The following is a 272,402-nucleotide window of genomic DNA, read 5'->3' as shown; positions in this document are numbered from 1 at the left end:
ATATTTTGTTCAAGGTTTTTCAATACCAAAAGACTCAAACAGTGGAATTGATTTATTTGAAACAAATGACAGGTTGGTGCACAATTATTACAATCGTAATTGTTTTTTTTTTTTATTCATTTGAGTTAAAATTGTTTTTATTTTCTAATTTTTTTTCTAAAAATATTTTCATATGTGAATATGACATGGAAAATGATTCAAGCATTTTGAACAAAAACGATGTGTTGGATGATGACAAGTAAGAATTGAAACGCTACATCATTTTTATTTTATTGTTTCTAAATTTGTATTTCTAAACAAAATATGCCTATCCACTTTTTCCAGCTCCTTGACAAGTGTTGTTAGTAGTGCTGATGATATTTCTGATGAAGGTTATGAACAGGTCATCACACCATCATCAAGATCACCACAAAAGTGAGATAATAAACAATTTTTTCCATTATAAATATATTTATAACTAATTGTTTATTGAATTCAATTGCTTCCAGGGTGTCTGGCAATGGTAGTGGGTCTAGCAGTAGCAATTGTGCAAGTACAAGCAGTAGCATGCACTCAACCAGAGTACTCAAAAGAAAATCTTGTGCTGTTGATGAAATAAATTCGTCATTTGTAACAAAAAAGTAAGTGGCTTGTTGACAATTACTATTTGATGACTCTGTCACCAATTATGATACATAATTAATTTAATATACATATTTGTTTTATGTGTAGGTTGAAAACAGATAAATCCAACGTCTGGTTTCATTTTAAAATTAGTGAAAAAAAACCAGAGCTTGCACAGTGCAACTACTGCCTCAAATGTTACAAACATTCAGGCAACACAACTAATTTATCAACCCGCTTGAAAGCTAAACACATTAATATTTTTAATGCTTCTTCATCTACCAAAAAAGAAGAAAAAAAGAAGAATCATTCACAAGACAAGGCTGGTACATTACCTAAAATAATATCTAACATCAAATCATTCCAAGGTAAATCAATAACATTTATAATTTATTCATTTGATATTTGTCCAGATAATTGTACAATGGAATAATTTTTTTATTATTAGATGGAGGAAATCGTGCTACTGATTTAACAAATTAGTTACTTCATATGCTTGTTACATGTAAGCTGCCTCTGTATCTTGTTGAAAAGCGATCTTTTAAAAGATTCATTAAGTTTCTTGCACCACATTACACATTGCCATCAAGAAAAACATTTAAAAGTTTGATCAGAAAAACATATGCAAATTTAAAAAGTAATTTTATCACTAATAGAATTGATAAAGCGTTATCTTATTGTATGACCTGTGACAATTGGTCAGATAATAAAAGTCAAAGTTATCTTGGTGTAACTCTACATTATGTAACACCTGAATTTGAATTACGAAATACCAACATTGGTGTTTTTCCCATGGAAGGCAGCCATACAGCTGTGAATATTGGTTCTTGTTTGGAGCAAGTTCTCAAGGATTTTAATATCAATAAATCGAAAATATTGTCAGTTTCAACTGACAGTGCTGCTAATATAAAACGTGCAATTGCTGATGTATTTGGAGATGACAAGTGGTTGCCTTGTCATTCCCACATTTTGTCACATTTAAGGCCTGATGCACTGCCAACATTAAAGGCAAAAGCAAATGAAAGCAAAGAAGAGGTAGAAGAAAGAGAAAAAGTTACAACTATTAATACAATAATTCAAAAAATCAGAAATATAAGTGCAAGAATGAGAAGAAGCTTAAATGCTTCTGATGAATTGAAAGAAATTCAAAAAAAAAAATGGTGTATCAGAAGGAATGTCTGTTAGGTTCAAGATGGACATGCCAGTCCGATGGAACTCAACACTCTACATGTTGGAGCGTTATATGAATTTACATGAACACGTTTATGCTTTAATTGGCAAGTTGGCACCAGCAAATCGACCCACTCAATTATCCAATGAAGAAATTTTAATCATCCAAGATGTTATTCCATTGATGAAGATCATCGAGTGGGCCATTAGTGATATGAGTGGTGAGTCTTATGCCACAGCTTGCATGGTAATTCCAACCGCACGTCTTATTGTTGTTGAACTTGAAAAATGTCTCTCTCAAACTGTTGAAAAGTAGACTTGTAAATGCAGTAGAAAAACGATGTGGTCATTTGGAAGGTAAAGTTCCATCAATTTTGTCCACGTTTTTGGATCCACGGTTCAAGACTCTTCATTTTTCTAAGACTACAACTGTGGAAAAAGTAATAAACATCATCAATTTGATGATTAATGTTGGTTCAAGTCAATCAACATCAAAAGATGTAATTGAAGAAAAAACAAACATTAAAAAAAAAGGAACCTCTGGGCTGCTCACAATGATTTGGTTTTAAAAACCAATCGTATATCTGAAAACACAAATCAAGTAGAGGAATATTTAAAGTTAGAATGTTTTGAAATTGAAACAAATCCCATGGAAATAAGGAAAACATTGAAAAGCAAATTTCCAAAACTATTTAACATTGCAGTAAAGTACATTCATTTACTTGGAAGCTCTGTACCTTCAGAACGTTTGTTTTCACACTGTGGAGCAACTAAAGGTGATGACAGAGGACAACTGTCTGGTAAATATTTAAATGAAATACTTTTGATGTGTAAACATCTTTAGGCGCGGGTGCCAGTAAGAGTGAAATGAAAAAACCAAAAAAAGAGCGTCATATCCTGTGACGGATGTTAGCCTGACTCCATTACTATAATAAGCGCAATGGTAGATTATGTATAGTATAATAGGTTATCCAGCGGTCGGTAACTGTTACCATGAGGCAATTTTGAATATTAATGAATTAGGAGATATCTGACATATGTCATTTATAAGTGAAAAAAATATATATTCAATGAAAATACAAAATCAATTTATTTTATATTTGGAAAAAATCTCAAGTAAATTTAAATATATATCTATTTGGACAGACATAATCAAAATTGTTTTAAAATTTACTTTTCGTTTTTTTTTTGTAAATTTTTAAACATATAACATTTTGTTTTTTGTTTCAAATCAACTATAAAACACATACTTTTTACCTTAAAAAAATCTAAAAATGACATTGTATACAAATTCTAACAGGTATAACTGAAATTTATTTACAATTTACTTTTTTTTGTAAATAGACAATGAAATTTTTTTTTTTTTTTTCATAAACATTAGTCAGTTGAACGTTTCAGCTGCATATATTACTTTTTATCGATATTTTATCGATATTTTTTTAAAAATGTATACAATTTTTTTTTTTCAAAAAAAAGTCGAAATTTTTGTTTTTTTTTAAAGAAAAACTGCTAATTATTGATTGTCGCGTATTGTTAAGCACGAATATATAATTCTTTTTCGAAAATAATGAATATATCTAAGTTTATTTTACTTGGTCGCTAGGTTTTTTACTTAGCTATATTTTTAACTTAGCTATATTTTTTACTTAGCTACTTATATATTTTTTACTTAGCTATATTTTTAACTTAGCAATTTTTTTACTTAGCTATATTTATAGCCAAACACACAATATCTACATAATTTTATCAGCTATATCTTTTACTTAGCTTTATTTTTTACTTAGCTATTCTTTTTACTTAGCTATATATTTATAGCCAAACACACAATATCTACATAATTTTACCAGCTATATTTTTGACTTAGCTATATTTTTTACTTAGCTATATATTTTTTACTTAGCTATATTTTTAACTTAGCAATATTTTTTACTTAGCTATATTTATAGCCAAACACACAATACCTACATAATTTTACCAGCTATATCTTTTACTTAGCTATATTTTTTACTTAGCTATTTTTTTTACTTAGCTATATATTTATAGCCAAACACACAATATCTACATAATTTTACCAGCTATATTTTTAACTTAGCTACATTTTTTACTTAGCTATTTTTTTTACTTAGCTTTATTTTTTAATCAGCTATATTTTTTACTTAGCTATATTTTTTACTTAGCTATATTTTTTTACTTAGCTCCATTATATTATCAATTATGAAACAATTATTATTAACATTAGAAAGATATCGATAAATCGAAATTTTAAAAAATATTATAACTCGAAAACTATTCGAGATATCGAAATTTTTTTAAAAACATTTTCTTCTCCCTGACGATCTCTATTGATTGCCATTATTAAATTTGAGAATTAATCGTTATTTCAATAACTATACGACATACAACCGATAAATAGCCGTTTTTTTCATATTTCAACTCCATTTTTAACCACTTTGCGCATTCGTAGAAATTTTTCGTAGAAACACGCCGAAGATGTTTACACATAATAAACCCGCGAGTCTAGATGGCTCACAAAATTTTTTTCTTTGTACTTTGCCTGATGATGATTGGAACTAGTCAAAAAAAAAAGCATATAATTCATAGAATTATTAAAAATTCGTACTCGAAATACTGATTAGTATAAGTCGTCATTAAATTAACAACTGTTAACTGATTTTATATTTATTGTTAATGACTAATTACTTCAAATTTAATAATTTAATTTAAAGACTAATTACTTTAAATTTTTTACTTGTTCTTTTGAGTGTAATATCTTATCCTACATATTTTAATTTGAATGTTCTAAATTAAAAAAAAAAATTACTTTGTGATACAAAAACTGTGAAGTAAGATAACATGAAAAAAGAAAAATAATATATATTTTGTTTTATAGCGATCCCTAAAGGCTGATGAATATAAATATATTTATTTGTTTAATATTTAATATTTTCTCAACGACACAACTACTGTATCGTCAAGAAAAAAATTTTGATAATTATAATGTGGGATTTTTAATGAATTATTGCTTCAAATTATTCCTTCATCCTATCCTGCATATTTTAATTTTTTTTTTTGCTGTTAACAGATTATTTTGCGGTTGTATAATGTTTTAAAAAACAGTACATTATAACATGATAAAAAAAGAATGAATAAATAAAATTTATTCAAAAACTATCGATATTTTTATTATTTTTCCGATAATATTTTTTTCCCGATAGTATCGATATATCGATATTTTTTACCCGATACTATCGCCCGATATATATTTTATTTTTAAAGCGCCGATAGTATTTATATCGATACTTTTTAGACTATCGCCCAACCCTAATAAACATTCTAAAACTAACCAAATAAAACAAAAATTGTTTGAATTTTTAACGTTCACAACTGAATGAGTTTTAATTATCTATGATGGCATTTCAACGAAAGATGAATTACCACCCTGCAGTGGTATGTATTCATTTATTTGGATTTCAAGATGAAGGATTTCATGCAGTTTTCAACTAGATCCATTTAATTCAGCTTCCTCAACATCTTCTATAAAATGTTCAAAATTTTCCTTAAATAATTGGCTGAGATCTGATGATTGTAAACCCTCAAAACTGCCTTCACTGAAATATTTTGTTTCAACTTCCACACTATTATCAGCTGGTTTTTCAATTTCATAGTTCAGAGCTAATACAGTATTGACTTTGGGTGCATTTTTATCTTGTAAAATAAGAGCTATCTGACTAATTAACATTTCTTTAGCATCAGAAAGAAAGTCTTTTACATCCTTATGTTTTAAATTCATAATAATGCTAGTCTTCATCCTGTTCCTGAATACATTTTCTAAATCTTGCCATTCAATGTAATTTGCAGTAGTATCGTTTGATACATCAACTGTCGAAGAAGCACCTGCACCTTGTACTTGCAAACTTTTTAATCTGAATAAATAAGTTGTCAGTATTCCCACTGTTGCCTGAGTGCATTTTTTATGAGCACTTGACAGACTTGCACATAATCTATTATAATTCGCAATATCTCTGTGTAATGAAATAATTGTAGAATTGATTTCATAGTGATCCGAGACCTGGTGTAAACGTTCAACTATTTTTCGATAATCCTCTCGAAGTTGTCTGCATTGTGCGTTTAAATCCATTTTATTTAAATTCATTTTATTTTAATAATTGTTTGGTTAATAACGAAAAATATTAATGTAGAATGATTGCAAGTAAAAATCTATGGATAATTAACTTAAAGAATATTCAAAAATTGCAAAGATAATGATGGATTACAACGGAAAATTTGAGGTTATTTTTTATATTGAAAAATAACAACCTAATGCAAAAGATATCGTTGTAGAATGAAAGCTAGTGAAAATCTAAGGATAGTTTATTAAGAAATTTTATAAAATATCTTAGGATTATTGAAATACTCATTGATTATTAAATTGTAGTTAAGACTCACCTGATATTTTTATATGACTATATATCGTTTTGACAGCAGACCACAGTGAATTTGTCAGAAGAATAAGTTGGATGGGCTGATACCGAACTCAGGCCCGAGCACCCCATGGTGCCCCCCGTGGCGGCTTATTGCAGATTATGGTCATTATGACCATCCGTATTTTTATTTTTTTTGACTCGTTTGGTCTAGTTTTGCCAAAATCAAAATAAAGGACTTAGTTTTTTTTCGGAAAATTTTTTTTTTCCAAGTTTTTTGAAGTAAAAAATCTAGCTGAGGGAAATAATGTAGATATTGATTGTTTGGCTATAATTAAAGCTAAGTAAAAAATCTAGCTAAGTGAAAAATCTAGCTAAGTAAAATAATGTAGATATTGATTGTGTGGCTACAATTACAGCTAAGTAAAAAATCTAACTAAGTGAAAAATCTAGCTAAGTAAAATAATGTAAATATTGGTTGTGTGGCTACAATTACAGCTAAGTAGAAAATCTAGCTGAGTAAAATATCTAGCTAAGTAAAATAATGTAGATATTGATTGTTTGGCTATAATTAAAGCTAAGTAAAAAATCTAGCTAAGTAAAATAATGTAGATATTGGTTGTGTGGTTACAATTACAGCTAAGTAAAAAATCTAGCTAAGTAAAAAATCTAGCTGAGTGAAAAACCTAGCTAAGTAAAATAATGTAGATATTGATTGTGTGGCTACAATTACAGCTAAGTAAAACATGTTGCTGGTAAAATAATGTAGATATCTAAGTTTTTTTTTTTTTTTTAAATTTAATTTTTTTCCCAGGTCCATTATTTTTAGCTTGGCAAAACTAGACAAAACTACTCAATAAATAAAAATGACAACGGACGGACATGGAAGCCAGAATGAACGATAAGTCACGTTCCGCCTCCCTGGAGCGCTTGGGCCTGAGTTTGGACGTTGCTGTTGGATGTACTATCATTTATATAGCTTTATCCCTACTTTTTTGTTGACCACTAGCGACACCATTACACTAGCGCTACCTTTTTTTTCATAGACTACTATCAATAGGCGACATTTTCAATAACTTTTATCAACACTCACTAAAATTCAGGAACAGGAAAATATTTCATGTGAAAAAATAAAAAACCATAGGATTAATTAAAAAAAAACAACATACTTGAAAAAAAATGTAAAATTATTTATTTATTTATTTAATCAATATTTCAAAAAACAAATAATCTTGTGACCACATTGGGTCACGACAAATTCGTCCCCTTTTGGACCTCACACTCGGCATATAGGAGCAATTGTAGAAATCCGCATCCTCGACCCTCCCAACCAGCTTCTCTGGTTCAAAAATGACGGTATCATCATCATCATCATCATCATCATCATCATCATCATCATCATCATCATCATCATCATCATCATCATCATCATCATCATCATCATCATCATCATCATCATCATCATCATCATCATCATCATCATATTCTTCATATCGAAAAAAAAAAAAAAACAAAAAAAAACAACAATGAATTAAAATATTTAATTGAAGAAATATTGAAAAATAAAAAATAATTAAAAAAATACTTACAATGTTTTACATCATCAAAGATTAAAGTTTCAATAAGTTTTGAGACACAACTTTGATTTTGATATTGTAAATTATATGGAGTATATATATATTCAAAAGAAATTATAAAACTTGAGTACAGTATGATTATATTTTGATTGAATATTCGACCACGACTATCTTTTAAAGAATCTCGGGATGAATTTATGATAATAAAGTAGGTTCAGTACTTGATAATTTTTGACAATTACATTTATGACACTAGAGTAATAATTTTAGTAATTACTTACATTTGTATGACAAAAAAACGTGGGACAATCGGATTGACTTATATCTCACCAAAACTTGGAAAGCAGACTTTGACGGTGCGACCAAGGCCTCTTCGCAATACTTAGAGCTTCAGGACGTGTGGCCTCTTTTAAAGGGGGGCCCTGTCGCTGTTTCACACTTATTTTGTGGACTAATTCTTAAGTTCTTTAATTTTTTTCACTAGATTCCCTTAACCAGATTCCGGGTTAATCGACCTGTCAGATTCCGTGCTTTCCATTAATTAAAATATTTAGTTATTTAATTTTAACGCATGTTTATATTTATTTTAAAGATAAAATTGAGCTTGATTTTATCAGCTGATAAAATTAGTTTACTTGGTCTGTTAATTATTTTGAATATCGTTCGGAGTTTTTAGGTAGTCGTTGATTGGTCATATTACTTAAACTTAGTTTTCGATTATATTTTATAAAAATAGTACATAGATAAAATATTTTGTATTTTTCCAGATACAATGGAATATATTTATTTTACAACTTATAGTTGTATTAATTTTAAATTATATTTCAAACTAGATTCATAAAATTGGTTGCGGTCAGAATTCATAATTTTCTGTTGGTATGCGTGTAATAAATGGTGTAGTTCACACTGAGATTAATGGCGGGCCTTATTTTAGCTGTTGAGGTCTGTTCATTACGGGTAAATGGGGCGTAGACCTTCACTTTAGGCTTTAATGAAATGAAAAAAATTATGTGCCGAATATTACATGTGTTGGTAGCGTAGGATATAACACTTGATTGATTTATTTATTTTTTTTTGTTGATACCTCCTGGTCATTCTCCTGGTTACGATCCTGAATGATTCCATCCTGAAAAAAAAAAAAATGAAATGAAATTGAAATAATAATATAATAAATGAATTAGAAAAATAATAAAATAAAGAATTACCTCATCTTTCATTGCTGTCTCATCATCAGCATTATATCCAGCGTCTTCTTCATCTGCAACAAAAAAAAAAATATATATATATATTAAAATTAGTAAATGAAATTCATAAAATAATTGAAAATAAAAAATTATAAAAATATAAAAAATTACCTAGGGAAATAGGGAGAGGCACTTTGACCACTTCAATTATCTCCTCGTACTCTTTCTCCAACCTGAATAACATGAGGATCTGATACGTTGCTTCAGGAGCCTTTTCCATAAACATGCTCTCTGAAATTATAAATAAAATAAATCAAAAGAAAAATTTTATATTTTTTATTGTATTTTCTCTTAATTTATTTCATTTAATTTATTCTTTTTATATCATTAATAAGCGGTTTTTTTATTATATTTTTTCTTTGCAAAACACGTGCATAAAAAATTGCACATGTGTTCAGAAAAGAAAAAAAAATATAATAGAAAAACCACAAATTTATTTATTAAAAAGAATAAATTAAATAAAATAAATTAAAAGAAATTACAATCAAATCAATAAGAAAAACAAAAAAGATTGAAGAGAACACGTGCTTGAGTGACGCAATTTCCTCATGCATGCATTCTAACCAATCTTTTTCGTTTTTCACATTAATTTTATATTTTTTATTGTATTTTCTCTTAATTTATTTCATTTAATTTATTCTTTTTATATAATTAATCAGCGGTTTTTCTATTATATTTTTTTCTTTGCAGAACACGTGCGTTAAAAAAATTGCACACGTGTTCAGAAAAGAAAAAAATATAATAAAAAAACACGTTCATAAAAATACACTACTATGGTTATTGTTGGAATAATATTTATCGAATAATAATATATGGATTGATAATAATAATATATGGAGCTTTCACTGCCGGTACTTTTTACCAATCTCGATGCGATCTGATTTGAAATAAATCCCAATTTCAATCAGAAATTTACCGAAAAATTTTGATGCCAAATGGTGTTTCAATTCTTTTTCTGTTGATACACTGAGAAAATTTTTAGATTTTGCCGGTAAAAAATTCTCTTGGATGAAGAAATATGAAATTAACCGTGAACCACTTCATTCAAGAAAAAGTCGATTTGATCAAAAAGAAAGCCGTGTGTGAGTCATAAGAAGGTTTAGTTAATTGAAGAAAAAAAAAAATCCATTAAATTACATTTTTGAATATTTCAACGCTATTTCCAATTTCGACAAACTAAAATTATTTAGTATGAAGAAATTTTCATTTGTGATAAAAAAATTTATGTGGAATAGAGAAAAGAAATAAACAATGGAATTTTATTGTTCTTCAATTCGCATCAGTTTTTCTCAATTTGAGAAAAATATGTATTGAACCATTTTACAAAAGTTTTTAAAATATTGAAAAATTAAGGATTTCGAGAACAATTTATATCAAATTCAGAAAATTAATATTTTCATATAAATAAGTGAGTTTTAATTTTAATTATTAAAATTTCAGTTCAGTAAATAATAAGTTTTACTAGTGCTATCAAAATGTCGATTAACGAAAAAACATTCTTTTACAGAAGCAATTTTTTCTTTTTCGTCCGGAAATTATTATCGGTTAAAACATTTGAGTTTGTTTCGGAAAGACTACAAGAAAGCTCAAATAATAAAAATGCACTTCGGTCACAAAAATTATTGTTGACATACGATTCAATTTGTTTTTCAATAAAGAATTAATCTCTCAATTATATAATACAATGATCGAAAAAATAAATAATGGACCTTTTAAAGGTATTTTCAAGAAAGTTTATTTTAATCAAGTGATTTTGTTATTCTTAAAAAAAAAAATTGAATACTATTCACACAATGTTTCTTCGTTCCGATTTTAAATCGTTTATTTGTGGCTTCTTTGCAATTCATTCGAAATAAATTGATCTGTTTTAACGATCGATAATTTTTATCATAAAATTTATCGTATCAAGTATTGCATGGAATATACATATTAAAATCTCAATTGAAGAAATTTTTTTTTTACTTGAGAATTCCCAAATAAATGGGCTGTTTATTATTGAAAAATATGAAATATAAAAGTTTTAAGTCTAAATGCATTTATTTACAAATGAAGTAGAAATGAGATGGCTCTATATTCATTTTTCTAAAAACTCTCTACATTCCAATTGATTAGAACTTTTCACGTCAAGATAGATTTTTTTTTTTTCTTAATTAAAAAAAATCATGATTTCATTCATACTTATATTCACATCTTTAAATTTTCCAATAAATGATTACAAAGATTATTTTCTTAGAATAAGATTCTTTCTTTTCTTAATATACTAATTTTTTCTTCATTCGAGATTATAATTATTTCTGCAGAACTTTCATGAGTTGTTTTAAAACCTTTATTTTTGCTATTGAGCATTTAATTATTCTCATTACACGACATAATTTTTCAAAGTTATTTATCCCTGGCTCCATTGAATTTATTATTTATTTTTTCGATCATTGTATTATATAATTGAGAGATTAATTCTTTATTGAAAAACAAATTGAATCGTATGTCAACAATAATTTTTGTGACCGAAGTGAATTTTTATTATTTAAGCTTTCTAGTAGTCTTTCCGAAACAAACTCAAATGTTTTAACCGATAATAATTTCCGGACGAAAAAGAAAAAATTGCTTCTGTAAAAGAATGTTTTTTCGTTAATCGACATTTTGACAGCACTAGTAAAACTTATTATTTACTGAACTGAAATTTTAATAATTAAAATTAAAACTCACTTATTTATATGAAAATATGAATTTTCTGAATTTGATATAAATTGTTCTCGAAATCCTTAATTTTTCAATATTTTAAAAACTTTTGTAAAATGGTTCAATACATATTTTTCTCAAATTGAGAAAAACTGATGAGAATTGAAGAACAATAAAATTCCATTGTTTATTCCTTTTCTCTATTCCACATAAATTTTTTTATCACAAATGTAAATTTCTTCATACTAAATAATTTTAGTTTGTCGAAATTGGAAATAGCGTTGAAATATTCAAAAATGTAATTTAATGAATTTTTTTTTTTTTTTCAATTAACTAAAGCTTCTTATGACTCACACACGGCATTCTTTTTGATCAAATCGACTTTTTCTTGAATGGAGTGGTTCACGGTTAATTTCATATTTCTTCATCCAAGAAAATTTTTTACCGGCAAAATCTAAAAATTTTCTCAGTGTACCTATTCCTAGGTGTTGAAGTTTCCAGGTTTGATATCAATTATCTAAAAAAAAAAATGAGCACGAAAATTCTGGAAAATTCATCGGCATAGATGATTTTTCCGGCTTTTATTTGCAACCAAAAAATCGAAAATTGAATAACGGTAAACATATTTAACTCTCAACCGTAAGTTGGGAATATTATTTCAAGCTAGCTAGCTTCAATTTTTTTCAAACAAATGATAGCATTCAAAAATTGTCAAAATAATCCGAGCAAAGCCGGGTTAATCAGCTAGTTTTATATAAATATTTATTTATTGAACAACTACTCAGCCGAACACTTCTATTACTATTTCATGTATACTTTTTATTTTATGTATATATATTCATGAAATACTGCGTTTTTCCAGTTGCTATTTTATCTTCAGGATTTTTGTCGGGATGATATCTTTTAATATTTTCCCGATATATCAACTCTAGATGACTCAAGCTTCCAATATTATTGAATATTGAGTCAATTTCAGCCTCGTTATCTGACATGTTACAGCCTGAAAAATATAAATAAAATTAATACAAATTATAATGGAAATAAATTCGATTTTAATTTAGTAGCTATCTCCTCAATATTTGAATAAAAAAAAAAACAAAAAACAAAACGAACTATTTGATGTTAAAAAAATTTAATGTCAAATATTGATCGATTTTTTCAACATTTTTTTTATGAGCGAATTAACGACAAACACATGATGGTGCATCATCGCCGCCGCCGCCACCACCACCACCAATGTGTATTTGTTCTATTATGATTGCTGTTGTTTATATATGATCAATATTGTTGTTGTTATTTTGATTTCCACTTGGGTACATCATTTATTAAATTATTATTTACTTCTGTTGTTGTTATTTCATTGAATGATTCAATATTTAATCATCTGTTCCATTTTTTTGTCATTTACAAATTCATTCAAGATCTTGAATTTATTTTGATCACTTGAATAACCACTATCTTGTGTATTATTTGTTTATTGGACAGATTCATTTCAAATACTCATTATTTGATTTAGAATATTATTACAACTACCAGTACAAGCCTCATGAAAATTACCAGACATTGGTATTGGATCTAGTCGTATTTTAAATTTTACTGATTTAGGATCACCAGTACATTTGTCACATTTTTCTGATAATTTTCCAATGTCATTTATTGTTTCTAGAAATCCTATACAGCCTAGAATACCATCTTTACTATCTTTACGTTCACGTGGTACCATATTTCATCCACATATTATTTATTGTTGTTTGGTATTGTGATTATGATGTTGCTGTCGTATTATATCAAGCATGAATAACCATTATCTTGTGTATTATTTGTTTATTTAACAGATTAATTTTGAATACTCATTATTTGATCCAAAATAATATAATAAATTATATATTGTATATAATAACAGTTTTAACCTTAATATTCACCTTTGTCTCTTGAATCTTTCATGAAACTAAAATTTCGAAACAAATTTTAAACAAATTTTTTCGTATCGCTGTCAAGGGAATGAATAAATAAAACAAAATAAAAAAAAATTTAAAATTACTTACCTTCATACCGTTACTTCCGTTGCATCCATCTTTCGTTTTTTTTTTTTTTCAGTGCCCATTCTAAAGAAGTTTCACTTCAAAAACCGGAATATGCCTATTACTTTTTTTACGTATACGTTCAAAACCTGAACATATTTCTGGTCATGTTTTATTTCTCGATGGTTTGATCCATAAGAATTTAGTGAACACATCAATAACAAGAAGTTAAAAAGTTATGCCATGATTTTCCGATTTTATAATTTGTAAATTTGCTGAATCGGCTTCTCAAACAAAATCGATACCCGATACATTATATTGCAAACGTGGAAGGTTTGGTTTGACAGGTTCATGTAGTGTATATGCGTCTTGTGAATTTAAATACTTTTTATTTTTTCACTTAAATCTGAGTATTTTGCTACAATATTACGGACACCAGTATAAGCGACGGGATTTGATAAATTATAATAGATATTTTCATTGGGTGGTGTACAAAAATAATAACTGTTTATTGTACATCTAAATAATATATGAACTAAACTCTTTGCAAAAGATGACGTATTTTTTGCAAACTCTCAAAGTTAAACTCAAAAACTACTTGGTGTTGTATGCACCGAGTTGAATACAGTAAATTTATATATATAGTCCAGTCAATAAAGGTCCAGGTTTGCTATTTTTTTTGTTTGATTTTGAAAAAAATATGATAGGTGTCGGAAATTATAGGGAAATTGAATGGTCGGGATAAAAAGGGTTGAAAAAATTTTTAAAGGGTTGAAAAAAAATAAATAAGGTGTTTTTTGGGGATAGCGCGGCGGTTATTGGGTTTAGAGAAAAATAGTTTAGATGAAAAATATAGAGAAAAAAAAAACCTAAATTTACATATAGAAAGTTTTAATGCAACTAGAAGGGGTTGGGAGGAAATCGCGATAGAAAATTCGGAGTGGGGCATTTATTTCGAATCGAGGGGAAATTTCATTGCGCGTAAATTGGGGTCGCGTTCTCTCTTTCATCGGTCCATTCGTAGGGGGAATACGATGCTTTGGGTTCAATAATCATAACTAAAATAATATAATATAAAATAAAATCTTTTTTAATTTAACAATATTTTATATTTCAAATTGTTTAAATAATTGTTAATAATAATAAGATAATTTTTTCGATTGAAATGCTCAATTTATTATAAACAAAAAATAAAAATTGACGAAAAAAAAAAAAAAAATTTTTTTTTTTATAATCATTTGAGATTTTAAATAAATAAATTTATAAACAAATTAGTTAATTATCACGTATTTATTTTTTTTTTTTTAACAATTATTTAAACAAACGAAAAAAATAAAAACATTAAAAAAAATTTTTTTTTTTTTTTGTTCTCGCGACGTGATCGGCTATGGGAGGAAAGGGGTGGCTCTAATCGCGAAAATGATAGATATAAAAAAGAAGGCTCCCGAAGTAACGAAAATTTTGATGTTATTTTTTTTTTTTTAATATTAATTTAAAACAAAATTATCAATTATTTATCCCGGAGAAATTTTTTTTTTTTTTTTTAAATTCTCGCGACGTGTATCGGCTATGGGAGGAAAGGGGTGGCTCTAATCGCGACAATGGTAGATATGAAAAAGAAGGCTCCCGAAGTACCGAAAATTTTGATATTATTTTTTTTTTTTAATATTAATTTAAAACAAAATATGGGCTATACAGTCAAAAAAAATAAAATAAAATAATTTATTAGTTATAAGTTATGAATTAGAAAAAAATAAAAATAATTATTCTGCAAAGTAAAATTAACGAATCGTTTAATTATAAATTATTAATTACATTTATCTATTTATTTTTATAGTTCGGTTTGTTTATTCAAAATTAATAGGTTTAAAAGTAGATAATTCAAACAGAGAACAAAAACCTATTTAGCGAAAATTGTAAATTTATTGAAAGACACACAATATGTATTTTTTTTTTATTTTTTGTAGTATATAAACTGAATATTCATCGTATTAAAACTCGTTGAAGTCATATTGGTCGTGTTTATCATAATCAGCCGCATATCGCTCTTGAATAGTTTGAAGCCATCTGGAAATCCGTCCAGCCGGTATTTCTTCATTATCACTTTCATCGCTTTCTCGACCAATATTTTCATTAATATCTTCTTCAATGGCGTCATCAGTAGGCAAATCCGAATCTGATTCAATCTTATCATTTCCACAACCTATACCTTCACAAGATTTGCAAAACTGTGAGCAACGCAGTCCTGCTTTTTTGCAAGCACATCGGCCCACTCACTTTTTCTTGCAGCCACACGTTATCTGTAAAATATTTATATATACATATTTATTAGTATCACAAATATAATTGAATAGTAATATATCTATTTTAGGCAATTGCCGAGTTCGTTCCCGCTTCCCCGAACTGCCCGGATTAATTTTGGAGGGCGGGGCACGTTCATCCGAGTTCGTTCCCAAAAAAAAATCCGAGTTCGTTCCAATCGTTTTCTACCGTGTCCCCTCCACTTTGCCAGTTCGCTTTTTTCCGAAGACCGAATTCAACCGAGTCTAGCCGGTGCAGCACGATCCATAATTCCACCAATTATCGATCAAGCATGCCCGAATCCACCCGAGTCTACCCGGTGTAGCACGACTTTTTAGTATTATTAAGATATTATTAATTAATATCAAATATTTATTCTTCATTAATTGACTTATTGATTAAAATACCAATTTAATAATTAATTAATTAATTAATTAATTTTAATTGAGATTACTATTTAATATAAAGTTTGACTTTTATATATTGACATATATATCGAATTTATTTTCTATACGGTTATTTATTTTGTAAGCAAAAAGTTACTAATTATGACTTATATTTGAAGAAAATAAATATAAATAATGAATAATTGATAAAAAAAAATATTATATTTATAACATACAATATGCATAGATGTATTTTGTATCAAAATATAGTATTTATTTTATTATATTATTATTTATTTTTGTTATTTCATCATTTATCATTGAATTTCTTATACTATATTATATATTGACCTTTATATTTACTCTATTTTACTCTACTACATATTTTAAAAAATATAAATGTACATATTAAATAATAAAAAATATTATATTTATGTATTGTATTATGACATTTCTGTCTGTTATCTTCTCGGACCGCTTGTTACCGCCATTTTACCTGTAAATTGTCCTTTTTAACAAATCAAACTAAAATCCAATAAATCCAACATAATAATAATAATAATTCGTATCCAAAAACATAGTAAATAAAACCAGGGGTTTTCAAATCACCTTAAAACCGGAAAAAGGCCTAACACAATCTCGCGCTCAGAACACAATCATACCTGGACAATTACACAAATAAACAATGAATAAAACAACCGAAATAAGCAATCTAGAGGAAAGCCGCAGGGTCGCTCAGTGTGTGGGTTTTGGTAGAAGGGCCGGATAAAGCTGTTATAATTAATTTTACCTGAAAATAATAATAAATAAATACCCCAAGAATAATAACAAAAGACACAATTAATTCATTTTCCTTTATATTTATTTATCAAACAAACTCAAACATAAACGCAACTCAAATAGCCAACGTAACTCAAAATACTAATTACTAATCCATATTTATCTTAAAAATCCTAAACTAATGGGGACCGCGTCCAACAAAATATTAATTATCAATTAATTAATAAACTAAATCTATTAAACGAATGTATCAAAAGTATCATAATTAACTCGAGGATTGGCCTTGAGTTAATTATAAAATCAAAGCTAAACAAAAGTACCACATGGTGGTTAATCCACCATGTCCAACATACAAAAATAACCTCAAACTCACCGTCGCCAGACGACTGGTTAAAACAGAGGTCCAGTCAGTCTGACGTCTCAAAGACAAGAGAGCGAGTTTTCACTCACTAATTATTTTAATCTATTTTTAATACCGAAAAGAAAAGAGGGATTTTCCCTACGCTAGTATGACTTGATGTTGATGGTGTCGCTAGTTGAGGAGTCGGACCCTTGTCTATGTGGCTTAGCCTTTGAGGCAACGAGAATCGTTACAGTATATCATATCAAAATATATAATATTTATAATATTAAATTATTATTTTTTATTTTATTTCATCTATTATTATTTATTTTTAAGCACTCAAAATAAATTATTTTATATTGACATTTATATTTTACTTGGGGGTATCCAAAACTAAAATAGGGGGAATCGCGATGGGAACGAACTCGGCTGCAATAATACCGCCCACGGGAACGAACTCGGATTTTTTTTTGGCCTTAATCCGGCTTGGGAACGAACTCGGTACCAGCCGTCAAGGCCCATGTTGGTCCAAATTTAACTATCTTTTACTCAACATCAATACTATTGGTAAAGTTGTGGTATTTAAATTATAAATTTACCATTTTATTTAACATTATATTATTTGTGTTTGACTCAAGTTTTATAAATTATTTGTGTTTAATTTGTGTATTATTTTCGCGTATTTTTCAGGTTCCTTTTTACTTCTCCGATTCAGTTTTAACTTTCTAGTTTTGGCTAGTTTTGCCGAGTCAAATAAAAGTAAAAAAAGGCACTTAGAATAATTTTGACTTTTCAATTAAAAATAAGCTAGATTTTTTCCTTAGCTAGATTTTTTACTTAGCTTTAATTATAGCTAAACACACAATATCTTTTACTGAGCTACATCTTTTACTTAGCTTTAATTATAGCCAAACTAAATCTACATAATTTTACCAGCTTAATTTTCTACTTAACTAGATTTTTTACTTATAGCTGTAATTGTAGCCAAACAATCAATATCTAGCTCATTTTACTATCCAAATTCTTGGGTAAATTGTGAATAAGGAAAATATCTAAAATTAATTATAGGAAAATATAATAACTAAACTTAAAGAAAAAATAGAAAAAAAATTCTAAGTCCCTTATTTTACTTTCTATTTGACTTGGCAAAACTAGCGGAAACTGAGCGAGCTAAAACTGAAAACCGAAGAGCCGTAATATTGCATAAATCGTGACCCTCACCATGGGGGGCGGGGGCAGGAGGTTTACCGGTTTGTGAGTAGCCTCGGTGCCGACATCTTCTCGCCTGCATGTCAGTGTTGACTTGGTAAACATCCGCCATGAGCGGATAATCTAGATGTTTACCCTAACTACGCGAGATTTCGATCCCCTACTACAAGTGTGCGCACAGGTGGTCATATGGAGAAGGCCACACGGGAGAGGGAATAGAGAATCTATAAAACTGGTGATCGCTGGCATCTCACTGTCAGTCGGGGGTATAGCACTACGTGTATTTTTATGTAGACTCATTTGCCACACGGGACCCTAGACTGAGTCTAGTAAGTATAGGTATGGTCCGCCATATTGTATTTAGATGACAAGTCGGTTTATTTCTACGTTATCTGTCACCTTTCTTCCTTACCCGTTAAATCAAACTTTTAGTTTGATGATTGTAATAAATTTATTGAGGTAATTAATTTATATTAATAAATAAAAAGCTTTGGAAAAAATGTCTATGGAAAGGATGTTTCTACATATTAATTCTTAAAAAATTCATTCAGCCAGAGAAATTAACAGGTAAACAACTTCCTTTCCTTAGCTATTTTTCCCATAGCTTTCAGTTTATTCGAATAAAAAAAAAGCTATGTGTTTGAGACTTGTTGAACTGTATGATTGTGAAACAGGAATAGGAATAGTTATAGGCATTAAATGAGAACATCCGTCCTTAAGTAAAAGGAAACTGTTTAACACTGTTATTTAATATAACTAAGGTTTATGTACATTTTATAAGTATTGTCGTTGCATAAAATAATAATAAATGTGTGCTGAGATAATGTGTCACATGTGCCGTAGATTTTATTAATCTTGGCACTTAGTCTGTGGTTTTAGAACGATACCAAAGCTGATAACGCTCGATATTATTGATCTGTCACAATCTGCTTGATGGGTTCTGTGTAACTTTATGTGTGAATGAATTAGGTTAATAAATTAATATGTGTAACTGAATTTAACAATGTGTAACTGACTAAATTATGACTATAAAGTCTGTGTCCGAAAATTAAGCGTGTTGCTTGGTGTGAAACGTGAACCTAACTAACTGTTGCCGGCCGGCCAGCTGTTAGTGTGTGTGTGAAAGTATGTGTGTGTTTGACTTAGTATTTCGAGTGTGCTGCCGCTTTACATGTATGTCAGAGTTTCTCAAACACTATGGAAATAGCTAAGGAAAGAAAGTTGCTTACCTGTTAATTTCTCTGGCTAAATTAATTCTTTATAAATAAACAAATTCCTTTCCTTATCCATTTTTTTTATAGCTTTTTACATATTCAAATAAATAAAAATAGCTAAGAAATGGATGTTGCCTACTTGTTAATTTCTTTGGCTAAATTAATTCTTCATAAATTAACATGTGGCAACATCTTTCCCTCAGACATATTTTTCATAGCTTTTTATTTATTATACGATATTATACTGGGTGACGTCGACAGGTTCCTAGGGTTAAACCAGTTGATGTCACTGATAAGTCCAGCCAAGCTCCCGATGTATGGTGCATGCTCTCAAGGGTGATGATATACGATGTCGCCACGCTACAAAGGTAGGACGTTGTATATGACGCTCTCTCGTATTAGTGTGGTTCCATGCTGTCAAGGCAACCTATAATTAAGTAGTCAAATGCAAAACGTGGTGCGGTAAAAGACCAGCTTGGCTACGGATAGTTAATCCAAAGTTAATGTTTACGGTAATAACTGCTACCGCAGGGTTAGGTTATTACGCTCCCGACTAATACCCAAAAATCATACATTTTGGTGATGGCTCCCAAATGTCGTTTCGGAACCAATATAGTGGACCGCGCCCCTCTACTATTTCTTACTGAACTAGTCGCTACCAAAATAGCCGTCGGCGGAGTTTCAGGTATGAACATAGTTATTTTAAATGAATAATGTATTTTTTTTAAACCAAAAAGTTTAATACGAGTTTAATGGGAGGTCAGGTTATAGGAAATTTTCGAAGGTTGTAGAAGATTTGAGGTGGGTTTGATTTAAATTACAATTTAAATTTCGACATACCGTTTATTTTCGTCGTCATATCTCGAAATAATGTCATGTTTATGTTGTATTTATGTCACCATATTTCTAAGAATGACAGGAAATGGTAAGGAATATTCCTGGAAATATTTGTTTATTCACAGTACCGAGTTATTGGAATCTAACGTCAGTCAATAATATTTAAAATAGAACGTCGAAATTCTAAAAATGACCGGAAACGATAAATAATATGTTGAGGAATATGTTCATTTAAAATGTATTATTAACAATTAAAACATAATTCTGAGAATGCCAGGATTATTCATGTGCAGAAGTATTCTTGAAAAACTTCCAGAATTTTTAATGTAAAATATTTTTTGATTTTCTATATGTCGTTTATTTCTTTAAAAAAATCTTAGAATATTCTCGATTATTTATTTGGAAGGGAAAGTTCTATAAGAATGTCAATTTATATGTGACAAATCTTGTGTTCTGAGTCGAACCACTGTTGGTCCCAGACTGACCATATTTGATTCTTTTATTTTTCAAAATAAAATACAACAAATTTATAATTTTTACTATTACTCTGTTTTTTATGGCTAGATCGTAAGATCATACAATTTTAAATAACATGTGACTAACAATTTGCGTTTATTTTTTTTCTAAAATACTTTAAACAACGATTATTTAATTTATGTACTCTTTTAATAGCTTTTTAACAAACTCGAATAATCCCACACATGGTCAACTGATGCATAGATTTTTTGGGTAAAAATCACGTAACAAATAGAACCATAAACTCAAGTTTCTCTTTGGTAATATTATAAAATATTTTTTAAAACATTATTTGTCGAGAATTAGAGAAAATCTCACATCTGTCAAACAACTGCACTAACGTCTTTCTAATACAGAGAATGATCGTAAAACGACAATAAAAAAGTAAATTGAGAACTATTTAAAAAAAAATAAATTCATGAAAACATTGTAGCGTGTACAAATACGAATAAGTAAAATATATAAATATAATATGTATGTCTGAGTGTACGTGACACTAGACGGAAAGAGTTTGGGTTAAAGATTGTGTTTGAATTCCCAATCTCCATGTGTCGGTATTACAGACTTGACCGAAAAAATTGAATTTTGTTATTTTAACATGCGATTTATCATGTCCCATGTCCTGGGGCATAGCTCAAGTCTTATGTCTCATGTCTCATGTCCTATATACTGTCACGAGATTTGGCAGATCTCGCGCTCCTGAAAATAATTAGAGGTCTTGTCTGAGGGGTTTTATCGACTAAGACGCTAATTAATACCACCGGTTTGTAAGTGGCCTCGGTAGTGACATCTATTTTCGCCTGAATGTCAGTGTTGACTTGATAGACATCCGCCACGAGCGGATAATCCGGATTCCTACCCTGGCTACGAGAGATTCGGATCCCCTACTTCGACACTCCCACCTGAGAATCGCATCGAGGTGTGCGCACAGATGGTCGTATGGGGTGGGTCAAACGGGAGTGGGGATAGAGAGTCCATAAAACTGGTGATCGCTGGCATCTCACTGCCAGTCGTCGGCCGGCTCTCGGAGCTTGCTGATGGCACCGGGACTGGTGACAGTCCGTGGTTGGCTTCCGATGAAGCTAGCTGACTCTCTAGCTCTCTCGCTCTAGTATGGTTACTTACTGTCAGGGTAACCTATAATCGAGTAGTCAGATGCATAGAGTGGTCCGGCGTAAGACCAGCGTGGATGCGGATGGACTTTATGTTTGACTACTTGGTGCACTAGAGTGAGTAGGCAATAGGAGGATATTTGGTAAAGCCTGTGAGGTAGGGATATCCCCGTGCTCGTATTGACTTAGGTTGTGCAAGTGAGTTAAACCAAAGTTAATGATCACGGTAATAACCGCCGCCGCGGGGTGAGGTTATTACGCTCCCGGCCAATACTAAAAACGATATACATTTTAGTAGTGGTGCCAAAGTGACGTTTTGGAACTAATATGGTGAACCGCGCCCCTCTACCATTTCTTGCGGCCATTGCTCCCGAAACTACCCCATGGTCCGTTGGTTGCCGTTATACACCAGCCGGCTCCCTCCTGACGGTAAGAGAGGAGGATGGTGAGAAATCCTCGTTTATCCCATAGTAACTTCCCACTTTACCGGTGGAACAATCAGTTACATTACATATATATTTTTAAATTAGATGCCGGATACCATGTACGGCAAGCACGCGCGGTCATTGTAGATCCATTGTCTCAATCATGCATCACTTTTTATTTTCTGCTTACTTGACACATTTTTATTCTTCTTTTCAAGACAAATGTGTTGTTCTTTTTATTTATTAAATATATTTTATGTTGATTGCACGGTAAATTATTTATCTTTCATTAGTCAGTGGTCAGTTGATCTCGCGGCAACTACTTCCTTCTGATTATTAAAAAAATTATATATTCAAAAATGTATTTTATCGAAGGGTGTGGAAAGCTTGTTAACATTTTGAGTGCGGGTTATTCATCTGCAAATACTATTGAAAACATTGATCGATGAATCAAGTGGGGTAGTGTAAATGTAAAACTATTGAATAAATTTTTGAAAAATTCAACTGATTCAGTGGCTGTAAAAAAAAGAATACAATTAGTGGTAGTTAGACTAACAACTATAGTTGAAAAGTTGCAAGTAAGAAAAGGAAAAAAATTACACCACGGTGCTGGTATGAGCACTCATCATGATGAACCGACATTGCATGACAGAGTAAAATGGAGGGACTTGGAGAATATTTTTAAAGGCAATATAGTAACTGGAAGTGTGACCAATTTGTATCATATAAGAATTGAAGATTTTTTGAGAGATGCCTAAACTGTTATCATCAAAAAACTAAAAACTTTTTTAAAAAACAAAATTAATCTCAAAATCAATTCATGTTTACATTGTGAATATGAGGTTTCGAAAGATGACAAAGAAGTCAGAGAAATTAAATCTTTTATTACAAAAAATGCTGTTATACTTCTAACAACAGACCTGGATGAATGGTTTAATGAACATTTTTTCGATCCATTATTGAAAAAAGTTGAAGAATTTAATCTTGGTATTTCTGGTTGGAGCTTAAAAAAAATTCAGAGCATTATCTTTACTGTATGCAAATATCAACCGTCTCGTGGTGGTGATTCCACGTTTGTTGAAATGCCTGATGACATCAAAAAAAAAAGAGCAGTTTTGAATATAGAAAATAGAGATAATTTTTGTTTTTTGTGGTGTGTGACTGCAGCTTTACATCTTGCGCAAATACATACAAATCGCGTTGCATCATATCCACATTTTAGTACAATATTATCATATGATGGAATATCTTTTCCAATAAAGCTGCGAGACATACCAAAATTTGATAAACTCAACAATTTGAACATAAATGTTTACGCAATTGTTTCAAATAATTTAAAAAAAAGTATTATTGCTCCTATATTTTTGAGTGATAATATTTGTGACAGTCAAACGATTCATCTGTTCGCAGTCGATAAAAACGACAATGATAATAAAAAAAAAAAGTCACCAATACTAATGACAGTATTTTTGATGATGAATGTTTTTTGGCTGACGACGACAATGATGACGATGATGACAATAAAATGGAAGTTGATGAAGAAAATGAATATGAAAACTATGTTCAAAAGCAGAAAAAAGGAAAAAAAAATTTCCATTTTGCATTAATCGAAAATTTATCACGTCTCGTCAGCTCACAAGTCAGACAAGGTAAAGGTCGTTTATATATATGTGACAGATGTCTCAATCATTTTTTATCGGAAATATTTTTGGAAAAACATTTAGCTGATTGTTGTCAAATTAATGTAGCACGAATGATTATGCCAAAAGAAGATGATAATATATTAAAATTTAAAAATCTTCAGTACAAACAACTCGTACTTGTGATTTATGCTGATTTAGAATGCATTCTCAAGTCAATTGATAAAACAGAGTCTAACGAGCATATTCCACACAGTGCTGGATACTACGTAAAGTGTAGTTTTGATCACTCATTTTCATACTACAGAATGAATCGTGGTGAGAATTGTATTGACTGGTTCATAAAAGAATTAGAAGGTTTAGCTCGTCAGATTAATGATATTATCTCGAATATAGTACCAATGGAAAAATTGACTGTAAGACAGGAGCAAGAATTTCAAAATGCAACAATATGTCACATATGTGAGAGACTTTCCACGTGCAAGACGTTAAGCATAACGATCACGATCATTTCAGTGGAAATGTGTAATATTAATTATACAAAGTCTCACACAATACCTGTAGTCATGCACAATTTATCAGGGTATGACTCACATTTTTTAATACAAGGACTTTGCAAGACATTTGAGGGTCAAATACACATATTACCAATAAACAAAGAAAAATATTGTTACGTCTTGGTATAAGTAATAATTAATAATCAATAATAAATAATAAATTAACAAATTCAATAGATGTCGAGCAAGCAATAAAATTTTTTTTTTTTATAATAAATTATTTATTTTTATTTTCACACGGAATAAAAATCCATATTTTGCATTTTTTATAAAACAATTTATTTTTATAATTTTTATATAAATTTTGGTAAGCAGTTTTCAAAGTCACCTCTGCAACGCGAGATGCCACATCCGTTGAAATTGCTAAATTATTATTTATTAAATGTTTAAACAATCACGATATGCTGACTACTATGGGAACCATTGTATTTCATTGGTGCAAGAAATGGCACCACTTTTCATCCCTACCTAATAATTAAATTTTATGGGAATAATTTTATTTTTAATTTTAAGGAGCGTCACTCTCGCGATGACTTTAATCTGAACAACATCTAATTAAAATATTAAATCAATTTAATTCAAAACAAATACTTAGTAATATTTCATAAAAATATATTTTAAATTATTGATCATTTTAAATTGATAAGAATTTAAACAAAATAAATTTAATCCTTTGAAGAAGTAATAATAAACAAATAATATTATCAGTGCATAAAAAAATTTAATTCAATAACTGTGCAAAATAATTATTCCTACAAAATATACCCTTCCTAAATCATAACATTTACTGTGAATTTCTCCGGGGTGTTGTTTTCTGTGCTACGAGTTGTGTTACCTATTGGATTATTCGAAAGTTTCAACATCATCAGGCGACCATCCGATTTGACACGCTCTCAACAAATTACTTTTGGATAAACCACAATAAACAAGGTAGAATCTACAAAATTTACACATTCCCTCCTAACCCGTTACCCTGTAGAAAATAACAAAATACGAGGATTTTAAATAAAACGTTAAATATCAGGTTGATTGAATTAAACTATTCCTAATAAATTATATTATTATTTTTCAAGTTCAATATTCTTCTTTTCTTTTGTTATTTCATAGACTAATTTAATTAAATCAACCTGGTACGTAACAATATATTTTATTTACAAAAAAAGTGGATAAAACTGTTGTAAAATTGCGATTCATTGACTCATTCAGATTTATACCAAGCAGTATTGATAAACTCTCATCTGATTTGAGTAATGATCAAAAAATTATAACACGCAGTGAATGTGACAATGAATTCTTTGATTTATTGTGCAGGAAAGGTGTATTTCTTCATATTTTCTCAAAATTAAATAATTCTGATATATCAGATGCAGACTATGAACATGCCAAAAATATTTGGGAAAAATTTAAAATAAAGACATTGGGCGAATATTCCGATTTATAATTGAAAACTGATGTGCTTTTGTTGGTTGATATTTTTGAAAATTTTCGTTTGAGCTGTTTATCAACATACAGTCTAGATGCACTTCATTATTTTACGGCACCAGGTCTAGCATTTGATGCAATGCTAAAATATACAGGAGTGAAACTTGAACTTTTGACAGATCCAGCAATGCATCTCTTCATTGAGAAAGGAACTTGAGGTGTTGTTGCACAATGTATGAACCAATACGCAAAAGCCAACAACCGATATATGGGTGATAAATATAATCCAAATGAAGAAGAATCATACATCATGTATTTTGATGTAAATATTTTATATAGTGCTGACATGAGCCAATATCTTCCATATGGTGACTTTCAGTGGAAAGATAATTTAAATATTGATGTGACAAATATATCTGATGAAGCTGAAATTGGATATATATTAGAGGTTGACTTGGATTATCCAGAATATTTACATGAATGGCATAAAGATTATACATTATAGAAATTTAAAACTATATTTGGGTCTTGGTATGAAGTTGAACAAAATTCATCGGATATTGAAATTTAAACAAAGCTCATGGCTGAAAAAAAATATATTGATCTTAATCCTGGTATGCGTCAGCAAGCGACCACAGATTTTGGAAAAATTTTTTTCAAATTGATGAACAACAGTGTATATGGAAAAACAATGCATAATGTAAGAAAAGAAAAAGATGTTAAAATAGTGACAAAATGGAAAGGTCGCTATGGAGCAAAATCACTAAAAGCAAAACCAAATTTTCACAGCTGCTCAAATTATAAAGATGACATTGCAATTATTAAAATGTCAAGAGTTGAAATAATTTTCAATAAACCAATTTATTCTGGATTTACAATACTAGATCTTTCAAAAATCTGGATCTATGATTTTTACTACGATTATATCAAAAAAAAATTCAATCACAATGATGTCAAAGCACTTTACATGGATACTGATTCACTCATTTTAAGTTTCAAAGTTCCTGATATTTATGAGAAAATGAAAGAAAATTTGGAAAGATTTGACACATCAGATTATCCACCAAATAATATTTATAACATGCCAAGAGTCAACAAAAAAGTTATTGGTCTTATGAAAGACGAAAATAATGGTAAAATTATGACTGAATTTGCTGGTTTAAGAGCTAAATTGTATAGTTATAGAGTCATAAACATTGATGATGATAAGACTTACGAAAAAGCAAAGGGTGTAAAAGGTTCAGTTCTAAAAGACATAAATTTTGGTAATTATATGGCGTGTCTTTTCGATCATCAAATATTGAAAAATAATCAACATTTAATACGAAGTAAGGATCACCAAGTACGTACTATTGTACAGAGTAAAGTTGCACTCAGCTGGGCTGATGATAAACGAGCTCTTAATCAAAATACCTTACCTTGAGGCTGTGATTCTGAATAATCATAAATAAAAATATATATATTTATTATAAATAATAGTTATAATCAGAGCCGGGAAGTTCGTCTGTTATTTCAGCTTGCCGTAAATACCATGGCAACATGGTGAAATATAGTTTAAAAAAAAGACGATCTGAACCTCGTACATGGAAAAAATGGCCTCAAAAAATGGCCTTATTTTTTTTGGCCTCTTAAAAATGGCCCTTTAAAATGGCCTTATATTTTTGGCCTCTTAAAAATGGCCAAAAGAGACCAAAAACAGAAGGCCATTTTTTAAAGCCATTTTTAAGAAGCCAAAAAAAAAAATAAGGCCATTTTTTGAGGCCATTTTTAAGAGGCCAAAAATATAAGGCCATTTTAAAGGGCCATTTTCAAGAGGCCAAAAAAAGATTCCACGACAAAAAAATTTTCAAAAAAAAACTCGACAAAAAAAATCACGACAAAACAAATTTCGACAAAAAAAATCACGACAAAAAAAATCACGATAAAAAAAATCACGACAAAAGAATCGCGACAACAAAAATTTAGAAAAAAAAAATTTAGACAAAACAAATCTAACAACTAAGTCAATGATTTGGCTGGTGAAATAAGGTAGATAGTGATTGTTTAGCTACAATTACAGCTAATGTCGTTCTTCGAGACTGTCAGGATTTTTTAAGTAGCTTATATCATGCTCACGACAATGTTTATCCAACGGATTAACACCGCGATCACCACGAGCTCATCTTCTATCGAGCTTTGTACCCGGACCACAATAATTATACTTATTCAACAGACCCCTTCCTATTTTCTTTTATCCTTTTTTTTTTATTTTTTCTTTTGCACGTTGATGCTCAATCATTATCTTTGAAAAACTAACTTCATTCAATAAAATCCCAAGTATTTATATGTTTTCACATTAGTACAGATTAAGCTAGCAGCTTGTTCAGTTGTAAAAAAAAACATGGAATTTCAAAAACAACCATTAAAGTTGCCAGTCATCGATTTTGATCAAATTGTGCGAAAAACTGCTCCAAAAAAACGATGTGAAAAAAGACATGGAAGTTTATTACCGAATAGTGTGAGGGGTGTATTCTGTGGACCTTGAAATTCTGGCAAAACAAACGCTCTTTTTGCAATAACAATTCACCCAAACGGATTAAGATTTGAGAATGTTTATGTGTATTCCAAATCGCTTAATAAACTAAAGTACAAATTTCTCGAAAAAATTATTAATAATGTTGAAGAAATTGGTTATTTTCCATTCAATGAACATAAGAAAGTCATTCAACTTGAAGGAACTAGACCAAATTCACTGATGATTTTCGATGATATATCCACAGAAAATCAAGATAATGTTCGAGCATTTTCTTGCATGGGTAGACATCAAGCAGTTGATAGTTTTTATTTATCTCAGACCTATGCTCACATACCCAAACATTTGGTGAGAGATAATGCCAATTTGTTTGTACTTTTTCGTCAAGATGAAAGAAATTTGAAGCATATATACAATGATCATGTAAATACTGTCATGGAATTTGTAAAATTCCGCAATATATGCTCAACATGTTGGAATGAAGATAAATATGGATTCCTTGTGATTGACAAAGATAGTGACATTAATAATGGCCGATACAGGAGAGGTTTTAATTGTTATATAAACATTACAAACGATTCTGCTGAAAATACAGTTTCTCCCTCTGCTACCACCACTGGCACATCTACTATCTAAAAAAAAAAAATACTAGATAATTTAGAGTAATATTATACGATATATAGTAAAAATTCCGAAATAAAAGACAGTAGGATTGTGAACTGTCAACAGCATCATTATCTATCATGAAGCACACAAACTTACATGCTGAAAAATCGCTATTGCATGAAAATGAAAAAGCAAGTGACTCTATACGACGTTAACATAAATTAATTAAATATGGTCGAGTTGAAAATGAAAGAATAACAAGTGAGGTGTTAGGACCTATCACTGAACCTTCAAAAAAAATGCTAGCAAATGTATCAAAAAAAAAACCAGGACCAAGTTCCAGTGGAAACCAAGCAATATAAAAAATAATGCTCAAAGAAAAGATGAAGAATACTCGACAGAAGAAGAATACGAGACAGAAGGAGAAGAAGAAAAATCAATATTGACAAATAATGATGAAAAAATTGATATTGATCCGTTAACTTGTCATAAGAATAATATTAGGGATGCTGATGATGATGACACAGACGACGATATAACTGAGAAAAAAAAAAATTTGGATGATGAAGAAGCACCTTGAAAGGCAAAAATCAATAAATTCTCATGACAAGGCTCAAAATACAATGTACACCATTCAAAAATTAAAAAACAATAAATTAATGTTTGGTAATTCAATGATTGAAATAAAAAATCATCATATTTATGTGAAAGATAAAATTTATCAGGCTACTCAAGGTCTCTTGGAGTTATTATTTCAACAATCACCTAATGCATCTATTATTCGGAAAGTTGATCGAGAAATTTTTATTGAAATTATAAAATTAACAAATGCACATCGTAAAAATTTCAAACCTGATGGTGCATTTCTGACAAACAGGACACCAAAATATAAAAATTATGTATCACTGTTTGTCAAGTCTTTGAAAAGACAAAAAGTAGAGAGCAAAAAAGATTCAGCACTTGTATTACCAAAATACAAAACACTACAGAAAAATACGAAAATAAATAATACAAATTATAGATATTGGGATAATCCCAATGAGCTTGTCATTCGTCTTCAATTACTTGTAGCTTCAGAAAAAGCTGGCAATAATAGTCACGCTAATGAAATTCTTTCAATTATTGAAGAATTAAGAGAAGCTGGTATTATTTGTTAATATATGTGTTTATTCAGTCTTTAATGGACAGTCATTAAAAGGACATCGGAGTGGGATAATGTCTAGTGTTGATATATTCGGATGTCAATTATCAAATAAACGAAAATATTCTATCGGAGGAAAAAGTGATGGTGATGCAATAAAAAGACCACCTGGAAAAGGTTTCGAATTTACAGAAGACGGAAATTATGACATTGCAGAAAAAAAATTATGTCACATTGCCGATGCTCAAGACATGAATGATGCTGTCTCAAAAAAAATAGCACTGATTCTGATTAAAAATGAAACTAATAATCTTCTTAGAATAATGCAAGAAGATAGTCAAAAATATAACACTGAAGTCATTAGTAAACTGACAATCAAAGTGGACACATTACAAAAAAGAGTTGTAAAATCACGTCATACATTAGATGAGCTGAGTACGAAAGTTGCAAGTATATCTCACTATTTGACATCAAAATCAAAAATAAAAATAAATAAAACAACAGAAAATAATAAAAGATGTGTGGTATTGTACGCACAGGGAAGTGAAACTTCTTTAGTAATTCTAATAAATAGTAATTGAAAGATCCCTCGTTGCATTAATATATTTTTGACTATAGTTGTCTTTTTCGCTCTCATTCCGAGTAAACTATTATGTTCATTCAGTCATTAAAAATTATGATAGAAATTTTTAAATTTATTGATTAGTTATAATATTAAGGTTCTATGTAAATGAAATTCTAATTTAAAAACTTAACATAGAATATAATTTTATATAAATATTTATTTATTGAACAACTAGTCAGCCAAACACTTCTATATATATTACTATTTTATGTATACTTTTTATTTTATGTATATATATTCATGAAATACTGAGTTTTTTCAGTTGTTCTTTTATCTTTAGGATTTTTGTCGGGATGATATCTTTTAATATTTTCCCGATATATCAAGTTTAGATGACTTAAGCTTTCAAAATTATTGAATATTGAACCAATTTCAGCCTCGTAATCTGACATGTTACAGCCTGAAAAATATAAATAAAATTAATACAAATTATAATGGAAATAAATTTGATTTTAATTTAATAGCTATCTCTTCAATATTTGAATGAGAAATAAGACCTGGTAATATTTGTTGGGGCATGTGGCCAGCGTTACCCGTTGAAAATTGAAAATTTTCAATACTCCGGCTAGAGCCATTGTTATTTTTTTTTGCTTAGACATATTTTAACCGTTAATTAACGAAAACATTATTCATATTTAAAAGACAGGCAATAGAGTTTTTCAATGCTTTTTTTAGAGCCTTATAAACATTTTATTTCGACTCTATGATGACATTTTTTGGTCCGTTTTTTTTATTTTTTTTTCGGCGAGCCATAACTTTTGTTATAATCAAGATAGGGAGTTCGTATTAGGCTCAAATTATGCACCTAAAAAAAATCTAGTGACGGCATTACGGTTTTTTTTATCTCTCAATAACAGTTTTCGAGCAAAAAAATTAAATATCCGAATTTTTTTTTTTAATTTTATAGTTTTTTTCTTTTTTTCTCAAAAACTATTATAAATGGAAAAGAATTTTGCGAAGCGGGCGATAGAGTTTTTTGAGACACATAAATTGAGCCTAATTCCGAGTGGAAATTGAGGTAAGGTTGTGATCAGAACCGGATCAGGGAAGCTGATTTCAAATCAGAACTGGATCAGGAATCCTGCTCAGGAACGGATCAGAATGTAACGCTCTTTTTTAAGATTCTGATCAGAATTTACAAAAATTAATTTTTTTTATTTGATGTTTTGCACTCAGAGAAGGATATGTTAACAGTTAACATACTAATATGTTTACATTAAACATACAAAAGTTTAATGTTAAGATATATATATTAACAATAAACATAGATATCTTAAGTGTTAACATACGTATGTTTATAGTTAACATACGTATCTTTACGCGGCCAAATATTTTGATGCGCCAGTCTACTTCTTGTAATCTTTTTTTTTTGACATTATATTGTGATACTATTCTAATTGTAATATAATATAATATGTACTCGTGTTGTCATAAATTTATTTAAAATCAGTTTTTTTGTGAATTCATTCTCAATTTTACATTAAATTTTCATATTTACATACGTAAATGTCTTCAACTATCAGCCTAACTTTCAAATTGTGTCAATTACAGATATCTTAATAGTTAACATACGCATATTAACTATTAAGATACGTATGTTTAATGTTAATATATATATCTTTGATGTAAACTTATCAGCCACCACCCATTTAAACATGGCATATGTTAACAATAAACAGGATATGTTAACTGTTAACATATCCTTCTCTGAGTGTGTAAATCGGTTAACTAATTTACTATAGCAATGTCAATGATGAAACAGGTCGAATGATATGATTTTATATACCTAACATAACTTAAATTACCTAACCACTAGCGGGACGTGAACTCGGATCATTCAGATTACAACTACGGGCCTTAACACGCGCGGCCATGCCGTCTATCGATGATCGGATGTGATTTTTTGCTTTCATAAATTACATCAGCTTAAAAAAAACTTAAATGAGAATTTGCGACGTAAATTTGACGTAAAAATCAAATATAACAATTTGTTAAATTGTCCCTAGTCATTTTGTTTTAGAATTAAAATTAAAATCAAAATTAAATCCAAAAAATATTTTTCCTGAAAATATTCTGGTCAGAATCTGTTCAGGAAACCTTATTCAGGATATGTTCAGGTTTCCTGTTCTTTTCCTGAACAGAAAAACTGAATAAAAAAAATTAATTTATTTGATAAATTTTTCCTGATAGTATCCTGGTCAGAATCTGTTCAGGAAACCTTATTCAGGATACGTCACGGTTTCCTGTTCCTTTCCTGAACAAGGAAACTGAATTAAAAAAATTAATTTATTTGATAAATTTTTCCTGATAATATCCTGGTCAGAATCTGTTCAGGAAACCTCATTCAGGATACGTCAAGGTTTCCTGTTCTTTTCCTGAACAGGATTGGATAAGATTACCTGACTTAAGGAAATCGTAAGGTGTCCTGACCAGGTTCGGGTCAGGAATGAGTCAGGTTCCCTGAATAAGGAAGCCTGATCCGTTTCTGATCAGGGTTTGAGGTGAAATAGGGCATCCTGAAAATTTTTCGACTCGGGATACGAAGTCTCTACTATGGTTTTGCGTAGAGTTATTTATTGCGCCGTTTTTATAACTTGTAAAGTTTTCACATGAAAACGTATGTACTATTTTAAGTTACATAAATAATAATTTAAGAATGATGAAATATAAAACAGAAAAGATTCACGAACAAAAAACCTTTGGTGATAAATACTCTTTGATTGAAAGTTTAGACACCACAAATTTTTAAGTAAGAAAAAAATTTTTTTCAAAATTTACATTTTAGTTTTTCGATTAAAAACTATTATCAATAGAGCAAAAAACCTATTACGCGGGCGATAGAGTTTTTTAATGCGCTTCTTTTGAGCCTGGTACGAAGTCTCTCGGTTACTTAGTTCGTAAGGTATAAGCGATTTGCCGATATTAGCCTCCGTGAAAAAAAAAAAAACAAAACGAACTATTTGATGTTAAAAAAATTTAATGTCAAATATTGATCGATTTTCTCAACATTTTTTTTATGAGCGAATCGACCACAAACACATGATGGTGCATCATCGCCGCCACTACCACCACCATGTATTTGTTCTATTATGATTGCTGCTGTTTGAATATGATCAATATTGTTGTTGTTATTTTGTTTTCCACTCGGTACATCATTTATTTTATTAAATTATTATTGACTCCTGTTGTTGTTGTTTCATGGAATGATTCAATATTTAATCATCTGTTCCATTTTTTTGTCCTTAACAAATTCATACAAGATCTTGAATTTATTTCGATCATGGCAAACACGATCATAACAAGCACAAGCACTTGAATAACCACTATCTTGTGTATTATTTGATTATTGGACAGATTTATTTCAAATACCCATCATTTGATTTAAAATATTATTAAAACTACCAGTACAAGTCTCATGAAAATTACCAGACATTGTATAGGATCTAGTCGTATTTTAAATTTTACTGATTTAGGATTATCAGTACATTTATCAGATGTTTTTGATAATATTTCAGTGTCATTAATTGTCTCTTGAAATCCTATACAATCTAAAATACGATCTTTACTATCTTTACGTTCATGTAGTACCAAATTTTATCAACATATTATTTATTGTTGTTTGGTATTGTGATTATGATGTTGCTGTCGTATTATGTCAAGGACTTAAATAACCACTATCTTGTGTACTAATTGTTTATTTAACATATTTATTTTAGATACTTATTATTTGTTTAAAAATATTATTATAACCACCATTACAAGTCTCATCAAAATTATCTGACATTGGTATAGCACCTCGTCGTATTTCAATTTTTACTGATTTAGGATTACCAGTACATTTGTCACATTTTTCTGCTAATATTTTAATGTCATTAATTGTTTCTTGAAATCCTATACAATCTAAAATACCATCTTTACTATCTTTACGTTCACGTGGTACCACATTTCATCCACATATTATTTATTGTTGATTATGATGTTGCTGTCGTATTATGTCAAGCACTTGAATAACTATTATCTTGTGTATTATTTGTTTATTTAACAGATTAATTTTGAATACTCATTATTTGATCAAGAATAACATAATAAATTATATATTGTATATAATAAAAGTTTTATCCTTAATATTCACCTTTGTCTCTTGAATCTTTCATGGAACTAAAATTTTGAAACAAATTTTTTCGTATCGTTGTCAAGGGAATAAATAAATAAAACAAGATAAAAAATAATTTAAAATTACTTACCTTCATACCGTTACTTTCGTTGCATCCATCTTTTGTTTTTTTTTTTACTGCCCATTCTAAAGAAGTTTCACTTCAATAATAAAAAAGAAGACAATAACTATTTGAGAAGCGTTGTGGCACATGAGCTACACAAGCCTGCTCTCAGATATCATCAACGTAGACATGTTGACATTAGAGCTCTCAATAAAACTTGGCAATGTGATCTTGTCGACATGAGTGCATATGCTTCCGTAAATGAAAATTATAAGTTTATACTTACAATAATTGATAATTTTTTCAAATATGCATTCGCTGTACTACTCAAAACAAAAAGTGCAAAAGATGTTACTGCAGCAATAAAATCTGTTTTCCTGAAAGGTCGATATCCAAAAAAACATTTACATGTCGATCAAGGCAAAGAATTTCACAACAATGAATTTAAGAATCTCATAAAAAATATAATATAAATATGTACTCAACATTTAGTACTTTAAAAGCAGGTATAGTCGAAAGGTTTAATAGAACCCTGAAAAATCAAATGTGGGAAAGATTTACATTCCAAGGCAGTGATAAATAGTTGACTATACTCCCTGAATTGATTAGAAATTATAATAATACAAAGCACAGAACTATAAAAATGAAGCCAATAAATGTAACTAAAAACAATGAAAAGGATATATTGAGAGGAATATATCATAATCAAAATTCAATGTTTTGTGTCACATCAAAGTTGAAAAGAAAATTTAAAATTGGTGATAAAGTGCGAATAAGTAAATATAAAAAAATTTTCGAAAAAGGCTACACTCCCAATTGGACAACTGAAGTTTTTACAATCACAAAAATATTGAAGACAATACCGATAACTTACAAGCTTGCTGACTATCAAGATAACAATGTTGAAGGATGTTGTTATCAAGAAGAACTGAGTCCAGTACGCTATCCAGATATATATCTTGTCGAAAAATTTAAAAAAAAACGTAAAAATAAAGTACTTGTAAGATGGTTAGGTTTCGATTCTGAACATGATACATGGGAAAATAAATCAGAATTATGAATAATTATATTTACAATGTATATAGGTATAAGAATTTTTCAATAAAAAATTATAACAAAATAAATTTTTTCAAATGTAATGTATTTATTGAATATTGTGTGTATAGGCTCAGGCCAATTTTTTAATAATACAACTTGATTATTTTCTCCAATACATTGTAATGTTAAAACTCTTCTTTTAATACCATTCTCTAATTCAAGGAACTTTTTTTTATTATAAAAATAATATTCAGCATTATTTTTCGGTAAGAAAACAGTATATTTATTATTTATTTCGACTGATAGTCTTGCACCAGACTTTTTTCCACAGGAACTTTGAATTTTTGTCACAGCATAGTAAACATCTTTTGTCAAATCTTTCAATAATTTACAATTTTTTGAAAGTCGCTTGGTGTTTATCAGTTTTATATTATAATCATTTTTTTCGTCTAGATATTAATAATTACATTTGAAGAAGAGCTCACAAACTTTTTCTAATTTTTTCGTTTTATGAGAAAATGAACTCACATTTATTGTATTTTCCTCCCAAAAAAAGAAGATCCAAGCATCCATCGATCGCTGCTTTCTCGATTTTTGTAAAATAATCATTATTTTTCATAAACTTGGCGATTCTGTTGGGTAGAAATACATCAAATTCATCATTTAATGTAGCCATAACTCCATTGTATTCATTATGAATCTTCTGTAGAGCTGTTACTTTGTACTCTCTATTAACCTCCAACTCAGACATTTTTTTGACATCCAGTTTGCTCTCCATTTTAGCAACATTATTCAATTGTTGTTCCATTTCTATTGAATCCTGTTTTTCTACAAACATTTTAATTTCAAGCAAATAAATATGTATAAAATACAATACTGATTATCAATGTATATATGTTGTAACGAGATTTGGCAGATCTCGCGCTCCCGAAAATAGAGGTCTGGTCTGAGGGGGTTTTTTATCGACTAAGACGCTAATTAATACCACCGCTTTGTGAGTGGCCTCGGTAGTGACATCCATTTTCGCCTGAATGTCAGTGTTGACTTGGTAGACATCCACCTTGAGTGGATAATCCGGATTCCTACCCTGGCCACGACAGATTCGTATCCCCTACTTCGACACTCTTACCGGAGAGTCGCATCGAGGTGTGCGCACAGATGGTCGTATGGAGTGGGTTAAACGGAAGTGGGGATAGAGAGTCCATAAAACTGGTGATCGCTGGCATCTCACTGGCGACAGTCCGTGGTTGGCTTCCGATGAAGCTAGCTGACTCCTTGGTGGAGTTGGCTGGTGACTTGGTGATGTCGACATGCTCCTATGGAGGAGCTAGTTGATATCATTGGTGAAGCTGGCATGACTCATTGGTGGAGTTAGCCGACTTAGACGATGATGTCGACTGGGTCTTAGCGTGGAACAAGTTGATGTCATTGATGAGTCCAACCAAGCTCGGGATGCGTGGTGCATGCTCCCGAGGGTGATTTACGATGTCGCTACTCTGCATAGGTAGGACGTTGTATATCACTCGCTCTCTTGCTCTAGTGTGGTTACTTACTGTCAGGGTATAATCGAGTAGCCAAATGCATAGAGTGGTCCGGCGTAAGACCAGCGTGGTTGCGGATGGACTTTATGTTCGACTATTTAGTGCACTAGAATGAGTAGGCAATTGGAGGATATTTGGTAAAGCCTGTGAGGTACGAATATCCTCGTTCTCGTATTGACTTAGGTTGTGCGAGTGAGTTAAACCAAAGTTAATAATCACGGTAATAACCACCGCCGCGGGGTGAGGTTATTACGCTCCCGGCCAATACTAAAAACGATATACATTTTAGTAATGGTGCCAAAGTGACGTTTTGGAACTAATATGGTGGACCGCGCCCCTCTACGATTTCTTGCTGAACTAGTCGCTACCAAAATGGCCGTCGGTGGCCATTGCTCCCGAAACTACCCCACGGTCCGTTGGTTGCCGTTATACACCAGCTGGCTCCCTCCTGGCGCTTAGAGAGGAGGATGGTGAGAAATCCTCGTTGATCCCATAGTAACTGAGGCTTCTACTTTATCGGTGGAAAAATCAGTTACAATGTATATTATTAAATTGCTTTCTTACCTTTCCTTACAGTCTTGATATTCGAATGATAAAATTTCAAAAAAACTTCTCGTTTATATAGGGATAAATACAATTTAAAAATTGAGGCGAGACTCTACCGAGTTTCTTAATCGAATAGAAGAAGGAGTACTTATTCAAATGATACGTATTTAGAGTCAGCAAATTCTCACGTGCATATTAATTTTTTGCAATTAATATTTCCTATTTATCATAAACAATTAAATACTACTACAGCATTTAATTAGTTTATATTTGAAAAATTCCACGTATCAAGAGTCAGCAAATTCTTTTGCAACATTGTATTTTAAATATATTTATACATGAGACATGAGACATAAGACTTGAGCTATGCCCCAGGACATGGGACATGATAAAACGCATGTTAAAATAACAAAATTCAATTTTTCCCGGTCAAGTCTGTATTACATGGCAATTGGGAATTTACACTATCGAATGATATATGGGACATAAGACATGAGGCATGGGACATAAGAAATCACACGTTAAAATAACAAAATTTTTCCAAATCTGTATTACCGACACATGATAATTGGGAATTTACACCATCAAATGACAAATTTCTTTACCATCTCTGCATTATCAACAACTGGGAATTCAAATAACAAATTTCTTTACCATCTCTGTTTTACCGACCGAGTTGCAGTCCCCTGTCCCCTCGCCGATCTACCTTTTTACGACCGCCCTCTGATCTAGAACTCTCCTTGATACACTATTTATGTATATATATGATATTAAAATATTGAAATTAATTTTATACGCTTAGAAATTGGATTTTTTTAATTTAATTTTATTAGAAATAAAAAATAGTGATTTGAGCAGGAATCGAACCCGTGCCTTGAAGACACATTTGAATTTTTGTGTTTGAAAACGTGCGAATTTTATTTAATTTTATTTTTTCCTCATTTAAAATGACAATTGACAAAGAAAATCCCGCAAAATACCTGTAGACAATTAACAAATGCACACCCTGCCATCATTTATTTCGATGTACACCATACATCTGCCGGACTTTATCCGTACGTACGCTATACTTAAAAAAAATGTATTTGAAAACCAATGGAGTTATTTACCGGAACAATAGATATTTGATTTTTTCGTATGTGCGTGTTTATGCCGCTGCCTACTTATTAAATCTTTTACGTAAAAAAAACCACTAAATCTGCCTATCAAAATATTAGATATTGGATAAATCTTAGATGTGAAATATCGATTTACAAAAAAACCCCGCATGATATCCCAGGACGATTAAAAAAGGCATTGTCTGCCGTATTTTATCCGTATGTACGCCGTACTCCATCCGTTCATATGCCGTACCTCGTCCGTACTTATGCCGTACCTAAAAGGAATCTATTTAAAAACCAAAAAACTATTTTCCTTAAAAAAAAAAAAATGTTTAATTTCAAAATCAAGAAAACTGCTGTTACGGCTTGGTATCAATATAATAAATATAAAAGACCTGGTAACGTTTGTTGGGGCGTGTAGCCCGCGTTACCCGTTGGAAGTTAAAAATTTTCAATACTCCAGCTAGGGCCATGATTATTTCGAATTATTGCTGAAATATAATTTAATGGTTTATCAACAATAACATTACTCGAATCAAGGCTTTTTTGGAGCCTTATAAACATTTTATTTCAACTCTATGATGACATTTTTTGGTCCGTTTTTTTTATTTTTTTTTCGGCGAGTCATAACTTTTGTTATAATCAAGATAGGAAGTTCGTATGAGGCTCAAATTATGCGCCTTAAAAAAATCTAGTGACGGTATTGGGCTTTTTTTTTTCTCTTAATAACAGTTTTCGAGCAAAAAAATTAAATATCCGAATTTTTGTCAAATTTTGAAGTTTTTTTTTTTTTTCTCAAAAACTATTATAGATAGAGGAAAAAACCCATTATGCGGGCGATAGAGTTTTTTTAGACGCATAATATAAGCCTTATACGAAGTCTCTCTTTCGATTTCGCGTTGAGTTATTCATTGCGCCGTTTTTCAGTTTTTTTTCGGCGAGCCATAACTTTTGTTATAATCAAGATAGGGAGTTCGTATTAGGCTCAAATTATGCGCCTCAAAAAAATCTAGTGACGGCTTGAGGGGTTTTTTTCTCTCTCATCAACGGTTTTCGAGAAAAAAAATTAGATATCGGAATTTTTTTTTTCAATTTTATAGTTTTTTTTTTTTTTCTCAAAAAACTATTATAAATGGAAAGAGATTTTGCAGAGCGGGTTATAGAGTTTTCTGAGGCACATAAATTGAGCCTAATACGAAGTCTCTACTATGATTTTGCGCCGTTTTTATAACTTGTAAAATTTTCACATAAAAACGTATGTACTATTTTAAGTTACATAAATAATAATTTAAGAATAATGAAATATAAAACAGAAAAGATTTACGAACAAAAAACCTCTGGTGATAAATACTTTCTGATGTATAGTTTAGACACCACAAATTTTTCAGTAAGAAAAAAAATTTTTTCAAAATTTTTATTTTAATTTTTTGATTAAAAACTATTATCAATAGAGCAAAAAACCTATTACGCGGGCGATAGAGTTTTTTAATGCGCTTCGTTTGAGCCTAGTACGAAGTCTCTCGGTTACTTAGTTCGTAAGTTATGAGCGTTTTTTTTTTTTTCGCCGATGAATTCAAGACTGCGGCTGAGCCTATGGCTCCTAGCCTCCGTAATAAATAAATAAATTAAAGATTTAGTAAACTCAAGAGCATATAAAATACCGAGTAAGCAATTAAATTTTTTCCTTTTTATTTTTTAAATTATTTTTATATTATTTCAGCAAAATCAACATTTTACCTTTTCTCTCACAATATTATGTTTTTTATTTCAAATTATTTTTGCAAACCATAATTCAAAGTCACCTTTGCAACTCAATATTTTACATCCCCTAAATTTACTAAATTGTTATAAATCTTTAAACAAATGATAAAACGCTGACTATCGTGGGACAGGTAAAATATAATTGGTCAACATGTTCCCACTTTTAATCATCCCTACTTTTTAATTGAATATTTATGGGAATTATTACTTTATAATTCAAGGAGCTTCACTCTTGCGACAACTTTTGTTTGGACAATATCTAAATTAATTATTAAATTTAAATTTTATAAATCAAATCAAATTGAATAAATAATAAAATCAATTAAACTTTTACGTTCCTAATAAATAAAATTTTAAAAGTGAATTTAAATTAAATAATCTTTGTGCTAAAATTATTATTTTTTCCTTTATAAATTGACTGTTCCTAATACTATAAAATTATTGACTGTGGCATTTTTCCGGGGTGTTGTTTTCTGTGCTTCGAGTATATTTTACCGCTTGGATTATTCGAGACTACCCACATCAACAGACAACCATCCAGATTGACACGCTCTCAACAACAATTGTTTCGGATTATTCTCACATCAAGGTACATCTACAACCATACACATTCTCTTCTAACCCGTTACCCTGTAGGGAATAACAAAATAAGAGGATTTTTCAATATTAACGTGAAATACCAAGTTGATTTATTTTAATTATTCTATGATTGTTTGCCTATTTAATTTTGGTTTTACATATTCTTTCTTTTTTTTGTTATTTCATAATTTAATTTTAATTTTTCAACTTGGTACGTAACACTGCTTACCAAAATATTAAATACTAAATCTTTTCTGTAATGTATTATACTTCCTTATCTTCTTCTTACGTTTGCCGTATTTACTTCGTACGCCATACTTTGTTTAATCTTATTCCGTACTTATAAAATATAAATTTGATATTTATTTATTTTTTTTTTGTCATTTAAAATAGCAATTTTCATAAAAACTGCCGCATAATATCTGTAGATAATTAAAAAATTCATAGTCTGCCGTATTTTATCCGAACGTACTCCATACATCTTGATCCGTAGATACGCCGTACCTTATCCGTACGTATGCCGTACTTAAAAGAAATCGATTTGACACCTAACGAAGCTATTTTCCGAAACAATAGATATTTGGTTTTCTCCCAATGTATTATGCTGCCGCAATTAATCCGTAGGTTTGTGGAACTTCATCAGTACGCATGACGTACTTCATCCATACTTAAAAAAAATAAACGTTTAATTTTAAAACCAAGAATTCCGTTCATCAAAATATTAGATATTAAATAATTATTACATAGAAAAAAGCGATTTACAAAAAAAATTCCGGATAATATCTGTAGACAATTAAATAAAGCATAGCCTGCTGTATTTGATCTGGACGTACTTTATACATCTGCTGTATTTTATCCGTATGTACACCGTACTCTATCCATACATATTCCGTACCTTATCCGTACGTATGCCGTACTTATGCCGTACTTTGTTTAACCGTATTTCGTACTCAACCGGATTCCGCACCTGAACATATTCCGTACTTAAACGTATTCCGTACTTAGGAAGAATGAATTTATAAGCTAAAAAAGCTACTTTCCAGAACAATAGGTATTTCTTTATTTATTATATTTTTGAAGTGAAACTTCTTTACGCAGGGTAGTGAAAAAAAAAATAGTGTGTCGGCCATGTAACGCTCGGAGCGAACGAACGCTCGGATCAAGCGAACGCTCAGAACAAGCGAACGCTCAGACCGAGCAAGCGTTGACACATATAACTAATAGTGAGTGAGTAAGTGGCTACGAGCGAGAAAGAAGATATGTTTTGAATGAAAGTGTGTGTGTGTGTGTGTGTGTGTGCGTTGCCAATAGTGTAGCTGATCGGTTTTGTTTGCAGCGTTTATAAAAATGATGAATCAAAAAATTATAAATGAATATATCCAATTGAAAATTATTATTAGTATATTAATATTATTAATATAATTATTATAATTATTATTTTATTCTTAATATCGATATAATTATTATGAATATGATGAATACCATTGATATTATTACTAATATTAAATTGATATTATTATTCTTGATAATATTATTGAAATTATTATTATTTATAATAATATTATTAATATCTATAACCATAGTATAAATGAAAATAACAACAATAATTTCAATAATATCATCGATAATAATAATATCAATATAATATTAGTAATAATATCAATGGTATAAATCATATTAATGATAATAATAATAATATCGATATAATATTGATAATGATAAGATCAATACTGACATTAATATTCAAGTATAAATATTAATAATTATAAATGTTATTATTAATATCATTTATATTATGACTAATATATATTGATATTATTTCTAATTTATAATGTTATCAAAATTATTATTGTCATTATTATTCTGGATAATATTATTGAAGTGATTGTTATTAATAATACTATTAATATATATATTTATTCATAGTATCCATGATAATAACAATAATAATTTCAATAATATCATCGATAATAATAAAATCATTGATATTAATATTATTAATATCGATATAATATTAATAATAATAATAATAAGAATAATAATAGTACTGTGATTAATATTCAAATATAAATATTAGTAATTATTAGTATTTATATTTCGGATATTATTATTATAGATATTGTTATTAATATCAATAATATTGTTAATAATTTATAATATTATTTAAATTATTGTTATTATTATTATTATTTATATATATTCATTGTATAAATAATAATAATATTGATAATAATTTTAATAATATCAAAAATTTATAATACCAATGGTATTAATAATAATAACAATATCAATAACGATATAATATTGATAATATTATCAATATTTATATTTTGAATATTAACGATATGATTGATATTATTATTATGAATATCATATTGATATCATTTATACTATGAACTTTATCAATATTAATAATATCATCACTAATTAATTGATTGTTCATATTATTAAGGTCGTTACAAATATCTTGACAGACTGCGAAAGAAGTTTCACTTCCCTCGCGCGTACTGCTAACACACACATTTTTTTTTTTTTTTCTTATTAAAAATGGCAATTTTTATAAAATTTGCCGCATGTGTAGCTAATTAAAAAATTCATAGCCTGCCGTATTTTATCCGGACGAACTACATACATTTTTTTTCCGTATGTACGCGGTTCTCTTCTCGTACATACGCCGTACTTAATCCGCACGTATGCCGTACTTAAAAGAAATCCATTTAAAATCCAACAAAGCTAATTTCCGGAACAATGGATATTTAATTTTTTTTTTTTGGTGTGTTATGCTGCCGTACTTTATCTTAACTTGACTTAAAAAATCGAACTTCAATTAAACGTATCCCGTATTTAGAGAGAAATAAATTTGAAAACCAAAAAAAACTATTAACTTCAAAAGTAATTTGACATTCAATTATAGGTCAACAGTCGCATCGAATAGTAAGTTAGATTTTTGTTTTAACACTATTGATGTGCTGTACTTTTTCCGTATAATCGCCGTACGTCAAAAAATAAATGTTCGATTTCAAAGCTAAGAAAACTTCTAACCGGAATATTAGATATCAATTTTTCTTGAAGTGTATTATATTACCATAATTTATCAGTACGTATACCACACTTTATCCGTACCTTTGCCAGACTTCGTCCGTGCTAGTCTGTGTGACAAAAAACAAAGCCCGACGTAGGGTTCAAACTCATGACTCGGTAATTTTTTTTCTTTGTACTTGTAACCATACTAATGATTCAAATTTTTTTTTTTTTTTTTTTTCATAAAACGCATTCAAAACGCGAAATTCTCGCACAATATCTTTAGATAGTTATAATTTACATATAAATGAATTTTTTCTTGTATATTTTTTTTCAAATAAAGATACAATGTCGTCTCTCTGATAAAACAACAAAAGTTTATCTATTGAAAAAAAAGATTTTTTTCTTAAGATTCGTACCTTATTTACTTGTATACTTGATAAATGAATAAATACGACATGATAATAAAAAAATTAACTAAAATCGTATACAAATTTTTTTTTTTTTTTCCTCACAGGCTCTCATTTACTGGATTACTTGTAGTTTCTTTGTTCTCAAAGATTATACAAGTTGTCTTATTTCATATTTTTGACCCTCAACGAATCTTGTTTATCATAGTACATTCCTTAAATTTTTTACATCTCAATATATCAGTTTGACAGTTTGTAATGAGGAAAAAAAAAGTCCGAAGTACGATTCGAACTCATGACTAGATAATTTTTTTTTCCTTGTACTTTTCAACATATCATTTTTTTTTTTTTTTAGTAAAACGTATTTGAAACGCAAAATTGTCGCACAATATCTGTAGATAATTGTAATTTACGTATAAAAAAAATAATTTGGTGTATATTTTTTGTGTATTAAAGACACGATATCGTCTGTCTTTCTCAAAGAATAAAGCTTTGAGAACGCCCTTTACAATAATAAAATAACATATTCATGGTTCAAGGCTCTCCACAATTTTTTTTAAACGAATGAAGCTTTAAGAATGCCCTCTACAATAGAACAAAAATATATTTAGACGATCTCGGCCTGTCAATATTCTTTTATAAGGAATAAAGCTTGAAAAACGCTCTCTACAATAAAGAAAAATATATATTTAGGCTTTTGAGCCCTTCTGAAGTTTGTATTCAAGAAATAAAGCTTTGAAAACGCCCTCTACAATAGAACAAAAATATTTTTAAACGTTCTCGGCCTGTCAATATTCTTAGATAAGAAATAAAGTTTTAAAAACGCCCTCTACAATGGAAAAAAAATATATTCAGGCGTTTTAGGGTTAACGAAGTTCTTTACTCAGAAATGAAGCTCAAACACGCCCACTGCATCAGAAAAAAAATATTTCCAGACGTTTTCGGCCTGTTGATCTTATTTCATGAGGGATAAAGCTTCAAGAACGCCCTTTACAATAGAAAAAAAAACATATTTAGTCTTTCGGGGCCTTCTTAAGTTTGTATTCACAAAATGAGGCTTAAAGAACGCCCTCTACAATCGAACAAAAAAATACGTTTTTTAAGCTTTATCCCTTATAAAAGAATATTGACAGGCGAGAACGTCTGAATATATTTTTGTTTTATTGTAGAAGGCATTCTTAAAGCTTTATCTATCCAAAAAAAAATGTGGAGAGCCTCGAACGCCTGATATATATATTTATTGTATTGTAGAGGGCGTTCTTGGAGCTTTATTTTTTGAGGAAGACAGACAATATCGTGTCTTTAATACAAAAAAATTCAAAAAAAAAAACATTATGTATATGTGAATTATAATTATCTACAGATATCGTGCTAAAATTTGACGTTCCGAATGCGTTTTACGGAAGGAAAAAGAAAAATTTGTATGTTGACATGTACGAGAAAAAAAAAAAATTAGCGAGTCATGGGTTTGAATTCTACTCCAGGTTTTTTTTTTTTAGGGAATTTTAATTTCCTATTGTTTTCGCTTTTCTTCTGGACCCCCCCCCCCCCAACCATGGTAGACACCCCCCCTAAAAAATTTCCTAAGTCCTTAAATCTCAACCATGGTAGACACCCCCCAAAAAATTTTCTAAGTCCCTTAATCTTATCCAATACAATATATATGGAAAATATAAAGAAAAATATAGAAAAGTCACTGAATATAAAGAAAAAAAAGCTAAATATGGGAAAATATCAGTAAATATAAAGAAAAATATAGAAAAGTGACTGAATATAAAGAAAAAAACGATAAATATGGGAAAATATCAGTAAATATAAAGGAGAATATAGGAAAATATCAAAGAAAAATCGGTAAATATAAAGGAAAATATAGAAAAAAAACTGAATATAAAGAAAAAAATGATAAATAAGGGATATCAATTATGCCCCCCCCAAAAAAAATTTCTAAGTCCCTTAATTAATCTAAACAAGATGAATATGGAAAATAAAGAAAAATATAGAAAAATAAAGAATATATAAACGAATAAACGAAAATATAGAAAAATCACTGAATATAAAGAAAAATACGATAATTATAGGAAAATATTAGAAAAATATGAGTAAACAAAAAAGAAAAGTATAGCAAAATATCATGGAAAAATCATATTTAACAACGAGATTTTTCAACAAAAAGATTTAAAAAAAATTATTAACATGATAAATTATTAAATATTCAAGTTGAACAAAATATATACGATCACTGGAGGATTAGTGAAAAAAAATTAATGAACAATACCCATCAATAAATAATAAAGAAATAATCATACCAGTAGAAGCTAATATAAAATTCGATGACGATAAGGAAAATGAAAATTACCAAAATTTAATTTCGAGATTAAAAAAATACAAGAAATTGTACATCTACCAATTAATTCATTTGCAGGCAAAATAATTTCAGCGGAAAAAAAAAAAGAAAACTATTCAATAATAATAATGACATTATTTAGATATCATCGCAATCATAATAGCAATAAATAAAGTGGAATTTATATATGCAATGTCAGGACGGTTATTAAAATAAAGAACAATAACATTAGCAGACGACAGTGATTATGAAGTAAAATAAAATTTAAATGAAAAAAAGTTTGATTAAACTAAACAAAGATAATAAATTTACCAAAGGAAATATATTTTAGATTGAACTAACTTTATGGAATGAAGAGGCAGAAAAATCGAATATTCGAAAGATTGCATTCGTAAGTAAAGTATAATCACTGAAACATGAGTTCGAATCCTACTTTGAGCATCATGTTTTTTTACTCCATCTCTTATTTCAATAAACATACATACTTTCTTCTATTAGACGAACAATAATTTATCTTTCATAAGTAAAGAATTAACAAAAAAAAAAATTTATTTGTATGTAAATTATAATTATCTATAGATATTGTGCGAGAATTCGGCATTTCGAATGTTCTTTGACAGTAAATTCTAGGAGGCCTCGAAAGCCTAAATAGAATTTTTTTTCTAATTTAGAGGGCGTTCTCGAAACTTTATCCCTTATGAAAGAATATTGACAGGCCGTAAACGTCTGAATATATTTTTGTTTTATTGTAAAGGGCGTTTTCGAAGCCTTACTTTTAAAAACAAACTTTGGAAGGCCTCGAAAGACTAGATTTTTTTTTTTTTTATTGTAGCGGGCGTTTTTGAAACTTTATATCTAGATAAAGAATATTGGCAGGCTTAGAACTTCAGAACATATCTTTTTACTAGTGTATAGGTCGTTCTTAAACCTTAATCTCTGAAAATCTGAAATTGGCAGGCTAAAAGCGTGTCGATCATTGTTTTGTGAAATTGTAGGGGACACTTTTAGGATTTTGATCATTGCAATTGGATATTGAAAGGCCTATAACGTCTAAATATATTTTTTTTCTATTGTATAGGGAGTACTTGAAGCTTTATTCCTTGGAATCAAATTTTAAGATGCCTCGAAAACCTCAATATATATTTTTTTTTCTGATGTAGAGGGCGTTCTTAAAGCTTAATTTCTGGGTAAAGAACTTTCAAAGGCCTCAAATGCCTGAATATGTTTTTTTTTTATTGTTGAGAGCGTTCTTAAACGTTAATCTCTAAAAATTTGATATTGGCAGGCTGCAAAGGTCTCAATTTGAACGAATTTCAGAAGGCCTCAAAATCCTTAATATGTAATTTTCTCTATTGTAGAGAGCGTTTTTAAAGCTTCATTCCTAATAAAAGAATCTTGACAGGCCGAGATCGTCTGAATATATTTTTGCTTTATCGAATATTGACTATATTATTGCTTTATTGGACATTCTTAAAGCTTTATTTGTTCAAAAAAAATTGTGGAGAGCCTTGAACGTATGAATATATTATTTTATTATTGTAATGGGCGTTCTCAAAGCTTTATTCTTTGAGAAAGACAGACGATATCATGTCTTTAATACAAAAAAATTATTCATCAAAAATTCTTTTTATATGTAAATTATAATTATCTACAGATATTGTGCGACAATTTTGCGTTTTGAATACGTTTTACCAAAAAAAAAAAAAAATTCATATGTTGAAAAGTTTAATGGAAAAAAAATTATCGAGTCATGAGTTCGAATCCTACTTCGTACCTTTTTTTTCCTCATTACAAACTGTCAAACCGATATATTTAGATGTAAAAAATCTAAGGAATGTACTAGAATAAACAAGATTCGTTGAAGGTCAAAAATATGAAATAAGACAACTTGTATAATCTTTGAGAACAAAGAAACTACAAGTAATACAGTAAACGAGACCCTGTGAGGAAAAAAAAAAATAAAAAATTTGTATACGATTTTTTTATTATCATATCATATTTATTTATTTATCAAGTATACGAGTAAATAAGGTACGAATCTTAAGAAAAAAATCCTTTTTTTTCAATAGATGAACTTTTGTTGTTTTATCAGAGAAACGATATTGTATCGTTATTTTGAAAAAAATATACAAAAAAAAAATTTATTCATATGTAAATTATAATTATCTAAAGATATTGTGCGAAAATTTTGCATTTCAAATGCGTTCTACGAAAGCAAAAAAAAAAAATTAAAATCATTAGTATGTTTACAAGTACAAAGAAAAAAAATTTTTGACGTACGGCGATTATACGGAAAAAGTATAGCATATTAATAGTGTTAAAACAAAAATCTTACTTACTATATAATACAACTGTTGATCTCTAATTGAATGTCAAATTACTTTTAAATTGAATAGTTTTATTTTGGTTTTTAAATTTATTTCTCTCTCAATACAGGATACGTTCAATTGAAGTACGGCAGAAATAAATCAATATTTAATATCTTGGTAAGCAGTTTTCTTGGATTTAAAATTAAACATTTATTTATCCTGAGTAAAAATAAAGAACGGGAGCATAACACACCGAAAAAAAAAAATTCAAATATCTATTGTTCCGAAAAATAGCTTTGTTGGTTTTTAAATGGATTTCTTATTTTAAGTACGGCATACGTACGGATAAGGTACGGCACATGTGTGGATAGAGTACGGCGTACATACAGATAGAGATGTATAGAGTAAGTCCAGATAAAATACGGCAGGCTATGAATTTTTTTCATTACCCAAGTGAAAAAAATATATTTATTGGAAATATGAAATATATTTATTTTATATTTAGAAAAAATTCAGAAAAAATATGAATTAAATTTAAAATATATACAGTTTTGGACATACTAAAATTAAATTTAGAAAAAATTAAGAAAAGATTTAGAAAAAATATAGACTAAATTTAAAATATATACAGTTTTGAACATACGAAAATTAAATTTAAAAAAAATTTACAAAAAACAAAAAAAAAAAAAGTCAAGTTCCCCGAGGTGCACCCCAAGTGTTCCGTAGGATTTTTCATTTTTTTTCTTGCTGTTTACAAAAATATTGTAAAAAAACAGTTTGTGACACTACATATAGTTAAATGAAAAAAAAAATAAACGACCGAAAAATTTGAAAAAAATATCGTAGAGTCTACAGACGGAGCGTCGTCGATTAAAACATTGCCGGAATTGATCGGTCAATATTTGGAATTGCGCCATGTCCAAAAATGGGCATATTGAATCTAATAAGGCCCAAAAAGTAAAAAAAAATATCATATCTGTTTTTGGAAAAAAAAAAAACCTAAATTTGTTTTAACATCGACTAACTCGGTTCAGCGGTTCAAAAAAAATCGCGAAAAAACAATTTGTGACACTACATATCGTTGAATAAAAGAAAAAATAAACGACCGAAAAATTAAAAAAAAATATCGTAAAGTCAACAGATGAAGCGTCGTCACTTAAAACATTGCCGGAATTGATCGGTCAATATTTGGAATTGGGCCATGTCAAAAAATGGGCATATTAAATTTAATGAGGCCCAAAAAGTAAAAAAAAATATCATATCTGTTTTTGGAAAAAAAAAAAAACCTAAATTTGTTTTAACATCGACTAACTCGGTTCAGCGGTTCAAAAAAAATCGCGAAAAAACAATTTGTGACACTACATATCGTTGAATAAAAAAAAAAATAAACGACCGAAAAATTAAAAAAAAATATCATAAAGTCAACAGATGAAGCGTCGTCACTTAAAACATTGCCGGAATTGATCGGTTAATATTTGGAATTGGGCCATGTCCAAAGATGGGCATATTAAATCTAATAAAGCCCAAAAAGTAAAAAAAAATATCATATCTGTTTTTGGAAAAAAAAAAAAACCTAAATTTGTTATAACATCGACTAATTCGGTTCAGCGGTTCAAAAAATATTGTAAAGAAACAGTTTGTGACACTACATATCGTTGAATAAAAAAAAAAATAAACGACCGAAAAATTTGAAAAAAATATCGTAGAGTCTACAGATGAAGCGTCGTTGATTAAAACATTGCCGAAATTGATCGGTCAATATTTGGAATTGGGCAATGTCCAAAAATGAGCATATTAAATCTAATAAGGCCCAAAAAGTGAAAAAAAATATCATGTCTGTTTTTGGAAAAAAAAAAAAACCTAAATTTGTTTTAACATCGACTAATTCGGTTGAACGGTTCAAAAAATATCGCGAAAAACCAATTTGTGACACTACATATCGTTGAATAAAAAAAAAAATAAACGACCGAAAAATTAAAAAAAAATATCGTAGAGTCAACAGATGAAGCGTCGTCGATTAAAACATTACCGGAATTGATCCGTCAATATTTGGAATTGGGCCATGTCCAAAAATGGGCATATTAAATCCAATAAGGCCCCAAAATTGGAAATAAATATGACCATTGCTTTTGGCTAAAAAAAATAAAGAAAATGAGCATCTCACAAGCCAATTCGATTCAGGACTTCTCGTTTTATCTTAAAATAACAAAAAGTCACAGAAAAGCGAAAACATAAGTGTCCTACGGAACACTAATTAAGAAAAAATTTAGAAAAGTTATGAAGCGTCGTCGATTAAAACATTACCGGAATTGATCCGTCAATATTTGGAATTGGGCCATGTCCAAAAATGGGCATATTAAATCCAATAAGGCCCCAAAATTGGAAATAAATATGACCATTGCTTTTGGCTAAAAAAAATAAAGAAAATGAGCATCTCACAAGCCAATTCGATTCAGGACTTCTCGTTTTATCTTAAAATAACAAAAAGTCACAGAAAAGCGAAAACATAAGTGTCCTACGGAACACTAATTAAGAAAAAATTTAGAAAAAGTTTAATTTTAGTATGTCCAAACATGAACATATTCTAAATTTGATTTATATTTGTTCTAAATCTTTTCTAAATTTTTTCTAAATTTACTTTTAGTATGTCCAAAACTGTATATCCATTAAATTTAATTTATATTTCCATTAAATATAAATTAAATATATTTTTTCCACTTGGGTATCTACAAATGCGGCAATTTTCATGGTAATTGCCATTTTCAATGAGAAGAAAAAAAAAATAAAATAAATAAATATCTATTTTTCTGCAAAGCAACTTTTTCCGCTTATAAATTCATTCTTTCTAAGTACAGCATACGTACAGATAAGGTACGGAATATGTATGGATAGAGCACGGTGTACATACGGATAAAGTACGGCAGATGTATAGGGTACGTCCAGATCAAATTGTGTGCAGATATTATGCGAAACCATTTTGTAAATCACTATTTTACATCTAATATTTTTCTAATATTTGATATTTCGATAAACAGAATTCTTGGTTTTAATATTAAACGTTTATTGAAGTGAAACTTCTTTAGAATGGGTAGTTAAAAAAAAAAACAAAAGATGGATGCAACGAAAGTAACGCAATGAAGGTAGTCAATTATAATTAATTTATTAATTTATTTATATAAATATCTTTTGTTTTTTCCTATTTACTGTTCATTTCCTTGACTACGATAGATTGAATTATCTGATTGAACATCAGACAAATATACAGGTAAGCTATACTTCTCTTTTAATGTAAACTATTTCAATTGAAACATTATAGATTCAATTAAAAATAATTATTCATCACAATTAATGAGAGATAATTTGAAATCATCAAAAAAAAATTAATCAATAAGTTAAATATGATGAGAAAACAATGTACACAAACACAAGAATATACTGGACCATTTTCATCACCAATATCATTAGCAATACCAAAAAAACTAAATGCTTTACATCAAAAATATCGTGCATTAGAAAAATACATCAGCTGGTTATTGTCTATCAGATCCATATTGATCGCCAAGATTACGTGAATTGATTGAAAAACTTATGGGTTCATTTCGTGATCTGAGTTTACCACTTCTTGAGCTACAAAAAGTTATATTAACAATACCTAGTAGTATACCAATATCAGTTAAAAAAAATACGTAAATTGTTCACGCGAGCTCCTCTAATGTGTGTCGTCACAGAGATGACCAGTAACCACTGCGCATCTCTGTTATTCCCTGTCCAATCAGCGCACACTAGAGAAACTCTCATGTCGTCACAACAACGCTCGGCTTACACCGTACGTTGTCGTAACTATTCGAGTCTCTCGTTCATCATCGAGGATCTCCGGCCAACTTCGAGTTCAACATCAAGCAAGTCTCCAAGCAGCGTTCTGGAGTCACTTGCGTTTTGGTTATTCTACATTACACACCACATTATTTTTCATCCAATTTATACCTGGTGATACACACCAAGTATAATTAATTTTGAGTTATTTTCACGTTGGGCCAAAGGTATACAACCTTTTGCAGAGTATATTTATTGAGTAATATCACCCTTTTCGTATATGTTTTTCCCTATTAAATACACGCTATTATTTAACCACAAGTTCATCATTTCCTGTCACATTTATTTCATCCCTTTATACAGTCCACATCCTGGCGCAAACATTTGGTCCTTCTCGAGCAAAATTAAATTCAATGTGTTCCCAAAATGGTGATATAAAACAAGTGAAAATTGAGTGTGTAATTTTTGAGTTATTGTGAGTGTAAATCGGAGCATCACGAGGTAAAATTTAAGAGTGTTGAGTGACCTCATGGGGAATGAAAAAAAAAAAAAGCACATCACCACGAGGTGGTGATGAAATGATATCTTATCTTGTTGCTAAAAAAAGGAACAAGTATCCAGGGTGGATAGATATCATTTTTTATAATCGAGAGATTTTTTTTCATTCTCCACGCGACAACTTCCGGTGTGGTTTTAGCTTAGCGAGACCGCATGGTCAAAACTTGAGAAAAAAAAAAATATTAATCATGCTGCTTGGAAAAAAAAAAAAAAAAGAGAGAGTGTGAGAGAATGAGAGAGAGGGAAAAGTATAGTTATTTTTTTTTCTTCCACACGGTCGTTTTGTCTAGTCTTTTTCGAGGTTAAACGTGATGCTCACGATGTGTGTTAAAAATGCAACCCATGTCATCCAGTTAAATATCCAACATCCAACTATTTTTGTCATTTGTTCTGTGTGATCCTGAATGATAAGAGTATGAGTGGTTGGGATGTAGTAATATATTGGTCAAAAATTAAGGGTTACTGTAAAATAATGTATAGTAACAAATGAGTAATTTTTTTTCAATATATTTAAGGTTATGGCGCAGCAAGATCCAGAAGGTCAACCAGGGTCATCTAAGGACGACACTGGTGACGTGAAATCACCTCTATTGAAGGCAGCTTTGTCGCCGGAGGAACTTCTGGCTAATCAACGGGCAACCGCTATAAGAAACTGCCTCAGTGACGCCTACGTTTCCCAGCAGATCTTGAGTGAGCGTTTGATTCGTATTTACAACTGGGTGATTAATGGCGTCAAGGAGAAGAAGGTCTTCTCAGCCAGTGAGCTGTCGGTCAGAGACTCCGAGACTGACCGAATTTATCAGCAGTACAGCGACGCCCATAAACTGATTCAACAGCAGCTGTTACACCTCCCAAGAGAGCATCGTGAAGCTGAGCAATCTGCCAGGTCTTACTGGTTAAATAACAAATTCCTCACGGTGGAAGAGGGCTATTTTGAGACCTCAGCTCTGCTCAAAGACAAATTGTCTCTCTTAAGACCACCACCCAGTGCCGCAGTAGTTCAAAACATCAATGAACTACCACCACTTGATGTACCAACTTTTGATGGTGATTACACTACGTGGTTAGGCTTCGCGGACATGTTTGATCAGGTCGTAATACAAAGACCTGGTTTATCAGACATTTCCAAATTCAGGCATTTGCTATCGGCACTGGATGAGAGGACTAAGGAGAAGATCAGTGGCATCTCAGTTACTGGTGACAACTTCTCCTTAGCCTGGGAGAAACTAAAGAGAGATTATGGTAATCCAAGGAGGTTGGTAACAGCAGAGTTGTCAAATATGTTTGACCACTTAAAGATGTCAGCACCATGTGCTCAAGAGTTGTCACGAATAATCTCTCGTGTAGACCATTCATCAGCGGCACTACGCAAATTGGGTCGTCCTGTTGATTATTGGGACGACATTATTGTATATAGAGTTAGCAGGTTATTGCACAACTCCTTGGCAGCCTCCTGGGAGAAGAAGATAGCAAACACCACTGAACCTCCATCCTGGTTGGAGTTTCGAAGCTATCTGACTTCTCAGGAAAGAGCCTTGGAGTTGGTGGAGCAGTTAAATACATCTCCGAGTCCACAGAGTTCATTGCGAACTCATCATGGTGCAACAGCATCACCATCAGCTAACACATACTATTGTGAACTATGCAAGAGCAACTCACACAACTTGGTGAGGTGCAAAAATTCATTGACATGTCACCTGTCGCCAGAGATGAATTTGTTAAAACAAAAAGGGCAAAATTCATCTGTTTCAACTGCCTGGGCTCTCATGCAGTTGCACACTGCAAGATATCACAGACGTGCAGGAGATGTCCTGGGCAGAGGCACCACACCATGTTGTGCTACAAGAGCAGGTCCAAGAGGGCCACAGAGCCAACACCATCATCAACATCAAAGCCAACTACAGCTCCAGCACCAACATCGACATCAGCAGCAGCGGAAAAAAAAGTAAAAACAACATAAATATTTGGGTTTTTTTTGCTGTTGTTGATTGAGCCAACAGTTGGCATTGTTATTAGAGCCTCTACTGTCTCGAGATGGTCTCGAGGCAATAGTTCATCGTTTTTTTGTGCCTGAACAAAAAAAGACACAAATCACCAGAGCAACAATGACTTTGTAATTTTGTACAACATTCTCTACACTTGCTATCTTTGATATATTCAGTATTTTTTTTTTTTTTTTTCTTCTAATTAAAATCATTTTTTTATATACACGTAAAATCATGTATTATTATCAAACTTAAAGTCATTACATATGTATATATTTAAAACCATTTTTGATACGTTATTATTATTCTTTTTCTACATAATAAAATTCGAGCCAATAATTTATCAGTTAAATATTTAATTTAACATTGTTTTTTTTTTTTTTTTTTCTACATTATATTTTGCAAAAATATTACTTGTTCATGTGGTCAATATTCATCATTTATTTTTCTTTTTTTTACACATATATTGACACACACTTGATTAAAAAAAACAACAAAACTAAACATGTTGTTGTTTAATAAAAAAAATATAAATTAAATGTACTTGATATTATCACGTTTCCACTTCTCCTTTCATCTCCATCTGCATCAAACTAGACGTAGTTTTTTTTATTGAGTAAATGTATATGCATATATATACATGGGTGCACTGCATTGAGTGCGTATGCATATATATATATGTGTTCATGTGACATTGACTTGTCATGGCATGGACATATATATATATATCATGTGTAGGCCGGGCATGCATGTGTATATGGGTGTATGTTTTGGAATTTTATGATGCTTACAGCTGTTTTATCTCGAGCTGACTGAAGGGGTGTGGTCAATGCTCTTTTCCTTTTCTTCTTTTTTCTTCTTGTCTTGTTGTACATCGGCACAGGGTTATATTTGTTTCATCGGTGCATTCGTGTCATGGAGGAGTACTCGAAGGCCAAGAGTACTGAAATTGTTGTTACATTCTTATGTTTTCATGGTGTACATATATGTTTCAACATTTGCTTGTGTTCCTTTTAATTTCATCGTTGTTAAATTAGGTCAATGGGTTTAAACAGGAAACTACATTTGACAATTTTTCAACAGGGAGAAGATCAAGTACGAGTCCTAGTAGAGAGGCTCACACCTCGGCATCCAGTACTGCTGACAACAGCATTAGTGGACTCTCTTGATCGCTGGGGTAGGGTTGTCACTATCCGAGCATTGCTGGATCAAGGGTCTGAGACGTCACTGGTTACTGAGGAATTAGCAAACCGTCTGGGACTCAACAGATCGTCAGCATGCCTTGCAGTGGTTGGCATTGGCCAAAATTCCATGCAAGCTAGGGGAGAAATTATAATCACGGTGATCTCCAGGGTTTCACCATATCGCCGAGCTGTTTCAGCTTTAATTATGCCAAGGCTCACTGGGTTGTTACCATCGGCAGCCATTAAGAGGCAGCAATTACAAAATTGGCCTCAGATTCAACATCTGAAGCTGGCTGATCCCGAGTTTTATTTGCCAGCGCCAATTGACGCCATCCTTGGTGCTGATGTATACAGCACAGTATTAAAGGAAGGCGTCTTGAGAGATAGAGAAGACCATCCAACAGCTCAGAGTACAGAGCTGGGTTGGGTGTTATCTGGTAACACACCGAGCTTTGGTAGAGATATTTCTCTCATGACATCAAAGCATTACCACCAGGGCATCAAATGTCAGAGAGAAGAAGAGTTGTACCAACTTGTCAAGAAGTTTTGGCTGCAAGAAGAGCAGTTTGAGTCATCAGAGTCATCAGACCTTACAGATGACGTCTGTATGAAATATTTTATTTCAACCTATGAGAGAGATGCACACGGTCGTTTTGTGGTAAGGTACCAGTTTAAAAGGTGTGTAGACAACTTTGGTAACTCGTATGAGTTAGCCTTGAGAATGTTGCACAACCAAGAGAAGAGAATGGCTAAAAATCCAGCTCTTCAACAGGCATATTGTGACTTCATGAATGAGTACGAGTCACAAGGTCACATGGTCAAAGCATCACCTGTTGAAGACCATTCTAGATGCTATTACCTACCACATCATAGTGTCATCAAAGAGTCGAGTACATCAACAAAGTTGAGAGTTGTATTTAACGGTTCACAAAAGACAAATACTGGTGAATCTTTAAACGACAACTTGTACGAGGGTCCCAAGTTATTGAATTCTTTGGTGTCTGTACTCACACAATGGAGAGCATATCAGTATGTTTTTTCGTGTGACATACGACAAATGTTCAGACAGATCATCATCCATCCTGATGATCAAAAGTATCAAAGAATTCTTTGGAGACATACACTCGACTCACCAGTTCAAGAGTACGAATTAACAACCGTAACATATGGTACCAAACCAGCACCATTTTTGGCTTTGGCTACTTTGAAGCAACTTGAACTGGAAGAGGGAGATAGGTTCCCGTTGGTTAAATCAGCTATTTCACAAGGGTCATATATGGATGACATATATGTTGGTGCTGATAATATACAACAAGGGGTTGACAAGGTGGTACAAATACAACAAATGCTTCACTCAGGTGGCTTCGAGCTGAGGAAATGGATAAGTAACTCGAGTGAGTTATTGAGTAAAATTCCAGTAGAATTTCATGAGAAATCATCCACCTCGAGTGATAGTAATCAAGTTTTCAGGACACTTGGTCTCAATTGGGATACAACAGCTGATTGTTTTAGTTATATTCCAATAGTATATAAAGAACCTAAAGCAATCACTAAGAGAGTCGTCTTAGCACAAGTGGCTCAACTATTCGATCCACTTGGTTGGATATCACCAGTCATAGTTAAGGGTAAATTATTTATGCAATCTTTATGGAAGATTCAGCTTGACTGGGATGAGCCAATTCCTGAAAATTTATTGGGTCCATGGAGAGACTTTGTCTCTCAACTGAGTCATCTATCTGAGATAAAAATACCGAGATGGTTGAATCTCACACCAACAGTTTCATCCATTGAGATTCATGGATTTGGTGACGCTTCTGATGCAGCAATTGGGGCTGTAGTGTACTTGGTGTCTATTGATACTCTTGGTGTAGCCAAGAGTAATATAATAGCATCAAAATCGAAGCTAGCACCTATTAAGGCCGAATCCAACAGCTCCAATAAAACTAGAGTAAAAGTTTCGACACCGAGATTGGAGCTGTCAGCCGCAGTGCTGTTGGTGAAATTGGTGAGAGATATTCAACAGAGTTTGGGTTGTCAGTCAGCAAAGATACACTTGTGGACTGACTCATCCATCACTTATTATTGGATCAAAGGCGACGCGAGTCGCTGGAAAACCTTTGTCCATAACAGAGTAGTATTTATAAAAAATACACTCACACAGGCAACCTGGCATCATGTGCCAGGTGAGGATAATCCAGCTGATATCGTATCACGTGGTACATCATCATCACAACTGCATACAGACACGTTGTGGTGGCAGGGTCCAGCCTGGATTATCAAAAGTCAAGATTCATGGCCTGTGTTGAGTAACCCAGAGATAGACATGACTCAGGTTGAAGAAAAGCCATTAATTTGCAATGTGACGTCAACCAGACGTGAAGAATTTTTGGACAACTTCTCGTCATTGGTCAAAGCTGTTACAGCAGCAGCTTTGTGGAGAAGATTTTATCAGAGTTTCTCGTTGAAATACCCTGTAAATAAATCTTCTTGGATTACATCTGAAGAACGTCAGAATGCATTGCTGGGCTTGGTAGTAAATAATCAACGGTTATATTTTCATGAAGAGATTAAACAATTATCAAAGGGTGAAACCTTGTCAAAGTCTAGTTCTTTGATAAAATTGACACCATTCCTTGATAGAGATGGTGCTTTGAGAGTCGGTGGCAGACTGAGTAAATCTCTCATGACAAGTGAAGAAAAATATCCGTTGATACTGCCAAAAGAGTCGAAACTTACTGAGCTGGTATTACATGAGTGTCATGCAAATACTTTGCATGGTGGTGCACAACTTATGTTGGCCACCTTGAGGCAACAATATTGGATTGTTGGAGGACGTTTACCAGTCAGAAGTTTCATTAATAAATGTGTTGTTTGTGTGAGACATCGAGCTGAAGCTGCACAACAGTTAATGGGTCAACTACCAGCATCAAGAGTATTGAAATCAAGGCCATTTCTCCATACAGGAGTTGATTATGCTGGTCCGTTTGAACTGAAAACATGGTCAGGTAAATGCAACAGGTCATACAAGGCCTACCTGGTTGTGTTTGTGTGTATGGCGTCGTCAGCCGTTCATCTCGATTTAGCAACTGACTATACAACTGAGGGTTTTTTAGCAGCATTTAAGCGATTTGTCAGTCGTCGTGGACGATGTGAGAAATTGTTCAGTGACTGTGGCACTAATTTTGTGGGTGCAGATGCGGAGTTAAAACGCATGTTTAAGGCATCCTCAAAAGAAGTAAAAAATCTGGCCAGTCTTCTAGCAAAAGATGGTACAGATTGGAGTTTTATTCCACCTGGATCACCACATTTTGGTGGTAAATGGGAATCAGTTGTAAAGTCAGCTAAACATCACATCAAAAGAGTCATAGGTGATCATAAACTCACCTACGAGCACTTCAGTACCTTTCTGACACAAGTTGAGTGTCTACTCCACTCTAGGCCATTGTGTCCAATGTCTGAGGATCCTGATGACCTCCAGGCATTGACACCTGGTCACTTTCTCATTGGGGAACCACTTAATGCTGTGCCTGAGCCATCAGTGTTGGATGTTCCTGACAATAGACTCAACAAGTGGCGATTGTTGAGGAAGTTTATGGAGTCATTTTGGGACAGGTGGTCGAAGGAGTACTTGCAAAAGTACTTAGTCAGGTCAAAGTGGTTAAAGACATCTCCATGCATTAAAGTGGGTACAATGGCTTTGGTCATTGATGAGAGATTGCCACCCGGTAAATGGGCATTGGCACGAGTAACTGAAGTGTTTCCTGGAGCTGACGGATTAGTCAGGGCAGTCACTGTGAAAACACAAACTGCTGAGTATCAGAGGCCAGTGGCTAAGTTATGTGTTTTGCCAATTGAGGTCGCAGATGAGGTTGACAATTAATTTCACGCGGGAGAATGTTCACGCGAGCTCCTCTAATGTGTGTCGTCACAGAGATGACCAGTAACCACTGCGCATCTCTGTTATTCCCTGTCCAATCAGCGCACACTAGAGAAACTCTCATGTCGTCACAACAACGCTCGGCTTACACCGTACGTTGTCGTAACTATTCGAGTCTCTCGTTCATCATCGAGGATCTCCGGCCAACTTCGAGTTCAACATCAAGCAAGTCTCCAAGCAGCGTTCTGGAGTCACTTGCGTTTTGGTTATTCTACATTACACACCACATTATTTTTCATCCAATTTATACCTGGTGATACACACCAAGTATAATTACTTTTGAGTTATTTTCACGTTGGGCAAAAGGTATACAACCTTTTGCAGAGTATATTTATTGAGTAATATCACCCTTTTGTATATATTTTTCCCTATTAAATAAACGCTATTATTTAACCACAAGTTCATCACTTCCTGTCACATTTATTTCATCCCTTTATACAGTCCACATCCTGGCGCAAACATAAATTATTAACACTTTATGAAAGAAAGTGTTCACAAAATAAAGATGAGCTAATATTACGTAGTATTAGACGTGTTACATTCACTGCATTACAAAAACGTCAATTTCGAAAATTCTTTACATTTCGTCGAAAAAATGGTTTTATTGAGGATAAAATATATCGTCATTTAGAACCAGGCTGTGCATTTCAACCTAAATTAAATCGTATGAAAGCATATGATCTTGAAGCATTACCAACGTCAAATCAAAAAATGCATTTATATCTTGGACAAGCTAGTTTTGATTATTCACATAATAAAGATGCACGTGTATTAGTTGAAGCAATGGATGAATTAGAAAACACGTGAAAATATACGAACACCAATGTATCATTGAGTTGCTGACAATATACTGAATATAGAAAAAAACGATGTCATCTGTTGTACTATCTGGTTTTAGTTATGGTACTGAAAGAAAGGACAACGAGATAAACAATTAATACTGGTAGATTTTCCAACTGCACGTGTACTTTTAAAAGCTGGTTGTTCAGCACTTGAACTTGAAGTACTTTTAAAATTACCAAATAAAGTTATTGATACAAGTATTGATCATTCACCAAGTTGTTACAATTAGAGTGTCCATATGTTTGAAACAACTGTTTCATCCAGAACAGAAGTAGTGTTTGAAATCAATCAAATTTGTCTGGTGTATACATACGTGAACTATTTGTTATGAACCATGATTTATTTTACAGTTATATGATTAGTATTGCTCCTGTTATTGTTTAGTTGTTCTAGCAGTCATTGAAAAACCAAATGGAAAAAAATTAATGTTTTCCATCAAAATTTGTATTATATTTATTTATATTTTTCAGGCTCCAACATGTCACATTATGATTTTAGAAACGATATAAGAGCATTGTTTAACAACGTTGGAAGCTTGATGTATCTGAAAATGATATATGTATAGGGGAAATATCAAGCATTTTCATCCTGATAAAAATCTTGATGATCCTCAAGTGACTGAGAGGACACAATATTCTTCAAATATTCATCAAAGATTATAGCAATATTTCTCAAATGGTAATTTTTTTTTTTTTTAATGACAACAAATTAATAACAAATAATAACAAATTTTATAATATTTTTGATTTTCATTATCAGTTGAAGAACAAAAACAGCAACAACAGCATCAGCAATAACAACAACAACAGCAACGACGACGACGACAATAACATGATTTATATGACCCATTATAGACGATGATTCCGATGTTAACATAATTTATGATACTTTTCATCAACAACGACAAGAACAATAACAACAGCAAAACCATGATTTGTATGATTCTTTCGAGTCTGATGTCGAAATTATTTATCATTCATTTCATTATCATAAACAACAACAATAAAAACAATGACAATTTAATATTAGAATTAATTCAAATTATTAGTTTTTTGTGGTTATTCTCCATTTAATATTATATTTCCAAGTTATGTTAATGAAAAAACAGGTTGTGTTCAATTAAAAAAAAAAAAATTGGTCTATTACTATAATTGTGTTTTATTAATATAAATATTTATAAAAGAATATTATGCTGTTTCATTTATAATGTATTAATTAAACTTTTTTCCAGATATTTTTCGAAATGTTTTTACGTCAATAGTTTGATTGAAGTTAATAAAAAAATTCTAATTTTTTTTAGCCGATTGTTTTTTTATTTACCCTGGTTACGATGCAAAAATCGAAATAGTTTTCCAGATATTTTTTGAGATTCATAATTAATAAAGAATGAATAAACGAATTAGTTGACTCGAAAGGAATTAAGGAAACCAAAAAAGATTGCTAGTTTAAAATATAATAATGCAACAAGGAATTCTTCAATCACTGTCTGTTGAAATTACTGAAGAAGCTTCACTTCCCTGTGCGTACAATAACACACACACAATTTTTTTTTTTCAATTGTCTACAGATATTATGCGGAATTTTTTTGTAAAATCTAATATTTTGATAAGCAGAATTCTTGGTTTTGAAATTTAACGTTTATTTTTTTTAAGTTTCAGTTTTTTCATGCGTACTGATAAAGTACCACATACCTACGGAATAATTACGGCAGCATAATACACTGGAAGAAAATCAAATATCTATTGTTCCGATGAATGGTTGTTAGTTTTTAAATGGATATCTTTTAAGTACGGCATACGTACGGATAAAAATGTATGGAGTTCGTCCAGATAAAATATGGCAGACCGGAAATTTTCTAATGAGCTACACAAGCGGCAACTTTCATAGAAGTTGAAATTTTGAATGAGAAAAAAATTACAATAAATAAATCAATATCTATAGTTCTGGAAAGTAGCTTTTTTAGCTTATAAATTCATTCTTTCTAAGTACGGAATACGTTCAAGTACGGAATATGTTTAGGTGCGGAATCCGGTTATGTACGAAATACGGATAAACAAAGTATGGCATAAGTACGGATTAAGTACGGCATACGTACGGATAAGGTACGGAATAAGTATGGATAAAGTAAGGTATACATACGGATAAAGTACGGCAGATGTATAGAGTACGTCCAGATCAAATACAGCAGGCTATGCTTTTTTTAATTGTCTACAGATATTATGAGAAATCATTTTGTAAATCGCTATTTTACATCTAATATTTTTCTAATATCTAATATTTCGATACGGAATAAGTTTAAACAAAGTATGGCGTACGAAGTAAATACGGCAAACGTAGGGATAAAGTACGGCAGCATAATACATTACAGAAAAAGATCTGGTAATGTTTGTTGGGACGTGTGGCCCGCGTTAGCCGTTGAAAATTAAAATTTTCAATACTCCGGCTAGGGCCATGGGTGTCTTAATTCCTCGGATATAATGAAATTATGGTTTTTTACAAAATTTTACGGTTTATTAATAATAACATTATTCAAAAGAAAATTTTCATGTTTATTGTTTTTTTTTCTCAAAAAATATTGGAGATAGCAAAAAAAAACCCACAAGGCAGGCGATAAAGTTTTCTGAGACGCAAAATATGAGCCTAATACGAAGTCTTGATTCTAATTTTTGGTCAAGTTATTTAATATCTAATTTTTTTTAATTTGTTAAAATCCATTATAACTTTCGGGATAATGAAGGTGGATACGACATACTAGGCTCAAATGAAAGGCCTCACGGAGCTTCATTATGGGATATTTGGCTTTTTTTTCGGCCTTGAATAGTTTCTGAGAAAAAAAATTAAATATGTGATTATTTTTTTTTTTGTTCAAAAAATATTGAAGATAGAGGAAAAAACCGACAATGCGGGCGATAGAGTTTTTTGAGACGCAATAACTGAGCCTAATACGAAGTCTTTATTCTCATTTTTGGTCAAGTTATTCGATTTTTAATTTTTTCAAATTTGTTTAAAACCGTTATAACTTTCGGAATAATGAAGATAGAGACATCAAACTAAGCTTAAGTGAAAGGCCTCATGAAGCTCTATAATGGCATATTTGGTTTTTTTTTCGGCCTTGAATAGTTTCTGAGAAAAAAAATTAAATATTGTTACGTACCAAGTTGAAAAATTAAAATTTAACTATGAAATAACAAGAAAAAGAAAGAATATGTAAAATCAAAATTAAATAACCAAATAATCATAGAATAATTAAAATAAATCAACTTGGTATTTCACGTTAAAATTAAAAATCCTCTTATTTTGTTATTCCCTACAGGGTAACGGGTTAGGAGGGAATGTGTATGATTGTAGATGTACCTTGATGTAAGACTAATCCGAAACAATTGTTGAGAGCGTGTCAATCTGGATGGTCGCCTGTTGATGTTTGTAGTCTCGAATAGTCCAAACGGTAAAATAAACTCGAAGCACAGAAAACAACACCCCGGAGAAATGTCACAGTCAATAATTTTTATATAGGATTAGGGAAGGTTAAATAACACAGGAAATAATAATTTATCACAAGAATTAATTAGTTTAAATTCACTCGAAAAATGTTATTTATTTAAAACGTAAAAGTTCAATTGATTTTATTTAATTTTTATCAGATGTAATTGATTTAATTTTAATTTTTAATTTTTAATTTAGTTTCAATGATTTGAATAGAACGAAAGTTGTCGCAAGAGTGACGCTCCTTAATATTAAAAATAAAATTATTCCCATAAAAATTTAATTATTAGGTAGGGATGAAAAGTGGTACCATAGTTGAACCAATGAAATACAATGGTTCCCATAGTAGTCAGCATATTGTAATTGTTTAAACATTTAATAAATAATAATTTAGCAACTTCAACGGATGTGGCATCTCGCGTTGCAGAGGTGACTTTGAAAACTGCTTACCAAAATTTATATAAAAAAAGAAAAAATTAAATTGTTTTATAAAAATGCAAAATTTGAATTTAATTCCATGTGAAAATAAAAATAAAAAAAGAAAAATTTTATTGCTTGCTCGACATCTATTGAATTTGTTAATTTATTATTTATTATTGATTATTAATTATTAATATACCAAGACGTAACAATATATATAAATGAATATATATTTTCAATATACTTGAAATTATATTTTTATTCCAATGGATAAAAGAAAAAAAAACTAAACATTTTATTGAAACATCTTTTTACTCTTTTTCCTACTTTCCCAATACTATTTGTTGGTTTTTAATATGTACGTGTCGTTTTTACTTCAAGAAAAAGAATGAAATACAATAAAATATCCAAGATTGTATCAGAGCACCATAAAGTAAAGGAGTAGCGCGCTCATGCATGTTATATAGACGTATTGTACATGTAATATGTCATATATACATTCCACATGTATAATACGTGTATATAGTATGTATGTATGCTATCCATATATTTAATACAACTATATTGCGCATCGCCTATGCTTTCCCATAAGTAGAACGCTGGTTCCTCAAACGGTGCAGACAATCTCTCTGTCGCAGTCCTTGGAAGATTTAGGCAATGACAAGAGTGGGGATTCGGCAGAACTCGGCTTACATGCATGCGCAATGAATTTGTGTGCGTATTATTTCTGTGTTTAAATATATGATGCATATAATATTACTATTAACATGTTTCCTTTTTTTTAAAATATTCTTTTAAAATATTGATAAATAAACGTAATTAATAAAAATGAATTCGGTCAGACTATTGTTTATTTATTCACAGCTAATCTCACGTATGAGGAAACCTGTATATGTGTTGAGCTATTCCGAGTTCTGCCGAATCCCCACTCTTGTTATTGCTTAAATCTCCCAAGGACTGCGACAGAGAGATTGTCTGCGCCGTTTGAGGAACCAGCAAAATCGAGCCCCATGTGCAATATAGTAGTATTAAATATATGATGCTATCTGCAAGCGCCACTCTTTTAGTTCTCTGATACAATTCCCGAGATAACTCCAATTTGACACGTATTTATTTATCGTACATAGGTGTCAAAGTTTTTATATATTTTTTTTTTTAGTAATAATTTTAATTTATATTATCATTGAAAAGGCAATACAATAAAATTCTTAAATTAATTTAAAAAAAAATATAAATTAAAATTGCATCTTGTTCATTTTTATAACCTCTCAAAATTAAAAGAAATTTCATACACATTTATTCTAAAGAAACTAACTAAACGTCACTGTATCCGCGAGATTATTACAGGGAAACATAAAAGTTAGGAGTGATTCACACGAAAGTCGATACATACATATACACATATAAGCATAAATCAATTTTCTTTCTAGTATCGACTTATATCGATATACATACATGAACATATCAATTGCATTCAATTTTTATTCAAATAAATTTATTTCACAATATTACACTCCCGCGTACGACAAGTTCCCACCCAGGTAGGAGTTCTCGGGCTTGAACAACTGTGCCAGGCTTGTGCGAGGGTCGTGTATCAAGCCTTGGGAGCACAGGCTTGACACAAGCTTGTGCCCATTGTTTTCTCCGGCCTCACACAAGCCTTGTAAACACAGGCTTGACATAAAACTGTCCCCGTTGTTTTCAACCGGCCTCACACAGGCCTCAATAGTCCGAGCCTGTGTCAAGCCTGTGTTTTTTGTTTTCTCCGGCCTCACACGAGCCTTGTTAACACAGGCTTGACACAAAACTGTCCCCGTTGTTTTTAACGGGCCTCACACAGGCCTCAATAATCCAAGCCTGTGTCAAACCTGTGTTTTTTGTTTTCCCCGGCCTCACACGAGCCTTGTTAACACAGGCTTGACATAAAACTGTCCCCGTTGTTTTCAACCGGCCTCACACAGGCCTCAATAGTCCAAGCCTGTGTCAAGCCTGTGTTTTTTGTTTTTTCCGGCCTCACACGAGCCTTGTTAACACAGGCTTGACACAAGACTGACCCCGTTGTTTTCAACCGGCCTCACACAGGCCTCAATAGTCCAAGCTGGTGTCAAGCCTGTGTTTTTTGTTTTCCTTGGCCTCACACGAGCCTTGTGTCAAGCCCATTTTACCAAGCCTCACACGGGACCTGAATTGTGCATATATTCAATTAAAAAAAAAAAATTATATTAATTAGATCTATAAATTGTAAATAGAAATTTTGAATAACAAATATTAGGTTTTGACTATCGTGCCAGGCTTTTACAAGGACTGTAAATTGACTCTCGAATAAATTCATTCATGTAAAAAATTTTGACTGACTCTTTCATTAATACCCCGGTGGTTGACTTGATAGATCATCGGAGTTTCACGTGAGTGACCTAGGATCGATCTCCCGTTACGTCGTTTATTTTCGTTCATATAATTATCGTTAATTCAAATTGTATCGCGTAAAAAATAATAATGTCAACTTAAGAAATTAATAATAATTGTTTATTTATATTTTTTTATAATTTTTTTTGCAAGCCGGTGTCAAGCCTGAGAACACAAGACTGTGTCAAGCCTGGGAACACAAGACTGTGTCGAGCCTGGGAACACAAGCCTGTGTCAAGCCCGATACACTAGTCCGACACCAGCAAATACATCGTGAACATTTCAGACTTGACACAGGCTTGTGGTCTTCGATATTCAACAAAAGTACTCGGTATAAAATGAATCGAATAGTTTCGTGGGAATACCGGGTACTCGGTATATCGGCTCAAAAAACTACCGGTATATCGACTATCGAGTACTTTGTTTTTTTTTTTTTTTTAAAGAATTCAACTAGTATTTTTTTGCTAAATAAAACAAAATATTGAGAGACATTCTTTAATTTTTTCATAATTTATCAGTCAGTACAAAATTTGCGTATAATAATTAATTATTATTAACAATAATAATTATAATACATGCAATAAAAATAAAATTAATACATATATTGATAGTCAAGTCAAACAGATAATTTTAAATTCTTTGATAATTATTAATATTATATAAAACTTGTTAAATATAATGTTAATATTGCATAAACATTTCATATATTTATTTTTTAGTTAGTTGTTTGGTCTCAATGAAATAAATATAATTAATATTGTCAAATGTCAATTTGTTGTTGTCACTGGTTGTCACAATGTTGTGCAAAAATAGACGCCATAACGTCAACTGCAAATAAAGGTTGTTTTATATGTGGCAACGTAAAGCCTCTAAAAATGGCGCTATTATAAAAAAAAAATAATAATAATTTAAGTTCACTTTGAGGTCGCCACCGGTCAAAGTACTCGCGTCCGATATTGGCCAAAAATATACCGAGTACCGGTATATCGGGGGAAAAAAATACCGAATAGTTAGGTACTCGGTATACCGAGTAGATACTCGTGTCTCCGGTATATCGCTCAATATCGAAGACCACTAGGCCCGAGAGCCGGGTAATCAGGCTTGTCCCATGCTTGTGCCCGTCGTCACTTCCTACCTGGGTTATGGCGATATTTCGCTACCTTAAAGGTGGATTCATAGTCGGAGATTTCGACTATCCAACGAATGATAACATTGATATTCTTCAGTATAGTATTTTACTATCTCAAATCATTTTTCTTTCTTTTTGTCAAGATAAAAGTGGGAAGGGATAGCTTTGAGTGGGGGCAGCTGAGGTAGATCCCGGGCTGCTCCGAAATATGTTGAGCTGATCTAACTCTCTTGGCTGTGAGACGTTGGTTGATCCACACGTCTCTTGATCAGCACTTGACTCGGCGTTATTTTGAAGTAACCTCATGTGTCTAGCTGGAGACTATACAGACACGTGGATATTTCAGTTAGCCATTTTGGATTTTGATTTTAGGCATTGTCTGTAGAAACTCACAAGACAATGCCACGGACAATTTTCTTGATTTATTTAGTTTAGTTGAATGATTAGAATCGCGGTCCCTTCGTTTATTTAATTAATTATTAGATTTCAAGATCACGTGTAGGTTGTTCCGTTTTGAGTTTTGAGTTTACGATTGTGTATTTTGGATTAAGTTTAAGTTACGTTTCTTTGAAGAAATATTGAGTTTTGGGTTTGAGTATAAAATAATTTGTGTTTCGTGTTAATTATTTACTTGAACTAATTATAAATTTTCTTGTCAGCTTTATCCGAACCTTGTACCACGATCAGTTCTGGTATCATTCTGAGCGACCCTGGTTTTCCTCTAGACGGTTTACCTCGAGTCCTACTTGGTTTCTGTCGGTTTGATTAGTTTGAGATATTGTTCTGTATTTTGGTGTTTTGAGTGTATGAATGTGTTATGCCTTTTTCAAGTTTTAGGGCGAATTGAAAATCTCATGATTTCAATGTAAGCCTTTTTTATAATTTTGAGGGGAATAAGAAATTATAATATTTTAGGACAAGCCGTTTTCGTATTTTTGAGGCGAATAAGAAAATACATGATTTTAACAATAATAATAACTTTGGATTTTCGAGTATTTGATATTTTGAGTTTTCGTATGTGAAAATATATAAATAAATATCATTAACATGCTATGATTCCTTGGAAAACTGTCCGAAAAGATAACTGGTAAAAATGTCACGTTACAAGGTAGATCGGAGGGAACGGGAGACTGCAACCTGGTTGATTAAACGGAGTCGGTAAAAAATGTTATATCTCCTCTTTTTTTTGTCTTTCAGTAATAAAGAATATTTTTTGAATTATATATATATACTATATTATTATGCAGTGTATACTCTATTAAATTCATTCATTTTTCTATTTCAATAAACATTTGAACTGTACGCATCGAGTTTGAACCAGCAACCTGCAAATAACTTTTTAAATTGTTTATAACAATACATAAATATAGATATAATAATAATAATAATAATAATAATAATAATAATAATAATAATAATAATAATAATAATAATAATAATAATAATAATAATAATAATAATAATAATAATAATAATGATAATAATAATAATAATAATTTCCGTGTGTGATTTATTGATCATTTTTTCAAATTTTATTTATTTATTTGTATTATGCAACTGAATAATAAATAATTGATAAATTAAAACTACATTTTGCTTAGATATGCACATAGAGATACAAAGTCAACTACTTGGTCCCATCTAACTGCAAATATTATATTCATACATTTTCTCTTTCTTTACATCAAATTTATATCTATAAAATATTTATAGATATTTTCTACTGGCGGTAAATCGTAGTATTTCTATGGTTCAAATGCTAGGCATTCTATTTGATTCGAATTTCATTAATATACAAACAATAAAAATGAAGATTTCTCATATCCACTTCGTTTTTCTCGCATATCCTACTACTATAATTCGATCTCACGTGAATTTTCTCAATTTCAATATTTTTGATTTTCCAGAACCCACCAAATACTCATTAAAAAAAATTCGTACATTTCTTTTACAACTGGCATATACATTCATCGTTTTATTTTGATTATAAGTTTTCGTTTATATGTTCTATTCCCAATTCGTTTCTAATATTACCTAATAAAATTATTCTCACTATGCGAATATCAACTTTTTTATTCAACGATATTTTCCGCTTAATAATTATTAACAGCCAATTGAACATCTTTTTATTTTTTAATTATTCTCTGTTAATACAACAATAAGGCTACAAGTTTTTCACATTAACAATTTTTGTCCCGAGATTACTGGTAATGTCAGTCTCTCTATTCTCATTTGAGTAAGATTCTAGAAATGCCAGTTGTATATAGATTTATTACAGATTGGTTGAAACATTTTATTGTTGACATGAAAAAAAAATCATCTCATTTTTTCTTTGTAGAGGTTCATTTTTCAGTCTGCCAACGGAAAAAGTCCATCCATTTTAATAATATCATCATTCATTCTATATATCTCAAATAGACAGTCAACTTCACAGCCAATTTGACATTATCAATTTTTCACAAAAAAAATTATCTTATATATCAAAAAAATATTCGAATATGCATCATCCTTTTTTTACGATTCCAAGACAATAGCTGGTCGTTAAATGAAATATTCTAAAATTTGAAAAAATTAAAGTTTTCCTACTCAATGTGGTAGTCGCTGACATTTAACGCAGGATGCTATCATATGTGACGTCGATGTTCTGATTCATATCTGTACTATAGTTTCATATGTAACTTCATAAATCAGTAACGCAATAAGCACTGTATACGGGAAATTTACGGGGACATTTATACAGCTCACAAAAAAACTTACGGTGAACCCCGGGTAGGAATTGCCAAGACTCACAACACGGCCAAGTCTTGTCCCAATAATGGCAGCCAATCATGCGCCATCCATGGGCCAAGGCTTGGCTGACTCATGGCTGGTTATTTGCTTACCAAGGCTTGTATTCCAATGCTTGGCTGACCATTGGTTGAAGAAGAAGTGGCCAGCTCTTATCAAGCCATTTATCGGTTAAGTCTTGGTAAATTATTGGGTGGCCAAGACTCGAAACAGATGATTAAGCCAAGGCTTGGCTCATTAAAGGCTGGCCAGCCATTAACCGACCGTTCATCGGCCAAATCTTGGTTAATTATTGGGCGGCCAAGACTGGGAATATACAATTAAGCCAAGAGTTGGCACATTAAAGATTGGTGTACTTGACTTGCCATTTGTCGGCCGAGTGTCGATTGTTCTTTGGGTCACCCAAATTGATTATTTTTTATTCTTTCGACATATGTGAATATATATTAAGAGCCGCTGTTATGTATATAATTATAAAAATTTTTTATTCAATTATATATATATGTGTATAACAGCTACTCATTTTTTTCTTACATAACGAAAGTTTCAAGAAAAAAAATTTTTTTTTTATAAATTATTAAAATATATTCCGGGGTTAATGAAACAAATAAAATTTATATAACGGCCAAGTGTCAGTTGATTCTTGGATTGTCATGCACTCAGAGAAGGATAAGTTAACAGTTAACATACCAATATGTTTACATTAAACATACAAAGGTTTAATGTTAAGATATATATATTAACAATAAACATAGATATCTTAACTGTTAACATACGTATGTTTATAGTTAACATACGTATTTTTACGCGGCCAAATATTTTGATGCGCCAGTCTACTTCTTGTAATCTTTTTTTTTTGACATTATATTGTGATACTATTCTAATTGTAATATAATATAATATGTACTCGTGTTGTCATAAATTTATTTAAATTTAGTTTTTTTGTAATTTCATTCTTAATTTTACATTCAATTTTCATATTTACATACGTAAATGTCTTCAACTATCAGCCTAACCTTCAAATTGTGTCAATTACAGATATCTTAATAGTTAACATACGCATATTAACTATTAAGATACGTAAGTTTAATGTTAATATCTTTGATGTAAACTTATCAGCCACCACCCATTTAAACATGGCATATGTTAACATTAAACAGGATATGTTAACTGTTAACATATCCTTCTCTGAGTGTGATTATAATGTAAATTCAAGTAGAACAAATTTTCCTCATCTCTAATTATTGCTGCTATGGTTAAATAAGTAAGGCTCTGGAGTTTCAACTAGAAGGTACCGTGTTCAAGTCCTGGGGGGCTATTCTCGAATGAATACGAGTCGACTCGTCCACACGGATCGAGGTCCGTGAACGGATCTCACATCTCTACTCAAGGCAAGATCCGTTCACGTGTGAACGAGTCGACTCGTATGAATTCGAGAATAGCCCCCCAGGTGATGTCGAATATTTATGGTGTAGTTTTTTCAGTCAAATAAATTATTAATTATATAAATAAAAAAATTAAATTGTTTAAACAATTAAAAATTTTTTTTTTTTTATAAAATTATTAAATTTTTGGAAGTCTTGGCCGAGTAGCCAAAGCTTAAATTGGTGTCAATCCCCAAGCCTGGTGCAAGCACTGACCAAGAGGGGTAGCCAAGACTTGGCAACATTTTGCCAGGCTTGGCCCAACGCTTGGCCATGTTGTTTTCTCCTTCACGGGACATGCTATCCTTATATTGCCACAATCGTGTGTGTAGGACTATTAAACCACGCACGAAAAAATATATATTGTGGATATATAATATATATTTTCTCATGCTGGAATTGTGTGAAAAATCCGTAAATATCCTCGAATTTCTCGTAAATTTCCTCGTATCTGTGCCATTTGCGATTTCCTTTTAAACTACTATCGAAAATTTTTTATATTTTCTTTGTGTGTTGATACATAACTACATTTCTCATTTCTATCAACATATTTCACAATTCACCACTTATTCACTTTTATTATAATGGCAATCAGAGATGCAGCTTGCACGTTATAGTGAAGTGATCCTAGTATTTAATCTGATAGAATAAGTTTAGAAAACATTAATTGTATACTATATGTATTTATATATATAATTTGTCTTCAATCTGTCTGTTGTGAGTATTATTGGCAAACTTTGTAAAGGTTTAAAGAATATATTGTAGAACTTCCGGGTTAGAAGTAAAAAAACGACTACCGTTCCAGTCTTTCGAATAAGTAAAATTTTAGCTGAATAAAACTGATTATCAATGAAAAATAACGAGACTGATCCAGTAGGCCAAACCTGTTGTTATGACTCTGACTGCCTTATAACAAATCTCTCACTAGAAAAATCTTACTTTTTATTTTTTATTTTTTTGTTCATCAATGACTTACATTCATCGGTGGTTGAAGGCGCAACAGAATTATTTTCCATAATACTTATCAGTTTCATTCTATTGTTTCTAGATTTTTTGGTTTTTTGTCTTAAATTTTTTGGTAAATGTATATGAAAAAAATTAGTGAAATGTTATCATTTAGTTTGTACCCAAAGAAATGTATCAATATATTAATTTGCAATTATTTTGGTCTATACGTTACATTGATGTGTATAATTTCATGTTGTACAAAATCAAATCATTATGTTGTCTTTTTATTTTTCACTCTCGTTCATTTTGTCAGTATACACATTTGAAAAAAAACATTATTTCGCTTTATGATTCATTCAATACAATTTGAACTAGTACACAAAGGTATAAAAACGAGTTAACAAACCATTGAGGTACATTAAAGAAATAAATAGATATATACATATAATTTTAAACAAATAAAAATGTTTACATTGTAACCAGTTTGGAACAACAGCTTATTTCTGAACAAATTTGGATAAGCACATAAATCACAGTCTTATCTTGACTTTGACCTTGTGACTTTCCTCCGACATTTCATAACTTTGCTGACAACATAAATAGCATATCCTTTCAATCACACGAAATATAGTCATTCGCCTGTGCTTGAGAGGGCCTCATCGTAATATGGTCAAATACTTGGAAGTCATCTCAAGCAGATTTGAAGAAAATAAGCTTTTTAAAAATTTTTTCTTTGTTGTCATTAATAGTATTGCGTAATAAACTCAAAACAAAATGCTATATCTGAAATGTATAGTCAAATGTGACCATGTACGAACGTGAAAATCCATATTATATTACATATACCTCGAAATATATGTTAACAATTTGTGTAGTTTATTAATGCTGTACTATTTATTTATCCACCCATTATGTATTTACATAGGTGAAAAGTTTATAAAATAGCTATCTCACTTCTTTTAGTCAACAGAAAATAAGATTTTGCATAAAAAGAAAATTTTAATTATCTTTTTTTTTTTTTAGTTTTTTTGTTTTATATTTTGTTTTTTAATTTGTTACCAGTCGTTAAGAAACAATATGATTACACCTATTTTCTAAATATATTGATTCTATATTTTGTTTGTTAGTTTTCTATATATATAGAAAATAGATGTATTCATATAAGGCGCAAAATATATATGTACTCACATATAAAAATAGACATTCACTGCATATATATGGAATTTTCTTTTGAGTATTAACAATCGTTTTATTTTATGATAAACGATTGATAAACCAGTTACTTTATCCTCTAACAGTCATCACACTGATAATCGTATGGTTTCTATCATTTTCAATTTTTGAGTCTGTGGATTTTCTTATTTTATCTATTTTAATTGGGTTGGTTAAATTATATAACTGATTAAGTCATATAGAATATAAAAAATATTTTCGACAAATTCTGAATTTTCTAAGTATACACGTATAAAACATTATGTTGTAAATGCATTTTTGAATATTTGTTTTTTTTTTTTTTTTTAATTTTTTTACCATTTTTATTTCAATTCTCAGAACCAAAAAGACATAAGTCTCGGAGTTGACTATATTTTTCAAAGATTGGAAGTATGCAGAAAAAAATTAAAAAACTCCAACATTATAGCGGGTGGATAAAGATAGTTTCTATACATTTATATTGAAGGTAAATATATCATTCTAACATTCCTGACATGTTTATACTGAATGAAAGAATTTCTAAAAATTATCGAACATAGAAAGATTAATATTATAATATATCAATTGAGAAAATAATAAAAAAATCAATTACATAAAATGAATGTGGTGAAAACAATTGAGAGTCCAAATGCAATAACACATTGAGCGTACCGAGCTCAAAAAAGCGCGGCGTTGCACTGATGAAAAATATAAAAAATTAAAATTAGAAAAACAAAAAAAAAAATAAAAATAAAGTAATTTATAGAATAAAAAAATAGACTTTTCTTTCTAAATGAAGTTTTTTTTATAATAATTATTTAACGTTATAAAAAATATAAACCTTTTTTTTTTTTTGTAATGAAAAAAATACTTTTTTTTTGGTACATAACTCGTGGTAACTTCTTTGAAAATTATACAATCGATTTGAAAATTCAAATGTATAGGTTTATTATAATCCCAGGTAGGAGTTCTCGGGCTTGAACAACTGTGCCAGGCTTGTGCGAGAGTCGTGTATCGAGCCTTGGGAGAACAGGCTTGACACAAGTTTGTGCCCATTGTTTTCCCCGGCCTCACACGAGCCTTGTTGACACACGACTGTCCCCGTTGTTTTTAACAAGCCTCACACAGGCCTCAATAATCCAAGCCTGTGTCAAGCCTGTGTTTTTTGTTTTCCCCGGCCTCACACGAGCCTTGTTAACACAGGCTTGACACAAGACTGTCCCCGTTGTTTTTAACCGGCCTCACACAGGCCTCAATAATCCAAGCCTGTGTCAAGCCAGTGTTTTTTGTTTTCTCCGGCCTCACACGAGCCTTGTTAACACAGGCTTGACACAAGCCCCCCCCTTGTTTTCGACCGGCCTCACACAGGCCTCGATAGTCCAAGCCGGTGTCAAGTCTGTTTTTTTTGTTTTTCCCGGCCTCACACGAGCCTTGTGTCAAGCCCGTTTTACCAAGCCTCACACGGGACTTGACTTGTGCATATATTCAATTAAAAAAAAAAAATTAATTAATTAGATCTATAAATTGTAAATAGACATTTTAAATAAAAATTATTAGGTTTTGACTATCGTGCCAGGCTTTTACAAGGACTGTAAATTGACTCTCGAATAAATTCATTCATGTAAAAAATTTTGACTGACTCTTTCATGAATCCCCCGTGGTCGACTTGATAGAGCATTGGAGTTCCACGTGAGAGACCTAGGATCGTTCCCCCGTTACGCCGTTTATTTTCGTTCATATAATCATCGTTAATTTAAATTGTATCGCGTAAAAAATAATAATGTCAAATTAATAAATTAATAATAATTGTTTATTTATATTTTTTTATAATTTTTTTTGCAAGCTGGTGTCAAGCCTGGGAACACAAGCCTGTGTCGAGCCCGATACACTAGTCCGACACCAGCAAATACATCGTGAACATTCACACAGGCTTGTGTCTCAGGCCTGACACAGGCCCGAGAGCCGGGTAATCAGGCTTGTCCCAGGCTTGTGCCCGTCGTCACTTCCCACCTGGGATCTACCGATAGCAAACGTATTATTGAAAGAATTATTTTTTTATATTATTTAATTTCTTTATTTATTGTTTGATGTCGATGTAAAATTATACCTTCAGTTTCTGACTTTAAAAAAAAAAAAAAGTTGAAAAAATTTTCGAATTGAGAAATTTATCAGTGGGAAGATTTTTTAGCATTATGTGAAGAAGTTATTTACAAATTTTAATTTTTTTCTATTAATTATTCACTGTAAAAAAAAAAAAATTAGTTTCACTATGTTATTATAGTACCGAGGGACGTTTTCGGAAATATGCTTAACATATTATTTTTTATAATTTTTTTTACTATGTAAGCTTTAAATTTAACTATAGTAAAATAGTAAAAACTACTCTGCTGAGATAAAACTGGTTTTTATTATGGTTTTAGTAGACTTTACTCGTTCAATAGATAGTCTTCATTATACCAATGATACAAACAACCATAGACTTGTTACTTTTCACTATATTGTGTGTTTAAATTAACCATGACCGTAAGCGTACATTTGGAAAAATGAACCATACTATGGGAACCTTTAAAATGTACTATGCAATTCGTAGTTGTTACTATATACAAAATTGTAAAAGTTATTAGGTCTGTAGTTAATTTCCCTATGTTAGCATGAAAGAAAAAGGGAATAAAAAGGAATAAATATATATAGACATTTTCGGTTCTTCTACTGTTTTAGAACTGAATGGCTATTTCGGTAAACCATCGGAGTTCAACTCCAGAAACCCGGGTTTGAATCCCGAGTTAAGTCAAGAAATAGCCAAGTTGAGTAACATGTATAAAGATAATGATAAGTATTATAAATAGTTTAAAGTTATTTTTTAAATAAACAAATAATTCTGTTTTTTTTTATCGAAAATACAAATAAAATATAATGAAATGTAAGTACTATTGTACATCGTAAATCTCACCATGCAACATAGTAGATTTAACGAACGCTAGACTTGACTATGCAACATAGTACTTCTTAACAAGATACATCGTATCTTTTCCAATTGAAACATTGTAAACTATACTAGAATAAAAAAATTTTACTATGTGCATAGTACATGTTATTATTTTTTCGAAAACGTCCCCGTGTACCAGAAAAAATAGTAAAAATAATTCTTTTTTTATAGTGAAACTAATTATTTTTTTTTTACAGTGTTCAGTTATTTATCTATTAACAAATTGCTTACCGTCAATCAAGTGATATTCATATACAGGCTGCCACGTAGAAAGCGCACGTAGGGTATACAACGAGATTGTTTATAAAATTTTAGGAGAAAAAAAGTTATTAAATTTTTTATCTATGACGCTTTCAGATTTGAACGTCGCGAATTATTGTTATTATGGCGTCAGAACCCATGTGCTTATTGACGCGCGAATTTTTTTTTAATTAATTTAAAATTTTAACGCAAGATGTAGCTTAAGCTAAATTTTGTAATGTTTTTTTTGAATTAATTGATCACATTTTGTACTAATTTTTTTATCACATTTTGAATTATCACAATATATGATTAAAAAATTTAAATACAAAAAGTGATCAAATAATAAAAAAGAAAATCGTTTTAGCTACATCCTGCGTTAAAATTCCAAATTAAATAAAAATAAATTCGCGCTTCATTAAGCACATGGGCTTTGACACCATAATAATAATAATTCGCGACGCTCGAATCTTATCGGTTAATTTGAAACGTTAATATCTCAGCCGAAAAGTGTTCCTAAACAATCTCGTCGTATACCCCACGTGCGCTTTCTGTATATCAAAGCGTGCGAGACATCGGCACCACCGCACGGTGGCTGACCGTCAAGTATATATACTTTAAATGACGGCACGCAATTTGTTAATAAATAAATGGCTCACTAATAATTAATAAAAAAAACTAAAAATTAGTAAATAACTTCTTAATATAATGCTGAACAATATTTATACTGATAAACTTCTCAATTCATAAATTTTTCCGAATCTTTTTTCTTCTGAAGTCAGATAAAGGTATAATATTACATCGACATCAAATAATAGTTAAAAAAAAATTGAATAATATATATAAATAATTTTTTTAATAATACTATCAACATCGCTAGATTAGGATAAAGCCACATTCAAATTTTCAGATCGATTTATTAATTTTTAAAGAAGTTGTCACGAGCTATATACTAAAAAAAAGAGTATTTTTTCAATAAAAAAAAGCCACTCTTATTTTGTATAAGGTTGAATAATGATCATAAAAACAAATTTATTAGAAAAGAAATATGTATTTTTCGATTCTATAAATGACTTTTTTTTTTTTTTTTTTTTTCTGTTTTATTTTTCATATTTTTTATAAGAGCAACATAAAAAAAACATAAAACTTCCTTCGCTCACCACTATTAACATTTGTTGTATGACTGAAAAACTTTTTCACCCTTGGAGAAAAACACAAAAAACTTCGAAGGCCTAATTTTATAAGAGAAAGTTTTTGGTACGGAAAAAATTTTTCTAAATCCAATTTATACTGATATCAAAAAACGATGTATTTGCTTCGAAAAATGAACTATCTGAATTCGACACTATATGTTCGAGCAACATCGAAATTTTAGTAGAAACATTCCGTCGGCCCGACTTATTGCCCGACTCAACCTGTATAAGCATATATGCTTATGCACGTAAAGTCGGGCAGCGCTCACAAATTTCTACCAGGGACGCTTACATTTGTTTTAGAAAATCATTTTTTCAGTTTAAATATGCAGTCAGTCGATAATAATATGTGGAAAAAATGGAAAAAATATGTATAAGTGGAAAACATATGTATAAAATATATATGGAATATATATAGAATATGTATGCATTTGGACCTAGATTTTCCATACATATTCTATATATATTTCATATATATTCTATATATATATATTTCACACTTATATATTTTTTATTTATTTTTTATATATATTTTATATATTCATATATTTTGTATATTCTTGATATATTTTTTATGTATACAATTAAAGTTATAAATTTTTTTTTTTAACTTAATTTTTTTTTTTTTGATGATTTTTATCAATAAAAAACAAGTGAAAAAAAAAAGTAAGGAAAAAAAATATGTATAATGAAAAACATGTATAATGAATTAATTTCTATGAATATAAAAAACAAGCGAAAAAACGGGGAAAAAAAAAATTAACGCAGTAAAATAAATAATTAAGAACAGTTTGTTTATTTGGAGCTCTAGCAACGCTTACTTTATATCCATTATAAATAAATAAAATACTTAAAGTGTCAAATATATATAATATATATATAGAATATGTATGGAAAATCTACGTCCAAATCCATACATATTCTATATATATTCCATAGAAGGAAATGAAAAATAATTTTTGAAAAAAAAACCAGAAACTTAGAAAAAATAACGAAGTTCCCCCGCCGGGAATCGAACCCGAATATATGTATATATTTTATACATATTTTTTTCACTCAATATCCTTTTTCTGTAAGGAACTATTTTTTTCACCAAGGTTTTTTTTTATTTCACCTGAGTAAAAACTATGGGCTGCAAATATTTTCTTTATTCAACTGGTAATATTTTCGATCAAGTGAATTAGACCTGAATCGAAAATATTTTTCTCAAATGAAAAATGTTATTTAGTTCAAGAAAATATTTTTCCCATCACAGAATAAATTTTTATCAGTGAACGTGTTTTATTAAAAAATCAAAGCTTGAAAATCACTCACTATAATTTATACAAAAATTGAATATGTATCCAGAAATATGTATTCGATACTTTTTTTTTTTTAAGAATAAAACCACTGAGAGTTATTAATAATAGTAAATATAAATTTATCAAAACATATATAGATAACTGAATAGGTCACTAAATTCATTTAATTTTCTTATAATATTTTGCTTACGAAACCACCAGTATGTTCCGTAATACTAGCTCAATGTTGTCAAGAATAATGCTTTCATAATTTTTGGATGATCAAATATTTGCATTCTACTCAACGAACGTAGAACACGTGAATAAAAGTAGATCACAAGAGACATATAAGATTGTATATCATTTTCAAAAAAAATTACAGGGTACTTATATGTAATAATTTATCGTTTTGAATTAAAGCAGATATTACAGATGGATGAAAATCGATTAAATAGATATTTGCTTCTGTCTGTTTCAATTTTTTTTCGATTTCATTTTACAGGCAGTATAGAGTTTATGATTCTACATGCTGAATAATAGCGTGAACTAAACATTTTCTGAACGCTGTGAAAATTACGAAAGGATGCAATCCTTGGAATAGACCATAGAATGGAATATGCTCTCTGTTTGTTCGCTCTAATTTTTTGGTCCCTAAAAAAATTAAAAATATAATCATTCAGATCGCAAAAGCAAGAAATCCTGAACACTTTTTTTAATGATTTCTATACCTTTAACATTAGTTCTTTTATTTAATTTCAACTGAACACGTTTGGTTTTTGATTAAATCACTCATAACCTTAGAAAGTTGCTAATTTTTTTATCATTCGAGACTGATTAAAGATCAATATTAGATACCTAATTCATTTTTGCTTTCTTTTTATTTTTCAGTATTTTTATGGAAATCGGTGCTAAAATTTATATAAATTCATAAACTACTATATATACTCTAAATTTACATAAGTTTCTGGTATAAGGTTGAAAATACATAAGGATAATGGAATTATTGAGAGGGATCCACAAATAAAATAGAGGCTAAAAATTCTCGGTTATCTTGTTATAGAAACAAACCATTAATATTTACCGGCTAATGATCTACCACTTGAAAATCAATAACTGAAAACAAGTGAGCATGGATAATTTATTTAAACACGTACTAACGATAGCTTTTGACATTTTCAAGAAGTATAAATTACAATTTTTTTATTATACATATAATACACGTGTCTATTCAGATTTGTATATCTAGTACATTTTTTACGTTAGTCGAAACCGAAGGGCATTAATTGTTGTGGTATTGGTGCCACTCTTTAGTATAGCTGAAAAGAGAAATATGATAATAGTGTAGTTGAAGATTGTATTCTAATTTTCCAGTAGTACTGATATAGTAACTTGTAGTTACTATTTGAGTGCTGGTGGTAAATTAGAAATCCATGATACAATTTACACGGAGAAAAGAGTACGACAAAAATTGCTGTGCCAGTACAACGAACATGGATTGCCGTCCTTTATCCCGAATCAAATTCCCCGAATGACCTCCGTCCTGAATGACCCTTTTCCCGAATACATTTTGCCCGAATGCATTTTTCCCGAAATATAAATCCCGAATATCATTTTTCCCGAATAACCTTTTTCCCGAATAAATTTTTTTCAAGTGTATTATTTAATTTATATTTATTTATTTATTAGATTACAATATTATATGCAATAGCTTTTAAAAATTCTAACTCGTGGAACGATCCATCACTAGGCACAAGGGACATTATTCTTTTCTAGAAATCTATCCATTTTCTTTTCGGCATAGCCCGGACTTTTCTTCCCAGACTCAGCTCTGCTATCATTATTTCTGCGTCAGCTTGTTCTTTATGAAATTCACCAAGTGCAGAATACAGGTCAGGATGGTGTTTCCCAACAACAAGCTGAAAGCGATTTTTAATTTTTGAAACGAAATTTATCATCCGTGAGTGTTTTCTGATATCGATCAGGAAGAGTACCCAAGTCAGCAAGACTTTTTGGATTTGGTGGCAAATTTTTTCTTAAAAAAATAATAAATGAATATTCTATTTAAAAACGATAATTAAAAGAAAGTACCTCCGGATTTTTCGCATTGATTTTTTTAAATTATTGCGCTCAGGTAGCTGGCCAAGAACGCCCTCAGACAGCTCTGCACGTAATATTTGAGATGGGGGTTGCTGAGGATGGTCCTCAGCCTTCCGTTTCAAAGAAATTTTTAAAATCTCAGCTTCAACCTGTTCTTGGTTGGGAACATGAGCATGATCGTCTAATGTTGGTTCACGTATAAAGTAATGTTCATTTTCTCCAACATTAAATGCAGTAACCGCTCTTGCTTTGCATTCTTTATGACGTAACCTTTGACACTCCCAATAAATTTTATTTTTAAGTGGTAATTTTGACCGCAAATAAACGAAACTATTATGAACTAATTTTGTTTCCCCCAGAATTTTGATATCATCCATCATTTAAAAATATTAAAAAGTAATAAAAATTTGAATAAAATTTACTCAAAAATTTGACATTCAAAAACGCAGATAATGAATCAAATAAATCAAAACAAATGACGCTAAATAATGAAATTAGTATTAGCACTTTCTTTTTTTCTATAAATTTTATTTTAGTATAAGTTCTTTCTTTTTTTAAATTGTTTTTTTTTTTTTTTAAATTCGGGCACAATAATATTCGGGCAAAAAGCATTCGGGAAAACCAATTCGGGAAAAATACCGTGAATCGATACTTATTGTTGATATACTAAATACAAATTCTTAAACATCTTATAACTTTTGTAATTCCGTTTAGAGAAGTTTTGTTATACAACACAACAATATTTCTGTGTTATAATTTTTATTAGACTATATAATATTTTTTGTTCAAGTCAACTACAAATTTCATTGTATCGCTTAACAAATTTTATTCATCTGGACAGAAATTCTTACAGTCCAATAATATTTGTTGTGCTGCTCAAGAAATGTTGCTCAGTAACAAGACAAATTTTACCGTGCTGTTTAACAATGGCTTATTCCGGTGTTGTAGGTAATACTTGGTCTTGAATGTATCGTCATACTTCAGTATATCTACATCGCATCGTGTGGAATTGTCTAAGATTAGCTTTTGTGCGCGAAGAGAAATTTGCAGCAAAAAATGTTGTAGATACTATCAATTTAAAAATTTATAGCACATTTTACTGTAGTGTACAGTTAAATTTAGTAGTTGGGTGGTAAATCCATCAGGATTGACTAAAATTTCTTACTACGCTTCAATAAAAATTAATCAAAAAAAAAGAAAAAATGGAATGAAATAAGGACTCATTGTTTAAGTCATCAAAATAGAAATGTAACGTGTTTATTAATTGAAAAAGAAATAAACTATTATATAATTATCATGCATTTCATTACATTTTTATTCAGGTTCAAAAATAGAATAAAAATAATAAAATCTTCTGAAAGAGATGATGGTAATATACTAGATTACACTTTCTTTTGAAAGAGAGATGGTAATATACTAGATTACTCTAAATATTCGTGTCATCTGGCGATAAAAATTACTACAAACTACCGTAACATTTAGCATAAATATTTGGTCATGACTACACCACGACAGTTATATTTGCAGCAGATTTTATTCCGTTCGAGATAGACAATTAAAAAAAAAAAAATTATTTAATACCGGATTTTAATAATAAAATAAATTACATGTGACGAAAATTGAAATTTTTAATACTTTTTACAAACATAGTATAATTATGAACATATGTTTATCTGTGTGGGTGAAGCAAACTAAACAGAGCTGAGCAATATCCAAATTCAGCCCCATGGCACCCCGGGGTGGCCTATTGTGGATTATTGGCCATTCTATTATTCGTAGTTCTCAATGCCTACATCTTGTTTTTACTAGTTTTGTCAAGTTTCAAAATACGGCACTGAGTTTTTTTTCGTGAAAAGTTTTTTTACTTAGCTAAATTTTTTACTCACACGGAAAAAAAATATATAATATATAATATATATAAGATTGGGCAAAAAAGTGTATATAATTTATATAAAATTTATATATAACGATTATATATAATAGTTTTATATAAAATTATATATATTTTTTATATAAAATTATATATATATATTTTATCACATTCCCCCCCCCCCTTCCCCATGAATTGTTTTTATTTAAAAATTTTCTTAAATTTTAATATACAAAAATCAGGAACAAATCTTCTATCAGGATTCGAACCCGGACCCTTCTAGTTGGGAGGCAAGTACTTTACCTCGAAGCCACAAATCTTATGATAAAAGTCTTTAAAAATATACATAAGAATATGACAATTCTAAATTTTTTTACTTTGCTGTTTTAATCAAAATTCTATTACTGACTTTTATTCAAATATATAAAATTTTAATTTTAACATCTCTTCGTTCATATTTTTATGAAAAAAAAAAATAAAATCAGTATTAAAACCACAAAGTAAACAAATTGAGAAAAGTCATTTTCTTATTTATATTTTAACAAAGATCTATCATAAGATTTGTTGCTTCGAGGTAAAGTACTTGCTTCCCAACCAGAAGGTCCCGTGTTCCAATCCTGATGGAAGATTTGTTTTTGATTTTTTTAGATTAAAATTTAAGAAAAATTTTGAATAAAAACAATTCATGGGAGGGGGGGGGGGGAATGTGATAAAATTTATATAAGAAATATATATAATTTTATATAAATTATATATAATCGTTATATATAAATTTTATATGACTTATATACACGTTTTCGCCCAATCTTATATATAATTGTTATATATAATTATTATCAGGCTCGAGAAGTTCATCTGTTATTTCAGATCGCCGAAAATACCATGGCAACATGGTGAAATATAGTTAGAAAAAAAGACGATCTGACCCTCGTACATCGGAAAAATAGCCTCAAAAAATGGCCTTATTTTTTTTGGCCTCTTAAAAATGGCTTTGTAAAAGAGGCCTTATTTTTTTTGGCCTTTTCAAAAAGTTCTTATGTTTTTGGCCCAAAGAAATTCTCTTCCTTCAAAAAATAAGGCTTTTTTTAAAAGGCCATTTTTAAGAGGCCAAAAAAAATAAAGCCTTTTTTCAAAGGCCAGTTTTAAGAGGCCAATAAAAATAGGGCCTTTTTTAAAAGGTCATTTTTTGAGGCCATTTTTCCGATGTACGAGGGTCAGATCGTCTTTTTTTCTAACTATATTTCACCATGTTGCCATGGTATTTTCGGCGATCTGAAATAACAGACGAACTTCCCGAGCCTGATTATTATATGTAATTTTATATATAAATTATATTTTTTTTCCGTGTGGGTATTTAACTAGATTTTTTACTTAGCTGTAATTGTTGCCAAACAATCAATATTTATATTATTTTGCCAGCAAAATTGTTTACTTAGCTATAATTGTAGCCAAACAATCAATATCTACATTATTTTACCAGCAAAATTGTTTACGTAGCTAGACTTTTTACTTGGCTGGATTTATTACTTAGCTAAATTTTCTACTTAGCTGTAATTGTAGCAAAAAAAAAAACTTAGAAAAAAAATATTTCAAAAAAACTGAGAAAAAAAAAAAAAACTTGGCAAAACTAGCCAAAACAAGATGGAGGCAATGACGAATCTAGTCGAAAAATAAAAATGACAACGGACGATTATGGAGGCCAGTATGGAGGATAAGTCACGTCCCTCACCGCGGGGGCCCGGCACTGAATTCGGATATTTCCATCTCTACGTTGTCTTAAAACAATTGTGAGAGACGAATCATCTCTGAACAAAAGTTTCAATAAAAGGTATAGATTTCAAAAAGAAACCTGCAAAAAAAAAAAAAAGTGTGTGTGTTACCAGTACGCGTGAGGAAAGTAGAACTTCTCTCGTATTTTGGTCTTTTGGTTGACAATCATCTGATTAAATTATTTATATTATATCGACGATAATAATAATAATAATAATAAAAATAATAATAATAATGCTTTTGCACTTTTTTTATCGAGTTTTAAATTAACGAATATGGCACCTTTGCATATTATACACAGTATACTTCCTGCACTTCTTTCTCTGATTCTTATTTAGATAATATAGCTTTTATAAGGGAATCCTTTTAAATCGGTCTTGTAGTTACATACATGTATACATTAACAAAAAAATCTATCACTTAAGGCGGTATGTCAAAATATTGAAAAAAAATTCCCTCTCACAGATTTTGATCAAAGGAGGCTTATTTTTTAATTGAAATAAAGATCTATTTGATCAAATTTTTTTCGTAATTTTCTACCACGATTTAAGTGAGATAATTAGAGTCAAAGTTGACAACAATTAACACTTTTTACACACGCATAGGAAGCATTGGCACGTTTTCCCTTCTATTGAAAAAACGCTCTCACAGAAAACCTTCATTTTACTACAGCTTATACTTCTTTCAATTACGAAAATAATTTTAAAAAAATCATTGATTTCTACCACGGATTTTGAAAGTTATTAATTATTTAAGACGAAAATTTAGGATCAAATAATACCGGGCGAAGCATTGAAAATCTGCTGAAGTAGATTAGTGTGTGTAAATGCGAGCCGCCCACACTCATACTTCTAAAGACGCGGCAGTAAAGTATAAAAATTTTAGACATTAGGGGGCGCTTATTATTTTTTTGAACTATGGTTATCAGGGTGCCCCTTTGCACCCAGAGAGTCGTCCTACTTTGGGATTTACATACCGCCTTAAACGAAACAGTTTGTTACGCTAAAACACAAGTAGAAAATCTTTTTACTAATGTACAGGCGTAAAAAACTGTGTTATCGAAATCATAGTGTTTTTTTTCGTATACTTGTTTTTATCGATTAACTACATATTCACATACATGACCAATACATATGTATAGTATATAAACATGGCTGTTTTTACGAATAAATTACAAAAAATACTACATTCTTATTTTTTGTATTTCATCGTCCACATTGATATTTTTTTCAAACGTTTCTTACATTTAAAATTTCCATATTGTTAGCAATCATCTAATTTAATATTTTCCATTTTAATTACAAGTATTTCAACTGTTGTTTCGCTCTGTGTAGTCAATTTCAAGCGGAAAGTTAAAAATGGAATAGAAAATAAAATTTTGAACGTGTCGTTAGAAATACTTTAAAAATGAAAAGCAGATAAGGAATCGATAGTTGATACTGATAAGGTTAATGATGCTATATTTTTTTCAACAATTTGAAAAATAAATCTCATCAGCTTTTTAATATTGATACTGTAATTTTATCAACAAACTGTTGAATTTGAATAAAAGAAACTTTTTACTTTTTTCCATTCCAGAAGTTTTATGATTGTCTGCATTTTATCCCTATATTTTTTTCTATGTCAATGTTATAAAATAACAGCTGACAGAATAATACAATTTTATTCAAAAATCAAGGCGAACACGACAAAAACTTTGATAGTTATGAAGTCTTCAACAACCAGTCTCTTTACTTTTTTTTACGACTACCGAGGCACCCAAGTGGAAATTGAATTCAGGCACCCAATCAGATCCAGTATGACTAAGGTAAACTGGATTCTGATTTACTGCCTCTGTTTGGATCCGAATCGGATGCCATATGGCTAACGCCAACTGGATCCGAGTTTGCTTACTCTTTCCTGATCCAAATCGAATCTGAATTGCCGGACTTTGAAAAAAAAATTTGATTCAATCAGCCTCTTGATTCGGTCAGGATTGGCTAAAATTAACCGGATCCGGTTTCACTTATTCTTTCCTGACTCCTGATCCGAATCGGATTTTTTTTTTTTAAAAGTTAATCTCCGAGAGACTCTGCACCGGTTGCACTTACATCGCCCAATACTCATTTTGATATATTCGGTCAATGGTTACATGTGTGTCCACAAAAAGAAATTTTGAATAAAAATTACCAAGGTGTGTTAGTAAAAACGTCGATAACATCATTTCTTGGATCGATTCATATATATTTCAATAATATTTTCCTTAGCTATATTCAGATTTTTTAAGTCTTCTATAATTTATGCCAGCAGAGGTCACGAAAACTTAGTATATACTCTCTGAAATTGTTCTAATTTCTCCCTATTCTTAAAAAATAAAATAGAAAAAAAAAAAAAAAATTGCTATTTTTATTGATTTCTTGGTATTGATTTCTATCATTCGTAGAAAAAAATTACAAATAAACGAATAAAGATTACAGAATTTAGAAAAATGATTTCGTGAAGTATGATACCGTCTTTATGTCAATTTTATCGAGAGATATACATTATGTATAGCTTGCCGTGAAAAGTACACTGAGAGAAATTTTAACTAAGAATTACAAAAGTAAAAGAAAAAATTACAAAATAAATAGTAAAAACTGCGTTCCCCCGTCATTTATAAGAATTATTCGTATATTGATAGATAATTTTTACAATAAAATTATGTAAAAAATCTGGCCATTGACTATATACACTACTAAGCCATAAAATTTACACAATTTTATTGTAATTTCTGTTTAAAAAAATGACTAAATTCACGACACTCACAAGTAAATTTTAGCAGGCTGAGAATTTACCCACTACCGGTTTTAGAATTTACTAAATTTTATTATAAATTTTATTTAAAAGTTGGACATTTTTTGTGTTAAGTTCGGTAGTTTGTGCTAGATTCACGGAGAATAGCAATCAATTCCCGGCAACATTTTTTCTTTTCTGTTTACACGCTCAAAACTCGAAAACTAATTGTTAAATAGAAAAAAGTTATTCTTGATAAATTGTTTAGAAATAAATAACCAATAATAAACCTCGCTTAACCCCATACCTAGCTTCAACAGATAAGGCTGTAGAAATGCTTGAAATTACATGACAGTTCAATCGTTTGTTCAATCGGTCGGCCATATTTGTGTTATTTCGCCCCACGAACAGAATTTTTACAAAGCTATATAGTAAAAAATATTTAAGTTTATGCTAACTTTTATATGTCTACATGATAATTTTTATTATATATATAAGAATATTTATTAAATTGTGCAGTATTTTTTATTCAACCATATAATAATTTTTATTCTTTTCACAAAACATGCATGTCTTTATTTTAATTAACTCATAACTCATTATCTAAGAGATTAATCAAAAAAAGTAATTCTTTATAAATTGTTCAGAATTGAATTTTTAATAATAAACTTCACTCAACCCCATGTCAATTTTTTGACATTTTACACATTTTACATAATTTTATTGTAGAATTCCATCTCTCGCGGCCAGTCCCAGAAATAAAACAAAAATTACAAAGCAGTATAGTAATTTCTATTCAACCGTGATTTTAATTTTTAGTTAATATTTCTCTCAGTGTACTAAAAAACTAGACAAGCTATAACTTGCAATAGAATTGCGATAGAATTGAAACAGAGACTTTAAAATTGCCGAATTGATGGACGGCAGACGGTTTCAGGGTTTTGAGAAATATGAGGGTTTTCAAAACACAAACACACTTTAAAACGATTTTTAAATTGCCGAATTGATGGATGGCGGAGGGTTTAAGTGTTTTGAGAAATATGAGGGTTTTCAAAACACAAACTCACTTTAAAACGATTTTTAAATTGCCGAATTGATGGACGGCGGAGGGTTTAAGGGTTTTGAGAAACAGAGGTTTTCAAAATTTCGAAGCATCAGGGGGTGAAGGGAGAAGAGGGGAGGGGAATTTTATTCATTTCTCGATCATTTCACTCAGTTTTTCTCGAGTTAATTTCATCGTGAGTTATTGATCGCCCTGTTTTTACAAATTTTTTTAAAAATTAGTTCAGGATAGCCTGAACCCTGATCCAGGCCGGATCAGGATATCGTAGGGCTTTTCATATTCAAGTAACTCTATCACATCATGATCCAGTCTGAATCAAGGTATCCATACCATATCCTTACTAGAGATAGTCTGATCGAATCCAGATCAAGACTTGATTGAGGTAAAAATATTTGAAAAATGAATAAATTTGATATTTTAGTTCTGATCAAGTCCTGATCTGGATTGTATCAGGCCATCTTTATAAAGGTTGGGATATGGCTAGCTTGTTGCTATCCGGACAGGGCACCTGTAGAATGAAGAGTAATAAATGTGATACTTTCATCTTCGTCCATTTCGGATCAAGCGAGCTCTATTACATCATTAATAGCGAAAGCCTGCTCTAATCCAGATTAGGACTTGATCAAGGTAAAAATATTCAAAAAGTGAATAAATTTTATATTTTCATTTCGATTAAGTCCCTGATCCGGGTTGGATTTGGCTATCACTATCAATGATGTGTTAGGGCTTGCTTGATCTGGAATGGATGAAGATAAAAGTATCAAATTTATTACTCTTTATTTTACAGATTGCCGGGTCAGGATCGCATCAAGCTATCTCTATTACATGCTCAATCGCCAAGGCTCATGCTTGTCCCATCCACTTCGTTGTGAGCACACTCTCTGCGTCAGCGCTTGTATCGAAATATATGCTAGTTTAAAGTTTCTTTTCATCATTGTGACTAAACTGATACATTTTAACAGTTAACATGTACATATTTGTCTCAAACATATATGTTGATAGTAGACATGCATCCATCGCCTCAAAAACATATATATTCATGTTAACATATTATATATCCACTGTAAATAGTTAAATAAACTACGAATAAATCAATCAATTTCCTGTTTTTTTTTATTTTCAATTTATTGAACTATTTCACGGTGACCAAAAGTCAGCAACTTGCTTTTGAACAGTTTGATTAATGAATTAATAATTTAAAAAAAAAAAAAGAAATATAGTTGCTCATTCCTTTATTTATTCATTCATCCAATTATTCGATCAATTATTATTTATTCATTCATTTTAGTGTTTTTACAATAGATGATATCTGCGATACCATACGATTCTGATAGTTTTTTGTTCATTGATTATCTACACCATCATTATTTTTTTATTTATGATAATAATAATGAATTTTCGTTTATAAAAAAGTATAAAATTAATTTTAAAAAAATAAAGAAAATCTTTTTATTTTATGTATCTATTGTAATATTCAAAAATAAAAATGATCGTGTTGATCTCTAGTGAACGACAAAACCATTAAAATCGTATTGCCTTAGTTAAGGCTTGATTTCCGAATACTCTGAAAGTTTTTCGGATTAACCATAAAATTTTTTGATTAGAAAAAAAATTAATATTAAAATTACCATAAAAAGACATTCATTTGATGAAATCAATAGACTTCAAATAAAAAAGTATAGAGTAAAGAAGTATTTTATAATGTATAAAAATAGTAAGAAAAAAATATAAAATTAAATAATGTATAAATATTTCATTCATATTTATAAACTAATGGGTTGTGAATAATAATATGCTTTGATTAAAAATATTTATATTAACACGGAGAGAAAAAAATATTAGGTTTTACTAAAAAAAAACACTGGATTTTACGATGTTTTATAGTACTGATGGATGTTTTGGGAAATTTAGCAACATTTATCATGTAAACAGTGAGTTTTACTATGTTTGAGAATTTTAATCAGACGTAGTAAGTATCATAATACTCAATCGTAAAAATGGCCATGTTTAAAATAAAAAGTACTATGTTGTATAGTCAAAAATATATTTGATTAAAAAATATTAAGAAAAATTGTCAATTTTTTTTCTGTTGTATTATTAACGCAGAAGCTTTCGTTTTGTTTTTTTTTTTTCTTTCGCACTCTGACCGGCGATCGAACCGACGATGTATGTGTTGACGTGGTATCGGGTACACTTTAGACCGCTCAGCTACGGGACTTAACTGGAATTAACGTAAAATTCACTCTTTTGTTTGATATTTCGTCTTTCTGCATTTTTTACCATGTGAACATAGTAAAATTCGCTTCAAATATCGTAATTAATATAAAACACACAATAAAAATTGAATCGGGAATCGTATTTTTTAAAATTGATGAGTAGTATAAATAACATTGTTCGAATTTAGGTACTGAATGATTATTTTAACGAGCGTCAATTGTCAATTCTATTATGCTAACATAATAAACATTCATTTACACATAGCACTTTGTATCTAAAGTTTATTGAAAAAAAAGATTTCGTTAGTACTTTCGACTATGTCTTTAGTAAAAAAAATCTTGATCCATAGTTTGATTACAAATGATTTAATTTACTATGTGCCTTTATTAAAATATATAGTATAAATAATAAAAAATATAAAAAAAATATTATATCTTATCAAAAATCCGAAAACATCCACCGGTACTACAGTAGCATAGTAAAACATAATAATTTTTTCTCTCCATGTATTTCAAGACAATCACGCTGTGATAAAAAAATATAATATCCTCAACACGAGACACCCATCAGTTTATTTAAGAAACCAACTTCTCAAATTAAGGTAAGTGGGTTTGACTGATGGCATAAAGCTCACGAGTCAAGACGCAAGTTAATTTTTTTCAAGAAGCTAAATTCCAAAATTCAGATCGGTTAGCCATAAGTACAAGAATCGCATTAATTTTATGAAACACGGTTACGTTTTGATTTTTAAAAAATATTAAATGCTTGGAGAATTTTTACGTTTTTATTTAGGGTTTTTTTTTTTTTATCTTTCGATGATGAAAATTTTAAAGAACGAAAATTCTACCAAACCGAACTTTTAAACTCGGAACAGAAAAATATTTGTGCAGTGCAGATTCGAGTTCCGTCTTAGATCAAGAATTGAAAGTTAGAAAAAGATAACAAAAATAAATGAATTGCCTGAGTGAAAATATAAGTCTGATTCAGAATCAGTTTACCGGATCTGGTTTGGATCCAAATGTAACGCTAGTAGGAATCCAAATTATATCAGGAAAACCAGATTCGGTTTAGGTAAAAAAACCTTAGCCAACCCGGATATCGAAATTTGGATCTGGCATGAGCTCTAATCGGATCGAGTTTTTTATTCAAACCGAACCCCCGGTCGACCGGTTTTTTTTAATTTTTTTTTTAATAAATATTATCTTTCCTTTCTTATTAATTATCAACAAATTTTAAACTCAAAGAATTTCACATACTAAACTAAATTTGCGAAACCGATAGGGGATTGACTCTAAAACTTTTTCGTTCAAAGTCGACAACACTATGCAGTCAGCCACTTTCTTGGATTAGAAAAATCAAGTGCTTCACAGACATCAACTACTATTTTCAAAAAAATGACGAAGCTCTATGCAAATAATAGCATATTATCAGAGAAATGGAATGTCGTGTTTCGTTTTTTCTAAAAAACAAACTTTTTTTTTTTTCATTATTAAAAAGGATAGATAGGGTAAAGAAAACCAGATCCGGCTTACCTTAGCCAAACCTGACTAAATTCGAAGGTCAATTTTAGAAAAATTCGATTCGGATCAGGAAACAGAAAGAAAAGCTGGATTCACTCACTCGTAGCCATATCGGATCTCATTCGGATCAGGATCCGATTTCCACTCAGGTGTCACCATTATAAGTAACAATCAATTAATTTATAAAAACATTTATAAAACAAGAAAATTTCTGTCATAATTCTTGAAGGTTAATTTAAGAGTTTGAATGAAATTATGACTGAGTGTTAAAATTCAGTAATGCTCGAAAAATTGTTCCACAACTCAAAATGACTGAGAATGCATGGACATGCTTCAAAAATGATTGAAAAATTTTATTCCGGGTTTTTAAGATCTCCATTGTATTTCAATAAATTTGTTCTAGAATGTTTTAGTTCAAGTGTGATCGATCATTAGGAATGAGAATAATAAAAATACAAGAATTACGTATCAAGTTTGAGTCACGCAAAACATGAATTAACGTTAAATTGCTCTTTTCTGACAATGCATTTAGATCTTTTTATTATTCGCCCATTGTTTAAAATTTTAATCTAAGAAACTTGATTTGTCAATTTATAAAACTTCAGCGTACGCAAATATATATTGATGAAATTGAACGTTTATTTTGAATAACGGAACAGTACCATGCCTGCAACAGGAACGTTTTTTCAGTGTGAGTTGAGATTTTAAGATGGCAATCGAGTGTTTTAAATGACATCAGTGCTTTTTGTTTTACGTTGAGCTTATCATTTGTTCTACTAGCCTGGGATAAAAATTTCAGGTACGGAGAAATTCTTGAGAACAAAAAATATTATTTCCGTCAAAGCACTTGATTTTGGTGTGAAAAAGTCTTATTTTTTCCTACTTTTTAGGTACCAAAAGGGTGAGATTCTGTACCTTCAGGTAATTTTAAAAAGTCCTATTTTTTTATACTTTTAAAAGTATTGAAAAAATAGTGATTTTGGTAACCATCAGCACTAAGCTTATTTCCAAAATTCTAGTATTATTTCTCAAGATTTTTTGTAGAAAATCCAATTTTATTTCCAGACAATAGTGTAACCAAAAGCTCTTTTGGCAACGTCCGAACTCAGGCCCAAGCGCTCCAGGGATGCGGAACGTGACTTATCGTTCATTCTGGCTTCTATGACCGTCCGTTGTCATTTTTATTTATTGACTAGTTTCGTCTAGTTTTGCCAAGTTCAAAATAAGGGACTTAGTTTTTTTTCGTAAAAATTTTTTTTTTTCCAAGTTCTTTGAAATAAAAAATCTAGCTAAGTAAAATAGTGTAGATATTGATTGTTTGGCTATAATCAAAGCTAAGTAAAAAATCAAGCTAAGTGAAAAATCTAGCTAAATAAAAAAATTTGCTGGTAAAATAATGTAATCTAAGTTTTTTTTTTTTAAAGGACTTATTTTTTTTCTGTAAAATTTAATTTTTTTTTCTAAGTCCATTATTTTGAACTTGGCAAAACTAGACGAAACTAGTCAATAAATAAAAATGACAACGGACGGTCATAGAAGCCAGAATGAACGATAAGTCACGTTCCGCATCCCTGGAGCGCTTGGGCCTGAGTTCGGACGTTGCCGGTATAAGCTCACATATGTTACTTCAGGAAATGCTGAGTGGTCCGTTAAGAAGCATGTATGACATGATACTAAATATTAAAGAAATAATATTTGATCTTGAAAATTATCAATTGATACTTTCAACATTTGATAGTTCAATTTAAATAATATCATTCACATTTCTTCATTTTCTATAATTAGTGACAACGAAGTTATAGAAATTAAAGGTGACTAATAATGAAACTGAAATGTTTTATTGATTTTCAAGTTAACAAATTCATTCAATTTTGGGATGTATTAATGCATCCATTCTATAAGAAAAATGTTTTTGTTATTTGATGTTTGGTGAAGACATCGTTCATTAAATTATCAAATCGATAATGATTTTTTTTTTTGACCCCATGTGTTTGGAAAAAAAAGTGACATAGAAAAATCGAATGTTGATTGTTAAATGGCTTTTATAATTACTTATTAATCAAAAATAGTTTGTAAATCCGTCAGATAATTCATACTCGATTTTTTTTAGAATGGTTGGTACAAATGTATTCTATAATCTTAAGGTTGTTTCCAAATAACTGAATTTCTAGTAAAAATTTTTTTTAGTCTCATTTTTCAAATAAAATAATTATTTATATCATGATTTTTAAATAATTTTTAATCGACTGGACTTTTTGAGTTAATTAATTTCATAGTTGACAACTTGAACACAAAAAACACATTTATTACCTCATATTTTGAATTTTTCATTCTCTAGTCGAAAACTTTGAATTTACCATCAATTTCTAGTGCTCGAAAAACAAAATTAATTTTCCTTGCTATGGGTTGAAATACATATCCAACTTCAAAACCGTAAAATTTTTCGTTTTTCGTGAGTAAAGTAAGTTGGGGGATTTACAATCTGGCACTATAAGGATCGAACTTATTCACCAAGGCCTTCGGTAGCCGAATAATATATCCAAACGATCAAGAATATATATTGTGGCGTAAAAGTCACTGTCGTGGGTGTTCTATAGCAAAAATGAGGGGTTGAAGGCAATGACAGGAAAAAAAGATACATTTATTTCAGGTTGTTTGGACTGTACCGTGTTGTTCTACAGACTATAGGTTTGTTCAAAAAGTAACTCAGCCACACAGAAGTTCAAGATGGCGGACTTTAGAAACTTTTGACATTTCGTTGTGGTAGACATCATTATTGTTATTACGATAGAGCCATGTATTAAAACTGATATAGTTACTTTTTATTTTATTTTGGTTCTATATATTCTTGCCACTTACTAGAACACGGAATGACTGAATGATTTTTCAAACGCACCCAATATTTTTCATATAGTAAGCATATTTGGGCTAGTAAACCCTATTCATAGGTGAGACTCCTACAGTTTTCTCCCTTTTTGTTGCTTTTTTTCGTGTTGGAAAGGGAATCAAAACTGATTGACACAAAGACGTAAATAAACAAAAATATAAAATTGATTCATGATTATGAGAAAAATTATGTACGTACACGGAGATAAATTTTGACTAAATATTACTGAAGCATTCTAGTAAAATTTATTGATGACGACATTTCTTGGACCTATTTCTATATATATAACTATTCCCCCCCCCCTCTACATCTTGAATTTTTACTGAAGATTTCAGTAGAAATTCAACCATTGATATGCTATACTACGTTGTAAAATTTACTAGTATTTATCCCTAATTCATCCCAATATACGTCACGAATCTTTAGTATATATTGTGGCATAATTTAGTAGACCTAAAATGTACTGACTGCCGATTGTAAATTTTACTGAAGTTTATAGTAATATTTATGGAAACATGTTGTACTTTTTCTAGATTCACGGAATATTATTTTTTTTTTTTAATTTATTTAAATTAGTTTAATTTGATAGTTTTTAAATAACTAAAAATATAAACAATACATGAAAGAAAAAAAATCATTATACATGTACAGTTCAACATAAAAATAATAATATTATTGTTTTAAAATAAAGCAAATTCTAAACAACAAAAAAATTTTACATTTCCATGGTTATAACTCGAAAACTAAGAGAATAATAAAAAAAAGTCATTCCTGGTAATTTGTTTAAAATTAAATTTGCAACAGTAAACCTCACTTAACCCAATATCTATTTTCAACAGGATGAGCTGTAAAGAGGTTTGAAATTACATTACAATTTAATGATTAGTTCCGTCAGTCGTCCGTCTTGTCTGTAATCCCATGATATTTTTTAATTTTTACCGATACACTTTGGTGAAAATTCTACACATGCGGCTAGTCACGAAATTACTGTTATAATTTACTGGATGATTTCGGTACTTTTTACTTAACCTTGGGTGCTATTCTTGGTCCCGTATTGCGGGAGTTACTGCGGGTCCCGCAATAACGATTCATCAGAAATGTTTGTCGCGATAGAAAAACATGAAGGCGCTTGTTGTTGCTTTCATGTGAAGCTGCCATAGTGGTATGCAAATGCAAAAATAAGGTAAAATTTACATGAAAGCAACAACAAGCGTCTTCATGTTTTTTTATTGTGACTTATATTTCTTGTCGGCGAATCGTTATTGCGGGACCCGCAATAACTCCCGCAATAACTCCCGCAATACGGGACCAAGAATAGCACCCGTGGAATGTTAATTTTACTCAAAATTTCTCTCCGTATATGATTTATTATGGGTTATTGAAATAATTGAAGAATATGATTATTATATTTGTAAGATCATCAATCAAAAGAATCAATTACGTATATAAATTATAAAAAATATTTTAAAAAAAGATGAATATGGTGTAATAAATAAATGGCGAATATGAAAAATAAATAAATTATCAAATAAGAACGTGGAAATAGCAATATTACACGATCAACACTTTGTTTGTTAGAGTAAGATTAGTGTGTATCAATTCACACACATGCTAGTCAAAAACTTGATTTTCAACCATTATCAACACTTAATTATTTGTACTAGTATATGACTCAGAATAAACTTTTCAAGTCAATATGAAACAAAAATTTAATTTAATAGTTATTGAAAATGCTTTTTGAACATAAAGAACTGTTCTACTACTTTTTATTTTTTATTTGTCAATATTTTCTTTTGATAAGCATATTGAAGAATTAAAACTTGAATATTGTGATACTTTAATAAAAGAACAAACTTTCCAGATCTTTTTCTTTGATAAACAGTTGGTACAGATGTTTAATTATCTTGTAAAATAAAAGAAAAGTAATATATATAACAATTAAAATGTGCTGTACTCGGCATTATATTTGAAATTATTAAAAATGATGTTATCAAATATATTCAACAATCTTGAAAATATAATATAAAGGTTGATGTATACACTCGAGTAGCCTCAATCACGTCAACCATCATGATGGTTTTACCTAAAACCACGACCATCTTAAGTAAATCGAATGGTAACGAAACCAAAACTATCTGCTACCCCGGCCTCCACAGAAATAATTAATAAAATTTTAATAGAATTATTTTATATAAAATTGGTTTTATGAAAATTGGGCGAACTTGTTAAGATCTTCTTATAATTTTTTTTTTTTATTTTTATTAAGAAATAAACAAAAAGTCAATCACGAAGCCACAAATTTTTTGGACGACATTTATAAAAATGTATATAAGAATATTCCTTAAGTTTCTTCTACTATAAGGACTTTAAGGATACAGTAAAGGATATAAAATTTTGCGAAATCATACATAAGATTCGTTGCTCCGTACTAGCGCAATGGCTTATTACCCATAGTTCTGGGTTCGATCGTTATGCAATAATTCATTTTGTTTGAATTTCTAAATAAGAAATTTATAAGATTTCGGCAAATTTCTATAAAATCAAATTATAAGATTTTTATGAAAACTTCTTAACAAGCTTGCCCAATTTTTATAAAATGTTCCCGTGAGGATAAAAGTCTCTCCGGCTTCGTAAGACTATTCAAAAATGTTAAATCATATTATTTTTTCCAATATATTCTTTAAAAACATCGTTATGCAGTATGATATGATCACACTGAAGGATACGAACGTGTCTGTTACAACAGGATATTTATGAGTCTACGGTACTTATAAATATTTTGTAAAAACAATCATGTTTATAACAATCATGTATATTGGATTTTTCTGAAGACTTGGGTTATCTCAATAATTTTCGACAATTTTGAGGATCCTTTTTTATTTTATTTTCAAATTTGTTGCAAAGTAGCGAGATCAGCAGACTGACGAAATGAAACGGTGACTAGACAAGTCATTCTTTATGTATTATGATTATTATAGTGTTATGTAGTAATGATAATCATTATTACATATACACTAGCAAGTTATAAGATATTTGTGAAAAATATATACATTCAAACTTTGTTACTTTTATAAATCACAGATATTTAAATATAATATACCTTTATTTTTGCCACTTATAAATAAAAGAGCAAATTAAAAGAAAACGACTGGATTCAAATGGTAAACCAATCATTCAACTTTGAAGAGTTTGCCGATTACTTACGTTCTTGTTCAGTTTCAGTTAATTGTTCAGTTTCGTCACGGATTCAGAAACATATAAATAAATATCTATTTTAATGTTTTTTTTGATCCCTCAAGTATCGTATCTTTTCAGTTTATTGATTTTTCGTATAATAACTTTTTTTCTTTTTTGTCTATGGCTAGATATCGGTATAAAATCATTAATGCTATAACAACATTTTCCACTTACATCTATTAGTGAATTCTATCAATCAATTTTTCATTATATCAACGAAACGAGCAAACCAAATTCTTTTATAGATTTTATTGATTTAAGAAAGCACCTTACAAGTTCAAAATAATAATTTCAATATCCAATTAATGGTTTCTGGAGTATTTGAGCTTTTAACTCAAAGAAAACATTACAGTAAATATTCATAAGTGAATAACGAATAGCGGTTTTATAACAATGATAAAATGAAGAAATTATTGTTTCTTTATAAGAACATAAATGTAAAATGTTTCTTTGTTATCAAACGATTAGACTAAGTGAAACCTAAAACAAGGGAATGCTCACGAAAAGTATAATTATTTTGTGATACATCATTTCAAAATGCCGTTATGCTATCTTACAACATGATTAATAAATTTTCCAACTATTATAGACCGTCTCACCATGAAGAAAAAATATCTGTGAATAGATTTTGGTCTTGGTAAAAAATAAATAATGCAACAATGTAAGATTTTTATATACACCTAATAATGCAATATTATATATTTTGCACTCAATTAACGATGCCATGTTCATTATGCTGGAGCTTTCTATTTAACGAAAGTGGAAAATGGCACAGAAAAGTGCATGCATTTGCATACATCTATACGTGAGCTATATGTGTAGAATATGTACCTCGAGACATCATAAACTCAGTGCAAGATTATCTCTGCAACTCGCAATTGTCTTTATGACACTAGAGCAGTGAGAATATTGTGTCAAAATATTCGTTTACCAATTATTTAGAACACTTATGAATTATTTAAGTATTGTGATGTGTGAAAGCTCATAGTCTCGTATTAGGCTTAATTAAAAGATAATTAAGGTAATACGAGAAGTAAGGTAGTAGATTTGAGGTTACGAAATTCTTAAAATGCTTGGGATGTTATAAGATTTTCGTGTTTCACACATCAAATCATGTTTGAAAGTATTGCAACTCATGACAAATATAGAAACAGTATAAATACGTTAATTTAAAAACATCAATTCAAAAGAAATAAGTATCGTTATGAGACTTTTATATCAATGCCCACTTTTTTTGATGGATGATTTTTTTTGTTCTTTCCTTGATACTTTACTTCGATTTTGTTAGCTACATCCCTGGTAGAAATTTACCGGTAAAATCGACTTAATTTCGAGATAACGTGTTAAACCTGCAAATTTTTCCCTATGCTTATGTTATCTCGAAACTAAGTCAATTCCTATGTCGATTCGATCGAGCATTTCTACTAGAGATGTAATTGATTTACTTTAATCACCATAATTAGTTTTATTGTGTATATTTAATTTTAGCTCAAAAACACCGGGATCAGTTAAGTTGCAGTATACTTTTATTGTTAGAAAATGGTTTCCAGTTTTGCATAAATTTAAAAAAAAATTTATTCCTATATTATAGAAAAGGTGTTATTAACACCAAACATATACGTATCCTTACATTTTACAGCCTATAGTTTCAGTCATTCCGTATAAATAATGATTTTCCGTTAATGTTAAAGTTCATGGACTAAAAATTCAATTTATTTGAACTTTGTACTCAATTTATAATAGAAATTAAAAAAAACTGAATTATGAACTTATCAATATTTGACTTATTTGTGCATATTAAGTTTGGTCCAACGAAACTATCGTATGTGTTTTTTCGGGTATATCTGAATTTTCTGATTTCAGTTTCTGAATACAACGTATATTATCTGCATTCCACGAGTTTTTTTTTTTAACATGTAAGCACAATGACTCGATGAACATTTGGATGTAAATAATGGTTTATCCTGTTTATTTTCGGTTTTATTAAAAAAAAAGTCGATTGAATAAAAGGTTATGTGACAATGCATAGAAAAAATTATTTATAATTTCACAATTTGACGTGAAAAGAAACATTCACCTGGTTGTGAATAATAATAATAATAATAATAATAATAATAATAATAATAATAATAATAATAATAATAATAATAATAATAATAATAATAATAATAATAATAATAATAATAATAATAATAATAATAATAATAATAATAATAATAATAATAATAATAATAATAATAATAATAATAATAATAATAATAATAATAATAATAATAATAATAATAATAATAATAATAATAATAATAATAATAATAATAATAATAATAATAATAATAATAATAATAATAATAATAATAATAATAACATTGCCTATTTCGAAGATCAATGACGTAAGTGAATGTTTCTATTTTATAGATTTAAGAAGTAACAATATATAATAATAACGGAATAATCACGTACTAACGCGCATGTTTGGTTTGTACACTTGAATTAAAATTATGTCAAATTGTTCAGATATTTGATTTGTATAAAATCCGTCTGAATTTGTGATCTTTTAAATACGAATATTTTCTAAAGATTCGCTTATGGAATGTTACGAAAGTTCTAGAACCTAGCAAAAAAATTTCGTTCTATACAAATAAAATATTGTAATATTTTCGTATAAAAGTTGAGTTTCAATTATAATATAAATTTTTCAACATTTTTTCCATCCACAAATATCTCGCTTAAACACCTGTTTGATAACTTTTTTTCTCGTCTTTAACTTTCAATAATTTATTTTTATTTCTATATTATATATATTCACATTTCTAATTAATCTTGTTTCATTTTTGTCTAGTAATTTCAGTTTAAAATTTTTTCACAGCACGGCACCAATAAAATGCTGAATTCGTCGTCAAGCAATCGTTGAATAAAGATCGCGTATACTTTAGTATAGACCCGTCAATTAAGACACATCAAGACGAAAATCTTTATCAATTTGGTACTTTTCTATCCCCACATAAAACTTACGTTCATATATTAAAAATTATGAATTTTCCCATCATATAAGTCCAATGGTTTTAATGGGCAAGAATCGCAATTTTTTTTTCTAGCTAATTTTTTTTTTTTTTTTTCGATTATATTGTCAACTTATAAAAACGCAAATATTTGTTCTCTTTATTTAAATTGGATATAAAAAAGAAGGTGGCTCTATTTTGATTTTATCGGTTTCTAAGTGTTTAATAGTTTTCAAACTTTTTGCCTACTTTGTTATGATCAAAAATATATGTGTATATCATATATATATATATATATATATATATATATGCATATAATATGTTCTTATTCTTTTGTAATTAAGTTATCTCTTAAAAATTAACTAATATTAATAATAGGTAATCAGTGCTAAGAACACTAAATTGATAAAAGAAAAAAATATGTCGTGATTGACTTGTTTTTTATCTGTCCATAGAATCCGAGATTAATCGATAAACTAAATAGTTCTATTGATTTTACTGTAGTAGTATAATGGGTGTGCGATGACGGGTTGTGGTGCGCATATTTTGTCTTTGATTTTTTGATCAGCGCTTCTTCTGTTACATTCATTCTCATGTAGCATATTTTTCTATTACTCTGCACATGTTACGACATTTATGTCATCAGGAATTAACATAATACCTTTCTCGATCTTCCACGTCAGATCTACTAAAGCAGTATATTTTCTGTACTTGGTCTTGTTCGGTTTTCCGATCCAACATGTGATCTAAACTATCCGTCCAGACTTTGTTGACACTTAGTTGAATTTGTCGATTATATTATCCGAGAAAGCAGTTTGTATTATTCTATACTTTGACGTTTTATTTTCAAAGTAAGTTCGTTTTATAATTTTTTAATACACTCCAAATTTAAAGACGATTTTTTAACGAATAGTATAAAATTATATATTATTTATAACTGTCGAACATAAGGTACTATGAGGTGAAAAAAATCGATGCATAATCTCAAGTTTTTCATATCAATTGACGAATGCCCTCATATAAAAAAAAATATTATTACTTATTTTAATAATGAAGATGATAATTTATAATAGTTATACTTGTGTAATTTTTTTTGAATTTGCCAGCTGTATCACGAGTCATATGAGACCCCATACGAAACGGAACTGAGTTATAAATAGAACTTTTTTTTACGTTATTATCCAGTTATTTTCTCCATGTAATAAGAACTAATACTGAACTTGCAGAAGTTGTTTCAAGTGTTTGTTTCAACGGAAAAGGCTTCGAACAGTCATAAAATTTTGGCATAATTTATAACATCAAAAGTTTTGATTTCTTGTCATTGTTTGTTCTGTCTATTTTATTACTTGATTAATTGTTGAATTTCAACACAGGCAATACTAGTTTTCGGTATAATGTTCTAAGTTGTCTTTTATAGCAAGAGTACCACATGGATCTTGAGCAATCTGAACGATCATTGCATTACTCTCTTGACCTTGATCAATCGATTTGTTATTTGTACTAGAGTAATCTCTTTGAAGTTCAATGTCTGAACCACTAGTGCCCGGAAACTCTTTATTTCTATCTGTAGTTTGTTGTTGAGATGCTAGCTGGCTTCTAGGGCTCGAATGATCTATTATAAGTTTATTATCACAGGCACTTTTTTTTTCACTCGACAGGGTATAAATATTTTGTAATTCTGACTGAACACTTAATTGTGGTTGAATAATTGCATCATCACTGTTCTGAATATCACGTTCCTTGGTTAACTGATCTACTTGTATTTCGTGTTCATCATTATCATGACAATCAAATTGACTAACGGAGTGTAGTGTTGACGTTGATGTGAAACGATCATTTGGATGATCATCATTTCCGGTTTGATCTGTAAGAGATGGACTAAGATCAACAATTGGTACTCTTTCTGCTCGTTCTAAGAGTGATCTTGCATTAAAGTAGCTCTCATCATCACTACAGTTCTGAGTTATTTTTGACTCAGGTATTTTTCGTGAGATTTCGCAAAGCTGATCCATTGCTTTGCCACCCGCAGCTTTTAGGTGAGTTTGAGTAACTTCATCGTTCGGTAACCCTTGCTCTCTCGGTTTCCCTGTTTCAAGACTTGATCTGATCAAATTATCAAGAAAACTACCATTCACACCAGAACCTTCGTAAAGACTTTCAGTCATTTCACGGGTTGTTTTCACTATTGATCGAGGATTGGAAGGCTCTATTCCAACTTTCTCTCTGTTATCAATTGTGATTTGTTGTTGTTGTTGTTGTTGTTGTTGTTGTTGTTGTTGTTGTTGTTGTTGTTGTTGTTGTTGTTGTTGTTGTTGTTGCTGTTGCTGTTGCTGTTGCTGTTGCTGTTGCTGTTGCTGTTGCTGTTGCTGTTGCTGTTGCTGTTGCTGTTGCTGTTGCTGTTGCTGTTGAGCAATCGCTGATCTTTGCTGTTCCTGGAGGCCTCGCATTCGTTGTGTGGCAAAGTACTGCTCAGGAAGTATTGTCGAAACATTCGGTGCTCCTCCTATAAATGGTGAAGGCATGAAGGGTGTTGGCCCCCAAAAATTAAAGGGATGGCCGAATGGGAGATGTGGCACACCATCTAAAAATGGTATTTTCATACCGTTCGAACCAGGAATATTTCCAGGACTGGGATTGAAAGGCTTTTGTGTCTTCATCGTTGACTTTTTATCTTGAAGGTTCGGCCGCAGTGTTGAGCTTGACGTCGATGATTCTTTTGTTTTGTCATCGGCTTGTTTCTGGTCTCTATTATGGAAAAAAAAAAAATAACCTACGATTTTTACTACGCAATATTAATATTACTATTGTAATGTTTTAAAATATAAAATGTACCTTTTTCGGGGTCGCATGAGATGTCTCTCTTTGACCTTATACTCAAGGGTGGAATGAGGCACACCGTAATAACTTCCTGCTCGATGAACGCTCATTTCTCCTCTTTGTACTGCCCGAACAGCCTCGACTAGGCTATCACGATCATAATTACGATATTTTCCACGCTTAGGTCTCGTTCCTTTACCACTAGAGCTAGATTTTGATTTACTCTCTTGGCTGTTTTGTGGCTTTTGCTGTTGTCCCTGATTGTGTTCTGGTGGGGTGTACCTACCTCGTTTGAAGGGATTGGAATCAATAAGCATTGATGGACAGTTTTGTCGGTTTGAAGGCTGTCCTTCTTGAAACTTGGAGCTTATACTTTTTGCAATAACATCACGAAAATTCACGCTCACTGATTTCCCAGCTAATGAATTTGTTGGACTACTTGCACTGGAAAATGTGGGGCTAGCGCATTCGAGAAGACCTGGGCTTGCTGCTGTACTTGGGGGTAAGACAAATGCTCCAGAATTTGTTTCTCCATTGTTTTTATTTAAGCCCGGCGGATTTGCTGGCTTGTAGGACGGAATTTTTAATATCGCTCTGCTTTGACCACTGTCACTCGCTTCATCTTCATTACTTGGGATGAAATCATCAGTTGATATTGGTGGTTTTTGGTTTTGAGTAGCTTGTTGATGATTTTGAGATGACTGTTGGTTTTGTTGTTGCGATGAATGAAGATAAAAATTTGCACGCAATTGATCTCCATTGATATCTTCACTCATAAGTCGTCTCATTATTTCAGGAATCTTGTGCTCTTGTGACTCAAGACCTATAAGAAAGAACATTAATTTTTACTAGACACTTGAATACTATAATGATAATAGATTGTTTTTCGTTTATTTTTGCGTAGTAAAATGTAGTAAAGTATAAGTTTAGATAGTTTCTTCGATTTGGCTTTTATGGATTATTAAAAACTTACAGAATACATCATTCTTAGTCGCATAGCCAGTTTCAAAACATCAAAAAGTATACATGTATTTGATAGAATAGTTTAAGCGAATGAGAATTAGTAACATATCAAATAGATATGAATATTTTATTTCCAAGTATAATTTCGATAACTTTCTCACCCCGGGTAGGAATTGCCAAGACTCACAACACGGCCAAGCCTTGTCCCAATAATGGCATCCAATGCTTGGCAGTCAATCGTGCGCCATCCAGGGGCCAAGGCTTGGCTGACTCATGGCTCGTTATTCGCTTACCAAGGCTTGTATTCCACTGCTTGGCCGACCATTGGTTGAAGAAGAGGTGGCCAGCTCTTATCAAGCCATTTATCGGCCAAGTCTTGGTTCATTATTGGGCGGCCAAGACTGGAAACAAATGATTAAGCCAAGGCTTGGCTCATTAAGGGCTGGCCAGCCATCGATCAACCATTCATCGGCCAAGTCTTGGTTAATTATTGGGCGGCCAAGACTCGAAACAGATGATTAAGCCAAGGCTTGGCTCATTAAGGGCTGGCCAGCCATTGATCAACCATTCATCGCAACGCGCGCCAAGTGATCTCGTTAATATAAATAATAATAACTCCAATAATATTATGATTAACATCAATATCAATATAATATTTATACTAGTAATAATGTCGATGGTATCAATTATATCGTCGCATTAAAAGATGAAAATTATTAACTTTTTGGAAGTCTTGGCCGAGTATCGGCAGCCAATGCTTGGCCCAGTATTGGTAGCCAAGCTTAAATTAATGTCAATCCCCAAGCCTGGTGCAAGCACTGACCAAGACTGGCAGCCAAGACTTGGCGAAATTTTGCCAGGCTTGGCCCAATGCTTGGCCATGTTGTTTTCTCCTTCACGGGACATGATATGGGTTTATAAATTCTTTACAATTAATGATTGATGATCAATTTATATTTATTAACCTAACAGAAAACAAATAGTTCAGAATATTGCATAGACAACTCAAAAATGAGTTAAATTCAACGGTCACATTCAACGTTGAAATACGATCACGTATCCTAATTCAGTTAAGATTTCGTTAAGAAAAGCGTCAATCTCTTTAAGAAAATGTATGTTGTTTGTTGCTGGAATCAACGTATTCAGTTTGCAGGTCGATGAAGATTAGATTATTAAATAATGTACGATCCTGATTAAACGTGTTTTCAAAGGAGCGCATAGTTAAATGGTTCAGCTATGGTAAAAAAATTTAAAAATTCATTTCTTTACATAAATAGTTGTTTCAAAACGAAAAATATTTTTCCGCGCCAAAAACTGGTGTAATGTATTAGTAGTCTTTGAATAATTTCTGTGGTTGTTTATTCTTGTCCAGCGTCAGAACCAACATCAGTTTTCGGATATGATGTTTTTTTTTTTTGTAATGATTTATAGTAGTTAGTGTTCAAAAACTTGTTAAGCTTAGAGTAAAAACCTTTTGTAGCCAAGTTGTTACCCAGGAGAAAATTTTTAAATACTCGTCATGCTGAATCGCTGACGCGAGTATTTCACAGTCTTTTGTTTAGGACTCTACTTTTAGTTTCAACACTTAGAATTTTTTTGGCTTCAACGAGGACTTGGATTATTTTCGACTTTAAGAACTGAGAATAATTTTCAATTTGTCTGCAAACCTCAGTGTTTTCTAGCTGTGACTACTGAAATCGATTGAATAATATAACGAAGTTTAATAAATAAATTCATTATTCAAATACTATTTACGGATCTAATATGTTTTTGCTAAAATGTCTTTATAGTCCAGAGCAATCTCGCAACATTATAGAACAAAATATTATGGATTATGATATAAAGCGAGAAAATATTATGAGATGACAGATCCTAACTTATATTATCAAAAATTTGTCCGTCATCTTGGTAACAACTGAACGATTTTTTTACACCGTTTCACATTTTCTTTCTCTCTATTTTTGTTTACAGTATGCAGTATTTCATATCGCAGTAAGACATTTTTCTGGATTAGATCTACATATACCACGCGCAGCTCTTTCAACCGCTCTAGGGTCCGTTCAGAAATGATCATTTATTGGGATCTTCAAGATGGCGGCTATTTAGCCCAGCAATTTAGATAGGCACTGTCGTCCACCAAATGTCGGCCACCTTGAAGATTCAAATATATGATAATTTCTGAACGTAGCCCTGCGAGCTGAAAGACTGCTAGTTTGTTTACACTGTATATGCTTCCAATGTCATGAAAGTCTTTTTACACTGTGAAAATTTTTGGTTAAAAATAAATGGATTCGTTCTTAATTTTAAAGTAATAATAATAATCAAAACACAAAAATTAAATTATAATTAATAACTAAAAATATAATTATTGTATTTATCTTAAGGTTGAATGTAAATAGAATTTCCCACTATACGATTTTTGATTTTTTGAGTTCATATTGAAGCCAGAATAATTATCTATCTTGTTGATTTTTTTCGGAATTTTCGTGTGTTGTTTTTTTTTAGATAATTGATGTCAAAGTTGACAACTTTAACACGTAGGCATAGGGACTGACACATATTTTCTCCTGTAGCTCAAAAACTTTCTATACGATTTTCCTTAATTTACGATCAGCTTATAGTTTATTACAATACGGATTTTTTAAGCCCTGAACGATCAATTTCGTCTGTTGATTTTAAAAGAACATTGTCAAAATCAAAATTTTCTATCATTAGCGGTCATTCTCTCTCTTTTATTCGTCGTGCTGTCTCATGTTTCGTGGCTATGGTAGTATGTGTGTGTCTATCCAGATAGACTACATACACACATACTACCAAGAACCTGTCAGTATAGTGAATATATTTTGGACAGAGAGGCATTGAAAATATTTTTGATAACCGTGTGTAGATGCGGACCCTCTTGGGCCCAAACTTTGTTCACCGATGCGATTTACATTCAACCTTAATTTTTGTGTTTTGATTATTTTTTTTTTTATATCAATGTTCTTTTTTTTCAACTTAAAACTAAAATTAATATTAAATAATAATTAAATACAATAATTATTTAACTAATCAATCGATTTGTAATTAAATAATTGAGTTGTTATTGAAGTGAAACTTCTTTACGCAGGGTAGTAAAAAAAAAACAGTGTGTCGGCCATGTAACGCTTGGTGCAAGCGAACGGCGGCCCAATTGACAGGGCATTACAATTTAGGGCTTTTTTCCTCCACTAGCGGCGCTTGTGAAGCTTTTGTATGTAAAATCTATATAAAAAAAATTTTACAAGCGCCATCAGTGGCAAAAAATAACCCTAAATTGTAAAAAATTTGCCCTGTGAATTAGACTGCGGTCAGAGCAAGCCAACGCTCAGCGCAAGCGAACGGTCGGAGCGAGCCAACGCACGGCGAAGCGAACGCTCAGGGGCTCGATTCTCAAACTGGCACAGCGAGCAACAGCAGCTCACGAGTGAACGCGTTCACCGGCGAGTTGTCACGAAAAATGAGTTTGAGAATCGAGCCTCTGACCGAGCAAGCGTTTGCCCAAATAACTAATGAGAGTGAGTGAGTAAGTGGCCACGAGCGAGACAGGAGATGTGTGTGTGTGTGTGTGTGCGTTGCCAATAGTGTAGCTGATCAGTTATTATAAATATGATAAATACGATTGATATTATTACTAATGTTATATTGATATTATTATTATTTATGACCATATTATAAATAAAAATAACAACAATAGTTTCAATAATATCATCGATAATAATAAAATCATTGATATTAATATTATTAGTATCGATATAATATTAATAATAATAATAAGAATAATAATAGTACTGTTGATAATATTCAAATATAAATATTAGTAATTATTAGTATTTATATTCCGAATATTAATATTATTATAGATATTGTTATTAATATCAATAATATTGCTAATAATTAATAATATTATTGAAATTATTTGTTATTATTTTTTTGATTTATTATAGTTTTATTATAAATAAAGATATTGTAATTATGATTAGGAATATTGGTGCAATAATGTAACAACAACAATTATATTATTGCTTTTTAATTGAAGAGTAAAAGTATATTTATTATAATAGGTAGAATGTATGATATCATCGCTTGAGGTGTCATCAGAAAGTGTGCGTACTTCATGTGCGCATGAATGTATATGTGTGTGTGTATGTAATGTCACCAAGGCCATGGTAGAAATATACAGGTATGTCCATGCCTTGGACGAAAATAAAAATCTACTGCGCAGACCATTGGCGGCCATCTTGTTTGCATGTGTGTAAATCTGTGTGTCCGTCATATTATTATTATTGTACTATTAATTATTTATGTATGGCATGCTTAAAAGTTACATTAATCATAAATAAAAACTTTAAAAATATTATTTAATAATTCTACGTATTTATAGACGTTGCAAAACAATTAGAAATTGAACTTTTACTTTCTCTTACAAAACTAATAATTATTATTAATAAAACAAAAAAACTATTGAATTTTAAGATATTCACTCTATTCACTCTCGGCATAACCGCTTTTTAGTTTCGATTTGACGTCGAAACCTACCTCAATCTACCTCTGACGGATCACGTAGAAAATCATAAGAAAAAATCCTACATCATCTTGATTTTCTTTTGAACCATCTCCTGTAAATATTTTTATGTAATCGGCCCCTTATCGAATAAAAAAAAAATTATATCTTTGAAAATTCCCAGAAAAACCGAGTTCAAGTCTAAACCTATTCAATCTACCCCTGACCGATCGCGTAAAAAATTATAAAAAAAATCTTCCATCATCTTTATTCATTTCTCAACCACTTCCCGTAAATATTTTTACATAATCACCCCCTTATCAAATAAAACGGAAATTATATTTTTGAAAATTCCCGGAAAAACCGCGGTCTTTTTTGTCAATAAAATAATTACATTCTCGATTGTCAATAATATTGTAAATAAAACGATTCCTTTTTTTTTTTTTTTTTTTTCTAATAGACCGTATATGGATGATATATAGATAATAGATATATACTTTTATTTTCTTGTACATAAACCTATTGATTTTTTCATCATCGTATTGATAATATTATATTTTGATCAATATTTTTAATTATCAATAAAAACAATTATCATAATTTGAGGACTAATTTTTATTAAAGCGATCTGTCAAATCTTGATTTCAAAATATATAAATAAAGAAGTAAACAAATAAATTTATTGATTACCTTAACGACAAAAAAAAAAAAAAATTGTAGAAGAGTGACTGAGAAAGAAAATTTGTTTATTTATTTCATTAACAACAGACAAAGACAGAAAGACAAATGACATGAGAATGACAGAGAAAACAAAATAACCAATCAAATATTCGGAAGATCGATGACAACTGTTCAATCCCAACAAAAAAATTCTTTCCGTGTAGCTAACGGAAAGATAAAACTAAATAAATTGTGTTGTCAACTAATTTAATTTCTCAGCCAATTACCACAGTTATTTTAATTTATTTTGGCAATTTAAGCTAAAGAATAAATTGAGATTACTAATCGACTTATTTGGATATTACGGAGTTGGGATAGACGCGAAGCGTCTCACCATCGTATTGTTTTTACTATATGTTTTATGAATACCACTCATAGCTCCCATAATAGTTAAGCTAGTATTAGGCTCAAATTGAAGATCTCAACGAGCGCTAGAGCCTCTGATAAAAATGAAATTTTTCGGGTAATTATTTAGTTTACAAATGACAAAAGAAAAATGTAGCAAAATCTTCGAAGCGAAATATTAAGAAAACTAAGGAAAAATCATGGATGCGAAAATTTCACAGATTACAGTAAAATATGTAATAAAAATAATTTAAAATAGCTTATATTTTGTAGTATCAAATTCGTTTGTTTACTCAAGAAAAACTGAACTTTTTTAAAAATTAACTGAAGGATTTTTTTTAGTGTTAATGGATTCCCCGTCAAAAAATCTACAACCAGAGCTATACTCGAAATTTTCTCAACAATTAGTTTTTTCATAATTAGCGATTGTTTATAAAAAATATCGGAGTGAGTAGTTAATAAAATGAAAAGAATGACAAAGAAATCATTCAATGAATTTCTTCGGCTTAATAACTTGTAGAAAATTTTCTAACAAATTTTTTTATTATAATATGAGATTTTTTAGATAATTATTTAAACAATTAATGAAGATTCAAACAATCATTATTTGTTTTTCTATCATTTTTTTTGCCGTACGCATCCGCACTTGTGACTGTAGAGCAGAATACCCACTCATTTTTACCATTAGATTATTTTTTTTTAAGATGGTAAATAATAGCACTCAACAATTCTAGGAATCAACTTGGTTTATTTATTTTTTATTAATTCTGTTTTTTAAAGTTTAAGATTAAAGTTTGATCAATAAATTCAATATAACGAATAATTGTAATATAATAATAAATAAAAATTATAATTTCGGTGTTAACGCGTCCTCCCACCAGAGTTTTAAAAATTTTCAATTTTCAAAGAGAATGCAGCCGTTACTAAGTTAATTTTTTTTATTTATTTAACAAATGAATTATATGAATTGTATTATTGTATTTGTTGAATAAATAAGTTACCAAGGAAAAGCAGTAGCTAAGAAAAAGATGAAGCTAAGAAATGAATGCAGCTGACCATTTAATTTTTTTGGCTACATTAATTCCTTAGCTCCATTTTCTGTGAGTAATTTCTACCTTTTTTTGTTATAAAATCCTCTTTTCCGGTTAAAAAAAATTTAAATAATATATAAGAAATTAATTAGGTAAAGTTTATCCTCAAAAAATGTATATTCTACTCGATAAAAGTGCTCCACCTTAGGTGTCCCTCAGTTGCACAGCAAAAATGTAAAAACTATACCAATTATTTTTCTCCGTGGAAATATATGTTTAGATTAACTACGTTCTATATTTGATCAAAAATATAATATTTTTCTCATTTTATGTTCAACATGATCATTTTTTTTTCAAATTAAAAATACAATTACGTTACTTTTGAAAAAAAAGTTTTTGAAAAAATAACAATGAAGTTTTCTTCACTGAGGCATTCTTTTTACTACTTTTTTCCACGCGTTTTCGGTGGTAAAGTGAACTATTATCTCACTCTCCGCTCCACACTTTTTTTTCACTTTACCGTGCGTAACTTTCATTTTACCGGAAGCGTAACTTTCATTTTACCGTAAAAATCATTTTACCGGAAGTTTCGGTTAAAGTGAAAAAGACGATTAGGGGGTTAAGCAGAATTTCATCAAATACTACTTTACCCCCTAGTATCACAATATACTATTTCTTTATAACTAATAAAATGAAAAATAACTTTTCTGATCTACACGGATTTTTTGCATCTGAAAATATTTTTCCTTTTCAGCCAAATATTATTGCAGAAACCTTGATAGAAAATCGAAGTGGCTGTTCCTGAAATAGTGAGACTTTTGCGCATGCAACTTTTTCGAGACAATTATGGGAAACTTTTGAGACAAGAATGGTGTTTTTCAAGATCTCCCTTGTTCTCGTTTTCTTTCGTCTCTCGCGTACACTGAAAAAATTTTTTTTAAAAAACATTTGTTTGAGGAAAAAAAATTTTTGAAATATGAAAATATTTTTCTAGAATAATAAAATAATTTTTAAAGTAAAAAAATGTGTCCTTAAGACCATGAAATGATTATTCCAATCAAAATGATATTTAATTGAAACGAAAACATTGTATTTCAACTGAAAAATAATTTTATTCTTTTAAAAAGATAATTTTACGGCTCGAAATTTTTCTTCCTCAAACAAATATTTTTTCATAGAAAAATATGTTTTTTTCAAAGTGTATATCAGCATGAAAACCTCGTCCATATGTTCCATCTCGCAAAATGCGTTTTGAACTATCTGTTTATTCATATCTATAAATTTGCGTTACCTTCGAATGGTGATGTTATAGCAAGCATTTTCCGAATGTAGGACCCGATATTTGCACTTTCAAATCCAGGCCAATCAGTACTAGTTTCCTGCCCACGTTGCAATAAATTCCTCAAAGAATCCCCACCATCTTCTAATGCTGAAAATCTAACGAGGTCTTCAAGTGATAATAATGGTTTCAACAAAGCTTTCTCGATCTCTTTTTCTTCTTCAGCTCCAGACAATTCGTTGTCATCTGCCTATGAAAAAAAAAATCAAATTATCTTACAGAATCCACGCATGTTTATGGATTTTGAGAAACGAGGCCGATAGGCGCCCTTCACACGCCAATTTTACTGTATTCTATATATATTTTTTTTTTCAAAAATTATTATAAAAAAATTGAAATCGCTTCTGCTCATGCCCCTTGTGAGCAACAGCATTTTTGGCAAAATTTTATAAAGTTAAATGTTAGAAATTAATTTTTTTGCTTCAAAATTGTTATAAAAAAAATTTTAGACATCTAGACTCGCGGGTTTATCATGTGTAAACATCTTCGGCGTGTTTCTACGAAAAATTCCTACGAATGCGCAAAGTGGTAAAAAATGAAGTTGAAATATGAAAAAAACGGCTATTTATCGGTAATATGTCGTATAGTTATTGAAATAACGAATTATTCTCAAATTTAATAATGGCAATTAATAGAAATCGTCGGGGAGAAGAAAATGTTTTTAAAAAAATTTTGATATCTCGAATAGTTTTCGAGTTATAATATTTTTTAAAATTTCGATATATCGATTTTTTTTTATTTATTTATTTAATAATGGAAGTCGACTAAACTCATCAAGGAGAAAAAAAAATCGAATACAATTTTTTGATCGCGCGAATAGTTTTCGAATTATCGATATCTTTCTAATGTTAATGATAATTTTTTTCATAATTGATAATATAATAGAGCTAAGTAAAAAATATAGCTAAGTAAAAAAATATAGCTAAGTAAAAAATATAGTTAAGTAAAAAATATAGATGGTAAAAAATATAGCTAAGTAAAAAATATAGCCGGTAAAATTATGTAGATATTGTGTGTTTGGCTATGAACATAGCTAAGTAAAAAATATAGATGATAAAAAATATAGCTAAGTAAAAAATATAGCTGGTAAAATTATGTAGATATTGTGTGTTTGGCTATGAATATAACTAAGTAAAAAATATAGCTAAGTAAAAAAAAATAGCTAAGCAAAAAATATAGCTAAGTAAAAAAAATAGCTAAGTAAAAAATATAGCTAAGTAAAAAACCTAGCGACCAAGTAAAAAAAACTTGGATATATTTATTATTTTCGAAAAAAAAATATATATTCGTGCTTAACAATACGCGACAATCAATAATTAGCAGTTTTTTTGAAAAAAAAAAACAAAAATTTCGACTTTTTTTTTTGAGAAAAAAAAATTGTATACATTTTAAAAAAAATATCGATAATTTGATAACTATTCGAGATATAAAAATTTTTATTGGGCTTTTTTTTAGCTTGGCGAGTTTTATCGATTGCCTTTATTAATATTGAAAAAAAAAACTTAATATATCGAAATATATAAGTTATTATAACTCGAAAACTATTCGCGATATCGAATTTTTTTATGTTGACTTTTTTTTTTACTTGACGAGATTCATTGATGGCCATTATTAAATTTGAGAATTAATCGTTATTTCAATAACTACACAATATATAACCGATAAATAGCCGTTTTTTCCATATTTCAACTCCATTTTTAACCACTGCGCATTCGTAGGAATTTTTTCCGTATTTTTCCCGTAATCGTGAGAAAATTTTCTATAAAAACCGAATAAAAAAACATGTTGTCTCGGTTATGATAATATCTTCTGAAATTCTTCTGTACAATTACAATAATAATTTTCTCTTTCAAACTAACACATCAGTCATCAATGTCTATTTTCCTTTTTTTAAAACATAAAATTAGTCAATATTATAAATAAATTATTATTGTATAATAATTCAATATTATGTTTTGTATTTAGGAAATATTATTTTATATAAACAATAAAAATAGGTAGATTAATCTTGTAAATGAAAAATACTTGCATATGCATTATTTGAATGTCTAAATAAATCCTTTAGCCCACTCGGATCAGAATACCTCATAAGGATATATGATTTTTTCCCAATAATAAAAAAAAAAAAACGTGGGATTACAACGCTGGCACTCAATACCCTCAGCCATTTTGACATTCAAAATTTGGTAATAATTTTTTGTTCTCATATGTCTTCCAGAGTAATAAATAAATATGTGATGGTGTTATGTCCCACGGTAACACCATGAAACATTTCTCTATTTCAAGTCACCGAGTTAAGTAAGCCATTGCTATGACTTACCGACGGCGAACTTTTAGACTTACGTCTTGTCTATTTTGGGGCTAGCGACTATTAAACTTCTAATTCCCATGGTTGGTAAACTTGCGGCCTGAGGCCCAGGGGTGAGTTCCGGTAGAGGACTGCGGCCCACTAAAAATAGGCATGGTTTATCATGGTGGATATAATTTTATTGCAGTGTCAGCACTGCTATGTATTACAAAACGTAAACAAACGTAAATACTGAAATTATAATTAAAACATTACGAGATAAAAAAATTATTTGGCATAAAAAAAAAGTCAATTAAAATGGTAGGTGTATATTGTTGTTATCTCAATTATTTAGCCCGTGAATTGTATTTTTTTCAAAGTTAATGCTATAAGAGTACACGGAGAGAAGTTTCCAATAAAAATTGTTGTGTTAGCACAATAAAAAGGTGGTCAAATGAGAATTTGATAAAAACTGTTTTACCAGCAAATAAATTTTGTTAAACACAGCACAACGAATTTTACTATGCTGGCACAACAAAATTTGATGGCCGCATAATAATTTTTATTATGTGCTAGCACAACAATTTTTGTTGAAAACTTCTCTCCGTATATACGTAAGACTGGTTATTTTTTAGGAATTCCCAGGGAAATTTTCAATTTTCATGGATCCACTCTGATTATGGCTAAAAAAGACCACGGTCCCCTTACCCGGAACGCACCCGAAGCTGCCTGAAAAGACCCAGCAACTCCTCCTTTCCGCTTGCTGACGATCAAGGCAACTGGGTCTACCTCAATTTAACTTAGATAGACCTAGCTTTTGTCTACCACGTGAATTGTAAAGTTAGTAAATGCATCTTGTTAATTTAGCCTGATCTAGTTATTGTTTGTTTGGCTATAATTAAGACTAAGGAAAAGATGTAGCTAAGGGAAAGATGTAGCTAAGGAAAAGATGTAGCTAAGTAAAATATTTAGCTAAGTAAAATATTCAGCTAAGTAAAACTATGTAGATATTGTGTGTTTGGCTATAACTGTGACTAAGTAAAAAATATAGCTAAGTAAAATAGTGGCAAGTACTAGATAGCTGAACTAGCTCATAAGCTTTGTACTGCCATGTCAAAAGTATCTTTCGGAGAAGGTCTGTTCATTTTTATTAATGCTGAACAATATTCGAATAATAATTGTATTACCATATTTTTCAAGACTTAAAAAGTAATAAAAAAACTAATTCGTTAAGAGAAATTAAATTATTGCAACAGGAACTAGATAAATGTTAAATATAAATAAATTATCGAATTTTTTTCAAAACTGTTTCCACAACATACTTCGTTTACTAGCGGGGCTGGACTTGTTGCGTTGGCATTGTGGATCGTATGTGGTGTTGATGTGATCATATTCGATGTTGTTGTTGATGAGGTAATTGTAGTGGGTGATGCTGTTGAGCCAACTTCATGGTTTTGTGAGAGGTTGCTAGAAAGAGCATCTCTCTCACGTTCCATAGCTAGCTTGTAGACCTTGTTGCGAAGAGTGCTTCTCGGAATTCCATAAATTACGGCGGCCCGCCTTGTACCAAGCTTGCCACTTTGAATGTCTCTTAAGGCTGCTTGTAGTTCTTCTTCCGTGTATGTTCTTCTACCACTACCAACGACTGGTACTCCACTTACACCAACTGTACCGTGCAAACGTGGTTTTGGCCGGCATGATGATCTATTACAATGATAAAGTAAAATAAAAAAAATAAAACATAATTAAGTTAATCGATTTATTTTACTGAAGATGAAATTTTTTCAATACAGTTTCCTGTCAAAATAAAAAATCTGGGTGGTTAAAAAAAAAAAAGAAAAAAAAAATTAATAACGAACGCGTTCCTTGTTGGAAATTGAAAATTTTCTAAACTCCGGCGAACCGGCTGACACACTAATATTTTGATTTTATGTTTATTTTTTTTCATTCAACTACGATAAAAAATTATGAGATGATCAAATCCGATTTAAATTTGATAAATAAATAAAAAAAGTAAAATTGATATACAGAGTGTCCCATTTTAATTTATCAATGGATTATTTTCGAAAAATATAGCTTAAATTGTAAAATGTTTTAAGTAAAAATTGTAGGGTTTGGAGGGGGACGAAGAAAAAAAAAAAAAAAAATTCGAAAAATCCAAAATGGCGGAGTTTCCGGTATAAACATAGTTTTTTAAAATGGATACTGCATTTTTTTTTGCACCAAAACGTTTTCTACATCAAAACTAACACTTTTTATTTGAAAAATTTTTCGATAAAATCACTTTTTTTTCGGGCCGATTTTATCTGTTCATGGATTTTCCTGAAAAAATATGGCTTTAATTAAAAAATGATATTTAGAAAAGTTGTAGCGCAATTAAAATGGGACACTCTGTATACCGAAAATTTAGAGAAGTTGTTATTTACATTCATAATTTTGAACCAAATTTGAATTAAAAAAAAAATTAAAATTCTCTTTTTTTATTTAAGGTTGAATGTAAATTGCATCGGTGGACGAAGTTCTGGGCCGAGAGGGTGCGCATCTACACGCGGTTATAAAAAATATTTTCAGTGCCCCTCTGTCCAAAATATATTCACTATACTGACAGGTTCTTGATAGTATGTGTGTATGTAGTCTATCTGGATAGACACACACATACTACCATAGCCAAGAAACATGAGACAGCACGACGAATAAAAGAGAGAGAATGACGGCTAATGATAGAAAATTTTGATTCCGATAATTGAATATCTTTTAAAATCAACAGACAAAATTGATCGTTGAGGGCTTAAAAAATCCGTATTATCATAAACTACAAACTGATAGTAAATTAAGGAAAATCGTATAGAAACTTTTTGAGCTACAGGAGAAAATATGTGTTCAGTCCCTATACCTACGTGTTAAAGTTGTCAACTTTGACATCAATTATCTAAAAAAAACAACTCACGGAAATTTCGAAAAAAATTAGCAAGATAGATAATTATTCTAGCTTTAATATGAAATCAAAAAATCAAAAATCGTATAGTGGGAAATTCTATTTACATTCAACCTTAATTTATTGATTTTTTATTTATTAATTTATATTTTTTTTTTTTTATTCTGAGATAATTTTTTTTTCAACACATAATTATAAATAATGATCTTACTTTGAAAATTCAACCTCAAAAAAAATAATAAATAATATAACAACCATCGATAAAAATAAATTTAATCATCCTTTATATTAAGAATAAATAATAATTTTATTTTATTTTTCATTTATGATATTTAACAATATTTTACAATAAAGTATTCATACAACAAAAATCCAAAAAAAAAAATGTGTCAAAAATATTGTGTGTATATATTTATCTCAACAAAAAAACAGTAAAAAAGTATTGAATTAAATACTAATTGTGTGTATATATTGAAAGAAGGTGAGAAAGAAAGTATTTGACGTTGTAATTAAGTCTGAACTATTGAAAAAAAAAAAATTTAAACTCGACCCCACCTGATGTAAAATATATGTCTATTAAATACTGAAATTTTATTTGGGAAAAACCAGGTGGGGTCAAGTTTAAATTTTTTTTTTTCAACAGTTCAGACTTAATTACAACGTCAAAAATATATTTCTTTCTTGTCTTTCTGGTATCACATCTTAATTAATATACACACAATTAGTGACAATTTCGAATACTTGACACTTTTTTGTAAAAACTTGTTTTTTTGTTGAGATATCACATCTTTTTGTAGAGTAAACAATTTATTTATGCTGTCAAATTAGTTTAGAGGTTATGTCATGCATACAAACAAATAATAACATACTGTAGTGCAGCCAAAATATAAACACTAAAAAAAGAGAAGAGAAGTAATTGTAAAGTTTTACCATCTGAACGGAAGAAATCTGGTCGATTTGATAAAAACGCAAAGACCGTAAATATCAATTATGCTTTAAATATATATTACCGCAATGAAAAAATTTGATTTTTTTTTTTAAAAAAAGCTTGACATCGATTTATGGGATCATTACCAAACCTCAACATCCTCATTCAACTCTATCATATTTTAATTAAATTTCTAAAAGATTTGAGACGGAAGGGGACAAAATATTTGATGTATAATGAGGCACGGTAGTAGTAGTTAATCTCATCTTACACATATTCTCATCAACACATATATATTTCTTTCTCATACTTGACTCGAGGTACTACCGTGCCTCTTGATTATTCAAACAAGTACGAATGGGTCAAAAAGAAAACTAACTTACCGATCAACGAAATGATTGTAGAGCATGCGCACATATAAAAAGTGGGCGTGGCGTCTCAATATTAGTATGTTTAAAACAAATCGGTAATTTTTTATCACTCCAATAACTTTAAAACAATTTATTGTAAAAAAATTTTATTGAGCTTGAAAAATTCATCATACAATGTGCAGGAGCCAAGGCTATGATAGTAATCTGACAGAGATGTTTCAAATGCTACATATTAATCAAAACATGTTTGATTGTAGTTATTGTTATAAACAAATGCTCTTCACTAAAATACAAATAAATCAAAAATTTTCAAGTATAGCCTTGGTCCTAGAGATTTGAAAAAGGCACATTTTGAGACCAGAATCAACTTTGTGGGACTATTTTTAAAGAAGCTACACGATTTATAAAAAAAACAAGATTTTACAATTTTGTTAATTCACAGATTTCTAGCAACAAAATAAAAAAAAAAACCCTTTTATTTAAAGATTTTTTCATAAAAATCATCCTGGCAAAAAATTGCATCCACGATTTGTTCATAGTTTTCTTAATACTTGATGTTAAAAATTTCGTCTTTTTCTATTTTTAATAATAAAATTAATAAACTGATAGTTTTTTTTCCTTGTTTCATATTCTTGGTTCTAGAGTTTTCAAATACCTTTGATTTAAGCCTAAAACGAAACTTTTATCTTAATTATTTCAGAAGTTATGACATTTATTTGTTTTACGTGATAGAATTCAATACTATTGGTGAATCGAAGATTCGCCTCCGTAAAAAAACGACTGTACTTAGCTGTTCCTGTTTTTTTAAATATAAAAAAAGTAAGGTTTTAAAAAGATGTAAAATACAAATTTCATTTTATAATAATAAAATGACAGTATGTAAACTTTTTGTAATAGGAACAGTTAGCGATAAAAGTAAAGGCTTGTGGTCACTAGCATAGTTTTTCGACCAAGTTCTATGCCATAGTACTATGGAAGAAAAAGTTCACATATAACGGTTATAGGGTGGCGTTTTAATCGTTTCTTGAAATTGTTTCAGCTGTACCAACTTGCTTACGAACACATAAAAAATAAATAAAAATATAACCTTTCTTATTTGTTGACAATTTGATATTTTGACAGTCAATCATTATATATATGTACTATACATGTGTAAATATAAACAAAGGAATTTATTAACAACGCTAACCATTGTTGTTGTATTTTTTTAATGTTAGTTGTATCAAAAAAAACTAGTGTGAAGTTAGCGGTTCTATGCTGAAAATGCTGCATGCAGCATTTTTTCAACATAGTCCTCGGCGGCCATTTTCTAGTAAATTCCTAGTGAGATATAGTGGCACAAAAGCTATGGCATAGAACTTGGTCGAAAAACTATGCTAGTGGCCACAAGCCTTTTTTGAAATCGAAAGAAGAGAAATTATTAAAAATGATTCACAATCAATCTGCTACATGTCTTTGGGATGTACACATTGATAAGTTTTTTGAACAAATCTTATCAGTGGTTATAAAGACTGAATGCTAAAATGAAGTCAGGTGATTCTACTGAAAGTTTTCTCTGTAAAAACATCAACACTTGGTATAATGTTTATTTAATACTGTGAGTCTATACGTAACAATTAGATAAAATTATTAAGTTGTTAGAAACAATGAGGCAACTTACGTGAAAATGTTCTTTGTGTCCATAGTTAAAGGCGTTCTCATGGGTATTTTTGGTTGATCCAACATAGATACGTTGCTATCCTAAAATACATTTATTTATAAACTGAAGAATTATGAAAAACGTTAACAGCTGTTGATTAATGGTTGGATTGAATTACCAAAATGGTTATTTCGTTCATTGATTTTTTTTCATTGATTTTTCTATAATTTTCATTGATTTTTTCTATAATTAGCTTACTGTATGGTTTTCAGAAAATTATTATTTTATTTTATACCTGATTTATTTTTGGTTTTGCAGAAAGATCAAGAGGCTGATCTGCCAACTGACTGGTGTCTGATTGACTTCGATTATTCATATTCGAAGTTTCTCTCGGTGGAAGACACCATTGTGGCAGTAACGTTGGATAAGTACCACTCAGAGCAGCTGCAACCACAGACGCGGCCATAGGATCTACTTGCATTGACATTGGAGATTCTGCTGATCTTGAACTACTGCTACTTTCACTTTGTGGGCTCTGCGGAATGGTAATACACATAATATCTTATAATTAGATATGCATGTATGTAAAAGAAAAAATGCCCCACGATTGTCTTTATACAAGAACAGAAATTAGATAATCTCAATAAACATTTTTTTTTTTTGGCATGAGCAAATGCTTACACAAATGAAACTTACTGCGTTAATCACTATTTTAAATAAACGATGCTACATTTACTCACGGTTAACCGTGTAAAAAATATTCGTTTACCATGAACTCATCGTAAATTCTTGATGAAAGTTCACCAAATAAAACAGTAAATATTGATGTTTCTATTTGAATTTTTATGATTTTTTACATGAATTTTTGGTAATTCACAAAAATTGTTACTACTTTAGCATAATATATCTTCTAACTTATTTTCACATGAAAATATTTTCAGTTGCTGATAGTTTAAAAATAAAACTATTGTGACATACCAAAAATGTATATGCATAAAACCTATGTTTCTAAAAATGAATATTCAAGTATTCCGCTTTTTCACGTATATTGTCAATTCTACAAGTATTGTTTTTTATAACGTATTTAAAAAAATTATAATTTCTTCTGGAATAATAAAAAAAAATAGCTTGAAATCTTGAATTCAGTTGTCTTAGAGAAGTCTTGACTAGATTATCTCATTGTTCAAGTTTATCATAATCAAGGTTCAAATATTTTTCTCTAGTAGCCCCGAATGGAATTATTTAGTATTCCATTTATTTTTTTACTAAAACATAAGATAAACATGAGAAGCATGAATATATACTTTGTGTGGAATACGCCTGTTTAATGATTCGTATTTTTTTATATTCTAGTATCTGACAAGTATCCTGTAGTATTGCGGGCATTTATCGTATTTTGAAAATATATCATCGCACCAAAGATGGGTAAATATATTCGCGTAAATATCAAGCAATAAATCATTTCCATCGACAAAATCATGTTGTCGTTTTTATAAAGTTCACTATATAGTATATCAAATACTTAATTGACTCACAAATGGTGGTTGATCGTCACGAGACAGCTTTCCGTCTAAACAAAAATAGCATTTGTCCAGCGGTCTCCAGTCCTCCGGAGATGGGCTCACCCTTCGATTGATAAAACAGGGTAAAGTGACGAATTCTTTAGATATTTCAGACTGTGTCCGTGTATTGAGCCTATTTACTTCAGTCTCAGTAAGGACTTTGGATGTTGTAGTTGTGTTTTCACTTTCACAGACGACTTGTTGTAATATTTTTAATTCTTCCTCTTTCTTTACTCGTAAAAGAGTTGGTATTCGATTCACGATGTCATCCGTCTGTTAAATAAAATAATCATTCAGGAAAAGTATCATCATGAAAAAATATTAAAAATGGATGGTAGTAAGCATTTGTTTTAGAAAAGAATTGCGTCACCTGAATTATTATTATTATTATTATTAATATTATTATTATTACTAGAGGTGTTTAATTATTGAAAGGCGGAGTAAAAAAAACAAATACGTATCAAAATGTAATTGATAAAAATCAATCAGTAAAAGATACTTGTGTGTGTGTGTGTGTGCGTTACCAGTACGCACGCTGGGAAGTGAAACATCTTTCGTATTTTGGCTTTTCGGTTGACAATTATTTGATTGAATTATTATTATTATTATGTGGACAGTCCATATAAGTAAGTGAGAAAAAACAAATGATCCAGGCAAGTTCTGTTTTAAATGGGCATTTTGAAAAATTTTACCCGATTTTGACGAAAAAATTATTTTAAGGGTTTTTCAACCCGAGTGGAAAAATTTTCAGGATGCCCTATTTGACCACAAACCCTGATCAGAAACGGATCAGGATTCCTTATTCAGGGAACCTGACTCATTCCTGACCCGAACCTGGTCAGGACACCTTACGATTTCCTTAAGTCAGGTAACCTTATCCAATCCTGTTCAGGAAAAGAACAGGAAACCTTGACGTATCCTGAATAAGGTTTCCTGAACTGATTCTGACCAGGATATTATCAGGAAAAATTTATCAAATAAATTAATTTTTTTTATTCAGTTTTCCTGTTCAGGAAAAGAACAGGAAACCTGAACGTTACCTGAATAAGGTTTCCTGAACAGATTCTGACCAGGATACTATCAGGAAAAATTTATCAAATAATTTAATTTTTTTTATTCAGTTTTCCTGTTCAGGAAAGGAACAGGAAACCTGAACGTTACCTGAATAAGGTTTCCTGAACAGATTCTGACCAGGATATTATCAGGAAAAATTTATCAAATAATTTAATTTTTTTTATTCAGTTTTCCTGTTCAGGAAAGGAACAGGAAACCTGAACGTTACCTGAATAAGGTTACCTGAACAGATTCTGACCAGGATATTATCAGGAAAAATATTTATTATTATAATAAATATTTATTTATTATTATAATTTTAATTCTAAAACAAAATGACAAGAGACAATTTAACAAATTGTTATATTTTATTTTTACGTTAAATTAAAGTCGCAAATTCCAATTTAAGTTTTTTTAGCTGATGTAATTTATGAAAGCAAAAAATCACATCAGATCATCGATAGACGGCATGGCCGCGCGTGTTAAGGCCCGTAGTTGTAATCTGAAAGTTCCGAGTTCGCGTCCCGCTAGTGGTTAGGTAATTTAAGTTATGTTAGGTATATACAATCTTATCGTTCAATCTGTTTCATCAATAACATTGCTATAGTAAATTAGTTACAAAACATCAATTAATAAAAAAACAATTTTTTTTTTAAATTACTTGATCCGTTTCAGATCAGGAATCCTGTTCCATTCCTGATCAGGTATCCTGGTCAGGTTTCCTGATCCGATTCTGATCAGAATCCTAAAAAAAAGCGTTACATTCTGATCCGTTCCTAAACAGGATTCCTGGTTATATTCTAGTCAGGAATTCTGATCCATTCCTGTTCAGGTATCCTGGCTCTAACCCTACAATCTGGCCAGGTTTCCTGATCCGGTTCTGATCAGAATCCTAAAAAAGAGCGTTACATTCTGATCCGTTCCTGAACAGGATTCCTGATCCGGTTCTGATTTGAAATCAGGTTCCCTGATCCGGTTCTGATCAGAACCGTAACTAAATTTCCACTCGGGAACCTCCCGATTTTAATAAAAATATTTAAAAAATTCTATCCCCCCGAGAAAATTTTTAAAGTTTTATATTTTTTGATTAACGCGTTTTCCTTCACGAGTAGAGATGCACACGAGACGAGACCAGTCTCGGCACTTTCTCGTCTCGTCTCGCGAACTCGAGACGAGACCGAGACGAGACTGACAATTGATCATAAAACGTTATTTTACCATATTTGAACGTATTTCATAATATCAAAATAATTATTGACTTATTTTATTTAAGTTTATTTATCCAAAATATCATTTACTATAAATTTAAAATTATGTTGAAATTTAATGTTGGCCAACTTGAATATAGAGTGAAACTGGCAGAAGAAATCATGACAATTACGTGGCTGTGTGACCACACATGGAAACTTCTTCTGTCAGTTTTACTCTATGTTTGAACTATGCCGACAATAATACGTCAAAATTCCTATTTTTCGCGTCTATTTTTATTTATTAAAAAAAACCCACCGACAAAACTTTTTTCATATACGGTTCAAAATTTTTGTCTTTTTTCATTTTATAATATATAATATCAATATATAATATCATAATAATTTTATAATATCAGTTTTTCGAAATAGTCTCTGTATTTATACAGTTTCTAACCAGGTGTGTGTGTGTGTAGGGTACTCTGCATGTATAAACCTCCTTGGAAAATGTCAACTTTATTAATTAATTAAAAAAAAACCACCGGCAAAAAAATTATAAAAAAATTAGGGATTGTGTATTATTACATAAATAATCTACTGTCAAAATTTTAAAAACTTCTTTGCACTCAGAGAAGGATATGTTAACAGTTAACATACCAATATGTTTACATTAAACATACAAAAGTTTAATGTTAAGATATATATTATATATATTAACAATAAACATAGATATCTTAACTGTTAACATACGTATGTTTATAGTTAACATACGTATCTTTACGCGGCCAAATATTTTGATGCGCCAGTCTACTTCTTGTAATCTTTTTTTTTTGACATGATATTGTGATACTATTCTAATTGTATTGAGTGAGTTTTTTAAGCAAAGTTGTGAAAAAAAATTTGTAGATTTTCTTGTTTCAAATAATTGTGAAGGAAGCTATTCCGAAATTATAAGTATTTTTCATGATAAACGCACAGTTGTCGAGTGGAAGAAACAAAATTTCTTGTAAAAAATTTTTATTACTAAATAATTGTATTATATAATTTTTAAAGTTATTCATGTAACCAATTTTTGTAAATATTAAAAAATAAGCAGAAAATGAAAGTATAATAAAAAAGATTAGTCCTCTTTAAAAATACGAGACTGAATGAAATTAAAAAAATGTTCTTAACGAAATCGTTTCCCGTTGAAAATTGAAAATTTTCAAAACTCCGGCGAATGCGGGTTTTTTAATTACGGAACCATATTTATCATTATTATTATTATACATAATATATTTTATTTTTAATATTTATTTGAATATAAATATTTTACACAATAATAACAATGATAACATTTGAAACTAACCTCAATATAACATCTATATATTTTTAACTATATACATTATACATATATATTAGACCGTTTCAAAAAAAAAAAAATTCTTTTTTTTTCTCTCCCACCCCCTAAAATCTTAGTATTCAACAAGACAAACAATCTACTATTTTCCATTTGTTTTTTTTTTTTTTTTTTTTTAATGTCGCTTATCGACTTTGAATATTTTCCATTTAAAATACATGTAAGCAGAATGTTCATTTTATACTTTTGTTTATAACTTTATCAATTTTTGAGCTAGAGACATTGTAATACGACCATTCGAAAGCTCAAAAAAAAAGCTTCAAAATACATATTGAAAAAAAAATTTTTAATCATCTGTTTCGCGGCTAGAAAACTACGTAAACGTCTATTTCTAAACAAACGATAATTTATTTATTCGAAGACCTCTGGGCATTCATATAAAATTAAAAATTCGGCATATAAAATATAGTGTCTAAAGCTTTTTGATTAAGCTTTTTAAATAGCCATCTTGAATTGAAATTTATTGATTATTATAAAAGTTATGATTTTTTGAAACACTGAAAAAAAACAATGTTATTTGTGCAATTTTTTTATAAACTAATGAATGCTGTTTTGGTTAGGTGTTTCAAAAAATCATAACTTTCGAAATAATCAATATATTTCAATTCAAGATGATTATTTAAAAAGCTCAATTAAAAAGCTTTAGACACTATATCTTATATGCCGAATTTTTTAATCCCAGGTAGGAAGTGACGACGGGCACAAGCCTGAGACAAGCCTGATTACCCGGCTCTCGGGCCTGTGTCAGGCCTGAGACACAAGCCTGTATCAAGTCTGGAATGTTCACGATGTATTTGCTGGTGTCGGACTAGTGTATCGGGCTTGACACAGGCTTGTGTTCTCAGGCTGGACACAGATTTGTGTTCCCAGGCTTGGCACAGTCTTGTGTTCCCAGGCTTGACACCGGCTTGCAAAAAAAAATATAAAAAAATATAAATCAACAATTATTATTAACTTATTAAGTTGACATTATTATTTTTTACGCGATACAAATTGATTTAACGATAATTATATGAACGAAAATAAACGGCCTAACGCGGGATCGATTCTAGGCCACTCACGTGGAACTCCAATGCTCTATCAAGTCAACCACCGGGGTATTACTGAAAGAGTCAGTCAAAATTTTTTATATGAATGAATTTATTCGAGAGTCAATTCACAGTCCTTGTAAAAGCCTGGCACGATAGTCAAAACCTAATAATTGTTATTTAAAATTTCTATTTACAATTTATAGATCTATATTAATTTTTTTTTTTTAATTGAATATATGCACAAGTCAAATCCCGTGTGAGGCTTGGTCAAACGGGCTTGACACAAGGCTCGTGTGAGGCCGGGGAAAACAAAAAACACAGGCTTGACACAGGCTTGGATTAATAAGGCCTGTGTGAGGCCGGTTAAAATTAACGGGGACAGTCTTGTGTCAAGCCTGTGTTAACAAGGCTCGTGTGAGGCCGGGGAAAACAAAAAACACAGGCTTGACACAGGCTTGGATTATTGAGGCCTGTGTGAGGCCGGTTGAAAACAAAGGGGACAGTCTTGTGTCAAGCCTGTGTTAACAAGGCTCGTGTGAGGCCGGGGAAAACAATGGGCACAAGCTTGTGTCAAGCCTGTGCTCCCAAGGCTTGATACACGACCCTCGCACAAGCCTGGCACAGTTGTTCAAGCCCGAGAACTCCTACCTGGGATGTTATATGAACCCCAGAGGTCTTCGAATAAATAAATTATCGTTTGTTTAGAAATAAACGTTTACGTAGTTTTCTAGCCGCGAAACAGATGATTAAAAATTTTTTTTCCAATATGTATTTCAAATATTTTTTTTTTAAGCTTTCGAATGGTCGTATTTCCAAGTCTCTAGCTTAAAAATTGATAAAGTTATGAACAAAAGTATAAAATAAACACTTTCCTTACATGTATTTTAAATGGAAAATATTCAAAGTCGATGAGCGACATTAAAAAAAAAAAAAAAAAAAAATTAAAAATAGTAGATTGTTTGTCTTGTTGAAACTAAGATTTTAGGGGGTGGGAGAGAAAAAAACAATTTTTTTTTTTTTTTTGAAACGGTCTAATATATATATTTGATGTTTCTTTTCAAAAACTTTTATTATTATTTTTTTTTTTTTCAATTTTATTCTTACTATTTAAATGAAAGATCGATGAAAAGAAATACCGACTTACCGATCGAAATATATTTTTTGATTGGCGCATGCGTACAAACTTTTTATATAGAAGAAATTGTTGTAAATAATAAATTGGTAATTGTTTGGAAATAAACGCAAAAAAATTATGTTGCATTCAAAAAATTCTTTATAAAAATTGCCACAGCCAAGGATATGATAGAAATTTCAAGTCCAACTTTTTAAAGGCCCTTTATTCTTTACAAAATTCGCGATGACACCTATTATTATAAACAATCGTCTTACAATTGAAAATAGGTGGTTTCAATATTTTCAAATATAGCCTTGGCTGTAGAGATTTTGATGAGGAAAATTTTAAGACCAAATAGAACTCTGTGAGATAATTTTTAAAAAAGTTATGAAGTGTCTAAAAAAACACAAATTCTGTTATTTTGTTAATTAACAAATTTCTAGCAACAATAAAAAAAAAAAAAAATCGTAATCTTGTAGAGTTTTTAAAAAAAAACAATCCTTGCAAAAAATTGCATCCATGATTTGTTCTTAGTTGTCTTAATATTTCGAGTTTAAAATTTTTTCATTATCTATTTTTATCAACAATTAATTAACTAATAATCAAAATTTTTTCTTTCATATCCTTGGCTGTAGATCTTTTGAATACCTTTAATTTAAGCCTATTTCAAACTCTCTAACTTAAATAGTTTAGAAGATATGAACATTATTTATTTTTTGAGTGATTTCAATACGTTAGGCTTCGCCTCAGTAAAATTGATACAATAATAATAAACAAGTATTTAATATATTAATATGAATATAATTTATATTAGTGTATTTAACTATTGTAGAAGGAAATACTCAATCCCGTGTTATAACTTTTTTCATTGAAGGGGGGGGGGGGGGGCTAGAAAATAAAATGTCCTGATGTGGCGTGCAGTGTATATGGTAACCCTACTATAGCCATTCGTAGTCATCAGCTGCTCGTAGTCACATATTCTTCCTTAATCCTTAGAATACCTTTATTAGTGTCGCCGCGATACGATACGATACGATACGATAATTCAGACATAATTTTCACGATATTATCGTATCGTCGGGTGCATTATCGTATCGTATCGTATCGTGGTTATTAGAGATGCCGCGATAATCGATAATATCGCGACAAGACGATACGATAATGACGACAACGATACGATAATGCTATTTTTTATCGTATCGTCGTCACGACACGATACGATATTTGACTGACGATAACCGATAAAATTATCGTGTTATCGCGATAATGTCGGAAAAAATATACATTTAAACCAAACCAAAATTCTCGTATTGTTAAACTCCACAAAATGTTGAATTAAAGAAAAAATAGATTACTGCAACATATAATATTGGATATATTAATCTAACAATATGAAATTAATATAAATTATAATAATATGATAATTGATAATAATTTTATATAAATTATATAAAACGTTGTTGCATGTGCTATAATATATTTTTGTTTATTTGTTTTTCAAGTATTTCTTCAATATCATTTGCCAATGAGCTTTTAAACCATGAATTCAAACATAATAAACTTTTAGCATAATAATTTTTACTTAGATCATTCATGTCATTTACTTATTGTCCTTAAGATGATTCTTCCTGCTTTTATAATCGCCTATGACGATACGATAATAAGACGACACGATAATCTGATTTTTTGTCGAATTTTTAGACGACACGATACGATAACGACAATCATCTTTCGTGACACGATACGATAATCAGCCAATTATCATATCGTATCGTATCGCGGCATCTCTAGGGGTTATCGTCTATCTACACAGCGTAATGATAATATCTATTAACGATATTGATCATCATATCAATAATAATATTAATACGCCGTCAGTGCATATCTGTTAGTTTCTCACTCGCTTTTATGAAGTGTATGGGCAAACGCTAGACTGCTACGGAAGGGACGCGTCAAAAATATGAATCGACAGATATACTTATTGGTTTATTATTCACATATTTATCTATTCATTGTAATAATGCAAATAGTATATATGGTATACTATCATACCATGGGTAAAAGAAATATTGTCTGACTCACATGACCTAAATTAATTCTCCGTAGCGAGACGTGAAATCTTGACTTTTCAATTATTACGGAGAGCGTAATTTCGTACACGCAACCAATTTCCAAAAGTCTTATTTTTCTATAATTTTTTCGGATCTTTCTAAAAAAAAAAAAGTTCTAATAGAGTAGTGATTTTGGCAAACATCAGGATTGCTCTTATTTGAAAACTCCGAGTCTCATTTTCCAAGACTTTTTCTGTACCTAAAGTTTTTATCCCGAGTTAATATGTTATAAATGTATTTTTATTGAATCGTATCTTTATTATTATTATTATTTTATCACTAATAGAAGTTTCAAGAACTTAATGTCATCGATAGTCGAAATGGTTGAGCGTACTCAGGCCCGTCAGTAATAATCGGAAAGTAAAGCATTCACGCCCCATTTACGATAATAATTTATAGGTTTTTTAGTAGAACAATTCCAGGTAGAAATCCAACCTCGTTTCGACGTCGAAACGAGCGTATTTTCCGAGCTTGACGCTCGAATCGATGTCGGCGTCGAGCTCGATTCTATGTAGAAATATATATTTCCTCTATCAGTTTGCATTAATTTGATAGATAAATAAATTTCCAAACAAACAAAATTTTCTCAATTGTAATATTTTTCATTAACCATTTTCGGTTCAGGTTTCCTGATCCGTTCCTGATCAAGTTGCCTGATTTGATCCGGATCCGTATCTGACTTGAATTTTTACTCAGGTACGCATCTTTAATATCGACAAAACCTACCTTTCTTTCTTCCGTATTTGTATGGTCATTATCGTCCGTAACTCTCGAAATTGACTCTTGATTGAGATCTTCCGTCGTCAGACCCACTGATTTTTCAACTAAAATACTGTCGTCCAAATTTGATAGCTTCTCGATACTATCGTTTTTGCCCGTGCAGTTTTCGTCGATACTTTCGTCGTCACCGTTCTCGTTTATATTTTGTTGCTTTAAACGTTCGTCTTGAAGATAATGATGTTTGTCCCGAGTTAATTCGTTTTCTCTTTCGATCTTGATATCGATTGATTTCATAGAATATATATCGATCTTGTTTTTGTGATTTTCCAACTCGTTGATAATTTTTTCTGTACTGTCTTCTTCTTTTGTACACAAAACTTCTGGCAATGGTGTCACTGATTTTTGTTTTTGATTTTGAATACCGGTCAATAATTGATCTACACTTGACCCTACTTGAATCACATTCCCTGAAGATGAATTGCTGCAGGTTGTCGGAAATACTGGGTAGAGCCGATGATGTGGTTGGCTCGCTGGTTCGCTTCGAGTGCTGCTGTACAGGGTGCCCTGGTATTGCTTCCATCTCCTACGGCCCATCAACTCTTCTGCTACACGTTCCAGACCTGAAAATATCGATCAGAACTATCATCACATAATGTCGTGCATTCATTACCATTGTGCCGTTCATTCATAGATTTATATTTAAATTTCTATAAATTAAGTAATCTTTCAAAATACACACTTCGAAAAAAGCATATTGTTGTAATAGTCTTGCTATATTTTCACAACACTTTGAATAAATCCAAACATTGTGGCTTAAATTCGAATAATATATTCACTTTTAGAGTTGTTAAGTTACCGGGTTTTTTTTTTTTAGCATTTTTAACCGGATTTTTTACCGGTAAAAAATCATTTTTAACCAAAGAAGGCGGAGCTTACCAAAGACAATCACCGTTTGTGCGGGTGATTTCAAATAGTTTATTTCATCTTTAATGTGGATATATTAATATTTTTCTTAATTAATTAATATAATTTTTATGAACTATTAAAATATTAAGGTTGATTCCCAGTCGCATCACCGAACCAATATTTATGCCACGAAGGGCTCGTATATCAATAACGCTATTTTTTTCCCGTGTCCTAAAATTTTTTGTGGCGCTACTGGTGAAAAAACCAAGTTCTTTAGTAGAATGTGTGTCGTGGCTACACACTAGCGAGCAAAGATTACATCGTAAACTGAAGTCATGCTTGTGTTCATGTCTGTGTGCTGCGCTTCTCGCGAAATTTTTGAATTTTAAAGTTATTTATTTTTTAAACGCAACAGACGAAATACTAAAAATTTATATCAAAAAATTTGTCTTTTCTAGCACTACAAATTGATAGAAATTTAACGTTTTCTGTTGTGTTTTAAAAAAGTTATTAATAAAGATATGAGGTACTACCTATACCTTGCGTGTTAAAGTTGTCAACTTTGACAGTAAATATTTCAAAAAAACCACACAAAAAAAATTTTAAAAAATTGACAATGTAGATAATTATTTCATTTAAACCCTGGTAGAATTCCGTGAGATTCAATTAGTTTCAATCCATTCGTTAGCTAATTTCAATGGCTGAAAAGTAGATACAATATAAGTAGGCATATAATAGCTAATAAACAGCTATCTAAAATAGAAAAATTTTTGTTTCTAACAAAAGTGGCTAATAAGTAGGTAATGTTAGATTCAACGATTAGATTCATTTTATTCTGAGCGCCCTCTGTAACTAGTACCATTATGATTATTTTTTATCTAAAATATGACCTATAAAATAGCTAATAAATAGGTAAAAATTGTACTGCTACATATTTGTTTAGTTTTAGTGCTCCAGAGGGCACTGGTGTAAATTTACAGACTTACAGGGGATTGAACTTAGGGGACATGATCGTTCTGTCTCTCTCTAATTTTTCTAAGCCAGTTTTAGAAAAAAGTATATGTTTAAATTGCCTAAAATTTTGACAAAATGTTTAGAAAGTCATTATGAAGTACACCTGAGTCTTACTTTTGTGAAATTCAAAAATTTTTTTTTTGAAAATGATAATAAACATAATAATAAAAATCTAGTGAAAAATTGAATTTATATCCCAGTTTTAGAAAAAACTATATGTTTAAATTTCCTAAAATTTTGACAGAATGTTTAGAAAATCATTACGAAGTACACCTGAGTCTTACTTTTGTGAAATTCGAAAATTTTTTTTTGAAAATAATAAAAAAAATAACAATGTCAATCTAGTGAAAAATCGAATTTCCATGCTAGTTTTAGAAAAAACAATATTTTTAAATTGCCTAAAATTTTGACAGAATGTTTAAAAAGTCATAACAAAGTACACCTGAGTCTGTTTTTTGTGAAATTCGGAATTTTTTTTTTTTTAGTTTATAAACAAGCAGTGCTTTTTTTTCTTTTTCCTGTCCCCTTTCCGCTCATGAACGATAACCCCTCCCACTGCCACTTGAGCGCCACTGCGTCGATTGATCTCCAGAAAAAAAATATCTTTGGATAGACGCTTTTCTTTTTGTCTGAATAAAAATTTGCTACAACAAACAAGTGACTTATAATTACGAGAACAAGTGTTAAAAATAATCTAAAATCGAAAATGGATAAGAATAAAAAAATACGTAAGTACTGCCATTATTTAATTTATTAATATTGAAGGTTTTGAAGTACAAATGCAAAGTGAGGTTATGTTTGCTTTTGTCGTACTTATTTACAATTTTAATTTTTATTATAGATTGCAAGTCGCCGTTAAAGCTATATATGCTTGATCGTTACCCCCTCTCTCGTAAACGTGTATGCTCGCGCGTTTGTATATTCATAAAAATACAAACGATAGACGCGCATTTTGTTGTTAAATTAATAACTCAGTAAATAATTAATAAAAATACCTGAAAATTTGGATAAAACTTCTTGATATACTGCTACACAATATTGTCGCTGATAAGTTACTCAATTTTAAAATTTCTTCGACTCTTTTATCGTTTGAAGTTAGGCAAATTGAATTTTTCCGTGGACATGAATCAATAAATAAAAAAAAATAAACAATATGAATAAATAATTTTTTTGATAATGCTGTTGGCATCGCTAGATTATTATAAAGCTACTGTCAAATTTTCAAGTTGATTTATTTATTTTTAAGAAAGTTATCACAAGTTATATATTGAAAAAAAAGTATTTTTTTCAAAAAAAATAATTTTGTTTTTAATTTTTAACTCGTTAACTAATAATCATAACAAAAAATTTATTTGAAGGAAAATATGTATTTTTTAATTCTACAAATGATGGTATTTTTTTTTTTTTAATTTTTCATGTTTGATTTTTCACCCAGAGCAACGTCGTGTTTTCTTGGGCTTCGAGCGTGCGGCCGGTTATTGCATCCGGACCCTCAATTTTTCAGGTTCATTATTTTAAAAAACATTATTAATCATCAAGCTGCATATGTATTGTCAGTAGGTGACAAGCATTAACAAAATGCCAATGTTTATAATATAGACAAAAATAGATAATTAATAATTAGTTTTATCAGTTATTATGTATTTTTAGGTGCATTCTTTCAATGTTTCACTAGAAACATAAAAGAAAAAAAGCAATTACTATGTAAGCAATTACTATATGTATTGTCAGTAGATGACAAGCATCAACAAAATGTCAATATTTATAAAATAGACATAAAAATAGACAATTGATAATCAATTTTATCAGTTGTTATGTATTTTATGTGAATTTTTTCAATGGTTCACTAGAAACATGATAAAATGAGCAATTACTCATTTTTAATCAATGTTTTTTAGCCAAAAAAAAAACATTTATCTGTATGTATTGTCATCAAATGCCAAACATTAATGAACTTTCAATGTTCTTCGCAACATATCAATATGTTCTGTATACAGTACATCGAAATCAAATTTGCATCTAGGGATTTCAAACCAGCCAATCACGAGGCATGCATGTTATTTTAAGTTCTATTTTACCGATCGAAGTGTAGATCTAACGACCTACAGATGGAGCATTCAGCGACCCGACGCATTTCCAAATAAGCCATCATGTCCCCTTAAGAACTGCAAGAACTTAGATTCCATTTACAGCTGTCAGTGAATAACATTATTCATTTGATTTAATTTACAATCAACAAGAAACATTACAAAATTATTTATTTTCTTTTGAAGGTGAAAAAATAAAGTAAGTAAATTTTCAATATGAATATTTTATTTAATCTTTATTTTTTTGAATTTGTTTTTTTGTAAATTTTTTTTGCAGTTACTTGAGTCAAAAATTTGAAGGTTAAATGTCGTACCTACACCATCATTTACCATAGTAATATTTTTTTAAAGTGAAATTATATGTCATTTATTGAAATGTGAGTAAATAAAATATTAAATACAGTTCAGTTATTTTGAGTTTTTTAGTAATGTTGATTTCTGTTGTTTAGGTACAAAATATCTGGAAATAAAGATCCAACACCATGAAGCCTTATTCAATAAAAATCAAAAGTGAAGGAAGACTTCTGAAACTGAATCTATTGAGCTACTAGTAGTTGTCTTGAAATGAAATATGAATGAAATGCAGCGAAAAATCAAGTGAAATATTGTAAATTTTTATTATTGCAAAATAAAAAGAAAAAATTATTATCAGTATTTTTATTATTATTTAACCCATATGAAATACGAATTATTAGCTAAGAAATGGCTATATATGAGTCTAATAGAGAAAGCCATCCGATGGGAAGATACCGCTTACATTTCGCCCTCATAATCATCTAAGTATTCGTCTAAGACTTAGCTAACTGTGAGTTTGAATCTAATAAAAATAGCTAATTATTAGGTATGTATGAGACAGGATTTTTACCAGGGAACATAAGATAAAAAAAAAAAAAAATCTGTTGCGATTTCAGATTTCCAGAATCAACCTTAAATATAATTTTATTATTATTTATTGTTTTATAAATAATTGATTATTAATTTATTATTTGATAAATTATATTTTTATTATTAATTTTATTATTATTAAACTAATTAATAAATGGTTATTCTTCGTATTATGATAATTAATGAGCATATTCAATTGAATTATCATTTCTATTGCAAAAGACTTTTATCATTGATACTAATAAAAATTTAACTCTTGAGTAAATTTTTTTTAGATATCAGAATACATAATGTTTATTTATTAAATATATAATATCATGTTTCATCAGTCATCACGTCGTTTTTAATATTTACACTTTCATATTATTATTGCTATTATTATAATAAAGGTAATCAAAGTAATTGACTGTTTTCTTAAATAATATTAATTTTTTTGGTACTCATTGCATAAATATCAAAAATATTAAAATCATGTTTATGACAAACACAATTTTTATTTTCTTTTCCTATTCGTTTTAAAATTTGTTTGGCCTGGTGATGGCGTTGAAAGAAGTTAATTATTTCTTTTGCTGCTGTCAATACATCTCTTTTAGGTTCATCAACATCATTAATCATGATTTTTACATTTAAAATATCTTTTACAAGTAAATTTAATCCATGTCCTAAACAACCATATGTTATCAAATAAGGGAATTCATTACGAAGAAGTGACCAAGCTAGTTTCATGTTAGCTGCATTATCAGTGACGACACCTTTGACTCTTTTAAGGCAGTATGTGAATCCCAAGGTAGGATAATTCTTTGGGTTAAAAGAGGCACCCTTGTAACCATAGCTTAAAAAAATAATAAGTGCCCCCTAATGTCTAAAATTTGTATACTTTACTGACGCGTCTTTAGAAGTATGAGTGAGGGCGCCTCGTATACACTAATACTACTTCAGCAGATTTTCAATACTTTGCCTGGTACTTTTTGACTGTTTTTCACCCTAAATTTTCGTCTTAAATAATTAATAACTTTTACAATTCGTGGTAGAAATCGTTGATTTTTTTAAAATTATTTTTGTTATTAAAAGAAGTATAAGCTGTAGTAAAATAAAGGTTTTCAATAGAAGTGAAAACGTGCCGATGCTTCCTATGCTTGTGTGTTAAAGTGTTAAATTGTTGTCAACTTTGACCCTAATTATCTCGGTCAAATCGTGGTAGAAAATTACAAAAAAAATTTGATAAAATAGATCTTTATTCCACTTAAAAAATAAGCCTTCTTTGATCAAAATCTGTGAGAGGGAATTTTTTTTCAATATTTTGACATACTGCCTTAAATCCAACAGCACGAATTGCTGAACTTAAAATATTACAAATGTATTTTGCAGTATGTGCTTCTTCTTTAGATTCAATTGCTCGGTAAAATATAGGCTCTGGTGTTATAATAACAATATTTGTAAAACCATCACCATTAACATTAGTCCAACCATCTGACATGATTGTCAATGTATCTGCATTATCTATTTTATCTTCAACTACTTTGTTCAATTTTTCATATTCTGCATTTAACAATCTATGTGAAATAACATATCGAAATGGTTTTTTTAAATGCTGGTCATAGTGATGTAAATAAAGATTTCCAGTAATAATTATCAATTACTGACAATGGTAAATTGGTGGCAATCAATGCTCTGGCAAAAGCAGCTTCAAGCTCTTTTTATTCTTGAGGAGTCACTTTGTCACCTTTAAAAACATACATTTGTGTTGATGTCTTTGGTGTCAAATCATCAATGACATTGGTGCTTGTATTTGTATTAGAAGTGTCATTTTGACTAGTTGGTTCACTATTTAAAAAATTCTTTACACTTTCTGGACATTTATTGCACTGAAAAATCAAGTGATTAAGCATTCTTTGGGCATTAGATATATATTCTTGGTTACAAAACCTGCACCGTCCTTTTTTGTATTTACTAGCATTTGCATTGTCTGTTAAAGTTACTGGGTCAAAGTATCTCCAAACCACTGACTCAGACCTTCCCATGATGTTTTTTTAGCCTTGACTTTTGAAAAAAAAAAATTAACTTTACTATTTATTCAATAATTCAAATTATTATCAAATAACAATTAAAAATAATTCATTGTTTTTTTCTTACCTTGACGACAATAATATATAACCTCTAAACTTGAAATCCAGAATTGTTTTTCATTTGTTGAAAAAATATTTATCAAAGTTGATGAACATAATAATAGTAAATTATACTTGATCAATACTAAATTGATATATATTTAATACAACCCGTATCTTATTAATTTTTATTAATTATTCCCAAAATAAATTAATAAATAGTAGAAAGTGAAAAACAGTGAAAAAAAAATTTCAACGGATATAAGACGCGAAGTATAAATCGGCGCAAGTATGTGGCTCCACCTCTTAGTGGTTAAAAAAATTTTTTTTTACCGGTTAAAAATCCGGTTAAAAATCCAGACTCACAACCCTATTCACTTTGTTATTTAACTAAAATGTAAGTAATAATTTGATTGTTTATTGTATATTAAGTTGACTCTAAAAGTGTTGTCAAAAACAGACACTATATATTTCTATCACAAACGTACCTATCTAACTGTGCCTTAAGAAAATATATGAGTGCTCTCCTATTATCAATGTAATTCAGCCAACTGACAACTTTAAATTTTCGAAGTGATTTTCTATATATAGTATCAATTAAAAAAATTATTTGAACCTAAATGCAAAATGAAACCATAAATAGGATAAGCGTTTACTTTTTGAATCACTTTCTTGATCACATTTTTGTTGGTTACATTTTTATTTTATTAATTAAATGCAAATATTTTCATGATTTTATTGTTGATCATCTGTGTAATTACTTTTTGAATCACTTTCTTAAACCCATTTTTATTTAGTTTAAGTTATCACAAAGATAATCACCAACAAAACCATAAAAATTGCGATCTACAAAGCCCGTAAATAATGATTACATGAAAAGTGATCAAAAAGTGAAGACAAATAATTACAAACTATGAGCGAAAATGTATTCATTAAAAAATGTGATCAACAAAGTGATTTAAAAAGTGAGCGCTTATGAGGTGTGTTCGTTCACTTTTCACACCGAGCGTATGCACGGAGCGTATGCAAGGAAGCGCTAGCGTTTTGCGGTCATTTGAAGAAACTTTAGCAACTAAAATTTACTATTTATTTATTGCTTTTCGTTTTTTCCAGTTCTTTCGCTCTCTTTCATTATTATTAATTGGTAATTTGTTCTTGCGTCTGAGAAAAAATTATTAAATTAACAAAATAAACACAATGACTGAAAATAACGCATGTTTTAGTAAATTTTAGTTACTAAAGTTTCTTCAAATGACCGCAAAACGCTAGCGCTTCCATGCATACGCTCCGTGCATACGCTCGGTGTGAATAGTGAACGAACACACCTATGGTATTTATGGTTTAACTACATCTTGTATTTAAATATTAAATAATTGAAAAAAAAAACTTCATTATTTATTGTCCGACATTGGTTTCAATTTATGGTGCGTAATCGAGCACGTGACTTCCGACGCTATAATAATAATAGATCACGTCGCTTAAAACTGATTGGTCAATTGAAAACGTTAAGATTTCTGGCAAAAAGTTAAAATTATTTTTTTTCATTGAAAAGGTTACACTGTTTCAAATTAATTTGAAAACATGAATTTTTTTTTAAATTAATAATTTTAATTTGGTTTCAATAGCTATTATATATCCTATAAAAAAAAAATTGAAGTTATGTACATCTTCGAATGGATACAATTTTTTCATAAGAGGTCATAAAAAAGATTGAAAAAATATGTGAATAATAAATTCGTCTAAATGATTTATCAACCGATAATAATATTACAACAGAAAGACATATAAATATTGGTGCTGAAATAAGTGTTGTTATTGATAAAAAGCGATTTACAAACAGTTTCAACAAAGTCTGATATGAAGAAAATAATAGTTTATCTAAAGAATATGGTCTTGATCTTTAAGTTTAGATGCATGTGATTTACTACAACAACCATTTATTGATTTCTGTCGTTTTCGTATGGAAAATGATAGACTACAGGTTGATTTAAATATTGTCATATCAGATATTATAAATAGTAGTGATGTATTTGATTTATTTCCATATTTTGTAAATCTTGCTAAAGAAATATTTCTACATCTTACATCTTTGTAATAAAGCTCGTGCTATTGATTTAGAACGTGCATTATGTTTAAAGACTGGTTAAATAGTTGATGTCAATTATGATAAACGTTTGACTGAGCTGGAAACTCAAAATAAAACAATTGTAACATATAAAAATATTCAACGAGGTAATTGTATTGTTTGTTTCGATAAAAATGATATATATTATGGTATCAAGAAAGCTTAAAATAAATTATATTCAAGCTGCTGAATATATAGTCGTTTACCGCTAAATACAAAGCTAACCCAAGCAGCTTAATTTTACGATCCAAATAATACGTGTAAAGTTATAGTTGCAACTGATGCCATTAGTATGGGTTCGAATCTTCATATAAGATGTGTTATATTTCATTCAACATTTAAGCCGACAGTCAATGCAAAAGATAAAACAGAAATGGATCAAATATCAGTATCATCAGCATTACAAATTGCTAGACTTTACGGTATACAATGGGAAAAAGGATATGTCACGATATTTGAAGCTGAAGATTGACAATTATTAAAAAGTGTATTATCTCATTCACCAGAACCAATAACACAAGCTGGTTTATATCCAATAGCTGATCAAATTGAGCTATATGCATATAATTTACCAAAAGTACAATTATCAAATTTAATTGATATATTTGTCGTATTATGTACTGTTGATAATTCATCAAATTCTCTGTAAAATTGATGATTTTAAATTCCTTGCTGATAAGATACAACATATATCATTTCTATTACGTGCATATTATGTAGTTGGTACCAATTAATAAAAAAATACGATTTCCATGTATTTCTTGAATTCAAAACCACCAAAAAAAATTATTGACTTGGTACATTTTGAGACTGTATTTGATGTTATAGATTTATATCTTTGGTTGAGTTACAGATTTATTGATTTATTTCCAGATACAAATCTTTAGAAGGATCAAAGAGGATCCAAAAAGAGTCATCATCTGTAGAAATAATATTTCACAATCAGTTACAGCGTCTGGTTTTGATAATACCACTGGTTTAGTATCATCAGTTGATCGTAATTTTTCCAATCTGATTATTGAAAAACCTATCGATTTTTAAATTTTTTTAAGGCTATCTATTTTTTCATATAAAAATTGTCGTTAATTAATTATAGTCTACTTTATCAATATTTAGATGATATTCATTTTTATTTTTAGGACTCAAAGATGTCTGATTATCAAATGAAAATAAATTTCCTATTTCATAATGTTGGAATCTTGGGTATTAATATGAAAAAAAAAAGATAACAAAAAAAGACCGGTAGTTTAAAATATATTAATTCACCGAGGGATCATTCAATCGATTATTATGGGCTGAAATATCAAGCATGAAATGAGCATTAAAAATTCGATTTTAATCTTTTAGATTATTGAAGCTAAGCCGTCTGTGCATATACAGACAGACAGTAACACTGTGCTAGCAAGCAAGTGCTACACTGCTACGTTATATGCTTGTGTATCTGTGTGCATCTCTCGTCGCGAGAAAGCAAACATTTTGCTTTTAAAACTGAAGGGAGTACCTCCGCGAGAATCGGAATAGAAAGTTTCGTTCACAGCGTAGCGATAATTAAAACAAAAAGTCTATATTGTAGTTTGAAGTTTTTGCATAATACTGTACCAATCACGGCCAAGATCGTTTAAATATATACTTGTGTGTGTGCTGCTTGTTGTTGTGACAGCTGTCAAATTTGACTTTAATAAAAGGTTAAAAATATTGAAAATAAATTTTTTAAAATAATCGATGTGTTTAGAAATAATAAGGAAATTTGATTTGAAAAAATGGCAGTTTATTTATGTCAGGATGTATGTATGAATGTGTGTGATATATATGATAGGTGTAAAGCTGCGCACGACGCATCATTGCCACTCGGCTTCACTGTTTATGTCAAATATTAATACATTTTTTACACTTTAATTAACAATATCTCTGAATCGGGACCGGACAAACATTTCCCAGGTAGGAATTCTCGGGCTTGACGACCGTGTCAGGCTAGTGCAAGGGCTGTGCCTTGGTAGCCAAGGCTTGTCTCAGGCCTGGGCCCGTTGATTTTACCCGGCTTTACACGAGCCTTGGTAACTCAGTGTTGTGTCAAGCCTGTATTTTTTGTTTTTACCCGGTCTCACACGAGCCTCAGTAGCACAGGCTTGATACAAGCTTGTCCCCGTTGATTTTACCCGGTCTCACACGGGCCTTGGTAACTCAGTCTTGTGTAAGGCCTGTATTTTTCGCTTTTACGGTAAGAAAACTAATCGGTGGAGGTACTCCCTTCAATAACTTTTAAAATCCGTGGCAAACAAAACTTATTCTTTTGAAGTGAAATTTCTTTACGCAAGGTAGTGAAAAAAAAATGTGTATCGGCCATGTAACGCTTGGAGCGAGCTAACGCACGAAGCGAGAGAACGCTCGAAACGACCGAGAATCTCATCAGGATTCCCTATTCAGGATATGCTCAGGTTTCCTGTTCCTTTTCTGAACAAGAAAACTGTGTGAAAAAAGTCAATTTATTATATATATTTATCCTGATAGTAATCTGGTTAGAATCTTATCAGGATTCCCTATTCAGGATACGTTAAGGTTTCCTGTTCCTTTTCTGAACAGGAAAACTGAGTAACAAAGTCAATTTATTTGATATATATATCCTGATATTATATATTCTGGTCAGAACCTAATCAGGAAACCTTATTCAGGATATGCTCAGGTTTCCTGTTTCTTTTCTGAACAGGAAAATTAAATGGAAAAAATCAGATTTTTTTTATTCATTCATCCTGATAGTATTCTAGTCAGAATCTGATCAGGGAACCTCATTCAGAATACGCTAAGGTCTCCTGTTCCTTTTCTGAACACGATTGAATAAGGTCAACTGACTTAAGGAAATCTTCAGGTATCCTAACCAGATTCGAGCCAGAAATGAGTCAGGTTTCTTGAATAATGAATCCTGATCCGTTTCTTATAGGTTCTCAGGTCAAATAGGGCATCTTGAAATATTTCCACTCGGGCAACCTCGTTTCGAGGTCGAGACGTGTAACATTTCTACATAGAATCGAGCTTGATTTTGGCATGGATTCGAGCGTCAAGCTCGGAAAATAGCCACGTTCAACGTCGAAACGAGGTTGGATTACTACCTGAACGATTTTGTTATTAATTTTTCGATTATTTTCAATTTAAATATTTAACTTTGATCAAAAAGTAGATGAAACCTTCGAAATACGGCTCTAGGATTTCATGGTTTGAATATTAAGAGGAATGACAACCTTTCATTTTGACCTAACTGTTCCCTTATTTTTACCAACAGAACCACATTCGCTCCATCTGTGAGTCCCAATTGTATTCAATATTGGGACATACTTTAGACGATCTGGTGGTAAAATCACTTATATTTATTCAGTATATACCGATTTGTCCGTACATGCATTATAAACAATTATAAAAGATTAATATTTATTTTAGACCTCATTTTATTTAATTTTTATACAAATTTCATGCGTATCAACTATCTATATATATCCCACCATTGCATACTCAAATGTAATACTTTTATTATTACATAAGTCCACCAAATAAATTTGATAAGAGAAATAATATTTTTTATCAGTCAGAATTTATTAATTCATGATAAACATCAGGTATTCAGGTATTCTTCAAATCGAAAATGAGAATTTTTCGACGAAGGTCCACCTAATTCCTTTATAGCCTTTATATATAAAGGAGCAAATTTATATAAAAACTAGCGCATGCATTTTTTATATATGCTTTTCTTATCTGTGTTTATCGTTCCGATTTTGAATTTTTAAGTAGTTGAAAGTTAAATATTATCTCCAAATAATTAGAACCCATGCAAAATTTTACAAAATTTAAGATGTTAGAATAAAAAAAGAAGTTTAAATTTTGAGGATCAGTTTTCATGCATTTGATGCAATCGTTTCCCAAAAATAACATGCTGCCAATAAAATGATAACCAATAGAGAAGAGATTAATTCTAGAGCTTTGTCTTACTATTTTTCCAGTCATATTTAGATTATCCATGATAAATATGCTTTTTTATATACTGATTCTTTTTGATTGTTTTTATTTTATCGATCAAGTTATTCATAACCACAAAAAATTACAATGCTTACACTTGCAGTTTTATACTAAACACTAATCCGATAATTAACCATATGTTTTGCGTTTCAAATTTACCTAACTCAAATTTACCTAACTTAAGTGTAAATTACTTAATTTTATAACCATTAATTAACTTTTTATGGAATTATTTTTGACACAACAATAAAATGCCAATTGTTAAATAAGTCCCAAAACATAACAAAAATAGCATACCCAGCGCCACCAATTTAATTTCGAGTTCCCCCGGATAAATTATCATTGCTGGTAAAAAAGATTTTTTTTTTGTAAAAATATAAAAAAATTTTTTTAGTATTTTGCAAATAAAATAGTGTCATGCACTAGAGAATAATTTTTTAATCAATCTCGTAAAATTTCATAAAATTTAATGGAGTTTTAGAATAAAAAAAGTTGTTTGGAAATTTATTTATTGTAAACTCCGTCGATAAACGAATCTTTAATTTTTTTTGTTAAATAAACAAATTCTGATACTGTCATGCAGTGCATTATAATATTATAAGTGACTTTACCAAATTTTAGGTCTTTATATTGTTTTTTACTAATTAAAAAGTTGTTCGGAAAAAATGACAGATAAGGTTAGATCTTCAAAGGTTGTCATTCCTCTTAAAATGACAGAATAAAGGCCAGAGCCATCATTTTTCATGGTCTGGTGCTGTATCACTAAATAGGCTGAGTTAATTACCACTAGTGGAGCACGATCCCGTGATTTTTTTCTGGATACGTTCTGAACACCGAAATGTATTGAAAAAGTCTTGAAATTCCCTACCTTTTAGAAGTAATTTCCAAAAGTCTTATTTTTCCATACTCTTTTATAGTGTTGCCGCGATACGATACGATATGATAATTCAGACATTATCGTATCGTATCGTCAAATTTTCACGATATTATCGTATCCCGTGTAGGAGAACACAACACGGACAAGCATCCGCATCAAGTAAAACAGAGTTTGGTAGGAAACAAGAATATGTCTCATTGGAAAAAATAAAATTCACGATTATGTATTATTCAAGTTCAATTCCAGTATTAAAAACATCAAATACAGTGAAAAAAGATTTATTATGTTACAAGGGCAGTGGGAACAATGTGTGAATTTCCAAAGCGCAAGAGGGGTAGTGCGCTTTTTAGAAATTCACACATTATTACCACTGCCCCTAGTAACATAAAATATGGTTCGTTACATGTGCCCAATCAGAGAGCCCGCTCACAACTCATTTGGAGGGGAAACACTCGCCAAGGCTCGTGCTTGCCCCTCCAAATTCGTTGAGAGCACACTCTCTGAGTGGGCACTTGTAACGAAATATACTATTTTAAACCACTCATATCGTTCCTTTAAAACAATTGGAGGAATTAAATGAATATTTTTTTTTCTTATTCAAGAAATATAATTGTCTTGAAAAAAATCAAAAGTATATCTAATGTTTAGACACTTTCGTCTTGACTCTTGCTTCGTAACAAGTTTGGTTTTATTAATTACAAAAATGGCTAAATTCTAGACATTGTCGTTTTGCTCTATAACAGATTTTGTTACTTAAAAAACAAAAGTGTCTAAATTCTAGACACTGTTACGCCTTGTTTTATAAGAGATTTGGTTCCCTTAAAAGCAATAGTGTCGAAATTTTAGACACTGTCGTCTTGCTTTGTAACAAATTTGGTTTTATTAATTACAAAAATGGCTAAATTCCAGACACTGTTATGTCTTGTTTTATAAAAGATTTGGTTCCCTTAAAAACAAGAGTGTCGAAATTTTAGACACTGTCGTCTTGCTTTGTAACACGTTCGGTTTTATTAATTACAAAAATGGCTAAATTCTAGACATTGTCTTCTTGCTTAGTAACAGATTTTGTTTCTTGAAAAACAAAAGTGTCTAATTTTAAGACACTGTCGTCTTGCTTTGTAACACGTTCGGTTTTATTAATTACAAAAATGGCTAAATTCTAGACATTGTCGTCTTGCTTAGTAACAGATTTTGTTACTTAAAAAACAAAAATGTTTAAATTCTAGACACTGTCGTCTTGCTTTGTAACAAGTTTGGTTTTATGAATTACAAAAATGGCTAAATTCTAGACATTGTCGTCTTTCTTAGTAACAGATTTTGTATCTTAAAAAACAAAAGTGTTTAAATTCTAGACACTGTCGTCTTGCTTTGTAACAAGTTTGGTTCTATGAATTACAAAAATGGCTAAATTCTAGACATTGTCGTCTTGCTTTGTAACAGATTTTGTTTTTCAAAAAACAAAAGTGTCTAAACTTTAGACAATATTATGTCTTGCCTTATAACAGATTTGGTTTAATTTAAAACAAACTTGCCTAAATGTTAGACACATTTTGTTTTGCTGTAAATACTTGTACGCCTTGGTTTATAAATAAAGTCCCTCAATTTTATATACAATTTGTCTTCTTATATGCAATAATATTCCTGTGTGAAAATAATAACATTCTTTTTTCATGGATACATATTGCCTTGAATAAAAATTAATTTTTTTTTTTTCAAGACTTTATTTTCCAAATTAAAAGCAATAATAGTATAACTCAAGACGTAAATAGATATTTTAAAAATTTTTTAATAAAAAAAAAAAAAAAATTATTTTTTTTTATTGTTAATTACTCTTTATCCTAATTGTTTATTTATATCGTAATTGTTTATCCTACTACCTATCCGAAAACCTAAATCTATTTGTTTGTTTTAACCGAGAACCGAACCTACTATCTTATATTCTCTAAACGCATATCTTAGCCCGCGCGGCCACCTCAAGATTATGATTTGGTTGTGATTTTTATAAACTTAAAGCACACGTTGGCTACGATAGAATAAATTTGCAAAGTCTTGTAATAAAGAACGAAATGTTAGATGTTTAAATATAAATTTATAAATTCGTTAAATTAAATATTATTTCCGGTGTAAATTTTTTTTAGTATTATAAAATTCAATAAAACAAACAAATTTTACTTTAATATAAATATACAATAAAACAAATTTAACGTTAACAAATCATTAAACTCAACAATGATAATAATTTATGGTTCTAAAATAAATTATGGCTAAAAAAAAATCTGTTACAAAGCAAGACAACAATGTCTAGAATTTAGCCATTTTTGTAATTCATAGAACCAAACTTGTTACAAAGCAAGACGACAATGTCTAGAATTTAGCCATTTTTGTAATTCATAAAACCAAACTTGTTACAAAGCAAGACGACAGTGTCTAGAATTTAAACATTTTTGTTTTTTAAGTAACAAAATCTGTTATAGAGCAAAACGACAATGTCTAGAATTTAGCCATTTTTGTAATTTATTAATAAAACCGAACGTGTTACAAAGCAAGACGACAGTGTCTAAAATTTAGACACTCTTGTTTTTAAGGGAACCAAATCTCTTATAAAACAAGACGTAACAGTGTCTAGAATTTAGACACTTTTGTTTTTTAAGTAACAAAATCTGTTACACAGCAAGACGACCGTGTCTAGATATTAGACATTTTTGTAATCAATAAAACCAAACTTGTTACGAAGCAAGACGAAAGTGTTTAAAATTTAGATATTTTCGATTTTTTTCAAGACAATTATATTTATTGAATAAGAAAAAAAAATATTAATTTAATTCCTTTAATAGTTTCAAATGGAGGATATACGTGGTTTAAAATAAATCTTTTTTCACTGTATTTGATGTTTCTAATACTTGAATCGAGATTTATTTTTTCTTTTAACCAACTTGTTTTTTACTTCTTTCAAATGTTTTTATTTCCTGAACAAAAATTTCTATTTAACAGAATTTTTTGTCTTAATTTCCACAAAAAATTTTAACAGTGTGCCATGAATGGCCCAGTGATGTTCCTCAAGAACAAGTATGGCCCATTTATTGATTCCATTAAAAAAGAAAAAAAAAAAATATTTATTTATTAATTATTTAACTATCGGGCTTTTATTAAACAAACTGTTAATAATCAATTGAAGAAATTATGATTATACACGGAGAGAATTTTTTATTTTTTTTTACGAAAAAAACATAGCAAATTTTACAATGGCCCATAGCTGAGCTGCGCCATCTATCGGTTTCATGATATTTTCATATGGGCCATAGCAAAATATCGTGTGGGCGTGGCTATTTTTTTTTTTGTGTACCATAGTAATTTTTGTTATGGTCAAACGCAAAATTTATTCCATTTATTGAAAATATTATAAAAATTTTTTTTTTTATTGTCAATATCTATAATTTATTTATTTGTTTTTTTTTTATTTCATTTTATTTTATTTTATTAACCCAAACCAGGGTTTGAACCCCAAACCTTCCGAACAGAATTCCTACGCGTTATCCGCTGCGCCACAGCAACATTTACAAACGCTAACATTTATTTGTTTTACATTAACAACTTAAACATAAGCAAAGACACGCCTGCGCAGTCGGCTAAAAAGTGGGGGTGGTTGACATTTCTGAGTCTGTCATTGCTTTTGCTATGGCCCATTGTAATTTTAACCATGTTGCTTTGTATTTATCAGTGACACCTATAGGATTTCTAAGAGAATTAAATTTTTACTATGGCACATTGTAAATTTTCAGAGGATCATTTTAATTTTGTCCACAGCAACAACGCAAAATTTTATGAATAACAAAGCAAAAAAAAAAATAAATATATTTTGCTATGGTACAATGTAATTTTTAGGCTAGATTATTTTAACTTATAAATTTGGCCTCGGTAAAAATTTCTTAATGCGTTGTAATTTTTTTTCTGAACATAGCAAAAAAAAAACATTATATAAATTGCTATGGTACATTTTAATTTTTCAAAGCAAAAATTGTTTTCTTTTGTTAACATGATAGTAAATATTTTTATAGTCAGAAGATAGACCCTCAATGATATGGCGCCATAGCAAAATTTGCTGAAAATTTTTCTCCGTGTACATCATTGAGATTTGATGCTACCTGCACTTGAACTCGGGTCTCTGTGCGATATCCTGAATTATTACCACTCGGCCACGGTGGCTATAACGAAACTTATAAATAAATTTCTGATTTGAATCAAATCAACAAAAGACCAACTCTTGGCCGCTGGAGAGTCAGCCGAAGCTTGGCCAGTGATGGCAACCATGCGTTGGCCGTTTAAGGATTCAAAAGCTTGGCCAATGGATGGCAACTAAGCAATGGCCATTAACGTATCAGCCAAAGATTGGCCTATGATTGGCAAACAAGCAACGGCCATTAAAAGTCTACCAAGACTTGGCCAATGATCGGCAACCAAGCAATGGCTATCAATGTATCAACCAGAGATCGGCCAATGATTGGCAACCAAGCAACGGCCATTAAAAGTCTACCAAGACTTGGCCGATGAACGGCAACCAAGCAATGGCTATTTATGTATCAGCCAGAGATCGGCCAATGATTGGCAACCAAGCAACGGCCATTGAAAGTCTGCGAAGACTTGGCCAATAATTGGCAACTAAGAAATGGCCATTAATATGTCAGCCAGGGAATCGCCAGTGATTGGCAACCGAGCAATGGCCTTCAAAGAGTCAGCCAGGCTTGGCCCATGCATTGTTGTTTAGGGCTGGACTTGAGATCGATACCAGTATCGGTATCGTCTCGTTCTCGTATCGTCTCGGTTCTTGAGACGATACCGAGATGATACCTAGGATTATTGACTAATATTCACCGAGAGTCTCGGTGGTATCGGCAGTATCGGTATAATTATTTTTTAATTTTGATTTGGGCTTGTCCGGGCTAGCGGGTTTGTACATACAATTCTCTCATCATCGGCGCTGCTGGCCATGAGTTTGTATACAATAAACCCAGTTAAAAACAAAATAAAATATCCAATTTATGATAATAAATTGGAATGAGATAAATAAAATTTAAAAATTTAAAATTTAAAAATAACCAATGTTTATGTTAGCAAAGCGATGCGTTATAGTATTCTTTTATACTTCGAGCTATGTGAATGTGACGTATGGTTACTCGTTAACTGTTGATACTATTACCCTGGTAGAAATATAGAATAAAATCGAGGTTTACACGAGGTTACCATGTATCGGTATATATGGTTATACACGTACCTCGGGCCCAAACCTCGGATCGAGGTTAAATTTCAACCACTGTAGACAGAACAATAAATAAAATATGATTGATGTCATCCCACACGGAAAAAAAGTATATAATTTATATATAAAATATATAATATAATATAATATATTATAATAATAATTTATATATAATAATTATATATAACAATTATATATAAGATTGGGTGAAAACGTGTATATAATTTATATAAAATTTATATATAACGATTTTATATAATAGTTTATATAAAATTATATATATTTTTTATATAAATTTTATCACATTCTCCCCCTCCTCTCCTCCTCCTCCTCCCATGAATTGTTTTTATTCAAAAGTTTTCTTAAATTTTAATTTAAAAAAATCAAAAACAAATCTTCAATCAGGATTCGAACCCGGGACCTTCTGGGTGGGAGGCTAGTACTTTACCTCGAAGCCACAAATCTTACGATAGATTTCTATAAAAATATACATAAAAATATGACAATTCTAAACTTTTTTACTCTGCTGTTTTGATCACAATTCTATTACTGACTTTTATTCAAATATATAAAATTTTGATTTTAACATCTCTTCGTTCATATTATTATGAAAAAAAAAAATAAAATCGGTATTAAAACCAGAAAGTAAAAAAATTGAGAAAAGTCATGTTCTTATTTATATTTTTACAAAGATCTATCATAAGATTTGTGGCTTCGAGGTAAAGTACTTGCCTCCCAACCAGAAGGTCCCGGGTTCGAATTCTAATGGAAGATTTGTTTTTTGATTTTTTTATATTAAAATTTAAGAAAATTTTTGAATAAAAACAATTCATGGGAGGAGGAGGGGAGGGGGGAATGTGATAAAATTTTATATAAAAAATATATATAATTTTATATAAACTATTATATATAAATTATATATAATCGTTATAAATAAATTTTATATAAATCATATACACGTTTTCGCCCAATCTTATATATAATTGTTATATGTAATTATTATATATAATTTTATTTATAAATTATATATTTTTTTTCCATGTGGGATAAAAAAAAAAAAAATATCTCAACTTTCAAACATAGATTATACGTGAATGTTATAGATACAATTGAAACTCATTCGAATCATATTGAAATTTTAAAAAAATAAATATTATACTTATTTATTTTTTACGGAATAATAATTATATATAAATTAATATTTTTATTTTTTATATGTTATTTATATTTATTTATATTTATTTCTTTATATATTTCATTTTTAATTAATCTTTTAAAAATCAATGTTTTTGGAAATATAATTTTTTTTTTAATACATTGAATTTTTACCCTATGTATACCACCGATACCGAGACGATACCTCACTCAATTATTATTTTACCTACTCATTTAAAGTAAGGGTCTAATAATATTTATCAAAATTTTAGTCAGTATTGTTTTAAAGCATAAATATTAACAAAAAATCCTCTCGAATTATATTTTTTTATTGAAATTTCTTGAATTAAAAAAAAAAATTTTTTTTTTGACGATATTATTGTATTATCGTGAGGGAATTATCGTATCATATCGTCATATCGTCACGATAAAAATTTGCATTATCATATCTTCTATCGTGATTATTGTATCATATCGTATCGTGATTATCGTCTATCGCAGCAGTGTTGCTTTTGTTGATTTTCAAAAAATAGTAGTGATTTTGACAAACTTTAGGATTGGTCTTATTTAAAAACTCCGAGTCTCGTTTTTCAAAACTTTTTCCGTACCCAAAATTTTTATCCTGAGTTGCTATGTTATAAATTTATTTTTATTAAATTATATCATTATTATCATTATCATTTTATCGCTAATAATAGAAGGTTCAAGAACTCAATGTCGTTGATATTCGGAATTTTCAGTTGAACTATATTTCCTCTATCAGTTTGCATTTATTTGATAGATAAATAAATTAGCAAACAAATGAATTAAAAAAAAAAAAAAAAATTTTAATTTATAATATTTTTTATTAATCATTTTTGGTTCAGGTTTCCTGATCTGTAAATCTGTAAATCTTAAGCATCCTCATTTTGATCTCACGATTTATTTTAATTTAGATTTAAATCACAAAATTAAAGGCCGCACAATCATTTGTTCCTGACTAGGTTTTCTGAACTGGATCCGATTTGAAATCAGGTTTTCTGATCCGATTCAGATACGAATCTGACTTGAATTTCCACCCGAATTGATCAAGATAAATGTATCAAATTAATACATTTTTTGATATTTTTACTGTGATCGACTCTTGATCGAGTCTACATCAGGCTACCACTATTATTATGGATGTGATATATGGGTTAGTTGAATGCTATCCTGACCAGGCAATCTGTAGAGCGAAAAAAAAAATTGATATTTTTGTGTAGACCAGATCGCATCATTTGGCCCGGATTAGGTTAGCTTCATGAGACCCTTAATAAAGAAGCCGGATTCAATCCGTATCAGGACTCGATCAAGATAAAAATATCAAAATAATTCATTTTTCGAATGTTTGTACCATGATCGAGTTTTGGTCCGGTGTAGATTAGGCTAGTTATCCAGAATATGATAAAACTATGCTGATATGAATCAGATAAGGATATGATATAGATACCTGAATAGAAAAAGGCGTAAAATTTCTTGATCAAGCCTTGTATCAGGCTACCTTGAATGAATTTACACTCAGGATATTGAACATTTTTACGATCAGGTCATTACTGTAGGGGTTGAAAAATATTGACTTGAACTATCAATTTTTTTTTACGGCATGTAAAAAGTTCTCTAGAGTTTTTGCATAGCAAAGATAATTATTTCCCACCGTCAAGAATGAACTAAATTAACGCATTTTGATACCAAAAAATGTAAATATTAATTAGTTCAATGATCCAGAAATTGAAATCAACGGTAAAGTACTGCTTTTTTCTCCATCAGTCTTAATTAATCAGAAGTTTCCAAAATTCAGCAGAAGTGTTCGAAAAAAATTAATGCAAGTGTTTTCCATTGGTTAATGGACAAATTTAATCAATATATTAAAAATAATTTGACACATACCTATCATCTATTCAAATTGATGCCTATCTAATTGGTCAGCATTTGAAATCACTACGGTAAATTAAAGTTTTGTTCATTTAAATTTATCATATATCAACACACATGTATATTCAATAACAGAAAATTGATTCATGTTTATAACTCTAGTCTCTATATTTTTGTTGTTTCAGAATAAAAGGAATTATTAATGATAATAATATGAACCATTAACTTTTTTTAAAAGAAAAATCAGAAAGTAATAATGTATGTGATAGAGGTTAAAGAAAAAAATACAAAAGCTAGCTATGACTTTTTTTCTAATCACACACAGGATACATTGTTTTGTTGACCACAGTCATTTACAATATTCGTAAATAACGTTAAATTTCAATCAGTTCCTCTATTCAATAGTTCCTAACCTACCTAAATAACACTCACCCAAAACACCACCACTACTACACTGCCACCACTACTATGTTTTTCAGTTATAAAAAAAACATCAACTAGTACAAATAACCATGAAGTTAGAACAGGTTTTATAATATGTTCTCCATGTATGTTCTTATGCAATTTTTGTCTTTTATTTAGTTTTTTTCTTTAGTTCATTTTATCGATGTGTTGTCTGTGTATGATAAAGTTTCAGCCGAGTTCATTTTGCAAAGTTCTTATAATGCAATCTATGACGTGAGAAAGGACCTAAGTTTAGCCGGGATGCGAGGTGAAAGCGAAGAAAAAGAATTTAGTGGGGATAAAAAGGTAGTGAGTGAGTCGACGCTATGACGGCGATACGCACTGTCGGACTGCAAAAAAGGGGTTACAATGGAAGGGAAATTGAGGAGAAAATGTAGGGGTTGGAATTGTAAAAGGGAGTCAAGACGATTAAATGAAAACAAGGAAAACAAAAATACTAACACGTACGTACTCTAAACACAAAAATACGTTAAACAAACTATTTATTTGTATTATGACTCCAGATGTTCTGAAAAATACGTCAGACCATATATTAAATACGTATTTTATTTAAAATAGAAAATATATTTTTCAGAATTCTTGGGATGCTGACGAATGTTTAAGATTCATGATGGCTCCAAAAACGTCCCTATTTTTTCGAATTTTTCCTACCTTCAATCCCCAAAAATCAAAAATACCCCAAGATTAAAAAAAAAAAACTGAGTTTGACATGATTTATAATTCTGATTGTTTCTCTTGTCATTTTTGTAGCTCAAAAGATGAAGTTCATCGGAATTCATTGTGGCATCTCAATTACAACCTTAGTTAATTTATATTTTCTTGTTTGAAAGGGAAAACATAATTCGACAAAATAGAAATGTCAATTCAAAATTTTAGCTATAGTCGAAACATATATCCTACCATTAAATTTATATAAAAACGAGTTTTCTCGAGCAAATATAGTGTTAACCGATACAAATGATGTAGAACCCTACCCAAGTGGAAATTTAGTTAAGGTTCTGATCAGAACCGGATCAGGAAACCTGGCCAGGTTGTAGGGTTAGAGCCAGGATACCTGAACAGGAATGGATCAGGATTCCTGACTAGAATATAACCAGGAATCCTGTTCAGGAACGGATCAGAATGTAACGCTTTTTTTTAGGATTCTGATCAGAATCGGATCAGGATCAAGTAATTTAAAAAAAAAATTGTTTTTTATTATTTGATGTTTTGTAAATCGGTTAACTAATTTACTATAGCAATGTTAATGATGAAACAGATTGAAAGATAAGATTTTATATACCTAACATAACTTAAATTACCTAACCACTAGCAGGACGCGAACTCGGAACTTTCAGATTACAACTACGGGCCTTAACACGCGCGGCCATGTCGTCTATCGATGATCTGATGTGATTTTTTGCTTTCATAAATTACATCAGCAAAAAAAAACTTAAATTAGAATTTGCGACGTAAATTTAACGTAAAAATAAAATATAACAATTTGGTAAATTGTCCGTTGTCATTTTGTTTGAGAATTAAAATTAAAATTGAATCCAAAAAATATTTATCCTGATAGTATTCTTGTCAGAATCTCATCAGGAAACCTTATTCAGGATATGCTCAGGTTTCCTGTTCCTTTTCTGAACAGGGAAACTTTGTAAAAAAAGTCAATTTATTCAATATATTTATCCTGATAGTATTCTAGTCAGAACCTGATCAGGAAACCTTATTCAGGATATGCTCAGGTTTCCTGTTCCTTTTCTGAACAGGGAAACTGAATGGAAAAAATAAGATTTTTTTTTTTCATTCACCCTGATAGTATTCTAGTCAGAATCTGATCAGGGAACCTTATTCAGAATACGTTAATGTTTCTTGTTCCTTTCCTGAACAGGATTGAATAAGGTCACCTGACTTAAGGAAATCTTCAGGTATCCTGACCAGATTCGAGCCAGAAATGAGTCAGGTAACGCGGGCCACACGCCCCAACAACAAACGTTACCAGATCTTTTTTTCAATTGGAACATTGTGAACTATACTAGAATAAAAAAAAAACTCAATCGTATTACATTTTACTATGTGCATAGTTCATATAATTCTTTGTTCAAAAACGTCCTCAAGTACCAGAAAACATAGTAAAAATAAGTCTTCTTTTATCGTGAAACTAATTATTTTTTTTTACAGGGTAATATTATTTTTCACCAAAGTACAACACTGAAAATTTCTGTTACTGAAAACTAATGTGGCTGGTTATAAAACTACTTAATTTGACTAATCCGTTTCAGTACTTAGTGCCAGAGCTATGGCAGCAATTTCTACTGAAAAATTCTATTCATACACTTTTTTTTACTAGCGACATCAAAGTGTTACTATAATCTTATTCATCTGGTGTCATTCAATAAAAACTGTCACTTACCAACTACGAAGACCATATTTTTTGTCCATCGCAGCAATTCCCTTCTGATATGTCTTCGTTCCTGTATACATCGGGCATAGGGGCAATCCGCCATTTTTAGTAAAATTACATCTTAGTATGGTGATTGTTTACGCCTTTCAGGTTGTGTATCATTGAAATATTCTCACTCACTATCGAATTTGAAGATTATCACTATCATGTAAATAGGAGTTTTGGAATTATTTTTCACTTAAAAGATTTGGTTAAATTGAATCATTTTCTTCAACTTATGAGTGGCGCGGGAGATGATAGACAAAATATCCCAAATAATCTGAAGTTTTGAGGAACTTGAGTTAATTTGATTCACTTCGTGTTTTCGTTGTACAGGTCACATGGATTCATCGGGTGAATGTATGAATCATTCGTATGCGTTTATAACACGTGCAAATTTGTACTATATTTTTTTCAATTGTATTATTATATTCATTCTTTTATTACAATGTTTAATGTCTATCTAGTTCTTTTTTTCGCTGGTCCTCAGCTTTTTCTTTCGTCACCTTCTTATCTCCCGCGCCTCGATTAAATGATTTGCCACTACTGACACAGTTGTTACTAGCACTGACGTTCAAGCTGCAGTGATATAGATTTTTTATGTTTTCGTTTCGTGTTTTCGAGACGTTTAAAAATGTGATTGTATACAAAAACCATTAAGATGCTTTGCAAACGTTCTCCATAAATGATTGATTTATCTGTAAACATAAAAAGAATTATTATTCTCTATAATGTCAAAAATTTATATTCAATATCTTTATTATGACGATTTTTAATTATGTTTATCTAATTTTTTCAACTTTTATTCCATTAGAATTACTATCTATTCACCTTGCACCGTGTCTCCTCACCTCTTTACGGGGGGGGGGGGGGGGGGGGCACGGTGCAGGGTAAAAAAAATGATAACTACACTGAGAAAATTTTTTGACGAAAAAAAGAAGAATATTTCTCGATAATAGAAATAAACTTCTTGGCAAGAAAATTTTTGAAAAAAGAAATAATTTTTTTTTATATAAATTATAATTAATTTGTAAGAAGAAAGAAAAAAGTCTTGAAATAATCGAAATTTTATTATTTCATACAGATGGCGTTTTGTGTCAAACGATAGATCATTTTCGTCAAAGAAAAAACTTCTAAAAAGTATCCCCACCACGCCTTGACACTAACACTACTACGTTCCCTATAATAGACTACATTCTTGTTTCGAACGGCAGGGGGTATTTTTTAAGGAATAAACTTCTAAAGTTATGCCACAATATGTTTGACTCGAATAGTAAATGTTTGATAGAAAATTTTTATCGTTTTTTTTTAAATGAAGTACCATTTGTTTTAATTAATAAATTATTTAATTCAAATGATAATAAGCTAATGTAGGAAGTAGTACTTGGCTTTCAAATAAAAAATTCGACATTTCTTACAAACAATTTAAAGTTACAAACAATTAAATTATTGTTTAATACAAATCAATTTTAGTTTAATTTAAATAATTAAAAGTTTAATAAATTTGGAAATAATTAAAAAAAAAATTATTGAAAAAGAAATTTCATTTTTTATTAATTTTTTTTTCTGTCATTTATATTTATTCATCATTAATTTTTGTTTGTCGAGAAGGGTCTAATTATTTATTTATAGTTTTTTTCATTTATTTATTCCTAAAAATCTACCTAAATACTAAACTAAATCTAAATTGCCGTAACCGGGATTCGAAACCTAGACCCTCGAGTAGGGAAGCGGACGTCTTAACCGCTGCGCCACGTCATCGCATGTTGAATGTAAAATTTTATTTCTTGTACTTGATGAACCTGGATATTAGAAGAAAATGTTAATGGTTATGTTTTATTTTTTTTTTTAATCATCGTATATCAATTATTTAAATATCAAAGAAAAAAAAAAATTTATTGTTTTATTATAATAAATATAATGCATGTAAAAAAACTTCCTTAGACATAAAAAAAAATTGTTTTTTTTTTTTTAACTAAATTATTTTATTTTTCATCATAACTGAGAGTATTAATTTAAATATAAAATTACAGTTTTATTTAATTCTAATTGTCTTAATAACTATATTTTCTAACAACATTAAATATTGTTTTTATATATACTTTATTTTATTATACTCTCAGTTATGATGAAAAATAAAATAATTTAGTTAAAAAAAAAAAAACAATTTTTTTTTATGTCTAAGGAAGTTTTTCTACATGCATTATATTTATTATAATAAAACAATAAATTTTTTTTTCGATATTTAAATTGAAGGTTCGAGTAAGCGTCGCAGTTGCCAGTGTCGCGTTGTGCTGGGTGAATAGGAAAATTGTATTGAAAATAAAATAAAGTCGTCGATAGAATTAAATCATTATAATTCCAAATAAATTTTTTTTTATAATATTGTTAATTTAAAATATAAAGAAATTTTGAAAAATATTTTCAATAATAATCTCAAGGTATTACTAACTTGAATTTAAAGCTGACAACAGTATGTATTGAATCGTATTTATTATCATTGTTTAATTTTTTATTAGATGTCGATGTTCGGTCTTGAATGAAAGTGAAAAATGATATTGAGTAACTTGTCAGTGGCAATATTGTTAAGCAGTATCGTTTATAGTTTTTTGATATTTTTATTAATTATTGACTGAGTTATTAATTTAACAACAAATTGCGAGCTACCGTTACGGCTATATATGCGTGATCGTCAGCCCCCTCTCTCGCGAACGCCTATGTTCACGCGCCTGTATATCCATATAAATACAAACAGTATGCGCGCAATTTGTTGTTAAATTAATAACTCAGTCAATAATTAATAAAAATATCTAAAAATTTCTATAAAACTTCTTGATATACTGCTTAACAATATTGCCACTGACAAGTTACTCAATTATCAAATTTCTCCGACTCTTTTTTCATTCAAAGTTAGACAAATTGAATTTTTCATCGACATTAAACAATCATATAATAAAAATTAAACAATATTAATAAATACATTTTTTAATCATACTGTTGCAATCGGTAGCTTATAATGAAGCTACAGTAAAAAATTCAAGTTAATTTATTAATTTTTAAAGAAGTTACCTTGAGTTATATTATTGAAAAAAAGTATTTTTTTCGAAAAAAAAAATTTCGTTTATATTTTTTATCTCGTTAACTAATTATTATAAAAAAAAATTTATTTGAAGAAAATTATGTATTTTTTAATTCTATCGACGACTGTATTTTTATTTTTTTTTATTTTTCAATTTTAATTTTTCCTATTTTTCACCCACAGCAACATAGCGTTTTCTTGACTTCGAGCGCTCGGCGAGTTATTGCATCCGGACCCTCAATTGATATACGATGATTAAAAAAAAAAATAAAACATAACCATTAACATTTTCTTCTAATATCCAGGTTCATCAAGTACAAGAAATAAAATTTTACATTCAACATGCGATGACGTGGCGCAGCGGTTAAGACGTCCGCTTCCCTACTCGAGGGTCTAGGTTTCGAATCCCGGTTACGGCAATTTAGGTTTAGTTTAGTATTTAGGTAGATTTTTAGGAATAAATAAATGAAAAAAACTTTAAATAAATAATTAGACCCTTCTCGACAAACAAAAATTAATGATGAATAAATATAAATGACAGAAAAAAAAATTAATAAAAAATGAAATTTCTTTTTCAATAATTTTTTTTTTAATTATTTCCAAATTTATTAAACTTTTAATTATTTAAATTAAACTAAAATTGATTTGTATTAAACAATAATTTAATTGTTTGTAACTTTAAATTGTTTGTAAGAAATGTCAAATTTTTTATTTGAAAGCCAAGTACTACTTCCTACATTAGCTTATTATCATTTGAATTAAATAATTTATTAATTAAAACAAATGGTACTTCATTTAAAAAAAAACGATAAAAATTTTCTATCAAACATTTACTATTCGAGTCAAACATATTGTGGCATAACTTTAGAAGTTTATTCCTTAAAAAATACCCCCTGCCGTTCGAAACAAGAATGTAGTCTATTATAGGGAACGTAGTAGTGTTAGTGTCAAGGCGTGGTGGGGATACTTTTTAGAAGTTTTTTCCTTGACGAAAATGATCTATCGTTTGACACAAAACGCCATCTGTATGAAATAATAAAATTTCGATTATTTCAAGAATTTTTTCTTTCTTCTTACAAAACAATTATAATTTATATAAAAAAAAATTATTTCTTTTTTCAAAAATTTTCTTGCCAAGAAGTTTATTTCTAAATGTCAGAAGTTTTTTTTCTCAGTGTATTGTAAAGTTTACTTGCATCGTCAATTTTCAATATTTAGTATCGGCCTTGTAAATTTTTCATATGGCAATTTCAAAAGTTACTATGGTACAAAGCTAAAAGTTCAAATTGCTGTCAGGCGGCGCTCATCGAGAAAAATTGCTATGACCCATATCAAATTCTAATACATTTCCCACACGTTTCCGGATTGCTGTGGGCCATAGTAAAAATTGCGGTGTTTTTTCAGTAAAAAAAAAAGAAAAAATCTATCCGTGTATAGTTCTGCTACATCCGTGCCGTATGTAGTGCGTGAAAAACCCTGAAAGTAAAAAAAAAACTATGTAAAAGTAAATATCATGGCCAAGCAAAGGACCAAACCTGGCAAAATATTGCCAAGGCTTGGCATGTAGTCCTGGTCTATGCTTCGGTCGAGACCTGGGAACAAACACTAAATAAAGCTCGGATACCAGTACTCGCTCGAGCGTTGACATAGGGACGTTGTATATCAATGGTAAGCACGACGTACAACACGCGTAGGGATAAGGACCAAACACATTTTTTCGTCTGTAGTTGAAAAAGTTTATATAGAATATTGCTGAATTTACTATCACTTTGTACTTTATTACACGTTATTTATGATAATTATTATTATGTTTATACATGTTTCTCAACTTGGCTATTTCTTGACCTAACTCGGGATTCGAACCAGGGTTTCTGGATTTGAACTTCGATCGTTTACCCAAATTGCCATTCAGGTATAAAACAGTAGAAGAATCGAAAATGTCTATATATATTTATTCTCTTTTATTCCCTCCTTCTTTCATGCTAGCATAGTGAAACTAACTACAGACCTAATAACTTTTACCATTTTGTATATAGTAACAACTACGAGTTGCATAGCACATTTTAAAGGTTTCCATAGTACGGTTCATTTTCCAAATGTACCCTCACGGTCATGGTTAATTTAAACACACAACATAGTAAAAAGTAACAAGTTTATGGTTGTTCGTATCATTGGTATAGTGAAGACTATCTATTGAACAAGTAAAGTCTACTAAAACCATAATAAAAACCGGTTTTACCTCAGCAGAGTAGTTTTTACTATGTTACTATCGTAAAACTTAAAATGCACATCGTAAAAAAAATTATAAAAAATAATATGTTAAACCATATTTCCGAAAACGTCCCTCAGTACTATAGTAACATAGTAAAACTAATTATTTTTTTTTTACAGTGTACTAAACGAATTTTTAAAGCTGCCCACGGGATAAAAATTTTAAGTACGGAATAAGTCTTGATTCGAGGCCTGAAAAAGTATGGAAACAGTATTAAGAGTATCCGAGGTAGGAAGCTAGTCCAACACCAGCAAATACATCGTGAATATTCTAGCCTAGACACAGGCTTGTGTTCCCAGGCTTGACACAGTCTTGCAAAAAAAATTATAAAAAAATATAAATAAACAATTATCATTAATTTATAAATTTGACATTATTATTTTTTACGCGATACAATTTGAATTAACGATAATAATATGAACGAAAATGAACGGCGCAACGGCCCCCCACGGAAATATTTTATAAAAATTTTGCAAAAATTATATAAAAGTCATTTTATAAAATCACTTTGTAAAATATGGGCAAAAAAATTAAAAAAATTATGTAAAAGATTTATAAAATTTTGATAAAAATTTCAATTTTTTTTTATAAATATTATATATAAAATATATAAAAAGTTTGTAAATATTTTATAAATTTTTTGTAAAAATTTATCAGTTTATTTCGAGTATTCACTTTCTTTTTTGTCAAATTTTTATGAAAGAATTATTTAAATTTTCAGAGAATAATTAAAAAAAAAAACTTTTCAACGAAGAATCAAACCCAGACCATCTTGATGACAAGCGGGTGCTTTACCACGATGCCACAAATCTTTTAAGAATCTTCAATAAAAATGTACATAAGAATACTATTTTGTTAATTTCAATTACTTTTCAGTTTTAACTGTACTTTTCCATCGATTTTCATACGAATCCATATAAGAGTAATCAGAATTTATTTTTCAACATATAAATATATAAGAATTGATGAAAAAGTATGGTTAAAACTGAAAAGTAATTGAAATTAATAAAGTAGTATTCTAATTATGTACATTTTTATTAAAGATTCCCAAAAGATTTGTGGCATCGTGGTAAAGCACCCGCTTGTCATCAAGATGGTCTGAGTTCGATTCTTCGTTGAAAAGTTTTTTTTTTCTAATTATTCTCTGAAAATTTAAATAATTCTTTCATAAAAATTTGACAAAAAAAAGGGGGGGAGGGGGAAGTGAAAATACTCGAAATAAACTGATAAATTTTTACAAAAAATTTATAAAATATTTTAAAAATTTTTATATATTATATATATAATATTTATAAAAAAAAATTGAAATTTTTATAAAAATTTTATAAATCTTTTACATAATTTTTTTAATTTTTTTGCCCATATTTTACAAAGTGATTTTATAAAATGACTTTTATATAATTTTTGCAAAATTTTTATAAAATATTTCCGTGGGGGGGGGGGATCGATCTTAGGTCTCTCACGTGGAATTCCAATGCTCTATCATGTCAACCACCGGGGTATTCATGAAAGAGTCAGTCAAAATTTTTTATATGAATGAATTTATTCGAGAGTCAATTATACAGTCGTTATAAAAGCCTGGCACAATAGTCAAAACCTAATAATTGTTATTTAAAATTTCTATTTACAATTTATAGATCTAATTAATATAATTTTTTTTTTTTTAATTGAATATATGCACGAGTCAAGTCCCCTGTCAGGCTTGGTAAAACGGGCTTGACACAAGGCTCGTGTGAGGCCGGGGAAAACAACGAGGACAGTCTTGTGTCAAGCCTGTTTTAACGAGGCTCGTGTGAGGCCGGGATAAACAATGGGCATAAACTTGTGTCAAGCCTGTGCTACCAAGGCTTGATACACGACCCTCGCACGAGTCTGGCACAGTTGTTCAAGCCCGAGAACTCCTACTTGGGATGGAAAAAAGCATGAAAAAGTACGAATTTAAAGACAAAAGTATTATTTTGATGGTATGGAAAAAGTCCTGATATTCAAGACACAGTATTTTTTTTTTGTCAGAGCATTCAAATTTGGTCTGGAAAAAGTATTTAAATTTAAGACTTTTCTCTGGATATGTTGTGAACACTGAAAAGTACCGAAAAAGTCTGTACACAAACACACACACACACACACACACACACGTTGGGAGAAGTTGCTTATTTTAAAAGTGTTAGTTTTCTAAGATTTTTTTTTTTGCGTAGTTGACAAAAACAAAATTGAGGTATATTAGTGATTTTTATAAGTAAATTGTCTATAGATGAATAACATCGAAAACGTATACGGAGAAATATGTATGTAGCTTTAACTCTTTTATATCTATATATAGTCAGAGATTTTTGTATAGAGGACTAGAGCAAAAGAAGAGGCAGAGCACGCTTCATATGCAACAAGAGAAAGAAATGGCGATCAATAGGTAGATAATTGGTAAACATCCTTTCATTCGTTCCTCCACTGCGTGTTCCATTCTCAACGGTATTCCCTACCATCTTTCTTTTTTTTCGACCTAACCTCCCAGTTTCATTCGTCAACGTTTTTTCACTATATAACACATCACATTACGCCAGTATAAGTTATTTGAACCAGAAAGTAAGATAGAAACAACAGCAAATTTAAAATTTGGAAAAAAATAATTAGGTTACATGAAAAATAAAATAGAAACTATATGGAATGTTTCAAAACGAAATGAATCATAAAAAATATTTGTTTGTGGCCAGAAAAAAAAAAAATTTTTATACAATTAGATCCAAACTTACGGGATTATCTAATAAAAGAATGTCAACAATCGCTATCTGAACTCTGAATCTCTTAATCGTGAGTGCATCTATTGAATCAAATTGTTACAAACTGAGTTGTATACAGAGTTGTATCTTCGTCATTGTTTTATAAAATGAAATAGTCTGAAACTTGACATATATTAGCTTTTACTGGCTTTGATAGGACTAGGAGACCTGTAGCTTCTACGAAACTTTCGAACCTTTGTAAAGAATAAAAAAGACAATAATTAAAGGAGAAATAATAACACAGTCGTGACATAATCACATATGTCACTGAACTAAATGTACGCTAATAAAGTATACGTAAAAAAGTCTTATGGCATAAGTTTTTAATGTTATGAATATTAAATTAGCCATTTGAATATTAGTCAGTCTCTATAGTTTTAGGAGCATGAAGACATACTACAACTTTTTTATTTTGAAACGATATAAAGTAAATAGTGTTTACCGGTTTTTGTTTCAATTACTATTATCAATAAGTGATACAAGTATCTCAGAACATTATAATTTTTATTTCTATACTCTGATAAATTTTTTACAATTATAGCTGAACGGTAGAATTCGTTTTCAATACGTTTTGAATAATTTTGTTGAAACTCAATGTATTCAGAACGTTTCTCATTTACTTGTACGAAAACGTTAAAAGTGGATAGTAGTCAATGGTTACTTTGTTTTTGTAATCAGATCTACATATTCCTGCCTCGTACAATCTATCCTTTTATATATTTACGGGGTGATCACGCTAATCTGGGCCAGGATCACATTCCCGTATTTAACTATTGATTTACACTAATTTTTCTGCATGTCGTTCCTACTAATTACAAAAATATACCGTTAAAATTGAAGGATTATCAAGGAATTATTTCATTGCGCATTGACTATTTTACGGTGTATTCACGAGTTATTACTTATTTTAATTTTTAGGAAGGCTACATGGAGAGAAATCTGCAGCAAACAATGCTGTAGAGTATCAAACAAAATTTACTGTAGTCTACTGGAAATTGAGGAGTTGCGTAAGGAGGCCACCAGGATCGACTAGAATTTCCTACTACACTACAGTAGTTTTAATCAAAACAAAACAAAAAGCTAAATAAAACCTTATTGTTTAAACATTAAAATAGAAATGTAACGTGTTTATTAATTTTTAAAAAATAAACCATTTTATAATTTTCATGTGTTTCACCGCATTTTTATTTAGATTCATGAATAAATCAAAAACAATAAACTTTTTTAGAAGAGGTTAGGAACGCACTTGATTTCCAATAAATATTCGTGTCATCTGGCAGGAAAACCTGCTGTACACTACAGTAATTTCTGGCGTAAAGTATACCATCAACTCTAGACTTCCAAAAATTCCGGTAGACTACAGTAAAAAATTTAGATGAAATATAATAATAGTCATTATAATAAGTGGGAATTAGTCACTTTAATGACGTCAGCTATGATTTTTACGATACCACTACAGTAATATATGCTGCGGATTTCTCTCCGTGTATATAAATTATTTGTGAGTATATCATCAAATATTCCGGTATGACCCTGTGAATATCGAACGATTTCCAAGAAATTTATAAATACGGAGAAAAACTCCAAAAAAGTTAGTAAAACATTGACAAATTTTAAAATTACCGATTTATAAATACTGTATTTCACACAAAGCAACCAAAAAAAAGCTGTACGAAATAGAGAATTTATTTTTACGGGGCACCCTGTACTTATAAAATAGGTATGAACAATTTGACGAGTCGACAAATGTATATTTACAAGGTACCCTGTAGTTTTGTCGAAAAACGTTTGCCATCGTTGACACGATGCAGTAATTTTTATTTATTAAATTAATGAAATACATGTGATTTATTAAAAAATAAAAATAAAAATGTCCAAGAAAAAGCAGTAGCTACACTGTGAAAAATTATTTCTAATATTTAGAAATAAACATCTTGGCAAAATACTTTTTGAAAGAACCATGGTAGAAATCTCGTCCCATAAATGTCTATAAAATAACTATTTTTACTACCCGAGTAGAAACTTGTTCAAGATAGCCTGAACACTGATCCAGGCCTGATCAGGATATCGTAAGGCTATCCCTATTCAAGTAACTCTATCACATCCTAATCAAGCCTGGATCAGGCACCTACATCTTTTCCTTAATAGGGATAGCCTGATCCAGTCCGGATCAAGACTTGATCAAGATAAAAGTATTAAATTTATTTAATTTTTAAATAATTTCATCTTGATCAAGTCCTGATCCGGACTGGATCAGGCTACCCCTATTAAAGATAGAGTAGGAATGGCCTGATCAAGATAGCTTAATATATCATATCCTTGAGATATTTATTCATGAAATAAACAAAATACATGTAATTTAATTTTTAAAAGATGAAAATGCCCAAGAAAAAGCAGTAGTTAAGAAAAAGATGGAGCTAAGGAATTAATGTTGCCAAAAATATTATTTTTTAAGCAATATTAATCCCTTAGCTACACCTTTTTCTTGGCTACTGCTTTTTTTCTTGGACATTTTTATTTTTTAAAAATACACTTATATGTTTTTTATTTATTGAATAAATATTTTTTTTTAAATATATCTCATCTTAATTTTTTTTACATACATTCTCGTCTCGATTTATTTATTTTAATAATTAACAAATCTTTTTTTTTTGTATTTTTTGAAGGTCATTATTAATAAGGACGAAAATTTTTTATTTTTTACAATAATGCGCGATAGCTGAGGGGATAGCGCACTGGATTTCAGATTATAGGTTCAATAGGTGTAGGTAGAGTCGTAAGTTCGAATTCCCGTCGGGACAATGAGAAACAAGAAAAAAAACAGTAAAATAAATGTACATGTATAATGTACAATTTTTTTTTTAATAACTGAAATTCATTTTTATTTTAACGCCGTACCCGTAAAAATGACATATTTTGTAGGGATCGATAAAATTTGAATTTATTATTACGTGTCATCATTTTATTTTTTACATACCACCCCGTAAAAAGTAGAAAATTCTTCCTTAAAAAATTAAAGCCAGCACACCTTTTTAAACGGTGTACCCCGTACAAATTTCTGTGTTTTGTCCGTATTTATAAAATCCGAATTTCAATATTCGTGCGTAAACTTTTTTTTGTAACCCACGAAAAAAAACAAACTATCTCGTACAAATTACGGTGTTGTCATCCTGGCCTAGTTTGCCGTGACTACCCCGTCATCATAAATAATTTTTAACGTAAAAATAACGAAAAAATTCTCTAAGTGTATTCGTTGTTTCCATACTAACTATTCCGATAACTCTCAGATATTGTAGTTCTACAAAGATTATGAAATGGGCTATTAGAAACTATATGTGTTAATGCTGAAATGTATAGTGAAGAGCTTAGAATCAAATAGTGGAAAATATCTTGGTTTTATTTATTTCCATAAGATGCCTAAGTTATATTAAGAGATAATCGTACATAGATCAGTTTTCGATTATGGATTTTATTTTGACCAAACGATTTAGTAATTGCAACACAATCTTACAATAAAAGAAAGCCAAGAGTAACAAACTGACTCAATAAGAGCATTTTTATAAAAAACGAAAAATTGATATTCATCAATAGCATAAGAATTCCATCTAAGTGGAAGAATATTTGAAGTAAAAACAGAAAATATTATTTAAAAAAATTAATTACAGAAATACTTTCAGAAAACGTTTAAAAATAGAACGGTTATCAAACTTGTACACTTGGACAATCGAAAAAAAAGCACCCCGAAAAAATGGAATAGAAGAAGCGCAGCAGAAAAAGTTTAATTGAAAGAAAATAAAATTCATAGCGTGATTTTTTGATTTTCATCCGATTTTTCCTTCTTGAAGCGCTAGAGGTAGAGGTGCGTTGGGGTCGATGACTAGATCTCGCTTTTGTTAAATGTAATACTGCGGTCTTTCATTCAGTTCACCTACTTCTATTTTTTAGTTTGTTTTATCCACCTTTGTTTTTCAAGCCACCGCCCAAACTGCCATCTACCCCCCCCCCCCCAGTATAAGATGCATCTATGCGTCTTTCTCTATTTCCCATACCGTGGTAACTATCCAACACTCAACTTTTCTTTACATCACTCCCACTCGCGCTGTACAGTGTGCTTTTTATTTTTTTCTCTCGTTTTTTAAACGAAGGATCCGCTCAATACCTAGGCTGTCATAACCTTTCAATGCCCAGGTACCCTTAGCCCAACCCCGCCACCAGGGCTACCCGCCGTATGACCTCCACTTTCAGCTCAACTCGAAAAGTATGAATCGTATATGCTTCCCCTTCTGACAATCTTGTCTCCACCACAAATTCGCTGCCTCGGTTTTAACGTTTCGTTCGACGTTTCTCTCAGCTCCAGGGACTCTGTAGCATTATAGATAAGTAGGGTGGAGTTAAGTTTTTTTTTATTCATTATAGTATTATTTCTCACCACGTTTTTTCCTTTTTTTATTAATCTATCAAGCTTGCTCGTTTAAATTTAGAGAAAGGTGAAATTCAATAATAGATAACATCAAGAGGCACGCGTCAAGTATGAGAAAAAAAAAAAAAAGGAGAAACGTGAATAATTACCGTGCCTATATATATACATGACACAAAGCTAACCCCTTCCCACTCCAATTATTTACGAATTTATTAAAGTATGATCTTGTGGAGATAAAAATTTTTTTTTTGTATTGATCCTATAAAACGATATCGAGCTTTTTTTTAAAAAAAAAAAAAACAAAATTTTTCGATGAATACTTTTTTTTTTTAACAATAACTTCAATTTTACACGATTGCGTTTTTCTTAAAATGTATTTAGAGTCCAGAGCAATCTTGCAACCTTATAAAACAAAATATTATATTTAAGATCTTCCGAGTCCAGAACAATCTTGCAACATTATAAAACAAAATATTATGAAATTATGACAAAAAGCAAAAAAAAAATTATAAGATAACAGATCTCAGATTTTCTCCATTATCTTGGTAACAAGTGAACGATTTTTTTACACCGTTTCTTATTTTCTTTCTCTCCAATTTTGTTTACAGGAAGTATGGGTGCAGTATTGCAGATCGCAGTAAGACACTTTCCTGGATTAGTTGTACATGAAGCACGCACAGCTTTTTCAACCGCTTTGGGGTCTGTTTAGAAATTACTATTTATTGTAATCTTCGAGATGGTGGCGATTTAGCCCAGCAATTTAAATAGGCACTGATGTTCACCATCTTAAAGATTCGAATAAATAATAATTTCTGAACGGACCCCTGAGAGCTGAAAGACTGTTTGTTCACACTGTATACCTTTCCAATGACATATAAAGGTCTTTTCACACTGTCGACAAATTTTTATTGAGCTTAGAACGTGTATATATATCAAATGTATTAATAAATGAATATATAGAACATAAGAAAATATTGCATATATACATATATACATATATATACTGAGTGTCCCATTTTAATTTATCAATGGATTTTTTTCGAAGTAATTGTAATAAGTAAAAGTTGTAGAAGCTTGAAAAATTCGAAAAATCCAAAATGGCGGAGTTTCCAGTTCGAACATAGCTTGCAGTATCCATTTTAAAAAACTATATTTATACCGGAAACTCCGCCATTTTGAATTTTTCGACTTTTTTTTTTTTTTTTTTCTTCGTCCCCCTCCAAACCCTACAACTTTTACTTGAAACATTTTACAATTTAAGCTATACTTTTCGAAAAAAAATCCATTGATAAATTAAAATGGGACACTCTGTATATATATCATCACAAAGAAGAAACATAGTTTTTTTTACAAAAAAAAATCAAATATATTCTTAATGCATAGAATTAAAATTGACAAAATTTTAAACTTGACCCCATCTGGTTCAATATATATATGTGGCGTTCTTAGCCACGGGGTTTGCGGCCTGACCCTTTGCGATTTGGCTGATTTTTTGATATGTTGTAGATTTCGGCCTTACAAAAAACCCGTATTTTTTTTTTTTTTTTATGTGTAAACATCTTTAGGCAGGGCGACAGTTGGAATGAAATGAAAAAACCAAAAAAAGAGCGTCATATCCTTTGACGGATGTTAGCCTGACTCCATCACTACAATAAGCGCAATGTTATAGTATAATAGGTTATCCAGCGGTCGGTAACTGTTACCATGAGGCAATTTTGAATGTTAATGAATTAGGAGATGTCATTTATAAGTGAAAAAAATATATATTCAATGGAAATACATTTATTTTATATTTGGAAAAAATCTTAAGTAAATTCGAAATATATACCTATTTGTACAGACATAATCAAAATTGTTTTAAAATTTACTTTTTGTTTTCTTTTTGTAAATTTTTTTAAATAATGAATTAAACATAACATTTTGTTTTTTTTGCTCAATTAAACGATAAAACACATATTTTTTACTTTAAAAAATCTAAAAATGACATTGTATACAACTTCTAACAGGTATAACTGAAATTTATTTACAATTTTTTGAAGTGAAACTTCTTTAGAATGGGCAGTAAAAAAAAAAAACAAAAGATGGATGCAACGAAAGTAACGGTATGAAGGTAAGTAATTTTAAATTATTTTTTATTTTGTTTTATTTATTTATTCCCTTGACAACGATACGAAAAAATTTGTTTCAAAATTTTAGTTCCATGAAAGATTCAAGAGACATGTGAAAACATCTATTATATACAAATATAAATTATTATGTCAAAGTATTATGTTATTTTTGATCAAATAAAGAGTATTTAAAATTAATCTGTTAAATAAACAAATAATACACAAGATAATAGTTATTCAAGTGCTTGACATAATACGACAGCAACATCATAATCACAATACCAAACAACAATAAATAATATGTGGATGAAATGTGGTACCACGTGAACGTAAAGATAGTAAAGATGGTATTTTAGAAAGTATGTAGATGCAAGAGACAGCCGAAGATATAGAAATATTAGCAGAAAAATGTGACAAATGTACTGGTAATCGTAAATCAGTAAAAATTAAAATACGACGAGGTGCTATACCAATGTCTGATAATTTTGATGAGACTTGTAATGGTGGTTATAATAATATTTTTAAACAAATAATGAGTATCTAAAATAAATCTGTTAAATAAACAATTAATACACAAGATAGTGGTCATTTAAGTGCTTGACATAATACGACAGCAACATCATAATCACAATACCAAACAACAATAAATAATATGTGGATGAAATGTGGTACCACGTGAACGTAAAGACAGTAAAGATGGTATTTTAGATTGTATAGGATTTCAAGAAACAATTAATGATATTGAAATATTAGCAGAAAAATGTGACAAATGTACTGGTAATCGTAAATCAGTAAAAATTAAAATACGACGAGGTGCTATACCAATGTCTGATAATTTTGATGAGACTTGTAATGGTGGTTATAATAATATTTTTAAACAAATAATGAGTATCTAAAATAAATCTGTTAAATAAACAATTAATACACAAGATAGTGGTCATTTAAGTGCTTGACATAATACGACAGCAACATCATAATCACAATACCAAACAACAATAAATAATATGTGGATGAAATGTGGTACCACGTGAACGTAAAGACAGTAAAGATGGTATTTTAGATTGTATAGGATTTCAAGAAACAATTAATGATATTGAAATATTAGCAGAAAAATGTGACAAATGTACTGGTAATCGTAAATCAGTAAAAATTAAAATACGACGAGGTGCTATACCAATGTCTGATAATTTTGATGAGACTTGTAATGGTGGTTATAATAATATTTTTAAACAAATAATGAGTATCTAAAATAAATCTGTTAAAAAAAACAATTAATACACAAGATAGTGGTCATTTAAGTGCTTGACATAATACGACAGCAACATCATAATCACAATACCAAACAACAATAAATAATATGTGGATGAAATGTGGTACCACGTGAACGTAAAGATAGTAAAGATGGTATTTTAGATTGTATAGGATTTCAAGAAACAATTAATGATATTGAAATATTAGCAGAAAAATGTGACAAATGTACTGGTAATCGTAAATCAGTAAAAATTAAAGTACGACGAGGGGCTATACCAATGTCTGATAATTTTGATGAGACTTGTAATGGTGGTTATAATAATATTTTTAAACAAATAATGAGTATCTAAAATAAATCTGTTAAATAAACAATTAATACACAAGATAGTGGTCATTTAAGTGCTTGACATAATACGACAGCAACATCATAATCACAATACCAGACAACAATAAATAATATGTGGATAAAATTTGGTACTACATGAACGTAAAGATAGTAAAGATCGTATTTTAGATTGTATAGGATTCCAAGAGACAATTAATGACACTAAAATATTATCAAAAACATCTGATAAATGTACTGGTAATCCCAAATCAGTAAAATTTAAAATACGACTAAATCCTATACAATGTCTGGTAATTTTCATGAGACTTGTACTGGTAGTTTTAATAATATTTTAAATCAAATAATGAGTATTTGAAATAAATCTGTCCAATAATCAAATAATACACAAGATAGTGGTTATTCAAGTGTTTGTGCTTGTTATGATCGTGCTTGCCATGATCGAAATAAATTCAAGATCTTGAATGAATTTGTTAAGGACAAAAAAATGAAACAGATGATTAAATATTGAATCATTCCATGAAACAACAACAACAGGAGTAAATAATAATTTAATAAATGATGTACCGAGTGGAAATCAAAATAACAACAACAATATTGATCATATATAAACAGCAGCAATCATAATAGAACAAATACACGGTGGTGGTGGTGGCGGCGATGATGCACTATCATGTGTTTGTCGTTAATTCGCTCATAAAAAAGATGTTGAAAAAATCGATCAATATTTGACATTCAATTTTTCTAACATCAAATAGTTCGTTTTGTTTTTTTTTTTTTTTATTCAAATATTGAGGAGATAGCTACTAAATTAAAATCAAATTTATTTCCATTATAATTTGTATTAATTTTATTTATATTTTTCAGGCTGTAACATGTCAGATTACGAAGCTGAAATTGACTCAATATTCAATAATATTCGAAGCTTAAGTCATCTAAAGTTGATATATCGGGAAAATATTAAAAGATATCATCCCGACAAAAATCCTGAAGATAAAAGAGCAACTGAAAAAACTCAGTATTTCATGAATATATATACATAGAATAAAAAGTATACATGAAATAGTAATAGAAGTGTTCGGCTGACTAGTTGTTCAATAAATAAATATTTATATAAAACTAGCTGATTAACCCGGCTTTGCTCGGGATTATTTTGACAATTTTTGAATGTTATCATTTGTTTGAAAAAAATTGGAGCTAGCTAGCTTGAAATAATATTCCCAACTTACGGTTGAGAGTTGAATATATTTCCCGTTATTCAATTTTCGATTTTTTGGTTGCAAATGAAAGCCGGAAAAATCATCTATTCCGATGAATTTTCCAGAATTTTCGTGCTCATTTTTTTTTTTAGATAATTGATATCAAAACCGGAAACTTCAACACCTAGTAATAGGTACAGAACACATATTAACGCTTGTAGTTGAAAGAATTTCTATCAATTATTGCTGAGTCAACTATCATATTGTTCTATTTAACAATACGGATTATTAAAGCAGTTATAGATCCCTTTTCTCCTAGGGATTCAGTGGACATATAATTTTAAATGGTGTTCCTTGTTTCTCTGTAGTAGTATGTGTGTGTCTATCCAGATAGATTACAGACACATATACTCCTAAGAACCTGCTAGTATAGTGGTTATACTTTGGACAGGGGGACATTGAGAATATTTTCTATAACCATATGTAGAATACCCCTCTCGGACCCAAACTTTGTTAGACAATGGAATTTACTTTCAACCTTAATTATTTGAATAAAATTAACTTTTTTTGAATGAAATAATACGGTATAATGATAATTATTAAATAATTTCGCACTGCCATTTTTATTATCATTAAAGACAGAATTAATGGAAAATCTAAATCAAGGTTATCCATTAAATAAATTAGTACGTACTCACTGACTGAATTTTATTATTCTTAACGTTAAAAATATTTTTATTTTAATACACAGTTTATTTTATATTAACATAACACATTTCCTTTGAACCGAATATTTACCAAAGTTTTTAAGCTTGCCCTGGTAGAAATATTTTTACAACTTTTTCCAACTTTCTCTACCTTTTTACGAAAATGACCCATGGTTCGAAAAAAGTTGGAAAAAAATTGGAGTAAATTTTTGGTTGGAAAAAAGTTGGAGTAAATTTCAGGTTAGAGAAATGTTGGAAAAAAGTTGAAGTAAATTTTTGGTTGGAGAAAGGTTGGAGAAATTTGTCCACCATTTCTCCAACCATGGGTCATTTTCGTAAAGAGGTGGAGAAATGGCTGAGAAAAGTTGGAAAAAAGTTGGAAGAAAGTTGGAGAAATATTTCTACCAGGGTGCATCTTTATTTTGACCTACACTTCTATTAATCTATCGGCTTGATGATCTCTAAGCTAGTTAGTTTAAAAATATTATTGTTAATTTTTTTTCAATTTTTTGATTATGTTAAAACGCAAATAGATAAATCATTTGGGACTATAGGGCGTTATCTCTCTTTTTTCAACTCTGTGATTGTATCTATAAGTGCATAGCAGCCACTACCGAAGCGCCGCTTGTTGACTTGGGTGCGTAACGGGCTATAATTAATAACTCGGTTGTTTATTAAGATAGGAAATTGAATAAACGCCTATAACGATCTGCGAGATAAGCTCTTTTATTTAAAAAAAAAATCGCGATGATCGGTTGGGTAGTTGCTGAGATTATTTTTAATTTGGCTTTGCTTGAGATTATTTTTACAATTTCAGAGATGTTATCATTTGTTTAAAAGAATTAAAGACTTGCTAGCTCTAAATAATATTCCTATTCCAAACTTGAGGTTGAAAGTTAAATAAATTTCCCGTTATTTAATTTTCGATTTTTTGGTGGCAAATAAAAGTGTATTTTTTTTTAATTTTCCTGCTAGTTTTTTTTTTAGATAATGAATGTCAAAGTTGACAACTTCAACACATAAGAATAGGGGCAGAATACATATTTACGCTTGTCATTAAAAAAATTTTTACTACTACTATTTTTTAATTATCAGTTTGTTTTTCTTTACAATGCGGATTACATACTATTGGATCCAAACTTTGTTTGACGATGGGGTTTACTTTCAACCTTAATTATTTGAATAGAATTTTGTTTTTCAATTTTTTGAATGAATTAATAAAGTATGATGATATCTATTAAATAATTTCGCGTTGTCATTTTCATTATCATTCAAAACAGAATAGGAAATCTAAACCAAGGTTATCCGACAAAGAAATTATTATGTACTGACGGACTGAATTTCATTATTTTGAACGTTAACATTTTCATTTCATTACACATTTTCTATTGATAACACATTTCATTTAAACCGAATATTCACCAAAATTTTTAAGCTTGTTTTGACCTACACTTCTTTTTATCTATCGGTCTGATAATTCCTAAGCTAATATTATTGTTAATTTTTTTTCAATTTTTCGATTATGTTTAAATGCAAATAGATAAATCATTTGGGACTATAGCGCGTTCTCTCTCTTTTTCCACCTCTGTGATTGTATGAGTGTAAAGCACCCACTACCAAAGCGCCGCCTGTTGCCTCTGCCGCGTAACCGGCTATTATTTATAATAAATAATAACTCGGTTGTTTATTAAGATATGAAATCAAATAAACGCCTATCACGATCTCCGTGATAAGCTCTTTGATTTAAAGAAAAAATCACAATGATCGGTTCGGTAGTTGCTGAGAACATTGTTTAAATTATTAACAGTTTCACACTGTGAAAAATTTCTGCTGAATTTTAGCAGAAAACTGCTTGGCAATAAGTGGTTTAAAATAAAAAAAAAATTATTTATGTTAAACAGAAAATGATTTGCTTAGAGAAAAAAAAATTCTTGTTTAAAATAATAATTTGTTTATAACATTCAGACAGAGTCTTGTTAAATAATCAAATACAATATGACATAATTTTAACAGTGTTTACCTTTAAAAAAATCTCTCTGTCGTTAAAAGTGAGACGCAACTCTATTATAATAATCGTATTAGTGTTCGTGGCAAGGAGTACTTGTTTACGTTTAGCAGGTTTTTGCTTAAAAAAATCCCTCTGTCGTTCGTAACGAGAACCTTATGGAATATAATAATCATAATAGTGCTTGTGTCAACGAGTAGTGGGGTTCACGTTTAGCAGTTTTTTTTTTGCTTGACACAAACCGTTCATTGTTTTTAACAAGACTCTGTCTGAATGTTATAAAGAAATTATTATTTTGAACAAGAATTTTTTTTTCTCTAAACAAATCATTTTCTGTTTAACATGAATAATTTTTTTTTTATTTTAAACCACTTATTGCCAAGCAGTTTTCCGCTAAAATTAAGAACAATTTTATTTATTTTCAACCAAAAATTTTCCCAGTGTATAGATTATAATATTCTGTGTTAAGTTTTTGAATTGGAATTTCATTTACATAGAACCTTAATATTATAACTAATCTATAAATTTGAAAATTTCTATCATAATTGTTAATGACTGAATGAACATAATAGTTCACTCGGAAGGAGAGCGAAAAAGACAACTAGTCAAAAATATATTAATGCAACGAGAGATCTTTTAATTACTATTTATTAGAATTACTAAAGAAGTTTCACTTCCCTGTGCGTACAATAACACACATCTTTTTTTTTTTTTTTTGTAAATAAACAATGAAAATTTTTTTTGTTTTTTTCATAAACATTAATCAATTTAATTCAACATAGAATAATTTGTAGTTATTCTAATCATATCAAGTCGTGAGATTTTTTTTATGAGACATGCATTTTGACATTTATTTTTATAATTCATCTGAAAATATTTCTTTTCAGCTGCACATAACTAAGTATTTGTCAATATATTTCAATTAAATATTATATATTTTATTTTTAGAATTCCAACTATGAAGTTTGAAAATTAGAGATATAGGTATAATCAAGATACAAAATAAATTTAATTTATATTTTTTCTAAATAAAAGTATAAATATAATTTATATTTGAATTATATTTTTTACAATTATAAAGTAAATTGAAAATTTACGTCATTTAAATTTGTAAAAAGATATAACTAAAATTTATTTTCGATTTACTTTTTTTGTTGTAAATTCCTGTAAGTACTATAGTATAGTCAATAAAAAATTTTTTTTTAACTAAACATTAGTCAGTTAAGCGTTTTAGCCGCACATATATAACAAATAATTTTTATTATTAGTAATTATAATCATTAGTAAACATTTTATTGCAAATAACCAAATATTTGCCATTATATTTCAAATAAAAAATGATATATATTTATTTTTTGCAATTTTAACTATAAAATTTGAAGATTAAAGATTTAAATGTAATTAACTCGAAGAAGATTTTATGAAAAAATGTATTTAAATACAAAATAAATTCAATTTATATCTTTCTAGTTAAATTTACTTTATATTTTTGAAAAATATAATTCAAATATAAATTATATTTACTTTATATATGAAAAAAAATTAGTATTGCTTACAATTTAATTTTTTCGACTGCATTAATTCCTTAGCTACTGCTTTTTCTTGGTATTTTAATTTATCAAAATAAATCATATTAATATTATTTGTCAAATGAATAAATTAAAATACCAAGGAAAAGCAGCAGCTAAGAAAAAATGGAGTTAACGAATTGATGCAGCTTATTTTTTAGTTTCTTTGGCTGCATTAATTTCTTAGCTCTATTTTTTCCGTGGCCACTGCTGATATTTGGTTATTATTAATTTTTTTAAATAAATTACATGTATTTTATTTGTTAAATAAATTAATAAAAACCAAAGAAAATCAGTAGCTAACGAAAAGACGAAGCTAAAAAATTGATGTTGCTTACCATTTAATTTTTTTGGCTGCATCAATTTCTTAGCTTTATCTTTTTCTTAGCTACTGCTGTTCCTTGGTTTTTATTCATTCATCTAACAAATAATATACATGTAATTTATTTTGAAAAATTAAACAAGTATAAATTTATTGATTCATAATTAATAATTGTATTCTATACAAAATATATATCAGAAGAAAAAGCAGTAGCTAACGAAAAAATGAAGCTAAAGTATTGATATTGCTTACCATTTATTTTTTTTGGCTGCATTAATTCCTTAGCTTCTTCTTTCTCTTAGCTACTGCTTTTCTCTGGTATTTCAACAAATGAAATTGATGCAATTTATTTTAATAATTTAAAATACCAAGTCGCCAAAGAAATTAAATGACAAGCGTTATCAATTCCAATTACTATCGTTATTTTAAATTACAGCAACACCCCGAGGATGTTTACACATATTCCGCGAGTCAAGATGGCTCACAATTTTTTTTTTTTTTTAATTTTTGGGGGCGCCATCATCGAATTTCAGGATATCTCAAAAAGCCCTTTTTTTTGCTGAATTTTTGATCATAGATTCGGGGACGCAAAAAAAGTAATTTGAGCCTTTAATAGAGTGGGCACTCAATGGGAAGTATTTTTTTTTCGATTTTTGAAATTTTGATTTTCGAAATAAAAAATTTTTTTTCCTAAATTTATTTTTATAATTTTTTTAGATGTAAAAGAAAAAAGAAAACGAAATTTACTATTATGAAATTTTCATCTTTTTTTTTTTTTTTCAGAAAAATCACATAATAGATCGAAAGTAAAAAAAAAATCAAAAAAACTTCTTAAAAGTCACCTTTAACTATAAATAATCAATTTTATTACAAGAAACATATATATTTTTCAATGAAATCTTTATTCCAATATAATAAATTTTTAAACGCAGATAAAAATTATCATATATCCTGTATTAAGCACCTAAGCACCTCATAAATTACTCAATCTTTAGTAATATCTATAAAATAGTAATCAATTTCTATATTGATGCAAAAGTTTTATGCAACTTCTGGCATCACGATCTGCATCATTTAATCTTACTGGATTTTATCCAGAAATCACTAGATAATTTAGTAACTTTATTGTCAACATTTTATACTCAATGTATGTAATATAGCTTGATCGAGTTTGATGCTGTGCTCCTATATAAATTATATAACCTATATGAATTACTAAGGTACATTGCAGTATTAGAAAAGGAGTATAATAATAGTACACTAAAGTAATACAAATTGATACGTGGTAGTTTTAGTTCATTTGTTCATGTAATAAATTAAAAAAAAAAAAATTATCTTGTCACTAAAGTAATACAAATAACTTTCCGTTTCCATATCGCGCCCGTGGTTAAGCGAGCTAAGGCACAGGTTTAGATTAGATAGGTTTTACGGTCATAGGTTCGGGTCCCGCATTAGGTAAAAAAAAAAAAAATTATAAAATAAAAATTGCAGGAAAAAAAAAATTACAAATTCCAAGTTTGTAATTGAAAAATTTTTTTTATTTTTTTTATTTTCAATCCTATTGAGAATAAATGTTCATAAATAAAAACAATATTGCCTTGAACCGAGACATATCGATTCATAATTCAAGAAGAATACTTCTAAAAACATGAACAATATGTCTTGAACCGAGACACTTTTGTTCATAATCCAAGAAGCATACTTCTAAAAACATGAACAGTTTGTCTCAGTCCAAGACACATTTATCCATAATCCAAGAAGCATACTTCTAAAAACATGAACAGTTCGTCTCGATCCAAGACACATTTATCCATAATCCAAGAAGTATACTTCTAAAAACATGAACAGTTTGTCTCGGTCAAAGACGCATTTGTTCATGATCCAAGAAGTATACTTCTAAAAACATGAACAGTTCGTCTTGAACCAAGACTTTTTTTTCATGTTTCAAGAAAATTTTTTTGATTTGGATTAAGAAGTCTTTGTTTTAATCCAAATCAACTTTATCTTAATCCAAATACATTTTTTTTCAAGAAGAAAACTTCTATCAGATAGAATTTTTTTTTTTCAGTGCGTGGGGTCAAGTTTAAAATTTTGTCAACAATTGAAATTTAATTCTATGCATCAAGAATATATTTAATTCTTGACTTTTTTGGTATCATGTCTTTCTTGTATTTAGAGAAGAAAATAGCTGCAAAATTAGTCTACACAGAATTGCTGACAATTTCGAATACTTGACGCTTTTTTTTGTAAAAAAAACTGTGTTTCTTTTTTTGTTATGATAAAAATATAAGTTATAAAAGATAGGTCAGTTATTGTCGTTTATATTTTGTTATGGGAGTTTACTTCTTATTTCATTTTTTCTGATATTTCTCTGAAGATGTTGATATACTGTGATATATGACATACCCGAGTGGAAAAATTTTCAGGATGCCCTATTTGACCTCAAACCCTGATCAGAAACGGATCAGGATTCCTTATTCAGGGAACCTGACTCATTCCTGACCCGAACCTGGTCAGGACACCTTACGATTTCCTTAAGTCAGGTAACCTTATCCAATCCTGTTCAGGAAAAGAACAGGAAACCTTGACGTATCCTGAATAAGGTTTCCTGAACAGATTCTGACCAGGATATTATCAGGAAAAATTTATCAAATAAATTAATTTTTTTTATTCAGTTTTCCTGTTCAGAAAAGGAACAGGAAACCTGAACGTATCCTGAATAAGGTTTCCTGAACAGATTCTGACCAGGATATTATCAGGAAAAATTTATCAAATAATTTAATTTTTTTTATTCAGTTTTCCCCAGGAAACCTGAACGTTACCTGAATAAGGTATCCTGAACAGATTCCGACCAGGATACTATCAGGAAAAATTTATCAAATAAATTAATTTTTTTTATTCAGTTTTCCTGTTCAGGAAAGGAACAGGAAACCTGAACGTATCCTGAATAAGGTTTCCTGAACAGATTCTGACCAGGATACTATCAGGAAAAATTTATCAAATAAATTAATTTTTTTTATTCAGTTTTCCTGTTCAGGAAAGGAACAGGAAACCTGAACGTTACCTGAATAAGGTTTCCTGAACAGATTCTGACCAGGATACTATCAGGAAAAATTTATCAAATAAATTAATTTTTTTTATTCAGTTTTCCTGTTCAGAATAGGAACAGGAAACCTGAACGTTACCTGAATAAGGTTTCCTGAACAGATTCCCCATATTATCAGATAATTATTATAATAAATATTTATTTATTATTATAATTTTAATTCTAAAACAAAATGACAAGGGACAATTTAACAAATTGTTATATTTTATTTTTACGTTAAATTAACGTCGCAAATTCTAATTTAAGTTTTTTTTAGCTGATGTAATTTATGAAAGCAAAAAATCACATCGATAGACGGCATGGCCGCGCGTGTTAAGGCCCGTAGTTGTAATCTGAAAGTTCCGAGTTCGCGTCCCGCTAGTGGTTAGGTAATTTAACTTATCTTAGGTATATACAATCTTATCGTTCAATCTGTTTCATCAATAACATTGCTATAGTAAATTAGTTACAAAACATCAATTAATAAAAAACAATTTTTTTTTAAAAATTACTTGATCCGTTTCAGATCAGGAATCCTGTTCCATTCCTGATCAGGTATCCTGGTCAGGTTTCCTGATCCGATTCTGATCAGAATCCTAAAAAAAAGCGTTACATTCTGATCCGTTCCTGAACAGGATTCCTGGTTATATTCTAGTCAGGAATCCTGATCCATTCCTGTTCAGGTATCCTGGCTCTAACCCTACAATCTGGCCAGGTTTCCTGATCCGGTTCTGATCAGAATCCTAAAAAAGAGCGTTACATTCTGATCCGTTCCTGAACAGGATTCTTGATCCGGTTCTGATTTGAAATCAGGTTCCCTGATCCGGTTCTGATCAGAACCTTAACTAAATTTCCACTCGGGTAATGTCTCGAATATGAATTCACAAATTTACACTGTAAAAAATTTTTAGCTGCAGCAACGAGCTAGATAGCTGTCCCTCCTATCCACGGCTAACTAACCTTTGGATAGTTAGCAGAGGATTGTTATTTTGGCAATCCAAATTTGACAGGTTACTATTCTTGTGAAAACAGCGCGCCTACTCGTTACATTAGCTATACTTTGAATAGCTGTGACAGCTATCCAAAGCCTGACAAGCTGGTATCGCTGTAGTAGCTATTTAGGATTGCGTATATGCATAACTATAAGTTTATAGACGTACGAAGTAAAAACAATATATTAATGTACATTTACTAATTTTTAAAATTATTATCTGATTAATTTTATACTAAATTTGATGCACCAAATAAACGCCAACTTGAATACAAAATCTTATGCTAAATTTTTAATAACTATATGGATTATTTTAGTCATTGTTAATAATAATTTGGTGCATCAGTCAATAAAGAGAGGTTACGAACACAATAGCTGTTGACATTAAGATTATGTCGAACCTGACGAGCTGGTTAGCCACGTTAGCTATCCAGCCGGATGGAATAAATAACCGATTGTCTTTTTAATATAGCGGGCCCGAGGGGAAGTCACTTCAAAATTTAGTGTACACCAGATTACAGATCACCGCTAATCATGTAATCTTTCCAATGATTACACAAGATTACTTTTTTTGTAATCACAAAGAATCCCAGTAATTTTTTATGATTACACTTAAAATTCAAAGATTTCAAAAAGATTACACGAGATTATTGAAGATTACACCAGATTACAGATTACCTGTAATCATGCAATATTCTTAATGATTACACAAGATTACTTTTTTTTTTGGTAATCACAAAGATTCCCTGTATTTTTTATGATTACACTTAAAATTCAAAGAAGAAAAAAAAAATTAATGAAAAACGAATAAAGAAAAAAAAAATTAATATACATGTATACACGCGCATGCGCAATCTGAAAACAGAGAAGGGAAGATTACTGAGATTTTCTGTAATCATATCAAGATTACAAGAAAATTTTCACAGATTACAGATATACGACGTAAGATTACTGGTGATTACATAAAATTTTTAAAGATTATTGATGATTATAAAAGATTACAAGAGTACTTTAGATTACATCGATTACACGATTTTTCCATAATCATTTCTGTACGATTACAAGAGATTATTGAAGATTCTTCATCAGATTTCTGATCAGGCATTCTTATCAGTTTCAAATTTGATATCCTGATCCATTTCTGAACAGGATGCCTGGTTATATTCTTATTATAGATTTGATACTTAAAAATTTAACATTCCATCAAATAATTATTTTATATCGAAGCTACGTTAATATTTTTTTATGTTAATTCCAAAATTAAAACACAAAAAATGTCAAATTAAAATTTTTTTAATTGTTTTATGGTTTCAAAGTTAAATCAAAATAATAGAATTTCTGGTATACCAAAAAAAGTTTTTAAACTTTTTTTTTTTCTCATTTTCTTAATCAAATGATCTAAACTGTCTGATTTTCAAAAATTTTTATTTTTAAGTTTTTCGAGACATTTACCTTCAAAGTTGACAATCCTAACTCGGAAGGTTACCTCATATTTTTATCATTACTATTTTTTTTTTTTTTTGTTACAATACTTTGCATTTACAGTCAGTTTGTAGTGCTCCACAAAACGAAATTAGTGATGCCGCGATATGACGATATGACGATACGATACGATATGGAGGTGACGATATCCGATATGATATGGGCTTTCATATCGTATCGTCAAACTCGATACGATACGATATGGTCGAGACGATATATCAGATATATCGTCCATATCGACGACATGACATTAATTTTTTCATAATATTTAACAAATTTTATCAAAAATTATAAATTTAAATTATAAAATAAAATAAATTCAAAGAACTGAACAGAGGGTTCTTTTTTCACTTTTTTTGAAGAAAAAAAAACCATTTCATTAAAAAAAACAACACTTCGCCTATTTAAAAAAAATATATAAATCTAGAATGGTTTAAAAATTAATACCAAGAGGTCTTGAATGTAAAACAACCCAATAACTCATGTCGAAAAGTTGAAAAAAAAAAAAAAAAATGAGACATTGACAGAAGAGTTTATTCAAGAAAATGACCTCAAAAAAACCGTTAGAAAAAAAATAAAAATCATCTGTATCTGCAACATTTCAGAGTTCATTTGTTGACAAAATAATTTTTCAAGGAAAAAAAAAAAACAGAAACCGTGTTTAAACAGCAGGGTATTCACAACCACAGTACACAAAAATATATGAAAAAAAGATAAGACAGCATTGTTTGGAAATATTTTAATGGGCCTTCCTGTCGGAAAACCAATTTGCAACGCTTGACCCTGAGATTCCATTAAAGTTTCTCAGTTCTATCTTTTTGGGAACTTTGTATTTGCCCGAAAATATATTGGTGATCATTGAAAATATTTTAAAATCCAGATGCTGAAGGACACATGGTAGAAATAATAAAAATAAAATACATATATACATATACATGAATTTCTGTACTAAGAAAAAAAATATATAAAATTTCGAAAAAATACCCCAGAAACTGAATTTTTTTTACAATATCGTCGATATGACGATACGATACGATATGGAGACAATACGATACGATACGATATGATGAATTTTCGATACGATATGGAGGCGATATGACCACATGACGATACGATACGAGACGATATGGCCCTTAAAAATTACGAAACGATACGATATAAGGCCTCATATCGTATCGCGGCATCACTAAACGAAATATTGATATAAATTTTGAGTTTTTCGTCTTATCCGATCCACAGACAAGAATCTACAAAAGCATACATTACATGTAAGCGTTGCTTGCTAGTGTGTATCCTTTCACAAACGTACTGCTAAAAAACTTGATTTTTCAATCAGTAGTGCCACAAAGTTTTTGAGACATGGGAATATTAATCGGCGTTATGATATACGGACTTTCAAGGCATCAATATTGTCACGACGACAATACTTGGAATGAACCTTAACATCCCGAGATGAAAAAATTGAGGTATTTTGACGAAACACAATTGTGTTTGATACTTGAAATTGTGTTTCTGAGCGCCATTAAAAGTACTTTTCGAATACCGATTGAAAAGTATTTTTAGCAGGATAATTATGTTTGACGATTATTTGAAATACAATTGTATCTGGTTGAAATACTTGCTCGGGATACTCAAAAATACAATTGTATCCGGTTAAAATACCTGCTGATTATTTGAAAAAAAAAAATTCCAACAAGAGTTTGTTTTACATATATATTTTTTTACATAAATTCCTACCCGAGTTTGATGCTACGTTTTCCTAATTACTAAACCTACACTCTACCGCGAGACCATTTTTACAAGTTAATAAAATTTGACAATATACAAGTTAATAAAATTTACAAATATAATTTATTTAAAAAATTAAAAAAAAGATTCACTATCGTTATTTTAGATTACGACTCGATTTATTTGACTATACATCCTTTCCTAATCAACATTTGCCATAATTAATTATAGTTAAATCGCTATTGGCAAATGTACGTAAGGAAAAGATGTGGTGTCCCCAGCATGATTACTAGAATAAATTGGAAATGTTAATATAAGGATAGAAAAAATTATTAAATAATTATTAATTAATTCATAAATAAATTATTTAATTCAAAAAATAATTGGAGTTTATTATATAATACGGTGCTATGATATCGGAATTTTTCTAAGTCCAAAAACTGGAGTATCAGAATACTTTTCAAAGACTTTTACAATACTCAAACATTTAAAATACCTGTCAGGGATAATTGTATCCGAGAACCGATATTCGAGCTCTTCATTTACTTCTTTCATAATACCACAAAAATATCGAAAATACTCATAAGTATTCTCACAATACCTCATAAACATCGCCGGATATAATTCAAACACTATAAAATATCAATAATACTATTCAAATACTTGATTTTTTCATCTCGGGCTATTCCATCATCTATAATATTGTACAATCATAAATAAAAACACTTATTTTCTGTTCCTCTGTTCAAAAATTAAAAATATCTAACATATTGACAATAACAATTAACATACAATACAAAAAAAGTTAATAATTTTTTACCAATGCCAAATTTGGTGACAAAAAAATTTTAAAAAGAAAGTAAAAATGGGAGTTTTCCAATCTGGAGAAGATTCAACGAATACAAATTCCAATTACACTTCTTACATTTCTATAAAGAGATAAAATAATTATTCATTCTGTATATCTATTCGAGAGTATAAAATGCCCATTTTCATCATAATAAGAAACCCTTCAGTTTATTTAATCTTGACATGAAATAGTCATAAGTTTTGATCTCACAGAAACAATACTCCGGTAGAGCCTGTATCAATACTTTTGATAACTTTTTCAAATAGAGTTGAACTGCGTAAGCATATTTGGTTCAGTTCACTGACACTTAACTTGCCGATGCATTTTCCTGCTCACTGGTAGTTTTATCAAACTCATTCTAGCCAACCTCTTGTACATCAGACTGAATCGAAGCACTGAAAACAACCTGTGAGAAAGTTACTTGTGTACCTTTTTTCTGTTGCCCTCATGCGTCATATAAGCATCGCGTGAGAAATAAGCATAAAAAAGCAGAGAAGAAAATGCGATATTGATCCATTCATATATGAAGTGTGTATGTACTAAAGGCTCAATTATGGAACACTCCAACATGTGCAACCCTTTTCAATTGACGACTGGAGTTCAAGAACAAAAAATGGAAATTCATGTCCGCAAAACACAGGGAATGTCAATTTATTATTATTAATAGTTTACAATTGAGCATTGATAATAAATTCATAACGGATAACACAACAATAATATTCTCAATGTATATTGCCCAGAAAGCTCAGAAAAGAATAATTTCGATTAGACGATTTACATTTAACTTGTCTAGTTCTGAAAGTTTTTCTACATTCTGTACTTTGGCCTTGACTGCTGAAGTATAACATGCACTCCTACTTTTCGAATAGCTTTTTTTTGCCTCGTAATACTTCATTCGTTTATTGATCGAATAATCGGAAATAATAAATTTAAAAAAAAAAAAAATCTGGGTATTGGAGAAGGGATAGATGTTTTTCATCATAAAGAAAGAAGATTAAAGAGAGGAGAGAAGTTTTGTATTTTACTAGAAGCAATACAAAAAGGATAAAGCCTATTATTATTATTATTATTATTATTATTATTATTATTATTATTATTATTATTATTATTATTATTATTATTATTATTATTATTATTATTATTATTATTATTATTATTATTATTATTATTATTATTATTATTATTATTATTATTATTATTATTATTATTATTATTATTATTATTATTATTATTATTATTATTATTATTATTATTATTATTATTATTATTATATTATTATTATTATTATTATTATTATTTTATTATTATTATTATTATTATTATTATTATTATTATTATTATTATTATTATTATTATTATTATTATTATTATTATTATATTTATTATTATTATATTTATTATTATTATTATTATTGTTATTATTATTATATATTATTATTATTATTATATTATATTATTATATTATATTATATATATTTATTATATTATTATTATTATTATATTATTATATTATTTATTATTATTATTATTATATTTTTATTATTTATTATTATTATTATTATTATTATTATTTATTATTATTATTATATTAATTATTATTATATTATTATTATTATTATATTTATATATTATTATTATTATTTATTATATTATTAATTAATTATTATAATATTATTATTATATTATTATTATATTATATTATTATTATTATTATTATTATAATTATTATTATTATTATTATTATTATTTATATATATATTATTATTATTATTATTATATTATTATTATTATTATATTATTATTATTATATTATATATATATTATTATTATTATTATATTTATTATTATTATATTATTATTATTATTATTATTATTATTTTATTATTATTATTATTATTATATTATTATATATTATTATTATTATTAATAATTATTATTATTATTATTATTATTATTATTATTATTATTATTATTATATTATTATTATATTTTTATATTATTATTATTATTTTTTATATTATTATTATTATTATTATTATTATGATTATTATTTATATTATATTATTATTATTATTATTATATTATTATATTATTATTATTATTATTATTATTATTATTATTATTATATTATTATTATTATTATATTATTATTATTATTATTAATTAATTATTATTATTATTATTTTTATTATTATTTTATTATTATTATTATTATGTTATTGCATAATTTAATAATTAAGTATTATTATTAATTATTATTATTAATTATTATTATCGGATTGGGATTATTATTATTAATATTATTATTATTATTATTATTTCCCAATCTGAATCGGATCCGCATTATTATTCATTATCCGGATTCATTCATTATTTTATTATTATTATTATTATACGGGTTTCTTGACTCTTTTGTCATTCTAATCGGATCTGGGTAAACGGGCTCGAATCGGATCCGGCTTTCCTTACTCTGTCCTGATCTAAATCGGATCCGGGACGCCGGACATCAATTGGACTTTTTTTTTTTTTTTCAAAGTTATCTCCGGGTTCAGTCAGGTTTGGCTAAGGTCAGCCGGATCTGGTTTTTTTTACTTTTTCCCGATCTGAATCGGATTCGGCATTGCTAAGGTAAACTGAATCCAGTTTTCCTTACTCTATCCTGATCCAAATCGGATCCGGAATGCCAGACTTTAATTGAAGTTTGATTTTTTTTCAAAGTTAACCTCCGGCATCGGTAAGGCTTGTCTAAGGTAAGCCGGATCCGGTTTCTCTGATTTACAACGGATTTAACTTAGAAGAATTAAAAAAAAAAAAAAAACATTCATTTCAGAATGTCATTTTATTTTTTGATAATATTAAGTACATTGTTGCCTGTAAATAACATTAATCATATCAAGTTTTTCTATTGTAATTTTTAAATAACTTTCTACGCTTGTAAATGGTTTTTTATTTTATCAATTCCATGTACGCCACCGTGGTCGATAGGATAGTGTCGCCGACTTTAAACGGACAAGCCCCGAGATTGATCCCCGTAAGTTCCAAAATTTTAGTTTAGTTTAGGTTGAATTTTCTAAGATAGGAATATTGTTAATAATCATTGTTAAAAAAAATAATTGAAAAAGCACATATTTTTTTTTTTTTCTTAAATCAAAATTCAGATCCGATATAAATATAAATTCGGATCTGGTTTAAGTATAAATTCGAATCCGTGTTGAGTATAAATTCGGATCCGTTTTAATTATAAATTCGGATCCGGTTTAAGTATAAATTCGGATCTGGTTTCAATATGAATTCAGATCTATGCTGGATATGCATTTTGCAATCCGATTTTGCGAAGGGGTCCTTATTACAACCGGATCCGTATTCCCTGATCCGATCCGGATCTTTACCGGCGTTACATTCGGATTCGAATCGGATCTGGTAAATCGGGTCCGAATCGGACCTTATATCAGGTAAACTTCATCCGAATCGGACAAAAATTTCCACTCGGGAGTATGAAGTTCGATTTTACCGACGATTTGTGATACTGTAGCCTGCAGCTATACTTTTAAACTGCGACTAAAATTGTGGCGACAATCGAGTGAAAACTCGGCTCATAGCACACACTTCATAACTTCCATTTACACCATAATCTCTTCGTAACTTTCATTTACACATCAAAATAAAATGCTCTTTTACTTTATTGTACTTTTGCACTTACACGAACTTACTCAAATATCTAACTTCTAATTGCATCGATTTCTTCACATACTATACCCCAGGTAGGGTTTCTTGGGTTTAAATGACTGTGCCAGTCTTATGTGAGGATCGTGTATCGAGCCTTGGAAGCATATGTTTGTCACAAGCTTGTGCCCGTTGATTTTCCTCGACCTCAATAGTCCGAGATTGTGTAAAGCCTGTGTTTTTTTCCCCAGCCTCACCCATTGTGCCCATCTTTCCACCAAGCCTGATACGAGACTTGAATTGTGTATATATTTAATTGAAATAAAAAAAAATATAGTAATTAGATTTATAAATTTCATATAAATTCCAAATATAAATCATCAGGCTTTGATTATGTGTCAAGCTTTTGTGAGGATTATGTATTGAGTCTCAATAGGATTTACTTACATAAAAAATTTTAACCATTAATTTTATCAATACCCCGATGTTTGACATGATAGGGCATTGGAATTCCATGTCAGAGACCCAGGATCGATTCCGCGTCGCATCCATATATTTTCGTTTAATTATTATCGTTTGATATATTAAATCGTTTTATTAAGGCTGAATGTCAAAAGATTGAAAAAAAATTCCCTCTCACAGATTTTGATCGAAGTAGGCTCATTTTTTAAGAAATAAAGATCTATTTTATCAAGTTTTTTTTGTAATTTTCTACCATGGTTTAATCAAGATAATAAGGGTCAAAGTTGACAACAATTTAACACTTGAACACACAAGCATAGGAAGCATCAGCATGTTTTCACTTCTATTGAAAAAACGCTCTCACAGGACACTTTTATTTTACTACTGCTTATACTTCTTTAAATTACGAGAATAATAAAAAAAATCATAGATTTCTACCACGGATGTTAAAAGTTATTAATTATTTAAGACGAAAATTTAGGGGTAAAAACAGTCAAAAAGTACCGGGTGAAGCATTGAAAATCTGCTAAAGTAGTATTAGTGTGTGTAAATACAAGCCGCCTATATGCGTCTTCTAAAGACGATGCAGTAAAGTATAAAAATTTTAGATATTAGAGAGCACTTATTATTTCATTACACTATGGTTACAAGGGTGCCTTTTTGAACCCAAAGAATTCTCCTACGTTGGGACTTACATTCAGCCTTAAGGTTGATTCTGAATAATTAAATTTCTGAGAGATTTTTTTTTTTTCTTGGTTTTTTTTTAAATGAAATAAATACCTATCTTGTAAATTTTTTTCAATTTTTTCTGACGTGGTTTTTTTGCGATAATGGGTGTCAAAGTTGACAACTTTTACACATGAGAATAGGCCATACTTTACATTTTTATTTTTAGCTGGTTCGCTGTCTGATATAAAACTTTCAAATTACGATCAAATCGAAGTGTTTAAAAAAACGAATCTACTCAAAACATTTAAATTTTTTCTGACGTGGATTTTGAAAAATAAATAAATTTAAAATATTAAAACTTTGCTAGATGCGCGGCACACAGGCATGAACACAAGCATGGTTTTGGTGTACGACGCAAACTTTGTTTGCTAGTGTGTTGCCGTGCACACACATACTACTAAAGAACTTGATTTTTTCATCAGTGGCGCCACAAAAATTTCAGGACACGGGAATAAAAAATAGCGTTATTAATATACGGGCCCTTCGTGGCATAAATATTGGTTCGGTAATGCGACTCGGAATCAACCTTTAGATAATAACAATAATATAAATAATAAAAAGACACACGGAGAGAAATCCGCAGCAAACAATGCTGTAGAGTATCAAACAAATTTTACTGTAGTCTACTGGAAATTTAGAAGTTGTGTAGGGAGGCCACCAGGATCGGCTAGAATTTCCTACTACACTACAGTAATTTCGAACAAAAAAAAAAAAAAACAACACAAAAAATTAAATAAAAACTTATTGTTTTAATATCAAAATAAAAATGTAACGTGTTTATTAATTAAAAAAAAATAATTATTTTTCACCCAATCTTATATATAATTGTTATATATAATTTTATATATAAATTATATATTTTTTTTCCGTGTGGGATAATATTTATAAGAATAATAATAATGTTAATTACGATATCAATATTAATATTTTGGATATGATCTATACTCAGTTAGGTATACTGTTTAATAATATTTAAATAAAAAAAAGAAGTTTCAAGTCGCACACGCATACACACAAACCAGCTGACGCTCCGAGTTTGTACGCTGTCATACGCTATAGTTGTATGCTTGCCAGCTTCCCTACTCTCTCTATGTAATTCTCCCTTCTTTATCCGCTTGTGACCGAGCGTGTAATGGAGCGTGTGACAGAGTGTGTGATGCTCAGCGTAACGCTAGTGGGGCCTCAAATTTTGTCGCGGATTAAATATAAATATAATTTTTTCATGAAATTCGAAAAGAAATTCACACAAAAAATCAGGCCTTGATTAACGAATTTGATGAGATTGACATATTGATGACACCTAAATTTTGTCTTTGTCAAAGTTGTCTTGGAATGTATTGGGTTGGCTTTAAGAACTTCAAAAATAATTTTCTACTTTCTGTAAAATTGATAACACCATTCCATAAATAACATACTTAATAATATAATAATTGTCGGAAAAATTTATTGTTCCAACGAAAAAAAAAATGAAAACTTTATTTTTTTGAGATTGGCAATGGCTCTCGGACAAATGTATTAGAGAAAGGCTTCCAATGTAAAACATAAGTACACTGAGAGAAATTTTAACTAAAAATTAAAATCATGGTTGAATAGAAATTACTATAGTACTTTGTAATTTTTGTTTTAATTCTGGGACTGGCCGCGAGAGTCGGAATTCTACAATAAAATTATGTAAAATGTGTAAAATGTCAAAAAATTATTGGGTTACTTCAAGCCTCTATACATCGTTATCTATTGCAGATGGACATGGGGTTGAGTGAAGTTTATTATTGAAAATTCAATTCTAAACAATTTATAAAGAATTACTTTTTTTGATTAATCTCTTAGATAATGAGTTATGAGTTAATTAAAATAAAGACATACATGTTTTGTGAAAACAATAAAAATTATTATATGGTTGAATAAAAAATACTGCACAATTTAATAAATATTCTTATATATATAATAAAAATTATCATGTAGACATATAAAAGTTAGCATAGACTTAAATATTTTTTACTATATAGCTTTGTAAAAATTCTGTTTGTGGGGCGAAATAACACAAAGATGGCCGACCGATTGAACAAATGATTGAACTGTCATGTAATTTCAAGCATTTCTACAGCCTTATCTGTTGAAGCTAGGTATGGGGTTAAGCGAGGTTTATTGTTGGTTATTTATTTCTAAACAATTTATCAAGAATAACTTTTTTCTATTTAACAATTAGTTTTCGAGTTTTGAGCGTGTAAACAGAAAAGAAAAAATGTTGCCGGGAATTGATTGCTATTCTCCGTGAATCTAGCACAAACTGCCTAACTTAACACAAAAAATGTCCAACTTTTAAATAAAATTTGTAATAAAATTTAGTAAATTCTAAAACCGGTAGTGGGTAAATTCTCAGTCTGCTAGAATTTACTTGTGAGTGTCGTGAATTTAGTCATTTTTTTAAACAGAAATTACAATAAAATTGTGTAAATTTTATGGCTTAGTAGTGTATATATAGTCAATGGCCAGATTTTTTACATAATTTTATTGTAAAAATTATCTATCAATATACGAATAATTCTTATAAATGACGGGGGAACGCAGTTTTTACTATTTATTTTGTATTTTTTTCTTTTACGTTTGTAATTCTTAGTTAATATTTCTCTCAGTGTATATATCAAAAAATTGACACGCTATCCACTACTGGTAATAGTGGTAATTTATAAAATATAAAAAAAATTCTTTCGGTGTAGGAATTGACGATGGGCATAAGTCCGGGGCAAGCCTGATTATCCTGCTCTAAAGCTCGAGTCAAGCCGAGGTGAAGCTGAAGATGTTCACTATATATTTGCCAATCTCAAGGTTCGATTTCAGATATGAAGCAAAATTTGGAAAAAAATATAATTGATTTATTTTTATTATTTAAAGTATTTAAAACCTTAAGTTTTTTGATTTGACAACTTGAATAAACGAAAATACACGAACCCGACGAGGACTCGAACCCGGGGCTCTTGGAACTCCAAGCAGCGTTGCCAACCATACCATAATTATGGTATGTTTACCATATTTTGATCTTCCATACCATATACCATAACGACTTTACCATATACCATAATTTAGTTGTAATGCTGATAGTGAGAGAACTTTCAGTAAAATTAGCTTGGCTAAAACAAAAATAAGAAATAAATTAGCTGTACCAACAATGCGTGGAAAATTATTAGCTAGTCAACATGTTATTTCCAATTGAAATTGCATTAAATTTAAGCCATCCAAAGAAATGCTTTCACGTATGACTACAAGTACTTTATATTATAAACCAAATGTTAAAGAAAAAGAAAATTATATTAATGATGATGATGATGAGTTATCGGGAGTTTCGTTTGATACAAACTAAATATTTTAATTAAAAAAAAAATTAAACAATATTTATTGGGTGCATTCCTTGAATAAAAAATTTTTTTTCGTTTTGCAATTTCGCCCTGTAATACCGACTAAAAACTAGAAACAGAAAAAACGACAAAAGTGATAAATTTCTCTATGCATTATTCCAGCCTTTACAGTTTACGATAATGTGTGGTATGAGCTATGTGACAATAACAAACAATCACAACAAGTCAATTTTCTATTTATTTCAGTTTGATATAAACATTGAACAGTTATCCATCTAATAATTGGAAGCCAAAAAAAATAATGTCATGTGCCAGTACTGCTACTACACGAAACAGCTTTTTCCTATAAAATTTTGGCGGGTATTACAGGGCGAAATTGCAAAACGAAAAAAAATTTTTTATTAAAGGAATGCACCCATTGTTTTTTAATTAAAAATATATTTTACATTAAAGAGAATAAGATATATACATATATATTTGAATATATTATATACATATGTGAAGAACTAACTTTCTGATCACAAAATATTTTAGTCTCAGTGCATGCACACTAACTTTTTATTGAAAAAAATAACTTACAAAAAAAAAGATTGGTGATTGTTGGTAACAACAACATCTTTTTAACAAATCAATCTAGAAAGTTTATATCAGTCTTAGGAAATTCCCTATATAAAATTCGCAGGAGCCATGTCTAGAAAAGCCATTTTTGAAAATTAGATACTTGAAAAAAATAAGCAGTGACCCCCTAGGATTCGAACCTGAGTCTTTTGCTTATCTGGGCAACTGCCTTAACCTCTAGACCACAGAAGCTTCTTATTTTTTCCAAGCTTCAACACTGACGTCCATCTTCACCGTTATTACCCAAGTAGGAATCGACGATTAGGATAAGCTTGTGTCAAGTTTGAATTCGAGGCTTCGAAGCTTATGTTAAGCTTGGATACTAAGCGTGTGTCAAGCTTGGTAAGAGCCTGGAATGATAACCATGTATTTGCTTGTGTCAAGCTTCGAATCCAAGCTTAGCACAAACTTGTGTCTCGGGCTTGACACAAGCTTTGAATCCAAGCTTGACACAGTCTTGCAAAAAAAAATATAAATAAATATAAATATTTATCATTATTAATTTATTATTTATGACATGGTTATTATTTACGCGATACAAGTTGAATTAATGATAATAATTTGAGCGAAAATAAACGGCGTACTAGGGGATCGATCTTAGGTCTCTCACGTGGAATTCCAATGCTCTATCACGTCAACCACCGGGGTATTTATAAAAGACTCACAAAAAATTTTTGATATGAATGAATCTATTCGAGACTTAATACACAGTCCTTGTAACAGCCTGGCACGATAGTCAAAACCTAATAATTGCTATATAACATTTCTATTTTTATTCTATAGATCTAAATATTATAATTTTTTTTTTTTTTAATTGAATATATGTACAAGTCAAGTCTCGTGTGAAGCTTGATACAACGAGCTTGACACAAGGCTCGTGTGAGGCCGGGTAATACAAAAAAGTACAGGCTTGACACAATTAAAATGCCTGATGAATCGAAATAAATATGTCATGTTTACGCTTGGTATATCAAGCTTGTGTCACGCTTGGTACATGCTTGAAACACAGTCTTGAATTACAAGCTTGTGTCAAACTTAAAATCCAATCTTGACACAAGCTTTTTTAAAGACTGATTTTCAAGGCCTTGTAAAAGCCTAGGATCAGACCATCGTAACAGGCTCGACACAAACTTGGGACTCAAGGGTTGGCAATCAAGTTTGTACCAAACCTGTTACAATCGTTACGGCGATTCCTACCTGGGTATAGCCATAAAAGTCTCTAATTTAATTCTTTCAAGGTTATAGTAACTAAAAAGTAGGGAATGCTATCAATTTCTATAAACAATTGTTTCTGGTTAAAAAAATATTCATTAAAAATGTTTGAGTATATCCTTGGCTCCAGAGTTTTGAAAAAAGAAGGATTTGACACTAATATTTTTGAGAGAGTTATGAAACCTGCGAGTAAAAGACCAATTTCATCGTTTAAACTCACAAATTTCTAAGAGAGATAAAAAAATTTAACCCTCAATTAGAAAGATCTCGTCATAAAATCCACCCTTGCAGAAAAAAAAATTCATGATTTCTCTATAACTTTCTTAGTATTTCGCATTGAAAATTTTATCAATATCAATTTTTATTAACAAGTGTAATTTATAATATTTTTATTGATCATTTTTGACTCAGGTGTCCTGAAATAGTCGTCTCCATAATCACTTAGGAATGTCTATAGCTATTCGTTGATATTACACTAGATATTAAGTACTTTGAGACTAGCAGTCAATTATTAGCCGTTTCGTGACAAAAATTCGTGAAGCTCTAATAAATAAAAAAATCTGTAGCCATGCTGGCTGACAATTGCTTTATGGCAACAGAGTTTCCTGTCTCGCGGAAATATATTGGCCGTGTTCTTTGACTTTTTTTCGCGCATCATGACCACGCATACGCGCAGTAGCTGAAAAATCACGTGCGTTTGTAGGTTGTTTGTTCGTGTGAGTTTTCACACATACGTAATTCAAAATTTTTACTTGATTTCTCGATTTCTGCGCAACTGCGCGGTCAGAATGCGCTACAAAAAACTGGCCAAAGAACGCAGCTATTAGCATTAAAAGTAACTAGTGGCGTAGTAGTTATATAGTTCAATTAAGTGCCATATGCAGCGCTGGAAACGAAAAAGAGAGAGAAACCTCAAGTAAAAGCTGAGAGTGACCAATGCGCCACGAGTGACGTAGTTTACTGTCTACAACAGTATTAAATACGTAAGTACGTAACTAGTACAAAATATTTTTTCTAAAAGCCTATCTTATGACGTGAATTTATTCATTTTTCAAATATTTCTACCTTGATTAAGCCCTGATCCGGATTGGCTGAAGCTATCGCTATTAAGGATGTTACATGTTAGCCTGATCCAGAGTGATCAGGATGTGATAGAATTACTTGAATCGGGAAAGCCCTACCATATCCTGATCAGACCTAGATCAGTGTTCAGGCTGTCTTGAACAAATTTCTACTCTGATTTCTAACCTATACCTCCTTACAATATATTTGGCATGCCGAACTTACGGTGAAAAGTGTAACTGTTGGCTTCAAATTGTCAATGTCGAGATGACATATTGTCGAGGTAGCTTAAGTGACTTAAGTTAAGTCAATCCATTACCGCGAAATTCTACCTGGGTAAATTAAGAGTACGAATAACAGCTTAGATTCGTTTTTTTTTTATTTTTTTTTAGTTAAGGTACATTCTTACCTACAGCAGGTTATGTTGCATCTTAGTGACGATCACCAAAAAACTTTTATTGGGAATGTCTAAAAAATTATCACGAAAATTTCAAGCTTTTGGGGTTGGCACTACTTAATCGTCAATGTAAAAAGTATAGGATTTTATTCAGGATAAGCCCACAAATCTATCCAAGAATGTACCTTAATAATTCGCTTCTATTAATTAATTTTAATATTCACAGTGATACAATATTTCTCTTTTTTATAGTTGACAATTAATTTTTTTTTGATTAATTTCAATATTATGGGATAAATTATTAATATTAGCAATGCAACTGCTAATCATTGCTTATTGCTATAGTGATTGCAGCGTTTCACAATTCGACTTTTTACTGCTACACGGAGAAAAATTTTCACTCAATATTACTATGGTGCCACATTACCATAGAACCATATTATGATTATTAAAAAATTTACTGTCATTTCAACGAAAAAAAACAATTGTAGTCTTGAAAAATTAAAATGTACCATAGCGATTTTGTCATGTTTTTTTTTTGCTATTCCCCGATGAAAAAATTACAACGCATAAAGAAATTTTTACAGATACCAAATTTAAAATTTAAAATAATCCAGTCTAAAAATTACATTGCACCATAGCAAAAAATATATTTTTTTTTTTTGCTCTGTTTATTTCTAAATTTTACTTTGTTGTTATGGACATGATTAAAATGATCCTCTGAAAATTTACAACCTACCATAGTAATTTTAATAACTTTCTTGGATTTCCTGTAGGTGTCACTAACAAATACAAAGCAACATATTTAAAATTACAATGGGCCATAGCAAAATTGATGAAGGACTCAGAAATGTCAACTGCCCCCACTTTTTAGTCGACTGCGCAGGCGTGACTTTGCTTATTTTCAAATTGTTAATGTAAAACAAATAATATTTCCCTTACAGATACGTTGTTGTGGCGCAGCGGATAACTCGTAGGATTTGTATCCCGATGATATGGGGTTCAAATCCTAGGCTTGAAATGTTTTTTTACAATATTTTTTTACGAGCGTTTATAAACATAATAAATTTTGCGTTTGCCCATCGCAAGAATTACTATGGTACACCGCGGAAGGTCACACGGCCAGTAAGTGGCGTTTTTCAATGAAAATTGCTATGGTCTGTCTCAAAATTTAATATGATGCTCTTATGGTTCCAGCTTACTGTAACACAACGCAAAAATTTCTATGGTATTATATTAAAAAAAATGTAAATTTTTCTCCGTGTAAGGGAATATTTTTGACGAGATAGCCACCGCATACATTGAGGGCATATAGGACACCATTTCATTTTTCATAAGCCTGGGTCATCGTGTTCCTTTTTAAGCACAAAAAAGTCGTTCGATTTTGCAATTTACATCCAACTTTAAGGGGGTGGTGTACAAATTTAATGTAGAGATGACGGGCGGCAGCTGATCAAAGAAGCGACAACAGTGTAGGTAAAAATGCAAATTCTTAACTGTATGTGTATAGTTGAATGCACGCATCACCAGCTGTACGTTACCACATTTATTTTATTCAGGTTTGAATTCATTACTTATTTATTGATTGATCGACATATGAAAATGTTTTGCTTGGTCAGTAAAACTCGACCTCTAGTATACTCATGTAAAAGAATACAAAATAGCCTAGCATTTCACCAATGATGATGGCTGCCAGTAATGCACGGAAAAAAATTTTTAGCTGCAGCAATGAGGTACAGGATAGCTAAAGAGACAAGACAATCAGTTTGTTATTTCAGCCAGCTGGATATAGCCAGGATATAGCTATATCGAGACTCGTAAGATTCACATAATCTATACGCCTGTAGTGAAAGAAATATTAGAACATTACCAATGCTTATATAATTATGATTTTATTGATTCATGCTGTTACAATTATAAAAGATTGTGTATTTGATAAAAATAACAGGATTAGAGACTTAACACGGATATGCCAGATTTTTTCACACAATAGCCAATGTGAAAAAAAATATTTACTAATCAATTATGAAAAATTTGACTGATAAACATGAAAAAATGAACATCGTTTTTAGAATCGGAAAATCTAACTATTTATGCAAAATTTTAAAACATTCTATTATTATATTTTAAAGAAACATGGAACTGGTACTCAACTCTCTCACTGGTGGAGCGGACAGTGAGTAAAAGTGACGGAAAGTGACGGCACACGTGAAAATCTTTAAAAATCATTATTTTTGAGTATTCTGCGTAAGTTATACACTTGTTCTAAAACTAAACACCCTGAAGCAATAATTAAATTTTCACAGTTTGCGTGTTTCGTTTTAAGAATTCTTCAATTGTTATAAACCAGTTTGTTTGTACTATATATATCAAAATGTCAAATCGATGTTGGAAAGTAATTAATTGCTTCTTGTATTCTAAATGTTTCTGAAATATATATATATTTTTTTTTTAACGTGTACTCGCATGATTCATCCCGGAAATGTGACTAAAATTAAAATGGAATACAAATAAGAGTTTCTCGTTCCATAACAAAAATCCAATCGACGATTATATTTTTTAACATATATGAAAAGTCAGCAAAAAAAACAAATTTGAAAACAATGACTCTCCAAATGTTGAATGCATATTTTTTTGGAAAAAAAAACGTAAACTTTTATTCTCTGAAGAGGGTAAGAAGAGCCGTCAAAATTTCGGAATATTAGAAGTTCTTGTGGATCCACCCAAAACCTAAAAAAAAGTTGTTGAATGATTTCGAAAAGGTCAGAGTCTTGACATGGTCCAGTTCAGATATTCTGCCCCATATATGTGTATATATATTGAAGGCACGATAAGCTTCGACGCGCACGTGGCACAGCCACGATCCACACTCTCGCTTTTCACTCTCACTCAGTATACATTTATGTAAACAAAATATACAATATACTTCATATATATTCTAAATGGACTCGTAATAGAATATAAAAATATATCAACAGTGGGAAAAAATGTGTGAAATTAGTCAGTTTAAAGATATCCATGACGATAATTTTAATAGATAGAATTTCTCGATTTTGTACATCAGAAGAAAACTCTTTGAAACGCAAATTATCAATCCAAACAAGTAAAAAATCAAACAAAGGAACTTCGTTAATCACTGGATATTTAATAGTCGGACTAACTTCATTGGTCTTAGAAGCAGTCCGCCATTTTGTTTTCAAAGAATCGTTACACGGCACAGAAATTTTGTTATTCATTCATTAATTTATTTATTGATTATAATCTAGTTATTTATGTATATATATATATATATATATATTCAGTTTTTTTTTATTTTCATGTATTCTTTTTTCATTTACTGATTTATTTAATTATTTTTCTATTCATATATGCTTTTAATCCAATACTATAGCTCAAACCTTACACATACTGTGACTAACATGCACTGATCATTCAACTATATTCTTCGATCCTTTTTCTCCCACCTTAGCCTTCTCTAGCTCTCTCTTTTTCTGTCTCACACCATCTTCAAAAAATTTTTTTTTCATTGTCAGGATGTTTGTGTTTTATAGCTAGAATAATACCCACATATAACGTAACTTGTGGTCTTTCTCCTCCAAAAGCCAATCGTATATGGTAAATAATTATTTCGCTCTCAATAAACGTACTAGAATGGAACTCGAAATTTGGCTTATTGGTTACACCCGGGATTGAAAAACTTGAAAGACATATTCAATTATTGTTCATACAATATAGCAACAAATCAAAAAATTAATCGATGCCTAGTCGTTTCGCACCGTTAAGAAAATGCATGATATATAATTTTTTAGATTCCATTTTTTGTATTACTGCAATTACTATTATTATAGCTTGAGTATTATCAACATACATTGATCAATAAAGCGAAACTTTAATTCTGTTTAGTCATTATTGTTCTTCATTTTAATATCATTCATTCATTTATAATTTTTTTTTTTTTTTTTCGTAATATTGCTTTCCCGCCGTCGGGTAGAAAATAATGCTTGCGCAAAATCACGATACATCAGCGAAAAAAAAGACGCTCTTATTATGTTATTGTCACCACAATGATTCTTACAATAAACCTAGATGAATTTTTCTATTCATGGTGTTAAAGTAAAAACTTCAAATCCAGTGGCACAAAACCGGTGAAAAAAATATCAACAACAGACATAAAAAATAAAACTTTTTTGATCACAATGAATAAAATTATTTTACTCACTTAAGTATAATTCAAAATTTCGCATTATCCGGCAAAAAAATTGAAAAATGGAAATTGTGCTAACCGGTGAACTTTTATTCTCATAATTGAATTTTGCTTTTTAGATAAAAGAATAACTGCAGTCTTTCTCTAAATCCACTTTTTTTCCATTTTTTTTTTTCTCATTCCATTTTTACACTTTATTGACACACTTCTTTTACACAAAATCACTGGTAACTTCTACTATAAAATATGAAAACCTTTTTTCTCATAAATTCTTAATTCAATTTCAGTGTATTACCCAAGCTTTTCTTTTGTTCCATGTTTTTATAAATATTGTAATATCCTAGAATCAAAATATCTTTTTGATTATTATTTCGGTACTAGCTGACTGTGCATTCGCGAGTTGCGTTGGGTCGCACTGCGCTCCCGTAACTGCATTCGCGTCCACCAGTACGACTTGCGCGCTAGAAGCGTCGCTATCCGATGTACCCCTTGCCCCTTAGTCACTTGCCGTCACTCGTTGTTGCTACCACCGCCACTATTGTCATTGCCAACTCCATTCTTTTTGAACATACTTTAAATATACTACATACACTAACGCGAAAAAATTAGCCCACTGTATGCCTATTTGCCATCACGTATACATATATACGTTTAAAATGCTTTATCGCTTATCCATTTTCTACTGACACACCGATCCAACAAGACTTTGAATTTTTAAACATAAATATGACAATATGTACGCACGTATGTGCCAAAATCATTTTGGCACCTATGTTTTTTCCGTCAGTAGAAAAAAAAAAAATTCTGGCCCCAAAATATTTTTAATATGGTTATCTAATATAACGTGATGCATATTCTATATGTAAAAAAATCATCCTTTTAATTACACATATATATATATAATTTTGATAAACGATTTTTGCAGGAGTTAATAATAATAATAATAATAACAATAATAAATTCTTTCTTCCTGTTTTCTGCATTTTCTTCAATTCTATTTTGTTCAAGGATTTCCCAGAATTTTGTGAGTGGTATTTTTTTTTTTGTAGATGTTTTATATTGAGTCGCTCCGTACGTTCACGTTCATAATAAGTAAGGGGGAAAGGCCCCTTTCTACGCTTTTGCGCATGCGCCAAATATGCACACCGAAGTTTCTTTCATGTTGGCATGCTCACGAACATTTCGTATGGCCATGACACTTTTAATAGAAGACGACTCGATGCATTTACAACACTGTCTTGCAATATTTTACCACAAATATACTTGCTGAATTTTCCATCTTTCTTTCGCCAAACTGCAAAGCATTCTTAGCAGATCGAAGACATTACTATAGTATTGTCTATCAATAGAGGTTTTAGAACTGTCAATAATAATAGGAAAGTTTGGAAGCTTATCCAGTTTATGAAGCAAATTTTATGATCAAAATGTTATCATTTTTTACATAATAAAAACTTTTAGGTTAAAAGGACAGATATTGGCTATAGATTACCCAGTGCTTTTAGTTACGTTCCATCGCGAACCTTCAAGGTTGACGTCATTTTCTGATGTATGTTCTTCACATTTATTTACTTATATGCATTATAAGCTTTTCATAATTAGATATATTCGTCTAATATGAGTTTTGTTGAACTATTGTATGTGTATACCTTTCTCTTCTCTCTGGCCAATGGAGAGAACCAATGCCCAAGAAACACTCCGAAAAATATCCGCCCACGGTAATCATGGAAGTATACGGCTTTTTAAGGCCTCTTTAGCTAGCCTAATACATGTATGCAAAGTTGAAAGAGAGTATTATGAGCATAATAATATACATTATGTTGCATAGAATAATCTGAAAATGAAGCTCTTTTCTTTCTGTCTCTTAAAACAACTATTTTTCGTAACGAAAAATAGAAAAAAAAAAAAAAATTATAAGAAGACCCACACTTAATGATGATCAGATTTTCTCGCGCTCAAGTCACTCGTAAAAAGAAGTCATTTTTAAAATAGAAAGACTTGATTAAAAATGAATGTTTTTATTAGATCATATCAAAGATGAGCATACGTCATTCTTACATAACTGCAAAATACTCCTGCTTCTCAATATTTACAACAAAATCCGAGTATCACCTGCAAATAAAATTAAGGTGTAAATCAAACTCAACTATATGACACTGAATTAAAGATTTAAAGAAAAACTCATCTTCTCATTTGTCATATACACAGCAAAAAAATGTCTAATAAAAGTTAGCAAAAGAGTAAAGAAAATTAACCATCGATTTTTCAATAAAAAATACTAACTTTTAATAAAAGTTTATTGATCAAAAACAACAATATTCATTAGAACTTTTCTTTTTTTTTTTTATGAAAATAATCGTAACAACTTTTTTTATTAACTTTGAAAACAAATATATAAAAAAAAACATGTTTGAAAAAATCAGTGGCATCCATGACCGTAAACATAGAGAAGATTCCATAAATTTTTGTTCGTATTCAGATATTTATATATTGTTCAATACGTAAGTAATCCTCTGTGACGTCTAAATTCAGTCGGCCATTTTAGAGCCACTTGTTTAGAATGGTTCGGGTTATAGTAGGAGGCGGAGTCTAAGCCACAAAAATCTTCACGGGCGTTAGATTCGTGCCGAAACATGACGCTCACTTTTGGTTTGCTCTTCACCTACCTCTCTTTTTTTTATTCGAACCAATATTAGTTTTAGAACTTTTTTTCTATCGAAAAAATAAATTTTTAACTTTCCGAATAAATCTTGAAATTGATTAGGCTCTAAAAAATGACAACGCAAAACACAAATTCACTTATCATTTTCAATTTTTATAAAAATTATATATAACCGGCAAAACTGATATTTTATGATAATGAATAAAAATTTTTTTTTTAGATTTAATACGTACATATATATACATTTCTGATGTGTTATACACTAAAAATATCTTTGTGTAAAGACACAAGGTCATACCAAGAGTGGGTCAGTTATTTCGATAAGCACAACGTTTTTGTCTGATGCACCGGAACCAGTTCACAAGCAACCATACTAAAGTCACTATAATTTGCTAAAATTACTGACCGAAATTTTATGGGAAGGGAAAATTGCAACCTTTTTATGCGATGCCCTCGGAAATTTTAAAGTTGAACCTTGAATCGCTTGGAGAGGGACAAAGTGAAATGAAAAGTATACAAGCAGTGTTGCAAGTGCTGTATTGTATATCTATAGCTGCAACAGTGACCCCGGCATTCTGTGGCTATCCAGCGTGTCGAAAAGGGAACGGACGCCGGCTGCAATAAGGCCTTGACCGTATCTCCGCTTATCGCATCAGTCGTGGCTGTACAGTTCTAAATTGGTAAGCAAAAATCACTTAATGCTATATAAAATTGCAAAAATATTTTTCAAACTGATTAACAATAACTGATAATATTATTAAGACACAAATTCGGTTTTTAATACAAAATGACTGAAAAAAAAATTTTTTTTTTTATATTTCATATATAATTTTTTAGATGCACATAGATAATTACAACATCTTATTACAATTCCAATTAATTCTATATTACATCTCCAATTGATTCGGAGAAAGATTATTTCTATTGAAAGATTCTAAAAAGAAAGATGCATGTTTGGTGAATCTATAGTAAAAAGTATATACCACATACAGACTTTTGTAAAAACTCTGGCTATTGAGTATGAAAAATTATTGAAATATATATTATAGATACAGGAATCAGTACAAAAAACGACGTCAACAACACTATTATTACTTTGAATTCAGTAGATTTGACTTGAAGTTTCTCATCATTTGTAATATATATATATTTATAAACTTACATATTATTCTTACTATACTGCAAGATGAAGTCTTTATTTATATATTATGAAACGTATTGTTAAGAAGCACACGATATAGAGAGAAGCTCGCATCTCATGTTACGTATAGTTATATTCTCAACCATATAATTTTATGTCTCATTGAGAAGTTACTAGTCTTGATCGAAACAAAATATGACTTATTCAATAATTCTTATTGCAGAAATATTAAGCTATATGAATTACTGTTAAAAATGTCAGCCTAAAAATGAATGTACATGCACTGAGAGCAGTTGTACATACACATATACTAGTTGCCGTGATACGATACGATACGATCGTCAATTTTTCATATTGTCGGGTGTATAATGTATCGTATCGTATCGTCCCTGGTAGAATTCTGTCCATGTTGGTTGAATTAAATGTCGTGAATAGCTATCTGTAGTGACTGAAAAATGTATACACTTTTGATAGAAAGTAATTTGCTAGTGAATATCTATTTGACCTATGAAACTAATGTTGGAAAATTTTCTAACGAATATCTCTTCCATAAATATCGACTTTTTTTTTTTTTTTTTTTTTTTTATCAAGAAAAAAGAGAAAAGGGATCAGACTGTCGTCTATACACCCACAGTAGTTACATATTACGTAAATATCGACTTTAGATTGATTAAAAATTGAGAGCCCTCTAACGGTTGAATCAAAACTAAATTTATCCTATAAACTTTTCAAATAACTATAGATGCCGTTGATGAATGTACTGTTGTTTCAGAACAAGCATTTGACATAATAATTTATTTAAAAAAATCAAAAAACCTGAAAATTATTTTGTTTGTTTGGATAAATTATAAATATCCGACAAAATTCTTTAAAAAAAAATTTTTATGAAGATAAAATTACATATAGGGTTATTACCCTTATTTATTTTTTTTTATTTATATGCATATTATATTGTAAATTCAGCTAATGAGTTAATCAGGCGCTCTCGTTTTCTTTGGCATTTACACAATTTTCATTGCCATACGTACGTTCAAGTACATGACCTGACTTTTGTTCAATTTTTGGAGAATGATAATTACTATAAAGTGATAGTGTTGAAATCTAAAATCATTGTATTTTAACAAATAATTGTAAGTACTGACTTATGGTACCTTATGTAATTGTAAGTACCTTTATAAATTTATATTTTTAATAAATTTTATAAAATTTCAAGGTTATCGATCCACCAGGTAGATGATTACATTTTTTGAATTATTTACTTGAATATAAATTTATAGGGGAAAGCGGGGCAAAATGGAACGGCAGGGCAAAATGAAACACCCAAAAAAATATTTCGACTCATATTTTTTTTCATTTTTTCGTCACTCTTCAATTAAAAAAGCCGGAAGAAAATAGATGCAATGAAACAAAAAATTTTTAGAAAAATTTTTGAGCATTTTTTTTAAGAACAAAGAAAATTATATTTTATATGTTTTTTTTTGTTCGTCGAGAAAAATGGTGATAAATTAATTTAAAAGCAATTGTTCGTAATTATGAATGAAGAGAAATAAAAACAAATTAATTTTTGTGATTAATATCACATTTTATTAAACAACGATAAATAAATTTATAATAATTTTTTTTTTTAATTTTTAAAAATTATTTATGTTTTTTTTATTAATAAGTGAGAAAAACTAATCGGAAAATACTATTGTCATACATCGATTTATATTTTTTCCTTAAGTGTTCCATTTTGCCCCGCTTCCCCCTATATATATATATATATATATATACATATATATATATGAATATTTTAATATTCATTGATGAACCAACAATACTCATATAAATAAAAAATTAGTACTTTGTAGAAAATGAAAAGTGGATTTATAGAGAATAATCAACAATTACATATGTACTTCATCGTACGAAAAACGAATGAATCAACAAAAATAGTAGCCCGAAATTTTTGATCAATTTGAAGATGCAAACTTACTCGAAGCTATGGATAAACAAAGTATCTTCGGAATGTAAAAAAATTATTTATTACTATTATTCTGTTAAAATTGAGTCAAGTGCAAATATGTTTTTTGTTTACTTTTAAATTATACGAGATATAAACATGGTTTGATTCAGTCCAAATCATTTTAAAATAGTAAACAGCACATTCTTGGAAAAAAAATTGAAATCACTAATATATATAATATACCTAAAATTATTATTTTAGCCGGAATGGCTTCAAAAGTAAGTCTTAACGATTATGTGAAATGAAACCGCCAGTACCGACAAAAACAAAATTCAGAATATTCTTTTACTTTTTTCAAATATTTAATATGTATTTTATAAATTAATTTTCATATATTATAAGCTTTAATCCCAGTAAGAGTGTGTCGGTATTCTTTTTTTTTCTCTATTATTTTTATTTTCTAGATCGAAAAATCCGGCAGCAGCACAAATTGATAAGGTCGTTTTTTTGAATATGAAAGAGTGAGCTTTATCGTACAAAAAACTGGAGTAAAAAAGAGAAAGAACGGTAAAAAAGTGTAATTGGACATGCACGCTATAGAAATTCCGAAAAAAGTCAGATAAAAAAACTATTTTTAGTTTTATTATATTATTGGACAAATAAATTCTTTCTTTCTATCCGTATATATCACTGTTAAAAATTTGAACTGTGGCTTTACCAAAAAATCTTTGGAAGTTTTTTTCCTCTACATGGAGAGAAATCCGCAGCAAATAATGCTGTAGAGTATCAAACAAATTTTACTGTAGTCTACTGGAAATTGAGAATTTGCGTGGGGAGGCCACCAGGATGGACTAGAATTTCCTACTACATTACAGTAATTTTAATCAAAACAAAACAAAAAAACAACACAAAAAATTAAATAAAACCTTATTGTTTAAACATCAAAATAAAAATGTAACGTGTTTATTAATTTTTAAAAAATAAACCATTTTATAATTTTCATGTGTTTCACAGCATTTTTATTTAGATTCATGAATAAAATAAAAACAATAAAATTTTTTAGAAGAGGTTAGAAACACACTTTATTTCTAATAAATATTCGTGTCATCTGGCGGGAAAACCTGCTGTACAGTACAGTAATTTCTGGCATAAAGTATACCATTAACTCGAGACTTCCAAAAATTCCGGTAGACTACAGTAAAAAATTTAGATGAAATATAATAATAATCATTATAATAAGTGAGAATTAGTCGCTTTAATGACGTCAGCTATGAATTTTACGATACCACTACAGTAATATTTGCTGCGGATTTCTCTCCATGTAGTCTTTGGTAAAATTACAATGTCATATATAGTAACGGTTCCTTATACGGTTTGTAAGTTTACCAACCGTCTTTGTAAAAATACAAACTTGTAGTTTACAATATATTCGGTGTAATTGCAATATTTTTATGGAAAATTACTATATCTTTTCACATTGTGGAATTCCAAAAAATTTTTGGTAGTTTTTCCAAGATTTAAGGAAGAAACCCGTGTAGGAGACTACAACACGGCCATGCAACGGCCGATGCATGGCGAAATTCTGCCATTAATGGGCTGCCATTAATGGGCCACTCATACGCCAGGCCTGGCGCGTTACACCATTCTAATATTGGCTGCCATTATTGGCCCATTAACATTTGCCAAGATTGGCCCATTAAAATTTGCCAAGATTGGCCCATTAAAATTTGCCAAGATTGGCCCATTAACATTTGCCAAGATTGGCCCATTACTTGCGAAATCAATTATTTTTATAAATAAAAATAAAAAAAATATTTTTTTTTTCAATTGCATATATAGATTATCGAGTCCAACTCTGTTTTTTTTTTATAATAAATGTTTTTTTTTTCCTGCATCTCGCCGGGCGCGAACTCTCGACCGAAAACCTAAACCAACACTAAACCTATGCTTTAACTAACTGAGCCACGAGCGCGATATATATATTTCGGAAGTTTTTTGTTCTCTTGTAGTAATTAAGTTCACTCGTAGACTTGGTAGACTTTTTTGAAGATGATTATTCAAATACAAATATATTTATTTATTCATTTAATTTTAATGCTCCATATTGTTGATTTTTTTTTTTCTATTGTTTCTTGGCAAGAAAATTTTTTGAGAAATAATTTTTGGTATAAATTTAATGGTAAGGAGAAAGAAAAAGTCTGAAATAATCGAATTATTATTTCATACAGATGGGTTTTGGCAAACGATAGATCATTTTCGCCAAGGAACTTCAAAAAGTATCCCCACCACGCCTTGGCCAACACTAATTAATGGCCATTCTTGGCGAACGACAAGACTAAGGAATAAACTTCTAAAGTTATACACAATATGTTTGACCGATGTTTGATGAAAATTTTTATCCCATTAATGGCCATTTGCTTGGCTACCAATCATGGGCTCCGTTTATCGGCCATGTAGGAAGTAGTACTTGTTTCCATTTGCATTCAAACAATTTAAAGTTACAAACAATTAAATTATTGTTTAATACAAATCAATTACTTTATTTAAATAATTAAAGTTTAATAAAATTGAAATAATAAAAAATTATTGAAAAAAATTTTATTAATTTTTATTATTTATATTTATTCATCATTAATTTTTGTTTGTGAAGGGTCTAATTATTTATTTATAGTTTTTTTCATTTATTTATTAAAAATATAAATAAAATAAATAAATTGGTAAGGGATTGAAACCTAACTCAGTATGAAGCGGAGTCTTAACCCATCGCCACGTCATCCTTAATAAAATTTTATGTAAAGATGAACCTGAATATTAGAAAATTAATGGTTATGTTTTATTTTTTTTAATCATCGTATATCAATTATTTAAATATCAAAGAAAAAAATTTATTGTTTTATTATAATAAATATAATGCATGTAAAAACTTCTAGACATAAAAAAAAACCAAAATTTTTTCAGTACGTACGCCAAAATTGTGTGCTTGCGGCTAATGCCTGTGCATGCTTCAAACAAAGTTTACGTTTCGATACGCTAAAACAAATTTTGAAAATGTTCAATAAGAAATATCATTTGAAGAATTACGATTGAAAGTATTGATTTATTCAATTGAATTTTTCTGTATTAAGAGAAAAAAAATTGTCTAACTGAATTATCATAGTAATTTCACGGCTTTATTGTGAGCAGTATCAGTAGATAAATTTTCAGATTAAATGTTATTGAGTTATTAATTTAACAACAAATTGCGATGCCGTTAGGTATGTATGCGTGATGTAGTCTCTAACGCGTATGTTCGCGCTTTGTATATATCCATATAAATACAAACAGTATACAATTTGTTGAAATTAATTAACTAGAAAAATTAAAAAATATCTGAAAATGTAAAAATTCTTGATATAGCTCAAAATATTCGAAAGTTATAATTTAAATTTCCGACTTTCATTCAAAGTTAGAAATTGAATTTTCCTCGACATTAAATAATCATATAATAAAAATTAAACAATATGAATAAATGATTTTTTATTATTAAATAATTATTATAATAATAATAAGTACATCTATTTATTATTTAATGTCTCGAATATGATTAAAAAGATTTTTTTAAAAAAAAATTTCGTTTTTATTTTATTAAACTAATTATCATATAAAAGTTTATTTGAGAAAAATGTATTTAATTTTATCGACGAGTATTTTTAATTGACTAATTTATTTTAGAACATATTTCTTCTTCGATCAGTTATTGCTCCAGACTCAAAATGTCTTAATAACAATTTTCTAAGAAATTATATTGTTTTTATATACTTTTATTTTATTTATGATGAAAAATAAAATATTTTAAAAACAATTTTATGTCTAAGGAATTTTACATGCATTAATTTATTATAATAAAACAATAAATTTTTTTCTTTGATATTAAATAATTGATATACGATGATTAAAAAAAAATAAAACATAACCATTAACATTTTCTTCTAATATTATTCCAAGTACAAGAAATAAAATTTTACATTAATGCATGACTGCAGCTAAATCTTCCAATACTGATTCTATTTCGAATTTACAATTTATATATATTTAGTAATTTTAGGAATAAATAAATGAAAACTATAAATAAATACTAAACTCTTCTCGAAAAACAAAAATTATTGGTAAAAATACTAAATTTAATGAAATTTTTTCAATAATTTTTAATTATTTCAAATTTATTAAACTTAATTATTTAAATTAAACTAAATTATTGATTAAAACAATAATTTATTGTTTGTAACTTTAAATTGTATTTCGAAATGTCAATTATTTGAAAAGTGTTGGTAATTTGGTATCTTCGAATTAAAAATTTAATTAAAACAAATGGTACTTATTTAAAAAGGATAAAAATTTTTAGAAACATTTACATTTGTGTACAATGTCTTTTAAGTTTATTTTAAATACACTGTTAAAAATTTCAATCCGAAATTTAGAATACATGTATAAGCATTTATTGTACTAATACAAATATTCTAAATGTAATTTATAAACACGGTATTATAAACCATTTTAGAATCCTGTATATTATAATTTAGAAAACTAATTTTTGAAAATTATTATAATACGGATGTTTTAAACTTGAGGGCCACCGGTTTTGTAATTTTAAAATACGGTATACGAAATTTAAAACATGATGTTCTAAACTATTTTAGAATACCGTATTGTAATTTCAAAAACCGATGTTCTAAAATTCTAATACAAATATTCCAAACTTGAGGGTGTTGAATTTGAAATATCTATAAGATAAAAAAAAAAAAAAGATACATCAATTAGTTATGATGGAAAAACCTCATTGAACCAACTTAGATATTAAATGTTTTTACGTATTCCCGTGTAGGAATTGCCAAGACTCACAACACGGCCAAGTCTTGTCCCAATAATGGCATCCAATGCTTGGCAGCCAATCGTGCGCCATCCATGGGCCAAGGCTTGGCTGACTCATGGCTGTTTATTTGCTTACCAAGGCTTGTATTCCAATGCTTGGCCGACTATTGGTTGAAGAAGAGGTGGCCAGCTCTTATCAAGCCATTTATCGGCCAAGTCTTGGTAAATTAATGGGTGGCCAAGACTCGAAACAGATGATTAAGCCAAGGCTTGGCTCACTAAGGGCTGGCCAGCTATTGATCAACCGTTCATCGGCCAAGTCTTGGTTCATTATTGGGTGGCCAAGACTGGAAACAAATGATTAAGCCAAGGCTTGGCTCATTAAGGGCTGGCCAGCCATCGATCAACCATTCATCGGCCAAGTCTTGGTTAATTATTGGGCGGCCAAGACTGGGAATATACAATTAAGCCAAGAGTTGGCACATTAAAAATTGGTGAACTTGACTTGCCATTTGTCGGCCGAGTGTCGATTGTTCTTTGGGTCACCAAAATTGATTATTTTTTATTCTTTCGACATATGTGAATATATATTAAGAGCCGCTGTTATGTATATAATATTAAAAAATTTTTATTCAATTATATATATATGTGTATAACAGCTACTCATTTTTTTCTTACATAACGAAAGTTTCAAGAAAAAAAAATTTTTTTTTATGAATTATTAAAATATATTCCGGGGTTAATGAAACAAATAAAATTTATATATCGGCCGAGTGTCGGTTGATTCTTGGATTGCCATGATTATAATGTAAATTCAAGTAGAACAAATTTTCTTCATCTCTAATTGTTGCTGCTATGGTTAAGGGATTACCTCGGCCAGTCACTAATAATGAGAATGCTTTGAAATTTTTACAGTAGATTCTTGAAACACTGATACATTTTATGTAATTTTCTCGTAATTGTTTGAAAGCTCGGTATTTTTTTATTAATTTTCAAAGTTGACAACTTTTAACATGGGCTCTTATGGAGAATACGATTTTTGTCAAAAAAAAGTCCATTAAAATACCGATATCTTTAATCGAAATAATGACATCGTGAAAAAAAAACTATTGGGTTATAAAGTGAGACAAAACAAAACGTATGGAAAAAAAATTAAAGAGGTTTGGAGCTTAGTTTTTTTATAATTAATAATTAAAGTATGAAAAAATTCATTTTAATCGAGCAGTATATATGACGTCTACTATATTCTAATGTACGCTTGGCAACACCGAATAGTGATCCGCCATGTTGTGGCGCGTAGGTTCAAAAACGCCAGTAATAAATCCCACATTGATACATACTTACTGCCACAGCAGCTATATCATACACTAACACAACTGCACTCTCAGTACAACCAACTGTTTTTTTTTTTTTTTGCGGTGTTTCACGATTTACACATTTTTTTTAACTATTGAATAAATGTTTAAAAGAATAAAAAGTTGATCAATTATATTTCAGGGGTTAATAATATTAGGTTATTATACAATAATTATTTCAAAAAACTATTGTTTTATCAAAAAAGAAATAAAAAATTTATCTTTTTGAGGTTGGCAATGGCTCTCGAACCAATGTATTAAACATAGGCTTTATCCCCTCTCCTATACCCCAAAATTTGGCCGAGGTAATCCCTTAAGTAAGTAAGGCTCTGGAGTTTCAACTAGAAAATCCCGTGGTCAAGTCCTGGTGATGTCAAGTATTTATGGTGTAGTTTTTTCAGTCAAATAAATTATTAATTATATAAATAAAAAAATTAAATTGTTTAAACAATTAAAAAAATTTTTTTTTTTATAAAATTATTAAATTTTTGGAAGTCTTGGCCGAGTATTGGCAGCCAATGCTCCGCCCAGTATTGGTAGCCAAGCTTAAATTGGTGTCAACCCCCAAGCCTGGTGCAAGCACTGACCAAGACTGGCAGCCAAGACTTGGCAACATTTTGCCAGGCTTGGCCCAATGCTTGGCCATGTTGTTTTGTCCTTTACGGGTTATGAAGAACTTACTAATCTAATTTTTCCTTATGCCTATCACGGGATGGAACCTCATACTTGGAGATTGGAAAGCGGATACGATATCCACTGCACCACGATGAGCTCGTATAATACGGCTTTTCTTTTGTCAAGATAAGGAATTTTCGTATCCCGTATAGTGTTAGAAAATTAGAAATACTAGATATTATAATATATTATAGTAGATATTATAAATTTACAATACAGTATACGATTATCAAAAACTTTTAAACGAATATTACAACCAAGTATACTGAATTATAATTGCAACACACAAATTTCCGACTTTAGAATAAAAGTTTGTAATTTTAGAACATAATATATTCTAAAAATAATCTAAACTTATAGAAACATTTTTTACACTGTAGTGTAATATGAAACCCAGACAAATGTGGCTAATTCCACGTGTTTTTTTACTTCAAAAGTTCGGCACCGAAAAAACCGAAAATATCAGTTTTTTTTTTTTTTTTTATGTTGCAATAGTCTATTTTTTTTTCAATTATGATATGGTGTGGAGTTTAATATAAATTTAAAGTCTATGGACTTAAGTGTTTATTTTTCTTTCCTTATTATAATTAAGACATCTTAGCTTGAATTTAAATGGATTTTTTCCGATATTATCGCGATAACGCGATAATTTTATCGGTTATCGTCAGTCAAATATCGTATCGTGTCGTGACGACGATACGATAAAAAATGGAATTATCGTATCGTTGTCGTCATTATCGTATCGTCTTGTCGCGATATTATCGATTATCGCGGCATCTCTAAATTTGTTAAATGAATAATTGAAATCAACTTTTCCCAAATTTGGCCCCGTTTGAATTTTTTTTTATCATAAAACAATTTCAATTAACTATTTAGTTATATTATACCACGGTAGTTTATATAAAAGTGTCTTGGAGTTCCAAGAGCTCCGGGTTCGAGTCCTCGTCGGGTTCGTGTATTTTCGTTTATTCAAGTTGTCAAATCAAAAAACTTAAGGTTTTAAATACTTTAAATAATAAAAATAAATCAATTATATTTTTTTCCAAATTTTGCTTCATATCTGAAATCGAACCTTGAGATTGGCAAATATATAGTGAACATCTTCAGCTTCACCTCGGCTTGACTCGAGCTTTAGAGCAGGATAATCAGGCTTGCCCCGGACTTATGCCCATCGTCAATTCCTACACCGAAAGAATTTTTTTTATATTTTATAAATTACCACTATTACCAGTAGTGGATAGCGTGTCAATTTTTTGATATATACTTATGTTTTACATTGGAAGCCTTTCTCTAATACATTTGTCCGAGAGCCATTGCCAATCTCAAAAAAATAAAGTTTTCATTTTTTTTTTCGTTGGAACAATAAATTTTTCCGACAATTATTATATTATTAAGTATGTTATTTATGGAATGGTGTTATCAATTTAAGGTACAACCAGGGAAAATTAAAAATAATGACGATTTCACGAATTTTATAGAGTAGATAATTGAAATAACGATACACCTTTTTCTTTAATCAGTTTTTTTGTTATAAGATGTTTTTTTGATTAATTAACTGTTAAAGATGGTCCTTTTTTTTGAGGTTAAACATAGGCTCTTATGGAAAATGATGTTTGGCTTTTCATAATACCCCATCGAAGTACTTGAAAAAATAATGCCATATTTACCAAAAACTAAAGGATAAAACTAGAAAAAAAGACGAAAAATCATCACCCAAATTTAGTATAGGTTTTAATATTCAATTTTAATTAATAGAGGATAATAAATTTTTGTCTTTGTCTAAATACTTGAGTGGAAGTGAGAAACAGTATTCTCTTTCTAATCTTTCATCCTTTTCGCACTCATGAATATATAATGTTTTTAACAAACATCCGCCAGATGTCTCTTATTTTGCCCTGGTTGTACCTTAACAGAAAGTGGAAAATTATTTTTGAAGTTCTTAAAGCCAACCCAATACATTCCAAGACAACTTTGACAAAGACAAAATTTAGGTGTCATCAATATGTCAATCTCATCAAATTCGTTAATCAAGGCCTGATTTTTTGTGTGAATTTCTTTTCGAATTTCATGAAAAAATATAAATGTAGTTTTTTAGGAGGATTGAGGGTTCAATTCTGGTCAGGATCACTTGTTGTTTTTTCTAAAGCTTGTGTTTTCAAAAACTTAAGGTGAAAATGCGATGGCTATATTGTGTGTTTAAAACGGATTGAGTTGTGTGTAAAAACCGTAAATTTCCCCGTATCGGTGCCATTAACTTCAGTAATTTTTCATACTCTACATATGTACTAAATTCTTTTTGCATTCCCGCACAAACTTATACCTTTAGTTTATGTTTTGAACTTTCATTGAAACCTAAAACTCACCGAAGTTTTTTGAAAATTTTTTATTCAAATATTACGAAGATCATTATAACCAGGGCATTTTTCAAAGCTATAAACCTTTTAACCACTGAAGACCAATTCATTATTGAGAGCCATTTAAATTTTTGTATAGCTTGAAGAAGTACAAATTTATAGTGAATTAACATTTAACGACTTTTCGTGAAAGGGTAGATCGAAATTGAACCTCACCTATATATACACTTTGATATAGTAACTAACCTATATAGTTTTGTAAAGTATATAATATTGACGTATTCAAAATATTTAAAAACAATTTAGACTAATTACAAAAAAAAAAAAAAAGTCAAAAAAATAAAATTATACTATTTTATAAATTAAATTAAGAATATTCGTTTATCGAGTTGAACCCAATATTTATTAAGCGTAAGTATAATACAACTCCACTTAGCTTGAAATAAAAACTCCTAGAAGGCAAACGACTTTTTTTCGTGACGAAAAGAAAATGTTCCTTTCTAATATGAAATATTCTTGAACAAAACGGCATATTCAGTGTAAGTATTTTTCTTCTCAAACAACAAAGAAAAAGCAACTTTTTTGACTAAAAAATATTCTTGAATCAAGACACAAGAGTTTTTAAAGAAACGTCATGCGGCCTTCAATTGTTTATTACACTCATGTTGATGCAATAACTTTTAATTTCACAAAAAGATCAAATGAAGTCATATTATTGTCAGTAAATAACGTGTTTATTATTTTAAATTTTATTCGCAATATCAATATGCAGCTGTAGTTTGCTTCCTAGTGGCGTTATAAAAATCAGCCAAAGTTTTTCCGGCTTTTATTAAGTCAATGAGTGAACTTGACGCAAAAGTCTGAGAAGGCAACTGTCTTATATTGCTCGGTTGCTTGGGAAAAAATGGAAGCACTGGGGTGATGTCTATAAGAACAGTCGAATAGCATAATAGTAGACTAATTTTTTTTTTTTATCTAAGATTCCCGCTGAATATAATGCCATTCAATTAAAAAATGTTTCTTTTTTTAATTGAAGTCACTTTTTTGTTTTTAATTAAACAAAATATTCACACTGAATCTAATGTCGTTTGATTCGAGAATACTCCGTACTGGAAGGAAAAATTTTCCTTTTGTTATAAAAAAAACGTCGTTTGCCTTGAAAAAGTTTTCGTTTCAAGTAATCACGTTAAAAACGTATTACATTTAGATTGAAAAACTGATATTCTCAATTTAAATTTGCATCATTTTTATAACTACATGTATTATTATTTCAATCAAGTTTTTTTCTGGTTGTCGATGAACAACAATTTGTTTCAGCATGACATTTTCAAAAATTAACCTTTCGTAACCTAAATGAAACAACTTCTCTTTGACAGTGTAATGTCAAGTGTATATATACTCCGTATAGGAAAACTACTCCGAAGCTGTTTTATTATTTAGTACGTATATATATTAATCAACATATATTGATGATTGTTCACCATCAGAAATTTTTGAGAGGTTTTCATCAGAATAGTTTGGGAGACGTTTTTCGAAATGACGTATATACATAAAAATTCAGAGTTAATTAAAGACGTTGGACTGAAAACCTGATATTTCTATCAGTTTTTAATTTTTACATATATATATATACCATTCGCTTACCATTATACGTTTCTTTCATCCATTCACACTGACCTGGGTTAACGTAGAGTAATGTCGAATAAAAAGCAACTCGCATCACTAACCCCCTACCTAAACTCTTGTTTGCAACATGAAATTCGTTATCCCCACCATTTTTCATGTTTTACCAAGCCAACGGTCGGTTGAGTCCCATTGCCGACGGCTACATCAGTTGTATATATTGTACATATACAATATATATATATACAACTTTCAATATAAATATATATATTTATATATATATATATATACTAATACAATGCAAACTTGCGCACGACTATAATGGTTGAGGGCAGGGCCACGGTCAACCAAAAATACGAAACGGACGCGCCTTTCTTTCAATTCATGATGGCTTCCAAACGACTAGAAAAAAAAAATAATGTACATGCTTTTGATATAAAGTATGGTCATCACGATTAGTTGCATCTTTTCGTTTTATTGCGACGACAATTCTAAGGAAATATGAAAATTTTATGAGAAATGCTTTTGTCTCGAAAATAGTATCATGAATAAATAGTTTCGTTAAATTAAAACGTTTCTTCTTATGGCTAACGTGTTCTAAAGAAGTTAGTTCTTTCATCCACAAACTTCAACAGTTCAGAACAATATGTATATTATTTAATATCAAATTTTTGTTTCAACGATCGTTACAAAAGATTGATTTATGTAAAATTGAGAAAAATATCAAAACCAACTATACAGTATATAATTGATTTACAGACAGTCAAGCATGCTATACACACTTTCAGAGTGATTACGTATATACATACTGAATGAAACAAAGCAAATTCTGTGTCCACGAAATCGAATTGCTGAAGCCAACCACGACCTATCCCTATATGCTGCTACGCGATCATGCATTTCTTTCTTTCACCCTTCTCTGCTTTCATTTTTTATGTATATAATACACATGTAAATTACACCAACATCAATTCATATACATGAAAGTCCCCTTTTCATTAGGACTGCAGTTTATACATGTATATGTATGTGAATTTATCCGTCATGTTTTATAAATTTATCGGTTATTACAAGCATTAGGAAAACATCATCAAACATTATCATCAACGTTTATGCGATGCGTCCTTAAACTTAAATTAAATTATATATATAAACAAAAGATGTATATACATGTACATTATGTCCAAAGACAATAATATGATTTAGAATAATTATCTTGCAAGTATGAATCTAAAAAAAACCAAGATGAAGAATATAAATGTTTATTAAATGTTAATCACTTACCATTCAGTCCGATTAAAATTCTTAGAAATTAAAATACACATTTATTATGATTGTAATTACATTTTTTTTTAATTTAAAAAAATAATTAAATAAAATTCATTGTTTTTTAAAATAAACATGAGGGTGATGATAATGGACACTTGAGTAAGTAGAAAATTATTCCGTTTTGAATCATATGTCATAAATAAATTTCAGAACACCAACGAAAATGCACTCGCGAAGTGCGTGGACGGATGATTAGATGTACTTGCACTCGCATCACAGATGAAATTCGTATTCGGGTATGGCGGGCGTCCCAAACTCACTTCGACTTGAATCGGTGCTAACGAGTCGACTCGACCGAACCACTGCTTGGTAAGCAAGGGGTATGTGGGGAGGGGAATAAGAGTTCGTCGGTCTGTCCTGAGGGTCGAGAGGAGGAACTTCCCCACTCGAAATATGAGTCGTCACGACGAAACTTAAGCCCCTCACCTCAAGTGCAGTATACAAACTTTTTTTAACTCTCCATAACAACACAATTTATGTCTCAAATTTATTTCTGAAATATCATTGTTTTTTCGGACCCTTCCCGGTCGTTTTCTATTTTGTATAAAAACGATCAATAATATAGTCGTATAGAGATATTTGGATTCCACAAATCATATGAGTTTTCTTCGATTTCATATATGCTGAACGCTCTGATATAACTGTGTATTATGATAACGTCCATGTTGATTTACTAACCTACCTCACACAAAAACCCAGTCTACAGGACGATTCAAAATGAACTTACGCTCTCTCTTTTCGATGTCTTCTTTGTCATAGACGGACATATTAAACTGAGCGAGGTCCATGTGAATTCCTTCTCATCAACGCTTGACTGTTCTATATTCTAGAAATTATATAATTATTACAAGTTTAACTTAAAATTACGAATTATATTATAAAATAATATTACATTTTTATACTATTAGATGTAGTGATGATGAGTAAATAGTAGAATATCCACTTAATCTATTTTTGTAGCTGATTCAAGTTCATTATTGTAGCTTGGATATAAGGACCGTACACATGTGGATAATCGGATTAATCAAATCTCAAGGTAGATTGGAAAGAGATGTCGTTGAACTGTGTGTGTGTGTGTGTGTGCGTTTTGTCGGGAATGAGTAAAGAAGCAAGGGAGTGTGCCTTGCATCTTCTATCGACGTGTGCGATATATATTGTGATGACGAGGTAAATGCCCCGGTGTCCGAGACATGACCTTATCAGTAGTCTGATATTATTTCGGCTGCGTGTAAAATTTTCGAGGCATTTACGAACAAACATATAGTTCAAATGACGATCTATATACATTAATTTCCAAAAACCAAATCAAAGATTAATAAACGTATACAATTCTGTAGAATATGTGGCTATTTTATGTGATCCTGAAATATTGTTAGTTCTTTTAATTTTTTTTCTTATTTTTGTTAGTATCTATATAAGACTTAAAACAAATCATCGATAAATTTATGTATGCCTGTTTACCTTGATATTTTTTATTCACTTTTGTATATTTATAATTCTTTCAACAGTAAGAAAAACGTTGGCTGTGGAGATCTGTATCATACTGCTTTCTTTTTTAAAGAAATATAGTTGTCATATGAAGTATCCATACTTTTGGTGCACTAGGATAAAACCATTTATCTCAATCAGTCAATGAATCGTCATGTATGTTCTAAACAATTTACATTTTTCCCAGAGAGCGTAATATCATAACATTCTTTTTCTTTTCGGTACACTAGTAATAGAATAATTTAAATAGAATATTTCAAATATAACGAATAAATGAAAATTTACTGTAAAAAATTTGAAAAAAAATTTGACATTAAAAAAAAAATTGTGATTATACATGTATGAAATTAAAATTGTATTTCTGAAAAATGAAAAAGGTCAATGGGAAAAATTCAATGAACATAAGTGAAAAAAAACTATTTCGAAAATTCACAATATTCTTCTAGATTCTGTGAAGCCCAAGTATAAAAGAACCACTATAGTAAACTATAAATCTATAGATTAATTTTTTTGACGAATAATAATCGTGAATGAAATTCAGTCGATGGAAAAAAGTAAAACAAAAAATTGAATATCTGTCGAATTAAAGGTATTTTTTGATTAATTTCATTCATTGATAAATTAGTTTATTAATTAAACCTAAACGATTAAATCTGTTGTTATATGTGATATTTAGATCTTAATGTTTACTTGTGATGAGTCTTGAGAGACTAAGGTATAAGTATTACGAGAGAATTAATGATAATCATCACGAATCGTCGGTACTTTTATTGAGTTATCTCTAACAAAAATTTTATTATGGTGCCACAGCACCAGAAAACTATCGTTGACTGACCAGATTTTTACAGTGAATATTACAAAACAAATTTTACCCGTCAATTGAGTGATGTATTACAAGCTCATTTTCTTTAGAACTTCAATGGAAACTGGAAGTAATTTTATTTTACTTTACAAGTAAAATATCAATCATAACTATTATGCATATAACTTTTCAAGATTTTCTATTATTACTAGCTGATTTTTACAATTTCAGAGATGTTATCATTTGTTTAAAAAAATTAAAGACTTGCTAGCTCCAAATAATATTCATATTCCAAACTTGAGGTTGAAAGTTAAGTAAATTTCCCGTTATTCAATTTTCGATTTTTTGGTAGCAAATAAAAGTGAATTTTTTTAAAATTTTCATGCTAGTTTTTTTTTTTTGATAATGGATGTCAAAGTTGACAATTTCAACACATAAGAATAAAGGCAGAATACATATTTACACTTGTCGTTAAAAAAATTTTTACTACTATACTATTTTTTAATTATCAGTTTGTTTTTCTTTACAATACGGTTTACATACACTGAAAAAAAAAATTCCTCTGGAGAAGAAATTTTGTTCTTGAAAAAAAAAACATTTGAAATATGAAAGAAAAGTTTTGGTTTAAGGCGACATGAAACCCGATTCTGCATTACCATAACTACAATTTTCAAAAACTACGTGTTAGAAAATTCTAGAAATCGAGCTGCAAATGTATTTAAGTACCCTCGAGGGCATCCAACTCTTTGTTTTTCGAAATTCGGAAATTTTTTTTTAAGTTAATATTTTTTTGAAAATTTTCAAAACAACTTTTTTCAAAAACTACGTGTATAATAATTTTAAAAATTTACTGGTATATTGCCTTAGCTGTCCCCAAGGGCATCCAACTTTTTTTTTTTTTAAATTCGAAAATTTTTTTCGAAGTTGGTAATTTAAAAAAATTTTCAAAACAACTTTTTTCAAAAACTACTTGTACAAAAATTCTAAAAATTTAGCTGCAAATGTATTTCGGTACCCTCGAGGGCATCCGACTTTTTTTTTCAAAATTCGAAAATTTTGTTAAACGTTATTTAATAAAAAAACTTAAAAATTTACACAAGTTACCCTTCTTTACCGGCAAAGCCCATTTAATTTATATAGAAAAAATTAATATATAGTATTTTTTTGTATAGAAAAGTATACAGACTTTACAGGACAGCTTGTGTAAATTGTTGAGTTTTTTTTTTAAATTGACGTTTAAAAAAATTTTCGAATTATGAAAAAAAAGAGTTGAGTAAAAATGAGAAATTACCACAATGAGTTTTATTTTGTCGCGCATGCGTGATTGGGTAATTCTGTCTCTTTTCAACCTGTCAAGATGGCCGTGTAACTGACACAACACTGCACCAAGCAGAGATACATATGCTTATACTTCTCCAATATAATAAAAAAAATAAAAGCAATAATTTCTTGATATAAAATAAGAATTTATTAATAATAAAAGCGTCATTGGAGTACACTGAAAAAACGTTCCCGCTGCAGGCACGGTACGTTCCTGCTGCCGTAGCAGTAAAGTAGACTGCGAAGCGCTGTACTGCTGTGAGAGCAGTACACCCAACTTGGAATTTCTGTACTGCTCTCACAGCAGTACAGCACTGCTGCTGCAGCCGAACATTTTACTGTCGATGAGTTCAGGCGTATTAGCAGTACAAAGAATAGCTGTATGACACGTAAAGACTCATTCGATAAATTAAATGATGTATATATGTATATTATTAATATTAATTATTAATAAATATAATTATATATTAATATTATTATTGAATATGAATTGATTTTAAAATCTTGTATATTGTAAAAAAATATGTATAAAGAATTTGAAAAAAATTGATTTTATTTGAATATAGAATTGAAAAAAAAAAAATTTACATTTTTAATTTACCGTGTAATAATAATAAGTTTACTTATTGAATAAACGAAGAAATTGCATTAACTATGATGATAACATAAAAATAATAATACACAGTAAATTAAAAATGTAAAAAATTTAATTTTTAACATAAAAAAAAATTTTTTAATTTAACATTGAAAGAAATTTTTAATTGAACATTTAATAAAATGCTAAATTTCAATCCTAACCTATAAGTGATGTCAAAGTCGTGAACCGTATATGACCACGCATACAGATGCGCGCATTCAGTTGCCACAGCAGTGCTTTGTACTGCTCTCACAGCAGTACAGTTTACAGAGAATATACGGGTGCTTACTGTGGATTTACATGGACATCCTGCTACTGTAGCGGTCTACCATTACCGGTCTAATAGACCGTGCCTGCGGCGGGAACGTTTTTTCAGTGTATATATTTAAAACGTCAACCTGAAGCAACAATTAAATCAACCTGAAGTATCATTATTATTGTGTCATTGTATTTGGTGTCAACATGTTGTTATTCAATTATCAGTACATCCACAACAGCATATACAACATTAAAAGGATCAAAACTTATCATTGAAAATATTAATAAATTAAAAGAATTATTAATATTAAAAGCTACTGGTAATTTTAGTTATAATAATTGTACTGAAAATATTGAAAATATAACAAAACATTCATGTATATATCATATCAAAGGATTAGAAACTAAGTTACGTGAAGAAACATCAATTCATTAGAAGTATAATGAGTTTGTAAAAAAAAAAAAATTCAAAATAACGTCAGTCTATGAGTTGATAGATTGACATTATTATTGTTATAATTATTATTGATAAATAATAACTGTGGTAAACACAGAATTAGGCATGTCGTTATATTTGAGATTCGAAAAAGAATCAATGAATCAATATAATTATTGGTAATCAATAATAACTGTGGAAAAAAACAGAATTTAGAGTCTGGTAAATTTAAGATTCGAACAAGAATCAATGACTCAATATAATTTTTATTAATAAATAATAACTGTGGAAAACACAGAATTTAGAGTCTGGTAAATTTAAGATTCGAACAAGAATCAATGGCTCAGTATAATTATTGGTAATCAATTGGAAAACACAGAATTTAGTGTCTTGCAAATTTTGGATACGAAAAAGAATCAATGATTCAATATATTAATATAATAATATCAATATAATCAATTTAATTAATTGATAATTAATAATAATTCATTATTAGACACTTGTCGCATATAAACAAAATTCATATGCTTTATTAATATATTGTTGTTAATAGAAAAAGATAATAATTATGATAATTCATTGTAAACAGTAATGTTTATTTACAATAAAAATAAAGAGAAATCGCTCTTTCATTAGATCTTAAGTTGTCTCTTAACCGATCGGTAGTAATCGTCTTTCCGATCGAAGTATAGGGCTCTAGTGATGCCACCATTAATGAATTATTTTTCTTGAATAATTAAAAAATTTGAAAAAACAAAAAAATTATAAAAAAATATTTTTTCAAAGTAATTAATCTGAAGTGTATTTTGCCTTGAGATTTTTTTTTTTTTTTTTTTTTTGCCTGTCTAACCGAGTATTCGAACTCATGACCCTAAAACTCTAACCGATACTAAACCTATGCCTTAACCGACGTAGCCACGAGCGCGATATGAACGAGCGAAGTTTTTTATTCTACTTCAAGAAACGAGGTCTTTTATTCTCAAAAAATAATTGTCAAAACCAAAGTTAAAAAATAAAATGCTTACTTTTTCTTTGTTGCAAATAAATTTAAAAATAAATAAAAAATATACACGGAAAATTTTTTAGGGAAAAAAAATATTAATTATATTAATCAGGTAATTTAATCACGTCACAAGTATTATTAAAACTATGAAGCTTTTTTTGTTTTGTTATTCAGAATATAAGTATATTCTATATAATGATTAGATTATTATTATTATTATTATTATTCATGTTTGTATTATTCATATTATATAATTATGTTTGAAGGAAATAATGTTGCTTAAAATATAATTTTTCGGCAACCTTAATTCCTTAGCTACATTCTTTCCTTAGCTACTGCTTTTTCTTGGACATTTGTATTTAAAAAAAAAAATTTACATGTATTTTATTTTGGCCCCATTATTTTGGCTCCATTTTACTCAATGTATGTGTGTAAATATTTATTACTTTTTCATTTACGTTTTCCGACAAATTATAACCTATCTTACATTTTTATCAACTGATGGCATTACTGATAGGCATACCAAACGTTGCTTTAAGTTCACTAAATTATTTATCAAATGTATTTGATTTAATAATATTTTCAATTAAGTTTTGACCATTTTTATGTTGTATATGCTGTTGTTGATGTATTAATAGTTGGAACAACATGTTAACACCGAATACAATGACACTCGACATTGATTTAATTGTTGCATCTGGTTAATGTTTTAATAACATACACCAATGGCACTTTTATTGAAAATATTTCATAAATAAATAAAATTAACATTATTGCAGCTGTGACAATGAGGCAAGGTATTATTTAGTTGACAGTACAATAGTGTTCATAACTATTAAATTAACTGAGCCACTATTTTAAATATGTATATCGATTTATTGAATGTATCGAACGTATAACGTGTATGTATGTGTGTGAGAACTAATGAAAATGGATGTGTCGACAGCGTCAGCCAATAGAATGACGAATAAACGTTGCCACGTGAGGTTAACTGAAAGTGTCTTGTCCTTTTTTATAAAAAAAAATGCATCTTGTTAATTTTATGAGTAAATTTTATTTTTTTTTCATACAAATTTTTTCAACACACATTTACTTGAAAAAAATGTAAGTTTTACATTTTTTCTAAATTAAAGTTTATTTTACTTATTTTTGGCGTAAGATTTATTTTTTTTTATATAGTTTTTCAACACACAATTACTTGAAAAAAATCTAAGTTTTACATTTTTCCGCTTAAAATTTAGTTTGATTTATATTCTGAGGCGAAAATTGAAGCAAAAATTAATTAAAACAAATAAAATAATTCGTAGTCTTAATCATTTCTTCAGCATTATTCTCTATAATAAATTGAAATAATTGTAGAAAACAATTGAGGAATTAACTTACACTACAAATTTATTTATTTAGCTACATCTTTTCCTTAGAAAAATTTGCCAATAGCTTTTTAATTAATTAATTATGGCAAATAATTCTAAAGAAACGCCAAATGAATTAATTCGTAGTCTCCATTAATTTTACAGCATTATTTTCAATATTAAAATAAAATTATTGTGTTAAATGGATGTAGAATTATTCTAGACTATTAATTAATTCATCTGGCTACATCATTGCCTTAAAAAAGAAAAATATGAAGTGAAATTTATTTTTAAAAAATGGTAAAATTAATATTTATTGGATAGGTGAAAAAAAAAGGAATCTAATAACAAAATAAAGAGAAAATTATCTGTAAGTAAAATGGAAAAAAAGAAGACGTGTTTTTATATTTTTCCAATATGAATTTTACAATTTTAAAAAATGAAACACAAGCTTAACCATATAATTTATAAATTTACATTTTTGTGTTGTGTAGCACGTTTGCTTAAGTCGATTTTACTTCTATACAATATAATATATGTTCCGTTTTCTCTTAAAATACGATTTACCTGGTAAAAAGTAAAATTTATATATTATCGAAATAAAATGCATCTCGCTAATTTTATGAAGAAATTTTACTTTTTTATACATATTTTTTAAACGACATTTACATAAAAGAAATGTCAATTTCACATTTCTTTTGGTGAGAAGTTCATTTACTAATTTTCTGAGCAAATATTAACCTTTTTTGTAAATAGATTCTGCACACACATTGACCCGAGAAAAAAGTAAATCTTACAATTCCTTTTAGCAGAAATCAGGAAGTCCTCAGTTCAATCCTGTTGAAAGACTTTTTTGTATTTTGCTTTTCTAACTGTTTCTGAAATTGATTATTCTATTTATACATCATATAAAGACGAAGCAATTAATTTTAATAAATTAGAATATACTACATTTATTTTATTTTTGTTGAATGAATTATAATACCAAGAAAAAGCAGTAGCTAAGAAAAAGATAAAGCTAAGGAATTTATATTGCCGAAAAAATTATGTGGTAAGCAACATTAATTTCTTAGCTTCTTTTTTCCTTACCCACTGCTTTTCCTTGGTATTATAGTTTATTCCATCTTATTAGACTGTTTTATGCGTCAACCAGAGTAGGCATCAGAATCGTGGTCAATGTCTTCATGGACAGATGTATTTTCGTCAATTTTAACATTAGTTTTTTGTTAATTATTGTGGTGAAACGAGTGAACAGTACTATTTTCATCTGTCTTTTCTGTCTTATCAAGGAGTTCATTTGAAGAACAACTTGTTTCTTTTTCTACAGCCCAGATGCAATAGGTTTCATCAACGTCGTTTTGGTGATGATTCGATTTTTTTTTCGATGAAGCAAGATATTTTGAGACAGCAACTTTTGATTTTTTCTTAATTGGACTTGGTGGTACTATTCTATCACTGTCTTCATCCATTTCAATTAACAAATTTGTAGTTAATTTTAGAAAAACTTCATTAATATCTGAAAAAAAAAATAGTTTTAAATTGTATAAAATTGTCATTCTCCATACACTAAAAAATAATAACACTTTATATAATTGAAAAAGCTACTTACTTTTTATTAAATATAATTTTTCATACTTTAAAAATTCAATCTAACATGTTCGTTTTGAATTTTATTATACCAAACGTTTTGTATGATGGATATATACATTGAAATCTGATGCAACCAAGAAAACTAGAGACCTCTTGTTGGACGCAACAAAACTGGAATCAATTTCTAGCACATGCGCATTGATATGCGATATGGCGTCGTACACTGCACGCGTGCACGTTGGAATTCACATGTATTCAAAAACATAACCGATAGTGCTTCCAACTATAATTATAATTTGATAGTGCAATATATATTTATTGAGATAATAAAAAAAATATATATTTCTGTAAAATGGAAGCAGTGCAAGTGAAACATTATCAAAATGTTAGATTTATGACTTAAGGTCGATCTTTCAAAAAAAGCATTGATATCATTCCTTGAGGATGGTTTCTTGTTAAACCAAAGCAAATAAAATGTTATTATCCTCCTACCAAAACAAACAAAGAGAAGATTGACCTTCAGTCAATGGTTAAACGAAAAGGACCACCAAAACGGGAATGAAAAATATATGCTGCAAGTAAGTAAGTAAGTGCATCATTTTAACTATCATTAAATATATTATTGACTATTGTATCTAATTGGTGATTTTTTTTTATCAGACACCCACTCTAGCGCAGAAACTAAAATAAAGGATTTAGAAAAAAAGCCTTATGCATTCACTGATGATGGTGATCCTGAAGGTCAAGTTGTCCGACTTAATAGTAATATGAGACTTTTCTTGATGAAACAAAAAAATGATACGACTGATTCATCAACAGATTAATTAGAGGTGGGCTCAATTCAAAATTCAGTCACTAATAAAAAACATGATGAACATAATGATGCCATAAACGATTATACTCCAACAAGAGATAACGTTGTCTCTGCATTAATTAATTTAGATCAATTGATAATAAGATTATATTGTAACTGATAGTTGAGCAGAGGACGTTTTTTTATCTGAAGTTGGATTAGCAAGCAACCAAGACCATGAAAAGAAAAATGTTATTAAAAAAATTGATGAAATGAGTAAGCAAATCCACCAACTTCATAACATGATAGTGAACATGCTAGAAAGTCAAAACTCAGTGGTAAAAGCAGTCAAGTACTTGACTGATAGATGTGCTGATCTTGAATGCACAACTACATATCTGCAAGGAGAACTATCAGGAATAAAAAATGGTACATTGAAAGATCCAACTACTATGTTGAAATCAACACTTTCATACATAAAAAATAAATACGAAATATCTCTTCTAATGAATACTGAATTGATATTAAAAAGATTTGAAGAACTTTTGGACGATAGTACATTCAATGATGGAATCGTAAGTATTAAAAAAGTCTAATATTTTTATTTAATATACGTGATCCATTTTTAATTGCTTTTTTTCTATTTGCCAGGTCAATTATATGACAAAATTAAATGATAATAGCATCAAATTAAGTGCTAAAAATGTAATTAGCAGTTTTTTAACGAAAGACATAGCAGTAAAATACACAGCAGTCAGATCATTAGAAGGAAAACGAATTTCCAGTTTTGATTTCCCAAAATTATATGAATGTTTTAAAGGTATTTATGACTTAATTTTTTAATTATTAAAAAAAGAATTTCATGTTAACCTTTTTTTGAAGTGAAACTTCTTTACGGAGGGTAGCAAAAAAATTCGAGGCCCTGCTAGAAAATTTATAAATTCGCACTCACGCCCTTTTTCTTTTAGAAAAAAAAAATTCCTAAAAATGGCACTTACGCCCTTTTTCCATTAATGTGACGATATAAATAATAAAATTTATAATAATAATATTCGAAATATAAATACTAATAATTATTATTAACTAATAATATTTATATTTGAATATTATTGTCAGTATTAATATTATTATTGTTATTATTATTAATATTCAGCGTGACATTACTCTGAAAGAAGTTTCACTTCCCCCGCGCGTACTCGCAACACGCTAATTTTTTTTTATTATTGCAAAGTCGGTATGGTGGCCGACCAATAAGACCTCTGGTTGACTCCAAAAATAGTCTAATAAGATGGAATAAACTATAATACCAAGGAAAAGCAGTGGGTAAGGAAAAAAAGAAGCTAAGAAATTAATGTTGCTTACCACATAATTTTTTCGGCAATATAAATTCCTTAGCTTTATCTTTTTCTTAGCTACTGCTTTTTCTTGGTATTATAATTCATTCAACAAAAATAAAATAAATGTAGTATATTCTAATTTATTAAAATTAATTGCTTCGTCTTTATATGTTGTATAAATAGAATAATCAATTTCAGAAACAGTTAGAAAAGCAAAATACAAAAAAGTCTTTCAACAGGATTGAACTGAGGACTTCCTGATTTCTGCTAAAAGGAATTGTAAGATTTACTTTTTTCTCGGGTCAATGTGTGTGCAGAATCTATTTACAAAAAAGGTTAATATTTGCTCAGAAAATTAGTAAATGAACTTCTCACCAAAAGAAATGTGAAATTGACATTTCTTTTATGTAAATGTCGTTTAAAGAAATATGTATAAAAAAAGAGTAAAATTTCTTCATAAAATTAGCGAGATGCATTTTATTTCGATAATATATAAATTTTACTTTTTTACCAGGTAAATCGTATTTTAAAGAAAAAACGGGTAACATATATTGTACCGAATAGAAGTAAAATCGACTTTTTTTTCAAGCAAACGTGCTACAGAACAAAAAAAAATGTAAATTTATAAATTATATGGTTAAGCTTGTGTTTCATTTTTTAAAATTGTAAAATTCATATTGGAAAAATATAAAAACACGTCTTCTTTTTTTCCATTTTACTTACAGATAATTTTCTCTTTATTTTGTTATTAGATTCCTTTTTTTTTCACCTATCCAATAAATATTAATTTTACCATTTTTTAAAAATAAATTTCACTTTATATTTTTCTTTTTATAAGGCAATGATGTAGCCAGATGAATTAATTAGTAGTCTAGAATAATTCTACATCCATTTAACACAATAATTTTATTTTAATATTGAAAATAATGCTTTAAAATTAATGGAGACTACGAATTAATTCATTTGGCGTTTCTTTAGAATTATTTGCCATAATTAATTAATTAAAAAGCTATTGGCAAATTTTTCTAAGGAAAAGATGTAGCTAAATAAATAAATTTGTAGTGTAAGTTAATTCCTCAATTGTTTTCTACAATTATTTCAATTTATTATAGAGAATAATGCTGAAGAAATGATTAAGACTACGAATTATTTTATTTGTTTTAATTAATTTTTGCTTCAATTTTCGCCTCAGAAATAAATCAAAATAAATTTTGAGCGAAAAAATGCAAAACTTAGATTTTTTTCAAGTAAACGTGTGTTAAAAAACTCTATAAAAAAAAAATAAATCTGACGCCAAAAATAAGTAAATAAACTTTAATTTAGAAAAAACGTAAAACATACATTTTTTCCAAGTAAATGTGTGTTGAAAAAATTTGTATGAAAAAAAAAAAATTTGTGAGCCATCTACATTCGCGGGTTTATTATGTGTAAACATCTTCGGCGCGTTGTTGTAATTGAACAAAATAATAATAAGTACACATTTAAACAAATTTTTTTCATTCATTTATGGAAATATTGTTTGTTTTTAATTTATTTTTTTCTATTTTCATACAATTGTTGTTTAGTAATTTTCAATAATCAATAAGTTGATTGAAAAGATCAAGTAGTATATATAGGAGAGTTCTGGCTTCCCCCCCCATGCTGTGCCCACTGAATATTTCTACAGGGGGTCCGCGAATTAATTAATTAGGACAGTCAATTATCTAATTAGGTCAAATCGCCGCGGGGTCCTCTCATTCATTATCTAGAGCAATGTCGCCATGGGGGGTCCGAGTTTTTCGTAAAAATAATTGGTTTTTCAGTAAGTCGCCATATCGGATTGTTTTTGTATTTAGTATGACGTTGCATCACATTATTATTATTATCATTATCCAGAAATTTTTTTTTTTACAAAGGTAATTATTGTTATTAATTTTATTCATTTTATTGATAATAAATTAAGTAACTTTTAAATAAGGTTTCATCATTATTATTATATGTATATTATTATTATTCTTTTTCATCAATAACAATAATAATGATAATTTAACAACTTTCATAATATTACTATTCTTCAAATTCTCGCAAAGTAGGTAATTTATTTCCCTTTTTTATCTTTGTGTTCATATGATATGTGTAGGAGGGCGCTCCAGACACGTTCTGTCAGCGTTCTATGGTTTACAAATAACTATGATTTTCTTAAAGTTTGGTTCGTCAAGGTCATCGGGAGAAGCCACTGTCCCTGTTCTCACCAACGAAGGTAGTTTTTTTTATATTTTTATATTTTTTATTTTTAAGTATTTTATTAATTTCATTTACTAATTTTTTATATATATATATTTTCTTTTGTTGCAGATGACACTGGATATGATGGTGATGATGAGGCAGCAATGGAACATGAGGTAATTATTTTTTTTTTTTATTTACTAATTCATTTATCTTTTTAATTTTTTTTAAATTTTATTTCATATTTTTTTTTTTTTTTTCAGGATGGTTAATGAAGTCAGCATGACAACGAGAAAAAATAAATGAATAAATCAATTGATTAAATTTCTCTCCCTTCTCCCCATTTTTAGAGTTTTTGAATTTTCTTTTTTTTTTGCTGTGATGGATAGCGAAATGGTAAGCCAATTTATTGTAAGTATATTTTCTTTCTAGAACTGATTTTTTTAATTAATTGTTTTTCAATAAATTGTTTTCTTTTGACTTTTCTCTTACAGTGATAAGAGATACGCACAATAGAAATGATGTAGCTGTCATTAACTTGGTGAGTGATGATGATGATGAACATTGTAAGTATTTTTTTTTTTTTTGATGATTTTTTTTTATTTTCAATAATTTTCCAGTAGAAGATTTTTCATTGTTGTTTTTTTTTTTTTTTACAGTAACCAGGGATACACGTGAGCAAGAATATGATGGTAGTGACGATGACGACGATGATGATGATACTGATACAGTGATTTTGGAAGAGGAGGAGCTGATTGGGACGTCAGGGGTTGCTGATTACTACAATTGCAGCAGTGTCACAAAATTACATGTTTTTTTGAAAAAATAAATAAAATAAATAAATAAATAATTTTCAATTTTTCAAGTATGTTGTTTTTTCTCATCATTCCCTATTCTAAGGTTTTTTATTTTCACATTATTTCATGATCCGTTTTATTATTCGTTTATCATTTTTCAGTCACATTAATTATTTTTTTATTGTTTAATATTTTTTTTTCAAGTAAAATTTTCCTTTACCAATATTGGTTTAAATCATTTTAGTAAATATGGATAGTAATCATTGAAAATGATACTGTGTCGCTAGTAGTTAATAAAAAAAATAAAATGGTGGCGCTAATGTGATGATGTCGCTAGTGGTCATCAAAAAGTGGGGATAAAGCTAGATAGATGTCCGTACATCTAGCTCATTCTTTCAACACATTTCATTGTGATCTGCTGCCAAGACAATATAGTCATATAAAAATATCAGGTGAGTCTTAACAACAATTTGATAACCAATAAGTATTTTTATAATCCTTAGATATTTTATAAAATTTCTTAATAAACTATCCTTAGATTTTCACTAGCTATCATTCTACATAAATATTTTCTGCACCAGGTTAATATTTTTCTATAAAAAAATAACCTTAAAAAAAAAAATTTTTTTTTTTGTAATCCATCATTATCTTGTTGATTTTTGAATAACTTTTAAAAGTTTTAAGTTAATTATTCTTAGATTATCACTATCTATCATTCTACATGAATATTTGTTGCACCAGGTTAAAATTTTCCTATAAGAAAAATAACCTCAAAAAAATTTTTTTGTAATCCCTCATTACCTTGTCATTTTTTGAATAATTTTCAAAAGTTTCAAGTCAATTATTCTTAGATTATCACTATCTGTCATTCTAAATGAATATTTTTTGCACCAGGTTAATATTTTTCTATAAGAAAAATAACCTCAAATTTTTTTTTTTTTTTTCTCGTAATCCATCATTATCTTTGCATATAGATAGAGATGCACACGAGACGAGACGAGATTTGATCGAGTCTCGTCTCGGTCTCGAAAAATAACCAAAACAACAGTCTCGTCTCGGTATCGTCTCGGCTGAAAAAATCAGAGTCTCGAGTAAAATAATTCGTGTCTCGTCTAGTCTCGGCTGTATAAATATAAAGTGAACAAAAGTAAACTTTTTTTTTTTATTATCAATACAACATTTCTAAATATATCAAAATATAATCAAAATATAATTTACCATTATTTATTCATTTTTTTAAATTAAGCTGGATTTCAATTTAATTTTTATTCATTTTATATATTTTTTTGTTTGTTTATAGTTATTATATGTATAAGAACTTAATACTAAAAATGGCACCACAAAAAAAAAAAAAAAAAAAAATTAAGAAAACCAAATTCGATATTATTGATGACACGGCGAGACTCTCGCAAGAGTGAATCTTCAACCGTTGATGTATCAAACGCTTCTACTGAAAAATACATTGAATGGCAAGATTTAGAAAATGTATTATGATGATGATGATGATGATTAGTGAGCTCACAAATTTCTAAACATAATGGGAAGAAAATAATTTGTGATCGCTGCTTATGTCATTTTCGATCTCAAAAATCATGGGATAATCATGAAAAACTTTGTAGTGAAAAATGTAAAAGTGCAATGAGATTACCGACTGCAAAAATTAATATTTTACAATTTAAAAGTTATAAACATCAATTAACGGTACTGTTTATTATTTATGGTGATTTAGAATGTTTATTGGAAAAGGTGCAGAGTGAAGAACTTGAAAAAAATCAAATTTATCAAAAACATGTTCCAAGTAGTGTAGCATATTATTTTAAGTGTAGTTTTGACAATTCACTTTCTAAGTTCAATCTTCATAGAGGTACAAATTCAATTGAATGGTTTATTACAGAGCTTGAACAAATTGCTCATCAAGTCAATAAAATAATAGATGATATTAAACCAATGTCTCTTACACGAGATGAAGAATTACAATTTTTGAATGCTAAAAAATGTTATATTTGTGACAAAAATTTCACGAAAAATGACGTTAAAGTACGTGATCATTCTCATTGGACGTCAGAATACCGAGGGGTCGCCCATCAAATATGCAATATAAATTACCAAGAATCATGTATCATCCCAGTAGTATTTCATAACCTCACAGGCTATAATGCACATTTTATCATCAAAAAATTTAAAAACCAGTTCCAAGGTAAAATTGATATACTTGGAATCAATAAAGAAAGATATATTTCATTTCCATATGATTATCTTGATAAATGAGAAAAATTTGATGACACAACACTTCCATCAAAAGATCAATTTTATTCAAAATTGAATGAAGAAAATATTCCAGATAAAGCATATGCACATGCTCTGAATGTTTGGCAAAAGTTCAATATAAAAACACTTGGGGAATATTCTGATTTATATTTACAAACTGATGTTGCCCTTTAAGCTAATGTTTTTGAAAGCTTCAGAGCTGATTGTTTGAATACATATAAATTAGATCCAGCACATTATTATACGCTACCTGGACTTAGTTTTAGTGCAATGTTGAGATATACTCAGATTGAACTAGAGTTGTTAACAGATCCTGAAATGATGTTGTTTATTGAGCAAGGTATAAGAGGTGGTTTATCACAAGTCTCAAATTAATATGGAAAAGCAAATAATCGATATATGGGAAACGAATATAATCCTGAGGGAGAAGAGTCATTTTTAGTGTACTTTGATTTAAATAATATGTATGGAGCACCAATGAGAGAATATCTTCCAACTTGTCAATTTGAATGGATTGATAACTTTCATATTTCAATTTTAAATTCAACTGCTGATAACTCGAAATATGGATACATTCTTGAAGTTGATTTAGATTATCCTGCAAGTTTGCATCATTATCATAAAGATTTTCCGTTAGCACCAGTACGTGAAAAACCACTTCTAGAAACCAGTAAAACTCCGAAATTATTGGCAACTCTAGATAATAAAAAAAATTATGTTATTCATTACAGGAACTTAAAACAATATTGTTCTTTGGAGATAATTATTACTAAAGGACATCGTGTTTCAAAATTTGAACAAAGTGCATGGCTTCAATCTTATATTGATCTTAATACAGAGTTACGAAAGAAAGCCCGTAGTGCATTTGAAAAAGATCTTAGAAAATTATTCATTAATGCAATTTATGGTAAAACTTTAGAGTCTATAAGAATTTTGCATTTCCAATTTTGTAGTCGGATTTTACTTTTTTTACACCATAATCTTTATTCCACTGTATACTATTGATTTTTCCAAAGCAATCATCTATTAAATCATTATTTGATTCTTCCACAAATGTTTCTTCACCTTCATCAGAAGTATCATATTCACCTTCTTGTTCATGAATTGATTCTTCATTATTAGAAGTACTATAATTATCCTCATGTGTTGAATTATTTTTTTTATCATTCGTATTTTTTTCATCCGGAAATGATTTATCATCAATTAATGATGTTTTATTGATCGTTGTTGTTGTTGTTGGTAATTGTGCAGCTAATTTGTTGAGCGGTATAACAACAGGTTTAAAATATTCATTCGCAGCTTCTGATATATTTTTTTTTCCCAATTTCAACAATTGATATTTTTTACGAATTACGTTTTGTACTGTAACGCAATTTATTATTTCGCTGGTTCTTGAAATAAATAATTAACAGAAAGAGCTCTAATTATTTATTTGCTGTCAACTGAATTGTTAATAATTAATAGGAGTTAATTGTTAATAATTCTAAGGGTCACTGCATAGGCACTGTGGAGGGTCAAGTCTACTAACGAGTGGTGTCAGTGTGGCACATGTTTCGTATATATTCGAGGTCCCGTAGTAGGCTTGATACGTTAAACCTCGACCGGTGCTAGTTTTCCCCTCGATCCGTCGAAAAGACGAACTCTCCGAAGGCTATGGGCTGGATCGGATACCTATTCGTGTTGCGGGCTAGGAAAGCGTGCTACGCATGTCCGGGACGATAGGTGGGAGAGCGCGCGAGTGGGAATTCAGAGGACTCACAGTAGCTTAGCACAGAACGCTATCGTTAGACGACACAACTTGTCTGGCTCTCGTACTGATCACTACCTTCTCTTGACTGGCTCTCTTGGTTCACTACTGGTTCTCTCGACATCGTTTGGATCTCTCGTAACGGTTTTCTAGGTATCAGACGTTAAGTCCTGGTGAAACTCTGCTTGAATTTCCAATGAGGGACTAATACTAATGATCACGCTATATGGTTCTCTTATTATAATAATAATAATAATTATTATATTCTCGCTACCTAATGTGTATGTGATGGTTAGACCATCATCGCACATAAATGTGTATGTGTGAGTTCACGAATGTATCGCTGTAAATAATAACAATAATGTTACGTCTTAGTATAAATTAGAATTAATAATCAATAATAAATAATAGTTTAATAAATTCAATAGATGCAAGATGCCGAGCAAGTAATAAAATTTTTCTTTTTTATAATAAATTATTTATTTTTATTTTTTTTTTCACACGGAATAAAAATTCATAGTTTGCATTTTTTATAAAACAATTTATTTTTATATTTTTTTAATATAAATTTTGGTAAGCAGTTTTCAAAGTCACCTCTGCAACGCGAGATGCCACATCCGTTGAAGTTGCTAAATTATTATTTATTAAATGTTTAAACAATTACAATATGCTGACTACTATGGGAACCATTGTATTTCATTGGTGCAAGAAATGGCACCACTTTTCATCCCTACCTAATAATTAAATTTTATGGGAATAATTTTATTTTTAATTTTAAGGAGCGTCACTCTTGCGACAACTTTTGTTTGGACAATATCTAAATTAATTCTAAATTTTATATTTTATTACTTAAATATTACCATCAATTGAACTCTTAATTTTCTAATAAATAAAATTTTAAAAGTGAATTTAAATTAAATAATCTTTGTGTTTCAATTGTTATTTTTCCGTTTATAAATTGACTGTTCCTAATATTAAAAATATATTGACTGTGACATTTTTCCGGGGTGTTGTTTTTCTGTGCTACGAGTTTGTGTTACCTATTGGATTATTCTAACTTATTAACATCATCAGGCGACCATCCAGATTGACACGCTCTCTATAATTTAATTTTGGATAATCCACAACAACAAGGTAGAATCTACAAAAATTACACATTCCCTCCTAACTCGTTACCCTGTAGGGAATAACAAAACAAGAGGATTTTTATAAAATGCGTTAAATATCAGGCTCATTAATTTTTATTATTGTCAATTTATTATATTATTATTTTTTTTGTCAAACGTTCTTTCTTCTTTTTGCTATTTCATAGTTAAAATAAATTAATTAGCCTGGTACGTAACAAAATTGGTGTCAGAAGTGGGATTTTCGTAATGTGTAGGGTAGATTCTTAAACTCAGTGCAGAAAGAAATTTTTTTTTTTTGGGGTAGTAATATTTTCAGTACATTATACACACAAATTACACACATATTCATATATATATTTGCTATTTTATTAAATTTAAATTCTGTCGCGAGAGTCACAAATAAAGTTAAAATTAATAATTTTTTTTTTATGAACAAAATGTACCTTTTATATTTTAAATTTTATGTGAACAAACAAACTTAAAAATTTATATAAATTTTTTTTATTTTTATTGCGCTAAATTTTTTATGAAGATAGATTCTTAGAATTTTTTTTTTTTTTGTTGGTTGTTTAGAATTAAAAATTTTCCGTGTTAATTAATTTGTCCGTCGGAGAAATACTTAGCAAAAATGTCATTATCTAGGTCGGGGGCCGCATCGCCCTTCACTCCTATATACGAGGAGATAGACCTACACGCTGAAGCAATGCTGGGGAGAAGAATAGATGTGGAAAATATAAAAACGTTAATTACTGAATTACAAATATGTGGAAATGATTTTATTCAAATTATTCCTAGCCTTGGGGTGATAGATTTACAGAAAAATATTGATGGGGTTGAATATACTAATACTAAAGAAACTATAGAAAAATTTAAACAATATTCAGAATGTGGAGATCAAATGGTGAATATTACTGATAAATTGAAAGTCGCGACCGATCGTTTAATTTTTAACAATGATGTTTTATACAATGAAAATTTAAATTTAACAAAAAAATGGTGTGTTGAAAAAAAGAGAGTGATTGAATTAATTCAGGAAAATAAAATTTTAAGCGATAGAAATAGTACTTTGAATGAGGAAAAGAATGAGTGTCGTCAGCAACTTGAGAGATTAGAGAATGACTTTGAAACATTTAATTTTTATATGTCAAGTGAGAGAGAGAATGTTTTGAGTGAGACAATTAATCAGCTGCAACGCGAGAATGAGACCTTGAAAAAAGAATTGCAAATTAAAAATGACTGTCTTATTTCATTTACGGAAAATTTTAATCAAAAAAGTGGAGACAATTTTATTCCAGATTTTATTAATAATAATCATGTAAATTCTACCTTAAAAACTGAACGCCCAAATTCACAATTAAATGGACCAATACATTCTGTAATAAATCATAACAATCAAACTGTAAAAATATTAGAGCCAGTTGAAACAATTACGGTCGGTAAATGTTCCTTACGAGACGCTCTAGACGTAATTCCTAATTATGACGGAAAAACAAATTCTATTCGAGGATTTATTAATAGTTGTCGGTCAGCCTTGAAACTTTTAGATCCACAATGGACACAAGCTTTTATGCTTTCTATTAAAAATAAAATTACAGATCCTAAAATTAGTCTAATTGCTAACACAGAATTTTCGTCTCTTGATGAGCTAGAAGTATTGCTCCGTACAGTTACATACACGGGAAAAAGTTTCGAGTCACTTTGGAATGAATTATCTATCGTATTAATGAATGACAATGAGAATGTGGATGAGTATGGAAGTAGAGTACTAAAATTATATAATGATTTAATTGATTGTAATGAGGGTAATAATGATGGTTTTGGAACAATGAGTAAATCTAAAATTGAGGAAAAAACTATACGTCAATTTATTAAAGGGTTATTGCCTGAGGTATGTTTGAGAGTTGAATGTAAAAATATAGACACTACAGATTTTTTGAAAATGTGGAATATTACTAAAAAAATTTATATTGAATATATTGACAGTTTAAAGCTTAGAAAATTAAAAGAAATTAAAACCGTGCAAACAAATAAAATCGAGAACCCGTCGGAAGTAGTCGTTGAATCAAATAATAATTTTTCGTGTAATTTTTCAAATCAAAGATACCATAATAATTTTTCAAGAAATAATAATAATAATTTTAATAACAATTTTAGTAATTATGAAGTAAACGAACCCATCGGTTCAAGTCAAAATATTGATTTAAATACGCAAAATGTAAATTCATCCGAGATCTTTGGTTCGAATCCAGTCGAGAACAATAATAATAATATTAATAATTCATACTATAATTCATATGAAAATTCAACAAATGATTATTTACAAAAATTTTACAACAATAATTATGATTTTTATGATTTTAATAATTCTTATGCGAAAATAAATGATCCAATTAATAATAAAAATTTAAATAAAAATGTCTATAATGATAATGGCTTTATGTTATATGATATTAACCAAGATGAAAAAGATTATAATAAAACGAATAATAATTTAGTTTGTGGTTTTTGCCAAAAACCAAGGCATGATATGAATCATTGCTTTGCACTAAAAAATGCTCAGAGAAAATGTCTTGAACGTCAAGCTCAAAAAAACGGTGATGGGCCGGTGGACCTAGAAGGAGGAAAACAAGAATGGCCAATACCTCAATCAGATCAACTAATACAGACAAATTAATTTTAAAATCAAAAATAAAAGAAATATTAAATTCTATTAATGAAATTGAAAATAAAGAAAATAAATTTGAAAATAATAATATCATAATTAATCCAATACCATCAACGTCAAAAGATACTGTTGATAATTATTATGAACTATCGTGCAACCTGAAAAATTAAACTTTAATTCTAAACTTGATAAAGAAGAAAATAAAAATAATAATATTAATGAAATAAAAAGAGTAAATTTTATAGATAAAATATCTGTATCGGAAGACTCATCGAATAATAATAATAAAATTGAATTAAATAAAAATAAAGATTTAAATATTGCTACGCGAAATATAAATATTATAAATGCAAAAGAAGTTAACGAAAAAATTAAATTTATTGAAGAAACTGATAATGAACGTAATCAAACAAAGATTTTCCGCGATAATGACGAAATATTTTTGTTTAATAATTTAAGTGATAATAAAAATGATGATGATTTAAATGATGAATATAATAATGAGTCTGATATTGACAAAAATTTTATTGATGATAATTTTAATGAAGATATTGAGTTGAAAAATAATGAGATTAGATGTTTAAGTAACAATGAAATAAATGACGAAGTAACTGTCAAAAATAATGAGAATATATGCGTACACGCGAATAAAATCGAGAAAAATGTTAATAATGATTACGTTGATAAAAAAAGTTCTAATAACGATAAAAATAATTTTGAAGTTAATGATAAAAAAATAAATTGCAAAGATAGTAATAATAATATTGAGAGTGTAACAAAAATAATTAAACCGTATGGAAAAACCGATGATGTGTTAAATGAAACTGATTTAAATAAAATTAACGAAAATAATAAAAAGAATAAAACGAAAAATAATATGAGTCTGAAGAAATTAGATATTAAAGCGAATGAGTCCCAAGATGACCTAATGAAAACATATGATGAAAAATTAAAGTCGGATATGATGAAGTTTAAAAATAAAAAATTTGACAAGGAATAGAAAATTTCCAATTAGTTATTTATCGACCTTGAGAATGAACGAGACATTTACTTTAACTCTCACCGGTAAATCTTCAGTCATGGAAACTGATTACTTTTCACCAATACAATTATCAAGTGAAAAAAATTATTCATTAGCACTAATTTAATTTCTATCATTTAATTCATTACCAAATATCGATCATGAAAATAATATAATTCATATTTTAGCAGTTATGATACAATTGAAATACCAACTGGAAGTTATGAAATAGATGATCTAGCTGCTTACTTAGAAAAATATCAAATCAAAATTACATATAATAGAAATACTCTACATTCATATATTACAAGTGAAAGAGATATTGATTTTGTAAAGCCAAAATCACCAGCATGTTTATTGGGATTTACACCGAGACTATTGAGAGCTGATATAAAACATGAATCGAATTGCCCGATTAATATTTCAAAAGTGAATACATTGAGAATCAAGTGCAACATTATAACAGGAGCTTACGTAAATCAACAAAAACTTCATACAATATATAACTTTTTTCCTGCTGCACCGCCTGGTTATAAAATAATTGAAGTACCAGCTAATCCAATTTATTTACCAATTACTGTTAAAACCATTGATCATTTGCAATTAAAAATTGTTGATCAAAACGGTAAATCAGTAAATTTCCGGGGTGAAACAATAACGATTACGTTACGTGTAAAATCATAGGAATGGGAATTTGTTTCATTTCACGGGCTATAAAACGTGGGTCATCATATAAAAGCAACACATTATGGACGGCTCCAATCAGTCTGAATCAAGCAGTCAAGAAGTTGACACCTCAGAATGTAACTTGTCTTAATCGTTTTACACGTCAAAATGAGTGATGAAAATATTTTCGATATAAACGCGCCAGTTCAATTTAACAATGAAATATCCAACTATGAGCTACATGCTCATCAGTCATTTGGATCACCCAGTTTCGATAATAGTGATGAAATAAGAATATCAATACAGAATCAAGATTTGTTCGTTCTACCATCAAAAAGCTATGTAGGTATGAGTGGAAAATTAACGCAACAACCTGCTGCTGTTGCAAATGCAGAAGATCCACTTGCTAATCTTTTATCTTGTGTTTTTTGTTTGATGAAATGCGTTATGAATTAAATGGAACTTCAATTGATAAATCAAAGAATGTTAGTATAACATCTACAATGAAAAATTATTTGTCATTAAGTTCAAGAATGAATTATGAGAATGCAGGGTGGATAAATCGAAATGGTATGAAATTGATTAACGATGATGGATATTTTGATATATGCGTTCCATTAAATATGATTTTTGGCTTTGCTGAAATTTATCAAAAAAAATTGTCAATGCGAAACATGAATTCATTATAATACGATCACGTTCAAATATTAATACGATCGTACGAGATAATGAGACAGTTCCTGATATGCCAGAATTTGATTTAAAACTTACATAAATTGAATATCTTGTACCGTATATAATGTTATCAAACAAAAATAAAATTGATATAATAAAATATATACAAGAAGATCCTGTCATTTCTATTGGATTTAGAAGTTAGTATTTATATGAATATCCATTGCTGTCACAAACAACTCATCATATATGAACAGTGAAAACTGCAACTCAACTGGAAAAGCCACGTTATATTATTCTTGGTTTTCAATCAAATAGAAAAAATGATTGGCAAAAAGATGTAACACATTTTGATCATTGTAAAATAACAAATGCTAAACTTTATCTTAATTCTCATATTTTTCCATATGGTAATTTAAATCTTGATATTGAAAAAAATCAATTTGCTTTATTATACGATATGTACGCTAATTTTGCAGAATCTTACTATGGCTCGAAAATAGATTTAGTGTCGAAAGATTAGTGAAGAAAGTTTTATTAAAAAATCTCCATTAATTGTAGTAAACAAAATGAGTTTTTAAAGACTGGTGCTGTATATGCACGTTTAGAATTTGAATCGAAAGAAAACTTTCCTCAAGGAACGACAGCATATTGCTTAATTTTACATGATAAAATAATTGAATATCGACCAATAAGTGGAATAGTACATAAGTTAACATAAATTAATTGTAACTAATGATTCTTAATAAATAAAAAAACAATTGAAAATAATTTGGTTTTAGTGTATTTGTTTATTTAATTTATTCACATTTCCTCATCATCGAAATCATGTAGATTATATGTACTATTATCTAATAATACATCTTGATTATTTTCGCCATCGAGAACCATGGTTAGTGTTCCTTTCTTGACAGCATTTTTTAGCTCCTTTAATTCCTGATCATCTTGATTGAAATGTGTAGCAAATCTTTTTGGTAGATATGCATAATTTTCATTCTCGATTTTAACTGTCAGCGCTGGACCATACTTTGATGTTGGAAATCTCGCTACTTCAGTAATTTTGTATACTACTCTCTTTAAATCTTTCAATGATTTGCGTTCGTTAGCTTTTTGAAGTTTTTTTGCTTTCGCAAAACCCATTTTTAATATTTGTAGATGGAAAAGTTATTTTTTAGTTAACAAAATAATTGAAAAACAATGATAATATCAAAAAGTTAATAATAATTCATAAATATATGATAAAACTTACTTGTTGGTTTCTAAGACTGGGAGCACTACAGCTGATGGACTGAACGATGAGTGATGCTTAGTCTCTGTGCACGAGAATATATACTAAATCTCAGGTCCCCCACCAAGGAAAAAGTTCCCTTTCCTCTCTTCACTAAAAGTGGGGGAATGTCGTGATTGGTTGATATTTTGTGGGAGAAGGAAAATCAGGTGATGCTTATCCCGACTAAAAATTTTTTCTTCTTAGAAAATGGTTTTTACTTTCTATTATTCTAATCTTTTTAATCTTTTAATCCTATAATCTTCTTTATGGAATTAATAACAATAGATGTAGAAAATATTTTTTTGAGAAAAGCTAATAACTCTTGTTTGAACATGTTTTAGTATATTTTCTAAAATTTAATCTTTTAATCCATTGTTGTAAGATGATTCATCAATTTTTATAACAATGAAATCTAGATGGTATTTTTTTTTTTTATTTATTTTTCCTGTTTGAATATGTTAAAACGTGTTGAAACTTGTTTCTATTATTCTATTATGCAAACTGAATCTTTATTATATCTTATATTTAAAGGAAGGAAGGAAGGATAATTTTTAAAAATTTGGTTTTGCATCATTTATTCAATGATAAAATCCAATTCTCCATTGCCAGTTCTTTCTTTACATTTAAAAAAATCTTTTTCTAGTACATAATAAGAACTTCATCTTCACAATCATTTTGTATTGGATGTTTTTTGCATCGTTTTAATTTTGAAATTGGTGGATTTGAACGTTGTTCTACAGATAATTTTTTCCAAATTTCAAAAATTTGATGTGATGCAAATTTTATGATAGCCATCACTGGAAGTGCAGCAATATCTTTTTGTGTCAATTCAGTTATATTTTCAACTGTACAAAAATGTAAATTGGATTTTTCCATGTTGGCTCTTGTTGAAAATTTTTTAATATACCAACATTTGTATTTTTGTGCATTTTCATATGCACATTTGTAAGAACTGCATAAGGGACGTGAATTCATATGTCGTATTGCTGGATGTTCCGTCTCTAATATTTTTATATCTGGACAACTCAGGTCTTCCAAATTGAAAATTGTCATCGGATTAAAACGTAAAATGAATGCTAACCATTTTTTCCTATCTTCACCTTTGACAAATAAATAATTAATCTTTCGAACTAATTCTTCAATGATTATTGTTGATACGTTATTATATTGATCATGACCAGCTTCCCAAGATATCCCATGATTATTTTTTTCACAATTATTCTCAGTTTTTTTATATTCTTCTGTTAGATGTGATTTTTCACAAGGAGGTTTGAATAATTTTATAGTTGGTGAAGATCTTGAATTTATAGGTTGGATAACTAACTCTTTTACAACAAATAAACCTTGAGGTTCTTGAAATTCTTGAAAATCAATAAATGCTGACATTTTGTTTTAATATATATCAACTCAACTCAACTCAACTGTATAGTGACCAGTTCTGAACTGATATTTCTTTTATACCGCTGAATAACCACTCCCCTCTTTTTCCATCCCTTCCACTTCCTATTTACCCCTACCATTTTTACCCCCTCCACAACTTATTTTATAAACATCAAATAAATGATGAAATAATGGAATCAGTTACAATACTTTCTGTAATTGGTCTTGATGATGCAAGAGCTAAGGTTCCAACCATGGTAGAAGTACTACAGGTATGGCAGTAGTCCATGCTTTTTTCGTCGCGTTCTGCGCAGCCTTATTTTTTCAACCAATCAACAACGCGCCATCGAGCTGTTTTGCTTTTCTTTCTAACACGCAATCTCTATTATAAGAGCCTCTCTCTCTAACATACTGTTTTGACAACTATTTTTTTAATTGTTGTAAATACTAATAAATATATGTGGAGCATGTTTATAAAAAATCAGAAAAATAAAAAAACCAAGACAGTTTAACAAATAAATTATAATATTTTCATTATTGTTGTTTTTTTTATGCCACAAACAATGGAGGTTGTGTTGTATTTATTATACTTGGATTTATTTATTTAATATAAATAATTAATTTTTATTTTTGATGTATGTGAATCATTATAAAATATACCAAATCTAGTTGAATAAGTATGATAACTTTTGAAAAATTTAAAAAAAACTTGAAAATTTTCTTAACAAATTTGTATCGCGCGCGCATAAAGTCTTCCATTTTTGTAGCGAGAAGGCGATCTTTTGATTGGTCGATTCACAGCGGCCAAACCGGGCTGCGCACTGCCATACCTGTAGTATTTCTACCATGGTTCCAACCCATATAATGATTGGTCCTCAGTTCAAACCATCATCAAGACAAATTTTTTTTTTAAATTTTATCAACATTGTTTTTATATAAAATAGAAAAAAAAAAAATATTCCTTCGGGCCGGATTCGAACCAGCGACTCTGGATATCTCTCATATTATTATCAAACCAATTACAGTCCATTGCTTTTACCAACTGAATTATCGAAGGCGATTTGGTTTTTCATTATATAATATTTGAAGAAATATTCTTTTACCGATAGGATATATCATAATCAGAGCCGGGAAGTTCGTCTGTTATTTCAGCTTGCCGTAAATACTATGGCAACATGGTGAAATATAGTTTAAAAAAAAGACGATCTGAACCTCGTACATGGAAAAAATGGCCCTTTAAAATGGCCTTATATTTTTGGCCTCTTAAAAATGGCCTCAAAAAATGGCCTTATTTTTTTTTTTTGGCTTCTTAAAAATGGCTTTAAAAAATGGCCTTATGTTTTTGGCCATTTTGAGAGCCATTTTAAGCAAAAAATAAGGCCATTTTTTAAGGTCATTTTTAAGAGGCCAAAAATATAACCATTTTAAGGGCCATTTTAAGACCAGAAAAAGGCCATTTTTGAGGCCATTTTTCCATGTACGAGGTTCAGATCGTCTTTAAACTATATTTCACCATGTTGCCATGGTATTGACGGCAAGCTGAAAGACAACTTCAACTCTGTTATCGTATCCCCAAAGTGGAAATTTCCGGTCCGATTAGGATCCGGGTCGAATATTTTTTACCTGATTACATATCCGATCGAATCAGGACTGGCCAGATCCGTTCGGACTGAAATGTAACGCCGAAACTGGCTCGGTTCCGGTCGATGAAACTGGCTCGGATACAATAAAGACACCATGGCTAAATCGGATACAAATTATGTAGCCGAAATGACATTAAATCGGATCCGATTTTATCAAACGGATCAATTTTACATCAAAGCGGATCGATTTACATCAAATCGGATCCGATTTTTCTTAAACTGGTTCGAATTTAAATTAAAAACCGGATCCGAATTTTGTTTTTAAAAAATTTGAATTTAAAAAATTTATTTGTTTTCGATTATTTTTAACAATCATCATTAACAATTTATCTGTATATTAGAAAATTCAACTAAACTAACTAAAATTCCGGATTTTGCGGGGATCGATCTCTGGGCTATTCTTTTCAAAGTTGGCAACTATCCTAATTACCGACCCGCGGCGGCGTTACATGGAATCGATGAAAATCAAAAGTTTCTACAAGTGTGAAAAGTTATTTCAAAATTACAATAGAAAAACAGATATGATTAATACTTATATTTTATTTTTATGCATTTATTATTACAATCGAAAAATAAAATGATATTCTAATTTAATTTTTTTTTTTCAAAATACTTCTAAGTTAGAATCCGTTTCAAATCAGGGAAACGGGATCCGGCTTATGTAAAAACTGAAGCCGAATCGGAGGTTAGTTTGAAAACAAACTTCAAATAAAGTCCGGCATTCCGGATTTGATTCGGATCAGGAAAGAGTAAGGGAAGCCGGATCCGGTTAGCCTTAGCCAAACCTGACTGAACCCAGAGATAACTTTAAAAAAAAAATGAAGTCCGATTAAAGTCCGGCAATCTGGATCCGATTCGGATCAGGAAAGAGTAAGGAAAACCAGATCCGGTTAGCCTTAGCCATAACGGATCCGAAAAGGGTCAGGAAACCCGAATCTGGATTACCTTAGCCAAGCCTGAACGAATCCGGAGGTTAACTTTGAAAAAAAAAGCAAACTTCAATTAAAGTCCGGCATTCCGGATCCGATTCGGATCAGGATAGAGTAAGGAAAGCCGGATCCGGTTAGCCTTAGCCAAACCTGACTGAACCCAGAGATAACTTTGAAAAAAAAAATAAAGTCCAATTAAAGTCCGGCAATCTGGATCCGATTCGGATCAGGAAAAAGTAGAGAAAGCCGGATTCGGTTAGCCTTAGCGATAACGGATCCAAAAAGGGTCAGGAAACCCGGATCTGCATTACCTTAGCCAAGCCTGACCGAATCCGGAGGTTAACTTTGAAAAAAAAAACAAACTTCAAATAAAGTCCGGCATTCCGGATCCGATTCGGATCAGGATAGAGTAAGAAAAACCGGATCCGGTTAGCCTTAGCCAAACCTGACCGAACCCGGAGATTACTTTGAAAGAAAAAACAAACTTCAATTAAAGTCCGGCATTCCGGATCCGGTTCGGATCAGGAAAGAGTAAGGAAAGCCGGATCCGGTTAGCCTTAGCCAAACCTGACTGAACCCGGAGATAACTTTGAAAAAAAAAATAAATTCCGATTAGGGTCTGGTAATCTGTATCCGATTCGGATCAAGAAAGAGTAAGGAAAGCCGGATCCGGTCAGCTTCAGCCAAACCTGACCGAACGCGAAGATAACTTTGAAAAAAAAAAAAAGTCCGATTAAAGTCCGGCAATCTGGATCCGATTCGGATCAGGAAAGAGTAAGGAAAACCGGATCCGGTTAGCCTCAGCCATAACGGTTCCGAAAAGGGTCAGGAAACCCGGATCCGGATTACCTTAGCCATACTGGATCCGATTCGGATCAGGATCCGGCCTAGCCAGATTCAATTTCCACTCGGGATGTTCTGAAATGATTCAGAATATCCTACATTATTATGAAAAAAGCTGTTGATAATTTAAAAAATTTTCCTATTTATGAGAAAACAATTTTGCATTTGTTGTATCTCCCAGCCGAAAAAAATAAGCTACGAACATCAATCGATTGCTGCTTTCTCAATTTTTGTAAAGTAATTGTTTATTTTCATAAACTTTGTGATTCTGCTGGGTAAAAAAACGTTGAATTCATAATTTAATGTGGATATAAGAATAAGTATTATCATAATTGAAGATTTGAATTAAGAATTTAGTATAAATTAACATGTGACAACATCCTTTCCTTAGCTAGCATTTTTCCTATGACCATTTATTTTTTTAAATAAATTAAAAGCTATGAGAAAAGTATTAGCTAAGAAAAAGAGGTCGCCTACATGTTAATTTCTTTGGCAAAATTAATTTCGTATAAATTAACATATGACAACATCCTGTCCTTAGCTACCATTTTCCCTATGACTATTTATTTTTTTAAATAAATGAAAAGCTATGGGAAAAGTATTAGCTAAGGAAAAGGAATCTTTACTTGTTAATTTCAAGGCAATTAATTTCTTCTCAATTAACGATGACCTCCCCTTTCCTTAGGTACCTTTTTCCTATGACCATTTATTTTTTTAAATCAATAAAAAGCTATGAGAAAAGTATTAGCTAAGGAAAAAGGAGTTATTTCTATCATTAATTTCTTTAACAAATAATTTCGTATCAATTAACATGTGACAACATCCTTTCTTAGCTACCTCTTTTCTATGACCATTTTTTTTTAAAAATCAATAAAAAGCTATGGAAAGATAAGCTGAGAAAAAGTTATGTTAATTTCTTTGGCAAAATTAATTTCGTATAAATCAACATGTGACAACATCCTTTCCTCAGTTACCCTTTTTCCTTTGACCATTTATTTTTTTAAATAAGTTAAAAGCTATGGGAAAAGTATTGGCTGAGGAAAAGAGGTTGCCCTACATGTTAATTTCTTTGGCAAATAATTTCGTATAATTAACATATACAATCCTTTCTAAAACTACCATTTTCCTATGACCAAAATTTGTTTTAAATTAATAAAAAAGCTATGAGAAAAGTATTAGCTAAGGAAAGAGGTTGCCCATATTAATTTCTTTTGCAAAATTAATTTTCGTCAATTAACATGTGACAACTTCCTTTCCTTAGCTACCTTTTTCCTATGCATTGATTTTTTAAATTAATAAAAAGGTATAGGAAAAGTATTAGCTAAGGAAAAGAGGTTGCTTACATGTTAATTTCTTTGGCAAAATTAATTTCGTATCAATTAACATGTGACAACTTCCTTTCCTTAGCTACCTCTTTTCCTATGACCATTTATTTTTTTAAATCAATAAAAAGCTATGAGAAAAGTATTAGCTAAGGAAAAGAGAAATACATGATAGGCAAAATTAATTTTCTGTTAATTAACATGTGACAACTTCCTTTCCTTAGCTACCTTTTTTCCTATGACCATTTATTTTTTTAAATCAATAAAAAGCTATGGGAAAAGAATTGGCTCAGGAAAAGCGGTTGCCCTACATTTTAATTTTTTTGGCAAAATTAATTTCGGATAAATCAACATGTGACAACATCCTTTCCTCAGCTACGCTTTTTCCTATGACCATTCATATTTTTAAATAGATTGAATACTATGGAAAAGGATGAGCTAAGGAAAAGAGGTTGCCTACATGTTAATTTCTTTGGCAAAATTAATTTCGTATCAATTAACATGTGACAACATCCTTTCCTAAGCTACCATTTTTCCTATGACGATTTATTTTTTTAAATTAATAAAAAGCTATGGGAAAAGTATTAGCCTAAGGGAAAGAGGTTGCCTACATGTTAATTTCTTTGACAAAATTGATTTTCTGTCAATTAACATGTGACAACATCCTTTCCTTAGCGACCTTTTTTCCTATGACCTTTTATTTTTTTAAATTAATAAAAAGCTATGGGAAAAGTATTAGCTAAGGAAAAGAGGTTGCCTACATGTTAATTTCTTTGGCAAAATTAATTTCGTATGAATCAACATGTGACAACATCCTTTCCTCAGTTACCCTTTTTCCTTTGACCATTTATTTTTTTAAATAAGTTAAAAGCTATGGGAAAAGTATTGGGTGAGGAAAAGAGGTTGCCCTACATGTTAATTTCTTTGGCAAAATTAAATTCGTATAAATTAACATATGACAACATCCTTCCCTAAGCTACCATTTTTCCTATGACGATTTATTCTTTTAAATTAATAAAAAGCTATGGGAAAAGTATTAGCTAAGGAAAAGAGGTTGCCTACATGTTAATTTCTTTGGCAAAATTAATTTTCTGTCAATTAACATGTGACAACTTCCTTTCCTTAGCTACCTTTTTTCCTATGACGATTTTTTTTTTTAAATTAATAAAAAGGTATAGGAAAAGTATTAGCTAAGGAAAAGAGGTTGCTTACATGTTAATTTCTTTGGCAAAATTAATTTCGTATCAATTAACATGTGACAACTTCCTTTCCTTAGCTACCTCTTTTCCTATGACCATTTATTTTTTTAACTCAATAAAAAGCTATGAGAAAAGTATTAGCTAAGGAAAAGAGGTTGCCTACATGTTAATTTCTTTGGCAAAATTAATTTCGTATCAATTAACATGTGACAACATCCTTTTCTTAGCTACCCTTTTTCCTATGACCATTTATTTTTTTAAATTAATAAAAAGCTATGGGAAAAGAATTGGCTCAGGAAAAGCGGTTGCCCTACATTTTAATTTCTTTGGCAAAATTAATTTCGTATGAATCAACATGTGACAACATCCTTTCCTCAGTTACCCTTTTTCCTTTGACCATTTATTTTTTTAAATAAGTTAAAAGCTATGGGAAAAGTATTGGCTGAGGAAAAGAGGTTGCCCTACATGTTAATTTCTTTGGCAAAATTAATTTCGTATAAATTAACATATGACAACATCCTTTCCTTAGCTACCTTTTTTCCTATGACGATTTTTTTTTTTAAATTAATAAAAAGGTATAGGAAAAGTATTAGCTAAGGAAAAGAGGTTGCTTACATGTTAATTTCTTTGGCAAAATTAATTTCGTATCAATTAACATGTGACAACTTCCTTTCCTTAGCTACCTCTTTTCCTATGACCATTTATTTTTTTAAATCAATAAAAAGCTATGAGAAAAGTATTAGCTAAGGAAAAGAGGTTGCCTACATGTTAATTTCTTTGGCAAAATTAATTTCGTATCAATTAACATGTGACAACATCCTTTTCTTAGCTACCCTTTTTCCTATGACCATTTATTTTTTTAAATTAATAAAAAGCTATGGGAAAAGAATTGGCTCAGGAAAAGCGGTTGCCCTACATTTTAATTTCTTTGGCAAAATTAATTTCGGATAAATTAACATATGACAACATCCTTTCCTTAGCTACCTTTTTTCCTATGACCATTTATTTTTTTAAATTAATAAAAAGCTATGGGAAAAGTATGAGCTAAGGAAAAGAGGTTGCCTACATGTTAATTTCTTTGGCAAAATTAATTTCGTATAAATTAACATGTGACAACATCCTTTCCTTAGCTACCTCTTTTCCTATGACCTTTTATTTTTTTGAATCAATAAAAAGCTATGGGAAAAGAATTGGCTGAGGAAAAGAGGTCGCCCTACAAATTAATTTCTTTGGCAAAATTAATTTCGTATAAATTAACATATGACAACATCCTTTCCTTAGCTACCTTTTTTCCTATGACCATTTATTTTTTTAAATTAATAAAAAGCTATAGGAAAAGTATGAGCTAAGGAAAAGAGGTTGCCCTACATGTTAATTTCTTTGGCAAAATTAATTTCGTATAAATCAACATGTGACAACATCCTTTTCTTAGCTACCATTTTTCCTATGACCATTTATTTTTTTAAATCAATAAAAAGATATGGGAAAAGTATTAGCTAACGAAAAGAGGTTTCCGACATGATAATTCCTATGGCACAATTAATTTCGTATCAATTAACATGTGACAACTTCCTTTCCTTAGCTACCTCTTTTCCTATGACCATTTTTTTTTTTTAAATCAATAAAAAGCTATGGGAAAAGAATAGGCTAAGGAAAAGAGGTTGCCCTACATGTTAATTTCTTTGGCAAAATTAATTTCGTATAAATTAACATATGACAAAATCCTTTCCTCAGCTACCATTTTTCCTATGACGATTTATTTTTTGAAATTAATAAAAAGCTATGGGAAAAGTATTAGCTAAGGAAAAGAGGTCGCCTACTTGTTAATTTCTTTGGCACAATTAATTTCTTCTCAATTAACGTGTGACAACTCCCTTTCCTTAGGTACCTCTTTTCCTATGACCATTTATTTTTTTAAATCAATAAAAAGCTATGGGGAAAGAATTGGCTGAGAAAAAGAGGTTGCCCTACATGTTAATTTCTTTGGCAAAATTAATTTCGTATAAATTAACATATGACAACATCCTTTCCTTAGCTACCTTTTTTCCTATGACCATTTATTTTTTTAAATTAATAAAAAGCTATGGGAAAAGTATGAGCTAAGGAAAAGAGGTTGCCTACATGTTAATTTCTTTGGCAAAATTAATTTCGTATAAATCAACATGTGACAACATCCTTTCCTTAGCTACCTCTTTTCCTATGACCATTTATTTTTTTAAATTAATAAAAGCTATGGGAAAGGTATGAGCTAAGGAAAAGAGGTTGCCTACATGTTAATTTCTTTGGCAAAATTAATTTCGTATCAATTAACATGTGACAACTTCCTTTCCTTAGCTACCTCTTTTCCTATGACCATTTTTTTTTTTTAAATCAATAAAAAGCTATGGGAAAAGAATTGGCTGAGGAAAAGAGGTTGCCCTACAAGTTAATTTCTTTGGCAAAATTAATTTCGTATAATTTAACATATGACAACATCCTTTCCTTAGCTACCTTTTTTCCTATGACCATTCATTTTTTTGAATTAATAAAAAGCTATGGGAAAAGTATGAGCTAAGGAAATGAGGTTGCCTACATGTTAATTTCTTTGGCAAAATTAATTTCCTATCACTTAACATGTGACAACATCCTTTTCTTAGCTACCTTTTTTCCTATGACCATTTATTTTTTTAAATTAATAAAAAGCTATGGGAAAAGTATTAGCTAAGGAAAAGAGGTTGCCTACATGTTAATTTCTTTGGCAAAATTAATTTTCTGTCAATTAACATGTGACAACTTCCTTTCCTTAGCTACCTTTTTTCCTATGACGATTTTTTTTTTTAAATTAATAAAAAGGTATAGGAAAAGTATTAGCTAAGGAAAAGAGGTTGCTTACATGTTAATTTCTTTGGCAAAATTAATTTCCTATCACTTAACATGTGACAACATCCTTTTCTTAGCTACCTTTTTTCCTATGACGATTTATTTTTTTAAATTAATAAAAAGCTATGGGAAAAGTATTAGCTAAGGAAAAGAGGTTGCTTACATGTTAATTTCTTTGGCAAAATTAATTTCGTATCAATTAACATGTGACAACTTCCTTTCCTTAGCTACCTCTTTTCCTATGACCATTTATTTTTTTAAATCAATAAAAAGCTATGAGAAAAGTATTAGCTAAGGAAAAGAGGTTGCCTACATGTTAATTTCTTTGGCAAAATTAATTTCGTATCAATTAACATGTGACAACATCCTTTTCTTAGCTACCCTTTTTCCTATGACCATTTATTTTTTTAAATTAATAAAAAGCTATGGGAAAAGAATTGGCTCAGGAAAAGCGGTTGCCCTACATTTTAATTTCTTTGGCAAAATTAATTTCGGATAAATCAACATGTGACAACATCCTTTCCTCAGCTACCCTTTTTCCTATGACCATTCATATTTCTAAATAGATTAAAAGCTATGGGAAAAGTATGAGCTAAGGAAAAGAGGTTGCCTACATGTTAATTTCTTTGGCAAAATTAATTTCGTATCAATTAACATGTGACAACATCCTTTCCTTAGCGACCTTTTTTCCTATGACCTTTTATTTTTTTAAATTAATAAAAAGCTATGGGAAAAGTATTAGCTAAGGAAAAGAGGTTGCCTACATGTTAATTTCTTTGGCAAAATTAATTTCGTATTAATTAACATGTGACAACTTCCTTTTCTTAGCTACCTTTTTTCCTTTGACCAATTATTTTTTTAAATTAATAAAAAGCTATAGGAAAAGTATTAGATAAGGAAAAGAGGTTGCCTACATGTTAATTTTTTTGGCAAAATAAATTTCGTATAAATTAACATGTGACAACATCGTTTTCTCAGCTACCCTTTTTCCTATGACCATTTATTTTTTTAAATAAATTAAAAGCTATGGAAAAAGTATTTGCTGAGGAAAAGAGGTTGCCTTACATGTTAATTTCTTTGGCACAATTAATTTCTTCTCAATTAACGTGTGACAACTCCCTTTTCTTAGGTACCTTTTTTCCTATGACCATTTATTTTTTTAAATTAATAAAAAGGTATGGGAAAAGTATTAGCTAAAGAAAAGAGGTTGCCCTATATGTTAATTTCTTTGGCAAAATTAATTTCGGATAAATCAACATGTGACAACATCCTTTCCTTAGCTACCTTTTTTCCTATGACCATTTATTTTTCTATATCAATAAAAAGCAATGGAAAAAGTAGTAGCTAAGGAAAAGAGGTTGCCCTACATGTTAATTTCTTTGGCAAAATTAATTTCGTATCAATTAACATGTGACAACTTCCTTTCCTTAGCTCCTTTTTTTCTTTCGACCATTTATTTTTTTAAATTAATAAAAAGCTATGGGGAACGTTTTAGCTAAGGAAAAGAGGTCGCCTCCTTGTTAATTTCTTTGGCAAAATTAATTTCGTATCAATTAACGTGTGACAACTTCCTTTCCTTAGCTACCTTTTTCCTATGACCATTTATTTATTTAAATCAATAAAAAGCTATGGGAAAAGTATTAGCTAAGGAAAGGATGTTACCTGCACATTTATTTCTTTGGCAAAATTCATTCCGTATCAATTAACATGTGACAACTTCCTTTCCTTAGCTACCATTTTTCCTATAGTTTTATATTAATTTAAATAACTAAAACGTTATGTGAAAACTATTAGCTAAGGAAAGGATGTTGCCTGCATGTTTATTTCTTCGGCAAAATTTATTCGTTGAATAAATCAATTTCAAATATGGAAAGAACGCCTTACTTTCCCGGTGCACATTAATTACTCGGCCACATTAGCATAATTTTGCAACAGTATTTTAATTTATCAATTAAATTAATTGTATGGTTTCATTATATTTTAAAATTTACCATCCATTCGAGGAAAACTGCAATTTAACTGGTAAGGAAGAAACGAGACAGATAACGTAGGAATTAAAAAGGTTTTTATTATGTCACTACAAAATGGCGTTCCGTTACTAGACTTTTTCTGGGGAATCGACTCATCTAGGGTGACAAATTACAGCCCATAAAAATACATGTAGTGCTATTTCCCTGGAATATAGAACTAGCAAGGAAATATCTGATATTTTATAAATCTTACCCCTTTTAGCTTATGTTTCCCTGATAATTTTATCAATTTATTTTACACTTTTAAGAAAAAATATTGATTTATATGAGATATATAGAACTAGCAAAGAGGTATTCTATGTTTTATAAATCTCAATTCTTTTACTTTGTGTTTCCCAAATCATTTTATCACTTCATAGAGAATTTTTAAGAAAAAATAAAAAATTCGTATTATGAATATAGAACTAGGAAAGGGGTATTTTATGTATTATAAATCTTACTTCTTTTACTTTATGTTTCTTTGATTATTTTATTGATTTATATGGAAGTTTTGAAAAAACTAAAGATTTGTATCAGGAACATAAAACTCGTAAAAAAATATTTCATGTTGTATAAATCTGACTTCTTTTAACTTTTGTTTCCCTAAATTTTTTATTAATTTTTATGAAACTTTTAAAGAAAACTAAAGATTTGTATCAGGAACATGAAACTAGATAAAAGGCATTTCATGTCGTAAAAATCTTGCTTCTTTTACCTTATGTTTTCCTAAACATTTTATCAATTTATATGAAATTTTTAAGGAAAATCAAAGATTTGTATTAGAAACATAGGACTGGTCAGGAGGTATTTCATGTTTTATAAATCTTACTTCTTCTATCTTTTGATTCTGTTATTATTCCATTTATTTATATGAGTTTAAAAAAAAAAAGAAAAATGAAACATTTCTATTAGAAACATAGAACTAGCAGAGAGATATTTAATGTTTTATAAATCTTACTTCTTTTAGCTTTTGTTTCTTTTATTATTTTATTAATTAATATGGAATTTAAAAAAAAATAAATTATTTGTATTAGTAATATAGAACTAGAAATAAGATATTTTATTTTTCATGAATCTTACACTTTCTACCCCACGTTTCTCTGATAATTCTTATAAATTTATATAGGATTTTTGAAAAAAAAATTGAAAATCCATATAAAGAATTTAGAAATAGCAAAACCTATTTTATGTATTATAATAGTATATTGTGATACTAGGGTGTAAAGTAGGGTTTATCAAACGCTGCGAGTGAGGCCCGAGACAGAGTGGAAACATAAGACAGTGGCAATCGAGCTTTGCTTCGCCTCGATTGCGAATGTTTGATAAAATTCTGCTTATCCCCTTAATCTCACATATATTTTACCTTGCGAGGGCGTTTTTTAAGAGGTAGTCTTCCCTAGTCTTCCCCATACAAATTACAAATGCGTATCAGTGTAAAAACCGAATGAAAGATAGTGCTTCTTTTATTGACAATAACAGCATTATCTTTTTTATCATAAATAATTGTAGGGTTAAGAATTTAATTATTTAATTTATCTAATTGTTATACATATTGCATATTGTTGCATATATAAAAATTGTTAATAATATTGGAGCAAAAATGATGCAACCAAACGCGCCATCCCACCGGAGTTTTGGAAATTTTCAATTTCCAATTGATAAAAGACCCAAAGGTCGTCCGTTAATGCATTTTTATTGTTATTTTTTATATTTATCGTACTTTTCTTTATATTCAGTAATTTATCCTTGATATTTCCCTATAAGTTTCTATTTTTTCCTGTATATTTACCGATATCTTCCAGATATTTTTCTATAATTATCGTATTTTTCTTTATATTCGGTGATTATTCCTCTATATTTCCCGAGTGGGAATTCCGCTCCGATTCGGATCCAGGTCGGATTTGGTTTACCTGATTACATATCCGAATCGGATCCGGTTACAATAAGGACGCCGTGGCTGAATCGGATACAAAATTATGTATCCGAAATTACATTCAAATCGGATCCGATTTTACATCCAAACCAGACCCGATTTGACATCCAAACCGGATCCGATATTACATCCAAACCGGATCCGATTTTATACATAAACTGGATCCGAATTTATATTTAAACCGGATCCGAATTTTGTTTTAAGAAAATGTTGATTTGAAAAAAAAAATATATGCTTTTTTTAATTATTTTTTTTAACAATCATTAATTAAATATAATTCTATCTTAAACAATTCAACCTAAACTAAACTCAAATTCCGGATTTTGCAGGGATCGATCTCCGGGCTATTCTGTTCAAAGTCGGCAACTCTATCCTATTGACCACGGCGGCGTACATGGAATCGATGGAATCAAAAGTCCTTTACAAGCGTAGAAAGTTATTCAAAAACTACAATAGAAAAATTTGAAATGATTAATACTATATATATGCAACAATTTATTTAATATTATCAAAAAATAAAATGACATTCTGAAATAAATTTTTTTTTTTTTTTTTTCAAAAACTTCTAAGTTGGATCCGTTTTAAACCAGGGAAACCGGATCCAGTTAGTCTTAGCCAAACCTGACCCGAAGATAACTTTGAATAAAAAAATAAAGTCCGATTAAAGTCCGGCAATCTGGATCCGATGCGGATCAAGAAAGAGTAAGGAAAGCTGGATCCGGTTAGCTTTAGCCAAACCTGACTGAACCCGGAGATAACTTTAAAAAAAAAAAATAAAGTCCGATTAAAGTCCGGTAATCTGGATCCGATTCTGATCAGGTAAGAGTAAGGAAAGCCGGATCCGGTTAGCCTTAGCCATAACGGATCCAAAAAGGGTCAGGAAATCCGGATCCGGATTACCTTAGCCATACTGGATCCGATTCGGATCAGGATCCGGCCAAGCCGGATTCAATTTCCACTCGGGTTAATGATACGGAGAGAATTTTCCCCTGATTATCCAGTGGTAATTCAGAAGTAGCGGAACCGTTGACCCTCAATGTTATTCTCAAAGGAAAATACTAAATAAATTTCAGTAGAACCACGTGATTTTCTAAAATTTATCATTGGATTCTTCACCATGGCTTTTTCACATGAATAATCATGTGAGGTATTGCGTGTTGCCTTATGATTTTCGTGGCTTTTTTTAGATTTGTCGCGAGATGTCCTGTGAATATCACAGGGTTATCCCTTTAAATATGAAAACCGTTTGATTTGATGACGCCAGTCACACCACACCCCCGCCGACAGCATAATATATTATTTTTTCCGTTATGCTGCTCGGTTATCAATCTACCACTAACTGAGAACGCGTCTCTACGCAGTGGGATAATTTTTATAATTAACAATAATATATTCAGGACTAATAAACAATAAGACTATAAAATAACAAGAATCAACTTTGTAAAATATATATGTGTCGTGTTTGATGTATGAGTAAAGTGAAATTGCAGGAAAATTAAAAAAAAACTGAATAAAACGCCAAGCGTCGTTTTTTTCTTATACAATTCAATATAAAAAATTATTAGTGAAAAATTAAATTGTCTGTTCCGCAATTTATAATTTTTTTCATCGGTTATACATTTGTTAAAGGTAAGTGCCTATTTGTAGTTAATTTACAGATTATTTGTAATTTATTTATAGATTATTCTAGAATGTTTTTTGTTCGATGTTTGTATAAAATATTTAATGGTGGCCATAATCGTGCGTATGCATACATAAGAGCGGGAGTCGGGGCAAACACGAGAACATACGTGATGTCGCCAAGCTCGGTTATTTTCGGCAACCAGTTCGGCCCTTTGTCACGAGAGAAAAATATGAGCGGTATTTAGGTATAAACAAATAATTGTTTAACTTTTTTTTTTTGATAATGTTTTGTTTCTAAAGCATCAATAATTGTGGATAGATTTTAATTAACACTAGTTCATTACCATGTTCAACTGAGTTAATATAAACCAAGCTTGTCCTCCATAATTTTGTGTTATTATTTGACAGAAATGTATATAATAATGAAAATATTAATGATACAATAATGATCTCTTGACGTAACAATAAAAAAACTACTAGATATACTTCTAGTAATTTTCTGTCCGGATTTCAATAATTTATTCTTGATATTATCGGTGAATTATTTATAACATTCTGGATATTATTGGTGAATTTTTTATAAGGAAATCAACTGGTTGTATTCGTTTTTGAACTAGTACATCAGCATGTCCATATAATTTAAAGAATGATATTTCACTAACAACGTGTGTTGCATACTTTTATAATAAAAAAAAACAAAATTAATAGATAAAATACAGAATAAATTAAATATTCAGTGATCATTGCAAATATTAAATACATTGAGTAATACTTTTATCATGAATACAAAAAAATACAAATTATTTTTGACTATAATATTGTAGTGATTCTCACTGCCTTATACACGTAAAGACACCAAGCGGACGAATCCTCCAACCAACGACTCCGTTTCATTTATTATATATTGTAACTGATTTTTCCACCGATAAAGTAGAAGCCTCAGTTACTATGGGATCAACGAGGATTTCTCACCATCCTCCTCTGTTACCGCCAGGAGGGAGCCAGCTAGTGTATAACGGCAACCAACGGACCGTGGGGTAGTTTCGGGAGCAATGGCCGCCGACGGCCATTTCGGTAGCGACTAGTTCAGTAAGAAAATGGTAGAGGGGCGCGGTCCACCATATTAGTTCCAAAACGTCACTCTGGCACCATTACTAAAATGTATATCGTTTTTAGTATTGACCGGGAGCGTAATAACCTCACCCCGCGGCGGCGGTTATTACCGTGATCATTAACTTTGGTTTAACTTACTCGCACAACCTAAGTCAATACGAGAACGAGGATATTCGTACCTCACAGGCTTTACCAAATATCCTCCTATTGCCTACTCACTCTAGTGCACCAAGTAGCCGAACATAAAGTCCATCCGCAGCCACGCTGGTCTTACGCCGGACCACACTATGCATTTGGCTACTCGATTATAAGTTACCCTGACAGTAAGTAACCACACTAGAGCGAGAGAGCGAGTGATATACAACGTCCTACCTATACAGCGTAGCGACATCGTAAATCACCCCCTGGAGCATGCACCACGCATCTGGAGCTTGATTGAACTCATCAGTGACATCAACCAGTTCCAACCTAGGACCCAGTCGACGTCATCGTCTAAGTCAGCTAACTCTACCAAGGAGTCAGCTAGCTCCAACGGAAGCCAACCACGGACTGTCACCAGTCCCGGTGCCATCAGCCAGCTCCGAGAGCCGGCCGACGACTGGCAGTGAGATGCCAGCGATCACCAGTTTTATGGACTCTCTATCCCCACTGTTTGACCCACTCCATACGACCATCTGTGCGCACACCTCGATGCGACTTTCTGGTGGGAGTGTCGAAGTAGGGGATACGAATCTGTCGTAGCCAGGGTAGGAATCCGGATTATCCACTCGTGGTGGATGTCTACCAAGTCAACACTGACATTCAGGCGAAAATGGATGTCACTACCGAGGCCACTCACAAACCGGTGGTATTAATTAGTGTCTTAGTCGATAAAACTCCTCAGACCAGACCTCTAATTATTTTCGGGAGCGCGAGATCTGCCAAATCTCGTTACAATATATATATTTTATTATGTAATATTTTCTTTTTGTGTTATTATGATTATTATTTAGTATATTTTCCCCCTGTTTTTATCAAGATAAAGAGAGGAGGGATAGCTTCGAGAGGGGACAGCTTGGTAGATCCAAGTTGCTCCGAAATATCGTGTGCTGAACTCTCTCTCTTGGCTGTGGGACGTGGTAAGATGCACACGCTTCGTGATCAGCTCTTGTTTTACGTATATTAGGGTACTCATGTGTCTAGCTGGAGACCCAGCAGACATGTGGACTTTATAGGTTAGTTTTTGGGGCGTTGTCCGTGTGAATCATGGATAACGTCAAGCATACATTTGATTATTAATTTAGTTAATTTGTTAGATTCGCGTTCTCCTTTTGTTTATTTAATATATTAAATTCAAGGTCGCGAGTAAGTTTTTGTATTACGTTTTGGATTATTGATTTTACGTTATGTATTTTTGGATTTACGTTTAAGATTCGGATAATAAATTTCACTTTTTGGGTTTTTGAGTATAAAAATAATAATGTGTTTTGTTAGTTATTTAATTTGTGTATTAAATATTTTTCCTTGTGACTTTATCCGGCCCTTCTACCACAACCAGCACACTGAGTGATTCTAGCGTCCCTCTAGGCTAATTATTGATACGCTGTTTGGTTATTTTGGTCATTGTCTCGGTTGTTGAATTCAATTGTCGTTGTTTTGGGATTTTTGGTATGAATGTGTTATGCCTTTTTCGAGTTTTAGGGCGAATTGAAAACCTCATGATTTTAGCTCATGCTTTTTTCGAGTTTTAGGGCGAATTGAAAACCTCATGATTTTAGCTCATACCTTTTTCGAGTTTTAGGGTGAATTGAAAAGTACACGATTTTAACACTAAAATAATAATAATTTACGTTTCTGGATATTGGTTTTGGTTAGTTTTGTATTTCGTAATAAATCAATAAATAAACCAAATAAAATACTTGATAATTAGTCCGAGAAGGTAACATGCAAAAATGTCACGTTACAAATGGCGCCCAAACAGGGACCCGTTATCAAGAAAAAAATTTCAAAATCAAGCTTAAATAGTTAACAACTCCTTTATAATTATAAATTATTGATTATTAGACGCGATATTAATAGGTATTTTCGCGCAATAATTATTAACAACTCCGTCTAATCATTTATTCAATTTTGGTAAACGCGATATCAACTTATACTTATTTGTCTAACAACTCCATTGCAATATTTATTGACAACTCCGCCTAATTACGTAATTAATTATAGAGAACGCGATATTATTCAAATGGCATTTTTAAACAAAGCAAAACATCATATAAAAACCTTGAAAAACCCTAAAATCACTAAAAGCTACATTAAAATATTTGAATACTCGCGCGGTTGTCGGCCATACTGTGTAGTTGTCGCTAGTGACTTCGCGGGCACACGAACTTGTGTGTGTGAGTATAGATTGCCAAGAGTCCCGTCGCCGGTTGTACAACCGACTAAACCACTCTGTATTATGAAAGCTTATGCAGAGTGAGGAAACTTTGCATGATATGTAAATACTACCCTGTATAAAGACGAATGCTTGTACAGGGTAAGGAAACTTCACACAAAATGTGTGAACAAAATCTTCGGATGTATATAGACCACTCTGTATTATGAAAGCTTATACAGAGTGAGAAAACTCTATACATTTGTGAATAGAGAAAAATTAAAACTACCACTCTGTAACATAAACGCGTATGTGCAGAGTGAGGAAATGGAGAGGTGCCTTTGTCTTCAGCTCCTCTTCAAAAAACCGGTGACTGATGGGCTGTCACAACGAGCGAGCCTTCCCGAGGTTCCCCGCGTGAATACTTGTATTTTCAATTACGCCGAGGCTAGTGAGCGCACAGTGATTGGGAGTGCAAGGAAACCGAATCGCTCAGTTATAAGCATATAACCGGCTCTGGATTTTTGCAAGTCAATAAGCTTGGTGGTGATGTGTCCTGGGGGCCGGGTAGGATTGAGAATCGGCTCTCTCGAGAGCGCAGGCAACAACTCCTAGGGTTACGTCGCAAACGAAATGCTTCGGCACCTAGTTTAGATTTTATATGTACAACCGACTGGCCTCACTTTGCTTTGAGCGTTCTATGCTGCTACACCGCCATACCAGGTCTTTTGACAGCTGCCGTTGCAACATTGTTAAAATTGTGTAAAAAAAGTGTTTCATTGTTCAATTAAAATCTAGTAAACTAGTGAATTAAGTTATTGAGTGAAATATATTGCTGAGCTACAAGAAAAAAAAGGTAATTAGAATTATTTTGATTACTGGCTTTGTGTGACTTCGTGGTCTCTCACGAAGTCCACGTATAAAATAATATACCTGGTGACAGTCGTCGCCGTGGGTTTTATTATATTATTTTATTAATTATAAAATTAAAATCTGTATCTGTTCTAACTTAAATTAATTAGTTTGTGTAATATTAAAATAAAAAGACCTTGTGGATTCTCACGAGGCCGAATAAAATAAAACCGACCTGGTGACTCGTCGCCGTGGAATTATTTTATTTGAGTGTGTGTGAAAAGTACTAGTATAAAAATTAATATTGTGTGGATAAATTAATTAATAAATTAATAATTATTGAACTCGTGTTATAGTAGTGTCGAAAAAAAAATCATCAGGCCTTTGTTTGCCAGAGGCCCTTTGTCGTGCTTTTCTCTCTCTCTCACTCTCACGCGTCCATCTTGAAAATCAGGCGACACAAAGGATCTCCTTTGTGTTACTTGTCTTATACTGATTGCGTCATTTTCCTTTGTCTCAGTCATTATTGGGTTGCATAGTAACAATTACTATTGTTATTATTGAAATAAAATTTAATATTGTTTGAATAAAAATTTACAAGGATTGTCATATTAATATATTATCTAATATATTTATTATTCAAATAATTTGTCGAAAAATAAAAGTGAGTTTGAATAGTTTGTTTAAAATGATTTAATTAATTTGTAAATCGATAAATAGAATTGTTTAAATAATTTTTGGGTCGTCTATTGATTGTAAAATAATCTACTGACAGGGCTGTCATTAAATTAGCCAAATAAATTGTATTTTTGTGTCGGAATAAATTAATTAAAGTCTTTGGCCACTCAGAGACAGTAATTGTTTAATTAATTTATTTCAAACGGTCGAGTCATTAGGAAATTAATTAATTACAGTAATTGGCCAATCAGATACTGGATTGTTTAATTAATTTGACGTGTCAGATATTATATTAGGTTTGACTAGTCATTATCTTGACCGATTCAGGATTTAAACAGCTAGCAAGTTGATTGAATAATTTGTTGTTTTGGTTGATCCAGGAAATTTATACTAATTATTCAAGCAGCATCCATATTTTGATATATCATTTCGGTTTTGCTCGATAAAATAACTGTTTGTTATTGTTATTCTGTTGATAGATCCGCGATTTTAGCCAGGCCGTGTTATTAGCTAGCTTAATTATCATATTTAATCAAGTCTGGTAAATATTTTGGTTGATCGATTGATCGAGCAACGAGATATCGACTAATCGTGTCATCGATAGGTCGATTTATTACCGATAAATTGTAACAAGGTACCAGGGAAATCAGTTCCACTGTAATTGAAGTAATTATAATTAACTCTGACATAATATTCTGGTAAATAAAAATTATTAATCTTGATTTTGGTTTACTTGTTTGTCTTTTTGTGCGTTACTTTGACATTTGTTGTTGTCCTTAATCAAGCAACATGTCTGCTAGTGCAGCAATCGTTAAAAGGTGATGTAGGCCACCGCGTAACTCCCCAACAGTAAGCGCGGCTAGGTCTACTTCAGAGCTGAACGGAAATACAGCAGCTGACCCTTTGGTTAGTAGTGATGCTCCCTTGGTTACTTTAACACAAGCATCACCGGAGGATCAGGCAGCTGGTGGTTCCAGCCGTTCCCCATCTCATCCAGGTTCTTTTCTTTCTTCTTTGGGTAGTATAGGAGATTTATTTGGTGATGATGTTGATACCAGGGATAAGAATAATTCTGTAGATCCTCCTCGGCTTCTTGACCAACGTATTACCACACCAACAAGCCAACTTCCATTATCAATGCCACGCGTGGAAGATCTGTTTCTTAGGCCTTCAGGTGTTGGATCTAATCCACCGCTGGCTAGAGGTTCCAACCAGACCAACAGAAATTCAAAAGTAAAAACACCAATGAATGTATTGCCACGTTTTGGTGATCTTTTTCGAGACCATGAAGGCCCAGTCCTCCGTAGTAAAGTCAATTTGCGCATACCTGTACGCGATGTTCTACCAAGACATCAGGTTGATCCTGATGATGACCCAGATCGTCGCGAACCATCACGTCAGCCAAAGGCTAAAACTCAGGCAGATCACCGCGAAGTTGAAGTCACCAACTCTAATCGTCTCCCTGAGGTGACAAGAATTGTTCCAAGACGTCAGGTTGGTCCTGAAGACGACTTGGAATACGTAGATCCTCCTCGCTATCAGAACAGAAACTTGTTGGATGATCAACGAGATTCTGGAGCAATCTCGCTTCGTCCTTCAGAGTCACAAACATATGTTCCAAGACGTCATGAATACCCGGAAGATGGATTGGAATATGTGGATCCACCACGTAATCAAAGGAAATAACAGCGTTTATCGTCCCTGGATATGGATTATACCACTTCCTCCGGATGCGCTTCGGATTGTCCAACAGCCCTGCGACGATGCAGCGGCTGGCTGATCAGCTGCTGGGTCACAGGTACTATCCATCGGTATTCGTATATTTAGACGATATAATTATTGTGACCAAAACTTTCGAAGAACACCTCGTGTACCTCGATAAAGTATTACAAGACTTAAAATCAGCCAACTTAACTATTAACCGTGATAAGAACCATTTCTGTTGCTCAGAAGTTCAGTACTTGGGGTTCATTGTAAATCAGAGCAGTCTCCAGGTTGATCCGGAAAAGAGTGCTGCTGTGATGAATTATCCAGCACCCTTGAACCTCAAACAACTAAGACGTTTTCTTGGTATGGCATCCTGGTACAGAAGAATCATACCAGACTTTGCGTCTTTGGCAGAGCCATTAACCAAGTTGACCAAAAAAGAAGTACCTTGGACGTGGGGAGAGTCACAAATAAATAGCTTTCGCGAATTAAAACTCCGGCTTACCACCGCTCCCACTTTGGCGTGCCCAGATTTCTCGGTACCTTTCTTTTTACAAACTGATGCAAGTAGCGTAGGTTTAGGAGCAGTATTGACTCAGACAATAAATGACGAAGAAAAAGTAATTGCTTATGCTAGCTGCACGATGACAGTACTCTGGTCGATCCGGAAATTCCACTGTTATTTAGAAGGTTATACATTCACTGTCATTACTGACCATAGTAGTTTGCGTTGGTTGAATAATCTGAGAAATGCAAGTGGTCGCTTCGCACGTTGGTCGTTGGAACTGATGCAATACAGTTTCAACATAATCCATCGTAAAGGTGCTCTTCACCACGTACCTGACGCACTATCAAGAATACCTGATAAAATAAATAGTATCGAAGATCGAACCTAGTATTACCAAGGATCGTTGGTATTGTTCAAGGTTCCGGAAAGTTCATCATTTTCCGGATAGTCATCCTGACTGGAAGATTGTTGGTGATTGCTTGTATTTCCACA

At 29.9% G+C, this 272,402-nt stretch overlaps 3 protein-coding genes and 1 long non-coding RNA gene across 11 annotated transcripts; 3 read left to right on the top strand and 1 right to left on the bottom strand.

Annotated features, from left to right (window-relative positions):
• Nucleotides 1–58,492: 58,492 nt before the first annotated feature.
• LOC122859876 lies at nt 58,493–103,815 on the top strand. The gene is made up of 4 exons (XM_044163559.1): nt 58,493–59,695; nt 59,909–61,615; nt 62,126–62,487; nt 103,494–103,815. Exons 1-4 carry the CDS (start codon nt 58,493–58,495, stop codon nt 103,813–103,815), a joined length of 3,594 nt encoding a protein of 1,197 aa, XP_044019494.1.
• A 707-nt stretch (nt 103,816–104,522) lies between these two features.
• On the bottom strand, nt 104,523–224,177 carry LOC122859541 (mushroom body large-type Kenyon cell-specific protein 1). 6 transcript variants are annotated; one of them, XM_044163193.1, is made up of 11 exons: nt 205,589–206,329; nt 159,660–160,387; nt 134,506–135,119; nt 125,858–126,157; nt 124,618–124,857; nt 124,344–124,423; nt 119,772–120,153; nt 116,115–116,352; nt 107,258–108,065; nt 107,028–107,170; nt 104,523–106,928 (listed from the first exon to the last, which is right to left on the bottom strand). In XM_044163193.1, the coding sequence occupies exons 2-11, from the start codon at nt 159,751–159,753 to the stop codon at nt 105,805–105,807; spliced, it is 4,023 nt and encodes a 1,340-aa protein (XP_044019128.1). In that variant the 5' UTR covers nt 159,754–160,387; nt 205,589–206,329; the 3' UTR covers nt 104,523–105,804. The 6 variants fall into 6 exon arrangements, with proteins under 6 accessions (XP_044019128.1, XP_044019126.1, XP_044019127.1 ...); XM_044163191.1 differs by adding an exon at nt 197,630–197,855 and having other exon boundaries at nt 104,523–107,170; nt 205,589–206,328; XM_044163192.1 differs by adding an exon at nt 197,677–197,855 and having other exon boundaries at nt 104,523–107,170; nt 205,589–206,328.
• Nucleotides 224,178–232,802: 8,625 nt separating this feature from the next.
• LOC122859565 lies at nt 232,803–234,786 on the top strand. 3 transcript variants are annotated; one of them, XM_044163235.1, is made up of 4 exons: nt 232,803–232,966; nt 233,049–233,756; nt 233,833–234,001; nt 234,717–234,786. In XM_044163235.1, exons 2-4 carry the CDS (start codon nt 233,454–233,456, stop codon nt 234,761–234,763), a joined length of 519 nt encoding a protein of 172 aa, XP_044019170.1. In that variant the 5' UTR covers nt 232,803–232,966; nt 233,049–233,453; the 3' UTR covers nt 234,764–234,786. The 3 variants fall into 3 exon arrangements, with proteins under 3 accessions (XP_044019170.1, XP_044019168.1, XP_044019169.1); XM_044163233.1 differs by having other exon boundaries at nt 232,803–232,970; XM_044163234.1 differs by having other exon boundaries at nt 232,803–232,974.
• Nucleotides 234,787–236,885: 2,099 nt separating this feature from the next.
• Nucleotides 236,886–237,492, top strand: LOC122859572. The gene is made up of 4 exons (XR_006374364.1): nt 236,886–236,899; nt 236,987–237,119; nt 237,218–237,289; nt 237,383–237,492. It is a non-coding gene; the product is annotated as an uncharacterized LOC122859572 (long non-coding RNA).
• Nucleotides 237,493–272,402: the final 34,910 nt, after the last annotated feature.

Source organism: Aphidius gifuensis, linkage group LG6 (assembly GCF_014905175.1).
Source record: "Aphidius gifuensis isolate YNYX2018 linkage group LG6, ASM1490517v1, whole genome shotgun sequence".
Lineage (NCBI taxonomy): Eukaryota > Metazoa > Arthropoda > Insecta > Hymenoptera > Braconidae > Aphidius > Aphidius gifuensis.
The sequence above is the reverse complement of the archived record's forward strand: the minus strand, read 5'-3'. Positions and strand labels throughout refer to the sequence as shown.

What these genes read in the sequence shown, in the direction of transcription:
- LOC122859541 (XM_044163190.1), bottom strand. Translation starts at nt 159,753, where the DNA reads ATGGCGGATTGCCCCTATGCCCGATGTATACAGGAACGAAGACATATC. An exon ending in AAATATGGTCTTCGTAGTTG is followed by an intron (nt 135,120 to 159,659) that starts GTAAGTGACAGT and finishes CGATATTTTCAG; the next exon opens with GTCTGGAACGTGTAGCAGAA. An exon ending in CAAAACCAAAAATAAATCAG is followed by an intron (nt 124,424 to 124,617) that starts GTATAAAATAAA and finishes AATGTATTTTAG; the next exon opens with GATAGCAACGTATCTATGTT.
- LOC122859876 (XM_044163559.1), top strand. Translation starts at nt 58,493, where the DNA reads ATGGCTAAAAATCCAGCTCTTCAACAGGCATATTGTGACTTCATGAAT. An exon ending in CAATTGAGGTCGCAGATGAG is followed by an intron (nt 61,616 to 62,125) that starts GTTGACAATTAA and finishes CCCTTTATACAG; the next exon opens with TCCACATCCTGGCGCAAACA. An exon ending in ATGGATGAATTAGAAAACAC is followed by an intron (nt 62,488 to 103,493) that starts GTGAAAATATAC and finishes TGACGTGAAAAG; the next exon opens with AAACATTCACCTGGTTGTGA.
- LOC122859565 (XM_044163235.1), top strand. Translation starts at nt 233,454, where the DNA reads ATGAGTAAGCAAATCCACCAACTTCATAACATGATAGTGAACATGCTA. An exon ending in GTACATTCAATGATGGAATC is followed by an intron (nt 233,757 to 233,832) that starts GTAAGTATTAAA and finishes TCTATTTGCCAG; the next exon opens with GTCAATTATATGACAAAATT. An exon ending in ATTATATGAATGTTTTAAAG is followed by an intron (nt 234,002 to 234,716) that starts GTATTTATGACT and finishes AATCAATTTCAG; the next exon opens with AAACAGTTAGAAAAGCAAAA.